Raw genomic sequence first — 245,040 nt, 5'->3', positions numbered from 1 at the left:
TTAGGTGGTTTCCTCCCTTTCCTTTTCATTTCAATGTGTCCCACCCTCATTTCACTGCTTGTACCTGTGTTGTATTAGTGAGTTTCAAGTAAACTTCATTCTCTCGATTGATTCTCTTGAGCTTAGGCAGCGAGGGACATGGTCCGTTGCTAATCCTTAATAAGAAGGATAAGACTCCGGGCATTTGCCACCATTAGCAATGGTCTCGCGTAGCCTTGACACCATGGGCCATGGAAACGGAGTGTTCCGCTGTTACTATGAGAGCCAGATCGATGGAGACCTGCCTCTCTCCTGCCTGGACCGTCTGAGTGGTTGTTTGCAGGGTGAGTGGAGGTGAGCTGAGCCCCTGAGAGTGAGGGGAGGATCTATCCGTGTGTGATTATGAGGCAGCTGAGGTCAAGAGACGCATTGAGAAAGTGTGTGGGACTCGTTGGAACTGTGTGTGTGTGTGCGCGTGTGCGTGTGTGCGTGCGCACAGGATGTATGTATTTATTACTACTAGTCCTTACCCGTTCTGATACACACACACACGCACGTGCGCACAGCGAAAGTAGTTTGGAACGTTTGCGTTTTTTTTTTACAAATTGCAGCATTTAACTCCCATTTCATCTTATATGGTTATAATATGGTTATATTCATGTAGAAAATGTATCTGAAAGAAATAAACGCAATTCTAAATCTGACAATTGCAAAGAGTTATGCAAACAACAGTGCAAAGTATATGCAAACATAAAGTAAATTAAATGGCACCAAATTACAGTACAGTGCTGAGTACAGTAGTGCGTCCATGGGACCCCCAGAACGGTCCACGGATGGGTCCATTATCAATAATCTGCATTTGGGATGCAAAATGCACCCTATTAGCATCACTGACTATATATCAGACTATATATCACGTTAAAATTACCACCGCTGAAGTGCCCTTGAGCAAGGCATTGAACCACTACCATGAAATGTTCTATGAGCAGGGCCTGGCTGGAAACAAGTTCTTGAGCTTAGCCCAGATACCCTGGGTAAATATAACTTTGCTTTTGCTTTATCGTGATACAGTGAATGCACATTCTGTGAGTTGCAGTTCTATAGCCTACCTTCATTTATACTTCTGTAGAATGACGGCAGAATGACAACAGAGACTTTATAGAACTATTACCAATCCCAGTAGTTGCCACGGAATGCCTGGGTCAACCTCAACAGACTTCGCTCTGGAGTAGCTAAGACCGAACTCTTACCTGCACATGATTGGAGTGTCTGCCACTGATCTCTGTGAATGTGGAAAACCACAGACTGTTGAACACATTATCGATGAATGCCCAATCTTCAAGTCACCACATGGAGTCAGCGGCCTAATTGAAATGATACCACTTCTTGGCTGATGTCCAAATTGCCTGTGTAGCCCTACACGAACGAACGAACGAACCAATCCCAGTCTGTAATCACTCCTTGGGTGTGACCGTGAGGTGATCAGCGGTGATGATGTGCACCTGCACATTGTCACCACTCCTTTAACCCATTCAGGCCTGACGTCGAAATAAAATAAAAATGTCTCCTGAAAGAATATATGTTCAATTTTCAAAGATTTGTGCCGCATTTTCACATTTTTTCTAAAATAGCAGACCTACAAGCTCGTAGCGCGGCACTCGGTGCCGAGCTATGAGCTTGTAGATCTGCTATTTTTCAATAGCTAAATTATAACAGAATGTTTAAAACACCAAAAGGGGTTCCCGCCCAAAATGGGTCAAAAGAGACTTGACACATACAACTTGTAGAGAATATAAGATACATTTTAAATGCATTCTTTACTTTATAGTTTCATTCACCATAAATTAGTATTTTGGTCTAAATGGTCTCTAGACTCTTACTCCCTTTTCTTTTAGTTTGTGTAATTACCTTGTAGGTGGTTGTACTGTAACTTGTAACTTGAAAATTAACCATAAAAACTGCATGAGAAAATGTTAAATGATAACATTGTGTGTTGTGATACTGCTTGAACAAATATTGTGATATTAAATCTTTCCATATCGCCCACCCCTAGTTATTTCCATGAGGATTTCACCACTGACCTCAATTCACACACAACAAGGTGAGAGCTTTAAAGATAGAACGTAATTAATTAGATTTTCATTTAGATTGGCTCCTCTGATAAAGGAAAGGGAACAAAGGCACAGATGACCTTTGGCTTGATTTTTTCCAAGTGACCGCTTTGTCTAAATCAATGCATTGTTGTTGGTGCGCTTCTCATCAGAAGTCTCACCCACTTATGTAGAAACTACATCAATGTTTAATGTTTAACTATGTCCTTGCTCAGTGAACACAACGTTCTGATAGTGTGCAAAAACACCCCACCCTTATCAGCTTGTGATTCAGAGAAAGGAACATTGCCGCTTGGGTTGCATTTAAAGCATCCTGCGCGGTAATCACTAATCACCCCAGCTGAAATGATTTGGCGCCATCAGTGTGCATTCAAGGAAATGGGCAAAACTAAATACGAGGAATTTCCACCAAATTGGCATATTGCAAGCGTTTTATGACGGGCAAGTTAGTGGTGCTTTAGTGGGGCATGCTTTGTTTGAGCTGTCATCAGCAGCCGTTGGGACTCAGAACGTTCTGTCCAGCATCTGGGATGTCTCCACGCTGGACTTCCTGTTTGCACCGCTTTAACAATGAAAGGGCAAACACTGCCATCAGCTGAGCAGTCTGTTAAAAGCCCATTACTGTTCCATTACCTGGCACTGCCTGCTGCAGGCCCCCTTCAGCACTAAAGATCCCTTCTATCTGTCTGCCTGCCTCTGCTCAGCCTGATCTTTGTCTTGGTCACTATATATTTGTAATTACGGGGAGCATGGAAGAGAAATATATATACTGTAGGTAGACCAAGGTAGACAAGAAAAAGTGAGAACTTGCAGTTGTGGTAACCAGTGGTGGACCCTGGACAGTTGTGGTAACCAGTGGTGGACACTGGACAGTTGTGGTAACCAGTGGTGGACACTGGACAGTTGTGGTAACCAGTGGTGGACAGTGGACAGTGCATTTTGTCAGTATAGTCCACTAGGGTGTAGGGTTAAAGGTAGCTCTGGTCCATAGCTCTAATGCCTTCATTAGAGCTATAATAATAATCTTTATTGTCCCGAAGGATATTTGTCTTCACAATCTGTTCAACAGATTGCTACAGATTGCTACTCTTGACTTCCTGCGCTCGCATGAAATGTAGACCAGCCTCTCAAATGTTGCGAAAATAAAAAAAGAACGTTTTCGCTACTCACCAATACAAAGCCGAAAGAAAAATACTTTTAGTTACTTATTTTATACGTGTGGTGGGGAGTTCAGAGTGCATCCACCGCGGAAAGTATAGGCTGCCTTTGTATTGGTGAGTAGCGAAAACGTTCTTTATTATTTTTGCTACAGTCGAGAGGCTGGTCTGTATTTCATGCGAGCGCAGGAAGACGAGAGTGGCATATAGCTCTAATGAAGGCACTAGAGCTATGGACCAGAGCTAGGTTAAAGGGGAAAAGTACATTATGAATTAACGACACGACACGTTGTGAGATTTTAGATCTGCTATTTTCACTATATATTTATTTATTTACTGAATTCTTTTGAAAATCTTTGAATTTTGAAGGGAAATTTCAATACAGCAATACAGTACATCGATATAAAAAGAAAATGTACTTTGTAGTTTAGATTAAAAGCAAGTACTCAACTCATGCGCGAATTTGACAGAGCAACTTTTACTACTTTTACTAGTAGTTTGGTAATATTTGAGTTCATCACAAGTATCTATACTTTGACTGAAGTACTGGAGTTGAGTACCGGTACCCATCACTGACGGTAACTGCCAGATTGCTTCACTAGCCTTCACAAGAGTTCATGGCTGCAGGACTGCACACTGCTTTAATTATTTATGAGTACTTGAACAGAACACAGGTGAAAGACTCAAATGGGCTTTGTCTCCTACTTGTTTCTCTGTGAGAGGTGAAGAAGAGCTCTCAATATTTAGTTAGCATTTTGTGTTAGTTTGTCTCTGTCTAACACCGCCCACTGAATGGTCATTTTTAGGGAGATACGAAAGCTCTTGAGTCATTCTCATGCAAATTACCATGTAGGGCCGTGTATGTGAGCCTGAGGAGCACTACTTTGTCTCGATATGTCACTGGCAGATATGCCAATAAATCCATCTAAGGGAACAGTGTGCAGATTGTCTTTGTTTTTGTTTTTTGCGACTGTAGGTCGCAGATTACTATGAGAACCTGCAAAACCTGTCCGTCCGTCAGTCAGGTCACGCCTCCATATGGTTGTCAGTCCATTATGCCTCGTGACATCACGCTTCGTGACACAGTCCATATATGGCCGTCTCCATATATGAAAAACACAACACTGACCTCATCAAACCCTGGATAGCCATACAGTCAGTACATGGAGACGAATGGATCATCAGTGTCAACTAGATCTGCATCTGCAGCCCGGCCAGCAACTCTACATGTGATCTCAAACCCTTAGATCTCCATATATGGAGCTGACCTGTTCTGACACACCATATGTTGTTCCCACCCCACCCGTCCTTCCTCTTCGATGTCTCCCTTTTCAATGATACCTGTCCATTCAAACTCTAGATGAGCCCGCCCCAAAGTTATTAGTGCAGCCGGCGAAAACTAGAGTTCTCAACAGGCCCAAAAATTAAGGTCCGGCCCTACCTGGACCCCATCAAACCCTGTACACTAGTCTAGACAGTAGTAGACACTGACCCCGCTGCTACTCCATATATAGAGCTGACTTGTTCTGACATTCCATATGTTGATCTGACATCATGTGTGTGTGTGTGAGGATTGATTGATTGAATGAATACTTTATTGACAGAAGTGTAATCGGTACAGGGTACAGTCAAACAGAAATGTAATCAGTACAGGGTACATACACGCATCCAATGGGATCACCAAAAAAAGTCCTTGCGGTCTTGTTTCCATTCAGGTCCTGGGTATTCAATTTATAATCATGACATGAAAAATAACAAAAATCTAATCAAAAGGTAAAAATACCAAAAATATGTACAGGTTGGGGAACAAATAATAATATAAGAAGGTGGGGGTAGTCACTAAACTAAGGGGGGGGAATCATTTCCTCTCCCTTTGGCATGCTGAAAGGTGGATTTTCAGGCCTGTTTTAAAGGACGCCAGGAATTTGAGGGAGGGAGTCAGGGCATTCCACACTTTGGTGGCAGTGCTGTAGAAGGAGAATAGATGTTTAGATGTTTCTTTTGAAAGTGGGTGGTACCAGATCGTTGTTCTCGCTTCCTCTTGTATTGTGGCTGTGGGGGTCACTCACTTTTTTGAGGCAGTTTGTCAGGTATGCTGGTAGCCTACAGAGGGCATAGAGGGCAAAGCTGCATTTACTAATGAGGTCTCCTCATTCATTAAAAGGACTAAAGGAGAATAACAGTGAAGTTTAAAGTTAAAAATGGGCTTTTATCAAATATATAAATAGTGAGTCAAGCAACTTAAAAACTGTCTTGGGTGCATAGAAAATCCAGAGTACAATGATCGAAGAAGTTTTTTTTAAAGCAAATTTCCCCATGTTTTTAATTGCATTTTCCACAACTAAACCTTATGAACCCAAGAAATCGAAAGAGAAAAAGATAATTGGGCTCTGGGTAATATCCCAGCAAACAGGTGATGGGACACTGGAGAAGAGCTTTGAAAAGAACAGGACTGTAGTTCGTAGCAAGAGAGATAAATAAAATAAGAAACGACTGTTATATAAGTGAAGACAGTGTGCGATGACACTGAACCTGAGCTGAATGCTGTGGATGACGATTCACAAGCTCTGCATTTGTAAATATTAACTACTCATTTGCCGATTGAAGATTGAATGGAAAAATAATGGAAAGAGTGAGGCTTGCGCTCAACACAAGGACAAGGAGGAAAGGGAGCACTATCTCTGCAAACATCATGCACTCGACCTGTATGAACAGTGAACACACAGAATGGAAAGATGATTTTGACATGCTACTGCCCCACTTTCACGACTACAACTGATTCAGTAGCCTACCTTATTGAAGGAACAAGCTATTGTACATCGAATTGCTTCTACATCTTTCATGGCCCATGTTTATTTGACATGGGTTGGGTGCTCAAACTGCTGATTCACATTCACAGTGTAAAACAGAAAAGCGTCATTACTTTTTATAGTTATAGTAGAGCTGCTCTGTCTTGTACAATGTACAATAATGTATGATTGAATGATTGCCTACGATAACACATGGTATGGTATGATTCAAGAACTCTTAATAACAATATACAATACAATGTAAATCGGGTGTTTTTTATTGATTGTTAATCTCCACGTTAAATCTGTTCCACTCACTAGGCTGTAGATTGGCTATTTTCGGAGAAGAGATGTATCGTAGACATTAAAAATGCACAAATATAACAAAGCTGTGCTTTAAAATGTAGGCCTAAGTGGTTATGGTGAAATAAATATAATTGTATTTTTGTCTTAGCACACCTGCTCCACAGTGGTCATGTGCCCACAACTCACCGTGTTCATTCATTTATTCATTAAACATTTATTAGGAACAGAATAATGTGCCATCCATCCCCACATCTGCTGCTGTTGCAAATGTTTCTCCGTACAGCAGCTTGCGGTCTGTCCCATGGCTGATTGGTTTGCCTGGGGAAAAACAACAACATTGGTAATTAGTTCTGTAACATAGTTATGCAACTTGTAAAAAGTAATGATAAAGTATTCAATCAATCAAAAACTATGCGTCTTAGCTCTGCACAGATTGTTGTTTAACAAGTTCATTGATTGATTGATTGATTTATTAACAGTTTGCAGAATTACAGTACATTTCAAGTACAACTCAATACAAAAACTGTTAACAGTGAGTGGATGCCGCCGTAAAGCATTACACTTGTTTACAATAGGGCCCACCATTTTCAATTCATCAAAACATTTAGAGACGTACGAATATACACAACTATATAGTCAAAAGGAAATCATCATAGGAGGTAAAAAGGGAAAAGAAACATACAGTGAGGGGGAACAGGGGTGGGTGGGGGATTCAGATTTTACGGGGGCCAGTTTCGAATTGCAGACGTCCGTAGGTGCCCTTTGAGAGCAGTTTTGAAGGAGTCAAGGGATTTGCATGTCTTAATGACTGTTGGTAGGGCGTTCCACATTTTGGTGGCATAGGAGCGAAATTAATTTAGTCCCTTGTTTGTGCCGAATTTGGGTTGCACATGGTTTGTTGAACTCCCTCTGGTGTTGTGGGTGTGGACTTCGTTGACATTAAGGAAGTATTTAGACATGTGGAACAACACGGCTGGGCTAGCCTGGTTAGCATCGACGTTAGTTGGCATTAATGAAACTTTTCTCCCAACTCTTCCATTGAGACATGTAGATACCCATGGTGTCTGGTAGGACAGCGATTGGTCAACAAGTAGTACTGAGTTGACTGAAGCTCATATGCACAATAACTATCTTGGCTCAGTGGGGAAGAGTGATAGGAATTCCACGTTCAACTGTGTACTTAAATAAAATAAAATATAATGTCCTGGGGGATGGAATATTCTTATTTCAGAGCCATCTCCTCTCAAGGTCACACTCCGGCCACTGTCAGGGAAAGGCAATGATTTCAGCGTAAGTCAATTATCACTTATACTTCATGTGCAATTTAATCAAATTGCATTTAGTGGCCTGCTGGCTTTTCTTTTTTTTTAATGGTGGAGTAGTCTGTTAGACTCCATTGATTTGACCAGCCCTGACAGGGTTTAGTCAGGGTGTTCTTCAGTACTGAGTGACAGGGAGAGGCTCCTTAATCATGCATTCGCTCGTTACTAACTCCATCGAGAAGCTCCCGGCCACAGAGGTCAGCTTGCAAATGAAAACAGAATCTGAACATGCTCTTCAGGAATTAGATTTACCCACTGCAGCAGGGTCTGTAAATGTTACGTTGTCTGGCATACTTTCCAAGACTAAAAGGATGGGAGAGACTGTACTTTATGCAAGCCTTCGCAGGCCCTTAAGCTTGAGTTATACTTAGTTGCACGCTGCTGTCGCGCACGGAAAATAGCATATCTACAAGCTCTGCTGTTTTTGGTTCACAACACTGGCATGCAAGTAAGTATAAATCAGCATATAGCCTACATACAGAACCCGTCCTCATTGTCTGGTTTAACCACACTGTTTTTTTGTGTTATGCTTTACTTCAGTGTAGAGACTAAAGAGACAAAAAACCAGAGACGGAGAAGAGACACAAAGCCGCAATTGGTTTCAAACTCAGGTCCTCACGCTCTCAAAGATTGTCTGGCTGAGGCTTCTTAGGTTGATAACACCCCATGACTGACTGCTGCTGCCCAAGATCAAAGCATACCAGCACTCACGTTGTATCCTATAGGATTCTTGTTTTGTTTTGTTCCCCCCAGCATCAAACAACAGTGTGGACGTTTCGGCCCAGGGGCCTTCCTCAGCGTAAATCAATTACGCTGAGGAAGGCCCGTGGGTCGAAACGTCCACACTGTTGTTGTTTGATACAACGTGAGTGCTGGTATTCATTTCTACAGTCTGTGTCTTCCATAACGGTGCACCCGTTACATTATTACGTGGAATTACTCAACCGAGTGCTTGCTTTTTCTTTCTACTTCAAGATCAAATCATCCCAGAGTCTTATCCCCCTCTTCGGGGCCGTCATCCTCTCAGCCTCTCTGATTTATTGAAGACAAATTGCAAATGAGAATGGACCTGCCAACACAAGTAACAACTTTATTCCACTACCCCTTAACAGTGTCTTCACATTTAGCTGTAAAAAACACATTATACAACACTCAACTGAGGTATAGCGTAATAATGAACCTAACGACTGAATTTATCGTTTTGATTATAAAATGTAATTTAATTTGATATAATTAAATATAGTAAAATGTGAGGCAGCGCCAGCCGTGACTAACATAGTGACATAATCAAAATCTGAATGAGTAGTGAAAAATCTCCACATATCCTAAAGTAATGAGATGGTGGTCAGTGGTTCCCAAACTTTTTTGTGTCAAGGACCCCCAAATTGACACTAAATTAGCCTGTGGACCCCCATTTGAAGAGATATGCCAGGAAGCCCCGTAAGAGAAGATCTTTACGGCTGATTCTCATCCCGTTTAATTTCAAGGACCCCCAGTTTGACATGAATTAGGCTACAGACCTATTGGGTAGTCGGATTCTGTCTCCCCATCTCTTAACCTTTTGGATAACAAGGCACTCAGACCCAGCTATACAGCTTGTGTGTGTGCGTGCGTGCGTGCGTGCGTGCGTGCGTGCGTGCGTGCGTGCGTGCGTGCGTGCGTGCGAGAGAGAGAAGGAGATGGAAAAGGAGTATGCATTGCGTGCCTCCATATGTATGAGTTAGTTTCATTGGCGAGTGTGAAAACCTGTGTGTTTGTCAGCCATTAATCTCTATTAGGGGTCTGATGTGGTTGGTGTCCGTGGCTGAGGCTAACACTAGCTGGTACTGTGGCCCTGGCACTGCCAACGTGGAGCAACTCCTTCCCCCTCAAAAGCTGTGATTGTTGGAGGCCAACATCCATCACTGAACCAGTGTGTTCTGGTTTGACACCATTGTTCCGAGTCTCCCTGCAGATTCTCTCACATCCTCTTAGTCCCTTCTTCCATCTCCTTATCTCTCTGTCTCTCTCTGTCTCTCTCTCTCTCTCTCTCTCTCTCTCTCTCTCTCTCTCTCTCTCTCTCTGTCTCCCCATCTCTTAACCTTTTGGACAACAAGGCACTCAGTCCCAGCTATACAGCTATGTGTGTGTGTGCGTGCGTGGGTGCGTGCGCGACTGCGCGTACACACGTGAGTTTTTCCCACCCTTTACCCACCCGTCCTTCCGGCCTGCCTGCATGCTAGCACACTGCTTGCTTGAATATGCACATGTGAATACAATCATTCACTTACTACGTATTGCATCTGCACATGCCTGTTGATGTGAATCCTGGGTGTTTGAGTCGTGGGTCTGGGACACCACGTCATCTCGCATCGACCATCTGCCAGGACAATCAGATAGTATGTATGCGTTAACAGCTGGATCCATGGCAGTGGTACTAGAGGGGGGGGGGGGGGGGGGGGGGGGGGGTCAAACACAAGTGGTACCCTGGCAACTAAATCTCATATGTTGACTAGCACGAACTGAGGTCCTTTGAGCTTTACATAAACACAACAAAGTACATGTTAAGTGGAGCCGTGGAAGGCACAGCAGCTTTTAGTGACCTTTGGTTATGACGTCTTAAAGTTGTCAAGGTCCTTGGGGGGTGGAGGTACTTGGTGAGAGCAAGCCAGAGAATAGTGCTGCCGCAGTGGTGTTATATATGTGAAAGATCGTTTGCCAGGTTCCCCATGAGGAATTGCAGTGTTTTCTTTTTCCAAGAACACTGCTCTCAGGATCAGTTAATTATCCCAGCAGGGGATTCAAGTGCAATTCTCTCAATCAAAGCCTTTCACGCAGGGTTCCAGTTGGCATGACATTTCCGACATTAGTCATGTTGAGGGTGTATGTTGGACGTCTGTGTGTGTGTGTGTGTGTGTGTGGGGGGGGGGGGGGGGGGGCTCTTCCATGTCACCCATGCAGTTGCTGAGGAAATGTTTCTGAGCTCTAGAGTCATGACATCATCCCGCATGTTGCGCTCCATGTGTCTCCTCTTCTGTCCTTCCAAAACACACCAGTGGTGGTGTGAGGTGTGCCTTAATGACAGTGAGACATGGCCAAAGCATTTTCGGGGGTCCCCAGCCAAAAACGTTGAGAACCGTTGTCTGTCGTAGAAGGTAAACAAGCCAAACATAATAGGCTCCGATCTCTGAACAGTAAAAGGAAAAAAAAGAAGGGAAAAAAAAAACAATATCGTAAGACTAATCTCGCAAAATCTTGTTTTAATACTAACAAATGTTATGTGATAGCATTACAGCTCATGTCATCGATTGGAAGGCAACTGCTTTATGTTGACATAAACAACATAGAGCTCCATTGTTCCAGGGTATGACAACAGCCACTGTCACTGCCTGGATTTTCTTCTTTTCAAGTTTTGCCGTTGTGGAAGAGAAGGCCAGTGTGTTTTCTTGTTGCTGTAGGTGGCAAATAGTATGCCCTCCTTCTGATGCCAGGGATGCTGTGCTATGTTAACTTGTCCTATGTTCTAAGACAGGGGTGGGTCACTTTGACGATGGAGAGGGCCACTATATTTCCACACTCACCCCAGAGGGCCACATTGCATATTACTGTCGTAGCAAAAATAGCCGATCTACAGTGCGACGCGTTTTGAGTACTAAGGGGTGAATCAGGCTAGTCAATTTGGCCAAATCCAACCGTGTTTTCATTGATCACGTTAGATTGCGGTCTTCGCCAACGTATGAATGGTTCTAGGTTGCTAGGCAACCGACACAACAGGAAATGAACCGCCTCAATGTAAACAGATTTACTAAACGGCATTTATCTCGTATTCTTTCTGCATTGTTTGTCAAAACGAGCATTATTCATGGCCCATAACTAAACCCACGATGATCACGGTTACAAAATACAAATTACTTAAATATACAAAGAAATTATTGACATATTTAATAATTTTACACATGTAAAAATTGCAAATTGCTGATCTACTAAGCTGAACAGTTTTTCAACATGGAAATGATTATGACGATCATTATGACGATTATGACAAAAATAATTGTGATTATCTCAAATCACGGTGATTAGATGATTAGGTAATAACTGTCTGTGACAGGCCTACTCTCAACTCAAGCCACTGAAGCAGTGTTGATTTTGGCAGCAAATACATTTTTTCGTGTTAGTCATAGTCTTTTGAATAGTTTTAGTCACATTTTAGTCACCTGGAATGTTTTAGTGTTAGTCTAGTTGTAGTCGACTAAGGGCCCTATTATGCATGTCTTAAGTACCAGGTCTTATTACTTAACTTAAGACCTGGAGGCGTGATCAATGCCATTTGGCTATTCTGAGTGGTCAAACAGCATTGACCACGCCTCCAGGTCTTAAGTTAAGTCATAAGACCTGGTACTTAAGACACGCATAATAGGGCCCATATATGTCATAAGAGTTTAGTCGACTAAATCTACAGTTGATTCAGTCGACTTGACTCGACTAAAATGTGTTTTGGCGGGCCTTGATGCAGTCGTAATGGCTGATTTTAAACTTGCTGAAAATAGCAGATCTACAAGCTTACAACGCGTCACGCTGTGACACGTTGTGAGCTTGTAAATCTGCTTTTTTCAGCATACAACGAACATTTTTGCAACGAACATTTTTGCAACAGGTAACGAACATTTTTTGTCATAGTTGACAAAATCAACACTGCACTGATGCATGCAGTGTACAGTCAGGTAAATTTGGCATGGAGGTACGGAGGTATTGTGTTTATGCACGGTCACTAGAGAGGTACTTCAGAGGTGCTCGTGAGTCAGTGCCAACTGCCAACGGCTCTTCAAAACTATCGCTGTTTTCAATGCTGGCAGGATGAAGCCTTGGCAAAAAAAAATCAGCTGAATCTCGCCAACCGACAGCAACTTCTGACCAATCACATTTCAGAGGCTCAGAACAGCCGAACAAACCTCAACAGAACAAACAAAACTATATTTAAATGTTTTTGTTTTTGTGGCTTTCGCCTTTATTTTATTTTTTTATGGAGGGACAGACAGTAGGCTGACAGGAAATGGGGAGAGAGATGGGGGGGAAGACATGCAGTAAAGGCCGTCGGGATCAGGAGTCGAACCCGCGGCACACTGTCAGACTGGATTGCCAGCCAAGGTGCCTGGACCACTGAGCCATGGCCCAGGCCAACAAAACTATATTTGCCTGCCAAACTGAAGGACGTTTGGCTGAATCAGTATCCAGTGCATTATACAGAGGTCAGAATGGGAGACGGATGTTGAAAGGTGTTCAAATATTCCCCTGCACAAAGCGCTCAGAATACACCTGACAAATACTTCATGGTGCTTTTCTGCTTGTGTTTATGAAAAGGTTTACTTATTAGGTAATGAAATCAAGTTCGCCCAAAACCTCACTGACTTCTATTGAGATTATAATGCATTGCGACCGGTAGAAGGTGAAATAATGACATCTGCTGGGCCATTCATAGGAACAGCAGGCTGAATGAGGACCCGGAAGTGAGATTCAATTCCAGTGAAGGCCGTTTGCCCCTTGGTCATGATCTGATGAATCAAGACATTATTTTGTCAGAAGTGAATGCATACATGAAATATGTGCATCCCTCTCTCTCCGTCTCTCTCTCTCTCTCTCTCTCTCTCTCTCTCTCTCTCTCTCTCTCTCTCTCTCTCTCTTCTCTCTCTCTCTCTCTCTTTCTCTTTCTGTCTCTCTCTCACACCTCAGTCTTATTGACGCTTTGAACATTCAATTTGGTGACTGACCCGCATGCCTCGCTACCGTTGACAATGGTGTACACACACCGCACACTCTACAAGCAGCTTCCGGCCACACACGCTACTCCACATCCTGGCTTGGTGTGTCAGGGCCTTAACCACTAAAATCCCAGCATCCGTATTGTGGGGAAAGCTTTTGCGGAAGATAGCAGATCAATGTTGTGTGCCACGCTGTGAACTTGACCATCGGCTATTTTCAGCGGAAGCTTTTCCCACAATAACAGAAAACGGATAAGACACTAGTATAGAGACCTGAGGGACTCTACACCATGGGGTTTAAGTGGTTAAAGGACCACTTCACCACTTTTCAACCTATCTTCATATAATAGGTCCTCCCTAATAATCATGATAAAATGACACGATTGTTTTCTACTCAGTCTTTGTCTCATAGGAGGGCTGTGGGCAGTTTAGAAACCGTCTTCCAGTGACATCATCATTAGGCAGATTTTTTTTTAAACAAGATTTTTTTACAAAAATGTTTAGATTTTCATTATCGTGAGAATGATGGCTTCCATTTTCGCATTGCAACTTTTCAGGACTAGAAAGACTGCAGTTTCTATTAGCTTGTATTCCCCATCGATGATGTCACTGGAAGACGGTTTCTGAACTGCCCACAGCCCTCCTATGAGACACAAACCGAGTAGAAAAAAATTGCGCCATTCTTTCATGATTATTAGTGAGGACCTATTATATGAAGATAGGTTGAAAAGTGGTGAAGTGGTCCTTTAAGGGGGCAGCTCTTTGGACCCGATTTTACCCTTGACTTTTTCACCAACTTTATGCATTCTGTGCCTTGAAACAGAACTGTACATCAAACAGATGCTCCAGTCAGGAAACACAGTTTGTTTTTTAATTTTAAACACATCCTGTGTGTCATCACAAAGTGTACCTCTCTGAATGCAAATGCATTCATGGGAGGAATAATGATGATATATGCGACCAAGGCAAATACTATCAATGTCAAAGCTTGTCGGCTGGATACAGCACACACAGACTGACAATTAAATGGTGAAATAAAATGCAACAAAAGCCAGCTGATCTTGAAGACCTTTAGCCTGTTAATGGCGGCTGTATACAGATTCAGATTTTGTATGTCAAACTTGTGAACGCATCAACTGCTCTGCAAGTAAATATGACCGCTTACCATCGTCAAGCTAGAGGCAGGCTGGACAAGGACTAGTGCTGGACTAGTACTTCCAGTCAGACATTATCAGCAGTAGCTTTTTTCCAGCCTTTATCCCCTCGTTTGAGTAGAGATAACACTGAAAACTAACTAGAGGCCACTCACTGTGTGAAGGACAGTGTGAGGTGGCAATCAATAGGTGACAGTAAAGCAATAGATGTGAGGGGCTCTTGTTGATGATACTCCCAAAGCTTTCATCTTTTTGCCACGAGTGAGGCTCAACTATTGGCAGCGATTGTAAATATCACACGCTGCTAAAGCAACTTTGCCCCATGGTAAACAATAAAAGCTACTTTTCCTGCAGTATCTCTATTTTTTGGGGAAAAATGTAATGTAAACTCCAATTCACACCATAGGCAGGGCAGGGCAGGGCTGTAGCTATGTTAGACACAACTTTTCCGTCCCTACTTGCACTCTGTAGGAAGTGAAGACCAGAGGTCACAAACGGGGCTTGGGTACAAATGAACGGGCGGAAACGGGGAGTGGTCCTACTGTATTGCTCTACGGGCAGCCGTTTATCTCTCGCTGGAGAATCTCTGTTGGCCGGCCACTCTGAATGCATGATGAGGTGGCAGAGACAGAGAGGGGCTTTCTCCCAGGGCCTGTGGGTGCTGGACATCCATGATGAATGCCACGGCAGAGGGGTTTTTCGCTCCTGGGTGGGAGTCTTGGTCAGGGGCCACATAGCTCCGGGTCTTTTTCAGACGAATGCTTCCCGTGCCTGAGTCCCACCACAGTCCTTGTTGTTGTCACAGATGCTGGGCCGCAGAAGGCCAAGCATCCTTTTCATTGCAGAGGGACAGGAGAGGAGATGGGGAGAGCGAGGCCCACTCTGCATTCTTTTTCCCCTGTGGCGGTCAGTGACCCCTTGGGTGAGTGGTGCTGCCGGTCACTGTCACAGCGTTCCATTATGGGTCCAAACAAGCACCACTCATCTCAGGCCAAGGTTGAACCGGTTCCTTGCTTTTGTCCCGCCTAATTGTTAACCAGTTCAGAGTGTTTTCCACTGAAAATGAATTGGTTCAGTACCCTATAAGTTAGTTCAGAACTGGAACCAAACAATACTTTCTTTCGCTGAACTGGCAACCAATAGTGTCACTATTCTAGTACAGGTTGGCGAATGCAGAATGCAATATAAACAATGACAAAAGCAAGCAAAAAAATCATCATAAAAAAATGAAAGGCAAAACTGTAACTGTCATTGACAATAGAATTTCCACATACAGTAGGTGTACTGGGTCCCACAGGCTCTCGTCGTCCAGGGTTGGGTGGGTTCACTGGGTTGCAATGTACACATTTTTCTTCATTGCGCACACACACACACGCACGCACGCACGCACACACACACACACAATCCCAGAATGTCTGTTGTTGCTGATCGAGATGCTTTTGTGTTATCCTTTCTGCATAGCCTTTGTAACTGTAGAGAGTGTGTGTGTGTGTGTGTGTGTGTGTGTGTGTGTGTGTGTGTGTGTGTGTGTGTGTGTGTGTGTGTGTGTGTGTGTGTGTGTGTGTGTGTGTGTGTGTGTGTGTGTGTGTGTGTGTGTGTGTGTGTGTGTGTGTGTGTGTGTGCGCGTGCGGCTTCTGGTTTTAATTAAATCTACTGTATGCCTATTTAGAAGGTAGATTGATTTAAACATTACATAAATGATGTCTCACGTCCATAACAGAACCGTAACACGGAGTGGGACGACTCACTAATGTGTGTGTGTGTGTGTGTGTGTGTGTGTGTGTGTGTGTGTGTGTGTGTGTGTGTGTGTGTGTGTGTGTGTGTGTGTGTGTGTGTGTGTGTGTGTGTGTGTGTGTGTGTGTGTGTGTGTGTGTGTGTGTGTGTGTGGCCAATGCATTCCTCTGTCTTTCTTTTTCCTTTATTTATTCAGGGAAGCTCGTTGAGAGCAAGATCTGTTTTTCAAGGATGGCCTGATAACAGTGTCCTATGGCGTATATCTATTCTACGTCCGAGCATAGACATGGTAACGCCCCGCCTGCCTCTGATTGGCCTATACCGACACTGCCGGCCTCACCAGACTTTCATCCGAGGTGGATAGCTATACGCTATGCTGGATAGTCTGCCGAGAGGTTACTCCGTGGTGGGAAATAAATAAATAATAGTACGATATAATACAAGAGAATGACGGCTTGGCACGCGCAACAGTAACTTTTAATGTTTTGTAGAAGAGGCAAACTAATATATTGTTTATGCCATTTATTTTACATGTGTGCAGTGTAAACTTGAAACATTATTGTACCGTAAAAAGGTCTCTTTTCCCTTGATCTTTTTTAGTATAATAGTATGTTTACTATAATTAGATTAATATACGTCGATCAACACTAATTAACACTTTAATTTAGAACACACCCAAATCAAAATCATACAAATAACGTGTTCAATCAATTCAATCGAAGCAAACGGCATAAACAATATTAGTTTGCCTCTTCTACAAAAATAAAAGTTACAAGTGCGTGCCAAGCTGTCATTCTCTTGTACGTAGTATTATTTCCCACCTCGGACAGAGGACAGTCTGGTGAGACCAGCGGTATTCTGTAGTGTCGGTAGGCCAATCAGAGGCAGGAGGGGCGTTACCATGTCTATGCTCGGACGTAGAATAGATATACTCTGTCCTATGAGCCTTTGCGTGAAAAGTGTGCATCACTTCCTCTTCCTCTATAGCCAAAGATTGTTAATTTAGGAAGATAGTCCATCCTGGTTGGAGCCGATATGTGACATGGTACACAAATCCTAAGGCTACCTAAAAAACCTGCAGATATGGGATGTAAACCGCAGATGGCATATCTTGCTATTACTATCTTGGTCTTGCTGCTGTGACCAGTGATTTTGCAAACAGAAACAAGCGGCCAGATCTATGAAAACAAGCCCAAAAGAAGCAACTAGGCTATGTTTTACCACTTTACTTCGGACTCTCTACTTGGACTGATATTTCTAATGTGTGCATGTTTGTGAACGTGTTGAATCTAAAAGCGCATTGGATCTAAAAGCGAGGATAGGTACAAAAAGCAGAGGCTTCAGCGTGGAGAGTGAAGCATGCATGTACAGAACATTGATTGATTGATTGATTGATTGATTTGATGGATTGATTGATTGAAGTATTTATTAACAGTTTACAGTACATTTCAAGCACAACTCATGAATCAATCAAAGACAGACATTACAAATTGAACGATAGTCTTTATTCTCGGAAGAGAAAAACACAACTTGTTTCTGTATAGGAAACCAATCTGTCTTAATCTTTTTTGGTTAGGCACTCCACATGGACCTTAAATGACCAGTGCCAAATGCCCAGATATTTGTAAGATATGACCAGCTCAATTTCTTTGCCTTTTAGAGACCTAGTAAATCCCATACAGTACATGTTATGTTGTTGGAGTTCAAAACAAGCCCAGGAGCTAATAAGTTTGACTCTGTCCAGTTGTGACTGCTTAAATCCGCCACCACCCACACCATATTGACATTCAGAACAGCTTCTCTGGCATAGCAGTGCATGCTGCCTTTCGGCACACACAGAACTTTGCTGTGTTTTATCAGCTATCCCCTGAGCCGCACAGCTAGGCCTAGGTGATGGACAGACTTGAGAAGCCCTCATTATCAACACATGAACAAATGCAATATTTATGATGAAATCCAGTCATCTAGCAAAAGTAGTGCACTCCTGGCGCACAAACCAAGCCTCCCCCCCCCCCCCCACACCCACACACAACTCTCAGTTCTTTAAATCAAAGGCTTTTGGATTCATTTCTTGGACTGCACTGTAACTCTATTCTCATATTTGGAAAAATATAACAATAACATGACGTTTTCTGCTTGACAGTAACAATACAGATTCCCTGGGCATTTGACATAACATGCTTTTATTTTTGTTTTACTTGACTACATTGTTAAGAATGTTTTTGGATAGCATTTTGTTTAGACAGATGCTGGGCCTGATGTGTGCCTGGCTGCTATCCTATAGTCTCACTGGACTTGCTTACTCTGCATATCCCGATCATTCTCTTGTAAGTCGTTCTGGTCTCTGGAGAAAAGCGTCTGCCAAATGCCAACTTGTTTGTTTTGTCTTTTCATCTCCTCATCCACCTCATTTCAGTAGCCTGTTTTTTGGAAGACGAAGCTATTTCTTTTTCTGCTCTTTCTTGCCTTTCCTTGCAAGGCTCTGCAACATACAGCATTAGAGCAGAACATTGAGACCTAATTGCAAGTTCACAGGTGTCCAGAACTTTGGGTGGGTGAGACTATACCGCTAGAGTGATGCTAGAGTTATGGTGGTAGAAGGGAGGCAGTGGTGTGTGTTTACTGAAATAAATCGCGTGTCACACGGACTGAGACTGATTAGTGAGTGAGCACCGGACTGGAGATCTAGCATTAGGCCACCATAATGGCCCCGATTCATCAAGCAATTTACGCTCATATTTTGAGTGTACTGCCATTTCCGACCATTTCTACGTTACGTGTGGAATTCATATTTTTTGGGGCCGTGACTTTAAGTGTATTCTACGCCCACTGTCAAGTCAAGTGACACGCTGACTCATCAGGTTCGAGATCAAAGCGTAAATGCATTTAGCATGCTTTAGTCTTCATGCTGAATCAATTAATAGTCACAAACCTCAAATAAAATGTGAATGTGAATCATTTTATAGAGGGTATGCGTGTGACATCATTATCATACCCGGAACTTATGCGGGAACGCCTACTGAGTGGCAAAAAAGTCCTATCTGATTGCATTAAATGACTTTAAACAACATTGAATTCACTTTGTCACTCACTTTGCCACTCGATCTGGCATTCACTTTATTTTCCATCTTTATTTATCATGTTTTTTACCTCTGAAAAGGTGAGTGAGCAATTGTTCATTAGAAAGGGCTTTCATAATATAACCTTGGTCCTGAGGTTGAACTTAAATAAATAAATTAACTAGAGTTGCATTATAAGTGAGAGTAGCCTATACTTTATAACGTTCAGTCAGTTGACATTGCGAGAGACACACCTATCAAAATAAGCTGATCTACAAGTTCATGCAGTGCATCGCAGAGCACCGCATTCACTGTTGTAAGCTTGGAGATCTGTGCATTTTGCAGGTTGTGATATGATGTTTTTCACCCGAGGTAAGATATTTCCTGTTGCCTTATATGGCGTGAAATGGGCGTGGATGTTCTATTACGCGAGGCGACCCCAGGCTAAGCGCTTGGGAAAGAGGCAAAATGAGCTGCAGCCGCTATACGCACCTTTGGTGAATGACACGTGAGATTGAGCGTACGGAATATACACACTCATTTACGCACTTTATTTACACCTGGGTGTAAATTTCCTTTGTGAATCTGGCCCCATATGTCCTGGAGTGAGCTGTTCCTTACACTGCTATAGGGTGGGGCAGTTAACAGTTTGACTGCGGAATTAATTAATCGCAATGCCCCGTTGACTGCCTAGATTTCACTAACCTTTGAAGAACCACCGTGCCGACATCATTGTTCCTTTTCATGAAAATCCGCTTTAAAATGGTGTGATCCTCCTTTGTCGTAGTGTTGAAAAATAATCCAAAGTGGCGATCAACAACAAAGAGTGGAGGACGAATAAAATGAAAACGTAACTCGTTATTGGGAGGGAAGCTGTTCCAGCAATCAATTAACTCTGGAGGGAAAGTGTTAACGGAAAACATATCAAAACCGGGTATGGAGGTTCACGGGGCGACGTAGGTGTGATACGTACACAATTTCTAACCACAGTTCTGAATCCCACAGTTTTTTTAATTTAGTTTTTGAAGATTGTGTGTGTGTGTGTGTGTGTGTGTGTGTGTGTGTGTGTGTGTGTGTGTGTGTGCGTGTGCGCGCGCGGGTTCTGGTTTTAATTAAATCTACTGTATGCCTATTTAGAATGTAGATTGATTTAAACATTACATAAATTATGTCTCACGTCCATAACAGAACCGTAACACGGAGCGGGATGACTCACTAATAAGGTTTATTTGTCGTTTGAAAACAAACAAAACAAAACAAAACGGCTCTGACTGCAATCCACACTGGAATTTCTAATGGGAATTATGCAATGGGAATTAGCTCCTAGGTTTGCCAGACTTTTAATTAGGACATTTAGATACACACGAATCTCTAATGGGAATTATGCATTGGAAATGTGAATTAGCTCCCTACTGTACAACTGTAGGTTTGCTACACTTTTTAGGACATTAACATTTTTAGAGAATGGGTGTTAATGAAACCTGACACCTGCAATGAATTGAAATTATGCTGTGCGACGGTGTACAAGACAGAATCTCTTCTTCAAAACTCTGCAGATGGAAGATGGGGGGGGGGGGGGGGGGAATTGCCTGTGGACCCACACAGTTGAGATCCAGAGATAATTACCTTATGTCTTTGTGCATTATTACATCGTTGAATATCCGACCTGCCAGGGTACAGCCCGTCCTATGGGAGGTATAGGCTCTCTTCTAGTGCACTTGCACGTTCCTAAGTTTAATAAATCACCCTTGTACATCTGCCTGACTCTCTCTCTATCTCTCTCTCTCTCTCTCTCTCTCTCTCTCTCTCTCTCTCTCTCTCTCTCTCTCTCTCTCTCTCTCACTGTATCTCTGCATCTCTCTCTTTCTTTCTCTCTGTCTCTCGAAAGCTCAAGCCAATTGGCATGTTGTAGATTCTCAGCTGTGGCTGAACGCCTGCTTCAATGTTCTGTAATCATGTGAAGATCAAGAATGGCCTCACTGCTTACAGTACGTCTTGTGCTGATGAGACAACAAGTGACTTTTTTTCCCCTGAATTTTGTCCTTCATTCATTCAGTTAAGATGAGCTTTAGCAATGGTTATTATCCTTTACTTTCATACATAAATGCAGCTCAAAGTGCTTTACAAAAACTAAAACCTAAAATAGCAGTAAAACAAGCAAGCAGTTAGACAATAGCAAAGAACATAAAACGTAACATATTAACTACTACTGTATGTTATCTTTCCTCTTTAAACCATCCACGTCCTGTTTTTTTTTTTTTTGGGGGGGGGGGGGGTTATGTGTTTTTGTATCGTCTTATCCTTTCAGTGAACTGTGATAAGGACCACAGAGTCTTACTCTATTTTGTATAACCGCAAGAGGCTGATTTATTTTGTATAACCGCAAGAGGCTGATTTATTTTGTATAACCGCAAGAGGCTGATTTATTTTGTATAACCGCAAGAGGCTGATTTATTTTGTATAACCGCAAGAGGCTGATTTATTTTGTATAACCGCAAGAGGCTGATTTCATCAACATAATTTGATTTAGATTTCCCTTTGTCTGGGGAAATTAACCAGAACTTCTAAACTGCACCGAATGAACAGGACATTGACAGAACCCAAATGAGCGACATTTGCACAATTTCTATGTAATGGCATGAAAATGTGAGACGGCATTACATAAAAATGTGCACAGAAACAATAATGGAAGAAGCACTTGCTTCTGGACCAAGAAGCGTGTCCGCCGTCTGTCGCGTCCACCTTCCGAATCAGATAAGTGTCACCTTGCAGTGAGTTGAAAATCCATACTTATAGGAGCTATTTTGGTGTACACTGGGCCCCTTTTGTGCCACCGAAACAATTATGCAGAGTTGACAATAGACCACTGTTAAATCAACATCAGCATGCAGATTCCCTGGTGTACTGCTACACCACTTCTGCCAGTACAGTGTGTATATTGTTTCAGAGACAGGAATGCACTGGATGCCCTGTGCTGTGGGAGCTAGCTAGCATGGCAGTTAGCTGTTAGATCAGAACCCTATACAGGAAAGGCTTGCATGTCTCAGTTTCAACTGCAACAGACATGCTGGCATGTGTGATACAGTTTTCACATTGTAATGAGAGTACACCTCATCATCTGTACTGTTAAGCACGCTGGAATATGTCTGCACATGGATGGGTCACAGCTCATCATCCAAGATGCAACTTCCCCATTCAAGTTGGAAGACATTTTTATTGTTTTTGTGCACATTGTGTGCAAACTTGTAGTGTAATTATTCAACATGTTTTCCTATATTGTACTCACCCAGTGTGACACAGCAAACTGAATTAGGAGGGGACAGGGGATAATTATGCTCCCCTCCTAATTCAGTTTTTTTTTGCATCTTTCAAAGATGCTGTATGTGAGGTAACTGATGTCCTGTGCATTCACTGTGAACGCAAATCATCTCCAAAATTGCAAACAAAATAAAGCCCATAACAAAAAGGTGTGACAATTCCTCTTCTCTCTCTCTCTCCCTTGTTATTTGGCACAGTGGTTCCAAACCTGTCAACATTGGCCGACTTGTCAAATTATACAAGATATAGGAAAAAACATGTCAAAATAGCCTTGCAATGTGAGGCGTTGTTTAGCTATTTTCACAATATTTAGCTGTGGAACCGAGTCAACTTCAACACCTACAATTACAAGTGCTTGTCAAGGTGTGGGGGGATCATCAACTATGATCATTTTGAGGGGTCGCGGCCTGAAAAGGTTGAGAACCACTGCTTTAGTACACTAGGTTAGTATTAATGATGGTTCAAGTGGGAACGTTTGCTCTGCCATGGTCTCGGCTGCAGCGGGAGTGGCAGCAGGGCCCTCTCAGAAAGGCCCCATTGTGCTGCCGGTCCCCGTTGTGTGCCATGCGGGCCCAAGCCCATAGATAACCCTTGTTGTTTCTGCGCAGGCCTGGGTGAGGCAGATGTGAACCAGAACAATGGCTGCGTGTCGGAGAAGCCGGCGGTGACTGACTCCACGGGCGCTGAGGGCTCCCACGGCTCCTGGCCCGACGCCACCACAGCTGACCCTGACGACGCCACGCCCCGCCCCCACCTGGTCCGCCTCTTCTCCCGAGATGCCCCGGGACGCGAGGATAACACCTTCAAAGACCGCCCCTCCGAATCGGACGAGTTACAGACCATCCAGGAACACAGCGGTGCGAGTTCAGAGTGTGGTTCGGAGACTCCCGAACAGGACCTAGATTAGTGTAGCTTTTTTTCATTTGCTTCCTCTTTTCCTCGCTCTTTTCTTCCTGCCTTTCTGTATCTCGCTCGCGTTTTACGAACCTTAAAACAGTTACTTCCCAAACCCCAAACCACTACCGCCATGGCATCCACAAGCACCGCACAGAGCGCCTTTGGTCTGGGCCGGAGGAAGAAGAGCCCTGGCCTGCTGGATCAGATTGGAAACTTCTTTGGCGGAGACAAGAAGAGGAAGAGCAAGGTGAGGAAGGAGGGAGGGTTTATAGGACGCTTGACAGTACCATCTTTTTTTTTAATTCTGCTTTCTGTTTATCACTCCCAGTCTGTCGTTAGAAGAACAGTATATCTGTTTTTTTATTGTTTTATTTGTTTTTAAATCACATTATTTCTTGTAATGTGTCGGATTCCATCATTGTCCTAAAATGTGCTTGTTTGTTCATATCTAACACTGGAAAATAGCTTTGGGTGTGGTTGAGGTCTTTCTCTGCTACAGAGGCTTTTGAGTCTAGAAATGATGATGAAATGTTTCTTTTGATTGAGTTTTTCATTTATTGGATGGTACGACACTGCATAGTACCACACTTCTGTTCTTTCTTTTATGATTATTTCTTTGTTATAAACAAAATGCTTGTGGTACATGATGTGACCACCATGGTTGAAGTTAATGGTAGTAGTAGTGTTCTGTTGTATCTTCCAGTTCGATTTATAGTACGTTTACTTGCATATTATGTAAAACTGGAGCCAATGAAAGCTGTATTTCGAGTACTTCCCACGAGAGTAGGAAGAGAGGAGAGATATGATGGTATACGCACTCAAACGTCACATATACTACAGTAGGTGTAATGGAAACCGGTTTTGTGAATTCTCATATTAGGTACGCTGTAGAAAATCATATCTAGCATTCAAACAACTCTGATGAGTTACGCAGTCATACGGTGAAAGTGGAACACTGAAAATGTCATAAGCTGACTATACAGGGAAATGAAATAATATGCATTGCATGGACTTATAATACACTGACGTTGGAGAGTTATAAAAGAGCATGGCCCTCTCCTATTTCACAAAGGCTGGTCTTTGACCACATTATTCTAAAGTGTGTATTTATATATATATATATATATATATATATATATATATATATATATATATATATATATATATATATATAGTATATAATACAATAGAAAATACATTGTGTATTATATAAAGATATATTATATTTATTAGTACAGGAACATGTTATACAATCCTGTCTGGGGCTATATGAAATACAAGCATCTGCATTGCGTTAGCCTGGCTAAAGCCAGACGCGAATCAGCCGTCTGGCTGATTTGAGTCTGGCTTATTAGCCAGGCTAGCATTGCGTAGTGTAAGAGAAAAGCTCCTCAAGAGTTCCTCTTGAAACAAAGTGATATCATGTGGTGTTTAGGACTACATTGCTCTGAGAATGACTCTGCAATGCGCTGAACGCTGAACCCCAGAGCCTCTCTTTGTGCTGCCAAAGACAGGAGATTGAATTGTTCCCGTGCTGTTTAGTGTATACAGAGAGAGTATTTATCTTGAATCAATATTGTAGAGACAAAATTGGGAGTGGTTCTAAGGGAAAAGGTGTGATGTATTGCACAGTGAACTACTATATCCTTCTTTATAAGCTCCGTTGGCTAGCATTTGCGTCCCCTTGTGTATTATAGAAGATGGTGTTGGCAAGAAAGACTGCAGCAAAATATGCAATTTCCTTGGCCTTATGTCAACGATGACGATGAAATGCTTTAGAAACGATATGGAAATGTTGTGCTCGTTAAGAGTTTTCTCTTTCGCCTCCATTTGACTGAGCAATTAGACTTTTCTTTTTTCACTTGATTAAAACATTCAGGGAAAATAACAGGAGAGAAGCTTCAGTCCAATATCAGCCTACTTGCAAATGAGCTTTGACGGATTGATTGAAATCTAGTTTGAAGCTGCATTTCTTTTGGCTTGCTCAGACTTTGTCCAAAACATGTTTTGTTGCTCTCGAAATGAGTTGCTTACAAAGCTAACTGTAACACGTAAGGTATTTATGGTTTCACCAAAGGTTTGCCTTCAAATTGTAAGTGTTAATATCTCAAGTATCTAAAGACAGGTTCGCCCCACCTCCATTGCCTCAAGCAGGAAATAATCTGCAAAAACACTTTTCTGTGAACACTTTCAGATAATTCAACAATATAAGAGATGTGTGTATGTATGTATATATATATATATATACACTTTTTTTTGTTTTGCTCTAGTTCCGACCTACAGACTATCTCTAGGCTATACACACAGATCTTCCTGTAAAACCTTTTGCATTATACAAATATAATGCAGTATTAGAGACCACCTGAGTTTGTGTTACACGTATTATGTGCCATTTGAAATTCTGTGTTAATTTCCTTTCCGTTCAGTCAGTTGTTTCAACAGTTGACATTGACGTTGTGATCATCCGATCTGTCGCACCTTTGTCCTAATTACTTTTTGTACAGCTTCCCTTTTCTATTCATGTTTTGGAGTTAATTATTGAGTAACCTGGCATTTATATTTGCTTTCTGTCAGTCCTGATTAGAGTCTGGACCTTGGGGAAATATCGGTTTCATAAATCGGGAGATATCACCAGAAAGACGTTTAATAAAACTGAAATAATAGTCTCAGGAAATGAGACCACTGCAAATCCATCTGTATGTTAATGCAGTTACTAATGCCTGATTTATAATTATACAACAGGTCGTTTCGAGGAAGCAATCTGATTGGTTGAAACAGCCTTCTAGCCGTGGTTCAAACGAGCACCACTCCACACCTAATCAAAACAAAGAATTCAGCTGCTCTGTTCTCCCAGAGCGCAGCAAACTCGGTGGCTAGGCTAGCTAGTTTCTTGGGATATTTGTGGTCGTAGTGGCTACATCTGTCATTAAAAAAATATGTTTTTTCAGCGATTTGCTTAGTTTTAAGGGTAAAATTGCAATATTACACTTGAGGGGGTGGTTTAACGTCACTTCTGCGTTGCTTTCGGAACTCGCCCTGCAGGCTTGTTCCTGCAGCATCGCAGGCGTGCATTAATGACGTTAAACCACACCCTATCTCATGTAATATTGCTTAATTGGACCTAAATTGCTGTCGGGAGGAAACCACCTAACTCAATTTTTGAGGTTTTAGATATTTTTGCATAAATCAGTGCTTTTGAACACCCTTTTGGTTAAAACAATATTGAACCAATGAAAAGTAGTAAAAAGTGCTTCGGACAAAACCTCTTACTCCATTGAACCCTCAAACTGTCTGCTAAAACAGCTAACTCCACCACCTCTCGGCCTCTCATGCAAGTAATTGACAATATTAAACCCCAAAGTCACAAAAAATTGAACTTTTTTGAGGCAGCATTGCTTTGTTTTCAAAATGTGAGGTTTTCTTCATTTCCTAAAAAAAATGTTTTTTTTTTCATTTTCTAAACAATGAACATTTTGGAGTTAGGTGGTTTCTTCCCGACAGCAGAGATTTACAATCTCACAACGTGGCATGCTGTGACACGTTGTGAGCTTGTAGAATGTAGATCGACCATGTTAGGTGCGTAACAAACACCGGCACGCAACTATAAAGCTTTACTGGTTTTCTTAATTGGCTTGAATTCTATGGATAATGTATTCATTTGAAGAATAGCTGAATCTGCATAAATATTAGTCATACAAGCAGATAAGCTTAACAACTAAAGGCTGTTTAGAGTCTTAATTTGCATATTAAATTGTGGAATGGCAAACTGAGTAATCCAACCGTGTGGGCGTTAGCACTTTTGTGTTTTAAAACCAAAATGAATATGCTGCACTCCACCGCAGTGTCTTGGTAGAAGCGGAGGGCTCCCTACATAGGATTCATCTATACTTTGTTACACGACTTAGTCACTCAACTCAACTAAATTGTATTTGTCACATAACAGATTTACAGGTTTTTCGGACAATGTTCCATCATTGCAGTTTCAATAAAGGTGCCGGTGGAATGAGAAGGAAAGAAACAGGACAGGTCAGAAGACAGGTCAGATATCAATGGTCTGGCGACAGACAGGCAGTCTGATGATTGCCAGGTTGACCGTCAAATAGCCAGGTTGACCGTCAAATAGCCAGGTTGACCGTCAAATAGCCAGGTTGACAGAGGGAAATGACTGAATTGATTGATTGATTGAAATATTTATTAACAGTTTGCAGAATTACAGTACATTTCGAGCACAAACTCAATACAAAGGCTGTTAACTGTGAGTGGACGACCCAATTAAGCATTACACTTGTTTCCAACAGGGTCCACCATGTTCAATTCATGTTCGAATCAGTCATTTTCAATGAGTAACACGGTTGTGTGACAAAGTATAACTTAACACATGCGCAAGCTAAATTTAGCACACCTCAGGTTCACATGTGTCTGTGTGTGTGTGTGTGTGTGTGTGTGTGTGTGTGTGTGTGTGTGTGTGTGTGTGTGTGTGTGTGTGTGTGTGTGTGTGTGTGTGTGTGTGTGTGTGTGTGTGTGTGTGTGTGTGTGTGTGTGTGTGTGTGTGTGTGTGTGTGTGTGTGTGTGTGTGTGTGTGTGTGTGTGTGCCTGCGTTTGTACTACTTCCAGTCAATTGCTTAAGTAATATTTTTACTGTCTTGACCAATGCCCTGTTCCTAACCCTGACCCTGTTCTAAGCTTTTGAATGATTGCTTGATTAAAATTTCTTTAACACAACTTCCTCTGCATTGTCATTATGTTTCAGTTCTTAACTTCTCTAACTGTACATGCTATTGGACAGGTGGATCAGAGTCATGACCTGTGGGTTGAATAGTTTAGTTTAGTTTAGTTTGGTTGCACAATGATGAGGAATCCAACGATACAATAATGAGGGGACGACAGTTGCTCAGGCTGCATGTTATCCACTTGGGAATTGGAAGGCGTATACAGTTCAATCAATGGCTCCTCCTGGCTTCGTCTTTTTAAGCAAGGCGCTTAACCACTCACTGCTTCCAATGAGCAGGTTGGTACCTTGCAAGAATGGTTGAATGTAATTCACATTGCAAAGCACTTTGGAGAAAGGTGCTGTATAAATGCACCATTTACTAGTACATTCAATAGAAAATAATCTCCTTATAAATGGAGTGTTTATTGCCTTTCTTTGTTCCCCAGCAGTGCTGAACCATTTACATTCATGGTGAGACACTGACGTAGTCTCACATTGCTACTTTCAATGGCTTTGCTCAAATTTACATTTCATTCTGAGGATTTATTTTTGCCAGCTTAAGCGTGTCTAGTAACAAATTGGCCGTATTATGCACCCGGAGACATTTGATACATTCCTTTGTGCCAAGCCTGTTTACTGGAAACCTAAAGGAGTTATACTAGCATTGGGTTTAACTGAACAGGGAGTGGCTAAACGGCTCACTCAATTAGCTTAAAATAACCCTGTGTAGTGAAACAACAGCCAGAAAGCATGAACATCTGCGGCGTGGATGCCTTTTCGTCCCAGGGGGACGTTTTCATTGCTGTAAAGATGTTTTCGATGCAAATGTTTACATAAAGCTTATTCATGAGCCACGAAACTGTGACTGCAAAAGAAAAGTAGTTTGATTTGCCCCCCTTACTGTGTCAATTGTATTGTTTTATTCAGAGTAATAAAGCCTGTTTCATATTATTTCCTTGAACTGCAGATTAAATTTTTTTTAATTCTCACTATTGGTTCATTTACATTTTCCATTTGATATTCCCATTCATATTTATCTTTTAATTTATATTTCAGACAAAGGCAGACACCCTGAGCATTATCGGAGCTACTTACTTTGTTATCAATTATTAGTTTGGAATGAACACACAGAGCCACTGAAGAATCAGGAAGTACAGTTTATTTATTTTAATTTTCACATAATGCATGCTAATTAAGTGAAAATGCAATTCGGCCATGTGGAACAGTCCTTTAAACTATTTTAAGTCCAAAATGAAATGTCTAACGTTTACTGCATGTGTGTATTACATTTGAACCAGAAATAAAAATGCAAGTATTACTTGCGTTTATTGTCTCCACCAGGCCGAAGGCATGGGGAGAGAGTATGTTTTGCACTCCGTCCGTGTGTGTGTGTGTGTCCGTCCGTCCGTCCTTCCTTCCGTCCGTCCGTTACCAGCTAATCTCCGGTACCGTTAACCCGGTCGATGCCAAACTTTGCACACACACTCCCTGGATGCCAACGATGAACCTCTGCCCCACATTTTCCAGAACGGCCTGTTATAGCGCCACCATGAGGCAGCTTTTCACATTTTTTACCTAAAACTGCACCGATCTGCGTGAAATGTTGCATACACACTCCCTAGAGGACAAGGACAAACCTTTGACCTGCATTTTCCGCATCTGCCTTTTATAGCGCCACCAGGAGGCCGACTTTTGTAAAACACATTTTTTGATATTACTCCTCCAGATTCTGTCCAAAAATCTCACAAATCGTTACACAGTATCTCTATGGTCATGTGCTCAAGTCGGATCTGTCCGATTTTTCATATTCCATCCTAATTGGCTATAATTGGCTTTCACAGTTTTGAACAAAAGCCTCAAATCATGAACGCAGCATGCAATTTACGTGAAATCTTTCACAAATGTTCTTACTAGGCTGAGGAATATATCCCACCCTTTTCACATTGGCCTGTTATAGCGCCACCAACAGGTTGATTTTTGCAAAACACATTTTTGGAACAAAATGCCTCAAATCATCCAATTGCCATCAAAGGCGTATGAAGAAATGGCACCCTTTTCACATTGGCCTATTATAGCGCCACCAGGAGGCCACAACTTGACCTGGCTTGGTGGAGACCTGTGCCCCGAGGGGCACTTTTTCTAGTTCCTTTATGTGTCTGGGCCATGATGCAACCGGTTCCACAGTGGTTATTCGCTGCAAGGTATAGGCCACATTTGTCTCGCTGTGGGGTTTTTGGGAGTAGAGGTAATATCTAGCTGCAAATAAATTGTGGCCAAATGTCTTTCTTGTGTACGTGGCAGGTGGCCATTTTCTGCACTATTGCATGTTACGAGGAACAATAATGTTCTGGTTCCTCTCAGACTGATTGCCTTCCTGAGTGAAGTGCAATCTCCAGTGGGTTTCACAGCCTATTGCCAGTCCCTCCGTTTATGTCGATAATATCGACCAGCTGAGTTCCCCGCCATCTACCTGATAAGTGATAATATGAGAGATTGTTCTCTATAGAGATAACAAATCACACCTGTGTGTAGTCATCGTACATCATCATACATCATCTCATTCCGGCCAATCACAATTTGCGTCCTTACCTTCGTCATCAATGTTTGTGTTAGACAAATACTCAAAATTCATTGCCAATGGCATTTAATGTTTGTGTTAGGACACAATTTGGGTTACACGCACCAAGAGCTGGACATAGGAGGGGCTTCATCGCCCATCAAAATAATGTATTATAATAATAATCACACCGTGTGTTGTGAGGGGCACTCTTGTCATCGTACAAATTTACGTCATATTTGGCGGACATTTGACCTAATTTCTCCTTTCATTGTCAATGGCAAATATTGAGCTGTGTGGGGACAAAAGCTGTATATAGGAGGGGCTGGCGCCCCTCAAGAATCACAGAACAGAATTAAAATATTGAAAGAAGAGTATTTAACAAGACCATTAAACAGCATGAAGAGGTTTTACAGGTCCAGAACTGTGGAACCAGACCACAGCTGGTACCATTCACAACAGGAACAATGACCATACAGCTGGTACCATTCACAACGGGAACAATGATTCATCGCAAAACTAATACACAAAACATTTTTACATTTTAATCTACAAAGGAGCTGCCAGAGAATGCATAGCTGTTGTGATTATCATTCCTCACAATTGCCTACATTTCATGAAATTTGATTTAATTTGACTTTAACACTATTGTACAATATTACGCATAATATGTATGTCCTCACTCCAACACCTTCAACTGTTTCATTTATTTATTCTTATTGTCCCAGTGTAATCAACAGGTGGCGTCTAAAACATGCAATGAGTTGTGCTTTATGCATAACATCGCCACCAACGCTATAAAGTTTATAGCGTCGGTGGCGATGTTATGCAAACAACTTGACAACATTTTTGTCCTTTTGATCCTGTGGGGAGATGAGAGATGAGACACTACTCCCACACAAGCATAATTGCACACACTCGCATCCTACCAACTCTTTTCAAACATCAAAGGGCTCATCGATGATCCTGCTCTCTTCTCTCCTGGAGGGACATTAGAGTCTCTGAAAGCAACAACCTTTTTGAAAGTGGGCTCTGTGATCCTCACCGACTCTACACCAGCCATATAGTTTTCAAATATTAATTTGTTTATTTAGTTTGATCAGTTTGGTGTTGTGTTCTTTAATTAGAGTTTTAGTTGGATTCATGAGTGCACGAAGTAGGCCAGTTTTAATTTGAGGAATAGACCATTTTTGTTTTGTATTTAGTTTTTGTCTTAGTTTTAGTCACTTACAGTAGGTATTATGAGGAAAGCATAATTGATTCATTGAATGTCATGTATGACATTAAATATGGTCATACATGGTGGGAAAGAAACTAAAGCAAAGATAATTGTAGATGCATTTAGTTTTAGTGAGTTCTGCATTGTTCATTAAAGATTTCATTTAGATTTTAGTTTTTTCTTTTGTTATTTTAGTTTAACATAAAATTATCTTATTTCAATCTCAAGCCATTGTCAGAGTTAATTTTACATTTCTAGACCTGATGGCAAAACAAATTAAACTTGAACGGTGGCTGTGAGAGCATGCATTTCGGTTAGTTCAAAGGTTGTTACAGAAGATGATCATTTTCTCTAGCCTATTTCTGATTTATCTTCTCTCTCTTGTCTACAATATTGAGACTCTGATCAGGCCAGACTAGTGCTGTAGAAGAGAGGCACTCTAACATCAAAATGAAATTGGATCACTTTCAAATTATTGGCTGTTTCTTTGATAGCTGCTTTCATGTTTTCCAGCTCATAGGGGGAACATTGCGTGCGCTCCCTCACAGACTCACTTAAGGGCCCTATCTTTAAAGGTTTAGGCATAAGGGGTTGCCAGATTGGATTCTGACTGATTCTTACGGACACAAATATCTAAAAGTAGAACTCTCGCTCTCTCTCACACACACACACACACACACACACACACACACACACACACACACACACACACACACACACACACACACACACACACACACACCCCGTAACTGCATTTGTCAAATCATGACTGGACTGTGTGTCTTCGTCACAGCCCAGTAGGACATCATTAGGCAGAAGGATTCCTAATTGAAGTCTGTCTCTGTTTGGGAAAGCGACTGCACACGGCTGGGTAGAACACAAGGTCGCACAGTCCGTCATGCTGTCAACATAAACAATGTAAATAATGATAGTTTCCATTGACATGCTGTCCAGCACCAATGGATAATTACCTATAAAACATACATTTATTGGATTTGTATTTTTGTCGCATTTCTTTGAGACAGTGGCGTCAATTGGGTATGGCAGGCTATGGCAGCTGCCGTACATTGGCCCTCAGGGAGGCCACTCAAGGTGAAAGAAATGAGGAAAATAGGCCAAAAAGGAAGCAAATAACTTTTCATGCCCGTGTGCAAAATACTGTATGTGTCGTGAACTTTCCATTAGCTTATTGCTGAAATGACGCCACTGCTTTGAGACTGTGGGGAAGTTATGCATAAAATGCCCAATGTATGATCTGTCGAAAATAAGACAAAGTGACATGCCTGACATAGCCGATCTACAAGCTCACAACTTGTGTCGATCGTGTGACCCATTGTGAGCTTGCAGATTTGCTAAGTACTGTATAAGCCATGCTTATACAGTGACAGGGCCTCAGAGGCAGCGCCCTCCCCTCTGACAGTCCTGTGTGCAGTGATTGGGTTTAAACAGAAATCATTACACATTGTTCATCGGCATATGACAGCTAGCGATATGCTTGACAGCTTCAGTGACGAGTAGCCACATAGGGAAGTACTCTGTGACACAAATGTGTCCATCTTGAGTTTCAGGTGGTGTGTTCAAGCCCGCAACTTAAATTGAAGTTTTGAGAGGCAATTTCCCAAGAAAGTATGGCTCTAGGGGCGAATCAGTAGAGTGAAGAACCAATGACAAGCATTAATACAGAAGTGCTCTGTTGCTCCGTGTGTCAATCAGGAGTGTCAGATTGAGTGTTCCAGCCTGGCAATTTTGCAAGAAAATGTTATTAAAAAAAAAAAAAAAAAGCTCTTGGAAAATGTATAGAGGACGGACGGACGGACGGAAAGGCAGGCAGAAAGGCAGGCAGAAAGGCACGCACACACACACACACACACACACACACACACACACACACACACACACACACACACACACACACACACACACACACACACACACACACACACTGTACATATACTGTACTATATGATTTTAGGTCCTCCACTGAGGAAATAGACTCCAAGGTATAAAATGATATGAGTGTATGAAACTCTGCAACTGAGGCTGAGATAGTGTCTACTTACTTACATACTTTTCAAGCTTAGCTCAGGAAATTAAACTCCCTTTGCAGGCAATTATAGTATTATTTAGATCTGTAGAACTGTATGGTCAACGCGCTAACATTCCTCCACGATGCACTCCTAAAACACACATGCTCTCCTGGACAGACCGACCCTAGAAAGGACAGAAGTCCCACAGTTTAGGCATGGGTTTTTATAATATTAGTTTAGTTATACGGTTAGTTAGGCACTCGATCACTGTGGTTCATAGAGGGCGTTCTGTCCATCTAGGGGACGACGACTTGTGTTAAGATGACAGGAGAATTTTTGAATTTGGACTTTTGCCATCCACCTAATTCTCACCTTTTTAGCTGAGTGGACACTACCTTCCCCATGCAGGAATGAGCTTGACTCACTTCCAGCCTGCTTACCTGCACCAGACTCATAATGTCGGAAAACGCTGTGTGTCACAGTTGGCAACTTGCAGGTTCCCTGTAGGGATAGAATGGTCACACGAGATGAGAGGGAATGGATATTCAAGTGAAGCAAATATCTGTAGTCGTCAAAACGTCATGTATTGGTAAAAGCCATACAATGTCATCGAAAAGGGAACTAATGACTCATTTTGGTTGAAAATTAGGTACAACCTTCAAGCCAATACAACTAAAGCCAGATTTAGTCCTCATTGTCATTTAAAATATAAATTTTATGGGCTACACATTCTGTTAACGATTTGCCAGAGCCGCAAACAAGAAAATGCTGCCAAATATAAGTATTCATTTCCATCATTTAAATGGGTTTTTAATGATTCATTTGCACTTTGGCCACATTGCCTTAAGGGAATGTTTGTGTGTGTGTGTGTGTGTGTGTGTGTGTGTGTGTGTGTGTGTGTGTGTGTGTGTGTGTGTGTGTGTGTGTGTGTGTGTGTGTGTGTGTGTGTGTGTGTGTGTGTGTGTGTGTGTGTGTACGTGTGCGTGCGTGTGCGTGCGTGTGTGCGTGTGTGTGCGTGCGTGTGTGTATGTGCGTGCATGCGTGCCGTTGATTGTAATGGAGCTACCAGCCCATTTCCATGAGAAGTCACCGGCAGCCTGGTAACATGTTCCTCCTCCAGCCCCCATGCAGTGAAGCTCCCCACTGTGTCCCCGCAATCGAAACCTGACGATCAATGCTTATTTGTGTCAGCTTGGAGTGTGGAAAAGAGTGCACTCTACAGTACACAGGCTAAAGTGTCTATTTGTACGTCTCTAAATGTTTTGATGAATTGAACATGGTGGACCCTGTTGTAAACAAGTGTAATGCTTAATTGGGTCGTCCACTCACAGTTAACAGCCTTTGTATTGAGTTTGTGCTTGAAATGTACTGTAATTCTGCAAACTGTTAATACAATTTTCAATCAATCAATCAAAAAACTGATGCTGATGTAACGTGGTTTGAAATAGTAATACTTGTGAAAAACAAAAAGGCAGTAAACTAAAAAATAAAGGGACCCATATACCAACGTGTCCGTGGCCCACAAATGGTTCCCGACCTTCCCGGCCCACTGTTTGGGAAACATTGACACAAGATGGATGTTGATCCCTGGGACACTCAGACGTTAACACTACTATGCTCACATTGTTTTCTTCATGTCCCTTCTGTCTCCTCTCCTCTCCTCTCCTCTCCTCTCCTCTCCTCTCCTCTCCTCTCCTCTCCTCTCCTCTCCTCTCCTCTCCTCAAGGGGTCTTTCCGTAGTGCCACTCCCAAAGCCGCTGCTTCCCCTCGTAAGCGTGGGACAGAGAACGCCGTGGTGCACTTCTTCAGGACGATCGTGAGTGGAATGGTTCTCCTGCGTGTCTTTTCTTGTTGCATTTCTCCTGCACTTCTGCACCCTGTGTATCACTAACTAACTGTGTCTGTCAGCGAGGTCTGTCTCTTACTGTCTGTGTGATTAACTCCTTCTCAGGTGTCCCCTGCCCCTTCCAAGTCCAGGGTGAGTCTCCTGCTTATATGTGACTTATATGCACTTTTATCCAGGTTAAATATGCCTACTATTTAGTATCTACTAACTAAGCAGTACATATACTATTTAGTATGTTAGCATGTGATTTCGGAGTGATTTTGGACAGGGCCTGTGTCCGAAATCCCATAGGCCTAGTATGCCAATTACCTTTTAGTATGTCTAGTGACCCTATTGCAGCTTGGTAGATATATTGATATAGTTCAAGTTCAACTCATCAATGAATGAGTAATTATCGCAGTTGCTTCTCAGTATACATTTTCTCATAGTCACTATATGTGTACGCTGGCTTTTTCATGCCACGACAAAAGGTAAAAAACAAATACTTGAAAAATATGCAAGGTTGCCTGCCCTATGCATTATGAATATTTGACTTCACTGTATGTTATACTCTTGGCTTCTGTTGCTGTGTTGTCCTGAATGTCACTGAACTTGTGCTCTTTTCAACGTGAGCGCCTCCTCCTTGCTCCTCCTTGCCCTGTCTCTGCCCCACGCCTTTGCTCCTCCCCTGCATCTATCTGTTCCTGCCCCCCCGTGACTCTTCCCTGGACGGACCACCACCCTCCCACCTGCCTCCTCTCCTTCCCATGCTGCCTTTGCTCTGAGTAAGCGTTGTGTTTATCGCTGTCCCCCCTCCTCCCCGTCTCTGTCTTTTACATGTTCCAGTGGAGGAATGTAGCTGCCAAGATGGGCATGGTAGGTGGTTCGGAAACCGCAAAAAAAAACCCAAGAAGAACAACATCACAGAGGTGTCATGCCCACTGAAACTGAAGGCTAATTTATGCTCTGTCGCACAACAGTGTCGTGCGCTATTTTCGGTGCGTGATGCCGCTGTGCGACAATGTATGAAATTGGCTTGAGGGGGCACTGTCCGAAGTCCAAAATGGGATGTACAGTGATTACAATGAGGCCACCGGTGCCCCCTTAAATGGCTCGAGAGCATGACGCCTGTGAATGAAGATAACAGCCCATATCCAATTCCCATCTACTCTCCATCACATCGACTTTGCACGCATCAACGATAACGTCGGTCGATATGTCATTCCTATCTGTGGCTTTGTGAGCGACGCAATCCATGGCTTCGCTGTCATCTCTGTCTCTGTGAGGTCATCTAGATATGATGCACTTGATTTATTTCGGTCACCTTCCAAAATCTTATAATAATAAGGGATCTTAAGACAACATAGGACTCTACCCCACGCTCACAGTCAAGGGTGTTTTGCAACGCCACAGAGATCAAGCTGAAATGTTCAGCACAAATACAGTATTCATCAGTCACTTGAGAAGAAGCACCGCCGTACAAAGTTAGAAGGATGCCTGTATTGTATTATTGCTTTATTCATATAATTAAGCACAATACATACTCCTTCTGGTAAATTGACGTCATTCCGAGTTTCGGGAAGGTGGTCCCAGAACCTTTTTTTTAACTCTCCGAACTATAGTTCGGAAAGCCTTTCCAAACCGGTAGATTTTCCAAAAGAGAATGTATTGCCGTTTAATTTGAGCCAAGTGCTAAGCACTTGCATGTCCTCCCTTTATTGGCTGAGCACTGTTCTGTTCCTCTCTCCCAGGGTGACCAGAAGTCACAGTCCGCTAAAGCCAAGAAGGCAGGGGACGGCAAAGGCACCCTGACCAAGATGTTCACAATGGTAAAACACACAAAACCGCTAAGTCGAGACTTTTCGACATAATTGTCTTTGAACTTTGTCTCCTGCCCTCTGCAGGACGATTTACACAGTGGTATAAATTAACCTTCCGTGTCACGCTTGATTCATGCTCCGTGGCACGCCGGTACGGTGTCGCGCGCCGGAAAAAAAGACAAAAGTTACGAGCTCACAACACCCCATGCATGCGGTGTGTTGTCTGCTATTTCCGGTGCGATACACCGTCGTGCAATGAGGTATAAATCAGGCTTTCACCCACATTGTCTCTTTGTGTCCCCCCTCCCATCAATGTGAGTACAAAATGATGTACTTCTCTAATGATTCTTCTTGCTCCTTTTCCCCGGCTCAGTGATGATATCATAATAAGCAACGTGAGTAAGTGATGCGCCGTGTAGGACACTCTCCTGCTTCATATACTCACTCTAAACGTGTTCAGCACAACCGTAGATCAGGCCCTTAAATCACGCAGCCAACTGTACGCCGTCAAAATCCTTTGAGTGTTCGTTTAAGTCAGCAACAGGGTATACTTTTGGTTAGATTTGTAGGCTCTCAGAATTACAAATGGGTACATCAACACTGAGGGTTTTACTGTGGGACCAGCAGTAGTCCCCAGAGACAGAGGCCCAATTACAGTACATGCTACCGGCTTTGTGCATTAATAGTGCTTATGTAACACTCAACATAATACAGGCTTTTATATCCATCTGGTGAGGGCTGCAGTATACTGTACCTAGCATACTGTAATTGCTTTACACGAGGCAGGGTATTGTATTGTTACTGCATGGCCCAAAGCCTATTACAGAGAGAACAATTTTGTCTTTACGCCCTGCAGCCTATTCCTCTATTCCTCTCGTGGCTTATCATTTCATATAGGGTGTCTAAAGAGCAATGCCCCTGCAGAACAGGAAATGAATTTCTGCGATTGCAATGCAGGCTCGTCCATCTCTTTTACCCCTTCGTCCAGAGAAGGAGTTGAGTTATTAATTTGGTTACAAACCGCTAATTACAGTATATTGCCATCCAAGGCTTTTCACATGAATCATAATTTTTTTCCCCCGCCAACTTGTGCATATAGTGCAATATCCAATGTTTGGTATTTTCACAAACCAGATATCCTTCGTTCACCGACTAAAGTTCTAAGGCTGAGACATTTTGAGGGTTCTGGCCGCTTGGATGTAGAATTAGACCAATGCAACAGGGGCTCACATATACTATGTCTCCTTATGAACACATAAGAAATTATTAGAATCAACATTCATTCAGTATATTATATTCAGCAGCTTTGTTATTCAATTCCAATAAAAAGAACACCGTTGGCTGAAAGGAACTGTGGCAGGTGAGCTGGGGGCTGACGAAGATGCATGGCTGCAAAAAGACAAAAGCCAAAGTATTTCTCCCTTCTTTCCTCTGACTCCATTGGAGACCTGTCGACTCGGCATAAACAAACGATCACCAAACGCTGTGGTTCAGCCGCCACGTTATCTCCTCTTTTCAGTTGCTAGTGTATTCACATCTGCCGAGTTCACCGCAGAGAGGAAACAGGTGGCAAATGCACCTTCAAGCTTAACTTTACAAATCCCTCTGTGACAAACTCTCAAATCCTGTTTAGTTGTGTGTTGCTACAGTATATACATAACTATATATATATATATATACTGTACGCTATAACTTAAAGACAAGTTATGAAAAGTTGCTCTCCCTGTTTATCTCGTTACCTCGATTTTCCTCAGTTATGCTTTGCCAGATTCCCATTAGCTCCCCCAGTTCCTTAGAGGCTAAAGATCAAAAAACTACTTCTGGTTTGAAGTTTCATGTGGTTAATTAGCCTTGAGCTAAAGTAGGCTATCCCTCATCACTCAAATCATCCCAACAGAAATGAACACAAAGATTTATACGAGTCTTTGTGCCCATATTCTGTCTACATGTTCCTTTGTTTGCAACCAATCTGCTGCTTCGTACAATGTTTTCCTTCATGTTATTTGACAGTGGGTTTTAGAACAAAGGCTGCTTCTTGAATCAAAATATGTTTTCTTTCTTCCAAATATTAATTTGTATAATCTCTATGCCATTCAAAATCCTCAGGCAGTTTTTTTCATCCAAACAATGGAACGAAATGCGCAGCGCATCTATTCTGGGAAACATCTAATCCTAATCTAACCTAATCTGCAGTTTTGGTTCTAATCAAGTAAATGATAAACAAGAGGTTCTACCTCTGAAGACATGGTTTCAAAAGTCACACTTTTATACAACCTGTAACAATACAGTAATTACCTGAGTAATTATCTGAGTCTTAGAGAGAAAATGCAGTCCAGTTTCCAATTTAGTTGCTCAATTAACTTGATTATCTCGCAAGGCTTTTCTCAAGGCCACATGAGACGTAACGCTGTTTGCGCTCCTGCGCGCGCCATCTGCGCTGCCTTACTGCCGAGCACATTGCCCCGCAAACAATCATACATTACTAACACCCTCCTTTCTCATGCACACTTGCCAGGTTCAGGTGCCACTGCCATGCATTCTGACATTTTCTCTTCTGTTATGCAGAGAAGTGCTTCTCCGGCCAAACGCTGAAGTCCCTATCTGCAACCCCTTTCCAATGGCACACGAGCAGATGTCAAGAACAAAGGGACCAAAGTGGGAAAACAAGGAAGAAAAGGAGGAAATCTTGTTTATTTTTAAAACTCACAAGTCTCTCTCTCCCCACTTTCACCTAATAACGTTCTAATGTATTTCATAACCTCCAGTGACCCCCCCCCCCCAACTCGGCTGGTAGTTAGCAACACAATCTGTGCAAACTCAACCCCCCTGCGTTGTGCTGAGTCTCCAAGTCTGTGCAGTCATCAGCGGTGTGAACTGTTTGCTGAAAATGTCCTTGAACCCCCTCGCATGCAGCCTGGAGGACCCCACGCTCAATACTTAATGTGTTTTTCTCTGTTTTCTGTCTGCTGTCCGTTTGATCTGTTTACTAGCAAAGGGTGGCTGAACCGAATCAGACCTGGAACAGACGAAAGTTAGGGCCGGTGCAAGTCCGACTGACTTGACCGTCAATGCCACTTCGGGTTGTGAGAATGACCGGGTTCTGTTTCGGTTTTAGGAGAGGTTTTCCGTCCTGTCATACTTGTCCTTGTCCTTTCCTTCCTTCATTTTCTTTTCTGTATGAAACTACAGTAGGCCTATATTAAGTAGTGTTTCTACATGTTCCTAACTCATTTTACACATAATTTATCTGAGTTGTTTGGTCATAGCGTGTTTAATTTCACTCAACCCCTTTCTCCCTCCTCGTGTTTTAGCAAAGTGTTTTGTCTTCAATGTGATGTTGATCTATGTTTTGTCATTTGGGTCTATGGCTGCCTGTGAAGCAAATTGAATTAATTAACCTTCTAAACAGTTTTATTTGAAAGAGTATCCATTGAATTGTAATAAACTGTGGATGAAGTAGCCATTTTTAATCTCAGTGCTTTTCTAGATGTTGAGATACTGGCATGCAGTCACTCACTAATAGTTGGGAGTTCTCCCATCCATGCATGTAACCAAAACTCTTCTGAAGTGCACTGTTTCCTACCTTGATAAGCAGCCAGGCTGCTCTGAATACAGCCACTATGCTGGTTCTGTCCTTGTAAATGTGTCACTTCCAGCATAGTGACAAGTTCAGTCCCTTCCCTACGGTTGAGGCCTAATTTATACTTTGTCGTACAGCTGCGTTTCTTGCTGAAAATAATGGCATGTGTCACAGTCGTACGTCAAAGGCTTCATTAGGCTTCAATGTAATCTAGTTCTATACTGTAGCGCTTCTGTCTTATATGTGCATTGCTTCATAGTAGATGCACAGCACCAAAAAGCTACAGAAGCTCAAACACTGCCAAAAAAGTGTGCTGTGTCGTCTTTTAAGTGTTAATGTTCAAAACACAAACCCATTTTCAAAAAGGTGCTCAATAGTCAACTTAAGTTATGGACACACCGAGAGAATGTTATTGCCAGTTTTCCGATGAGGTGGTCGAACAAAGAACTGCTAAGTACTACCACTTGTGCTGTCCAAAACTTAACCATTTATCCAAATGGTTTCTGTGTATGTCTGATGTGTAGCGTAGGCTCTGTGTGTGTGTGGGTGTGTGCTTGAGCCTGGAGTTGAATACCTGAGCGTGCATGCATGTGCCTTTTTCTGGGTCCTGTGAATGAATGTAAATTAAACTTGAGACCCTTATCATTGTACCTGTAATAAGCATGTATGACCAGCCGCTTAACTTGAAATAAATACATAAATAAAATAATATATCCTTTAAAATCACATGCAAAAGTCTCTGTTCTTGTGCACTACCAAAAAGCAACACACAACACACGTCATCAAATGGAGATAATAGGCCAGTCATCATTCAGGATCTGTGTACAATATTCATATTTCATGCATCCGGCTTTGTACAAATCAAACGAAGCCAGAGGGGGATATCTTTCTACTGCACATACTCCTGCGGCTGGGGCCTGTCAGCTGAAACATTCAAAGATTCCTTTTCAGGCAAACATGTCCACCGTAAGATGAACCTAAATAGGTTTGAATGGGGTTTCTAGGTGTAAGTATAGGACTAGTAGCATGCCAAAGTTTGTGCTATTGCCATTGAGAATGCATTGGGCGTTTAAGTTAAATAACTCAGAAACTACAAAACATTTCAAAGTAAAACGTTCCAGCATGTGTCTCCACAGTAAGCTGAATTATACAAAGTTTGAATGGAGTTTATAGGTGAAAGTGCTTTTTTGACGTGCCAATATCTGCCATTGAGCCCCATTATAAATGTCTCAAATTTGAAAGCAGTATATTTCTAAAACTATGAAACATTTAAAAGATTCCTTTTCAGGCAAACATGTCTACCGTAAGATGAACCTAAATAGGTTTGAATGGGGTTTCTAGGTGTAAGTATGTAGGACTAGTAGCATGCCAAAGTTTGTGCTATTGACATTGAGAATGCATTGGGCGTTTAAGTGAAATAACTCAGAAACGACAAAACATTTCAAAGTAAAAAGTTCCAGCATGTGTCTCCACAGTAAGCTGAATTATAAAAAGTGTGAATGGAGTTTCTAGGTGAAAGTGATTTGCCATGAAAAGTGAAAGTGTGAAAGTGATTTTGTTTATGTGCCAATATCTGCCATTGAGCCCCATTATACATTTCTCATATTTGGTTTCGGACGGCATATGTCGTTTTTCGTGATTTTTGAGGATTTGAAAGAAGAGATGAAAATCACAAAAAAACGACATACTATAGTTCATGGTTTTGGACGGCATACTATAGCATGTCGTTTTTCGTGATTTTGGAGGATTTGAAAAAAAGATGAAAATCACATAATAGGCCTACTATAGTTCATGGTTTCAGACAGCATAGTAGGTCATATTTTTATGATTTTGGGGAACTATGTCAGAGCCAGGGCTTGAACCTGTGGCCTCATGATTCCCAGGCAGGCTCTGTACCCAGTGAGCCACTGTGCTTGCTTGCTTGCAGTGTGCAAAAAGCAAAATAGATGATGATAGAAGAGCCAGAGACTTGTTTCCATTGTGGTTCATAAGCATTCAAACCTCTAGAGATAAACAACAGCACAAGAAACAATAGACAAATATAATGTTATTTTATTTTTGTATAAATGTTGTTACTCAAAGGGAAAGGCAAACTGTGTTGTGGCAGGTAGCAAGTAGTTCAGTGACTTAGCACACTGGCTACATGATCTGGAGGTTGTGCGTTCAAACCCCACTCAAATCTTTACTTGCCAAAATCTGCCATTGACCCCCATTCTGAATTTCTCAAATTTAAAAGCATTATATTTCTAAAACTATGAAACATTTCAAAGATTCATTTTCAGGCAAACATGTCCACCGTAAGATGAACCTAAATAGGTTTAAATGGGGTTTCTAGGTGTAAGTATGTAGGAATAGTAGCATGCCAAAGTTTGTGCTATTGCCATTGAGAATGCATTGGGCGTTTAAGTTAAATAACTCAGAAACTACAAAACATTTCAAAGTAAAAAGTTCCAGCATGTGTCTCCACAGTAAGCTGATTTATAAAAAGTGTGAATGGAGTTTCTAGGTGAAAGTGCTTTTTTGACGTGCTAATATCTGCCATTGAGCCCCATTGTAGAATTCTCAAATTTGAAAACACTATAATTCTAAAACTATGACACATTTCAAAGATTCCTTTTCAGGCAAACATGTCCACCGTAAGATGAACCTAAATAGGTTTAAATGGGGTTTCTAGGTGTAAGTATGTAGGACTAGTAGCATGCCAAAGTTTGTGCTATTGCCATTGAGAATGCATTGGGCGTTTAAGTTAAATAACTCAGAAACTACAAAGCATTTAAAAGTAAAAAGTTCCAGCATGTGTCTCCACAGTAAGCTGAATTATAAAAAGTGTGAATGGAGTTTCTAGGTGAAAGTGCTTTTTTGACGTGCCAATATCTGCCATTGAGCCCCATTGTAGAATTCTCAAATTTGAAAACACTATAATTCTAAAACTATGACACATTTCAAAGATTCCTTTTCAGGCAAACATGTCCACCGTAAGATGAACCTAAATAGGTTTAAATGGGGTTTCTAGGTGTAAGTATGTAGGACTAGTAGCATGCCAAAGTTTGTGCTATTGCCATTGAGAATGCATTGGGCGTTTAAGTTAAATAACTCAGAAACTACAAAACATTTCAAAGTAAAAAGTTCCAGCATGTGTCTCCACGGTAAGCTGAATTATAAAAAGTGTGAATGGAGTTTCTAGGTGAAAGTGCTTTTTTGACGTGCCAATATCTGCCATTGAGCCCCATTGTAGAATTCTCAAATTTGAAAACACTATAATTCTAAAACTATGACACATTTCAAAGATTCCTTTTCAGGCAAACATGTCCACCGTAAGATGAACCTGAATAGGTTTGAATGGGGTTTCTAGGTGTAAGTATGTAGGACTAGTAGCATGCCAAAGTTTGTGTTATTGCCATTGAGAATGCATTGGGCGTTTAAGTTAAATAACTCAGAAACTACAAAACATTTCAAAGTAAAAAAGTTCCAGCATGTGTCTCCACAGTAAGCTGAATTATAAAAAGTGTGAATGGTGTTTCTAGGTGAAAGTGATTTGCCATGAAAGGTGAAAGTGAAAGTGTGAAAGGGATTTTGTTTATGTGCCAATATCTGCCATTGAGCCCCATTATACATTTCTCATATTTGGTTTCGGACAGCATACTATAGTATGTCGTTTTTCGTGATTTTTGAGGATTTGAAAAAATAGATGAAAATCACGGAAAAACTACATACTATAGTTCATGGTTTCGGACGGCATACTATAGCATGTCGTTTTTCGTGATTTTGGAGGATTTGAAAAAAAGATGAAAATCACATAATAGGCCTACTATAGTTCATGGTTTCAGACAGCATAGTATGTCATATTTTCATGATGTTGGGGAACTATGTCAGAGGCAGGGCTTGAACCTGTGGCCTCCTGATTCCTAGGCAGGCTCTGTACCCAGTGAGCCACTGTGCTTGCTTGCATGCAGTGTACAAAAAGCAAAATAGATGATGATAAAAGAGCCAGAGACTTGTTTCCATTGTGGTTCATAAGCATTCAAACCTCTAGAGATAAACAACAGCACAAGAAACAATAGACAAATCTCCTGTTATTTTATTTTTTGCATTTTATTTTTGTATAAATGTTGTTACTCAAAAGGAAAGGCAAACTGTGTTGTGGCAGGTAGCAAGTAGCTCAGTCACTTAGCACACTGGCTACATGATCTGGAGGTTGTGGGTTCAAACCCCACTCAAATCTTTACTTGCCAAAATCTGCCATTGACCCCCATTGTAGAATTCTCAAATTTGAAAGCACTATATTTCTAAAACTATGACACATTTCAAAGATTCCTTTTCAGGCAAACATGTCCACCGTAAGATGAACCTAAATACGTTTGAATGGGGTTTCTAGGTGTAAGTATGTAGGACTAGTAGCATGCCAAAGTTTGTGCTATTGCCATTGAGAATGCATTGGGCGTTTAAGTTAAATAACTCAGAAACTACAAAACATTTCAAAGTAAAAAGTTCCAGCATGTGTCTCCACGGTAAGCTGAATTATAAAAAGTGTGAATGGAGTTTCTAGGTGAAAGTGCTTTTTTGACGTGCCAATGTCTGCCATTGAGCCCCATTGTAGAATTCTCAAATTTGAAAACACTATAATTCTAAAACTATGACACATTTCAAAGATTCCTTTTCAGGCAAACATGTCCACCGTAAGATGAACCTAAATAGGTTTGAATGGGGTTTCTAGGTGTAAGTATGTAGGACTAGTAGCATGCCAAAGTTTGTGTTATTGCCATTGAGAATGCATTGGGCGTTTAAGTTAAATAACTCAGAAACTACAAAACATTTCAAAGTAAAAAGTTCCAGCATGTGTCTCCACGGTAAGCTGAATTATAAAAAGTGTGAATGGAGTTTCTAGGTGAAAGTGCTTTTTTGACGTGCCAATATCTGCCATTGAGCCCCATTGTAGAATTCTCAAATTTGAAAACACTATAATTCTAAAACTATGACACATTTCAAAGATTCCTTTTCAGGCAAACATGTCCACCGTAAGATGAACCTGAATAGGTTTGAATGGGGTTTCTAGGTGTAAGTATGTAGGACTAGTAGCATGCCAAAGTTTGTGTTATTGCCATTGAGAATGCATTGGGCGTTTAAGTTAAATAACTCAGAAACTACAAAACATTTCAAAGTAAAAAAGTTCCAGCATGTGTCTCCACAGTAAGCTGAATTATAAAAAGTGTGAATGGTGTTTCTAGGTGAAAGTGATTTGCCATGAAAGGTGAAAGTGAAAGTGTGAAAGGGATTTTGTTTATGTGCCAATATCTGCCATTGAGCCCCATTATACATTTCTCATATTTGGTTTCGGACAGCATACTATAGTATGTCGTTTTTCGTGATTTTTGAGGATTTGAAAAAATAGATGAAAATCACGGAAAAACTACATACTATAGTTCATGGTTTCGGACGGCATACTATAGCATGTCGTTTTTCGTGATTTTGGAGGATTTGAAAAAAAGATGAAAATCACATAATAGGCCTACTATAGTTCATGGTTTCAGACAGCATAGTATGTCATATTTTCATGATGTTGGGGAACTATGTCAGAGGCAGGGCTTGAACCTGTGGCCTCCTGATTCCTAGGCAGGCTCTGTACCCAGTGAGCCACTGTGCTTGCTTGCATGCAGTGTACAAAAAGCAAAATAGATGATGATAAAAGAGCCAGAGACTTGTTTCCATTGTGCTTCATAAGCATTCAAACCTCTAGAGATAAACAACAGCACAAGAAACAATAGACAAATCTCCTGTTATTTTATTTGTTGCATTTTATTTTTGTATAAATGTTGTTACTCAAAAGGAAAGGCAAACTGTGTTGTGGCAGGTAGCAAGTAGCTCAGTCACTTAGCGCACTGGCTACATGATCTGGAGGTTGTGGGTTCAAACCCCACTCAAATCTTTACTTGCCAAAATCTGCCATTGACCCCCATTGTAGAATTCTCAAATTTGAAAGCACTATATTTCTAAAACTATGACACATTTCAAAGATTCCTTTTCAGGCAAACATGTCCACCGTAAGATGAACCTAAATAGGTTTGAATGGGGTTTCTAGGTGTAAGTATGTAGGACTAGTAGCATGCCAAAGTTTGTGCTATTGCCATTGAGAATGCATTGGGCGTTTAAGTTAAATAACTCAGAAACTACAAAACATTTCAAAGTAAAAAGTTCCAGCATGTGTCTCCACGGTAAGCTGAATTATAAAAAGTGTGAATGGAGTTTCTAGGTGAAAGTGCTTTTTTGACGTGCCAATGTCTGCCATTGAGCCCCATTGTAGAATTCTCAAATTTGAAAACACTATAATTCTAAAACTATGACACATTTCAAAGATTCCTTTTCAGGCAAACATGTCCACCGTAAGATGAACCTAAATAGGTTTGAATGGGGTTTCTAGGTGTAAGTATGTAGGACTAGTAGCATGCCAAAGTTTGTGTTATTGCCATTGAGAATGCATTGGGCGTTTAAGTTAAATAACTCAGAAACTACAAAACATTTCAAAGTAAAAAGTTCCAGCATGTGTCTCCACGGTAAGCTGAATTATAAAAAGTGTGAATGGAGTTTCTAGGTGAAAGTGCTTTTTTGACGTGCCAATATCTGCCATTGAGCCCCATTGTAGAATTCTCAAATTTGAAAACACTATAATTCTAAAACTATGACACATTTCAAAGATTCCTTTTCAGGCAAACATGTCCACCGTAAGATGAACCTAAATATGTTTGAATGGGGTTTCTAGGTGTAAGTAGGTAGGACTAGTAGCATGCCAAAGTTTGTGTTATTGCCATTGAGAATGCATTGGGCGTTTAAGTTAAATAACTCAGAAACTACAAAACATTTCAAAGTAAAAAAGTTCCAGCATGTGTCTCCACAGTAAGCTGAATTATAAAAAGTGTGAATGGTGTTTCTAGGTGAAAGTGATTTGCCATGAAAGGTGAAAGTGAAAGTGTGAAAGGGATTTTGTTTATGTGCCAATATCTGCCATTGAGCCCCATTATACATTTCTCATATTTGGTTTCGGACAGCATACTATAGTATGTCGTTTTTCGTGATTTTTGAGGATTTGAAAAAAGAGATGAAAATCACGAAAAAACTACATACTATAGTTCATGGTTTCGGACGGCATACTATAGCATGTCGTTTTTCGTGATTTTGGAGGATTTGAAAAAAATATGAAAATCACATAATAGGCCTACTATAGTTCATGGTTTCAGACAGCATAGTATGTCATATTTTCATGATGTTGGGGAACTATGTCAGAGGGAGGGCTTGAACCTGTGGCCTCCTGATTCCTAGGCAGGCTCTGTACCCAGTGAGCCACTGTGCTTGCTTGCTTGCAGTGTACAAAAAGCAAAATAGATGATGATAAAAGAGCCAGAGACTTGTTTCCATTGTGGTTCATAAGCATTCAAACCTCTAGAGATAAACAACAGCACAAGAAACAATAGACAAATCTCCTGTTATTTTATTTTTTGCATTTTATTTTTGTATAAATGTTGTTACTCAAAAGGAAAGGCAAACTGCGTTGTGGCAGGTAGCAAGTAGCTCAGTGACTTAGCACACTGGCTACATGATCTGGAGGTTGTGGGTTCAAACCCCACTCAAATCTTTACTTGCCAAAATCTGCCATTGACCCCCATTGTAGAATTCTCAAATTTGAAAGCACTATATTTCTAAAACTATGAAACATTTCAAAGATTCATTTTCAGGCAAACATGTCCACCGTAAGATGAACCTAAATAGGTTTAAATGTGGTTTCTAGGTGTAAGTATGTAGGACTAGTAGCATGCCAAAGTTTGTGCTATTGCCATTGAGAATGCATTGGGCGTTTAAGTTAAATAACTCAGAAACTACAAAACATTTCAAAGTAAAAAGTTCCAGCATGTGTCTCCACAGTAAGCTGATTTATAAAAAGTGTTAATGGAGTTTCTAGGTGAAAGTGCTTTTTTGACGTGCCAATATCTGCCATTGAGCCCCATTGTAGAATTCTCAAATTTGAAAGCACTATATTTCTAAAACTATGACACATTTCAAAGATTCCTTTTCAGGCAAACATGTCCACCGTAAGATGAACCTAAATAGGTTTGAATGGGGTTTCTAGGTGTAAGTATATGTAGGACTTGTAGCATGCCAAGGTTTGTGCTATTGCCATTGAGAATGCATTGGGCGTTTAAGTTAAATAACTCAGAAACTACGAAACATTTCAAAGTAAAAAGTTCCAGCATGTGTCTCCACGGTAAGCTGAATTATAAAAAGTGTGAATGGAGTTTCTAGGTGAAAGTGCTTTTTTGACGTGCCAATATCTGCCATTGAGCCCCATTGTAGAATTCTCAAATTTGAAAGCACTATATTTCTAAAACTATGACACATTTCAAAGATTCCTTTTCAGGCAAACATGTCCACCGTAAGATGAACCTAAATAGGTTTGAATGGGGTTTCTAGGTGTAAGTATGTAGGACTTGTAGCATGCCAAAGTTTGTGTTATTGCCATTGAGAATGCATTGGGCGTTTAAGTTAAATAACTCAGAAACTACGAAACATTTCAAAGTAAAAAGTTCCAGCATGTGTCTCCACGGTAAGCTGAATTATAAAAAGTTTGAATGGAGTTTCTAGGTGAAAGTGCTTTTTTGAAGTGCCAATATCTGCCATTGAGCCCCATTGTAGAATTCTCAAATTTGAAAACACTATAATTCTAAAACTATGACACATTTCAAAGATTCCTTTTCAGGCAAACATGACCACCGTAAGATGAACCTAAATAGGTTTGAATGGGGTTTCTAGGTGTAAGTATGTAGGACTAGTAGCATGCCAAATTTGTGTTATTGCCATTGAGAATGCATTGGGCGTTTAAGTAAAATAACTCAGAAACTACAAAACATTTCAAAGTAAAAAGTTCCAGCATGTGTCTCCACGGTAAGCTGAAATATAAAAAGTGTGAATGGAGTTTCTAGGTGAAAGTGATTTGCCATGAAAGGTGAAAGTGTGAAAGTGATTTTGTTTATGTGCCAATATCTGCCATTGAGCCCCATCATACATTTCTCATATTTGGTTTCGGACGGCATACTATAGTATGTCGTTTTTCGTGATTTTTGAGGATTTGAAAAAAGAGATGAAAATCACAAAAAAACTACATACTATAGTTCATGGTTTCGGACGGCATACTATAGCATGTCGTTTTTCGTGATTTTGGAGGATTTGAAAAAAAGATGAAAATCACATATTAGGCCTACTATAGTTCATGGTTTCAGACAGCATAGTATGTCATATTTTCATGATGTTGGGGAACTATGTCAGAGGCAGGGCCTGAACCTGTGGCCTCCTGATTCCTAGGCAGGCTCTGTAGTCTGTACCCAGTGAGCCACTGTGCTTGCTTGCTTGCAGTGTACAAAAAGCAAAATAGATGATGATAAAAGAGCCAGAGACTTGTTTCCATTGTGGTTCATAAGCATTCAAACCTCTAGAGATAAACAACAGCACAATAAACAATAGACAAATCCCCTGTTATTTTATTTTTTGCATTTTATTTTTGTATAAATGTTGTTACTCAAAAGGAAAGGCAAACTGTGTTGTGGCAGGTAGCAAGTAGCTCAGTGACTTAGCACACTGGCTACATGATCTGGAGGTTGTGGATTCAAACCCCACTCAAATCTTTACTTGCCAAAATCTGCCATTGACCCCCATTGTAGAATTCTCAAATTTGAAAGCACTATATTTCTAAAACTATGACACATTTCAAAGATTCCTTTTCAGGCAAACACGTCCACCGTAAGATGAACCTAAATAGGTTTGAATGGGGTTCTAGGTGTAGGACTAGTAGCATGCCAAAGTTTGTGCTATTGCCATTGAGAATGCATTGGGCGTTTAAGTTAAATAACTCAGAAACTACAAAACATTTCAAAGTAAAACGTTCCAGCATGTGTCTCCACAGTAAGCTGAATTATACAAAGTTTGAATGGAGTTTCTAGGTGAAAGTGCTTTTTTTACGTGCCTACGAATCTAAACATTTTCATGATTTTGGGTAACTAAGTCAGAGCCAGGGCTTGAACCTGTGGCCTTATGATTCCCAGGCAGGCTCTGTACCCAGTGAGCCACTGTGCTTGCTTGCTTGCAGTGTGCAAAAAGCAAAATAGATGATGATAGAAGAGCCAGAGACTTGTTTCCATTGTGGTTCATAAGCATTCAAACCTCTAGAGATAAACAACAGCACAAGAAACAATAGACAAATATCCTGTTATTTTATTTTTTGTATTTTATTTTTGTATAAATGTTGTTACTCAAAGGGAAAGGCAAACTGTGTTGTGGCACGTAGCAAGTAGTTCAGTGACTTAGCACACTGGCTACATGATCTGGAGGTTGTGCGTTCAAACCCCACTCAAATCTTTACTTGCCAAAATCTGCCATTGACCCCCTTTCTGAATTTCTCAAATTTAAAAGCATTATATTTCTAAAACTATGAAACATTTCAAAGATTAATTTTCAGGCAAACATGTCCACCGTAAGATGAACCTAAATAGGTTTAAATGGGGTTTCTAGGTGTAAGTATGTAGGACTAGTAGCATGCCAAAGTTTGTGTTATTGCCATTGAGAATGCATTGGGCGTTTAAGTTAAATAACTCAGAAACTACAAAACATTTCAAAGTAAAAAGTTCCAGCATGTGTCTCCACGGTAAGCTGAATTAAAAAAAGTGTGAATGGAGTTTCTAGGTGAAAGTGCTTTTTTGACGTGCCAATATCTGCCATTGAGCCCCATTGTAGAATTCTCAAATTTGAAAACACTATAATTCTAAAACTATGACACATTTCAAAGATTCCTTTTCAGGCAAACATGTCCACCGTAAGATGAACCTAAATAGGTTTGAATGGGGTTTCTAGGTGTAAGTATGTAGGACTAGTAGCATGCCAAAGTTTGTGTTATTGCCATTGAGAATGCATTGGGCGTTTAAGTTAAATATCTCAGAAACTACAAAACATTTCAAAGTAAAAAAGTTCCAGCATGTGTCTCCACAGTAAGCTGAATTATAAAAAGTGTGAATGGTGTCTCTAGGTGAAAGTGATTTGCCATGAAAGGTGAAAGTGAAAGTGTGAAAGTGATTTTGTGCCAATATCTGCCATTGAGCCCCATTATACATTTCTCATATTTGGTTTCGGACGGCATACTATAGTATGTCGTTTTTCGTGATTTTTGAGGATTTGAAAAAAGAGATGAAAATCACGAAAAAACTACATACTATAGTTCATGGTTTCGGACGGCATACTATAGCATTTCGTTTTTCGTGATTTTGGAGTATTTGAAAAAAGAGATGAAAATCACATAATAGGCCTTCATGGTTTCAGACAGCATAGTATGTCATCTTTTCATGATGTTGGGGAACTATGTCAGAGCCAGGGCTTGAACCTGTGGCCTCCTGATTCCTAGGCAGGCTCTGTACCCAGTGAGCCACTGTGCTTGCTTGCTTGCAGTGTACAAAAAGCAAAATTGATGATGATAAAAGAGCCAGAGACTTGTTTCCATTGTGGTTCATAAGCATTCAAACCTCTAGAGATAAACAACAGCACAAGAAACAATAGACAAATCTTCTGTTATTTTATTTTTTGCATTTTATTTTTGTATAAATGTTGTTACTCAAAAGGAAAGGCAAACTGTGTTGTGGCAGGTAGCAAGTAACTCAGTGACTTAGCACACTAGCTACATGATCTGGAGGTTGTGGGTTCAAACCCCACTCAAATCTTTACTTGCCAAAATCTGCCATTGACCCCCATTGTAGAATTCTAAAATTTGAAAGCACTATATTTCTAAAACTATGACACATTTCAAAGATTCCTTTTCAGGCAAACATGTCCACCGTAAGATGAACCTAAATAGGTTTGAATAGGGTTTCTAGGTGTAAGTATGTAGGACTAGTAGCATGCCAAAGTTTGTGTTATTGCCATTGAGAATGCATTGGGCGTTTAAGTTAAATAACTCAGAAACTACAAAACATTTCAAAGTAAAAAGTTCCAGCATGTGTCTCCACGGTAAGCTGAATTATAAAAAGTGTGAATGGAGTTTCTAGGTGAAAGTGCTTTTTTGACGTGCCAATATCTGCCATTGAGCCCCATTGTAGAATTCTCAAATTTGAAAACACTATAATTCTAAAACTATGACACATTTCAAAGATTCCTTTTCAGGCAAACATGTCCACCGTAAGATGAACCTAAATAGGTTTGAATGGGGTTTCTAGGTGTAAGTATGTAGGACTAGTAGCATGCCAAAGTTTGTGTTATTGCCATTGAGAATGCATTGGGCGTTTAAGTTAAATAACTCAGAAACTACAAAACATTTCAAAGTAAAAAGTTCCAGCATGTGTCTCCACGGTAAGCTGAAATATAAAAAGTGTGAATGGAGTTTCTAGGTGAAAGTGCTTTTTTGACGTGCCAATGTCTGCCATTGAGCCCCATTGTAGAATTCTCAAATTTGAAAACACTATAATTCTAAAACTATGACACATTTCAAAGATTCCTTTTCAGGCAAACATGTCCACCGTAAGATGAACCTAAATAGGTTTGAATGGGGTTTCTAGGTGTAAGTATATGTAGGACTAGTAGCATGCCAAAGTTTGTGTTATTGCCATTGAGAATGCATTGGGCGTTTAAGTTAAATAACTCAGAAACTACAAAACATTTCAAAGTAAAAGGTTCCAGCATGTGTCTCCACGGTAAGCTGAATTATAAAAAGTGTGAATGGAGTTTCTAGGTGAAAGTGATTTGCCATGAAAGGTGAAAGTGAAAGTGTGAAAGTGATTTTGTTTATGTGCCAATATCTGCCATTGAGCCCCATTATACATTTCTCATATTTGGTTTCGGACAGCATACTATAGTATGTCGTTTTTCGTGATTTTTGAGGATTTGAAAAAAGAGATGAAAATCACGAAAAAACTACATACTATAGTTCATGGTTTCGGACGGCATACTATAGCATGTCGTTTTTCGTGATTTTGGAGGATTTGAAAAAAATATGAAAATCACATAATAGGCCTACTATAGTTCATGGTTTCAGACAGCATAGTATGTCATATTTTCATGATGTTGGGGAACTATGTCAGAGGCAGGGCTTGAACCTGTGGCCTCCTGATTCCTAGGCAGGCTCTGTACCCAGTGAGCCACTGTGCTTGCTTGCTTGCAGTGTACAAAAAGCAAAATAGATGATGATAAAAGAGCCAGAGACTTGTTTCCATTGTGGTTCATAAGCATTCAAACCTCTAGAGATAAACAACAGCACAAGAAACAATAGACAAATCTCCTGTTATTTTATTTTTTGCATTTTATTCTTGTATAAATGTTGTTACTCAAAAGGAAAGGCAAACTGTGTTGTGGCAGGTAGCAAGTAGCTCAGTGACTTAGCACACTGGCTACATGATCTGGAGGTTGTGCGTTCAAACCCCACTCAAATCTTTACTTGCCAAAATCTGCCATTGACCCCCTTTCTGAATTTCTCAAATTTAAAAGCATTATATTTCTAAAACTATGAAACATTTCAAAGATTAATTTTCAGGCAAACATGTCCACCGTAAGATGAACCTAAATAGGTTTAAATGGGGTTTCTAGGTGTAAGTATGTAGGACTAGTAGCATGCCAAAGTTTGTGTTATTGCCATTGAGAATGCATTGGGCGTTTAAGTTAAATAACTCAGAAACTACAAAACATTTCAATGTAAAAAGTTCCAGCATGTATCTCCACAGTAAGCTGAATTATAAAAAGTGTTAATGGAGTTTCTAGGTGAAAGTGCTTTTTTGACGTGCCAATATCTGCCATTGAGCCCCATTGTAGAATTCTCAAATTTGAAAGCACTATATTTCTAAAACTATGACACATTTCAAAGATTCCTTTTCAGGCAAACATGTCCACCGTAAGATGAACCTAAATAGGTTTGAATGGGGTTTCTAGGTGTAAGTATGTAGGACTTGTAGCATGCCAAAGTTTGTGTTATTGCCATTGAGAATGCATTTGGCGTTTAAGTTAAATAACTCAGAAACTACAAAACATTTCAAAGTAAAAAGTTCCAGCATGTGTCTCCACGGTAAGCTGAATTATAAAAAGTGTAAATGGAGTTTCTAGGTGAAAGTGCTTTTTTGACGTGCCAATGTCTGCCATTGAGCCCCATTGTAGAATTCTCAAATTTGAAAACACTATAATTCTAAAACTATGACACATTTCAAAGATTCCTTTTCAGGCAAACATGTCCACCGTAAGATGAACCTAAATAGGTTTGAATGGGGTTTCTAGGTGTAAGTATGTAGGACTAGTAGCATGCCAAAGTTTGTGTTATTGCCATTGAGAATGCATTGGGCGTTTAAGTTAAATAACTCAGAAACTACAAAACATTTCCAAGTAAAAAGTTCCAGCATGTGTCTCCACGGTAAGCTGAAATATAAAAAGTGTGAATGGAGTTTCTAGGTGAAAGTGCTTTTTTGACGTGCCAATGTCTGCCATTGAGCCCCATTGTAGAATTCTCAAATTTGAAAACACTATAATTCTAAAACTATGACACATTTCAAAGATTCCTTTTCAGGCAAACATGTCCACCGTAAGATGAACCTAAATAGGTTTGAATGGGGTTTCTAGGTGTAAGTATGTAGGACTAGTAGCATGCCAAAGTTTGTGTTATTGCCATTGAGAATGCATTGGGCGTTTAAGTTAAATAACTCAGAAACTACAAAACATTTCAAAGTAAAAGGTTCCAGCATGTGTCTCCACGGTAAGCTGAATTATAAAAAGTGTGAATGGAGTTTCTAGGTGAAAGTGATTTGCCATGAAAGGTGAAAGTGAAAGTGTGAAAGTGATTTTGTTTATGTGCCAATATCTGCCATTGAGCCCCATTATACATTTCTCATATTTGGTTTCGGACAGCATAATATAGTATGTCGTTTTTCGTGATTTTTGAGGATTTGAAAAAAGAGATGAAAATCACGAAAAAACTACATACTATAGTTCATGGTTTCGGACGGCATACTATAGCATGTCGTTTTTCGTGATTTTGGAGGATTTGAAAAAAAGATGAAAATCACATAATAGGCCTACTATAGTTCATGGTTTCAGACAGCATAGTATGTCATATTTTCATGATGTTGGGGAACTATGTCAGAGGCAGGGCTTGAACCTGTGGCCTCCTGATTCCTAGGCAGGCTCTGTACCCAGTGAGCCACTGTGCTTGCTTGCTTGCAGTGTACAAAAAGCAAAATAGATGATGATAAAAGAGCCAGAGACTTGTTTCCATTGTGGTTCATAAGCATTCAAACCTCTAGAGATAAACAACAGCACAAGAAACAATAGACAAATCTCCTGTTATTTTATTTTTTGCATTTTATTCTTGTATAAATGTTGTTACTCAAAAGGAAAGGCAAACTGTGTTGTGGCAGGTAGCAAGTAGCTCAGTGACTTAGCACACTGGCTACATGATCTGGAGGTTGTGGGTTCAAACCCCACTCAAATCTTTACTTGCCAAAATCTGCCATTGACCCCCATTGTAGAATTCTCAAATTTGAAAGCACTATATTTCTAAAACTATGACACATTTCAAAGATTCCTTTTCAGGCAAACATGTCCACCATAAGATGAACCTAAATAGGTTTGAATGGGGTTTCTAGGTGTAAGTATGTAGGACTAGTAGCATGCCAAAGTTTGTGTTATTGCCATTGAGAATGCATTGGGCGTTTAAGTTAAATAACTCAGAAACTACAAAACATTTCAAAGTAAAACGTTCCAGCATGTGTCTCCACAGTAAGCTGAATTATACAAAGTTTGAATGGAGTTTCTAGGTGAAAGTGCTTTTTTGACGTGCCAATATCTGCCATTGAGCCCCATTGTAGAATTCTCAAATTTGAAAGCACTATATTTCTAAAACTATGAAACATTTAAAAGATTCCTTTTCAGGCAAACATGTCCACCGTAAGATGAACCTAAATAGGTTTGAATGGGGTTTCTAGGTGTAAGTATGTAGGACTAGTAGCATGCCAAAGTTTGTGCTATTGCCATTGAGAATGCATTGGGCGTTTAAGTTAAATAACTCGGAAACTACAAAACATTTCAAAGTAAAAAGTTCCAGCATGTGTCTCCACAGTAAGCTTATAAAAAGTGTGAATGGAGTTTCTAGGTGAAAGTGACTTTTGGACGTCCCATAGAGCTGCCATTGAGCCCCATTGTAAATTTCTCAAATTTGAAAGCACTATATTTCTAAAACTATGAAACATTTCAAAGATTCCTTTTCAGGCAAACATGTCCACCGTAAGATGAACCTAAATAGGTTTGAATGAATTCAGGTCTTGTTTCCAAAGTGTAGTTGTTTATTTGGGCTTGTTTCTAAAGTGTAGTTGTTTGTTTGGGCTTGTTTCTAAAGTGTAGTTGTTTGTTTGGGCTTGTTTCTAAAGTGTAGCCTAGTTGTTTATTTGGGCTTGTTTCTAAAGTGTAGTTGTTTATTTGGGCTTGTTTCTAAAGTGTAGTTGCTTATTTGTGCATGTTTGTAAAGTGTTTGTATAAAGTGTAGTTTCCTTTTTAGTGCATACGATACGATTAGCTGCAATTTGCAACACTAGATTAGTTTGTATAATGGTATGAATCTGAATATGAATACAATGTTAAACTCGCCAACATTGCAGCTGTAGGGCAAGCTTGAATTATATATACGTACAGTATATAGCTGTCAAACAGACAGAAGGGAGAACACATTTCACATGTTACTTGTAGCCGGCCGAATGTGATTACTGTAATACAGCAGTTAATTTGTGTTACACAGAATTTGCACATTGAGGGGGTTTCAAATATGATTAGATTGATGTAGCATTAAAACTTATTGGAAAATAAAAATAATTGTAACCTATATAATAGTTGACTGATGAATGACTGATTTTCACATTAACTCGCAAAAAAAATCACACCCGTGTGAAGAGAGGGGCGCTCTTATCATCTTATATCATCATGACGTAAAATAGACACTATGCCTATTTGCTCAGACACTATGACGTAAAATTATCCATTCATTGTCAATGGGAATGTAATGTTTGTGTAGGACAAAGTTTCCTATATATTCACTAAAAGGTGAATATAGGAGGCCCCTCAAAAAATTAAATATAATATATGGATTATGCAAATGTGTCGGATGTGACATGTTGATATGCTTTACCTGTATATGTTGTATTATGTCAACATTAATCTATGGAATATAGGAGCTGAATATGCATTGTGATCTATATGCAATATTATGAACATGAATATGTCAATATAGGAGAGCTATGCTCTAGTCTATAATAAGGCTGTACCCTAGCCCTTTTTTTAGGACTCGAACTTCGGCAGGAATTTTCGAGGGAATATCCGGACCATTTGTTTCTAATTAATTTAAAAAATAACCTTTGAGATATCCGTCTCGATCAGAGCGCAGCGCGTCTCCCCTGCTCTTTATCAATCTCTCTCGTCTCTCCCAACACACACACACACACACACACACACACACACACACACACACACACAGTCAAGTGGCTCCGCGAAAACAGCTGATCTGCGAGCTTGCTGGCAGACGACAGCGTATAGTTTGCTCGTTAGCTGTCACTCGTTCATTTGTTCCACCTGTGTAGAAGCGCATTGAAGTGGGCACAGGGCAAAAGCAGAACCTCTGTCACCGTGACCGTTTTGCTTAACAATGGTCAGAGTTAACTTATTTTTAGCAATAGGCTATGTGATGCTAGAGAGCATATGCTAATATATTATGGCTGCTAAGAACGGTTCCCTCTATCAGCGATCATGCTGGGGTGTGTGTGTGTGTGTGTGTGTGTGTGTGTGTGAGTGAGTGAGACGTGTCAGACATTCCATTCAATGGAACTCTTTTGTTCTCACAGAACAAGGTGAGAAAGGTCAATCACCTCAGCTGCAGGCCAATCACCAAATTAATGTGCAGTTGTGCACATGAGACTTTGGAGAGGGACAGAAGAACAAGGAGATATTTCTTTAAAAAATCATAACTTCTGACAGGAATGCACTAGAAACCTACTTTTTTTTACATGCTCATAACGCATTCTCGCCGAGATATATTTTTGAGTTAATAAAAAAGGAAAAAAATAATATTTTTGTTTTAATAATAATTTAAAAAAAAAACGAATGGTTCAAGCCCATTAATTAAGATTCGAGTGCCAACCCTAACGAGCGAACATTCGAACCTTGAATGTTTGGGGACAGCCTTAGTCTATAATCTATATGATGCATATTTATGTACATATATGCACATATATGGACCTGAGTGTGGCATATATGTTGCATATACGTATGTCTCATAATGCACATAATATGAACATATAAGTTTCATATAAGTCCTTTCCGTGTGGGCTGGGTAGGCCATCCTTCTGGTCTACTGCACGATATCGTCTGTCGGGCACAAGTGTTTCAGCTTTAATTGAATCCATAAAGTAGAAGAAGTGCACCTCGGGGCACAGGTCTCCACCAGGATTGATATTTGGATAAAATATAGGACAAATATAAAAAAAGTGTTGCACATAAATGGGCCTCCTGGTGGCGCTCGAAATGGCAGAATTGAAAAATGCAGGCCAGATACATTTCCTTGGGGTGTAGGGAGTGTGCATACAACGTTTGATGCAGATCGGTGCAGTTATATATAGAAAAAGCTGCCCCATGTCATAATCAAGTGCTGATACATTTTACCCATGAACTAATAGAGCCTGCATGGGGCTGCTTTGCTCAGGGGATAAAGTTAATCTTGATGAACATCAGGTCAACATTAGTGTCAGTGTCTGTCTCTAGGTGAGACATGACCTTTGACACGATGTGAACGTCTCAATAGAAGAGCAGGGAGATAACATGTATACGACCACCCTAATTTTACAAGTTATATCAACATACTCTGCCAATACAACTTGGCAGAGTTATTTATTAATGCTGTTTTAAGTGGATACACTCATGAGGGCTCAGTTAATGACAAGGGTGGGCTGCGTGGGCCAGGACTTGGCCCAGTTGATTCCGAATAACCTTCTTCTGCCGTCGCTGGGAGTCACATTAGACCAGTCATTCATCATGATGGATCATGGAGGACAGTACCCACCCGGCTCATGGTCTGTTTGAGGAAAAGATACAGGATACACAAGGGCCAAGGCTGTCCTGGAAAGACTGAGGAAAAGTGTTTTTCCCCAGGACATTAGGATTCTAAATGATGACATATCAAAATACTGAATCAAGCAACATAAAAACTGTCTGGGGTGTTCACATAAGACTGACAATGAAATGACAAAGTTTTTTTTTAAAGTGAAATGTCCCTTTACGTAAGTATGTAGGTACAGTATACCTAAGTATTTATGTGCCAATGATGTATGTATGTATGTATGTATGTATGTATGTATGTATGTAAGTAAAGTATTTGTCTGGCCCCTAGCTGTATTGTCTCTACAATGTAGACAACCGTGAACACTGAAAATTCCGAATAAAGCATACAAAATGCCCCCCCCCCCCTCCCTAAAAAAAGAAAATCACACAAATTATATATAGTAGAAAAGCAAGTTTTTAATTATTAAATACTTTTCAACAATACAAAATACAACCCTTCCTCACATACAAACAGCTTATCATCTGTACACTGGCTTCATAACAAATAATATTATGCTACAATTCCATATTCACAAAAAAAAATAACTTTTAGCAAATCAGAAAATATATGCAATCTATCTATTTACCTATTTACAAAATTAATTAGCGTAAAACAAAAGTTGGTGCCACAGTTTTAAATGATATGACAGTTTGTTCGACACAGAGTTTAATCAGGAACCCCCTATACAGCAACAGTGTGCATTACAACGTTAACCCATTCAAAGCATCTGTGTCTTTTAGCAAGACATTTTTTTCCAAAAAACTTTATAACAGTGGTTTAGAAATTAGAACAGTGGTTCTCAAAAATAGCAGATCTACAAGGGAGGGGGGGGGGGGGGGGTTCAAATACATATCAGGGAGGGGGGGGTTCAAATACATATCAGTGTGGGGGTCCTTGGCATGAAAAATGATTGAGAACTACTGATTTAGAATGCAAGTAGAATCGGCCCTGCAGAGGAGCTACAGACGCTGCTTGGTATCATCAGGGACTTTAAGCAACGACTGTTTTCAGGACGGCTCCGCTATGCGGCAGTACGGCGGCTAAGACGCAATCACCGGAGCTGTCAAAATCGTTAAGCAAAAAGCCGTCTGCGATTTTAATAAACATGATTAATATGACATATGGTATTTGTGTTATTTCTTCATTCAGAGCATGCCAACACATTACACAGCATAAGAGAGGTGATGGAGCAATCGGTGTAAATGTTAAAATGTATGACAGCTAATTTCAATAAACAAGGTTATGGCATGGCATTAGTACGTGTAAGTGTAGGTTCTGCCGTAGTAGAAAGGGCTGCAATGGCAAGCAGGTTTATGTATCGAGCACTGATCTATTTCCGGTTGCCAGAGCGGACTGCCGTAGCCGTCGTTGCTTAAAGTCTCTATTAGCACATTGCTACATTGCACATTGGCAGCGGTGGCCGAACGGATAGCGGCGCGGTCTAGATACCGGAAGGTTCCCAGTTCGAATCAGCCGTCCGACACGTTAAAATTACCACCGCTGAAATGCCTTTGAACAAGGCATCAACCACTACGATGAAATGTGTTCTATGAGCAGGGCCTGGCTGGAAACAAGTTCTTGAGCTTAGCCCAGATACCCTGGGTAAATATAGATTTCATTTCATTTCATTTCATTACACCACTCAAAGCCATAGAGCTATATCCGTGCTTCTCAACCTTTTCTGGATCAGGGACACTTATCCCTAAACTTCTTTGCTTTTGTTTTTTTTTAAATGATTGTTTGTGGACTCAAGCTTGCAGTGCCAGAGTTGGCAAATTATCGACTTTTGCCTCAACCAGCTCAAAGATGGAGCTGACATCAATATCTTACTAGAGGGAATCCATAAATTGTTACAGCATGGTTCTGCTAGAGGCCAGCAGTCTATGACAGAGCCTAAAATAATAGACAGTCGTAGACGTAGACACACACGCACACACAATTTTTTTTTTTTGTAAGATATTTTTTTGTCTTTTGCTGTTATTGATAGGTTGAAAGTAGACTGACAGGAAATGGGGAGAGAGCTGAGGGGAAAGACACGCGGCAATGGCCGTCGGGATCAGGAGTCGAGCTCGCGGCATGCCGTCAGGCTGGCTCGGCAGCCTAGGTGCCAGCCACACCATCTCTATGTGTGGATCCTCTGATGTATCTCCTAGTAGTTTTCTCTAAATCCACATGACAAATATTATTTTCACTTAACATCGCTCATGGAAAAGGCACAGTATATATATGCGAAAATATGTGATTTTGTCTCTGATAAACGGCAAACAAACCAGAAGAAGCTGGCCTGGGACGGCGTAGCGGTCCGAGCACCTAGGCTGGCAACCCAGCGTGTAGCGGGTTCAAGTCCCGATCCAGACGACATTTGCTGCGTGTGTCCCCCTCCCATCTCGCTCCCCCTTTCCTATCAACCACTGTGATCTATCAATAAAAAGGCAAAAAGCCTGCCCCAAAAATATCTTTAAACCAAAAGAAGCTGTGGTGGTTATGGCCGAGTCCTAGTGATATGAGCATGACGACGTGCATAGTCCTGCCGGCCGGTACTCCCTTATGCCAATTTGAATATTAAAGGAAGATAAGACAACTAGTCTCTGTGGTCACAGAATGATGCCGTGTGGCCACCATGGTGTTCATCTGCGGCGGCGTGTCAGCCCTCTATTCAACTGAAGTGACCCATGACTCCTTGACAGGTGAACGTTCTGGGACACGCGTCGCTCTGTTTGCATAAACAGCTTATTGAGTCAGACCTCTCCGAAGGTAATCACATTGATGAGAATCAAACAGTAAGCGAAAGCAGATAACAGTCATTATGCCAATGAGAGGGAACCAGGAGTCCTTCTGGCTTTACGCTTAATCTGGCGATGAGAGAAAGCAGGGCACTGCTAAAAAAAAAAAAACTCCCCTGAATATCCAAAACGGACCGATCTGTGGCGGGTCGGAGGAGGTCCTTACTTGACCCCTTTGAGACGCAGATAAAAAGCTTAGGCAAAGCTGCTCGCTTGGACTTTAGCCCACTGGTTCTCAAACTTTTTAATTTCAAGGATTCCTAGTTTGGTATGCATTATAACTCTGAGAGTGTACAAATGGAACCAAACATTCAGGGCCCTATTTTTGCCTGTGCCTGTGCCAGGCAAAAATAGGTAAGAGCTAAACCTCTTAGCTTTTTTTTTTTTTCTTTTTTACTATTTTGATATTTAGCCGTGGACGACTGGGGGTCCCCGGACCCCACTTTGACTGAGAACCACTGCTTTAGCCACTCGTGTGTAGTGGTGGAACCCCTCAGTGCCTGATTGTACTGTGCACATTAGGTCTTGCATGCGTGTCTTCTTCAGGCATTATAAAGCTCTCCTCTGTATCCTGGTGCGTTCAGGCTCGGTGCTTGTGGCTAAGGGAAGACATTGTGCCAATCTCCAGAGGACTCTGGAACACCTTCCAGGTCCAGATCGGGGGTTACCTCCCCCTGAGCCCCTCCCTCCTCTTGGCACAGCGACACGTCCTGAACCTGACCTAGAAGGAGAAAAAAAGACAGATACAGTAGGTGAGGAAAAGTGTAGATTGGATTTGCGCCACAAGAAATACATGACTGAACGCAGAGATTTGTTATCTCCCAGATATTAAGTTTCAACCATGGCTTGCATGGTTGAAAGTATGAATGATTTGGCTATTAATAATAATCGTCGACCATATACAGTAGATCATAATGTTATGCTTATTGTATTGCGTTGTGATGCCACTCATTTGTATTCTTTTGGAAAAAAGTCCAATAAAACTTTTGAGCCGATATTATACATTTATGCTAATTTATAATATTATACATTTATACATAACTCCTTGTATTGCCTTGTGATGCCACTCATTTGTATTCTTTTTGGAAATGTCTAATAAATATTCATACTTTTCAGGCACAAGCTTGGAACCTATTAATTCTCCCCGGCATTTGGACAATGCTAGCTCAGTTTCCTGGAACTGTTTTACATTCTATTTTCAAGGTTAGGATGACCTATAACTTGCTGGAATCTAGCAACATCTTGCCGCTTGCCATATACCCTTATATGCCTAGACATTTTAGCATTTTTTTAATATTTTGAAAAACATAAAAAATTGTCAAAATAGCCAATCAACAAAGTCACATCATTTCTATGTATATCAGCTAGTTGAACTATTTTAAAATGTTTTTAAAAATAGTAAAATATGGCTATTAATAAGTTCAGGCATAAGGCATAAGGCTCTTTATTAGACTACTAGCCACTTATAATTGCTCTAGTCTGCCCCCTGGGTATCGATATGTGTATTGTCTCCCTTGTCAGTGCGATTCATTCGTTCAACCTTTATTTATTTTCTCAGGAATACACTGAGGGGTGGAGCCTAATTTTCAATTATGCTTACATTACAACAGGCATATTAGAGCAAACCACACAACAAAATAGAAAATAACAGAGAACTAATGTAAATCAGAAAGAAACACAAACACCAATATTGATAAATTAAAAAGAAAAACTACTATTTCTAAGTGTTTTGTGTCCTGAGGATATCGGGATGTCAATAATTAAAGTGCACTGCAGATAATTACACGAGTGTGAGGCACAAAAACTAAAAGCAGTCTTTTCCGAGTTTGGAGATATTGACCCGAAGGAAAACCTAGTCCTGCAGAGGTCTAGGAATTAAGTAAGGCGGGTTGGTCATTTGTTTGGAGCTCATTATGAACAAACAGTATGCCTATGTTGATCTCGTCTCACAGAGAGAGAGAGAGAGACACCAGCAAAGATTTAGGCAGAGGTTTACAGTAATTGGTGGGTACTGTCGGTTTACGTCAGTAATACATCTAAGTGCAGGGTGAGATATAGGCTTAAATCTAGGGGCTTACAGGCGCCAACAACAGGAAGAAAAATAGTTTCGAGACTATCCTTCGGCCTAAACATGGGCAAGCAGATTATAAATACATATTTCATATTTTGAAAATGATCAAAGCAGAGAGAGTTGGAGAAAGAAAGGCTCCATATTGTCTTCTCCAGTGACTTTCTTGGACTCAATAACTACATGCACAGCAGAAAGTGCTCAGCATCAGTAGTGAAGTAGCTGGAGGCAAAACTGAGGACATGACTTTACAGTATGAAGAGAAACATCATCATGTTTCGATGCATTGTCAGCGGCTTGTCTCCACTGTCAGCGTGATTGACAGGGCGTTTGTGTGACGTCTATGTGAGTGGTTTTGCTGTACGGAAACAATGTGCAACCTGCCATCCCATATTGCAGCATGCTACCCTGATGGTCCTGACCTGCACTTTACCTTTCCACTCTCAACAGGGGTGATCAGGGGTGGGGTGGGAGAAGGGGAGCAAGCTAACTGTACCTGTGTATGTCCTGTGTATTTGTACTGTATTGTGTTTTTATTTGTTATGTTGTGTCTATAGTACTGTGTACTTGCACTGCTGTAATGTTATAGTTCTATGTATAGGACCCCCTCTAAAACGAGATGCTGCATCTCAAGGGGCCGTCCTCTCAATAAAATTCGGACAATTCTGAAACTTATCCGCAGTAGACAGCACCATTATTTTATGGCAATTGCCTTGTAGACTGGGGTGGGGGGGCATAAAAGCCCTTGTTTAACAAAATGCTACTTTATACTACCAGTAAGACGCCTAAGGGTGAGAAGCGACCCTTTGTAAACGTGTAAACACGTTTGATTGCTGAAAGACCCAAACTACAGTGTTTACCTAGAGTAGTGTGTTGCCGTATTCTAGGCTTGAGGAGACAAACAAAGGTGTGAACTGTGAACATGTTTTACTGGCAGGGTCTGTTCTCAAGTGTACTTTGGCACATGTTTGTGCATAGAAAGTAAAGTAGAGGAGAGAGAACACGACCTTGAGGTGAGTCTGTAAAATAATATCTCTGCTGTCGGGAAGAAACCACATAACTCCAAACATTTTCACAAATAAAAGCACATAACAGTCTACATGTATACAAATACAGTACATGATCTATATATTACACTCAAAAGTGATGGGTGACAGTGTCTGTGTACCCCCAGACACCGGAACAGTGGGCCTCCATTTTCATTTTTTAATGTTTTGATTTGATTTGATTTCATCTTATAAATGAGGGGACATATAGATAGAATTTCAATTACTACATTTAAGGCCTCTACAAATGCTTTCAATTGCTACAAAACCTGTGACACCCAGTTATTCTGGGATACACAAAAGTACATTTTGGTGGATGACGACTTCTAATTGACACATTCATGTGATGCTCAGGGGGCCTTCAAGTAGGAAGGAGACAAATCACCAAGGTCTTTTTTTTCTTTTCTTTTTCTAGTTATTATTTATTTATTATTATTATTTGAACAATGTTGAAATGTGCAGAACAACACAGTTGTTAAGGCTATAATGCTGTTGGGGTAGTCAGAGCCTTTAAGGCTATAATTCTGTTGGGGTAGTCAGAGCCTCTAAGCTGATTTTCAAACAGAATTGTATTTGCTCTGTCTTAGAAAGTGGTCCCGTTTCACATTGACAAAACCATGATAATCCTCTTTTATTGAATCAATGTTGTCATTATCCCTCGAGCTCATGGTTTGGTATACTGTCTCTGGGGAGCAACAAATATCAAACAAATCATCAAGTGAGCCAGACTAGTAAGCAAGTCTCAACTCAAGCTGTCAGTTCAATATTCGTCACAGATGCAATTTTAGGAGAGGTCTATCACTCAAGATTGCTCCTATCCATGATTACACAGTGTAATTTCAGCCCGTTCGCTCCGGCGGCCGTTTTATTGGCCCTGAGGTGGAAAAATAAACGATACAGAAACTATTTTGTACCTGCAGCCACCCTGCACTACTGAACAAAGACAAAGACAGCACATGATGATGCATCTCAGTCAGACAGGCATGACGCTCTGAGTGCAGTGGATGAGCGAGTATAAGTGTGTATGAACTCACTGGTCATGACTTTCTTCTTAGGTTATTTATAGTTATTTGTTTATGTCTGAAATTTGTATTGTTGTGATGTCTTGCTTTTTACTGGACTGCTTGTACAAATGAAGAACATTGAACTGGTTACCGTTAAGGTGGCTCGCCACCAAACAGACTACTTCAGAGTACTAACTGGCAGTCGAATGAAGTCGGGATATAACTCTGGAGATCAGTCGGAAGGTGTGGAAAAAAGATTGAGAAAGGTGTTCCAATTTTGTTTCTTTCTTTTCCTTTCTCACCAAGGGGTTTACCGTTGCCCAATTAAAGTCTGTGGACTGTGTTACCTTTGTTAACTGTGGGCCTGCAAAGCCCTTTGAGATGGTAACTCCAATTATGGGTTATACAAGTGAGTACGAACAGTGTGCCTGCCTTAGCGTGTCCACAATTTGACTTGAGTAATTTGGGCTAGTTTTGCTGATCGATATAACAACATTACTTTAAAAACACTGAGACATTACCATCCCATCTAAGAACACCACAAAGAAGTCCAACTATGAACAAACTAGCTCCCGAGGGCACTTATTAACACCTGTCCAGCCAGCTGTGAAGTCTTAATGGTGACGGTGACTAGAGATGCAAAGCCAAGTCCAGATGGTAAGACTTCTTACATTTCAGTAATGAAGGATATTCAAAATGTCTGCATTCTGCTAGAGTTAAATATGAATTTAATAGCAGCCCCAGCAGATCTAATTGAGATCCATAAACATCACAAATTAACTTATCATCCTGTTGCTGTCCTCTGAAGTAAAAACAGATGGTTATTCATTAGACCATAGCCACAGTTCCATTATTTATGTTGTTGAGCTGAGCACAGCAAAATGTTCAGGGGGAATAGACTGATTCTGATATTATGAACCAGTCATTTGACAGCTCTGAAGGCAATTATTTAATACTGGGGGATTAACTTCTGCAACAGACTCCCCTACCCAGCTTTAACTGTGATCACCAGCCATAGCCTGGCTGAAAGATTAATATGAACACTTGGATTGCAAATGTTTGGAACAGAAAGTCGATTAGCACTTATTTATTGTCACGACGCGTTTCGCTGTGAGCTTCATCAGGACGGCGAAACACGGCGTGCTAATAAATAAGTTGGTGATGCAGCAAGTTGTCCGTCTCTATTCCCTGGAGTGCAGTCCCTTCCTTGGAAGGTTTATTTCTCTTTTTGAAGTCTATGCCTGCTAACTAGACTTGCACCTCCCACGTTTTTTTTGTATGTGCAGAAGTCCCTTCTGTCTATCTGTCTGTGAGGTCTTTCTGACCCATTTTGAGATTTTTAAGTTTATTATCTTTGCCCGTGAAGCTCTCAGAAGGTTCACTAGATTCAAATCATCTGTTCTAAATATGAATTTAGGCATACCCTTCCTCCGTGCGTGCGTGCGTGCGTGCGTGCGTGCGTGCGTGCGTGCGTGCGTGCCTGCCTGCCTGCCTGCCTGCATGCGTGAAAACGAACTCAATTGAATTCCTTTTAGGATCTCTTATTTATTGATAACACGTACAGCAGCAGTTCAAGACATGGACGTTTCTGCCCATGGCCTTCCTCAGCGTGATTAATGGTTTCATTGAATCACGCTGAGGAAGGCTGTGGGCTAAAAGACCTGTGTCTTGATTTGAACTGCTGCTGTGTTATCAATGAATAAGAGACCCTAAACAAAATTCCAATGAGTGCTGGTGATCTTTTATGAGCTAGCATAAAAATCATAGCTGTAATCTCAATTAAACCAGTTTTTCAAAACCATCAGAAACCAATAATTTGCTATGCAAATGCAGTGTGTTTTAAGGTGATTTGTAAAACATTACACATACGCAGGATGAAAAACAAAATCATAACGTTAATATATCCATGGAATACACTGTGCCAGTAAATTACTGACATTGGCACGGTGAGACAGTGGTACAGTACAGTACATCTGGTCCAATAGAGCACCGAAGTCCTGACGTCACTGCCCTCTACTGTCAGTAGAGGGCGTCAGTCCACAGGTTCATGTACTTTTTATTTGCATTGTAATCTCCATAGGGGGATTTTAGATCGCCTCATATAAGAACTGTGTTTGAAAAATAAAACGATCACCCCGGCCTTTTCACTCATATGGATATGAAGCATCGACTGAAGGTGGAAATGTAAAAATATACCCAAAGAGTAACAACTAGAAACGAGTCAAACAACCCAGAGACTACATTTCCGGGTATGCGGGTGGCTGCATCTGTCCGTCGCACAACAGAAACTGAATGTCAATTACGTTTATTTTAATTTTATTGTTGTAATGTTTCGTGGTTAGTACGAGTCGAGTCACCACCAGCTGAGCTTACGTCAACGAGGAATCTCAGGAACGCAATGTGTTGACAGCTGGGCGTGACATATATTAGCAGCGACATTGCCTTCATATGTAGTTTCAAGGCTTTTGCGGCCACATTAATTCCATTTTCTCCAGAAACTGGCTGTATCAAATATGAATGGACATCATTAACGACGCACAGCCACTCCCCTGACAGAAAGGCCGGGGTGGTCGGTTTATTTTTCAAACACAGTTCTTATATGAAGCGACCTAAAATCGCCCTATGGAGATTTCAATGCAAATAAAAAAATACATGAACCTGTGTGTTGGTGCCCTCTACTGAAAGTGACGTCAGACTTCGGTGCTCTATAGGCGTGTTTATATAATATTTTAGCACAGTTATCAAATCGGAATCAGGGACTGGAACAATCCGTTCTAGAGTTGGCAGGATTCCAATTGTCTACCCTAAAATAAAATGTGTATCTGCCAAGGACGAGTTTTTGCTTTTTTAGTTTTTTTTATACTTTGCTAAACTATGATCCTGTACACGACCCAAAACCTGTCTGGTCTCACGTGGTATGAGACTGTAATCCATTGCCTGGAGGACAATAGGTTAGGGGAAGGGGACTAACAAACCGACTCCAAACACCGGAAGCCAGAAATGGTGGAAGGTTGGGCTTTGGGCTAGCAACCCGAACCTGTAAAAAAAAACCTCGCTACAGAAACATTGATGATAAACTTCAAACCCCAACGTCTTGGAAAGGAAGCATCTTCAGTGCCCTACACTGAAGATAAAATGACGACGTACATGGAAAACCGCAAGGAGACAGTGCGTTCGAAGCTTCTGACCCCTAGACGACCCACCAACATTGCTACATGGAACGTGAGAACTATGTATGCAGCCGGAAAGACGGCAATAATAGCGGAGGAGATGAGGAGGTACAGACTTTCTCTCCTTGGGCTGTGCGAAACCAGATGGCTCCAGTCAGGGCAGGTCAGGTTGGCAAGCGGAGAATCCATACTGTACTCTGGACACCCAGAAGACTCGGCAACACATACAGAGGGTGTTGCATTCATGCTTTCCACAGAAGCTCAGAGGGCCCTCATCAGCTGGGAACCCGTCAACTCACGGATTATAACAGCCAAATTCCAAACTACACATAAGAAAATAAACCTCCAGGTAGTACAATGCTACGCTCCCACAAACGATGCAGATGATGAAATCAAGGAACACTTTTACAACCAACTATATCACATACTTGAGACCAAAAAAGGAAAAGACATCATGATTCTGATGGGAGACATGAATGCAAAGATAGGAGGAAACAACATTGGCTATGAACAAAACATGGGAAGACAAGGACTAGGAACCATGAATGAAAACGGAGAACGATTTGCAGCAGCCTGTGCAGACAACAGCTTAGTCATTGGGGGGTCAATTTTCCAACACAAGGATGTTCATAAAGCAACCTGGGTGTCTGCTGACCATGTAACAGAAAACCAGATTGACCACATCTGCATTAGCCACAAGTTTAGGCGCTCTTTGTTGGATGTCAGAGTTAAAAGGGGAGCTGACGCTGGATCTGACCATCACCTAGTTACAGCAAAAATCCAGTTGAAATTAAAACGCACAACACATAGTGAAGGAAGAGCCAAATTCAACATACAGCAATTTCAGGATATAGGCACAACAGAACTCTACAAAGTCACACTACACAACCGGTTCCAAGCACTACAAGATCTGCAAAACCAGGAAACCCCTACATCAGTGGAGGATAAATGGACTAGTTTGAAAACCATATGGAAAGAGACATGTGAGGAAGTGGTAGGGAAAAGGAAGGCAAAGAACAAACCGTGGCTTTCTATGGACACATACAAAAAAGTGGGGGAGAGAAGGGAAAGGAAGGAGGTATTAAACAGGAGTAAAACCAGAGCAACAAAGGCCCAAGCACAGAAAGAATATGAAGCAGTAAACAAAGAAGTGAAGAAAAGTGTCAGAAGGGACAAAAAGAAGTATATTGAGGATCTGGCACAACAGGCAGAGGAGGCAGCAGGTAAAAACAACCTCAAAGAACTTTACATGACCACAAAAAAACTCATAGGCAAGTTTCAACAGTCACAAACACACATTAAAAACACACAGGGTACACTACTCACAACTAAAGAAGACCAACTGAAGAGGTGGACAGAACACTTTAGAACACTGCTCAACAGACCACCCCCCCAACAGACAGCAGATATCCCACCAGCCACAAACCTGTTGGAGATAAACTGCAACCCCCCCACCAAGACAGAAATTAAGAAGGCCATCAAGGCCCTGAAAGGAGGTAAGGCAGAGGGGCCAGACGAGATTCCCGCTGAAGCCCTCAAGACAGACATTGAAACTTCCACCAACATGCTTTACCATCTCATGCAAACCATCTGGGAGGAAGAAAATGTCCCATCAGATTGGAGAGATGGCATCATTGTTAAGATTCCCAAAAAAGGAGACCTCAGGGAGTGTAAAAACTACAGAGGCATAATGCTGCTTTCAACTCCAGGGAAGGTGCTCAACCGTATCCTACTGGAGAGACTTCAAAAGACAGTTGATGGTAAACTGAGGGAAAACCAGGCTGGCTTCAGGAATAACAGATCCTGTGCAGACCAAATAGCCACACTCAGGGTAATCATTGAACAGTCTATAGAATGGAACTCTCCTGTCTATGTAAATTTCATAGATTTTGAAAAAGCTTTTGACAGCGTGGATCGGGAGATGCTGTGGAGACTGATGGCACACTATGGCATTCCCCCAAAACTGATTAACATCATCAAGAACACCTACCGGGGGATGCAATGTCGTGTCCTCCATGAAGGGTGCCTATCAGAGGCCTTTGAGGTCCTGACTGGGGTTCGGCAGGGATGCATGCTCTCGCCCTTTCTGTTCATCCTCTGTATTGACTGGATCATGACGCAAACAACTAGCAATAGCAGAACCGGTATACAGTGGAGCCTGACCGAACAGCTGGAAGACCTGGATTTTGCTGATGATCTAGCACTCCTATCACACACGCACCAACATATGCAGGAAAAGTCATTCAAGCTTGAGAAAGCAGCTGCTTCGCTTGGGCTCAAAATCAACGCATCAAAAACAAAAGTAATGAGAATCAACAATAACAACAACTCCCCAATAACGATGGACCAAAATCAACTAGAAGAGGTAGACAGCTTTACGTATCTAGGAAGCATAATTGCTGTGGACGGAGGAACGGAGGAGGATGTCCGTGCCAGAATCGGAAAAGCAAGGATCACATTCAACATCTTAAATAAAATCTGGAAAGCAAAAAACATATCACACAAGACCAAACTGCAAATCTTCAACTCAAACGTCAAATCCACCCTACTATACAGTTCTGAAACCTGGAAGATAACTACCAACATACTCAACAAAATACAGACATTCTTCAACCGCTGCCTCCGACGCCTCCTAGGAGTCTACTGGCCCAACACCATTTCCAATGCCAACCTGTGGGACCTCACTTCACAAGACACAATTGAAACACAAATCAGGAGGAGGAAATGGACATGGATAGGACACACACTGCGTAGACACAACAGATCAATCACAAAACATGCATTAACATGGAACCCGCAAGGCAAGAGGAAGAGAGGAAGGCCTAGAGCCACCTGGAGAAGAACCACAGAGCAGGAGATGAAGGCGCAACTAGGGCTGTCATGGCAACAACTGGAGCGGAGGGCACAAGACCGAAGGGGATGGAGGAAAATCATCAATGGCCTATGTTCCTCAGGGAATTTAAAGGCCTAAGTAAGTAAGTAAGTAAACTATGATCCACAGTTCAACTCCCAGTGAAGCATTCGAGGCACAAGGAAACCACGTGGCCGCACAAATCGCCTCACATCCACTTCCCTCGTTTCTTAACCTCAAATTTCTGTTCCTGGATCGTTCCACTTTTGCCGCGACCGGCATTGAATGTTCAATGGGCTCTATAACTTTTGAACACATGGACGGATTTACAAATGGGACTCTCATTATAAACGGTCCGGGGAGCGATCGTAGTGAAGATGAATATTCTGTGACTACTTAAAAGTTAAGCAAATTGGAGAGAAAAAAAGCCTAGCAACGGAAGAACAGGAGGCGGGGGAGGGCTGGCAGTCACTGAGTTAAAGAAACTGTGTCCTGGAAATCAATGAAGAACAAACTATAACAAATTAATCCTTTCAGGGCAAGGCAAATACACCGTAGAGTTGGAAAATGTGAGGATGATACTGTGGAGGCGGCTGACAATTAGTCAAATGGCCAATTAGACTTAATCCCAAGGGTACGAAAAATGTTAGGTTAGTGTGAGCTTAGGTACAATTAGCGTTGTTTAGACTGGAGAGAAAGCACTGCACCTAAACTCAGTGGAATCTATAGTGAAGGTACAGAGATATGCTCCTAAACTCAGTGGAATCTATAGTGAAGGTACAGAGATATGCTCCTAAACTCAGTGGAATCTATAGTGAAGGTACAGAGATATGCTCCTAAACTCAGTGGAATCTATAGTGAAGGTACAGAGATATGCTCCTAAACTCAGTGGAATCTATAGTGAAGGTACAGAGATATGCTCCTAAACTCAGTGGAATCTATAGTGAAGGTACAGAGATATGCTCCTAAACTCAGTGGAATCTATAGTGAAGGTACAGAGATATGCTCCTCAACTCAGTGGAATCTATAGTGAAGGTACAGAGATATGCTCCTAAACTCAGTGGAATCTATAGTGAAGGTACAGAGATATGCTCCTAAACTCAGTGGAATCTATAGTGAAGGTACAGAGATGTGCTCAGACAGACCCAGGAGGGGAAGCTTTGGAACGTATCTCCAACAGACACGTGGAATAGAGCTGTCGGCATCTCTCCACAACTACAACTCCACATCAACACAGACCTGCCAACCTGGAGGGGATGTCGGATTAAATGAAAAATGCAAGGGGATAGTTTTGATGGAACAGGGAAGCATGGTGTGTGTGTGTGTGTGTGTGTGTGTGTGTGTGTGTGTGTGTGTGTGTGTGTGTGTGTGTGTGTGTGTTGTATGTGAATAAAGGGGGAAAAGATGACTGTGTATGGCAAGCCGTTTTCACATTTAATAGCTAGACTGGATATGTATTACAGATATCTGTAATTCAGTTCTTCCTAGTCAAAACCAACGTTTCAGATACCCACAATGACATTCCTCCTATCAAAAACTGTAATTTGAGATACCCACAATGACATTCTTCCTATCCAAAATTGCCATTTGAGATATCCATATCGTCACTTTTTCCATTCATGTGTATTGGGCTTTTAGTTTCAGATATCCATAACTGCATTCTGGATATCTAAAATCCACATTCTGGATCCACACTGATAAGTCTAATGCGTTTAGACAGGCAGATGCAAAGATACAAAGATTCATTTTCAATGGAAGCCAGTGACGTGAAGCAACAAAGCAAATCCGATGTTTGTAGCTACTGCAAAAGATACAAAGATACTGTACAAAGCTACAAATTGAAGTTGAGCTGGATTCAACTTCCAGATGCAAATATACAAACCTACAACTGTAGCTGCATTGACGCAGCAAAGCACAAACCAATCACCTTTCTTTTTTTCTTTTTTTTTATAAATAAAAGTATGAATTTCTATCGAATATCTTAGTTACAATGAAATTGAGTTGAGATGGATCTTTTAAGGGTAACTGTTGTATAATCGCAATATTACATTTGAGGAGTCGAGGGTGTGCTTAGTGCTTTACCGTCACATATTCTGTGTATCTTTGCATCTCCATCTGCCCGTCTGAGCACAGCATAATGAGTGGTCAATATAGGAAGCAGGCCTGGAATGTGATCAGGTTAGGGGCAAGGCTACTTGGCCTTTGGTGTTGTCAACCTTTGAAGGGCACAAAGGCGAAATGCCAGCAAGGTCCAAAGTCCACGGAAACAATGAATTTAACTCAACGGCTATGATTGATTTGACTTGTAGGTGACGTGTTTTTTAAGGGCTGTTTAATTAACTGATTTAACTATGTTAGTTAATTTATGGATCAATTAAATGTAATGTCTTAACTCTTAATGCATGTGCAGAATGGCCCACCCCATACAACCCATAATTCTATCCACTCTGCACTACAGTAGTCATCACTAATTATCTCATGGATGGATCCAAACCAGCTGGAAAGAGAACCTGTCTGGTGGGGGAAACACAAGGCAGCAGGCACAGGAAAGCTGTGCAATTTACTGTAGCACGTACAATGGAGAGAGAGAGAGACAGAGAGAGAGAGAGAGTCATTTATCTTATAGCTCCCACTAAAATGTACAGAGAATGGTGATTAATCAAGATTAATTATTAATCTGTGATAAGTCTGATAAAAACAATGAATCATTTCCAGAGAGAACAAAAGAACGATCATTTATCATCTTGTGTTCCAGTTCCAATTGTGTCTACTCTGCACATGTATTTGTTTCACCACTTCCAATTTCTCTTGTTTTTCCCATAGACTGTATAGACTCTCCATATTGTACAACATAAGCATTCCATAGACTGTATAGACTCTCCATATTGGACAACATAAGCATTCCGACCTGAAAAATGCATTTTCTGTTTACTAAAGAGTTGGAGAGATAGGGACACCTGTTACCGAACAAACACAATCCAATTATTAATATGGGAATACAGAGCTATTCAACATTAATACTCTTGTGTTGTTCAAAACAGTCATGAGTAGTAAAACTCCTGTTTTCATAAATTCACATTGTTTTTAGTAATACTGTGCATGATCATGACACACCAGCTTGTGTTACCTCGCCCAAAATATAATTTTCTAAAGAGATCATTTATTTATAGATCATTGACACTTTGGAATAACCAGCCTCGAAACCTCTGTTGCATTTACAGTAAATTAACGTTTAAAAAGCATCTAAAATTCCATTTGATACAGTGAAAATAAAAAAAACACTTATTATTTTCATGCTCTCACTTGTAATCTTAGCAATTTTTATTTTTATTTTATCAGAACTAATGTAAGTTGAATACTGACTTTTCTACTTACTTTGTAATTGTATGTCTACTGTATTGTTTATTCTTATGTGGACCCCAGGAAGACTAGCTGGTTGCTATGGCACCAGCTAATGGGGATCCTTAATAAAAATCAAATTAACTAACAAAAAACAAATAAGCTGTTTATTTCACAGAATTATGTATTTGTGGACATTTGAGTCAAAAGTTCATACAGGCTGCAGCCCTGGATTAATCTTCAGGACTGCCTTTGAGGGACTTCAAAAGTAGAGAGAAGTTCACTCAGGCGAGAAGACCGGTGACTAGGGGTGAAACGATACATTTTAACAGCAATACGATACAGTACGTATCACGATTAGGCATGTAACGATATATTGTATATCGATATAAATCGATATTAATCCCGACGATATGAATCGATTTAATAAAATAAAAAAATCGATTGATATGAAATGTGATCTTTAATAAAAAAAATCACACCTGTATGAACTGAGTGGTGCAATCCCCCCCGCCCCTCTCTCTCTCTCTGTCTCTCTCTGTCTCTCATTAGCAGGCAACAGTGCAGCACTATCTCTCTCTCTGTTTCTGGCACAACAGCACAACAACTTGGGGACCCAACGCAGCTCCTCCAAGGAAAACAAACAAATTAACGGAGCTGAACGTGAATCCCCCCCACCGCCCACCCCTTTTTTTCCCTCACTGTATATGTTTCTTTTCCCTTTTTACCTCCTTTATGATGAATTCCTTTTCTGTCCTTTGTCTATATAGAAGTGTCTATTTGTACGTCTCTAAATGTTTTTGATGATTTGAACATGGTGGACCCTATTGGAAACAAGTGTAATGCTTAATTGGGTCGTCCACTCACAGTTAACAGCCTTTGTATTGAGTTTGTGCTTGAAATGTACTGTAATTCTGCAAACTGTTAATACATTTTTCAATCAATCAATCAGCGCCACTTTTGCCCCTACTGGTACTCATAGTCACACACATAGGTTAACACAGAGTCACATAGGTTAACACTTTAATTGCCCGGAACTATTTAATCCATTACATTCATGCGCCCAGTCGATTTATAAACACGGACGCCTTTTCCGGACGGACCGGCCGGAAGTTGATGATGTTGTGTAGCAGCTAACAATAGCCACAGCACTTTAGAATCGATCGACAACAACGGGAGACAAGAATACATCTATCGAGACTAGCGACTGGACCGCGGAGCGCCGTCTAACACAGGATCTTTTTTCAGAAAAAGACGGGATGATTTAGATCGCGATTTATGAACGTTTTAAGATTTTCGTTTTCATCAGCTAAACAGAGGAGGGAGTTTTTTGATGACGTCTCAGTCTTGCGCGTCACAGAGGAGAGCCCAGCAGGCGCGCCTGGGCTATACAGCCAGGCGATCTGTTCTCGTATCAATAAACTTCGTCTTTAGGACAATACTTCGTCCTGAGCGTCGGGCGTTACTAATAGAAAGGACAAAGAACTTCGTCCTGGGCGATTAATCTGTTAACACAGAGTCACATAGGTTAACACGGACATTGCTGTTCCTTTTTATTTTTTTACATGTTTTCTCGAGCTAGGTTCTAAACAAGAAAGCATGTTTACAGTTGTTGCACAGAAATTAAGTAATTTTACAGAAATGAGACAGACTCACTGTCAGTAGTAGAGTTCTGTAGAGGGGAGCTGTGTGTCTGTGACTGTGCCCAGGTGATGGTCGTTGATGCTCATTAATACATCAAAGAAGGCAATTGTGTTTCTGCACTGTCAAAAGTAACGCTACTTCTTTAGCAATGTAGTTAAATAAAAAATGTGAAAAAAAACTCGGGGGGGAGACAAATTGGTAACACTTTATATTAAGGCTGTCATTATAATGCATTATAAATTTATAATGTGCTTATAAGGCATTATAGCACTCGTTATAAATGTTTATAATCAACAACTTATAACCACGTTTATAACATATTATAAGTGCTGGTCATAATGCATTATTATGCTCAGTGGAAGAGAGAGCACATTATAACTATTATAACTTAGGTGGTTATAAAGGCACATAGAGAAGTGCTGTAATGTCTGTCATAATGCAGTATAACCAATGTGTTTATTAAATAAACTTTATTTGTATAAATGGAATAATGTCTTATAAACATCAATAATATGCTATAGCAGGACTTTGAGACCTTTAAGTAAAGTGGCAACATTCTTTAATGGTTATTAGCAGTTGTATCATTTTATAATACCCTATAGCATGACTTTGTGACCTTTAAGTAAAGTGACAAAACTTTGTATATCATAGTATTTATGTTTATAAGACATTGCCACTTACATATGTGCCTTTATAACCACCATACTTTGTCTGGAAAATATTTTTTATTTAAAATATCGTGAACCTCATATCGTGATATGAATCGTATTTCTTCGTATTTCTTCTTAAAATTGCTAAATACAATGCACAAGTACTTAGTATTGATGCAATCGATTATTTGCATTGCAAAACAATTCAATACCGATTATTTCAAACGATACGATATGTTGCTGTTCGATATACTTCAATTCTTGAAATTAAAATCGTATATGCAGTTACTATCGTATATGCAGTTACTATATACGTAGTTACACCCCTACCGTCGTCTGTATTTAGCTTTGAATGGAAACAATGCTAAATGATCGCTACACCCGAAAAGTAAAATATTATCAAACAAGGAGGCATTGCCTATTTCTCACAGAGGCTTTTTTTGTACTATTTCGTTTTGTGTGTACTGTTATAGCTTTTCAAATAGATTGTAATGCGCAGCCACGCTTGTTGACATCCAGCAGAGTAGCACTGCCTTGTCAAGCTCAATGAATCATGGATGTGTGGAATATTGACAGGTACTTGACTCTAGTCTAATCAAACATATATATTTTTCGTTTTAAGCTTGTCTATGATTAATAATGGAAACGCTCTCCAGCCACACCGCATGTAGACCCTCAGGATAAAGTTCACAGTGAGAACCAAGTTGAAAAGGAGACGTGCCTTAAGGAGCAGATCAATCATAGATGAGCTTTGCCTCATGCCTAGTCTATCTTCCAGTACACAGAAATATCCACTTGCTTTATACCTTGGGGCAGAGTAAGAGAGAGAGATGTGTATTTATACCTTGGGGCAGAGTAAGAGAGAGAGATGTGTATTTTATATAAAAAGTCCCGAAAAGTCTGATCTTAATTTCTTCCTGTCAAAACAAAAAACGTAATGCCACAATTAAAAAAAAAATGTATATGACGATTGGCAAGCACCTTGCCTTCTCTTCCACACGGAGCTATATGATTTATGCTAGACACTAGAGGGTGGTGCTACGCTTTTGAATGTCAGCAAACATGGCGGTATGTGTTACAGTTCACCAATACACTAATAACTAATAATGATACTTTTGAAAACGGCATGACATATGCAATGGAGTGGCCTAAAATTGTTATAGACGCAACGCCGCGCCTATAGGAGTTTAGATACCATAGGAACGGTCGAACATGGTGGGGACCCCACCCACAACGGCCTAATTGCTATGACTGGTATGCCAGGACCGTTTAACTATAGGAAATATATTACAATTAGGGCTGTGAATCTTTGGGTGTCCCACGATTCTGATTCGATTCCGATTCTTGGGGTCACGATTCGATTCAAAATTGAACTCTATTCTCAATCCAAAAACGTTTTTAAAAAAAATTCTAAAGCATTTTTTTTTCCAGATTCAAAATGATTCTCTATTCAAAATGATTCTCGATTCAATACTACAATACAACACAGCTGTGCTGAACTGAAGTGACTAGTACTGACTACAGTAACTTGAAAAAGACATGATGTTTACTGTGATTAGGGTAAGCTTACATTTCATATCACAAACGCCATGTAGTGAAAACTCCTGTAACTGTAACCAGCAAAAAAAATAAATAATAAAAAAAAAGAAATCGATTTTTGGAAATTATGAATCGATTTTGAATCGTTCATAACGGGAATCGCGATTCTAATTCGATTTGTTTTTACACCCTTAATTACAATTAATATATCATATCTTTTTATAACTCTTGAGACTAAAATGTGTGAGAGAGAGAGAGAGAGAGAGAGAGAGAGAGAGAGAGAGAGAGAGAGAGAGAGAGAGAGAGATATGCAACAGTGAGAGAAAAAGAGACCAGAGAGTGAGGTAGTGCACAATAGAGCAAGGGTTCCCAAACTTTTCAGGTTGCAACTAGTCTGGCGTTACCAGACTGTTTCCTCCACGATTTCCAAACGCTTCATCATACAGTCTGGGCCAACGGAAGAGCTGTCATGAGTAAACTATAAAGCGGAAGTGGAGCCTCCTCGCCACTTCCGTTTCGTCTTTACAGTCGCGCACATTTATCCTAATAGAAATAGAAAACATCTAAGCATATAGCTTGTTGCTTAGCAGAAAAGGAAATACAAAAATAAGATCTAAAGATATTTTAAAACATATTTTTGTGAACGGAAATGGCAGCTTCCGTTACTCAGCTCATGGGGGTCCACACTCTATATAGCATTCGGAGATTGTGGAATAGTTGTCTGGCTACGCGAGACTATAGGTTGCGACCCCTCCAAAATGATCCTATTTGAACTGGGGACCCCTCCCACCCTGACAAGCACTTGGAATTGTAGGCATTAGTTCACTCGGTTGAAGGTTCCACAGATATAATTGTGACAATAGCTACAAGCTCAAGTTGCAGATCGGTTATCTTCACAAAAACACTTTCTTGGACACCACCCCTAGATTAACCTATTAAGACCTAAGGCAGATTCTACAAAATAAAGCCTTCTAATCCAGTAGTTCTCAAATGATTTTGTGTCAAGGACCCTCAAATTGATATTAATTACCATCTAAAAATGTTTTGTGTTAAAAAAATATATAAATATATATGTTTTTGAATAGGCAACACTACATAATCTAGAAATCTCTACTGTAGGTATAAATGACCAGGCTTTCCTAAACTGTGGTGCGTGAACATCCTCTAGGGGGCGCGTGACATGAAAAAGGAAATGGCGGTTTATGGTGTTATCTATCTATTAATGCACCGAAAAATGTCTGTCTGTCAGTCAGTCCTTCTGTCTGTCTGTAGCCTACACTTCCTTATATTAACCTGACTCCGCCAGATGGGGCAGTGGAGAGTACTCTCTACTGCCCCATCTGGCGAACATAATTTGCTGTTCATATATTCAGAACGGGTAAGGACTATTTTAACACAAATAGCCAAATTGGTAAAACATTGTGTACGGAGAGAGCCGCAGCAGCTCTGTCTCTCTAACCTTGCGTTCCACCTCGACCGTCGCTCAGACTCTCTGTGCAGTCAGTGACATTCCAGCATTTTACACAATAAATAAATGTGTTTTAATGTACAGTAACTAACTGGTCTCAAATGGACACCGAGGGTGCGTCAGCTAGGTCAGGAGGTAATAGGGGGTGCACGACCAAAAACATTTGGGAACCGCTGCTATAAACAAATAACAATAGATTAAATTTGCTCCTTGCTTTATGATGGCTATGTGCCTGATGTCTGCATTGTATTGCATTTTGTCTTTTTTTCTTCTGTTAGTTAATAATTGTTATTTTTTCTCACTAAAATGTCTATTCACTGGATTCACTAAAGTCATATTCACTGGTTGATTTATGCCTGAAGCAGGTCCGAAAGCTGCCTTTATTTTAACTTTCTATTTTGAATGAACAGAGATGCCTTCCTGGTTCCATTTAGTGTGTGTGTGTGTGTGTGTGTGTGTGCGTGCGTACAGTACGTGCGTGCATCTTACCGTAGCCGTGCGATCGCTTCATGTGGTGCTTCATGTTGCTCTTCTGTGTGAATCTGATGCTGCACACCTCACACTTGAAGGGCTTCTTGCCCGTGTGTTTGACGATATGCACTTGCAGAGCACTCTTCTGGTTGAAGGCCTTGTCACACTGAAGACACTTGAAGGGCCGCTCACCTGGAACACAAGAGTCAAAGATTTACAACAAATATTGCGCCTGCGTGTGCAAACCTTGCCCAGACCAACATCTCTTGTTCCAGGGGTTCCCAACCTTTCCATGCCAAGGAGGACCCCCGAATAGCCATAAGAAGAAAAATAAATAGTGAAGCTACGATCTACAAGCAACGCACGCATTGATCTACAAGCGACACAATTAATGATAGTCACCAGGTTGAAAATGGTTAAATTATCACACTAATTTATGAATACACAATCCCGCCCGATACCATAAGCGGTATCGTGAGGCCAGTGCCAGTGAAATGCGCAAAATAAGCAAAGAAGAAGAGCCCTCATCCGGTCGACCTGGAAGTGATTGTCCTCCATAGCCGCGCCAGGCTCGCTCCAGTCTGTGGACTGCCGACCGTACTATTATTATGTAGCGCGACCTTGAATTAATGTTTTATTAAGCTCCTTTATCCCATTCTGAGCACTAAAAACCACTAATGACCGTGTGCGTGTGCACGTGCACCGAGGATTATCATGTAGGCTGTTTCTACCATGGGAGGCCTATGGAGGCTAGCGATATATATATATATATATATATATATATATATATATATATATAGTTTGTTTGTTGTTTGTTAGTACTTTTACTTCCAAGTTTCATGACAATCTGCTCATCCGTTCTCAAGTTATCTTGCTAGCAAATAAATGCACGCACAAAGACAAAGACTGATGACCCTGCTACGCCACTGTAAACTGTAAGGGGTTGATCTTTCTAACGTCTTTGTACATTTCATGTTTGCTGGTGCTCAGTGGTGGACCTGCCCGTCGAAAGACAAGAGCAGTGGCCTGTAAACAGCCCCATTTCACTCTTAATCATGGAAATGGTTCCATTTGTTAAACAGCCCTTTCTCCTGAGTCCTGACAGCAAGACAAACTATTCATTCTATAGAGCTATTCATTACTTCCAAGTCCACTTTTTCTTCTAAACAAGAAATATTTTTAAATCTGTTTGTGTGTGTGTGTGTGTGTGTGTGTGTGTGTGTGTGTGTGTGTGTGTGTGTGTGTGTGTGTGTGTGTGTGTGTGTGTGTGTGTGCGCGTGTGTGTGCCTATCCAGGTTAAATCAATATTATTCATAGACCAGCTGACCTCTACATTCCCGTTAATCATCAATCCACAGAATCGACAAAGACAAATGTGGTGCATCTTAGAAATCCATCAGTGCCCGTAACGGAGTTCAGCCTTTTCTCTGGTTGTTAAATACAACCCAAATGCCATACAAGGTTATATAGGTTGGAAAACTCCAATGGAAACATCAGTGGCTATGTATAACTTTATTATTAATAAATCTGAGGAAAACAAAAACAATCCTCGAGAGCTCTGGAAGCTACTCAACAACCAACTAGGCTGCGGTCAGAAACTGAAAACCAGGTTTTCAAACATAAACATTAAAGTGAACGACACTCTTATCACTGACAAGCTTGATGTGGCCAACTACTTGAACATCTTCTTTACAAACATAGCAACAACGCTGGTTAACAATCTGCCCTCCCACTCTGGGCTCTTTGGTGTAGAGCACATTAAAACCTTCTACAGAAACCTAGGTGTTTGTAAAGACGATTTTAATGAGGTACTTAAGAAACTGAGTGCCCTCCAACCCCACAAGGCCACTGGCCATGACAATATTCCCTCCAAATTTCTCAGAGACTCAGCCATCTCTATAGCTCCAATCATCACCCACATAGTAAACCTCTCCATCAAACAGGGACAGGTCCCCCTAGATTTCAAACTGGCCAAAGTAACCCCCCTGCACAAGAAAGGGAGTAAATTAGACCCCGGCAACTACCGCCCTATTTCTATTCTAAGCTCCATCTCGAAAGTGATGGAAAAAATTGTCTATGAACAGGTTGAAAATTATCTTGCCACTAATAAATTAATGTACGAGTTCCAATCTGGCTTCAGAACATCCCACTCCACTGACACATGCCTTCTCTATTTGAGCGACCACATCAAACAAGAGGTGGATGCTGGCAAATACTGCGGCATGGTCATGCTGTACCTCCAAAAGGCTTTTGACACTGTGAACCACTCCATACTGGTTAACAAGCTTAAAGCAATTGGTTTCGATAGCACATCAGTGAGCTGGATGCAATCCTACCTGGAGGGGAGAGAACAGATGGTGGAAGGGAACGGAACACTGTCCCCCCCCCCCTCCCAGTGAGCTGTGGCGTTCCACAAGGAAGCATACTAGGGCCTCTACTGTTCCTAATATATGTAAACGACATGACTTCAGCTTGTGACTGCAACTTGTTCCTGTTCGCAGATGACTCGGCACTGCTGGTCTCGGACAGGGACAAACTGCAGGTTGAAAATGCCCTCAGCTCTGAACTCGGTAGAATCTGCACCTGGCTCGCTGATAACAAACTATCTTTACACCTGGGAAAAACTGAATCCATTCTCTTTGGATCTAATAGTAATCTCAGCAAGGCAAATGGCTTCTTGGTTAGAGTGGGTGACAATGTTATCACACGTAAAGATGAAATTACCTACCTAGGTTCCATCCTGGAGGCTAATCTTTCCGGTGATAAAATGGCCACCAACGTAATCAAAAAAGTCAACCAAAGAACAAGATTCCTTTACAGGATCTCCTCACTGGTCAACAAAAACACCTTGAAGACCTTAACAGGAGCCCTCGTACAAGGCTTCTTTGACTATGCATGCACCTCCTGGTACCACAGCACCTCAAAAGGCCCTTAAAACTAGGCTCCAGACTTCCCAAAACAAACTGGTCAGGCTCCTACTTGGCCTCACCCCCCGAACCCACCTCACCCCTGCCCACTTTGACAGACTGGAATGGCTTAGGGTCGACGACAGAGTACAGGATCTTGCAATGTGTCTGGTCCACAAGATTCGATACTCCACCAAGATACCCATGTACCTGTCTAGATACTTCCTTAATGTTAACGAAGTCCACACCCACAACACCAGAGGGAGTGCAACGAACCATGTACAACCCAGATTCGGCACAAACAAGGGACTAAATTATTTTCGCTCCTATGCCACCAAAATGTGGAACGCCCTACCAACAGTCATTAAGACATGCAAATCCCTTGACTCCTTCAAAACCACTCTCAAAGGGCACCTACGGATGGCTGCAATTCGAAACTGGCCCCCGTAAAATCTTTTTCCCTCACTGTATATGTTTCTTTTCCCTTTTTACCTCCATTATGATGAATTCCTGTTCTGTTCTTTGTCTATATAGAAGTGTCTATTTGTACGTCTCTAAATGTTTTGATGAATTGAACATGGTGGACCCTATTGTAAACAAGTGTAATGCTTAATTGGGTCGTCCACTCACAGTTAACAGCCTTTGTATTGAGTTTGTGCTTGAAATGTACTGTAATTCTGCAAACTGTTAATAAATATTTCAATCAATCAATCAAAAGTATATTTAAGAGCTGGTAAAGGTTTTGTAGCATACGCCATACAGTATACATACCTGATGATCAACTCTGTAAACATGTTCCTGTGGGAAATCAATGAATAAGACAAAGGGAGGGGGCGGCGGTGGCTCAGGGGTAGAGTGCCTGGATGGTAACCGCAAGGCTTCCAGTTCAAACCCGGGCTCCCCCAGAGTCACCGACGAAGTGTCCTTGAGCAAGACACTGAACCCCTAATTGCTCCCGATGTGCTAGTTGGTGCCTTGCATGGTTTCCGTTGCCATCGGTGTGTGAATGTGTGTGTGAATGGGTGAATGTAATGCACAATCTCTGTAAAGCGCCTTGGATAAAGGCGCTATATAAATGCACCATTTAAGGGAGATTATGTGTGTAATTGAACTTTTTTAAAACCTAAGGGTGGTTCTAGATGAAAGGTTGGGACAACAGCAGTGTTCATTCTCCAAGGAGCATGCATGCATTCAACAGGTTTCATGGCAATGCATCTATTCATTTTTAAAATACTGTATCTTTTGCAGTAATGAATCCTATCCAAATATTATTGTGCACACTGGGCAGTAGGGGGGGGTATTTTTAAAACAGTGTTGGAGGTCCCTATAATGGTGCCAGAACCGGTAATTTTCAGCAGGAAACAAAGCGCAATGACATTAAGGCACTTGGTTTCATTCTAATCCAGCAAGCCAAATGACGTCATGATGACGTCATGATGACGTCACGCGGTGATGTTCAGGACTAGGCCAGATCACAGTAACCTGACTCCTCCAGATGGGGCAGCAGAGAGTACACTGGGTTCCCCCCTCCTGCTCCCATCTGGGAACTCTCAGGCAGACTTGATGCCCGGCAAACCAAAACGGCCTGGCCAATCAGCGGCAGCTAGAGGCGGGATCAAGGCATACACAGTGCTGCCTTGATGGAGCAGGAGGGGGGAACCCAGTGTACTCTCTGCTTCCCCATCTGGCGGAGTCAGGTTAAGATCACAGCCCATATGGGGATGATCTTTACGTCATTTCCAGGACGTCTTCACCAGTTTGAAATAATATAGATTAATCTGGGGCAGATCATACTTAAGTTGATCTGGCCTCGATCGGACTCTCTCTGATTCATCCAGGGACATCCATCTTAGTGGGCAGAATGTATGTTGGTTGAAATCAGGTGATACTCTGGGCCAGATGGGACTAGTCTTGGTTTGACTTGATCTGGCCCCAATAGAGACGCCACTAATTCGTCATGACTGGGTCATGACCGCGCTCGCTGGGAAGAGACTGCTGCCTTACTTTGCGCTGATTCTAGATCAGCCTAAATAATCACAAAACATATGTTCACTATATTTTCCCCAGATATACAGACTATTTTAGGTTAATAAATAACAAGCACTTGGATGGTGGAGTCAGACAAATTATGGTTATAACTGGTCCTATGTGCACTGATAAGCAGGTCTTATCTGATAAGAATATCTTTCAAATCGGACAACAATATATGTTTTTTTATAATTGCAGCTCAAATGGGGGATAAGTTGGCAGAGGGATTAATGACATGATTTAATGTAATGAAGAGGAACTAACTGGTAGCTTTGCTCACTACACTTTGCAAGTAGCTTGTCAATGGACTGCAGTACTGCAGTACTGTGGCCCATAGCACTTATCCTACCCCCTTAGATAGCACTTTTTAGACTTAGATAGCATTTGAAACAGACTTATAGCATGTCATGTAGACAGCACAATAATTGCATTGTATGTAGTCATAGCACATCATAGTACATATGTATAGCATAGTATAGTATATATGTATATTTAATATGTATAGTGTCATTATATAGATATGTTCTAGTTACGTTCTTAGCTTACGCATGTTTCTTGATAAATGCATTTTATATATGTGATGTATTCCCATACTTTTGTTCTTGCCTAATGTAAGTCGCTCTGGATTAAGAGCGTCTGCTAAATGCCTAAATTGTAAAATGTCTAATTGTCAGACTCTGAGAGCCTCCAGCTCTTGAGTGCGCTCAGTCGAGTGGGGTCTATGGGCTGGAAACCAGGCTAGTCTAATAGTCCACGGTTTCCCAAACAGTGGGTCTGGACCCATTTTTTGTTTCCTACATTTTGATTTTTATTATTTCAAAACATTACCAAAAAAGCTAAAAGGTTTGGGAACCACTGGTCTAGTCAATGAGAATAATGAACAGTGTAGATCAGGCCAGTGGGGAGTTGAACAGTGTAGATCAGGCCAGTGGGGAGTTGAACAGTGTAGATCAGGCCAGTGGGGAGTTGAACAGTGTAGATCAGGCCAGTGGGGAGTTGAACAGTGTAGATCAGGCCAGTGGGGAGTTGAACAGTGTAGATCAGGCCAGTGGGGAGTTGAACAGTGTAGATCAGGCCAGTGGGGAGTTGAACAGTGTAGATCAGGACAGTGGGGAGTTGAACAGTGTAGATCAGGCCAGTGGGGAGTTGAACAGAGCAGTGTAGATCAGGCCAGTGGGGAGTTGAACAGAGCAGTGTAGATCAGGCCAGTGGGGAGTTGAACAGTGTAGATCAGGCCAGTGGGGAGTTGAACAGTGTAGATCAGGCCAGTGGGGAGTTGAACAGTGTAGATCAGGCCAGTGGGGAGTTGAACAGTGTAGATCAGGCCAGTGGGGAGTTGAACAGTGTAGATCAGGCCAGTGGGGAGTTGAACAGAGCAGTGTAGATCAGGCCAGTGGGGAGTTGAACAGAGCAGTGTAGATCAGGCCAGTGGGGAGTTGAACAGAGCAGTGTAGATCAGGCCAGTGGGGAGTTGAACAGTGTAGATCAGGCCAGTGGGGAGTTGAACAGAGAAGTTGGTAAATGATCCCCTATGTTTAAGAAAATAGTGCATGCTGTTGTTTATGCGGAGGTGAAGGGGGTTGGGGGGGGTGTTCTTATAAAAAATCTGCCAGAAGCAACTCGTGAACTAAATTCTAAACACAAAACCTAAACTATCACCGGAGAAATAAGGTATTAGGGCATGTCTCTTGGCAGTAGACAGTTTTTTTCTTATAACACTTCCATCTAACTCTTCCGTTTGTTTGTTTATTTGGGTGGGAATGATCAGATGGCTACCCCCAAAGACATAATTAAATTTAGCCGAAAATGAAAAAGATCAACAGACACAGAACAAGAGACCCCAGTGCATGTGTTTGGTTTCCTTTGTTCTTATATAGCCTAATTGGAATACGTACAGTAGCCTTGACACATGCTGTGTCAATGTTGTGCCAGATAAAAGAGTGGCCTTGAGTCACTGAAATCAATAGGATATACTGCAGTTAGGTACAGTACACCCAGGTCCACATTTATTTACAGCAGCAGCTCTACAAAACTGAATATATTAATTCTTCTCATTTCAAGTTTGTGTTGTAGCTAACTTTGCCATGGTAGAATCGATGAAGCGTTTGTGCGTGTGTGTGCGTGCGTGCGTGCGTGCGTGCGTGAGTGTGAGAGAGAGAGTGAGTGTGAGAGAGAGAGTGAGTGTGAGAGAGAGAGAGAGTGAGTGAGTGAGTGAGTGAGTGAGTGAGTGAGTGAGTGAGTGAGTGAGTGAGTGAGTGAAGGTGTTTCACTTTTGTCTTTGTTTACACACCTATGACATGTGGGAAATCAATGAATAAGCCTAAGGGAGGGCCTGGGCCATGGCTCAGTGGTCCAGGCACCTTGGCTGCTAATCCAGTCTGGCAGTGTGCCGCGGGTTCGACTCCCGACCCCGACGGCCTTTACTGCATGTCTTCCCCCCATCTCTCTCCCCATTTCCTGTCAGCCTACTGTCTGTCCCTCCATAAAAAATATAAAATAAAGGAGAAAGCCAAAAAAAAAAAAAAGACTTGGATTATTTTTTAACCTAAGGGTGGCTCTACATGAAAAGCAGTTACGACACCAATAATAGCAGTGTTCATTATCCAAGGAACATGCATGCATTCAACGAGTTTCAATGGCAATCCATCCATTCATTTTTTTAAATGCCGTATCTTGTGCGGAAATTAATCCTATCAAAATTTTCGTGTGTAGGGTCAATTGGGTTTTACCGGATACCGGTGTTAAACCGGTATTTAAAAAAAAGGCAATTACTTTTTTGCCAAGGCACTTGCAGCCCTATCTTAAGCCTTACCCGCTAGCACCTACAACCTGTGAATTACGCATCTTATCAGCTTCCACTATCTGTAAACGGTATCTTGCGACCACGCTACACACTATACAGACTTCTAGATTTGCGGCTGGAGGTGTGCACGTGGGCTTGTTGATGCGCTTTCCCTAAAATTAGTATCTTGCTATCTTGACAAAGGCTGGGGTCCAAGATAGCAATTTTTACGGGGGAACGCCTGTTACGCCATGCTAAATCCCCAAATCACAGATTTAGGAACTCTGACGCAAGATAGGGCCCTTGGTTTAATTCTAAGAGACTGCTACCAGTGCTGCCTTACTTTGCGCTGATTCTAGAACAGCCTAAATAATCACACAAATATCTGTTCACTCCATTTTCCCTTGGCATTGAGATATACTGACTATTTAAAATGAGTTTGGTTCATAAATCACAAGCACTTGGATGGTGGAGTCAGACAAATGGTTATAGCTGGTCAGTGGCGTGCACAGACATTTAGAGGGGCAGGTGCTCAAGTGAAAAAAGGGCACCTTGTGCAGCGCGTGGAACCGGCCGGTTGCCTTAATAGTGTGAGATTTATAGATCTTGGGGTATAAATAATATATTAGAAGCTTTTGTTTTCATCAAGAATTGATCAATGTCACCATGGTCCACATATTGTACACTGTACAAGAAAAAAAGAAAAAAAGGGGGGGGGGGGGGGGGGGTCAAAAGGGCACATTGCTGTCCAGAGGGCAAGGGCAGGTGGTGCTCTAGCACCACCTAGTGTCTATCTGTGCACTGTAGCTGGTCCTTTGTGCACTGATAAGCAGGTCTTACCTGATAAGCAGGCATGCAGTTAAACTAAAGGTTTCAGAGAAAGGTCAGATATGCATAGCCACAGAGAACTTCTTTTACTTTTGTCTATGAATGTTTCAAATAGTGGAGAGAGGATGAATATTGCTGATGTATATTCCCCAAGTGTTTTTCTTTTTTTTGTATTACTATCACTACCAGGTGGACCTCAACTGTCGGACAACTTTTTACTATATATAATTGCAGCTCAAATGGGGGATAGGTTGGCAGAGGGATAGGCATCGCTCTTCCAAATAGCAAATAACATGCCTGCGGCTTATGGGATGACACATGAAAATAAATCTAATGAAACTATGTAATTACGTATACACTATAGAGTGCTATGTCTACATAAAATGCAAATAAGTTAAGTTACTTAAATTTAGCCTTTGCATATGCCTGTAAGGTCGCTGAGGCTAGGGCTATAATGGAGTCTGAAGAGGTGGCTTTTCAGACTACGGCGGAAGATTGAGAGTGAGTCTGCAGTTATAATTGCAATGGGAAGTGCATTCCATAGTTTTTAGGGGCCGTAAGGGAGAAGAGTTTGTGGCGCGTTGTTTTTAGTGATGGTGTCCATTTTAAATGTTTAAGAAAATACTGCATGCTGTTCTGTTTATGTGGATGTGCACCCCCAGTGCATTTGTTTAGTTTAGTTTAGTTTTTATAATTGGAATACTTTTGCCTTGTCAGATAAAAGAGTGGCCTTGAGTCAGTAAAATCAATAGGGCAATAGGCTATACTGTAGTTAGGTACATACAGGTCCACATTTCTTCAAACCTTCTAAAAGCAGCTCTACAAAACAGATTATTAGTTCTTCTTAGTTGTGTTGTTGTAGCTAACTTTGCCATGGAAGAATCGATGAAGCATGTGCGTGTGCATGTGTGCATGTGTGTTCAGGTTACCTAATTATCTTTGCAGCCTATTACAGCCTAAAGCAATAGGCCGTTCTCAAGACTACTTTCTATTAGAAATTCCTGATATTAATTCAGAACTGGGTAAGACTGACTTTCAATACTATGCCCCCCACACATGGAACTGTCTACAATCGGTCTTAAAACTGAAGAACTTGATTTCACTTGATCGATTTAAATGTCTTGTATGGAATCATTTGACATATAGCTGTACTTGTTCAATCTAAATTGTCTATTTTATTTGTATTCTTGTAATGTATCTGTGTTCAAATGTATGTACAGTGTAATCAGGGCGTAATCAGCGTGGTTCTCAATTGACTTCCCTGAATAAATAAAGGTGAAAGAAAGAAAGAAAAAGAAGGTTCAGGTTTATTTTGTCACATGCATAAATACAGAGTATAAATACAATGAAATGATTTTGCTTCGAGCACTCTCAGTCTTATATACACCAGTGTAAACAGGACAGGAACAAACAGCTATAGTGCAAAAGAAGAACACGAAAACAAGAACGTGCAGACAGTAAAGTGACAAGTGCAATACAGTTCAAGGTCAGCTGTTCAGCAGCCTGACTGTCTGTGCTCTCATGGGGACGACAGCAGTTTGCAGCAGAGACTCGGTTCCTCTTGTCCTCCACCCCTTTGTTTGCCTTTCCATTCTGTTTTAGTTTGTTTGTCTGAGTTGAGCCATGTTTCGTTTTGAGTAAGTTGTGCATTAGTTCCCTTTTGCTTCTTGTTATCGCCCAGTCAACCTTTAGTATTTCAGTTTGTTCACTTTAAGAGTAAACCCTCAGTTTGTTATTCCATCCATCTTCAATTTCAAACTTCAGTTTGTTATTGTCCTTCCTATAATATAGGAAGGACAATAACAAACTGAAGTTTGAAATTATTCTATTTGTACTTTTATCTAATGTAATTCCCTGCCACTGCCATCTTGTAAGGGTGTTAGGTCCCTTTTTGTTGTTCTCACTTTATTGTAATTCTGTTAGTTAGGTTAGTTAGGGTTTAGTATTGTATTTTAGTTTCTTCTTTGCCTAGGGATTAAGTTACGCACCCTGAAGCCAATACTCTCTTTGAAACTAAAAATAACAAATAATTGCCTCTGCTGACAAAAAAAGAGCAATAATAAAACTTAAAGTTCTTTTTGAAAACTGCCTCCTCCATTATCATGTTATTTCCCCTTACCCTAGACAAGGGGTCGTAACTGTGAGAGAGAGTGAGAGAGAGAGAGAGAGAGATAGATAGATAGATTCACTTTCTTTGTTTACTTACACGCTTATGGAATTATTAAGACATTTATGTGTCTATTTTGTCAGGAAGCCAAACTTTCAGAACTTTCCGAAGAAAGTTCTGACAGTCTGATTGGTCTGAAGTTGGGATCAGACTACTGTGTGGACGGGGCCTCGGGTTCAGAATCAAGAAGAGGCAGTTTGCCTGGCAGTATGAATGGGCACTTGTTGCGAACGAAGTGAGCGATTACTATAGAAGCCGGCCTAGCTTGTCTCTGTGTGTGTGTGTGTGTGTGTGTGTCACGCTGTAACACCACCCGCCCGCCACCAGAGGGCTTACTAACTGAAATTGGAACGATACAGAGAACCAATAGGAACTGAAATTGGAACGATACAGAGAAGAAATTGGAACGATACAAATTGGAACGATACAAATTGGAACGATACAGAGAACCAATAGGAACTGAAATTTGAACAACAGAGGTCTCTGTGTGTGTGTGTGTGTGTGTGTGTGTGTGTGTGTGTGTGTGTGTGTGTGTGTGTGTGTGTGTGTGTGTGTGTGTGTGTGTGTGTGACTGCCACAACAGCTTCGTTCGCTTCCCGCGTTCACGCGTATTACTTGTGTGTCTGAAGTGTGTGTCGTCGGATTGCAATATTTTGAAGCATGTCCTTCTAGCTAGCCGATGTGACAAAGGGGTGAAAGGCTGGTCTCGCAGTTCCATTTGAGATTCTCCCTTCATGAGAAAAATAAAAGGAAGCTCCGCACACTCAGATCTGCGCACAATCAATGTATTTATTTAGCAAGCTTTCGGTCTACTGACCTTCTTCAGGCATCTCTCCCTTCATAACAGATTCTCCCTTCATAACTCAGATATACACAATTCCAGGTAACTGGAACTGTGGGTAACCTTTGTTTATATATTTGATTTTATATTTACATTTATTTTATCATTTATTATGGGCCAAATACATATATCATATTTCTACAAATGCTACAAATTACTACAAAACGTCTTTTTGGCGATAATCACGAAATAGAAGGGTACATTTAGGTCAGACGATGATGTACCGTGCATGGTCAGAGCATATACTTAACACTTAGCCCGCTAGCATTTATTGGATCTAATTCACGCCTGCATTTTTCCCAGTTGAGCTCTTATTTTGAAAAGCCACATTTCCAGACTTCCGGAAGTGAGCATAAACTAGGAAGTTGAACGGGTCATGGACGACTGTTGTTCACAAGATGGATCTATACCGGGGCACTGGAGGGCTCCACATCGTCGGCTCTGTGCCATCAAAGAAACGTTGTTTTGACCAAAAATGCCATAGACAGGTGCAATTATGGTTTGACCCTAAAAAAATTGCAACAGAAGGTTTCTCAACTGTTTTGTGTAGTATTAGGTGTCCTTAATAACATACTAAAAGTTTACCAAAGTTTGACCATGCGAAAGGTGTTATTTTAGCATAATATGCATAATATGCCCATAACATCCTATATAAGGCAAAAAAGTCCAAATTTCATCATTCTTTAAGTAACATGTGACATATGAAACTAGGGTGTTTGCATGATTCTGAATCCATTCCAAGCATTAGTTTTGCACAAAAAACACTCCTTGGGCTAAATTAGGCCATATCCAGTTGACCAAATGTGCTCAGAAATATATCTGCCTTTATTTCCATGTGCCGTTTTCCTCCCAAGGAGTGTTTTTTGTGCAAAACTAATGCTTGGAATGGATTCAGAATCATGCAAACACCCTAGTTTCATATGTCACATGTTACTTAAAGAATGATGAAATTTGGACTTTTTTGCCTTATATAGGATGTTATGGGCATATTATGCATATTATGCTAAAATAACACCTTTCGCATGGTCAAACTTTGGTAAACTTTTAGTATGTTATTAAGGACACCTAATACTACACAAAACAGTTGAGAAACCTTCTGTTGCAATTTTTTTAGGGTAAGGTGCCTTTTTTTCATATATGCCCTCACCTACCATCTGGGACAAGGAATAGGAGATACAGGCGATTGCAAGAAACAGATAGAATGGATTATTATGGTGCCGACGATCTAAGATGGGCGACACAGTCTTGTGACAACAACAGCTAGCTACACGATGCTAACATAAGTAGCATTATGGCTTGATCGATTGAAAGCGCTATAAAGCGCAATTGCCATTGATCTACCGCAATGGCGTTAAGCGTAGCATTAAATAATAGGCTTTAATTGACCTAGATCTACGGCAATGGCGGTATAAGTGTTCACATATGAGAAAAAAAGCAGCAGATTTAACATTGAGGTGCCCACAAGGTTTTGGACCTGTATCCAAATACAGTGTGCTGCTGTACTTTACTACTTTGGTCCTTTTGAAATAGCTTTTCATGACCCTGTGAAAGCGTTACCTGTGTGTGTGCGGTTGTGTCGCTCCAGCTGGCTGCGCTTGGCAAACGCTTTGTCACAGGAGGAGCAGTTAAAGACCCGAGGCTTCTGGGAGCTGGGGGAGGGGCCAGGCTGGTGGACACGTTCGTGTTCCTGGAAGAACAGCATAGAGACAGGAAAGGAAGAATAGAGTCAAGCAATTGAAAATGGGACTGACATTCAAAATTGTAAATGCAACTCTGCCCTCCATGCCCTCAGTCCCACAGCCACAATACAAGAGGGAGCGTGAACAATGATCTGGTGCCACTCACTTTTAGAACAAATATTATGGGTAAATTCACATTCCACCCATTCCCATAAAAAACCCATTCCCTAAAAAAAAAGCTAATCACTGGCTTCGTTTAAAACAGGTCTGAAAATGCACCTGTCAGCAGGTCAAAAGGAGGAAATCGCCCCACCTCTTTATCCCTCCTCCGATTTACTTATTTCAGAAGTGAGAAAATGTAGTTGAAAATGTAGTTGCTACGCATCTGCCGAAAGGAGCGAATCCGTCTGGATTCCAGGCTACCTATTTTGGGCATGTCAAATATAGTCAAAGAAATCAATCCTTTTCAACTTTTCATCTGAGCTTGTAGATCAGATATATTTTTAGCAATTAATATTTTGGAATCAAAAGCTTTTGACAAAACACATTGCATTCAATCAAACAAACGAACACATGGCACAAATTCATCTGCAAGGCAATCAGAAACTCAACAATCTCTGCCCTTATCAGCAGCTCGGTGTAGCACCTGTCCCAATCTGATCCCTTAAAAGCTCTGATGAATTGGAACACCACCAATTTGGTGCCAGCCAGCAAAAAGGGACATTCTGATCCACCACAGAAGAGACAGAGCCTCTTACACACACACACACACACACACACACACACACACACACACACACACACACACACACACACACACACACACACACACACACACACACACACACACACACACACACACACACACACACACACACACACACACACACACACACACACACACACACACACACACACTTCAACAGGTTCAGAACTTTTAAAAGTTTGTTTTTGGAACAAATCGGTAGGAGTAGTAGCAATATTAAGCAGCCTAGAGTGGGGCAAGTTTGTATACAAGTTGGTATAATTTTCCAATATGTATTCATACGAAAACACTGCATATTCTGTCAAGTGTTTTGTTTCTGTTGATGTGAGCTGACTGAATTCCAAACAAACAACTGAAACCATCTCATCATCATGTCCTTGCTCAGCTCCATAAACCATGTTTGTTTATTCCGACAGCACATTGTTAGGCATACAGCTACAAATGATAGAGAACCGCAGTCATCATGGCACATACTTAAACTGAAGTAATTGTACGTAGGCGGAGTGACAGCCAGAGTGTAAGTTGTGAAGGATGTGATTCATCACAGCTGACAGATGCATTAGAACTCCTTGTCTCCTTCATGTATTCCTGTGTCTGGTATGTGTGGATGTACGAATGTATGATATCATGATAAAATGGTAAATGGTGCATTTATATAGCGCCTTTATCCAAGGCGCTTTACAGATTGTGCATTACATTCACCCATTCACGCACACATTCATACACTGATGGCGGAAGAAACCATGCAAGGCACCAACCAGCACATCAGGAGCAATTAGGGGTCAGTGTCGGACACTTCGACACTAACTCTGGTGGAGCCCGGGTTCGAACTGGCAACCTTGTGGTTACCATCCAGCCACGCTTGATCAAGCCATGTTTGGCTGCCTGGGCGTGTGTGTCTGTTGTGAGATCCAAAACAATATTTAATAATGACTTGCCACTGCTTCTCTGCATATCTCCTTTCCCCCTCTGTCCAGGTTTGATTAGTAAGTACTGCACCCCAAACACTTCCTAACCCACTTGTGGGTTACGTATTACGTATTATCTAACTTTATCATTAAAAGTTAGATAATATGCTCCCTAATTAAGGAAGTAATGGTTACGTATTACGTATTATCTAACTTTATCATTAAAAGTTAGATAATATGCTCCCTAATTAAGGAAGTAATGGTTTTCTTTGCCATAAGTGTAGATGACTCTCCACAGGCTGGTCTCCAGCTAATGAGGACCATGGGGACAGACAGGACATGAGAGGACAGAACATGGTCTCTTCTCACACTGCCACAACATCCCACGAGCAATTTACAGGTGTCAAATTAGAGCAGAGCTAACACAGCCAAGTGTGAAATGGCTGGCAGGAGAAGGGTTCAAATATTTTTTCCAATAAGTGAAAAGTGGGAGGAAGTGGAATTGGGCAGCAACACGTTATAGTTGGGGATCAAATTAGTTTTAATACTAGATGCAGGTCCCAAATGATCCAGTGGAGCACATCATTCTGCAAATGAGATGACAATTTTTGGTGGCATGGTGCCTGCAGAGCAGAGCAAGGGAGTGAAGGACGGACGTAATTAGATGCGTCAATAAGCCACAGAGACAGAATATTGGCAATAAAACTCAAGAGCCAATAGCGTATGTTTTGCTCTGGGAATTATCCAATGGCAAACGGGAAGCATTATTCTCCAACAGATCCCGAGGCACTCCTCCTTGCCTGTGCAGCGTGTCCGTTCTTGGTCTCTGCCACTTATTCCCAGGCTAACGCTGCATGCATTTGAACTCACACAAATTTGAAAAGGCATTTTACTTATTTATTTGTAAGTGGCAGGCAGCATGATGGCATAAACCGAAACATTAAGCCAGCACTTGTTGTGATCTCCGAGTGTGCACAGTACGTGATGGAACATGGTGCAATGCATTGTAAACTAGAAAATAAGCTCCTCGGAGCACAGGTCTCCACCAGGTCAGGGATGTTTATGATGTTTGGACAAAATGTGTCTACTGGCGGCGGTATAATAAGGCAATGTTAAAAAGGGGGTTACATTACTTGTTCCTCAATGAAGTGGAAATGTGCGTGCAAAGTTTCACTGTAATAGAATGCTGTGTTCATGATTTGCGGCATTTTGTTCTAAACGGGCCAGTCGTGGAAACTTCAGATGTCAATAGTAGCCAATCAGGATGGAATGTGTGCAGATCCGTGTTCATCACATGACTATAGAGATCATGTGTACTTATTTGCGTGAAATTTGGATAAAATCTGAAGGAGTAATGTAAAATATGTGTTTTACATAAGGCAGCCTCCTGATGGTGCTATAAAAAAAGCAGATGTGAAAAATGCAAGGCAAAGGCTTTTCCTTGGCCTCTAGCAAGTGCCCATACAAAGTTTTACACATATCGGTGCAATTATACTGTGGTGTGTGTGTGGCACACGATAAAGCCACTGGTGTCCACTATAGGGTGTATATATTAATTTGCCATATTCCGTCTCTTTTGAATAATTCTGTGCAATTAGCACATTCAAACACAAAGTGTTTCAGTAAAAATCTCTAAATGGGTTCATGTGAAAAGGCAATTTAACTTTATTTAGTTGGTTGGAGTCCAGAGTCCCCCAGGAGATTCTGCAACTTTATTTTAATTTTGTGAAGCTGTCACTCTTGTTCGGAAAGGCATTATGTAAATTTCTATTATGCCACACTTCTTACTTAACCCATTTTGGGCGGGAACCCCTTTTGGTGTTAGCATTATGTTATGCTTTAGCTATTGAAAAATAGCAGATCTACAAGCTCATAGCGCGCCACTCGGTGGCGCGCTATGAGCTTGTAGGTCTGCTATTTTTGAAAAATCAAAGAACCACTGACATAGAAACATAGCTTTTTCAGAAAACTGTCAGGATGTAGAAGACATTTTTAGAATCATGTCAAAATGGGTTAATCATGCCATATATTACCATGTTAGATAGTCACCGGCAGGATTACAGCTGAGACATAGGATAGTTGTGTTGCGTGCGTGGGTGTGAATTAAATCAGAATATCTCACGGCTGAAATAAATGGTGGAAGGAGCCCCTGACACTAGTGCTGTTTCCTAAACAGTTGTAAAATGATGATGTTTTAGTTTTAGTAATATTGTTCCTGCTGTTAACTTCTACATACTGCCAACCAGGTTTTAGTAATATTGTTCCTGCTGTTAACTTCTACATACTGCCAACCAGGTTTTAGTAATATTGTTCCTGTTGTTAACTTCTACATACTGCCAACCAGGTTTTAGTAATATTGTTCCTGCTGTTAACTTCTACATACTGCCAACCAGGTGAAGAAAACACACAGTTTAACCTTTGCTTTCATTAAATATCCGAGACAATTAGGGTTTTGTGGAGAATTCTTCAAAACATGTTGCGAGTTTGACCACTTCAAATGATCTTCTAATCTTTAGAAAGAAATAATGTGCAGCGTGCTTTCATAGAAGACATAATGGCTTCTACGGAATTCAAATGACAACATGTCGTGTCGATTGAGAACTTTAATCTGTGTGTGTGTGTGTGTGCGTGCGTACCTTTAGATGTGTGGCTCTCTTAAAGGCCTTGCTGCAGACCCTGCAGACGTGGCAGCGGTCCTTGCCATGTGCCTGCTTGCAGTGGCGCCGCAGTGTGTTGGCGTTGTGGCACACCTGGTTGCAGTAGAAACACTGGTTCCTGTTCTGAACGTCTGTCTGGCCGTCATCCACTCCCACACTCTGCTGGCCATCCTCCAGCAGCTGGTTGGCACGGCGGCAGGGGCGCACGCACGCACACACGCACGCACACACACACACACACACACACACACACACACACACACACACACACACACACACACACACAGACACACACACACGCACACGCACACGTTATCGTTGTTGTTTGGCAGAAATGTTATTGTACCTTCTCCATATTTCATCATTAATGCTCTACTACTTAGTCATACTGCCTGCAGTGTCACACAAGAGTAGCAAAAATGCCCAATCTACAGGCTCCACAATGCATGGTGACCATTTCCCTGGTCCTCACAATGTCTATTTCCTTTGGTCCACAAAAGTATAGTCACATGCACACGCACGCACACGCACACGCACACCCACACACACACACACCCACACACACACACACACACACATACCGTGTATCCACTATTAGGTGCTCCATTAAGATGGCTGACCAGTATGACCTGCTGGCCAGAGTTGGCCGGTTGACCTTGGAGATCACTCAGAACAGCAGGGAACGTCTGACTCTGCAAAGAAAACAGTCCGTACATTGGTTACCATCTAAGCACTGTGTGTGTGTGTGTGTGTGTGTGTGTGTGTGTGTGTGTGTGTGTGTGTGTGTGTGTGTGTGTGTTTTTTCATTTAAGTTTATATTTGAGAACATTGCCACCGCTTACCGCAAAAGTTTTGGAGGCTGCCAACTTTGCACTAGTGTCAGGGGCTCCTTCCACCATTTATTTCAGTCGTGAGATATTCTGATTTAATTCACACCCACGCACGCAACACAACTATCCTATGTCTCAGCTGTAATCACACACACACACGCGCGCGCGCACAGTGTGTGTGTGTGTGTGTGTGTGTGTGTGTGTGTGTGCGTGTGTGTGCATGCGTGTGTGTGTCAGTGTGCATGTGCATGTATGAGATATGTGAAGTACCTGTGGAATCGGATTGAGGTTGAGTGTCACACCATCCAGCATCCCCTGTGCGTCCGCCAAGGTTAAAGTCACAGTGCCGTCACTGGCCACGCCCCCCGGTGACATCACCAGGCTCTGGGTCAAGGCCGCATGTGACAGACACGTGGTGCTTGACGGCAGGCTGGTGACTGGTGTAAAAAAAAAGAAAAAAAGAAAAGAAAAAAAAAAGCACAATCAGCTTCATTGTCATCATCACCAGGGTAACCCGTTAAAACATTTGTGTAATTTTAAATTTGCTTGGCTATTAACTCATTCGGCACCATAATGATCAACTGTGTCCTGTATCCGCTCATAACACACTGGCAGCTTGATTTGCGGCTCCATACTCTAAACGTTATGATCCTAGCTTACAAAAAGTATGTTTTGGGTGGATTAAATGACAATCGCGGGACATGTCACATAGTGGATTTTTACTGGCCAAAAAAAGAGTTAACATATTAAAGCCAAAATTTACATCTGCAGTTTCTGTTGGCTAATGTGTGGCTATTGTTCTCAGGTTTCAGCTGCAGATCACCACCAATAGGTTAGGGCTGGTGAAGGGTGGAGTTACAAATGTCACTAACTTTGAGGGCCTTTTACTCTGATTCTTGGTTAGAGCTTTAACAACATTCAAACAAGCATATCTTATTCAAATATTGTCTGATTTCAATGAATTACATAATTTGAAAGCTATTCTGTACTTTCTTAATCTGCAAAAAGCTCACAAATGAACAATGCCAACTTGTGCCCTAAAGCACTGTACTTGGTCACATTTATGCAAATCTTTGAATGAATATATTTTTCAAGCGAACATTTTTAACTCAAATCATAACTTCTGGGGGTCCTTGGAACAAAATATTTTGAGTTGGGGGTCCACGGCCAAATGCATATATTTGGGGTTTTTTTTACATGAAAAAAGCACCACTGGCATGCCTAATTTGGGCATTTCATAGGTGAAAATTGGCTAATTGTTTTATATTTCCGTATAGGGCTTAAGTGGTTCAAATAATTTTGCTGGGGACCCCCTGGATCCCCATCCTGGATCCCCCTGGATGCGTTACACAGGACAGTGACATTCTTGTCTTCATAAAGTCGGTATAGTTATTCACAGAACGCCCTCAATACCAACCACGACTTTTCCAAAAGTTGGCAGCCTCCAAAACTTTTGCGGTATAAGCGGTGGCAATGTTCTCAAATATAAACTTAAATGAAAATTAAAGTTGTCCAAATGTATGAGAACATCTTGCACTTTTTGGACAAAATACCAAAACATCGGTAATTGGTGGAATACGACTCTCCAAATTTGGGATCAGACCCAGAAATATGGCAGCGGCCAGGCATTAGTTCTGAGCGTCTGCCTGTTTCGAGCCAGAGTTGTTTTCCACTCGAATTGAGAGGAGAAGAGTAATGAAGAAAGATGGGAGCATGAATTTGATTAAGCCACTATGTGACGAGCGAGCCAAAGAGCCAACTCTCCTGTTGGAGTGCACGTACTGGCGCTGTCGCCAGGACATCTCATATGTCCAAAGCTGGCAGTGGAACCGGTGTCCGTGTATAGCCAGATTGTGCGAGAGAATTAAGCTACCAGGTATATGAAAACAAGCCCAAAAGGAAGCGACTATTATAGACCACATGATGAGCACTTGTTTAAAGCTGTAGTTCAACAACGGGGAAAAAAGGAATACATTTTGAAACACAACACAAATCTGGTACAGGGGTCCCTGGTATTTTTAGATGGGGGTCCGTGTAGAAATGCAAATTAATTTGAGGGTCATCCCATTAGGAAACAAGCCCAAATAAGCAACTACACTTTAGGAACAAGCCCCCAAAAAATACAACCCGCCACTACCAATATTTACAAGCAAAAGAAGCTCAAAGTCACTTATAATAAGCAGACCTGGAAACACTGACCTGTGATCCAATGGATTCTCTTGTTAATACTTTAGTTTTAGTTAATTTATACTTTAGTCAATATTAATAAAACACACACACACACACTTAACCACTTTCACAACATGTTTGTGTATAAAATAGCGACAATACAAGGTCATAACTGAGCTTGTAGATCTGCGGCAGTCTTGTACGTTAACAAAAAGTTGAAATATGGAGATACTAGGTTTCCGTCCTACAGCAACAAAATCACACCTGGCATCTGTCACTTCACGTCTCTCGCTGCAGATTGGTCGAGTGGCTGCAATTTATACATACACACTCATCCAGCCATCCAGCGTACAAATGTACAAGTGGGACTTGATAGAACGCGCACACACGCACACGCACACGCACACACACACACACACGCACACGCACACGCACACGCACACGCACACGCACACGCACACGCACACGCACACACACACACACACACACACACACACACACACACACACACACAGTTGCTGTCGAGCAGAAACCCTGTTTCTCCATATTTCAAAATAATGCCCTATTTTATACTTAATTTTATGACAGTGTCGTGCCAAAGTAGTGGAACAACAATGTTCTGAGCCTGTAGATCTGGTACTTTTGAAAGTGTTTGGCAGGGGTCTTACAGCAGAGCAGACCAGTTGTAAGTGCCTCCAAACATGGCTCAAATATCACTCATGGTCATGGGTCTGGATACTTTTGCCCCTCTTCATTTGCATACAATCTGTTGAATTTGCATAAATATAACTGCAACTACATAAATAAGTCTCAAATAATCTTTGACTTTAGGGGAAAATGCACATTTGGAATGTGAACATTATATACTGTATATATTCAAATAACGGGGATGGCTAACAAGTGTCAAGAGGAACCCAAGCCACAGAGGTGGCTGCGGCAACGACTTGCCACAGTCACGGTTTTGGACATACAGTGTCAATAGAAATTACTGTACAGTATATACGTATATACATATACACTGTTACTAACCTGTCATGACATTGTTGGAGGGGCTCTGAGGCAGGAGGTGGTCGTTGGTAATGGTCAGAGTGGTCTGGGTGTTCAGCGGTGAGGCCAGCCTGATCATCTCTGAACCACTAGAGGCGCTGTGCTGGGGGAGTAAATCCTGACCTACAGAAGAATGAGGGAAGGAAAGAATGAAGCCTGGGTAATAGACCAATTAATTGTTTACAAACATTGGGACTGCACGCACGGGTGACTTTCATTTAATCAATTCCCAACAGATCTCCAAACCTGTTGTTTTGGGGAGCGCTGGTTTCAATCCATTCAACCTCCTCTTGTTTGTTGGCTAGTGAGGTGCACTCTAGGAGACATTTATACTTCAAAGCCCAACAGTATTGCGCACAGAGAACAGCTGATATACAAGCTCACATCGCATCGCAGATGCGACTGTTGTGAGCGTAGAGGTCTGCGTGCGCGACACCATCGCGGGACGAAGCATAAATTATACTTGATGGGCTGCAGGTGCGCGTGCAGCCGTGCACAAATAGGCTCTGCTGCCGTTATCATGAGCGCACCTCCCGTTCTTATGATAGCGACTAAGGTGTGGTTTTGAGGACAACTGTTTTGAATTGCTATTATTGTTCAAACACAACAGAAACCAAGGTTTATATATTTCAAAGGCGAGAGATCACAATAAAAATCCTAATCATTCTTCCTCCACACTGGGATAAAAACAGCATCTGAAAGTTTGATGGGGCATTTTTTACACGTGAGTGCAGTTAGAACTTTTTCATTGCATCTTATGAGAGGTGGTGTTCTTCTGCTGCCGTGATGCGCGCGCATTCTGTTGCTTATCAGTGTGACGTCGTCTGTTAAGGCGTCTATAAATCAAGGAAAAGGGTAACTCTAGCTGGGGCGAGGTAGGAGGGGTCATCTTTGAATAAATCTGGCAAGATTGAGTGCTTATTCCAAAGGAGGTCCAAGGTCCATCTCTGCAGCTTTGTTGAGGTTGCTTGCAGCCTGATACTGAGATACTGAGACTTTTGCTTTCATACTGACCAAAATATTTAATTTTTCTAGAAATAAAATATATTATAAAAAACAATGTAAAAAAAAAAAGTAAAACATCATCCATTATAATAACATACAAAAACCTAAATTCAGATACTCTTTCATAGGTTTTCAACATGTTTTAACTTTCAACTTATTTTCATCAAACTTAATTTGAAAAAACCTGTGTGAAATCTGTGAACAAAGCAAACCTTTTATTGATCATTGTCATGCATGGTTTATTGACTATTCATCATAGAAGGATGAGACTGATTGTATTTGAAAGGTCAAGTAATTTTCACGTCCCAGTGTTGTGTTTACTAGACGATGGAAGATAATGATATAAATGTAATTGATGTTGAAGTTCGACATTTCGCAACTATTGTACTACAATAGGTTTCCCTTGCTTTCGTTTGTTTGAATGGCCCCCTCTACCTGATATGGTGAGGGTGATCTCCTGGGTGCTGCCCGTGGCGTTGCTGACCCCTGTGGCCTGGGCCTGGGCTAACCCTAGAGCCTGGGTGAGGGTGGAGTTGTTGATGGTCAAGGTGATCTCCTGGCCACCGGCCCCTCCGGTCACCAGCCCAGAGCCGCCCAGAACATGGCTCAAGTGGTCCTGAGAACCTGTGAGGAGACGGAAGGCAGAGCAAGAGTGTGTTTATGCCACAGAGATAAAAGTGTAGAGGCGACATGTCATTTAGAATCCCACTTCCAGCATGGGACCAGAGTGGTCATCGGTCACCTTTTCTAGTTTGCTGTAATGATTCAAACAGGCCAAAGGCCTGTTTGTGTGTGTGTGTGTGTGTGTGTGTGTGTGTGTGTGTGTGTGTGTGTGTGTGTGTGTGTGTGTGTGTGTGTGTGTGTGTGTGTGTGCGTGCGTGCGTGCGTGCGTGCGTGCGTGCGTGCGTGCGTGCGTGCGTGCGTGCGTGCGTGCGTGCGTGCGTGCGTGCGTGCGTGCGTGCGTGCGTGCGTGCGTGCGTGCGTGCGTGCGTGCGTGCGTGCGTGCGTGCGTGCGTGCGTGCGTGCGTGCGTGCGAGAGTCCAGAGCTTTTCTCACAACCCACTGGACCGATCAGCACCAAACATGCATGTTTGGTGCTGAGTATGTCTCCCATGGGAGACATACTGTCAAAGCAGACACGCCTGTACCAAGTAGAGCTCTGACGTATACCTACTGCACATATAAATGGAGCTGCTACCTTTAAACACATTTGAAATCTACATTTTGTATACTATTTCAAATGGCTTTGGGAAAAATAAAAATCCCCCCCCCTCTGTTTAACCCGGGTTAAACAGAACAAAGCACATTGTCAGATATTGATTTCACTAGAAACAAAAAACTGAAAACATCAGACCATTGATTTCGGAGGAAGAGTCTAAGCCGGGCTTAGACATTGTCATATGTTGTTCTTCTGCTCCAAACTATATCCGATAGTTTTAAAATTCTTTCAGGTGTCCTGACACTGGATCTCGGACACATTCATTCTACTATCCACCCAGACAGATATTATCACATCTTCTTCCCTCCTGGCACGAAGGAGGATTCTGCTCATGTGGAAACCACCCTCCCCTCCATCTACAGTATACACCTGGCAGGTAGACATGATGTTTTTTTCTAAAGCTTGAAAAAGTTAAATTCATAATCAGAGGCTCTGTCGAGAAATTCCATGCAATTTGGCAACTCTTTAGATCACATTTCGACAACTTAATTGGAAACTCTCCCGAGTGATCAGCCGTACTAATTACCTTACATCAATTTCAATGTCCCAAGGAGGTAGATGGGTAGGCTATATCATCATCATTATTACATTCAAGAACCGCTGTCTGTCTGTCTGTCTGTCCACTTCCGCATAGAGCAAAGCGCCTCCTCACAACGCCACTTAATTGGGTCGTCCACTCACAGTTAACAGCCTTTGTATTGAGTTTGTGCTTGAAATGTACTGTAATTCTGCAAACTGTTAATACATTTTTCAATCAATCAATCAGTGCACGGACAGCCTCACGGAACCTAGCGCCGCACAGCCCTGTCCTCCAACCTCAATCTGCGCTGCATTACACACGCCAAACATTCTAACAATCATCTTAATTAAAATGGCTGCGTGACACACTGAACAGCTCCATCACAACGGAATGCTTATCTGTCGGGGACTCGGGGTGGCCAAATGGAGACGTTTTCTTAACCGCCTAGCGTTAACACGCAACAACAACAGGGTTTAACTCCACCCAGACGGAGCATTGCCTTGGCAACAGTTACAATACTGTGCATTTTTATATCTGTTGGATCATAACATATATAATCCGGGGAAGACAGATCCCGTGCCGTCGGAACAACACAATGACAAAAATACATACAGACAGATGCAATGACCAACGCTGGCTCAGTAGCTCACGAACGACACATTCCGAAATGACACAAAACATCTCATTCTTAACCTGATTATATAAAGAACAAACTACAACTTGCTTTGCAGCCCAAAAAGCCAACCTCCGCGTTCACCGTTTAATAGCTTATATCAGACGGTGAGCGGTTAGGGACCGTCTACAAAGTGCAACACCGAACGTGAAAATATTCAATAACTTCCATTTATAGGCAGAATATCACCACCAAATTTACATCGCACATCAATGGTGTACTTGTGATTGTACTGCAGCATTTTCTTGCAAAACAAACTAGCCTACTAATTAGCCTACTTTTGTGCCCAACTCAACTTCGCAACACCATCTGTAAACAATCCCCCCCTATCAGTAATGTGATCTAATACAGTACATCACATTACCCACACTGAACATCATTTGCTGTTCATAAATTCAGAACGGGTAAGGACTAGTTATACAAATTAATCTACATTTTAATTGTTGTTGTTCTGTTCTTACTTTCTGGGTCTGTGTTTTTGTTTTTATATTTTGGTGTTTTCTGTATTATTTACATTTTTTCCTTTTCTTTTCTTTTCCTTTCTTTCTTGTTCTAATGTCTGTTTCAGTTATTTGTCTTGTTAAAGAGGCAAAAAGAAAATAATAGATGCACTTGCCAAATAGTGCATTGTCAATGAAGAAAGAAGATACGATCATCCGCCGCTCCAGATAGACATAGTTTGTTTACATCGTGGACACACCACGGGTCCCGTGGGTCAAAAAACAAATCTCCACTCCTGTTTAAAATGATGCCAGACTCACTCCCTGGAATCTTTGAACCTGTCAGCTAGGAGCTGCACAGGTGGAACCAATATTGCTGCCTATATCAATTTTAATAATACCAATAAGGGAAGATGGATGATTGTGCCATTGTTGTTGACGTGACGTCACTTCCAGTGACAGCTCCCCCCCCCCCCCCCCCCCCTTCTATGTGTTTTCAACTCCCAACTACTCTCTCTCTCTCTCTCTCTCTCTCTCTCTCTTTCTGTTCTATTTGTCTCACTCTCAAACTGTCTTCTCCAGTCTCCATTCCCGTCGGTCTACTGTTCCCTCTCTCCTGGTTTTGGATGCCGTACTGTGTCTGTGTATTAATCAGATGCTTAACATTTCAACCGGAACTAAAATATTCAGACAGTTTCTGCTCTGTGGGGCCCATCATTACACAAACACCGTTATCAGTGGTGGCAGGCTGCGAGGGCAGTGCCTGAAGCAGAGGCAGCTTTCTCCATTTTGCATAAAACAATCACTCGCAGAAACTCTCTTTCAGTTAACTTTACGTCTGCCTGGATCAATTTCTTCACCAGCTTAGCGCTGCAGTGAATGGGAGAGAAAATAGTATCTTTGTTGTTGTTGCTCTTCCAACGGTTCTACAGGTTTATCACCATAAACTCAAAGTTTATGATGATAAAGTACAATCGGTTACAGTGTCAACTAGTTGTCAGAGGATGCAACGATACAGATAAAGTGGTCCCTCGCTTGTTATTATTATTTTAACGGCACTCTGAATGTGAGAGCTGAGGTTAAAAATACCCCAACTCCAGACCATGGAATCAAATAAAATCTTAAGTTTAAGAAAAACAGCAACTATTACATCACAAGGGCTGGATTTCCCAAGGAACCATTATTTGTTCAGAAACAATGAAAGCTATAGAAAGCAAGACTATAAGGACACATTGGAAGAGAACTTTAGCAGCATGAATACCCAGGCAGGCCTCACCCGGTGATTGGGGCAACCCAAGGCTGTGTTCCGAGTCCCTTTATACTCTCTATCTACACTCTCCAATAACTGTCTTAGTCTTAGTACTTATTTATATTCATGAATTTTCTGCAATGGTTAAACTGTCATCCAAAGCCTGCCCATAGGAACTACATTACAGTTTGCTTTTTTTCTGTCCCAAGGCCTGCAAGAGTGCCGCAAAACAGTGAAAATAGTGACATCTGCTGGCAAATCCCGTTGTCATATATGGGATTGCTGGCTCTTACATCACACTCCATAGGAAAATCAGAGCACTGTTTGAGCCAGAAAACCCCCGACCAAAGAAGATCTACTGAATGTTAAAAGTTCAGGTTTTTTGGGTGCAATACTAGAGCACCAAAGTCTGACGTCAATATCGGTAGAGGGAGCTAAGATCTACGGGTTCATGTACTTTTTTATTTGCATTGTAATCCCCATAGGGGGATATTAGATCGCCTCATATAAAAACTGTGTTTGAAAAATAAACAAATCATCCCGGCCGTTTCACTCATATGGATATGAAGAATCAACTGACTGTGAGAAAACACTAACGTTACTGCTGCAGAATTAGTTACATTTTCGCTAGAAACAGACTGTATCAAATATACAAGTGACTGACTGTCGTAAACGATACAGAGACACCTCCCCGACAATATCGCCGAGACAGTTTGTTTATCTTTGGACTACAATTCTTATATGAGACGATTTTAAGATGACCCTGTGTTATTCTCCATAGGTAAACTACTTCCGTGAACCAGGGGATGACGTCGGTGATCTATTGAGCTCAGAAAACCTAAAAAATAAGAACAATTTCAAAAACTTATTTTTAATGTCACAATCCCTTTAAGGTCTGCGGACAAGCTGCTGCTGGTCGAGCAGCAAGTGGAGCAGGGGTGACCGTGCTTTTGCGGCCGCTGGCCCCAGGCTCTGGAACAAGCTGCCCTTCCCCATTAGATCTGCCCAGTCAATTGGACTTAAAACCCATCTGTTCTCCATTGTTTATGTTGTATTGATGCTTTGAATTGCTTTGCCTTGTTCAGCATTTTGGTCGGCCTTTGCTATAAAAATAAAGTTTGATTTGATTTGAGTCCTAAGGACATATTTGACACCCACAATGAACTCACTCAAGTCAACTCACTCCCCTCATCAACTTCCAACAACAGCCAACTTTGTTTACCATCTCCAACTAAAGGAGATGGTAGTGTGCTTCAAGTACCATGGCAACATCCTGGTCAATAAACTGAGCTTTGATCACTGTATCACAGACATCCACAAATGCTGCCAACAAAGAAAAAAAACTCACAGACTCGCAAACTCCCCCAAAACTGCAGGTCTGCCACAACTTTCATCAAAGCTAAAAAAAATGAGACAAAAATCATTCTGTTCACCACTGAATGTTTTTGAGGTTATTAAAAATGTAATTTTACTCTCATTTTTTCTGTATCATTATTGTTACTTCTTGTCATTGTAAATGCAACCTGCTGTCGCAATTAAGCCCATATATGGAGATGCCTGATGTCATCAATATTGGCCAGCAACTACATCTGACCTCAAACCTCAAATTCTTAGATCTCCATAAATGGATACATGTCAGAACCTGTTATGACAGTTCCCCATCCATCCTTCCTCTTCGATGTCTCCCTTTTGACTGATACCTGTCCATTCAAACTGTAGAGAGGCCCGCCCCAAAGTTATTAGTGCAGCCGCACCCGGCAGCCGACGAAAACTACAGTTCTCAACAGGCCCGAAAATGAAGGCCCGGCCCTACCTGGACCCTCATCAAACCCTGTACACTCAAGATACTGCCCCCGCTGCCACCCTTAGATCTCCATATATGGAGCTGACATGTTCTGACATTCCATATGTTGATCTGACCTCATCAAACCCTGTACACTCGAGACACGCTCCATATATGGCCAGTACAGAATTCATTCCATATGTTGATCTGACCCCCCCATGCAAAAGCGCCAACGCTCGCCCATAGTCTGCTGTCACCCTAAAGGGCGAGGTCACTTCTCGCCCGCAGGCATCTTACTGGTATTGCACTCTCCTAACGTCTTTATGTCTAAATGTTAATGTTTTATGTACAGCACTTTGAATTGCCTTGTTGAAATGTGCAATACAAATAGACCCCAGCTCCTGCAGTGCACCTTCTCTATAGTAGCATTATTATACCATCGTAGCGTTGTACTGTGCCACCTGCCATTTCACTATGCTTTAACGACTTAAACAAGCTCCTGGAAATCTCGAACACATCTTTCTATTTCCCGCTCCCAACCTACCAGCCCTCCTTGACATCATAGTACATGACTCCTCCACCCCCTCAACCCATTCTTCACCCTCCGCCACCACAGATATGTGTAGATTGCTACTAGGCAGAAACAAAAACAAAAGTGCTTTGGGAAGAGTTTTGTGTCCTCGGTACAAATCATACCAGGACCCGTCGCTAGAAGACTGTCGCCATTAAAGCCATTTACATTCCAATACCCCAAATCTCAGCCACTCGCTATAGCTCACACTCAGTCACTCAAGCTTGACCCGGAAATGGTTAAGTCCCAATTGTTAATTTGCTTCTTGGATGGAGGAGGCGAGTGGAGGAGCTGAGTGAGGGTCTCCGAGAGCGCATACAGCAAGTGTATTACGTGTAGGCTCGATGGGGTTTTTTGGTCTCCTCGCGGAAGACTTCTGCATCACGTGTACAGTCTGTACACGTTATTTTCCTTCTCCTTTGAAACTCCTCCCCCTCCCGCACTAGCAAGCCACTGGCTCAAAAAGCTAGTTAATTCCTCTCCGTGCATGCCTGAATGCACAGACCGCTATGAATGAATGTGACAAATGTTTCAAATAATGTATTGACCTTATGCACACCACTGCCATCTTGCCAGCAAGGTGCTAACTAGGTGCAACTTCCGATTGACAGCCCATTCATCCAAACAGAAAAGTCCTATCTAATTGTATTAAACAACATCAAACTCACCAACATTGCAGCTGTACGGAAAGCTTGAATTATCCTTTTTCAATCTGTAAAGTTGTTGTTTCATAAAAATCCACCTTAGACATGTTATGAGCTACTTCCTGTCAAGAAATTCTTAATTTTTCCTTGTTTGGGTTTGGGTGCAGTGCTGTCAATCGGAAATTGCATCTAGTTAGCACCTTGCTTGCAAGATGGCCGCGGTCTGCATAAGGTCAATGGTGGATCGAATATGATGTAATTCAGAGAGACATACCTCATCTCTGACAAAGTTGTACACAGAATGTTGTAGTTATGGTAAAAAACGGCCGTTATAATTAGCGCCACCATGAGGTGAAAATTCTGCCTCATGGTGGCGGCGCTATAACAGGCAGATGTGAAAAATGCAGGGCAAAGGTTTTTCCTTGGCCTCTAGGGAGTGCGAATACAAAGTTGTACTATAGCATTATAGGTAACAACAGGAATTGGCCTGTTATAGCGCCACCATGAGGCTGATTAGAAAATGTTTAAGTGGCATTTCGTCCTCAGCCTAGTGGAAATGTGTGTGTATAATTTCACAGAAATCGCACGCTGTGTTCATGATTTGTGGCATTTTGTTGGAAACGGACCAATCCTGCAAGCTTTGGAAGGCAATCTTAGCCAATCGGGATGGAATATGGAAAATGGGACAGAGCTGTGTTGATCACATGACTATAGAGATAGTGTATACCAATTTGCGTGATGTATGGATAAAATGTGTATGAGTAATGTAATGAAATGTGTTTAGAAAAAATTGGCCTCATGGTGGCGCTATAACAGGCCGTTCTGAAGAATTTGGGGCAGAGGCTAGTCGTTGGCATCCAGGGAATGTATGTGCAGAGTTTGGCATCGGCCGGGCCAACGGTGCCAGAGATTAGCTGTACACGCACGTCGCACGCAGAGACGGACGGACACACACATGGACGGAGTGCAAACCATACTCTCTGTGCCTTCTGTGTGGTGGAGACAAAAAGCCTTGCACAATGCACATGTTAACTAGAAAGAAAGCGATGTGGCCATGCACATTCTATTCTGTACTACAGGGGTTCTCAACCCGTGGGTCGCGACCCCTCGGGGGGGTCGCCAAATTATTTTAGGGGGTCCCCAAATTATTTTCAAAAAAATAAAATAAAAAAAGTTTTTTTTTTTTTTTTTTTAAATCACGATTTTTCAAAAATAGCAGACCTACAAGCTCGTAGCGCGCCACTCGGTGGCGCGCTATGAGCTTGTAGATCTGCTATTTTTCAATAGCTAAATTATAACAATGCTTAAAACACCAAAAGGGGTTCCCGCCCAAAATGGTTTAAGGTTATTGTAGCAGTCAATTTATATTGGGGGTCGGGAGGGGGCGGGGCGGGGGTCCCGAGACGTTGCCAAAGCATTTCCGGGGGTCCCCGGCCAAAAACGTTGAGAACCCCTGTTCTAGACTATACCTGCAATATTCTATGCATGTATATTTTCATGCACGGCTCTGGTTCCAGTGATCCGGCTGTGTGACACATTGTATTTTTCAACTTCCTCGCATCTAATCCTCTCCTCCGCGCTGGGGGCGCAGCTAAGGCGCGAGTGGAGGACGCGAGTAGATGGAGGGAGTGGGAAAGTTGGGGTATCAGAATTCAGCTTTGTTTTCCTATGCCATGCCGCCTGGCATGCACACAGGACAACTCATGAATGGATAGAATATAATTGTATTGAATATAAAATTAGTGGATTTGCTGATGTACTCTGAGAAATCTCCCAACCATGGGGACTCCGAATCCCCCATACATAAACAGCAGATCCAAAATAACAGGTGGTATAGCTAGCTGGGGTGGTGGCGGGTGAGCAGCTGTGTTTGAGCAAGACAGCAGGGGGGAGAGCAGCAGCAGCAGCAGCATAACAGCAGGAAAAGCAAGCAGGAATGAGCAGTGCAAACTTCCAAATTAACACATTTTGTGCCCAAAACGTCTGTGGACGTCCTGGGTATTACCGCACGTGCATAGCCCAAGACGTCTGTGGACGTCTTTGAAAAAAATAAATATATATATATATATATATATTTTTTTTTTTTATATTTTTTATTATTAAAAAAAATCAGAACAATCAAAACACTTTTTTAACACGTGGTGCCAAAGTTTGTGTTTTCGCCATTGAGAATGCATTTGGCATTTAAATTAAATAACTCAGAAACTATAAAACATTTCAAAGTAAAAAGTTCCAGCATGTGTCTCCACAGTCAGCTGAATTATAAAAAATGTGAATGGATTTTCTAGGTGAAAGTGATTTTGGGCAGTTTTGCGTGGGCTCTCAATGTGTTAATAGAACGGTCTGAGAATGAAATGAGTGTGTGATTGGATGAGTGGATTGTGGACATGGAGTTGAGGCGGCCCAATGGACGGCCGCCAACATCTGCAGTGAGTTGGGGCCTGTACGCTTTTCCGACCCGCCAATAGTCCGACATGTGGAAAACGACCGGATTAAGGTTGGCGAACATGCGTTCAATGTGGCGATCGGATTAAGGTTGTTAGGTTAGGGTTTGAGGTAGGTTGTCGTTAGAGATGCCCCGATGCCTTTTTTTCAAACCGAGTACGAGTACTTTCTTTTAAGTACTCGCCGATACCGAGTACCGATATGAGTACTTTAATTTCACTGTCATGCCTTGTACTTCTAATGATACTGTAATTTAATTACCACAATAATAATAGCCTGAAATGATTTAGAAAAAATATCAAATTCCAAAATGTTATTTATTTTTCTTATTAGCAATAAAACATTTTGTTCTATTCAAACACACTCTAGTATTATCATCGTTTTGAAAGAAAAATGTTGACCTTGTATAGTAAGTAGGTGCCTTTCTTTCATTATGCGCGAGGCAAAAACCCCCACCTATGTCACGGTCCCTGCACATGTGCAGGGGGAGGGGTGGGGGTATTGTCGCAAAGAAAAACAACACATGCAAGTTTTTTTACGGCAAAATAAACTTTGGCTTTAGGATTTTAAGGATGTTGTGCTTATAACTACAAGAAGATTCCCTATCTGTAGCCTATACAGTCATGGATTACTTTGTTGGAACTCGTCTGATGGAAATAACTTTTAATGACCTGCGGCTGCATAGAGATGAGTGGAGAGTCACAACGTAAGTTAATTAATGCTCATTTATTAATATAATAATGCTGCCCGCTGAATATACACAGACACAAATCTACACTTCATCAAGTACTTTTTTTTGGACCTGGTGGTCCGATATAAATTAAATAAATACTTTTAATGTGCTCCTGCTACAAGTAGAAAGGACAACTATAACTATCAAAATGTTAATTTATTCATCCGATAGTGTCGTCCGTCGAATATAAACAGATGCCGATGGATCTCCGTTCTACACTTGTCAGTTGTCATATATCCTTGCAGATCAGCTGTTTTGGGCGCTTTGCTCATTTTGCTGCCGTGTTGGGTCAGACTTGCTCCCTTTTGCATTGATTGTTCAGCCTGGCGTCAATTGAATGTTGTAGTACTCGTCTCAAAGTATCGGGCCCGGTTCCGATACCGAGTACGAGTACTTTAGGGTGGTATCGGCCCGAGTACCCGATACCAGTATCGGCATCGGGACGGCACATCTCTAGTTGTCGTTGAGTTCCCCGACAGCACTCGCTTTGCGCATGTCTGTGACAGGCGCGACGCTCATTCATTTGAGTAGTCTTTTTGTCTATCAAGGCAGCACTGTGTATGCCTTGATCCCGCCTCTAGCTGCCGCTGATTGGCCAGGCCGTTTGGTGGCCGGAGCATCTAGTCTGCCTGAGAGTTCCCAGATGGGAGCAGGAGGGGGGAACCCAGTGTACTCTCTGCTGCCCCATCTGGCAGAGTCAGGTTAGGTAGCTCCATGGCATTACAGCAATTTTCTATACTGACAGAACCCTTACAAATGAATGGTGCAGTCCTACTGTAGGTTATTTTTTGACTGGAAACCAGACAAATCTGCCAGTACAATAAAACAAAAAAGGCCTTGCCAGATTTGGTGTGGCCCCGCTCGGTTGTGATTGGAAAGTTGTGGGGCACCAATCTGGCCTCAGTATGCAAATATGGGTATGAGGCATTTTTTTAATTCGCCCTGGAAATGCAGACTAATATCTACGCAGTGATATTAGTCTTGCCATGACAGGCTAGGTTATTTTGGAATGAAACAGCTCATCAATGGTTATTGTGAATATATAACAGTCAAAGATTATCAAAAATGACTTTTGTTAAATTGAAAATTCACACCCGTGTGAAGTGAGGGGCACTCTTATCATCGTACATCGTCCTCAATCTTCATCTTCAATGTTTGTTGGGACAAACGCTCAAAGCTGGCCATTCATTGTCAATGGCATTCAATGTTTGTGTTAGGACAATGTTTGTGTTTACACAAACCCTCAAAGCTGGACATAGCCCCTCAGAACGTTACACAGTATTTAAGTATTCTAAACTTTTGACTCTGTCACTCACATATGGACATACACGTGCGTACACACCTGTGGCATCCTGGTCAGTGAGGACAGCCATGCTGACCTGGGCAGGGGTCATGGTGCAGGGCTGCAGGGCCAGGGTGGTCAGTGGGTGGAGGACCACGTTGGCCGGCACAGAGGGCTCACCGGTAGACATGAGGTGACCGGGGTGGGAGACGAGGCTGGTGTCCCCAGACAGGGAGTGAGAGAGGAGCCCGCCTTGTTGTAAAGTCTGCTGGAGGAGGGCAGGATCAATCTGGAGGACAGGATGAAAGCAAACAAACTAATTACAGGCACAAAAGGAACGTGTGCCTACATTCAGCATATCAGACGGAACGGGGCAGAGGAGGTTTTTTTGTTTTTTAGAACACTTTGAAGGGAAGTATGGGGAGATTTGTCCCCCGAAGACATTTTGAATTGAATGGCTCTTGTCGACTACAAAAGGTAAGTCAGAATCTTCCAGAACCTGAAACTTCCCGGAACCTGTGAAATGTTGTTGTTCCCGCTGAAGGGGGAGGTATGTCATTAAAAAATGACCAAATTACATGCTCTGCTTGTACCTTGCAAGCTTGTAGATCTGCTATTTAAATGCTACTTTCCCAGAACTCAGGGTTAATACTACCTCCTGACCAGGGACCAAATTAGGTTCTGACTCCGCCTCATCTGAAGCGGAGCCGTAGTGCATGGAGACAAACCCAGAACCTGTGAAATACGTTTCCTGATACGGCAAAGGTTTTCTTCTAGGTTCGAGCTATGCGTTCTGGCAGTGGCACCTGCCTGGTGTTAGCATAGGCAGTGAAGGTCAATAAGGTGGGAAACCTTTACCTTTGATAAGGCCATTCTACAACCATAAATACATTCCAGACTCTAGCACCTCTAACAGCAGGCTGATAAAGACTGAGCAGAGTCTTGTGTGAGTCTTTGATAATGTCTGTGGAGAAAGTGTCCTCCTTGAATATGAACTCCTCTGGGTTTGAGAACATCTTTGGGAGAAGCAGTACACTCTCAAAGTTACAGACCTGTAAGCGTCCATTCATTTGGAACCCCAAGGAAACCCGAGGGTCCTTGGAACCCACTTTGAGAACCACTGATTTACAGTAGATTTACAGTAGTAAAACAGACACAGCAAAACGGGGAGAAGTTAGATTTGTTGGAACAAGAAAAGTAGTGTTTCCATTTCCAGCATTATGAGATTTGTTTTAGATTAATATCAATACATTATAATATTAAGTCAGGTAACAAGTGTGTCCAATAATAAAACATATCACAGAGAAGATTGTGTGCATATCTCAAAGCATATATTTAGGCCAGCTGTATGTCAGGCATCAAGACGTAATAAGTTACCTGTAGCGTGATATTGTTAATGTTGCTGGTGTCGATGCCAGAGATCTGGACGTTGGGGCACACCAGGTTGGCAGATGTCAGCTGCAAGTGGATGCCCTCCAGAGTGGCAAGGCCATCCGAGAGAGAGACGGTGAGGTCTCCACCGGCTGACACACACACACACACACACACACACACACACACACACACACACACACACACACACACACACACACACACACACACACACACACACACACACACACACACACACACACACACACACACACACACACACACACACACACACACACACACACACACACACAGTATTAATATTGCAATGGAACATGCCTACAACTCATGTCACACGTTTTCAGCTTTGTCAATCACTTGTCAGTCATGCATTGTCCATATGCCGTTCTCATTAGCTATTCCAGACAATACTTTGTTACTGCTTACAACGCATTGTTTAATGCCTGGAACAATGCATAGTGCACTGTGTGACAAACAGCACTCGTACAGACTTCCTGTACATTTTTGAGTTCCTGTAAAATTACTATACACTGCCAAGTCTTTGTCCTTTGAACAAAAGTTATGCATTAGGGCCTCTGGTGAGAACCCATATTTGGTGTCCTTAAGTTATAATTATCTTCCGGACTGAAACTAAAACGCAGAGGGGGGTCAGGATGAAAGCCTGAGGAGCCCAGGCATCACATCTACTATACTTCTGGATGATAAGAGGAGAAAGAAGCTTAGATAGACGTCATGACTGCCTGCCTGGTGTTGTGGAATGTTCTAAAGAAGCCAGATGATCCTAACCTGACTCCGCCAGATGGGGCAGCAGAGAGTACACTCCTGCTCCCATCTGGGAACTCTCAGGCAGACTTGATGCCCGGCCACAAAACGGCCTGGCCAATCAGCAGCAGCTAGAGGCGGGATAGCTGCTGCTGATTGGCCAGGCCGTTTTGTGGCCGGGCATCAAGTGTACTCTCTGCTGCCCCATCTGGCGGAGTCAGGTTAAGATGATCCAGCATGGAGCAGCATGTACACATAAATCACCTACCTGCCATCCACCCCGACTTTCTCCCATTTATTTTCTCCAAACCCACCCAGCACCCGCATGGACAATGTTGTATTGATGTGTGTGTTTTCGCATTAAGTACTACTATCTAAAGATTAGATATGGTGCTTCACTAGGCTAATTGTAAAGATTTCCTGGCCAACCCCGACGGCATGGAGATTTAAATAATCAATGGTTATGCTGCTAGAGGATGCACTTATCGCTTCTGCTGTGGCTCTGCACACCCGGTCACACGTTACTATTTATCAGTGGATACAACACTGTACAAAACAATGGTTTGGTAACTCATTACACAGAAGTAATATGAATTTGATCCCTCAGTGGAATAGTTTCCACTGTGACAGGATTCGAGGCTGTCCTGCATGATTGATGCTGCAGGAAAGTGAATAAGCAGTCTTGTTTCTCCCAAGATGATGCCATTCTAAAGTCTGTGGAGCAGTAGTTCATCCATCAATGTGGCTGTCTTATTTTACCATTACCAGGAAGCCCGACTATGTCATCTCAGTACCTCTGCTGTCATCACGACTATAATGGGAGATTAGGTTGGTTCAATAACGGATACGCATAAGGCACATGAGCGAAACTTCATTATTTAACCCATTCAGGCCTGACGTCGAAATTTAAAAAAAAAAGTTTTCTAAATCATGACAATTTTCGGAAAGATTTGAGGCACATTTTAACGATTTTTCAAAAATAGCAGACCTACAAGTTCATAGCGCGCCACTCGGTGGCGCGCTATGAGCTTGTAGATCTGCTATTTTTCAATAGCTAAATTATAACAATGTTTAAAACACCAAAAGGGGTTCCCGCCCCAAAATGGGTTAATGGTTAATGTGGTTAAACGCTAACGTGACATGGATGCGTTCCAGGTCTCAATGGATTAAATCTCCATACACGCCGACAGGATCGTCTGCACCACATCTCCATGAATGCAGTGTGTTCTTTCTACACATCCAACATGACAGTTAAGTTAAATAAGTCAATGATTATTCATTAAAGTTAAATAAAAGTTATGGAAAGATTCTGCCACTGCTGCCTTGTCAAGTTAGCCTGGCTAATAAGCCAGACCAAATCAGCCGTTGGCAAAAAAAAATTGCCTGCCGGCGGATTACGGTCTGGAGAGGCTCAATTGTACGCCCATTTCCTACACCAGAGAACTGGAGTGGCCAATCGGGACACGGTATGCAATATGGGCGGGCTTTGGTACAGTGACGTTCAATGCTTGAGACCTTTGACTGACAGTAGCTCTGACCAATTGCGTCAAAGAGAAAATGTTTGAACCCGCCCCCCGGGAAACAAGATCCATACACAGCATCTCCAGACTCAAATACCACACGACAGTGTGATTTGAGTCTGGCTTATTAGCCAGGCTATTGTCAAGTACCCCCACTCGCCTCATCCCCTGTCCCAGTGCCATGCCGTTAGTCAGACCATTACTAACAATATCCCAAACGCTAATCTAACCATAACCTCAAAGGAAGCCACGGGTGATTTTTAATACTGAAAATACTGAGGAAGATTTGTGGAAAATGTGGAACTATTTGGAGCATGCGTATGCGAGAAGACCCCGGTCTAACACTCCTCCAGTCCGAACTCCATAGTGGCTGTTGTCAATATGGTCATTAATATGACATGCCACTGCTCTCACTGATAAAGTTGTGAATGGGAGTTAGGAGCATGTTCGGCTCAAGCAGGCTGGATGTGCGAGTACTAGTCAAACTTTCAGTTTGACTAGTACTTTCAGTGCTTTCAGTGTTTCTTCCTGTTCCAGGTAATTTCCCCATTTCTTCGTTTGATTGCGACTCAGCAGTAGATTTTGAACTGTAGACCACATGAGATGGTGTCGTGTTTTTTTTTCAGTTCAACTTCAACCCAATCAAATCTCATCAGAGCCCTCTAATCAGCAATCAGCTGGCTGAAGCTGTACAATCAATTTCCTCCCCATACATTTGTGCGCTCATCAGTGAAATAGTTTCCACTGTGACAGGATTCGAGGTTGTCCTTCATGATTGATGCTGCAGGCAAGTGAATAAGCAGTCTTGTTTCTCCCAAGATTTGAAAGTTTGTGGAGCAGTACTTTATCCACTTCATCCATCAATGTGGCTGTCTTATCTTACCATTCTAGGAAGTCTGACTTATTCTTTACCTCTGCTGTCATCACGACTACAATGGGAGATTAGGTTGTTGGTTCAGTAAGTAACCGACAGTGCACAATGTGCATTTATACGCATGAGGCACATCAGCGAAACTTCATTATTTCAATCTCCATACACAGGATCGGTCAGCACCACATTTCCATGAATGCAGTGTGTTCTTTCTACACATCCAAAATGACAGTTAAGTTAAATAAGTAAATAAATAAGTTAAATAAAAGTTATAGCTAAATTCTGCCACTGCTGCCTTGACAAGTACCCCCACTCGCCTCATCCCCTGTCCCAGTGCCATGTCCAGGGAGCGGTAACATGTCATTGGTCCGACCCCTCGTTAGTCAGACCATTACTAACACTATCCCAAACCCTAATCTAACCCTAACCTCAAAGGAAGCCACGGGTGATTTTTAAAATACTGAAAATACAGAGGAAGATTTGTGCAAAATTATTTGGAGCATGTGTGTGCGATAAGACCCCGGTCTAACGCCCCTCCAGTCCGAACTCCATAGTGGCTGTTGTCAATATGGTCATTACTATGACATGCCACTGCTCTCACTGTCCTCTGGAGTCAACATTGCCATTGATTTAGTCAGATAAAGTCAGACAGATAAAGTTGTGAATGGGAGTTAGGAGGCTGGATGTGCGAGTACTAGTCAAACTTGGGCTTTCAGTGTTTCCTGAGTTAGAAAAACCAGAGCACCGCCAGATGCTTAAAGTCACAGTTTTCAGAAGGTGGCACACCCACTTACTGTTCCAGGTCAATCCCATTGCTTCGTTTGATTAGAACTGTAGACCACATGTGAAGGTGTCATGTGTGTTTGCAGTTCAACCCAATCAAATCTCATCAGAGCCCTCTAATCAGCAATCAGATAGCTGTAATTTGTGCGCTCATAATAGCCTGGCTAATAAGCCAGATATTAGCCTGGCTTATTAGCCAGGCTACGCTCATAGGTGCATCTAATCAGCTAGGTGAAGCTGTAAAATCAATTTCCACACTCCCACCCTTGTGCGCTCATCAGAGCCACCTGCTCAGCAATCAGCTGGGTAAAGCCGTCAAATCAATTTCCTCTCAGAAAATAGAAGTCTCTCTGACATCCCTTTCAACTCACACCTCTCGGAGGTGTGAGTTGAAATCCTTCCGGACAGAGGTCTCCTCCAAACGTTCCCAGTTCACCTGCACTACACGCTTGGGTTTGCCAGGTCTGTCCAGAGGTTTCCCCCGCCATCTGATGGTGATCAGTTGACAGTCCAGCCCCTCTCTTCACCCGAGTGTCCAAAACATACGGCCTCAGATCAACTGACACGATTACCCTATCTCCCTTAGAGATAGGGTGAGAAGTTCAGTCACGCGGGAGAGGCTCGGTGTAGAGCCGCTGCTCCTTCGCCTGGAAAGGAGCCAGCTTAGGTGGTTCGGGCATCTGGTTAGGATGCCTCTCGGGCGTCTCCCTAGGGAGGTCCTCGATGCACGTCCCACTGGGAGGAGACCCCGGGGAAGCAGGGCTGGACTGGGACAAAAATTCGGCCCGGGCATTTTCGCGTGAATTTGGCCCAGACCGGCCCACCACAACCAGCGCGCAGATAGGCAACATAATATTATGTGGCCCCCCCCCTGCACTGCACCGCCGGGGGGGGTCAGGGGGGGCGCTACCCCAGAATGGCAGCACACCCGGACCTTTCCTGGTGGCCTGCCGCCTATTGGCCTGCCTGCCTGTCAAAAAAAAAAAAAAAAAAAAAAAAAAAACGTTTGCCCGGTATGCCACCGGTATGCCACGGTATGCCCGGTGGCCAGTCCAGCCCTGCGGGGAAGACCAAGGCGCAGATGGAGGGAATACATCGACTCACTGGCCTTGGAACGTCTCGGGATCCCCCAGGAGGAAGTCACTAATGTTGCTCTCTGGTGGAGCTGTTGCCCCCGCGACCCGACTACGGATAAGCATAAGCGAATATGCATCGATTTTGCATATTAACAACCCGGGCTACTATTTGGAAAAATACGGTATTCGGTTAATCTTTACTCCCTTATTAATTATGTATTATTTCCCCCACCTGCTATTAATCAGAATGACACAACCCTGGAAATAACAGAAGTGTTCCCATAAACAGAAAAGAGCAAGAGAAGAGGAGAGGAGAGAGAGGCAGACTGAAGGTGAAAAAGAACAGATAGCCTCTTAAATCCAGAGTTGGAAGCGAGTGGAGATTGGTGGCTGTAATGTCACCCACTCCTTGGCTGTACTCCAGCAACAATGAGAGAAATTAACCCATTTTGACCTGGGAACGATTCTGCAAATGTCCTGACTGTTTTCTTGAAAAAGCTATGTTTTTCTATGTCAGTCGTTCTCAAACACTTTCATGTCACTTTTCACGATTCTTCAAAAATAGCAGACCTACAAGCTCGTAGCGTGCCACTCGGTGGCACGCTATGAGCTTGTAGATCTGCTATTTTTCAATAGCTAAAGCATTACATAATGCAACACCAAAAGGGGTTCCCGCCAAAAATGGGTTAATTTCACGGCCTACCGTTTTGGACAGCCATGCACCATTCTCAGCACAAGCAGAGGTATTAGAGCCAGTCAGGCTTCGGTGGATTCTTTTAAGCCTAGCAAATCAATCTGAAGACTTTTTACAGAGGTTAACCGCGCAGCACTGCATCCTGATCCACTTCTGATCCACAGGAGCATGAAAAATTACAGACCTCCGAAAGGGGGTCATAGACCATCGACCATCGTTTCAGAACATTTCAGCTCCACCATATAAATTTAAACCCTCCTCCTCGCCTTACAACTGCTTATGTTTTTATATGTGTGTCGTGTTAAGGTACTTTCAGACGGGCATCAATTAATGCAGACGTTACCGCCTGGATCAACGACAGGTCTGCTCCAGGTTTGTTCATGAAGAGCGCGACAACGCAAGTGTAAAAAAAAAGCTAGACAGAATCCATGTCTGGTCAGTAACGCGGGCAGGTGAGCAGGACAATTATGCACACTCACTCACATAAATACGCTTGCGTTGCCGCCGCTCGACTTCTCCGCACGTACAGTGGACGCGCCCACGCTTATTTATTATTTTATTTGTCCTTTTTCTCTGGCACCTGCACAACACTTTCTGTCCAACAGGTGGCACTGATTGTGTTGAGCTTTTGCTGGAGGCCAGTATAGTGCATATACATAGCCTACTTCATGTATGCTTACAATGTTTCAGACTATACACAATTGCTGGCCATCAGTAAATGGTTGAAGTACTCTACTTAATTATTTCTTTCCCATGTCCGTATATATATGGACCCCGACACTAGGGGACGTCATATCCCAGGTCTGTATATACGGACCCCAATGTATACTCCAGCAATGGGATTGAAAATATAATCACTGTGTAAAGCAGTTGAAAGGAGGATTTTCAACCGTCCATAAATCGTAATCCAGGAGAGCTGTCCTTGATGGACCTTCTTCTGCCATCCAAATGTCTGATTTAATTTGTGCCTTTGTACCGCGACGCTCCCGCCATGTAAAAGCTTCTGACGAAAGGTAAACAGTGTGTGCTTGTTCCAATGATACTCGAGTGTGTGTAGCGAGTGTGTGTGGGGGGCCGGCAAACTCCGACTTTTTAAGTGAACGCGTATGATGGCACCTGGAACTGGGATTTATGCTAACAGCTAGCCGCAATAAATGAGTTAAGTGGAAAGTGTAAAGCGGAAGTGGAGACTCCTGCCCACTTCCGTTTCGTCTTTACAGTCAAATTTATCCTAATATAAATAGAAATCACCTAAGCATATATTATCTTGTCGTTTATATTAGCAGAAAAGGAAAAAGGAATAATTTAATGTAAAGATATTTTTAAATGTATTTTCGTTAACGGAAATGGCAGCTTCCTTACTCAGATGGTGTAGTTCCAGACTTTATATAGCATTCGAAGATTGTGGAACAGTTGTTTGGCTACGTGAGAATAATCCTTCAGTGATCATTACCTGACATGGAAGCAGGCAGGATGGCCTGTCCAACAGTATGCAGCAGATTCTGGTCAAACTGTCCGCTGAGTACTTGGTTGGCTGGGAGGTAAATGTTGTTGTCTGAACTGGACGTCTGCAGCAGGCTCACTGTTTGGAGAACCTCTGGGCTAGCCTGCTGCTGCTGCACCAGGCCCAGCTGGACTTGAGTGGTCTGCCCCTGCTCTGGGTCTTGACCCTGGCTTGCCCGGCCCGCCGTACGCTTGGACTTGCGGTCCTCTCTGTTGGCCCGGTAGTGGCACTGGATGTGGGTCTTGCGGTGGCCAGAAGTGCGGAAGCGCAGCTCACACAGGGGGCATTTGAAGGGCTTGGACCCGGTGTGGAGCCGCATGTGGACCTTCAGGCTGCCTTTTGTGGAGAAGGAGGTGTTGCACATGTGGCAGTTGAACAGCTTCTGACCTGAAAGGACAACTACAATGAGTTGCTGGGCAAATAAATATAATTTTCACGAGGATTATAGTTTTGGGGCAATGGGGCCATCAGGCTGCTTTCAGCTCTAGAAAGAATAATTAATAATAACAAAAGAAATGTACCAAAAATAATAATAATAATAATAAAGATTTATGATTTATTTTACAAGTTATTTAGTGTGCAGGATACGTCTTTTGTTCTATTCAAACCAATGCACTAATGTAATAGACTGCATTAAGGGCTTTAAGGCTGATTACTGAAGCTCAGACAAAAATAATTAAACCATGTCCCAAAATCACTTAAGTAGCTTATATGCCTTGACTGGGCCTGTCATTTATCCAGTGGTTTGTATTTGCATTGGAACCATACTAAAGAGGCAGAGTTGAGATTCATAAGAAGCAAACCTTTCTAAAGACTAAATGTAAGTAACTTCTGTTTATCTATCTTGCCTATTCAAAGCAGCAAAGCAGAGTTAGGCAGTGCAATTAGATGGATATGGCGAACGTGTCTGAGTTATGTAACATCGCTCGCTGAAGAGCAACCCATAATCTTATGAACAAAAGGTGAAACTAGAATGTTACTGTAGACATGTGGCATAAATGTGGGGGAGGTTATTAGACATAGATTTTAATTTGTTTCCAATGTTTCATGTTAATGATTATATCCTCTGCTGTGTCACTGCTACTATCACAGATCTATTGATATAACAATTGTACAAAATGCGCATACTTGGAACTAGAGAAAAGTATTCTGGCAGTGAGCCACTGACCTGTGTGTGTTATTCTGGCAGTGAGCCACTGACCTGTGTGTGTTTTTACATGGCAGTCCAGTGTAGACTTGACCGTGAAACTCTTTCCACACTCCTCACACTTGTAAGGCCTTTCTCCAGTGTGGATCCGGATGTGCCTTGTTTATAGAGAAGCAGAGTTGATAGGAAAAAGAGAGGGGTACAAATAAGGACCAGAGAAAATATAGGACGTAGCAAGGACAGGGAAGAGTGGGATTAAGAATAGAGTTCCTTAGTCGTCACCGTTGGTGTAGGGCTGTCACAATTATTACATAATCGTTAAATCGCAATTATTTGAGATAATCGCAATTATGTTGTCATAATCATCATAATTGTTGACAAAACAAGCTGTCAAAAAGAGTTGTATAAAAATAATGAATATGTCAGTAATTTCTTTGTATATTTCAGTAATTTGTCATTATCAGCACTGTGCATTTTTGGGGGCTGACAGGGTGGTGTTCCAAAGGGCCGCTGTTCCGATGGCCCATTGTCCCGACGGCTCGCTGTTCCGACCAGCCCTGGTGCCGGGGGCGGGGCGCTACACCCACAGAGTTTGGGATCACTGTGTGTGTGTGTGTGTGTGTGTGTGTGTGTGTGTGTGTATGTGTGTGTGTGTGTGTGTGTGTGTGTGTGTGTGTGTGTGTGTGTGTGTTTGTGTGTGTAAAATGTTGGTTTAAGAGCCGCGTCGGACTGGTGTCGTACAGTTTTGGGTTAGATGCGTGATACGTGCGATTTGTCGAACCCTGTGTGAATGCGGCTTAATGAACACACTTGGGCGTGCATGCATCGGAACATCGGCCCGTGCGTTGTGGACTCCGTCGGACCCTGACCGTGGGAAAAACCGGCCTGTCTGAACACTGGCGTGTCGGAACACCGGACCCCAGCCCATTCAGAACTCCGGCACGTCGAAACAGCGGCCCATTTTTAGATTACCAGGCAAATTGAAATGCATTCTTAATCCTATTATGTTCCAATGTTCAATGCCAAAAACACAATTAAATCGTTAATCGCAATTATTTGTGTGACAATTCATCGTAATCGTGACAGCTCTACGTTGGCGTCGAGATCAAGGCAGTGGTGTGAACAAAATGATTATAGATACAGTGAAGTGAATTTAACAGAGAGGGTTTGCTCTCTCCACCGCGCAAAGAGTTGAGATTCTTTCTAGACTAAGAGGAACTTTAAGGTGTCACTTAACAGGGAGACATACTGTACTGTATGTCTGTGTTTCTTTAGGGGGTGGAAACCGAGCCCACTCCTCTGCCTATTTAAGACAGTCAAATTGAATGTAAGTTGTGTCAGTCTCCCCAAGCTGTTAGCCCGTTGGGGAGCGTATGCCATTGCTGCTGCTGTACTCTGTCTCTGACAATAAAATGGAACTGCGAAACAGCTCTCCTATCTGCCTGCTTACTTCTGCCTCAGAACGTTTTCCTCTTCTAGTCTAGAAAGAATCTCAGCTCTTTGTGCACAGGAGAGAGAACACTCTCCTGTTTTAAATGTACTTCATAATGGTGCATCGAATCCCGGCCATGGTGGCGTGTTTTTTGCCTCGGATGGAAGGAACCAGCTGACTTTTAGTTCAGTCTGTTTTCTGTTAGTTTTTCTTATTTGTTTTGTGAGCGGCTACGGCAGCGGAGACGATGATCCAGATTTCATGTGATCCTGTGAATGTGGTTCTTTCAAAAAAAAATCATGAGGCATGTTTTTGCATGCCTCAAAGTGAGGGAATGATGAATATTTGTGCTATTTCACATCCATGGGACAGCCAGTCTAAGCCATTCTAAGCCAGTCTCTCCAATAGAATGATTTCAGCTGTTGGACATGCTCAAACAACGCCTAGAGTGTTAGCAGGCTAGGCATCATAAATAGCTACTGGCCATTGATCTATTGATATGAGAACAGATGGTCTGCTCACATTCTGTTGGTGCATGTCAGAACACCTATTGTGCTGTCCCTTCCTGACTGCGCCCAATTTAGAGCCAGGGAGGTGTCACCATAGACAAGGCTAGATGGCTCAAGGCGGAGTCTCTGAAGTAGATCACCCGGCGGCCATCTTGCTGAGGGGCTACAGCACAGTATGTTCTATGGCAGCTCAAACAAAAATAGTCATAACTCCCTCAAATCTTGACGGATTTACAAACGGATGTTGTCAACGTGGCTATGATTACGCTTGTCTGCTTAATGTTGTTTTTTATATGAACGTCATATAAAAGCATATAAAAAGTACATGCCCCATAGACACAATGTTATGCTGCCCCTCGGTAAGATGGCCGCCACGTAGCAACATTGCTCTCCATTGGCCAGAGCGCGGGTGAGCCATCTAGCCTTTCTTATATATCTATGGGCAGGGACGTAGGGCACGGGGGGGGTCACAGGGGTCAAGTCCCCTGTGGGCTGATGACCATATATGGGCCGCGGACCTTATGGGCCGCCGGCCGCGAGACTGAACAAAAAAAAAAGTGTGTTAAAAGCCTCAAGGCAGCCCCAGTCCTCTGAGCGTCAAAAAAAGACAGGCACTAGGACCATGCGGCCTCCCCAGTGATTACTTTAATTTGCTCTCAGGAGTCCGGAGACTCCGGACAGATTGGTGTTTTTTCCGCTACATATTAAGGCCTGTTTAGGGTGTAACATTAAAGAAGAGGATCCAAGGCACTCTGTTCCAGGGGACCCTGACGAAGGCGGAGTGCCGAAACGCGTTGGTCCTTCTTTTTGTAATGCTCTTTGGCTCTTTGCCTTAACTCTTAAATAAAAAGGCATTTTTTCATCTCACTGGAACATTAAACATTAACATTAAAGATCCTCTTCTTTAATGTTATGATTTAACCTCGCCAACGAGCACCTGTATTCAGTTCAACAAACAAAGGACCACGGCAGCGCTCCCTTCCTCTATTCAACCTGTTTAGGGTGTGTTTTAGCTGGGTTTTCGCCTAGAAGACTATGGAAATCTGGGACACTGTTGAACGAAGTGAAGTGTCAGAGACCGACGTTCACACATGTTCACGGACAACACTGCGGGTCAAGACTGCGCATGCGTTAATTGCGTTAAAATAGCCTATTGTAACGCAATTAATTAACACAATTAATTGACGCCGTTAACGCGATAATTTTGACAGCCTTAGTATTTTCCAGTATGTTCTTATCAAGCCATTGATAGGCTTATTGCTGACGTTGTTGTTGTCACCCATACTTTGAACCCAGACTATTCTCAGTTACAGTACCAGTGTTCCCACTAATTAAATGATTTAAAAAACGCTCTAAAACCGGAAAAATATCTTCGCCTGACGCCTGCTGTCTGCTGCTTCTCAATTCTTCTCCTTTTCCAGTTAGTCTATAAAGTATCTCAGCTCTTTGTGTGCACGGAAGGAGAAAGAACTCACTCTCTCTCCTGCCAGAAGATGACTGTCCATTAAAGATATGTATGGTGAGAACTTAAGAAGAGTTTTCCAATGTTGAATGGACCCTAAACACGGCCACTTTAATTAAGAGTGTGATAATTAAAGGCCACAGAAATGAGCTTCCAAGCAACTGCACTGTTATATTCTTTTCCTTAAATTGGACCAGATGAAGCAAGGCATTGTCCACTAAAGACTGATTGTCAAGTTAATTGTAATGCAAATTATGGCATTCATCCATTGGACGTAACTGCCCCAGAGAAATCATTCATTCTCAGATCTTAAAGTGTGTATGTTAATTTTAGACAGAATTACAAGCATTCTTTACATAGATGTTGCATTCATATGATAAAACAAGATCCACATTTTGTTCCACGAAAGAAGCAGTGAGAGAGCCTGTCTTCCTTCAAAAGGTGCATGGATGCTATAGTGTCTAACAGACAGTCAGACAATCAGTATTCACTGGATGCCTTGTGGTCCACTAGAAAGAGTCCTTCAAATTGGTCTGTTTAAATCCATCAAAGGTTTCTCTCATCTGAGCTCTTGCATTTGGAATGATTCATTCTTATGGTAAATTGGTGACAGGGGTACATTGTGAGTGTCTAGCAAAAAATGAGTCTACACCATCAGAATGCATCAGAATGCAACCCATCTAATTTGAATTGACATCAGAAAAGAGACAGAGAAAGGATTTTGTGACTGTTACATCTAAAGAATCAGCTCAACCAAAATTGAGACGCGAGAAAAATCAATGATGCATTGCCTCGAAGCATCTTCAAATGTTATCTGTAGTTCTGTATACTGCATGCTGTGCAAGGTAAAACTTTTCAGTTTACTTTCCACAAATACTTTGCAAAGCCAGGAAACATTTGCACCTTAGAGATTATTCCAATGATAAAAAAAGAGCAAAGAGCAAGTAATTTGTCAGTGTCTGTTTCCCCGGGGTGAAACCCCATCTCACTAGCTAGCCAGTAAGTTGGTGTGCTGCTGTGCCCAACTGCCAAGCCTTAAAACACTTCTACACAAACTGTTCTGAGAGGTGCACGGAGCTTCTCCACAGGGTACAGCAAGCGAGACAGAGGAGCGAGAGAGCGGGAGAGACGAGGGATTTCCTGTAGACAGAAAGGCCAAATGCAAGATTCTCTACTGCCCGTTAATCAGAGCCTGGGGCCAGTGCTGACCTGGGGCCAGTGCTGAAGGGCACGTCAGGATATTAAAGTCTGACAGCAAGCTGAAAACTGCTGTGGGAAGAGACTCACAAGAGAGCTGCATGAATTGTGACAGGACAAAAATAATAAAAAACGTAAAGGACTCCCCTCGAAAACGAGATGCTAGTACATCTCAAGGGGTTATTGCAAATAAAGAATTTCAATCATGATAAAATATAGTCTAAGTGCTGAGGCAGCAGGGTCAACCTAAAAACTGACAAGAACAAGAGTCTAAAAGCTTGGATAACAGCCACTAGCATCTGTGCGGCTCCTGAGACCCCACTGGAAATTGGCTAAAGGTGACACTAGAAAATTGAGTTAACTTCAGGGAACAATGTGCTCAGCAGGTTTCTTGGTAAATCTATAGATTTTGATATTGGAGGCCTATACAGTAGATCTTGCACTGACACCAAAATCAGTGGGAGACACCATCCGATTTGCAGAGAAAATGCGATGGCAATCCAGACAAAATCTTTTGGGATATTTGGAAGTCAAATGTGACCCCACACTACAAACAGCGTATTATTCAAAAAGTTATGTTTCATTTAAAATTAAAGTAGCTATAAAGAGCTATACAATTAAATATTACTGGTTTAGATTGACCCTATAGTTTGAGAACTACACCTCATAGAATGAATGTAAATTTATTTTTTTATTTTTTTACAAACAAAGAATTCCACATTGAAAGGGATCAATTAATTGAATGTATTCTGGCTTGGATTAATGGAGCTAATGTATTATTACATATTTATTGTAAAGAGAAAACTCATTTCTTCAAGGTTTTAAAGAAAATATACAGTGACTTGTTTTTTTGAGGGGAGCTAGCCCCTCCTATATTCAGCTATTCAGTGTAGATTTTCGGCTTACACAAACATTAAATTCCCATTGACATTGAATGGAGAATGTACGTCATATGTGGACGAGCAAAGCGACATGTTACGTCATGATGATGTACAATGATAAGAGCGCCCTTCACTTCGCACAGGTTTAATATTTTTGAGGGGCGCTAGCCCCTCCTATATACAGGTTTAATGTTTGTTTTTAGTTCACTGTTTGTTTTAAAAACACCATTGTCAATGAAGGGAAAATGTACGTCATATTGTCCCTCATTACGTCATATTGTCTCCTTATTGTAAATGGTATCTAATGTTTATGTTGGCACCGTTTGTTTTACATCATGTAATGGCAGTTTTAGAATGCCAATTCTACTATTCAATAAGAACTATTATTGTATTCCATTCGGTCAAATAGGATGAAACAATCATTCACTACGCAGTCAAACCAACCAACAGCTGTCAATCTGACAGCTGTCACTATTCCCTCTACCTACTTGGGTGTGTTCTCAAATTAGTTTGTTTCCTGCTTGTCTCCAACTATCCCCCATTTAGACTATGTCTAAATGTCGCAAGCAAACACCATGAAAGGAGATGAGTGAGACCACCTGTTATTATCTGTCCATGTCCTGTTGTATAAAATAAATACACAGTCACTGACTGTCAATTTGGGGGTGTGTGGTTGGGAAATAAAGGGGAGGGAAAGGAACAACTTGGGGAGGAACGGGGTGATGCTTCACTTTTGACTGTACTACGATGAGCAACCATGCTACCATTCTGCTGTACTGAGATGATCGGAACGAATAAAGAACGATGATGACGATTATGCCGGACTCCTTGATGCTGTGTCCTGCCTTCACCTCTGTCTACAGTCACATATGCTGAGACCTCATAATTTCCATAACAAATGGTGTGTGAGCAGGGTATTTCAGAAAAATGGCATCAGCGTTGGCCAGACGGGTCAATAACAAATGACGCCGTGAGAGCAGGATCAATATTTCGTCTTCACCATAGATGAGTACTTGGTAAAAAAAAAAACGACAATTTTAGAGATGGGGGCAAAGCAGAGCCGAAAGAGACTTCGACAGGAAATGAGCGACGCACAGCAAAGGGAAATGGCACTCCAACACCAACTAGAGGACCAGAAGAAACTAATGGACGACGCACAGTCACGTGTAACTCTACTACAACAGAAACTTGAAACCGCGGTAATGCAACTCACAGGCTTACACGCCAACTACACTTTGCATGCCAAACCAACCAACGACCAGGACCAAGCCAACACAACCGACGACCAAGCCAACACCGTTCCTGTCAACAAAGAAGACCAGAACAGCTACTACAACGACCAAAGGAGAGACACACGACTACATGTGTCCCTACCAAATGACAGCTACTACAACGACCACATCAACCACATTCAGAACAGAGACTTTCAAATGACCAAACCGACGGAACCAAGAATAACCAATCTTCGAGGCACTGTCACTTGATGTGCCAGACTACATCGAGCCTACCCCACAACCAACAGCCAGGACACCACATCAAGTAATCACCAGACCACCCGTCTGGGCTACAAGACACCACCCACAACCTTGGGGAGCCTGGCATAGCCAGCCTAGCAACCCAAGGCCGTACCACAGCCAGCGAGTTAGACGACCAGGACCACCATCATACTGGCATGCCCGAGCCAGGGTTGACGCTGCCAGAGGACCACCAGGACCACCAGGATGGCAGGCCCAGGCTAGGGTTGATGTTGCCAGGGTGGACGCGAGACGCCAGGAAAAACAAGACAGAAGAAATCGACACAGACATTATGCACGATGTTTGGGAAAGAAGACGACCGTGTGTTTTTACTGCTTCAAGGAAGGCCATATGACCCGTGAGTGCCCCTTAAACCAGGAAGCTTGGCATTGCCGTAAAGCAGGCCAGCAAATCAATTTTGGCTAAAGAGAAAACAACTGAAAGTAACTAGATCTTTAGTTTGTAATTTATCCTATGTGATTTAATATATTTTAGTTTTTCTACATGTACAAGTAGTGAACTACAAAATTATAAACTACGATCTGAGTTAAAAGCAATCCAACAGTCTAGGGAAAATTATAACTAGGCTTATTAAAATCCACTTTAAAATTGGTAAAAATGTATATGAAAACAGCAGCTGAAAACCAGAAACCTAAAATAGGACAATGAGTAAAGTTGTAGTGGAATTTGTTTCCACCCACAGACCATACTGAGCGCATTCCACTCTCCCCCCAAAATGGAAGGAGAGAGTGGCAAAGGTGTTTTCAGTGTGTGTGTGTGTCAATAAACCCAAATTAGGAATACATTTACAGTTTTGCAAATAAGTAATATGGATCTAAAGTAACTATTCAAAAGTTAGTGTTTCAAGGTGTTAAATCAATAATGTGAAATCGATCATTTAAGATGGCATGGCACATGGTTAAAAGTCTAATATTAGTTTGTCTCCTGTCAATTAGTCTGGTTTTACTAGGTAGCCCACGGTAATTCTAATTCCATGTCAAGAATTTATGAGAATTCCACGTGATGTATGAAAAAAGAGGACAAAAAACCTATTTTCGAATAGTAAGATCTGCAGTTAAATCGTTCCAGTGAGCTTTCAAAATAGGTCCTTATCTCCGTGGGCTAACTTAAGTAATATAATACAGAAAATGTTGAACGAATGGAGATAATATTTAGACAGAGAAAACCTCACCTTGTTCACATTAGCAACAGTTTAATTTGAATTAATTCGATATTGGAAAATATAAATGTCTGATTTACAGCCTTCCTTTCTTTCTCTTTCTCTGTCCAGCTAGCAGGAGGGGGGGGGGGGGGGGAGGTATTTGTGTGTTTGTGTGTAACTGAGTTAAAAGTAGCAGAGAGCCTAAACTACAGGATTTGGTCACGGTCAGTTTATTTATTTATTTATTTTCGGGTGTGGAAAACAGCCTGAGAGGGGGACTAACAGTGGCCATATTCAATTATTTTAATTGTTGAGTGTTTAAATTCTATCCTAATAGAATCAATTTTAATTCTTTCCATTTGAACGTAAATCCTACCTTAATTGTAAGTTTAATCATTTCAGTTAATTTTGTTCTTAACTAAACTATTATAGGTACGTGTAGTGTGGAATTATACTTTACCAACAAATAGTATTAGGAACGGAGCAAGAAATAACTACCTTTTCTAAAATTAGCAGATCTACAAGATCTTTCTAGATGTGCGTATCTTCCTAAATTTAACTAGATGTGTTCACTATCTCCTAATTTAACTATAGATGTGTTTTTTCTTGATTCTAGATGTGTCCAGTAATTTTTAAATTTCTTAGAAGTGTAATTTTCTTAGAAGTGAAAAAAAAAAAAGAATAAATAGCGAAGCCTTCTTTATCTGACCACTGTCATCAAACATGAATCTAGCCATACAGTTTTAATCATCAATATTTGTCATTCTAAAAATCTCCTGGGCCATGTAAATTAATAAGGTATCAATTTTCATATATAAAGCGGTGGATTGTAATGGCAGTTTTAGAATGCCAATTCTACTATTCAATAAGAACTATTATTGTATTCCATTCGGTCAAATAGGATGAAACAATCATTCACTACGCAGTCAAACCAACCAACAGCTGTCAATCTGACAGCTGTCACTATTCCCTCTACCTACTTGGGTGTGTTCTCAAATTAGTTTGTTTCCTGCTTGTCTCCAACTATCCCCCATTTAGACTATGTCTAAATGTCGCAAGCAAACACCATGAAAGGAGATGAGTGAGACCACCTGTTATTATCTGTCCATGTCCTGTTGTATTTGAATAAAACACCTGTCACTGACTGTCAATTTGGGGGTGTGTGGTTGGGAAATAAAGGGGAGGGAAAGGAACAACTTGGGGAGGAACGGGGTGATGCTTCACTTTTGACTGTACTACGATGAGCAACCATGCTACCATTCTGCTGTACTGAGATGATCGGAACGAATAAAGAACGATGATGACGATTATGCCGGACTCCTTGATGCTGTGTCCTGCCTTCACCTCTGTCTACAGTCACATATGCTGAGACCTCATAATTTCCATAACAATCACCATTACATCACCTAATCAACATGAGTTAGACTTTAATATATTAGCGCCCCTCACTTCACACAGGTGTGATTTTTACATTGTCGTTTGTAATATTAGTGTTTCGCCAATCATTTGGGGGCCCACTTGCAATTGCCTCACGGCCATGAGAACCACTGAACTAGATCAGTAGAGGTCATGAGAACCACTGAACTAGATCAGTAGAGGTCATGAGAACCACTGAACTAGATCAGTAGAGGTCATGAGAACCACTGAACTAGATCAGTAGAGGTCATGAGAACCACTGAACTAGATCAGTAGAGGTCATGACAATTCCATGGCAATCCATCCGGTGGTTTTCCTCAGAGCTCCGCCATTAGCAGGGGGGCTAAAGACAGAAATAACGTGTATTTACCTGACAAGGTCACTTGGCTTTTTGAAGCTCTTTGGGCAGAAATTGCAGCAGTTGGCAAACTTGGGCTCCGTCTCCATCTCAACAGCTTTGTCTTTGATCTCGCTGATCCGATCCCTCTCAGCCGCAGACTGGGATAGCACGCGCTCGGACACAGAGGCCTCCTTGCCGGGGTCCTTGGCCAGCATGGCCGCCTGTTCCTCTGTAAAAGTTATAATCTCCAAACTTCTTCTCTTCGGTGCCCTCTGTTCCCCATCGTCGTCCTCCTCCACGCCATCATCACCATCCTCTTCGCCATCACAACCTACGACTGTGGGGAACACATGTAAATTATGATTGTAAATTAATTAACACATTCGCCGCCAGGGGTCTGTCAAAAGGATTTCCATGGATGCCACGGATTTCAAGCAGGTTCGTGTATTTTTGAGTGGTGTAAACCACTCCTACAACTGGCTTTGTTAGTTTGTCTGTCTGTCTGTTCGTACCAAAAAATTAGCATGGTTGCTATGGTCACCCAGTTCACACGGGTGTGATTTCATTACGTCAGACCACAGCTGATCAGTCTATATAAGACCTTACACCACTCAGTTCACACGGGTGTGATTTTTTTATTTGTATTGAAATCTCCATAGGGCGATTTTATGTCGCTTCATATAAGAACTGTGTTTGAAAAATAAACCGACCACCCCGGCGTTTCTGTCAGGGGAGTGGCTGTGCGTCGTTAATGATGTCCATTCATATTTGATACAGCCAGTTTCTGGAGGAAATGGAATTAATGTGACCGCAAAAGCCTTGAAACTACATATGAATGCAATGTCGCTGAGCATATACGTCACGCCCAGCTGTCAACATATTGCGTTCCTGAGATTCCTTGTTGACGTAAGCTCAGCTGGTGGTGACTCGACTTGTACTAACCACGATACATTATATATCAATAAAATAAAAATAAACGTAATTAACGTTCAGTTTCTGTTGTGCGACGGGCTGCGGGCAGATGCAGCCTACCCGGAAATGTAGTCTCTGGGTTGTTTGGCTCGTTTCTAACGCTTATTTTGTTACTCTTTGGGTATATTTGTACATTTCCACCTTCAGTCGATGCTTCATATCCATATGAGTGAAAAGGCCGGGGTGATCGGTTTATTTTTCAAACACAGTTCTTATATGAGGCGATCTAAAATCCCCCTATGGAGATACTGATAGTAGAGGGCAGTGACGTCAGGACTTCGGTGCTCTATACCCATGCCATATATCAAATTAAAGATGCATGTCAATGTAGGACTGTGGAGGTGCAAGGACCTGGTGGCCATAAAGAAAACCACTTCTCTGCAACAAGGACTCTGCAACAAGGACTCTATTTTTCACCATTGCCTGTCGGCAAACATTACCCTCACTCAGGACTCAGGAGTGTGACACTTGCATAATACCGCATTGCTGTCTGCCCTTCAGATGGACCTTCCAACAAACATCATGACAACCACAGTGTGGTAAAATTAACCCATTTAGACCTGAGGCCGATTCTACAGTTTCAAACCGTTTCAAGAGACAAGCTACTATGAGCTTGTATATCTGCTATTTTTGAATAGCCAACCAGTGTGTGTGTGAAAGAGAGAGAGAGAGAGAGAGAGAGAGAGAGAGAGAGAGAGATAGAGATAGATACAAATCTAAAATGATACGGATGCTTTCCCGGTTTTTATGGGTTCAAGTTCTAGAGTAGTGTTGTTTGTGTGGCGTACTGTACCTCTCTCCATCACGGCATGCCCCTTGCTCATGTGTTTTCGACACAGCAGGTTGGTTCGGAAGCTCTCATCACACACCGGGCATTTGAAGGACTCGACGTGGATGGTCAGGTGTCGGTTGAGACTGCGGTTGGTGGTGAACGTGGCGTCGCAAACATTACACTTGTAGGGCTTCACTCCTAGTGGTGGTGAAGGTCAGGATGGGGAAGGAGACATTAAAGCAAGGATTTGTTCCCTTAAAAACAGCAACACACCTTTTTATGGGTCCCTTCATGTTTTGTTTTCACATTTGCACAAACTATTCCCCAAAAAACATTTTTCAAACAATGATTCAATGATTTATTTGCCAGTAATTTCATGAATAAATCAAAGAAAATGTAAGAAATTCCAAAAATTAGAAAACAAATCTTTACATTAGAAAACAAATGTTTAGATCTGCAAGATCTGCTATTTTAACTAGTTTGGGTCCCGGGGAGACATCAAATTTCTCTTTTGGGTCATGGGCTAAAAGTTTTGGGAACCACTGCGTACCGAAGTGGTGACGTCACTCGTTCATCCTGTGGGTTAAGAGTTGCGGTCTAAAAATAAACACATTGTTCCGGCGATATGGTCAGTCAGGTGGTTGTGTATCATTTACGATAGTCAGTCACTTATATTTGATACAGTCTGTTTTCTTAACGTGACAATTGTATTAATTAGCGGTTTTTCGCCGTCAGTTGATGCTTCATATCCATAATATGGATATCATATCATATCATCATATTGAGTCAAACCACTGTGCTTTTTTTTTAATGTTTTTTATGGCTTTCGCCTATATTTTATAGACAGTAGGCTGACAGGAAATGGGAAGAGAGATGGGGGGAAGACATGCAGAAAAGGCCGTCGGGATCGGGAGTCGAACACGCGGCATACTGCGCGACTGGATTACCAGCCAAGGTGCCTGGACCATTGAGCCATGGCCCAGGCCCACTGTGCTCTTTTTGACATGATATTAAACACTATGGGAATTCAGAATTATAGCCTCTTTGGTACTGTAAATCTTGATGTCTAGAGTCTCTTAGCCTCGGTACCCAGGCTTTCATTTTCGTCGGTGCAAAAATTGAAAGCCTGGGGGAACGCATTGGCCACTCTGGTCTAGAAGTGGGAGTCAACCCTTCAGGGATGGGCGTCGCTCCAAATGATGTGACGTAGCGCTGCACTAGGGGGGGGAGAGGAGGGGCCGGGGCTGACGGACAGATTGGTGAGATCCAATCAGGGCGTGCGCAAATCTCAGCCGCGACCCGCCCCTCTAGACCAGAAACCTAACACTTTAGCTCAGGCTAAGAGTCTCGTAACAATGTGCCAGAAGCTACATGTTCATCATCTTGCCTGAAGTACACATCATCAAGAGGACGGATGGCTATAGTGAAGATCAAACCTATGACAAGGCCACCGATGCAGCTATTTACATGATCTCACCTGTATGAGTGTTGAGGTGGGACTTAAGCACCCCAGCTGAGACAAAGGCCCGGAAACAGAGAGTACACCTGTAGGGCCTTTCTCCAGTGTGGGATCGCATGTGCTGCTTCAGGTGGCTGGATTTCCTGAAGCCCTTAACGCACCAGGTGCACCTGAAGAGGAAACATCCATCAGAGGAGCTAAAAGCAGCAGAGTTCTGTTCAGGGGTTGACACTAAGGTCCCAGAGGCACTTTGGCCTGTCGGGCAAGTGCAGGTCATGTTTGCCCACTCCAAAATGACAGGTAAAATTTGAATTAGCGTTCAATTTATCACTTTACTTTTTTTACTTTCTGGGTCTGTGTGATAAAAAAATGCATTATCAAGGATTCACACTTTTAAGTACAGCAACAGTGAAAACATTATCTTATAGGACCTTATATGCTCTTATTTTACAGTCCAGAGACCAGAAGACAGCGCTCTGGCCACGTGTTTAGACAGATATCTTGTGTTGCGTCCCCTCAAACGAGCACACTTTCCCGGTCGGGCAACCTGAAAGCAAAATCCTCCTGCCCAAAAGATTTATTTAGCCAGGGGCAGGTGGGCATCCCTTAGTGTCAATGCCTGCTGTTCATCTCAGGTAGCTTAATTTGAAAAGCAAGTCCAGACCAACACAAATATCACCAAAATATTGTATTTATTCTTTCATGAATTTATTCTTTTCATGAGTCTTTCATTTCTGATGCTGCTTGCAGAAGAAGGGGAAAAACAACAACTATAGCAATCTTGAATCTTCAAGAGTGATTAAGACCTATTATTCTAGCCTGGTAAACCACCCAGTCGCGGAAATCGAAATGTAATTTGTCTGCTGAAATAAAATGAAATGTGATTCTCCATGTAGGAAAAGGGTTATTGAAGCAGTCTTTCTTTCTGTGTTGGACTGCTCCTTCTGTCCTCAAGCCCTTGGATGCAGTAAGTAATAAGTATATCATTCTGCTTTGTGATTTATATCCGGTGAACCTTACAGAACTCATCACTGCATCCTACAGTATATGATGGGTCGGCCCTCCTTGGCCGACAGGTGAAATAAACATTGGTATCTGTTTATTTTTAAAGAAATTGATGGAACTTTAGCGTTGTATATTAAAGCTCTGCTGGATTGGAACCCTGTAACATATAGAACACGCTCCAGTCACTGGCTCACACTAAAGGTCCCAAATGTAAACAAATGGGAAAACAGCCTTTTGTTTTAGTGCCCCAACCACGTGGAATTACCTACAGCTTAAATTAAAGATCTGTTCTCCCATAACATACGGTCCATTTCAATCTTTGATTGCAGACTTACCACCCAAGTGTCTGCAACTGTTTTTAAACATAGTCACACGATGAGGAAATGTTACTGTTCTGTTCTGTTTTTGCTTTGAAATGTTGTATTTATGTGTATCTCGACGACACTGCAAATGAGGATGACCTCAATGTCTTTGGCGAGTAAATAAAGGTTTGAATGAATGAATGATTTCCGTGACCGGGTGGTTTACCAGCGTTCGCTGAAACCAAATTAAATGTGATTTCTGCGACCGAGTGGTACCTGTCCATAACTTCAGATACGACTGCAGCAAGTAACATTACTCAAACAAAAGCTGTTTATGAGTCATGCTTTTTTGTGCAGTGCACATACTGTAGCCTACCTTGGGCAATGATTAATACATTTCATTTCCAATTTAGCTGACAGATTTTCTATCTTAATTTTGGTTCTCAACCGGGCCAAAAAAACACAAGACGAAATGATGGTCCCATCACGACTCAATCACAGTTTAGTCACAGGCCCCAGCGTGTGAGCTGCTGGATCATTCTATCCACTGTTTCAAATGAGAAGGGAGTTCCTCCAGAGCCACATGAGACTAGCCTGCCCATTAACCCATTTTGGGTGGGAACCCCTTTTGGTGTTAGCATTATGTTATGCTTTAGCTATTGAAAAATCTACAAGCTACGAGCTTGTAGGTCTGCTATTTTTGAAAAATCATGAAAATGTGGCACAAATCTTTGAATATATATTCTTTCAGAGCGAACGTTTTTAACTCAAATATTTGCTTCTGAGGGGTTCCTGGAACAACATATTTTCAGATGGGGGTCGGCGGCCAAATACATATTATTTTTGGGGTCCTCGACATGAAATATTGAGCACCACTGATACAGAAACATGAGGTATTTCAGAAAACTGTCAGAATTTAGAAGACATTTTTTTAAATGTCGACGTCAGGCCAAAATGCGTTAAAGCAAGATGGATGGATAGAATCTGCTGCTGTCATGGACAGCATCATCAATCAATAGAATCCTGGTCTTTTTCCTAAATTCCCATTTTTTTCCCTGCAAAGCATTGCAGGACGTGCAGTTCCTCAAGTTAAAACCTCTTAAACCCCAGGGGGGTAAAAGGGGGTAAATCCGCAACATCGGAGTTGGAACCGGAGACCAATTGGGTCTCCATTGACCCGCTGAGCGCTGTTCAGAGGTGGACAGCCGCTGCCCCCGCCGGCGGGGACAATGGGGCTCAAGAGGTTTAACCCTTGTTAGGCAATACAAATAGAAAAGTCCCAATTCAATTTAATCAATAGACTGTATTACCGGTAAATTAAATCAATCATTTTAACTCTTTCTAACTGTGAATAATAATATATGAATTTAGCAGCGTCTCCATGAGGCATTGTAGTCCAAACAAACCCCCCGTCCACTTACATTGAGCTCAATTTCCCAGAAGCCCTAGCAGCCCAGATGATGACTTGATTTCCGGTTTCATCATCATAACGCAACGGCCTCGTCATCAGGTCCCGGATAAATCCGCTGTTTCTTTTTAATTATTTTAAAACGGCGAATTAAACACATTAAACACATGTCGGGTAGCGTTTTACGCACGGTGGAACACTGGATTAAACAATTAGCGGCCGTCAAACTGTTAAATTACAACAAATATCTCTGAAGGCGACAATGAATAACGCTGAACCTCTGAGGCAATATGAAGAAACACTCTAAATGTGTCTGCAAATGAGTTTTTCTTTGACTCATTTCATTGACTCATACTTAGCAAACTCCACACTGCACTGAGTTAAGCCGCTGGAGCGGCTTTAATCTTTTCCCTTTTGTTTCTCTGAAATTGTATCGTCTCTGACCAGAATTGAGAAAAGCAGCGGGATGAATCCTAGATAAGCTGCCCCGTGCACACACACACACACGCACCTGTATGCTCTCTTGGTGTCTTCAGTGTCATCCTGGAAGTCCTGCGTCTCTGCAGTGAGCTGTAACTCCGACTCGCCCTGGTTGTTCTCTTGAAGGAGGCCACTCGTCTAGTTTGACAAAGACACAAAGCAAATGTGATGTGCAAATGTTCCAGTCAAATGTCTTGGTGTGCACTGTGCAACATATATGACACATCTCCATTTCTTCTACCACTGCTAGCTCAAAAGTGGAGATGGATAAGAACAATGGCCACATCTAGCTCAAAAGTGGAGATGGCTAAAAACAATGGCCACGTCTAGCTCAAAAGTGGAGAGCACTAAAACAATGGCTGCTACAGAGGGAGAAGTGGTCGCTGAACAAGAACTCACCACCTCGGCACTCTGTACGTGTAAAAGGTTCTGTGAATGGTAGCTGGAGGACAGGGCCTGAGACTCCAATGTGCTGGAGTCTTGGAGCTGCTGGACTGTGGAGAACTGTGGCTGCGAGTAGCCTTCATTGATGGTGAAGCCTGTACGGAAAATCAAAGAGAATTATATTACTAACTAGGGATGGAGCGATACGAAACTTATTAAGGCAGAAAAGCCAAAAAAAACTAATCTTACAATAAGCTTTGGACTTATCAAGCCTGTTATCGAGCATAGCGGCCCATGACGTCATGTTTAAACAATCAAGACAAGAGGCGATCAAGAAATAAATGTAATCAACCATGCTGGCACAAACATGTCGGTCTAAAAGTGTATTGATACCTGCCAACCAGCGCTGTCCGGGTAAACAGAATTACGCTTTTAAAGTGACGCCACACATATTAACCCAGTTTCTTTAATAGTATTGTATTGGTAAAAAGGTCTATTGCCTTCCGTCTGTTAGAAAAGCACTGTATCTGAAGGCCCTAGTAAAAGATACTGGTTCTGTTCAGAATTTATGGTCTACCGTCTTTCCACAAAATAATAGAAAATGTTCCGATATTGGGCTCGATAAGAACCCAGCTCGATAAGCCTGCTCGTTATCAATAAAAATGAATGAGCTCCATCCATAACCCTAATTATTATTATTATTATTATTATTCAAGAGGCAAGAGGCAGAAATAAAATTACACTTCAATACCACATAGTCAATGTTACATTTTGGACCAGCAAATACAACATCCAGAATACATCTTACAGTACCTATGAATAAATACAAAAAGTCCCCAGTCCTACTATTTAGTAGCAGGGCAAAATACACCATATACACAATCTACACGATCTGAACCAATAAATAAATAAATAAATAGGCTAGTACATATCCAAACATGTGCAGGTGTTGGACTGTACATCAAAGATGATCCTTTTGAAACTTCTCAAGGGAACTTTCAAAGCCAATTTTAGTCTGGATACATTCAGTCTGTATGCAGATATAACTGCATACAGAAGGCTGTAATATTCAATGGTGTGAGACAGGACTGTGCTTGTCATCTCTGGACTCTTATCCAGAGTGACAGTGGGTGCTAAAATTAAGATTTGATGATAATTTACTGTCACGTCACTAAATGCATCATTAGTTTTGAAAGCAGTTATACTTATAATTCTAGTAATTATAGACGGATTAGACGAGGCAGAGCAATTAACACTTCGGTATGGCTACAAGATATCCACACTGCAAGGTAAAATGTTTGTGAAGCTTTGGAAGTGAGATAAGCCCTGACACAAAGTTGCCCTCTGAGGAAGAAAACAGCTCATAAACCAACCAATTCAGCAAAAGCTGTATTTAAAAAGAACGGTCAGCATTACTCTTCCATGCAGTTGAAATATGGTTTGAAAAGTGTCAGACCTAATTAGCAATTTAAGTTATTTTGTCGTCTGCATTAGGCCATTAACCAAAATGTCGACTTGTCAACAAGTCGACTTTATTAACACAAGTCAACTCTTATCAGGAGAAGTTGAATGTTGAAAGTTTATTTTCTTTATTTTGATTTTGATTTATTTTGATTATATTTCGCTCCATGTGTGCGTGTGGACAGAATTCAAACTGTGATTCCAAATGGTATGTGTTTTTCAATGGAACCAGTCGGGAGTTTGATCTCAGCCATCAACGAGCAACTGTGACTCTGCCTTTGATGTGCTGAGGTCCGCTCCTGCATGAGCTGTCCCGCTGATTGACAGGCGAACTGCACTGTGTCAGAAGTCAGCACAGTCTGAAGCCGCAAACTTTATCTGCAAACTATCACCCCCCCACTCGACTTCCAATGTTTACTGATAGCATGCCCTTAGTCTGCATTACAGAGCAAGAGAGGCCATTCATTTGAAATGGCTTTCAGCGCCATACAGCCATTAAATTAGAGATCTGCTGCCTGCTGACACTAATTATGGCTCTATGGGAACATTATCAGTATCGTTGCCCTGAGTCTGAGGAAGAAAACAGCTCATGGTGCCAAAGCTAAACCAACCAATTCAGCAAAAGCTGTATTTAAAAAGTACAATCAGCATAAATCTTCAGGCAGTTGAAATATGGTTTGAAAAGTGTCAGACCCAATTGACAAGTTAAGTTATTTTGTCGTCAATTGTCAATTAGCGAGCGCTGGCTCTTAGTTCTCACAGCAAAGGTTTGCCTGAAGGCATTTACATCGACATCAAACAGTAGAAAAAACAACAATCTGACAGCAGCTTGGTTGCTGACTGCGCTGCTGTGGGAACTGGGAACAGCAGCTCTATCCAGTCCCATCATCGAGACAGGTGATAGAAAAGGTGCCTAGAGTGGCACAACATCAGATTTGCCAAGTCGATGCTCGCTGTCGGTGTGTTATGCTGCCTTCAAGAGCCCTTGTTTTGTCTAAAATATGGGAGGGAGGAAAGGGTACAGAATTTTCACAGAGATGCTAATTATGTCCCAGGGCGGCATGTGTCTCAGGGGGGAGAGCGGTTGGAAATTGTGAAGCTCCCCATGGGTTAATGTCAAAGTTTCCTTGAGCAAAACACTGAAGCTCGAACTACTCCCGATGAGCAGGTTTGGTGCCTTGCATGGTTTCCTCTGCCGTGCGTGTGTAAATGGGTGAATGCAATGAACAATGTAAAGCGCTTTGTATGTCCATACATTTGGAAAACGGTGAAAAAGGTGCACTCAGCTTCACCGTCGTAAGTAGAGTTCTCAAATTCTGCCCGAGCCCTAACTGACCTGACCCAAACCGACCCGACACACTCAGGGCCAGGCCGAAAATGTATGCTAATTAGTCGGGCCAGGCCGAGCCTTGAGTTCCATGAAAAACGAAATCTGGGTTTTTCGGGTTTTCGGGCCTAACATTATGCTAATTAGGCCTGGTCGGGCCTTAATTTTCAGGCCCGTTGAGAACTCCTGAAGGTAACTTGAGCCACGAGGCACCAGCGAGCAAGCTAAAGTGAGCAAGTCGCCGTGCAGAGCGGTGCGAAGTCACCTTCAGTCCACTCAGCGCCGTCCGAGTTATGTACCGATAGAGACACAATCTCTACGAGACACCAATTCTTAGTTGTTTTTTTCTCACACAGAAAATATTACCAGAATGATACTATATGTACGGTATGTATGTATACTAACGGTATATTTATGGATGATAGGCCACACACTGTATGTGAAAGGAATAACGTGTGTGTTGGGGGGGTGTACATTACCTTGCGTTAGTGCTTGCTGGTCAAAAGCAGGCTGAGGCAGTGTCTGTGACTCAAACTGGCTGATATTCGGAGGCAGCGTATGCGGAGTATTCACGTAGGAGTCTGTAAAGGGGAGAGAAAGGCCAGAAAAGGTGAGTCTATTGTTAGGTAATTTCTGATATACCGTTTGGTTGTATGACCCCTTGACCTCATGGCCTGCTTAGTCTCTCACTCTGTGAATTCTATCCTCAACTCTGCTCTTGGTCAGACTGGCTTTTGTGAAGGCCAAAGCTACACCATGGACAAATTAACATTTGTTTGCCAGACTGTCCGTCTGTGTTTATGACTTGAGATCCCATAACCATATCTTGGGAGTTCTTTTGACGTCAGGAACAAACCGAGAAACATCGAGAAGATTCTGGAACTCTGTGCCTTCTATTCTATTCCATCCAATCACAGATTGACAACACTTGTGTTTATCCATCACTTGTTCCTACGTAATTTGTACTATATAATCCTACTCATAACAATTGTACAGTAGGACCTCCATGATTGATTTTGACAAATTGCTGTATTGTGTAGAGGCTGTGATCTGAGACTTGTGAACAAAGAAATAACCTGAATTAAGATGAACTAAAATTACTTTACCTTAATTCCTCCATTTCTTGTGTCTGCTTCATCGATTATTTCAGGTAATACCTTTTTCATGCATTTTGACTATTCTGTGTGTATCATTTATAACTTACCACTGCCTATCACTTTTATGTTTTATACTAAATATATACTGATTACTTGATCTTTAAAACAGCTAAAACTACTGTAGCCTGACATTGGGAGGGTTTGTAATTGACAATTATGCAAGTTGAACCGAACAATGGAAGGGGACCAGATTCCCTCCCCCAAGTACCGGTGTCGCTCTGAGCAAGTAAGATCAGAGAGACGCCCCAATGGTGAGGTGAAATGGAGTAACATTTCTCCCTTACACTGGCTTGCTAAAAGTGCCAGATGCGCCCGTTTGTCTACAAACTGAATTAACAATCAACCACCCCTGGATTAACCTGACAGCAAAGGGGGGTTTTTGAGAGACCACAGACCGAATAAGAGAAAGAGAGAGGTGACTATCAGGACACGACCCAGGTCAGACCTGGGCTGACCGAGAGATGAACTCTCACAGGATGGATGGGGTGTCCTACCTCGTTACATTACAACAACACGCACGCACCACTGATACTCCAATCAGCAATACATGCTCCCTGCTTTTGTTCTCAATATAATCATTTTCTACCTGTTGACATATGGAAACTATGGAACATGTAAAATGAGTGAGCGAGGCTGAAGGGAGAGTGTGTGTGTGTGTGTGTGTGTGTGTGTGTGTGTGTGTGTGTGTGTGTGTGTGTGTGTGTGTGTGTGTGTGCGCGTGTGCGCACACATCTGTGTACTAACATCTGAAAGAGAGGATTCCTTAGTGATGGCTCAGCGATAAGGAGAGAGTGATAGGTGGGCCTGTGGGCCGTAAAAGCTGCATGGATAAACAATTCTGTTGACTCCAACTCCCACTGGTTAAAACTGGTTTTGGAGTTAGACAAAGGAAAACGCCTAATTTAGTTTGAGACCCCCTTTTCAATATAACGTGTGTTACCCAAGACACGTTGCTCAGTTTGGTGCTTCTTCTCCCCGAGACGCCGGCTGCCTCAGCCGGTGAGCTCTTAGAACTGCACCGCCACGGAAACCACATCAGGACTTAGAGCGAGTCCCGTTTACCACTTGTGGGTTTCCATATGAAACGATTTGATCGACTTTTTATACTTTATACTTTAACTAAACAAGTACGAGGAAAGTTACACTCGCGTGCAGGCTGGAAACTAATTTTGTCAACTTAACCCTGGTATCCAGTTTCCGAGCGCCGCTGAGGTTCCATCATCACAAAGGTTGGTCAAGGATGTGTTTGATAACATTCAGGCTCCCAGAACGACATTCTTTTAATACAAAATAGTGTTCAGAACTAATGATAGGATTAGCTACCCTTTTGACGTAGTTTTGTCATTTAAATCTTAAAAGTGACGCCAACCATAGAGCCCCTCCTCGCGAGAACCTCTTCCCTCTATTCCTCTTTCTTCTTCCTAAAACTATCTTTGCATTGTGCTTGTAAACTGAACGGACCTATAGTTGAAGTTGTTATTTGAGTAAGACTGGACTTTATAACGTTTGCTCTTGGCTATTTTGCACAACTCATGTGCAGACTAGTCAGAAGCAACTATACCACAGTCTACCAAATAGTATATTTTCAATGCGCAGGGTTAAGTCTTTACGGCTAATGTCCGAATTGGATTAACCCTGACGCGGCCGCTCTTGCTATGTTTTTATTTGAGTATATGACAAGTATGTTGTAACAGTATTTCGATATAATAAATATCTCATTTTGCTGGTACAAATCTAAACAAATCTCCGGACTATTCTTTGATTCCGTCTGTGTGTATTTGATTTGTTTTATATTGGGGGAACTGTAACACAGTATTTATTCATACCAGGTATTCGTAACTCACGTCTTCAGATAGACGTTTTTATGATAAGATACACAGTATGTACATAGTTTCAAAGCGCTTCATTCCGAGTGGAAACTATGTGTATATTGACAGGCTAAGTGACTCACGTCTTCAATTGGACGTTAATGAGATGCAAGTGGATAGGAATTAAATGTGTATTCGATTCGCTGGCGAGTCGGGGTTGCATTTGATTTCTGGCTAATTGACATCATAATCTTGCCTAATAATCCCTACATAATGGTACCCGTGTGCATATTGACATAATGGTACCCCTGTGCATATTACATAATGGTGTCCCGTTACCGGAACTGGTTTACTGTGTTATATAAGACCCTTCGATGTGAGAGAAATTAATGTACATGTAATTGGAATCGAGGTTGTTGTTTTTTTTAGAGTTGTTTTTAGAGTAAATGGTTTGATCCGCGTCTCACGCTGTGACCGTGGCTGGAACCTAGAACATTACGTTCAAATTCCCTCCAACATTAGGTCCCACGTTTCTGCAGACACGGGATTACTATTTATTGGAGCGTAATTAATAAAAGTGGGCTATCGTTTAAGTGATTCTGTTTCCTAACGCCCAGTTGCACTGTCCCCGAATGTAAGCTATTTGTGGGTCATCTCAGCAACGAATGTTTGCCACTGGACTAAGCGATTAAGTTCGTATAGCGTGTAATTCGCGCTATTGTCCAGGGGAACCTGAGAATTCTCTCTATACTATAAAACGGCTCACGGCATTACAGAAAGGCCATTGGTTTAGTATGAATTTAGACTTAAATGTCGCCATAAGTGTGCTGCTTTTTTGAGGTTAAGAGTTTAGATCAGGAGCGTAAACAAGGATCTATACAGTGGCTAATTGACGTGATCGCAAATACAGTGTTGTTCACTGCCTGCGAAATACACGTCTGCTCTGGCCATTTGCGAGAGCGCCATTTTGTAAATTGGGACGTGACGCGCTCCCACTGTGTTTAAGGGAAGCTGCTCACGCTCGGATTGCATAATCGCCATCTTGTGTGTTCCCCGTCGGCGCCCCGCCCCGTGAGGTCCGACCGCTGGGTGCGTGACGCTCTGCGTCCGACCAGCCTGCCCATTGTTGACAACGTGTGATACAAAGTAGGCAATCGCCCCATCTTGTGGCCGCCGGTTGTATCACACGCGTTTTATTGATCGTTGCGTTCCTCTCGGTTACATGCATGGTCGTGTTTTGCTACTTGACGAAGATTAACACCTCTTAATCTTTGCACTTGGTGGGGACTTATTTTGCGTGTCAGAGTACACTCATTAAGTTCGCATATACTGGTAGCTCATTAATTGCCTCACTGCTGTGGGGACATTTTGCGTTGTTTGCTTGTGTTTGTAAACATATAGCGTGCTCACGTAAACCCTCTTTCACGCTCATTTCAGGCAGATTCGGTTGTGGATAATTGATTTTGTGGTACATAAAGTGAAACGTTGCTGCTATTTACGGCCTGGGCCTTGGACAAAATTGGAGCATTCTTTGAATTTGCATAGCCTTTGTTCTGTGCAAAATCAAGCTTGTTTTGTTTAAGGGATACAGGTCTTTTGTTATTCGTTTTAATCACACCCCTGCCCTAGCTTATTTCAGGCATTATCATTTGACTTTAAATTTTTAAGGTGGACTTTGGTTGACTGATCGTTTTAAAATCTTTCAGGATTTCAGTCGATTCATTGGCCCGTTATGCTCAAATGGGTTTGTTTTGAAGATTACGGTTCCAATTTTGAGATGGGGATTGATTTAATTATTTTAATGATTCATTCCGATCTCTCGTTGGACGCTGGGATTTTTAAAATAAACTCTGTTTAAGTGTGTGGTTGATGTTTTAATTGACCAGGCAATTGAATTGTTGAGTTTACTTAATTAATACCATTTTGTCATTAGGAGTGTGAATTTCAAGAGATTCAGTCATTCCTTGGTGGCATTTAAAATTTAAGGCTCGAAATAACCTTCTGGCTAAATGAGTGGTGGATCTAACAACCTTTTGAGGTTTTGATCGACCAGGCAATTAGCTTGCTGGTTTAATTGGTTATTTCCGTTTGGTTGGATGTGTGGTTGATTAAACCTTTGAGGTTTGGTTGATCAGGCAATTGACTGATTGGGTTTAATTAATTATTTTAATTTTGGACATTTACAGTTTGAAATTTTTAATTCAATTTTTTTTTTGTTGTGTTTATTCCCTTTTTAATTTTTATTCACTCCCTTCCTTCCTTGCAAAAGGAACTAAGGGTGTTAATAAAAAGGGGGGTTAGGGGCAGGAATAATAACACAAACGATATAGCCTTTTCACTTGTGCACAATTGTCCTCAAACCAAATTGAGGACCACAGTGCTGTTTTTACCTGAGAGGCAGCGAGGGAGCGTGGTTGTTGCATTGTTTCCTACCGCTGTCTGTTGACAGAATTGTTGCGGCTTAGAAGCATACTGTGCTGTGAGCCAGCTACACGAACAGGGAACATGGATTGTTGCGTAGCTATAAGAAAGATGCTTAGTCTGACAGACTCTGACATTCCTAACGTCGGTCAAATAGATGCAGACACAGTCCTTTCAAATCTCCAAACTTTAGCTAGTGCTCATGCTGAATCAAGACTTTACACTGAGGCAGAACGCGAGAAATTAACTGGGCATGTATTGGCAAACTTAGTCCGGTTACATGAGCTTGATTGCTTAGCAGTCAAAGCTAACGTGGAGGCAATTGCCAGGTCTCGGCAGCAGATAAAAGACTTGACTGATGAACTTGAGTTACGAGAGACACAGGCTCGCTTGACTGATATTGTCACCAAGCTAGCCACCACAGATAGTAAGTTGAATAGGGCTAAACAAGAGATCGCCGACCTCAAGGCGCAGTTTACCCAGTTTCAACAGACCAACAGTGACCTCGTGGAGGCACAGCTGGAAATAACTTGCTTACAGGGTACTAATTCCCCACCGGGGACTCCTCCTTTAGGGGGGAGAGATGCCCAGTTACGGCAAAGTCTGACTTTCCAAGGCACACCCATTTTGGATGTGGAAGGAAGGTCTACAGACAGGCTGGATACCGACGTCACTTTGTGCGAAGGAACAGACTTGGGTTTGTTGATAAGCACTGACTTCTATGATTCCAGCCTGACCATTCCGGTCATTGGCAAAATCCCTGCGTTACTGCAGCGGGACCAACGGTCCCCTGATGGGACGACGGCCCCTGTGAAAAGAGACTTTGATCTAGTGTCATTACAGGCGGCTGACCCAGCCCTAGCCCACATGATGGCGCTCCTTGCTGGGGACACACCAACACCTATCCCTGACACAGACAGGGACTCAACAGAGTATTTAACACAACTACTATTGTCAAGCGACTACATGTCACTGAGCAATGGTCTGTTGGTGTATGCTGTTGATTCATATACTTCTCCGCGTCTAGTTATACCCCAGCACCACAGGGGGGTACTATTAAGCTTCGGCCACAACTCCCCAACTGCTGTACACCGAGGTGTCGAGGCAACCTGCGATGAGTTGTGCCAGATGGCCTATTGGCCCAAAATGTACCAAGACGTGGTTCATTATGTGAAAGGTTGTTTGACGTGCTGTCAGTTCCAACCTTCAAGTCCAACCCCGAGAACACCCTTACAAGAGAGGGGAATTATGTTCCCATGGGCAGATCTGCAGATAGATTGGATTGGACCATTTGCCAGATCTTCTCAGAAGAACTTGGCAAAGAGCATGGAGGTCAAGAAAGCCCACTATGGCAAAAGGCCCTCGCAGGACCAGCTCCAAGTAAGGGGTTTGGTTCGGTGTTCCACTTTTGCTCACCAAGAGGGGATGAACAATAGGTCCCTCCCCAAATGGAAAGGCCAAGGCAAGCCAGTGACAAAATGGGTACACCGAAACCAAATCAAATTACACACGCCCCAGACAATCACCGAACTGACAGACTCTGAGACCAAAACCAAGGCGAGAGAACTCACCGGCACCTTGCTGGCTGCTCTACATTGTAGAACTCTTAGCTGTGTTGTGCCTAGCCTATTGAGTTTCTCGCCTAAATAGTTTAAGCAACATAGGACCCTGTTTCCCGTGAAACAGTAAGAAACCTCCTCCCCTACCGAAACGGGATGATCACTTGGTATGTGTAACACACACACCATTAGTAATTTTTGTTTACATTTTCTTGTTTTATTATTATAAAAACGACCTCAAAGTGCCTGTGCAGAATAATGCGTCCTAAGATAGAGGGTTGACCTTTTGTTCCGTTTCCTGACTCGGTGTGAGACATGATCAAACATCAACCTCGCTAGCGGAATGAATTCAAACCTGTAGGTGCACTAGCCTGCTAAACCACCTGTGGTCACAAAATGTAGTTACTGTTTTGTTTTCTACCATTAGAGTGTGAGCCATTGCTCCTTAGTTTTTTCGTTTGTTTGTTTGTACCAGACAAAATAATTATTCCCACTAGACGTTGAGCCATTTGCTCCTTATAGTCTGTTATCGTTTGAATTTTATTTTAACAAACGAAAGTATTATTTCCTCTCTTCTACTCTGGCCCTTGTTCCACTTTTCTCTTCTCTATCACCCTGGTTAGACCAGTACAACTTTATCAATAGGAGTAGAGAGCTCAGTGTAAAATGACTTAGGAGAAACCATGTCGTTTTGGGTGCATGATGTGGTCAATAACACTTTGACCTGCCAGCAATGACATGTTTTGACATTGTTGTGTTTCCCCTGGGAGCGTATGGTCGTGCTCGGGGAAGCCTTACACCCACCTGAATGACATTACAGACACTGCCTCCTGCCTCTCTCTCCCTCACATGGATGTTACCCCGCGCCTAGCGGAACCTTGCATCCGCCTGGATGACACTACAGACACTGTCTCCTGTCCGCTCTTTCTTCCCCACATGAATGCTACGCCATGCCTGGAGGGCATTACACCCAGCTGAATGACAGTGTTTTGAATGAATTGACATTGTTTTGTTTCCCCTGGGAGCGTATGTCGTGCTCGGGGAAGCCTGAATGACCTTCAGACACTGTCTCCTGTTTCTCTCTCTCATGGATGCTGCTCCGTGACTAGCGGAACCTGGCATCCACCTGAATGACAGTGTTTTGAATGAATTGACATTGTGTTGTTTCCCCTGGGAGCGTATGTCGTGCTCGGGGAAGCCTGAATGACATTCAGACACTGTCGCCTGTGCACTCTCTCATAGAATCTACTCTGCACCCAGCAGAACTCTACACCTACCTGAAACGACCGTACAGACACTGCCTTTCCTACCTTTCCCCTGTGTCACAGGTGCTATCCTGGGCATCCAGGGGAGTGCTACGAACATTGACACCACTACAGGGGAACGCGACCCCACTGTCGAAAAAGGGGCCCTATGGGCAAGACAGACACCCCATTGGCCTCAACTTGACATCTTGCCCCGAATGGAGGTCAGGATATGTAACTAGGCCAAACGAAGGTCCACGAACGTTGTCTTCATTTATCCTAGAGAGGGGATATGTAGCCTGACATTGGGAGGGTTTGTAATTGACAATTATGCAAGTTGAACCGAACAATGGAAGGGGACCAGATTCCCTCCCCCAAGTACCGGTGTCGCTCTGAGCAAGTAAGATCAGAGAGACGCCCCAATGGTGAGGTGAAATGGAGTAACATTTCTCCCTTACACTGGCTTGCTAAAAGTGCCAGATGCGCCCGTTTGTCTACAAACTGAATTAACAATCAACCACCCCTGGATTAACCTGACAGCAAAGGGGGGTTTTTGAGAGACCACAGACCGAATAAGAGAAAGAGAGAGGTGACTATCAGGACACGACCCAGGTCAGACCTGGGCTGACCGAGAGATGAACTCTCACAGGATGGATGGGGTGTCCTACCTCGTTACATTACAACAACACGCACGCACCACTGATACTCCAATCAGCAATACATGCTCCCTGCTTTTGTTCTCAATATAATCATTTTCTACCTGTTGACATATGGAAACTATGGAACATGTAAAATGAGTGAGCGAGGCTGAAGGGAGAGTGTGTGTGTGTGTGTGTGTGTGTGTGTGTGTGTGTGTGTGTGTGTGTGTGTGTGTGTGTGTGTGTGTGTGCGCGTGTGCGCACACATCTGTGTACTAACATCTGAAAGAGAGGATTCCTTAGTGATGGCTCAGCGATAAGGAGAGAGTGATAGGTGGGCCTGTGGGCCGTAAAAGCTGCATGGATAAACAATTCTGTTGACTCCAACTCCCACTGGTTAAAACTGGTTTTGGAGTTAGACAAAGGAAAACGCCTAATTTAGTTTGAGACCCCCTTTTCAATATAACGTGTGTTACCCAAGACACGTTGCTCAGTTTGGTGCTTCTTCTCCCCGAGACGCCGGCTGCCTCAGCCGGTGAGCTCTTAGAACTGCACCGCCACGGAAACCACATCAGGACTTAGAGCGAGTCCCGTTTACCACTTGTGGGTTTCCATATGAAACGATTTGATCGACTTTTTATACTTTATACTTTAACTAAACAAGTACGAGGAAAGTTACACTCGCGTGCAGGCTGGAAACTAATTTTGTCAACTTAACCCTGGTATCCAGTTTCCGAGCGCCGCTGAGGTTCCATCATCACAAAGGTTGGTCAAGGATGTGTTTGATAACATTCAGGCTCCCAGAACGACATTCTTTTAATACAAAATAGTGTTCAGAACTAATGATAGGATTAGCTACCCTTTTGACGTAGTTTTGTCATTTAAATCTTAAAAGTGACGCCAACCATAGAGCCCCTCCTCGCGAGAACCTCTTCCCTCTATTCCTCTTTCTTCTTCCTAAAACTATCTTTGCATTGTGCTTGTAAACTGAACGGACCTATAGTTGAAGTTGTTATTTGAGTAAGACTGGACTTTATAACGTTTGCTCTTGGCTATTTTGCACAACTCATGTGCAGACTAGTCAGAAGCAACTATACCACAGTCTACCAAATAGTATATTTTCAATGCGCAGGGTTAAGTCTTTACGGCTAATGTCCGAATTGGATTAACCCTGACGCGGCCGCTCTTGCTATGTTTTTATTTGAGTATATGACAAGTATGTTGTAACAGTATTTCGATATAATAAATATCTCATTTTGCTGGTACAAATCTAAACAAATCTCCGGACTATTCTTTGATTCCGTCTGTGTGTATTTGATTTGTTTTATATTGGGGGAACTGTAACACAGTATTTATTCATACCAGGTATTCGTAACTCACGTCTTCAGATAGACGTTTTTATGATAAGATACACAGTATGTACATAGTTTCAAAGCGCTTCATTCCGAGTGGAAACTATGTGTATATTGACAGGCTAAGTGACTCACGTCTTCAATTGGACGTTAATGAGATGCAAGTGGATAGGAATTAAATGTGTATTCGATTCGCTGGCGAGTCGGGGTTGCATTTGATTTCTGGCTAATTGACATCATAATCTTGCCTAATAATCCCTACATAATGGTACCCGTGTGCATATTGACATAATGGTACCCCTGTGCATATTACACTACTTTTAATGATTATCCTTCTAAATTATTACCATTTACCTCACATTGACAATATCTAAAGTATTCATGTTAAGGCTAAATCTTAAACTTAACAATCTAAATTACTTAAACTTATAACATTAACAATCTAAAGGTTTATTAATATAGTTTCAAAAGGGTTTAATAACCATTTTGGTAAATTGCATTCTAAATGCCCCCTGACTGGGTTTTATGATGGAACACCCATTATAATATGACTTTAAAGGTATTAATATAGAATTACAGTTTAACATAACATTAAAGATAAAGTTAATATTCACTTGGTTTAATAAGGTTTTACAGTCCTGACTTGAGTACTTTTACTCTATTACATTTCCAGAGTTTCACTCTGCCACTTCCTATCAAAATTGAGGAAGTATTACTCAAATATAATAATAATTTAAAACAGGGGTCTAACAAGACCCCATTAAGATCCATAAGATGCCACATATAGGCTCCGGCCTGACAACGCGTTGCATGTTCGAGTCCCGTTCATGACGGCCTTTGCTGCATGTCTCCCCCCGTCTCTCTCCCCCCTTTCCTGTCAATCTTCACTTCAAGGATGGCAGAAAAGCCAAAAAACTAATCTTAAAAAAAAGAAAAGGACGATCTACTTTACATCTACATTACAATCTCTCAACACATTGTAGATCTGCTATTTTTGAATAACAGATTTTCAGGCGCTAGGAATTATAAGACGTCATAGGAAATATCCTTTTTATGACTACAAGATATCCACACTGCAAGGTAAAATGTTAGTTAAGTTTTGGAAGTGTTCTGGGTAGTTCTATTAGTGCCGTGAGACCTAGCTTCATATGGTCATTGGTCAATGTTCAGGTTTATTTGACTGCTAAAGAAATTCAGCTTTATTGACTTGTCCGTGGTATGTGTGACTGTGTGAACCTGCACATCTGCTGGACCCATGCTACCAGCCCTCTACTACTCCATGCTGGACCCATGCTACCAGCCCTCTACTACTCCATGCCCCATGCTACCAGCCCTCTACTACTCCATGCCCCATGCTACCAGCCCTCTACTACTCCATGCTGGACCCATGCTACCAGCCCTCTACTACTCCATGCTGGACCCATGCTACCAGCCCTCTACTACTCCATGCTGGACCCATGCTACCAGCCCTCTACTACTCCATGCTGGACCCATGCTACCAGCCCTCTACTACTCCATGCTGGACCCATGCTACCAGCCCTCTACTACTCCATGCTGGACCCATGCTACCAGCCCTCTACTACTCCATGCTGGACCCATGCTACCAGCCCTCTACTACTCCATGCTGGACCCATGCTACCAGCCCTCTACTACTCCATGCTGGACCCATGCTACCAGCCCTCTACTACTCCATGCTGGACCCATGCTACCAGCCCTCTACTACTCCATGCTGGACCCATGCTACCAGCCCTCTACTACTCCATGCTGGACCCATGCTACCAGCCCTCTACTACTCCATGCTGGACCCATGCTACCAGCCCTCTACTACTCCATGCTGGACCCATGCTACCAGCCCTCTACTACTCCATGCTGGACCCATGCTACCAGCCCTCTACTACTCCATGCTGGACCCATGCTACCAGCCCTCTACTACTCCATGCTGGACCCATGCTACCAGCCCTCTACTACTCCATGCTGGACCCATGCTACCAGCCCTCTACTACTCCATGCTGGACCCATGCTACCAGCCCTCTACTACTCCATGCTGGACCCATGCTACCAGCCCTCTACTACTCCATGCTGGACCCATGCTACCAGCCCTCTACTACTCCATGCTGGACCCATGCTACCAGCCCTCTACTACTCCATGCTGGACCCATGCTACCAGCCCTCTACTACTCCATGCCCAACGCAAAACATCACAGTTGCATAATGCTGCGTTCACGCGGGCAGACGCAAAGATACAGTCTACCATTCATTGTCAATGGAAGCCAGCGACATTGAATTTGACATTGGAATTTCCAACATGGAAATGTGAATTAACGCGACCAGGGTGGTTTACCAGGCTAACTATTCTCATGCGACTAGAGGTTGACATTTTTTCGGGATTCCCGCGGGTCCCGTGGGATTCTCGCAGGATGGGATTACATTTTGTATTAATCCCGGGATTGGTACGGAGCAGGAATGAAAAGTCAATGGGAGCGGGCAGGAGCGGGAATTAAATTATTATATTACCACAGATGATCTGTTCCTGGTGCCATATGTTTTGAATTAAAACTGCATGAAACACAGTCATTTAAAAATAACACAAAATCCATTGCATTTCCTAATGACTAATTTATTAATAAAAATAACACAAAAAAAGCAACGAGAGCAGGATGTGAGTGGGAATAATTATTGTTGATCTATTTCTACCATATAGAGCAACTTTCATTCAACTTTGACCCCTCTGTCACACAGCGTAGTGATACTGGACACAAACAAAGTTCCATGTGACAGAAGGGTCAAAGCTGAACGAAAGTTGCTCTATATGGTAGAAATAGGTCAACAATACAAAATTACCGGAACTACTTAATATTCACCAAAACCAGACCAGAACTCCCACCAGGGGACTCAGGCAATCAATTAATACCTTTGCAACCACTATATTAATGCCAAGTATTTCCTACAGCTTTAAGTCCAAAAAATGTAACTAACCCTTTAAGGAGGACAAGGATTTCCTGGTTCATCCAGGGTTTTAGACATGTTTGAGGGGGGACACACACTCTCACAGAACCTGATGTAATCTGTAATAATCTGGCTGTCTAAGTCGTCACCGTGTGCCCTGTCACAGTGTTCCCAATCATACCCCTCCAAGACAAAGCTCAGTTGCCCCACCGCCTCATCTGACCATTGTTGGACAATTCTGAAGTAAAAGCTTTGTGTAAGAGAAAGAGGGGGTGAGCTGCCACTCACTACTATCGCTACAGTGACAGAGAAGAGAAGTGACAGAGATGAGAAGAGAAATGGGAGGACACTTAACAACCTGTGAGTCACACAAAAAGGCACCAGATGTCTCTACATGTCACCTCGGTCTACAGTAACTGCCATTGGCAGCTTGTGTTGGTACAGGACAGTGTGTCTATTGGATGATGTTAAACACTTCAACTCGGGCATCACCAGTTTGAACACGCCTTCTTGAGACATTGGCAAATGTTTTTCAAAAGTAGTTTACCCCTAGATCACAATGCATCGCTAGTTTTGGAATTATTTAGTGCTTAAGTGGTTAGAAAGTGATGCGTATCTTCAAAGGTTGTGTTTTATGAGACAAGCTGATGAGCTCTGCATTTCCTTTATATTAGTTTGTTAGTTCTATCTTTCTCATTGAGTAGGGGGCGGCTGTGGCTCAGGAGGTAGAGCAGGTCGTCCAATGATCCCTGGGTCGGCAGTTCGAATCCCGGCTCCTCCTGTCCACATGTCGAAGTGTCCTTGGGCAAGACACTGAACCCTACATTTCCTCCAATGAGTCGGTTGGTGTGAGCTTGCCACCATTGGTGTGTGAATGTGGGAAGTGAGGACGCTGGCGTCGACTGTTCGACGCTTCACCTCCCAATTAATGAACCATTGTAAAGCGCTTTGAGCACTTGGAAAAGCACTATAAAAATGCAATTCATTAAAAAAGAGATGACCTTTCTAGAAAACAATGAACCTATCCTCTTGCCCGCTCTGTAACCCTTTCAACATCTGTGTTTTGCTCCCTGCATCTCTGTCAGAGTTGAACAGCAGGGAGGATAATAGTTGCAGCACAGCCCCCGTGGAGACAGTGAAGCAGCAGTGTACTTAGCTGACAGTTTCTCAATGAGAAATTGACATTGGTAGTTGATAAGCAGAGTGCGGGAGGTAAATAAATTAATTGGGCACAGTAGGGATGTAGCATAACTTGCCGTCACCCCCTCATGAACAAAAGACACGAGCCAAAAAGAAGGTTATTTGAAGTTCAAATGTCACAAAGCACAAATGTGGGGAAGGGAAAAGCAATTATTGCATCCATCAGAGTAGCTATACAAAATAATGAAAAAGCTGTATTCAGCGACAGAAATTTGAACTGAGTTCATCCCAAGTAGTGTTTATGCAAATGATTTTCTTCAAAATCCGGGTCTTTGTTTGTGGAAGGCTTGAAATGAGAATTCATACAGTAGTTGATGAGTGGAGTACGGGAGGTCAATAAATGAATTGGGCAAAGATGTGATGTAGCAGAACTTCCTGTTCACAGGGAAAAAAGACACCAGCCAAAAAGAAAATGATTTAAATGTGGAATAATAAATGCATAAAATGAAAAGGCTGCATTCAGGAACCGAAATCTGAATCTGGATATGAAAGGTCAAAAACTGAGTACTTATTACTGTACATAGCATATTTTTATGCTATGTAGATTAAATTAATACATACTGTAGGACCACAATGGAAAGTTTGGAAACAAGTCCCCAGGACTTTTTTTTGTTACCTTTTAGCTAATGTCTGACTGTACCACAAATAAAGTATTCAATTCATCAATTTATATGGATTCGTTGACTGTTTGGCGATAAGAAAACAGTGACAAATGCTCGACATGATCCAATGTCATCCCTGTTACAAACAACACTAATCCTATTTGCCTTCAGAAAACGTCTCTTAGAGGCAGACAGAATAGACTCTGACTGTCTGACTGATCCAAGATGAAGTGACAATTTATTTTCTGTCAGCCATTCCCTGACAGATTCTAATTCCACACTCAATGTCTTCTCGATCTCAGACACATTTTTCCCTGGAACCAGTACTGCTGAATCATCCACAAACAGCAAAAGTTTGTATTTTACTGCAGCAGGAGACCTATCGTTAATGTATAGTATATGGGAAATAGAAGAGACCCAAGTATAGAGCCCTGCAGAATACCACATGAAATTCCTTTTTCCTCAGACAACACACCATCAACATCTGTCATCTGCGTCCATCTAGTTAAATAAGATCTAAACCAAAACACTGTAGAATCATTTAATACCAAATCCAACAGGACCATTCTACCAAACATGATCGCATTGCTCTTTGACGTCATCTCACAGGTGTATTAAACATGTTTCAGTAGAGTACGATGGTCCAAAACCAGACTGACATTTTAAAAGTAAAGTATGTTATAAGATAGTCCTGCATGTAAACAACCTTGTCGAATACCTTGGAAACAATACGGACACAGACCGATAACTTTCCTTCCTCTGATTTGCTCTTGCTTTCATACAGTGGAACTAGTACTTAAGCTAGTACTTAAGCCATCTTTGTTTGTTCTCTTGTTGAGCTCTATGTTCTTTGTCTTGTATGGTTGGTAGCAGCATCAATTAGATGTTTTTTTTATGATAGGGGCAGGTATAAATAAGATTTATCTTCTTCCTGCTCCTTTTCTTTTCTGGTATGGAATATGTAAAAAATAAGTACAAAGTAAAATTAATATAATCATGTAAAACCATAACTGAAATGAAATAAATAAATATGAAATTAAATCTTTAAATCATCAGGAATGATGACACTTTGTATTTGTCAAACAAAACACATTTCTTTGTCTATTTCTAAACCTATACTGTTGGCTCCTGCAACAGTGTTGTTGATAGCAACAACAGCAACAACAAAAAAGCTAATCTGCAAGCTCACAACGTATGGCATTTAACACGTTGCAAGCTTGTAAAATAAGTAATAGGGCTTACGTGCTTAACCACATGAACCCTAGCATCCGTATTCTGGGACTAACATTTTTGCAATTTTCCGCGAAGACATTTGGTAAAGTAGGGGGCTTAGTATAGAACTGTGAAGAATAGTTAATGACCTTCGTGAGGAGGAAGGACTACCTAGGAGATGGTGAGGATACATAAATGGCAAAAATAATGTGCAGAAATTGGATGGTTAAGGATGGCTCCATCACTCTTTTCTGAAGAGGGATGGTAATTACAAGGAGTGGCTAATTATGGTTGCAGCAGAACTCTTGAAATTCGAACGGTCTAGAAAAAGTGTGTCCTGGACTGGTACTTGAATTAGTTGTCTCCACCAGGCCGAAAGCATGGGGAGAAAGTTTTGCACTCCGTCCGTGTGTGTGTGTGTGTGTGTGTGTGTGTGTGTGTGTGTGTGTGTGTGTGTGTGTGAGTCCATGTGTCTGTCCGTCCGTCCGTCTGTGTACAGCTAAACTCCACACACACTCCCTGGATGCCAACGATGAACCTCTGCCCCAAAGAACGGCCTGTTATAGCGCCACCAGGAGGCCGACTTTTCTGTCCAAAAATCCCGCAAATCGTTACACACTATCTCTATAGTCATGTGTTCAAGTCAGATCTGTCCGATATTTCATATTCCATCCCAATTGGCTAACATTGGCTTTCAAAGTTTGCAGGATTGGCCCGTTTCCTACTAGGCTGAGGAATATATCCCACCCTTTTCACATTGGCCTGTTATAGCGCCACCAACAGGTGGATTTTTGCAAAACACATTTTTGGAACAAAATGCCTCAAATCATCCAATTGCCATCCAAGGCGTAAGAAGAAATGTCACCCTTTTCACATCGGCCTATTATAGCGCCACCAAGAGGCCACAACCCGACCTGCCCTGGTGGAGACCTGTGCCCCGAGGGGCACTTTGTCTAGTTTTAATTGTATCAACAATTGTAACAAATTGGTAACAAATATTGGCTGACGGATATTTAAATATACTGCACCCAATATGGAGGCGCTGAATTTTGTCTAAGCTAATTAAGCTTTGGTTCACACAGGAGGGTTTGTTATTCTGACGACAGTAGCAAACAAGGCACGCCACTTGCATTATTCATTTTTGGCAATGATGTTTGAGAAGGACTACTTTGCATTTCTCAATTGTAAATTATAAATGCTCTTCATACTGTGTAGATGTCATCATGAACATGGAGATTTGTTTTATGCCAAAAACATCCAGCTTTTTTCCTTCTTTTTTTCCATAAACCGAGACGGGCGGATGTGGAAGTGAAAGCCTAAAATTCATTTTGTCATGTTGGGTGCATGAAGATAGTAAACAGGAATGATCAGAGAAAGCAATATAAGTTGCCACATGGAAATGATTAAGTCTATTGTGAGCCCCTTGTTGTGTGGTCTCCCTCACGCGTTATTATTTATCCCACCACAGTTCTAGGAAAGCCCTGCTGTGATTGGCCAGTAGTCGTTGTGATTGACAGTTCTCATTAGTCTTACAACTACAACCTATCTCAAACCCTCACCCTAAACCTAACCTCCCACGGGGCAGCACACCTAAACCTAACCTTAACCCATGTCTAACTAATGACTAGTCTAAACTAAGTATGCACCCCCCTAAACCTAACCCGAACGGCCCAACCTCAGTAAAACTATGCCTTCCTGGGAGCCAATCAGACACATGGTGAGGCGGGTCTACCCTAGAACGTTGGTGGGATTCATAAAAACGCCTCCCTCACATGCTGAGGCCTCATACACCCGTACCAAACAAATGTTCTGTGTTCCGTCTGTGATTAATGGCTGCCACAATGCAATTCCAATGGGAGTCACATGGTTTGACCAAACATTTGTGTTCGATTGCTGATTGCTGCCCCGTCAAACACAAATGTTTGGTCAAACCATGTGACTCCCATTGGAATTGCATTGTGGCAGCCATTAATCACAGACAGAACACAGAACATTTATTTGATACGTGTGTATGAGGCCTGAGACAATCCATAGTTATCAAGAAACCAACACAGTTCCTCTCCTGATTGAAAGTGAAGCGCCTGGCAGTCCATTGGCAATCTACTCTCTGACTTAGTGAATTGCATCTTCTCATTAGTTTCTTTGGTGCAATTGGTCATTTGATGTCAGGCACTGGCATGGAAGAAATCCTCAAATGACAGTGTACAGACCATACGGCGGCCATGAAGCTTGAAGAAAAATCAATTGGCAGGGTTATTTGTTGGTCGATGAAGCACTGAATAACCAACTGGCAGAGTAAACAGAGTAGAACTGCCCGCCAAAGCAAGTAATGCTTTAAACTTGTCACAGGTGACTGAAGATGGCACCGTTGCTGATGACAGCGAAGACACACAAAGTGAGACTAGGGTTGGGCAATGTCTAAGATGTGCACATCCAAACATCACAAAAGACAATGGATCATTCTATTCTAGAAGCTTGTAGATCTGCTATTTTCACCAAATCGTAGCGCAAATAGGGATTGTAAGGTTGTAGTGGTTTCATTGAAAAAGGTTGACAAATCCTATATTAAAATTGTCTCAAGGGAGGACCGACCAGCCGGAAGGCCGACGGACCACTGTATGGGTTCTCTTACCCTTCGATACCGATCTTGTGCGTAAATGGAAAATTTTAATATTTCCAAAATGATTATGTCAAAACCCACGTCAAAACTGTTCCTGTGTGTGTGTGTGTGTGTGTGTGTGTGTGTGTGTGTGTGTGTGTGTGTGTGTGTGTGTGTGTGTGTGTGTGTGTGTGTGTGTGTGTGTGTGTGTGTAAATATCCATGATATTGGGATTTGTTAATGTTTAATGAATATGTTGTGAAGTAGCGGGGTGGCTCAGGGGTAGAGTGGCTGGATGGGAACCGCAAGGTTGCCAGTTCGAACCCGGGCTCCCCCAGAGTTAGTGTCGAAGTGTCCTTGAGCAAGACACTGAACCCCTAATTGCTCCTGATGTGCAGGTTGGTACCTTGCATGGTTTCCCCCGGCATCGGTGTATGAATGTGTGTGTGAATGGGTGAATGTAATGCACAATCTATGTAAAGCGCCTTGGATAAAGGCGCTATATAAATGCACCATTTACCATTTAACAGCACATGACCCTAAGCTTCGACCTAGGCTCAAACTGCCCAGGACCCCTGGCAGTTACTAGAAGAAGCAGATAAGGGTGTGCATTACGACACCATGCAGGGGTAGTAATGACTGCTCCACTGCCTGTGAGAGAACAGATCAGCATTTACTAACCCAAACTGTGTTTAACTATAAAACATTATGCCTGCATTTATCTAAAGGTGGATATGTAATCCCAATGTAATCCCAATCCCAAAGGAATGTAAATGATTAATGTGTTAAACCCTAAATAAGATGTACTCTCATAGCATTTGAGAGTAGCTAGTGGAGGAATAGACCATCCCACCAGCCTGTGTAATTACCTGGAAACTCCGGTTTCCAGTGAGTGATCTCACAGTCAACTGCCAATGGCTTGTAACCTCACCTCAAAGGAGGGACTTAGCCATGTGTAGGCTTAAGAAGCATGCAGGAAAATAGTGGATTCAGATTATATGGAACCAAGGGAGAATCCACGCCTTGTGCTCACTGCACAAAGACAACCAATAACAGCTTCACATCGACCAATGGTAATTATGCATAAATGCTATTAATAAGCGATGAATAATGCGTTATCCATATGTTGTAAACCTGTCTGTAATTGACGAATGTATTGTATATTCTGTCTCCATTTGATGCAGGTTTTTTACCACTTAAGTAATTACCAACCAATACCCTTACTAACCTGACCTAATGGAATCTTAGTTCATGTGTTTAAATGTTTGTTAAATGACAATAAAACTATAAAAGACACAAGAGTTATGTTATTTAGACAGGCGAAAGCGAAGTAAAGCTGGAGGTTTGAGTAAAATCTATGTGAATCCGTGTGATGACTGATCCCTTCCGGAGGGGGTAACTGACACGATATGTTAATAATTAGCAAAGAAATCGTAGCCAGCTATAAATCTGGACAGTGTGTGTGTGTGTGGGGGGGGGGGGGGGGGGAGAATGTGTAGGCCTGTCACAAAGACGCAAAACAATATTATACTACATATCTGATCGTAGGGAATGAGGTATCTCGGGGTATTGTTCACGAGTGAGGGGAGGACAGAGAAGGAGATCAGCCGGAGAATCGGAGCGGCCATTTTGAGTGAAAAACGGACGATCGATCAGAGCACCTTTAATTTTCACCATCAGGTTCAGGTTCAGGAATGGATTGGAAACTCGCTCCTTAATCAACGGAGCTGCTAATGCCATCGTCAAGGACTCCATTGCTTAGTGATTACCACTCATTTGGATGAGGACATGGAGTGAAGATTGCATGCAGACCTAACCGTCAAGGTCAAGATTCAAGCTCGGTCTAATTAAATGTTTCAATCTGTGTACTGCTGGCTGTGTGCTGGCATGCATGCATCATCATTTTAATTGAAAAACAAAGACAAATTTGCATTTGCATATAATAAATATTTGGATTTTTTTTTTAAAGGTTGTTTTTGTGCATATACTTTCAGATCTATTGATTGTATGTGAAAGAACACGGAACGACCTTAATAATGAAGACATATAGGAGCATAGCTACACAGAAGAAAGGAAATTAATTCATTAGACCACACTGAAAATAGAACACCTTTCACTCCAGTACATTTCATATAGAAATATTGTACTTTTGACTCCTCTTCGGATCCGAACATAACGTATACAAATAATATGTATTAACACTTTAAGCGGCCAGGGTTATTTATTTCATTACATTCATGCGCCCAGTCGATTTATAAACACGGACCCCTTTTCCGGACGGACCGGCGTAAGTGGTTGATGTGTGTGTAGCAGCTAACAATAGCTACACCACTCTAGAGTCGATCGACAACAACGGGAGACAAGAATAAATCTATCGAGCCTAGCGACTGGACCGCGGAGCGCCGTCTAACATAAAAAGACGGGATGATTTAAATCGCGAGTTATGAACATTTTAAGATTTTCGTTTTCATCAGCTAAACAGGGGAGGGAGTTTTTCGATGACGTCTCACTCTTGCGCGTCACCGAGGAGAGCCCAGCAGACGCGCCTGGGCTATACAGCCATGCGATCTGTTCTCGTATCAATAAACTTCGTCTTTTGGACAATACTTCGTCCTGAGTGTCGGGCGTTACTAATAGAAAGGACAAAGAACTTCGTCCTGGGCGTTCAGGGTGTTAACCACTTCAGCTTAAAAAAATGTGAAAACAGCTACTATTTTCAATATTTTTTGAAATTTGAAAATGTATTTGGGGAAAATATTAGCAATGCATTGATGATATAGATTTTTTTTCATGTACTCTGTACTCACTTGAATTACTTGAATATTTACTTGAACATACACTTTGGGCCCTATTATGCATGTCTTAAGTACCAGGTCTTATTACTTAACTTAAGACCTGGAGGCGTGATCAATGCCATTTGGCTATTCTGAGTGGCCAAACAGCATTGACCACGCCTCCAGGTCTTAAGTTAAGTCATAAGACCTGGTACTTAAGACACGCATAATAGGGCCCTTTGTCTACGAGCTACTTGCCATGTTTAGCATCTGGTGTTAATGGCCTCCCTGGGAGAATTGCATGTTTAGTGACTTCTACATCATTGGTTCTCAAAGTGGGGTCCTTGAGGGAGTTCCAGGGGTCCCCAGCTAAATGCATAGTTAGGAACCAAATGGACCCTTATGGGTCTGTAACTCTGTGTACACTCTCACGAGTTACAATATAAATTGTTGTCCCAGAGATAGAAAATTAGAAATGCCATTAAATGGGGGCCCGTAACCTAATGCATGTGAAACTGGGGGTCCTTGAAATTAAAATGGTTGAGAATCACTGAAAGAGCCTTACAAATCAGGGTCAGTTTTCAAATGGGGGGTCCGTGGGCTAATAAGTGTCAATTTGGGGGTCCTTGACATGAAAGAGTTTGAGAACAACTGTTCTACTATAGCTTCTCACCTTCTCCCTGCACCAGTGGCTGGTCGCTCAGCTGCACCTCCAGTGTCACCTGTTGTCCTCCACTGACCACCTGGCTCTGGTCTAGTCCCAGCATGCTTTGCTGCTCCCCTCCTACTGGCTGAGGGGCGTGTTGCTGCAGCGCGTCGGCCTCCATCTCCACCTGCATGTCATGAGCCACGGCGGTGCCTCCCAGGGGGTCTTCTTCTGCTCCCTGGGACTGCAGCTGCTGGGCCAGTTCATACCTAGGGATGGAGCTTGTTTGTTTGTATGAAAACCACTGTACTAGACAATGGAAGACATAACCAATTTTAATAACATTGCACCAGGATAAATGGTGAGGCCCACACGCACCTGTGTGTCTTCATGTGCTTCCTGCAGTTGGGGGACGACTTGAAAGTCTTCTGGCAGTAGGGGCACATGTAGGGACGCAGGTCGCTGTGGGTGGTCATGTGGCGTCTCAGGCTTCCACTGGTGGTGAAGGTCGTGTCGCACAACAGACACTTGTATGCTTTCAGGCCGGAGTGGGTGCGAATGTGGGCCTTCAGGACCCCCGAGGAGGCAAAGCCCCTGCTGCACTGCACACATTTGTAGGGCCTCTCTCCTGTGTGAGATCTGAGACAAGAATAAGAACCCAGAACAATGGGTGCATCAGTATTCAGTCTTTCAGTAAAGAAAAGGGAAAAGCTGTTTGAAATGATACCGCATGTGAGACACGGCGCAGATTATCATAAGGTCAAGGATGGAGCTGACTTGTGGGTGTACTGAAATGCTAATGGCGGTGTCGAGAGAAAAAATACATGGATATAAGAGCTGGATATTGATAAGCACCATCCATGCAAATGCTTAGTGAGTACTTTTGAAATATGGAGAGTAGAGGAACACCATGGAGTTAACAGACTTACATATGGTCAGTAATACCATGAATATTTTGTGGACCTGGGAAACAAAGATTCCGGGACAGTAGAAAAACGTTTTACAAATTAAAGTATCATGTTTATGCGTCATGGAATCAGAGCATATGAACGGAGCGACGGGGTTTTGAATTGAGCGTGGAGCGGGTTTTAAGATGGGTCAGAGTCACAGGCTTCGAAGTGAGGCCCACCTGCCGGTCAGGGCTGTGCACCACATGTTTGAGCATGTCCGGTCACACGGACAGACACAGAGGCACGTGCTGCATGTTTGCTCCATGTTTCGGACACACAGAAACATACTTTCATGTTTAAATTCTTATTTTTTTAGCTGAGGGGACGGACGGGTCTGAGCGGAGCGTGCAGAGGCCGCTGCGCAAATGAAAGTGAGCGACGGAGCGGGGTGGAATCAACACGAGCGAATGAGCGAGCGACACAACAGCCCTCTGGAGCAGCATTTTCCCCTGCTCCACTCCGCTCACATGGAAGGTTCAGAGTAAAAGCGGCCATGTCTTTCCGGCACCCCAGAGCTTCTATTTTGAAGGAATCCCGGAGCTGATTGTGTTAACCCTGGTGCAAACATTCAGTGAAAATGCACCGGGAAGCGATTTGGTGTAGAGTGAAAAAAAGGAGGAGACCAAGACCGTATAGATCCAGGTTGACGAAATCTACAGGGTTTAAGCAGTGTTCAAAATCCAAGAATGTGAGGTGGCAGAAGATAGCAACCGATGTGGAAAGATACTATAAGAGACAGACTGATGGATTAGGGGGTAACAGTAAGGAGATAATGATGAGAGTGAAGTACATATGATCTTAAAACAAAACAAGCTGAATTTTAAACTATGGAGCTACCATGGTGTTTACTAGTATCACAAACACATAATGAGACAATAAATGTATGCAAGTTACTGAAACAATGTTAAATGATATTTATTATTGAATTACTAAAAACCAATTTAGGAAAATGGCTATTAAGTCCGACACAGTTTGAAAGTATAATTTAGGACAGCTGCAGAACGCTGAGGAAAAAAAGTTAATTTCGAGCCCTAACAAACACGCCAGAGCTGTGAAATTGCATCATCATTCTTCCATACCTCACACAGCCCTTTAACTCTCCATTACGAGGCAATGAAGACTCGGGCCTGATGGAGAGAAACTGCAGCACTTCTCTCCTGCCTTAGTTAGTTGCTACGAGAGTGAGGTCTAGCCAACACCAACTCGGGATTCCTGGATCGCTGCCCTCCACAAATTCCTATCCAACATCAAGTTCTTGAGCTCTGCAGTGTTGTCAGCCAAGCTGTCGCGCCGCAGCACGTCTACATAGGTGGTACGCTTCTTTCCCCTCCTGGCTTTGCCCTGGATTGGCTCCCATAGGGTCAATTTACTTGCCTCAAGTTCTGGGTGCCTGACGCACCCTATACCCTCAATGTGTTATTTTTTCCTCATGAAAGTGGACATTCAGGGCTTTTATTCGGTGTATAGTATGTACGGGATACTTTTTGTGTTTCATTTTATATCTGCCTGTCAATGTCACAATGACACAAAACTGTGAATATTTCAGCTTTCTGTTCAAAAACACCACTTTTAGACAAAAGCAGGTGTTACATAAAGGTCAATAACTCCAGAACGGAAGATGGTAAAACCTTTTTCTTTTTAATTAGAGCCGACAACATAAGCTTTCTTTTGAGGTAAGTGGTGTGATTCTCGCTACAAGACGACGTTTGCTGTGGGCCTTGAAAAAAGTCCTTCTTTGAACCTAATCCCTCAGCACCCTGGGAAAGCATTTTTCTGAAATGCTCAGCACGCTGTGTGTTAATGTGCCCATGGCTCCTGATGGCGAGCCAGCTCAGATTAACCCTTTCTACTCTCTGCCTCTACTGAATTCACCATCTTTCTCCTGTCGCTCTCCTCTGTTTTATCCGTTGGAGCTCCCCCTCCTCCCAGAAGGAGTGAGTGCATTCTCCGGCAGCGGCAATCAGACGCCAGGGGGGGGGGGGGGGGGGGGGCACCTGCCGGGGAGGGATTATGACACGCCGCAACTGCCGAGACATGCGTTGCCGGTTAAAAATCACCCGTGTCTTCCCTGTGAGGTTAGGTTTCTGGATATTGTAGACTTTTCTTCAAGGTCTGAGGTATGAGCCAGACTCCGAGGCATCAGCCGCTGCCGGAAAATGCACTCACTCTCCCTGCCCTCCTCATTCCTTCTCGTTTTCAGCCCAACTCGCCAGACACTCTCCTTCAACTTGTCTAGCTTGTCCCGTTCAGTCTTTTTCCTCTCTACTTCCGTCTGCTTCAGATGGAGAGCTAAAGCCTGTAGGCTTAGTGGAATCTAAGTTGATCGCCGCCCTTGGCAGCTGTCATAGGCTTTGCTATGTAATAAGCATTTAAAAAGACCCAAAAGAGCAGATTGTAATGAAATAGTGATCTGCCTCCACTTGGTTCCAGCATGTATGTGCCAATCTTTACGAAAACATGTAAATATTGGAAAATATGGAGAGAGGGTCACATCTACACTCTATGTTCCTTTATTTTATGTACAATGTAGTTACTATGCAATTTTAACCAATCTATCTGTGAGTGCAGTGGTTGGAGGTGGTCTCCTTAACTTTATCAATGCCGCTAGGTGGTAGCATAAACCAGTGGTGTGCACAGATAGACACTAGGGGGTGCTAGACCCCCTGCCCTTTTGGCAATGTGCCCTTTTGAAAAAGAAAAAACGTATTATTATTATTTGTATTTTTTTGTACAGTGTACACTGTACAGTATGTGGACCATGGTGACATTGATCAATTATTGATAAAAAGCTTCTAATATATTTTTTAGGCCCCAAAATCTATAAATCTCACACTATTAAGGCAACGGGCCGGTTCCACGTGCTGCACAAGGTGCCCTTTTTTCACTTGAGCACCTACCCCTCTAACTGTCTGTGCACGCCACTGGCATAAGCACATGTAACGTATTGACGGTCGCCACTTTCATATATGGAGCATACGGTTGTTGAACATGTACATATTTAGCACCTTTAGTACCGTTAGCTTTAGCTACGATTATAAACGTAGAAAGCATAGAAAATGTTACGTTTTCTATTGAGACATTTAAAGCCTAATGCCAGGTAGATAGAAGTGAACACCTATTTGCTCTACCTGAACCTCAATGACCAATATCTCCTCTGGCCAATGGCAGTGGAGATTGACACGAGTGCACAAATGAATTTTGGCATTTGTACACTCAGCGTTAAATTGAACACTGTTCGCAGTCTAGTGTCCCAGAGATAAACATTGTCTCAAAGGGGCCGTGGTCCAATCATCGTTTGAAATTAAAAGGTGAATCTGATGCTGGAGGACATCTCACCTGACATGCTGTTTAAGGTGGCTTGATTTCTTGTAGGCCTTATTGCAGAATTGACACTTGTAAGGCCGGTCACCCACAATCTCCAGGTACTGCTGGAAGGCAAGGCGAGGGTTCTGAGACTGCATGAGACCTGAAGACAGCAGAGGAACGCAGCACAGACACATCAGTCATACTGTACACATGGACCACCACCTATACACCACCATTTTGTATAACTTAAACTTATCCAGTATAACTTAAACTTAACAAACATTACTTAAACTGGAAAGGATCTCTGGCTATGGCTATGTCAGTCATAAATAGAGTTTTTACGACCGAAGGTGTGGCTGTTTCTGACACTCGCGAAGCCAAAGTTTGTCGTACAAACTCAATTTCCCGCCGCAGATATTGTAAGTCTAATTGTGCGTTTGTGTGTCTAAAACTCTCATACCCTATAAACAATACAGGCTCATAGGCTATCAGCTGTTCTGTGCGCATGCACACATGTAGGCGGACTAGGCGCGTGCACTGCGTGCGTGTGACGTCATTAAATTGCTATGGTGCCGAACTAAAAATCACCATTACACCACTGGTGTAGTAGGCTCATGCGGTTGCCCCAGTCCTGGCTAATCAAGAGACAGCTGGTGAGGATGAATCTGACACACTGAATGTCGGGAGCATTGTGGGGTTTTTGCTGTATATTAATTTATTGTTTAGTCCAGGGAGAACAGCAATACAGACTACTGGCGTGACCGCAGACTGTGACCATGTACAAGAAATGACCAAACCTGCCTACCGATGATGTCACTGGTAGGCGGGTTTCTGAACTGTCCACAGCTCTCCTCTGAGACACAGACCGAGAAGACAAAAATGGTACCATAATTATTAGCATTAGTGAGGACCAATTATAAGAAAATAGGTTCAAAATGGGTGAAATGGTCCTTATATGGAGATATGGTTGGAAAACGGCAGAGTATTCCGTACAGGTTCCCAAACGTTTTCAGCTTAAGATTCAAAAAAGTAATTTGGTGTCTTCCAGGGACCCAAACAAAACAATATGCTATGAATTAACCAGCTGCTATAAGCAATAATAATTGTCAAAATTTGAATTATATTTTTCTTTTTGGAATTCAGACAGCCAGCAATGGTTAAAGCTCCCCAAATTTATTTTGTCTCTATGACAATCTGCATTCAAAGATTTTACTAGAAGCTTTGTCATTGGTCGATTTGCCTGTCTACTTCCTGATTGGTTAGTCATTTCGACCGGGTTTTCTTCGACCAATGACAAAGCTTCTAGGAACATCTTTGAATGCAGATTGTGGCCCCTAGATGTGTCACAGAGACTAAGGGAGCGTTTTACCCATTGCTGGCTGTCTGAATAGAAAAGAAAAAAGAAAAAAAAGAAAGGCATTAAAGTTGACATATTATTGCTTATAGCAGCTTTAAGCCTTATTTCAAAAACAGCGAAAATAGCTTACCTACATATAGCCATGCGTCGTCAGCTTTTAAATCGACTATTCTCACTATAATTTGCTTTATTTTAAGCTTTGAAAATATTTTGACATAAATCTTTACAAAAGCTTGGACATTTTTGATTAAAAAAAATAGAAAAACAGCACACTACTTTGTGGCACAAAAAACACTGATTTGAGGTCACCGGAGTGTGAACATTGAGGGCAGTATTATGCGTGTCTTAAGTACCAGGTCTTATGACTTAACTTAAGACCTGGAGGCGTGGTCAATGCTGTTTGACCACTCAGAATAGCCACATGGCATTGATCACGCCTCCAGGTCTTAAATTAAGTAATAAGACCTGGTACTTAAGACACGCATAATACTGCCCCCAGTGCGGTTAAGTAAGATAAGAGACATAGAAAAGGAAAACATGCAAAAAAACCTCACCGAGGTCAGAGATGAGGATCGGATCCTGAAGGGGGATATCAGGCAGCGGAAGGTTACTCTTAGACTCCTTTGCTTTGTTGGTTTTGCGAGGAAACTTGTGCTTCTTCTGCTGCAAGCTTTTGAAGTGGGAGGCCACGTGCGTTTTCCTGTGGCCTGACGTCCGGAAGATCTTGTCACAGTGCGGGCATGGGAAAGGACGCACACCTGGGGAAAACAGCCAATGTTACATGAGGACATTTGCAATGACAAATCAATAAATGCTAACAAGGACGTACTGGCCGAAATTAAAATATCACAATATTATTGCCCTAATGGCGCCTGACATGTCCTTAGTCCTTAGTAAAACAAAGGAGGTAATTAAAAAAAAACATCATGACTGTGGCTAAAACTCAACAGTCCTTTGTTGAGTTAAGAATATTGATGGTGGCGCAGTCGGTAGTGCTGTCGCCTCACAGCTAGAAGGTCCTGGGTTCGATTCCCATAATCAGTGCCCATACCCTAGGTGGGGTTGGCAAAAGGCCCTTTCTGTGTGGAGTTTGCATGTTCTCCCCGTGTCCTCTAGGCCAGGTAGGTACCCTCACAAAAAACATTCAGTAATCCTGATCTCTAAACTGCCTTCCCCTGGCTAGCCGGGGCGCCTGATTGCCGGGGAAACTGCCCCCTCTCAGGTGAAAAGAAGCGGCTTGGACGCTCATGCATTGAAGGAAGAATGAGGTCGGTCCGTTGCTCTCCCCAGGTTGGCAGAGGATTATTAGCACTCAGGATTACATTAGATAATTGGCACTGGGTGAAAACAATGGGTTACACAAATCGTGGGATAAAAAATTAGAAAGAATATATATATTGATGGCACTTGGGATAAAGGACTTCTTGGATACATTTTTTGTTGCCTTCCAGAGTTCAATGGCTCAGACTGAGGATACAAGATAAAACAAGCTAATTCTTTATCAAGTTCTCACACACACACATTGATATTTTGTCACATCACCAGCAAGGTCATATCAACAAAGAAGTTGAAAGCATGCGATGTGACGAGGACAAGGATTCCGCTTATTGAGAAGCCCGACAGAGAGCCTTTGAAATTCATGGTGGGTCTATGCCTGGAAATAACAACACAGGAAAATAAACAGTGGAGTGGAGGTCGAGGAAAGAGCCCTTACATCACTTGGGTCACAGACACTTTGTGTCACAGACACTGGAAAACATTTCTTTCTGCACAACTCGAACATAAATGTGTCAAGAGGCAATGTCCTGCACAACTCGAACATAAATGTTTCAAGAGGCAATGTCCTTGGTGGCCCCTCTCTTCTATTCTATAAAGGAGACCTCCTCTAATAGGCTCACCTGTATGGAGTCGCATGTGCACCTTCATGCTGCCGGAGGTGGAGAAGCACTTCAGGCAGCACTGGCACTCGAAGGCCTTGATGCCCGTGTGCGTCTTCATGTGGGCAGTGAGGGTGCTCTTGACGGCAAAGGCCCTGAAGCACTGCTTGCATTTAAAGGGCTTCTCGTGGGTGTGGATGCGGATGTGGCGCACCAGGTCGCTGGGCTTCTTGAACTCCTTGGTGCAGTAGGGGCAGCCGTGCCAGCGCACACCGTTCTCCTCTCTGATGGAACCTGCAGGGAAAGGAGGAAAAGGCCATAAAAACAGAGGACAGAGATAAGTGCCAATGATAAGCCACTTGAACCCTAGCGTCCCTATTCTGGGCACGTCCCTGCTTACACCGGGGGACAAATGAAAGGCATACAAAGTTTGTTGTGGTGCTGCGTGTTAATGGCGTAGATTGAGCACAGCTGGTAAGTGAGTTGATAAGAGTGACTATCGTAGGATCCCTATCCCCCTCTACCAAACCCCGCTGTCATCCAACCACATCATTTTTGTGAGGCAGGTTATTCACAATGGGGGTCCGCGGACCCCCAAGGGATCCGCAAAGCAAGTCTGTCTGTCTGTCTGTCTGTCTGAAAATTAGCGATTGGTGTAGCCAGTGAGGAGCAGCAACAGCTCCTCACTGGCTACACCAATCGCTCTGAATTAAATTTTTAACAAATTGAATGCTGTTAATTACATTTATTAGTGAATTAAAAAACAGAAACTGTAAGGGCTACAGTGGAGGGGAGGGGAGGTTCATAATAATTATTAAAATTGATGTAATTACATCAAAATGATTACTGGATTCCTTGGGTCATGATGCATCGTCCCATATAGGCTACGCCCATTTGCGTCAGGATAACTTTTCTAGTATTATAAACATTTATAACGAGTGTTACAATGCCTTATAAGTGCATTATAATGCATTATGAATGCGATTATCTGCACTGCTCTGTGAGTGCCACCCTACCTGGCATCTGCACTGTGTCATGCAAGTGCTCACTGCTCTGCGAGTGCCACCCTAGCTGGCATCTGCACTGTGTCATGCGAGTGCTCTGTGAGTGCCACCCTACCTGGAATCTGCACTGTGTCATGCGAGTGCTCTGTGAGTGCCACCCTACCTGGCATCTGCACTGTGTCATGCGAGTGCTCTGTGAGTGCCACCCTACCTGGCATCTGCACTGGTTGCCTGAATATGTTCCTCTTCTTCTCCCTCGCTGGCCTATCCTGGCCAGTTGTTTTCTTGACAGCTACAGTAGCGCCCTCTGCGGTCTGGTTCTGGGACTGACTGGGAGTTCCGTTGGTCTGTGTCTGGACCACACTCAGCCCGCTGTTCTCCAGAGCTTGCTGTGGAAACGCATAAGGGGGAAAAGTAAATTGAACCAATCAATTAAATAAACGCCAAAAGAAAATAGTCAACCGTTTACTTTGCAGCCCTAAACAGAATGCAAGGCAAGTTGACCTGAAATCCTTGTGAAAACTGCGTTTGTGTGACACTTGGCTCAAACAAGAGTGTCAACAACAAGAGAGAATTGTTGCTTCTGAGATGGAAACTCTTGACAAAGACATTTGGGCAAGGCCTTCCTCAGTGAGTTCCACAGTCATCTTATAGCAGCTGTGACAGATGGCAACAGTCAATTCTCAGTAGAAAAAGATTGTAATGCCATGCAGTGGCATTGTCTCAGTGGCTCAGAGGTAGGGCCACTGAATCCCTAGCCTCGGAAACCCAGACATTTTTATTTCCAGGGAGAAAAAAAAGTCTGGAGCCGAGTCCACTTCAATTCGGCATAGAGTAGCGCAAACGTCGCTCACTCTCTGCTGATTTCTTTGTTAAATTGACACACACACACGCACACATGTACACACACACACTCCTCTCTCTCTCTCTGTCGCTCTATCTAATTAGTCTCATGTCCAGCAGCTGCGCGGGAGCTGCCTATGCCATAAAAACCATAGGTGAGTTCCAGTCTACTGAACCCCTAACTGCCCTCGATGAGCAAGTTGGTGCCTTGCATACAAATGCAGACCATTAACTTTTTATATGTCTGTTTGTTCAAATGTGGATCTTTGAGAACTACGGTCGTTCACAGCGTTTCGCAAATGGGGGTACGTGTAACCCCTAGGCATACGCAGACCAGGTACTACAGGGGAGAAAGTAGAAAATGCAATAATTAATTTCATTGCGTTATGTTTAATGTAATCTCTGAAGACATATGGGTTCCCAGATTGTGTTTAATGGAAATCTTTAATGTGTCAAACCAAATTAAATCAACAACCTAAGGTACTTTGCACAGCTGTTATTGACAAGAAAGTTAAGTTTTACATTTAAATTAAATAAAGCTGCTCAGGAAGCACTATCCTCCAAAATGTGGGTTGCCATTCATTCATAGCATCATATGCTAGCTATTGTTTTGTATTGCAGTTGCCTATGCTAAAAGGGGGCACTTGGATTCAAATATCAGGGAAAGGGTGACACTGAAGAACTGGTCTTAACCCATAACCCAAAGAAACACACAATACTAAAAACAGATAATCATTACCAACTCTGGACCGCTACAGGTGCTTAATCAGTGGGTAAATTATCCATTTGTATTCATATTTCACATAATGTAGCTTTTGGCAGTTTATTAAAGAAGAAAAAAAAGAAAATACGACTTGTTTTTGTACGTATAATAACCAGACACAGCTGTTAAAAGGCTGATAATGACTACTATTTAGCAGAGCACACAGGAAGGCCTGGGCTGTATAATTGCTCCCTGTGGGAGGAATATGATTAACCCATTCAGGCCTGACGTCGAAAATTAAAAAAAAAAAATCTAAATCATGACAATTTTCGGAAAGATTTGAGGCACATTTTAACGATTTTTCAATAATAGCAGACCTATAGATGTGCTATTTTTCAATAGCTAAATTATAACATAATGTTTAAAACACCATAAGGGGTTCCCGCCCAAAATGGGTTAATGTTAATATGAGCATTATGTTGAATGTTGACCTCATATCTTTGAATGACTTGTGTGGGTTTTTATTATTACAGCAATACCGTCGCTAAGGGCGAGGATGAATACCGCGGTAACCCTAGCCTGCCCTATAGCCTAGCCTAGCCCCTTAGATAGCACTTTATGTAGACTTAGATAGTATTTTAAACAGACTTATAGCTTGTTACGTAGACAGCACTAGAAATGCATTTTATGTAGTCATAGCACTTTATAGTACACATGTATAATATATAATATAGTATAGTATGTATAGTTTACATAGATACTCCACTGTTACGTTCTTAGTTTACGCATGATTCATGATAACTACTTTTTATATATGTGATGTATGCCATGCTTTTGTTATTGCTTAATGTAAATCGCTCTGGATTAAGAGCTAATGGTGGCCTTACACTAGCCGATTTTTTTCAATCTGAAATCTGATAGCACCACACACTACAGGATAATCGGAGCGGGGCAGAGCAAATATCAAACATTCTTGATGTTGATCGGGCCGATCCCTATTTTTTCTGAAAAACCCATGTTTCTATGTCAGTGGTGCTCAACCTTTTTCATGTCAAGGACCCCCAGAATTATCTCTATTGGGCCACGGACCCCCATCTCAAAATATGTAGTTCCTGGGACCCCCCAGAAACCAATATTTTAGTTAAAAATGTTCGCTCTGAATTGAAATATATATTCAAATATTTGCGCAACATTTCAGTATAACATAATGCTTAAAACACCAAATGGGGTTCCCACTCAAAATGGCTTAAAATTTAAAATTACATTTTACAAATTAAAAAACATTTCAGCCAGTCTCTTAAATCTGCAGCATACGCCAACCGAAGACAAACAGAAAGGTCAGGCTTCATTTGGAGTATGCAGTTGTGTTCATAGAGGTGAAATAAGATCATTATTTGTAACATTAATTAAACTTTTAATAGAGGTAGATCCAAATTCAATTTAAAGAAATAGAGAAAATGATGTAATATGCTAGAAGGTAAGAGCTCACACTGAGACCCCCTTTCCACCGGTTGGTTCCCAATGGGAACTGGTTCAGTTCTTTTTGGTTCTTAGTCCATGAGCCAGAGCTCCAAAATTGGTGGGAAAAACTAGACCTATATTAAATTGTTTATAGGATCAATACAAGTAATTTAGTACATGACAACCCTTCTACAGTAGTAGCCTTTTCATATTTTCGATTATTATTTTCCAACATAATGCCTCATTTGCATATTTAAAAATGTAAATTTGTAATACAATAAATCATTGTCTTCGTGTAAGTACTCAATTGGGGAAGTTTCATGGTGATAACAATCTAATATAAGTATGGTTTTGCCCACTCAATTCATAATTATTGTTCCAATCTTGGAGCTCTGGCTCATGGACTAAGAACCAAAAATAACTGAACCGGTTCCCATTGGGAACCAACCGGTGGAAAAGGGGCCTGAGAGTGGAGAATATTGGTTGAGTCTATCAGTCTTTGAAACATAAAAAACGAAAAACGCTATGGCCACTTAACCAAAGGCGACAAGCCCAGTCAGTAGCACAACACTATCCAAAACACCCACAAGCAGTCAGCAGCAGCAGTTCAAAATGGGAATGAAAGTCTGGGCTTGTTGTCTCCTTTGGCTAAATGATTGTGGCGATGTTGTGAAATATTATATGACTCATCCCATAATCTCCATGCCGGGCTCCACTATGAGCACTCACCCTCTGGCAAACAACGTAGTGTTCTCTGTTGTGAAAAATAATCTATTTTTTTATTCCATTAAAAAAGTTTTAAATAACGTCACTTGAGGCTGCATGGGGCTGTGCAATTTATCATGATGTTCTTTAAGAATAGCAACCTGTCGAATACCCAAATATTCAAACGACTTGGGTGGGTGCGCGCACACACACACACACACACACACACACACACACACACACACACACACACACACACACACACACACACACACACACACACACACACACACACACACACACACACACACACACACACACACACACACACACACACACACACACACACACACACCCTACTTAACTGTATGCAAACACAAAAAACAATTTTGTCAATACAGTGCATGAACACAGAAGCGCAGATCGCCATTAGGGTGACTCAGAGAGAGAGAAAAACATGTTTCACCACAGTGAGCGCGCGCACTTGCACTTACACACACACACAAAATATGTGAATATGTGTTTGAAAAGAGGGCGCGTTCAGAGGACGTAACCCAAAGTGCCCTGTCACATTGTTGGAAAACAGTCATGAGAAAAAAGTTCTTGGTGGTGAGAAGCTAGAGAGTGAGTCTATTTGTTTTTGCTGAGTGCCGAACCAGTTCAAGCACTGTCATATCAATTGATGGAAGAGATATGCAGTAGGCTGTTTAGTGGTTCAGTCACTGCTGAGAGGAAGTAGTTATGAGAATGGGACGTTGATTTAATGTAAAATGCTTTGAGAAAGAGAATACATACACACATTATTTTATAGGAAGGCCCATGGGGGAAACTCACTCACACACACACACACACACACACACACACACACACACACACACACACACACACACACCACACACACACACACACACACACACACACACACACACACACACACACACACACACACACACACACACACACACACACACACACACACACACACACACACACACACACACACACACACACACAATGGGACAAATAGATCGGCAATCGTGGATTTGATGAGTCCAATCGACAATGTTTTGATTAGGCAAAATTGTGGTACTCAGCCTTATCGAAAATCCAAACTCTTCAAATGTAACTTTTCTGTTTTTTTTAATTATTATTATTATTATTGATTGAAGTACTTTATGAACATTCCAGCAACAGAAAGACAATAGATTAAATTAGCCTGAAATGGGGCAAGTACATTTTTGAGGTATACACACAGCCTGCCTCTGAGACAGAGCGAGTAGACTGAAATAGTATCATCCTATAGTCCGTGAACAACACTGAGGATCGATTATTTGGAGATAAAGTTGAAAACAAAGCAGCGAAATGTTCCTTCAGTGCAGACATCTTCGATATGCCATAGAAGCGCAAACACAGATGAATTGACATTAATTGTGAGTTCTCTTTGCTGCCGCATGATAAGGCCTGATTTATACTTCGGTGCCTCACACCTAAAATAATAGAGCTACAAGCTCCGTGAGCATGTAGATCGGCTAGATATAAACAAAGTGCACTCCAAATTAAAGTTTATCATCTCCAGAGGCATGTCAAAATGTCTGCTGTGGGTCTACCATACATTATATTCTGCTTCTGTACAGAATCCCTGTCATGTTATCAAACCACGAATCAGAGAAACAAACAAATCCCATGTATCTCATTCTCATCACCACATGCAGAGAAGAACATCCTATGCAAACACATAACACTATTTTGTCAATACAGTGCATGAACACACAGAAGCGCAGATCGCCATTAGGGTGACTCAGAGAGAGAGAGAAAAACATGTTTCACCACAGTGAGCGTGCGCACTTTTTTTCTTTTTTTTTGTAATTATTTATTTACCCAGGGAAGTAGCTGAGCACAGGTGCTCATTTTCAGCAACGCCCTGCACATAGAAACACAGACAGACACACACACACGCACAAACACATTAAAACCTGGGAGCTGACCAGTACAACCACAGTCTTATACTGTCAGTACAACCACAGTCTTATACTGTTGGCCACTAAGCAGCTCCAGGGGGAGCAGTTGGGGGTGCAGTGCCTTGCTCAAGGGCACTTCAGCGGTGTTGGGTGAGTGATGACAATCACTTCCCCACCCAGATATATCCTGCCCGCCCGGGGAATCGAACCGGCAACCTTTCGGCAACAAGGGCGCTCCTCTAACCCTTAGGCCACCGCCCCGTGGATTTGATGAGTCCAATCGACAATGTTTTGATTAGGCAAAATTGTAATACTCAGCCTTATCGAAAATCCAAACTCTTCAAATGTAGCCCAATTAACCTGTAGCAGAATAACATGTGCGCAAAATGTGAATCAAGCAGCTGTGTGTGGAAACCCCCTACACTTGGAAAGGTATGCCCGAGCAGCATTGTTTACGTCCGTCCCAATACAGTCGCACTAGAATGCACACTGCTTCTCATTATTATACACACTAACATGGTGTCACAAGTGACTAGACCCACATGTAGATTTAGTGGAAGAGTACCGTGCTTCAATGCGGGACCAAACAAGTGAAAACAGCGTTAGCAACAAGCTAGGCTAACAACATCACCATGCCCAGCAAGCCAAATGACTTCATGATGACGTTATGATGACATCCTCCGGTGACGTTCAGGACTAGGCCAGATCACAGCCCATATGGGGATGATCTTTACGTCATTTCCAGGACGTCTTCACCAGTTGAAATAATATAGCTTATTCTGGGCCAGATCTGACTAGTTATGATATGACTTAAGTGGATCTGGCCTCGATCGGAATCAGGTGATATTCTGGGCCAGATATGACTAGTCTTGGTTTGACTTGATCTGGCCACAAACTAATTCGTCCAGGTCCTGACCATGCTTGCTGGGTGGCCTTAGCTACTAGTCTTCTGCTTCAACTTCATCTCCGCCTGTGTGAGTGTGAGTGTGAGCTAGCTTATTTTGTTCATTGACGACGTGCAGTCATGTTCGTATCCCAACACGGGCGCTGCAAAAAAAGGTTGATTTACAAGCTCACAACACGTTGTGTCCACGACCCGTTGTGAGCTTGTAGATCTGCTATTTTTGACAGACGACCCGCTGTGCAGTGAATATAACTCAAGCATAAAGGACTGGGTATCTGTTCTCATTATTGCTTTTACAGCGCGAATATATCATCAATCTGTGATTTTTGGGTCAAATTCAGTGTTTTTGAATTTACGTGTGTCCTGGTTTTGGGGATGTCTTTATCCATATACAGTGTGTTCACTGTTCATGTACAAACTTCTCTTCAACTGGGATTTCAGATAATGGTCCATAGATTATGTGTAGAACGTTTCATGCAAATCTCTCAAAGATCCAGGCAGAAAATCAGGCATTTTTCCAATTGCTCAAAATGGCGGAATATCTGAGGGCGGAGCTTACTGGTCAAAGTGATAGATGTGTTCCCCATGTGTTCCCCATGTGGAAACAACTGCCATGACGTTTGGCCAAACGAGGCATCAGTTATGCCTGTTCAAAGGTTTCATTTTCAAAAGATTGCGCGCCCCCCTTTGGCCAATTGGAGTAAGACTGGTTTCAGTGCTATTTGGCATGACCCTCTACCATACTGTAAAGTTTCATAAGCATATGACGCTGCATGTATGTATTAGGGGCAGAAGAAGATTGTTCACAAAACAGCAATTTTCATTGGCTCATAAAAACTTTTCACTTAAAACTTTTGGGACGAAAAGAAAGTTAGTCTGGAAGCCCTGTCCAAAAAGTAAGGCTTACATAGTCATGTCTCCACTAACTTTTGAACTAAAGCGTGCGTGTGTGCACTCTTAGACTCACCTGTAAAATGTCCTGGTTAATGGCAGTTTCCATGGCGATAGCCGTCTCCCGGGGCTGTGATTGGGCCGTCTCCCCAGTGACCTGCTCAGACAGTTCCAGGAGCTGCTGGATGACATCTGTCACTCCCTCGCTGCCGTCTGACCCCGCTGGCGCCTTCTCTGCCGCCTCGCCCTCCTGAAGGAGAACAAGAGGCCAGATAGCGAGAATGAGGGCCGCCATATCAAAAGAGGAGGTGACTGGGGGAGCTCTTGTGAGATTAAGTTAAACGATTCCTCCGACTATGAGTTTGATTGCGTCTGAAATGCTGATTTTTCTAACAGACATTATGCCATCAAAGCCAGCGGGGAGACAATAACATGAATCCTAATGATGGGGGTGTGGAAAGTGGTGCGTTGAGTTGACTGAGCGATTGTGGTTGTTTTGTGTCGTTTTCGTGTTCTGGTAAACTTTTCTTCAATCATTAAAACATAATAGACATATTGGTTAACAAGAAAAATGCATAATGATTTCCTTGGTAATTAATGTTTCATTAATACAATAGTTCTAACTCATACTATATTCATACTAAAAACAAAAGCTTGTATCGCATTAATGAAAGTCCCTGTATGTCTCAATTTGTAAGGCTTGCTGGACGAAGGTTTACTACATGCAGGTACTGGACCACTCCACTCCACCACTAATGACCCTTCAACCCCGGCCGTTACCAATGGGAACCTTTGAGTTACTCCCATTTGGCCACCACTTCAGAGTACCTCTGGCTAAAAAGAAAACTCTCCAAAAGATTTTAATGTCCAGCAATATCCACTTCAAAGGGCAAATAGCTCAATGTCACAGATTTTCTTCACACCTAATAACAATAGGCCTATTTGATCCTGCAAGGGAAATTCAATTTTCAGCTTTACCCAGGTGATTGCTGCCCAAGTGGTCAGACAGCAGTTGAGTGCCTTACTCGTGGACAATTCAGACACCTTGCCGGAGCTGGGAATCGAACCTGGGACGTCTGTTTCCCAGGCGACCTCTCTACCCATTCACCTATGGCTGCCTTACACCTGCTCTTGTTTGTTGTGTTTTTGTTTTCATTCGACCCCTAGCCTGGCCCAGCCTGTGTGATATTCTGGTTTAGAGGGGCGGGAGTCTGTCGAAAACAGGCGGTGGAACGTATTGATTCACCGATCTGAGCACCCGCCTCCCCCGCCCACCTCTTCCCCTCCTCGGTACAAAACAGCAGAGAACACTGACGTCACCAAATTTGGAGCAACGTCCCTCTGCACTGTAATTGGTTAGCGAAATGCAAGGAAGTGGGCTTCCTATGCCAAATTTTCCAATGGGTTTCCCCAGGCTTTTCTTTTTGAGCCCAATTGGAACGAAAATAAAAGCCTGGGTCCCGAGGCTATTCCCCCCCCCCCCCCCCCCCCCCTCCTAACCAAAGTGTTTTTCTTTCATCTTAAATGTTGAACCCCATTTGTGCTTGCGTGGCGGCTGCGTACCTCCGTCGTGCTGGAGGGTTCCTCGATGATGGAGATGTGCATCTTGCTGATATGGGCATTGAGGCTGCCCAGCTTCTTGAACACACAACTGCAGTCCATGCATGGGAACAGCGGCTCTCCTTTACTCTGCAAGTGCACAACACATAAGATCACAAATTTTACATAATCACATAATCACAATTATTTTAGATAATCACAATTATTGTCTCCACCAGGCCGAAGGCATGGGGAGAGAGAGTCTGTGAACAGCTAATCTCCGGCACCGTTAACCCGGTCGATGCCAAATTTTGCACTCATTTTCACATCTGCTCTTTATAGCGCCACCAGGAGGCCGACCTATGTAAAACACATTTTCTAATATTACTCCTTCAGATTGTATCCAAATTGCACGCAAATCGGTACACATGCTCTTCATAGTCATGTGATCAAGACGGGTTTGTTTGATTTCTCATAATCCACCCTCATCCACCCTCGCCCGCTTTGTACCCGTTTGTACCCACAACTACTCAACGCAGCGTCCGATTGTGGTGAAACTGTGCATGCATATTCCCACTAGGCTTTGGAAGAAATGCCACTTGACAGTTTTCAAATCAGCCTCATGGTGGCGCTACAACAGGCCAAGCCGCAACACACACACGTTTATATTGCTCCTAAACATTTTGCCAAACATCACACACACACTCCTATCCTCCTGGTGGAGACCTGTGCCCAGAAAGGCACTTTTTCTAGTTTGAGATAATCCACAATCATATGTTATTCAATTATGTAAATTATTTATCTGTCATGTTTTGTTTACAAAGTCTAAAAGCCAAACAGATATTACATTTTTAATTTTATTTATAACGAAACAATTGTCGCTCAAGTAATTGCGATTGCAATCACTTGAGCGACAATTAAAGTAAAATGTCATAATGGTGACTTATTTATAGCCCTAACGACCATCAACAACATATTGTTGCTGCCGGGCATGCGTCTCCATATTGCAATGTTTATGTTTATTTTTTCCTTTTTTCATATATAGATTCATTGTCGTCCAAGAGTGCTGTGAAAAAATAGAGAATATACGGTAGGCGATATTGTAGAATGCCTATTTTCATTACTTTTGAGAGATTTTGTAAGTGAACGTTGTTATGTCTCTGTGGGTATTTTATTTTATTTTTATAAATATTTAAACTAAGAACTTACTGCACTGACTGTAAATGTATGTTAGATTGTATTGCCAAAGGTTTCAGTTGTATGCAAAGACTATGATAACCAATTAGAAAGTAACAACAAGATTGTGAATAAATAAGAAATAATTTGGAACCAATTTTAGTTAAAACAAAGTAACAGCAACAATACTCCTATCCTGCTGGATGGAGTATCTAGTCTCATGAGAGCATTATGCTTAATTTATAGTCTGTGGAATGAGAGCGTTGCTTGTTGGCAAGACACACTGTTGTGTAATGGAGTATAAGCTGAGCTTTATCCTTCATTCAGCTGACAGTTTTTGTTTGCCTGTCCCTCAAAAAGCATAATTAACTTTGTAGCATAGCTCTTGATGGAATCACTTTACACAGATTATGTGGCAAAATTAAATAATTGTGAATTCAACTCCCAACTCGCATTTCTCCGTTTCATCAGTACGAGAATGAATCCCTCTCGAATCTAGAGAGCGACTGAGAAGGTGACACGCTGTCAAAACCTCTGCATTTATATGCAGACGGTACAATCCGCACAGGGCTCAACGTTCCAAAAGCATCGCGGCAGTGTTGGCCCGATCGCAGGGAAACTGTGCACAGACACACACACTCCCTGGGCGCCAGAGCAGAACCTCTGCCATGAATGTTTCAGATTGGCCTGTTATAGCGCCACCAGGATATTACTCATACAGATTTTGACAAAAAAAAAAGTCTGCACAGCAATATATGCTCCCAGACATATATTTACTTGAAAGTGGTAACGTTTTGGGACAAAGCCCTTCCTCAGACCTTCACACAAAAGAGTTAGTAGACAATACATTTGTGACACACCACATAAGGTATTTTCTTTGTCCCTGTTTTTTACTTGCATTGATAGTAGACAAGAGGCGCCTCTTAGGTAGCATTATGATGGCTTTGTCGGCCTGAGTCCTTTGTTGTGTATTTACTGTACTTATGTCTGTATAATAGTGTGTATTATTTTTGTATTATTTTTCTTTAGATGTGTGTGTCTGTCAATCATAAGACAGCTCTCTAGTCTATACCATTTGACCGTAATATTATTCATAGAATAGTCAATCATATTTGTTCATCTAGCTCTCTAGAAGAGAGGGCTGGAGAACACTCGTGAAAATTAGATACATTTGAAATGGCTGTGCGTTTCTGTTGTCTGGCTTTCCAAAACGGATTCAATCAACAGGACGTATCATTGATAGTTGGCAAATAGAGGACCGAGGTGCAGCCACACTCCTGTCTCATTCATTTCAAACCATTTTTGCCACCATAAATAGAAAAACATTGTGGAAAACCGAACATTGTTTTTGAGCGGAGGGAAAATTGGAGGAATAGCTGGAACTGGGCACTTTATGAAAGAGCATATACTACTGTGACATTTTAAATGCATGTTACATTATGCATAATAACTCTCCACCGGACAGTTATGCACCATACACCCAGCAACCCACCCATGGACACGGCTTTACTTCCGGTCATGTGTTAAGAACTCATCCACCGCTAAATGGCAGTAGCAATAGTTCAGCACAGGCCACCATAGATTTGTTCTATTTTTTTAGAACGAGAGTTGTAAGATTTGTCTAAGTCAAGATTATAATGTTATCAATTTAAATTCCTTTAAAAAGAAGTTAAAAATGTCTTTGGCCTGGTGGCACTTTGTGAAAAAGAAGTCAAATCAGTACTTGGCCTTCAATGAGTTTTAAATGGTGTACCAATTTAAATCGGTGGCAGATCGATCAGAGCATCTCTACCTCTAATGAGGTGTAAAGAGAACAGATTGTATGCTTTGTGCTGAAAGCCTTTGTTCCCAGAATGGTCAAAAAAAACAACAATGTGGCAACACATTACTGAGCACACATTACTGAGCTGCTTCAATCCATTTCCAGAATGCTGTCCCACACGGCCCGGTGCTGTTAGCCACTGCTTACAGCCAAGAGCTACTCCCACCCAAAACTCCACTCCATTACTAAGCTTAATGCAAATGGACATTTTGCGATCCACCAACACATACACTTCAGCACCTACTGTACAAGGAGTTCTTTTCTTTTATTAATGCATGTTCTCATTTCAACTTTTCTATGCCAACTCGCAAAAAGACCTCTGAAATAACCCCAGCGTTGTTAATGTGATACCGAAAGCCCAAGCCTGAACTAGACTGGGTGAATCAGGGGGCGCATTAGAATAGGTGGCTGGTACAGCCGCTATACAAAAGAACAGAGCAAAACAAGGGACAAGGCTGCATATCGTTCCTTTGCTTAGCAACAATATGGCACAGTGACCCTGTAAATAGGAGGGAAGCTAATAGAGTGTGAGCACGGATTCTGTATCAGTGAGTGACAAATAAGAGAGAGAAATGGTGAGAGAAATAAATAGAACAATACTATCAAACAAACAATGACGGTGGAATAATTATAAACTAAATGGTGAGTGCAAAAAGGAAATAAGTAGAGCAAATTGGTGGAGAGACCAGTTCTTGGATAATACCTCAGCATGATTCATTCACATTCAAAGAGTGGGAATAAGAAGTGGGCACAAGATGCCTCATCCACACCAAGAAGCTTATTTCAAAGGTCCTCTGACCAGCTTCTCCTGGTGGTGCCAAAAACCAGGCTGAAGCTCAGAGGGAACCGGGCTTTTGCAGTGGCAGCTCCCAAGCTTTGGAATGAGCTGCCTCTGCACATAAGACAAGCCCCCACCCTCCAGGTGTTTAAATCACGCCTCAAGTTTTATCTTTATTCTTTGGCATTTGCAAGCACATCATGAGTTATTTTCTGATGTTTAAAGTGACAATGTGTATGTTTTGAAAGTTTTAATAAAGTTGTGTATACAAATAAAGGTGGTATGGTATCGTATGGTAATGGCATCTCTATGCAAACCAGCTTTTTATTTTTGAAGCTGCTTCTAGAAGCTCGGAAATTTAAAAAAGCGTGCTTTTTTCAACCTATTGCTCAACTTTGACACAGCTTTTAAAAGCTGTGTATGTTCTAGTTTTCAGCTTTTAGAAGAATCAGAGCACAGCATGGTGTGAGGAGGCGGGGATTAGCTCATTCAGCCAGGAAGGAACACAAACCTTCATCTCGCGGCAGCCGGAGCAGATGGAGTAGCGATATATATATATATATATATATATATATATATATATATATATATATATATATATATATATATCAATGTATTTTAATGATGATTTGGCAGGAACATAGCATATTTATGGACTGGAATAAAAGTTTATATGACCAGCGCATCATGGAAGCAGTTAAAACGGTTGTGTTTACGTGTCGGGCCCCTGCCTTCACCCCTGACTCTCCCGGGGAAGGGAGACCCTGGCCAGGCTAGGGAGCGCAGTCTGTCGGTCTGTCACACTGTCCCTCGTCCCCCGGTTCTCACCGCAGCTGTGACCACCTAAACCTTGTCCTTAACTAGCAGAACTAAACTAAAGTATTGAAGTATTGTGAAACATGGGCAATTGATTGATTGATTGAAGTATTTATGAACAGTTTGCAGAATGGGTACAAGTTTACAACTACATGTAACATGTACTTTCATTAATTAATAACATTTCAGCACGAGTCCGACACGGGTCTCCCGAGACTGCAGAGAGGCTCTTCGCCGACGTGTGTGTGTGTGTGTGTGTGTGTGTGTGTGTGTGTGTGTGTGTGTGTGTGTGTGTGTGTGTGTGTGACGCTATTTTATATTTTAGACTTCAAAATGTGCGCCTGTTCAAACTGATTATTTTTGTCTCGTCTCAATGGCACTCCAGCCAGTTGTTGAGTGACAGGTACCTTGGACATGCCCACTTACTGAGAAAAAAGCTGCTTCAAAATTATTTCTGCTTTTTTTTCAGGATTTTCTGGTCTGAACGGGGCATAACTGGAACCCTGAATCCTACCGTACTTATCCAGGGTGAGGCTGACTTACAATTAGGTTTGGCTCTGCTTAAGTCCAAATAAGTGTCAACTCTGGCAGAAACAATTTAATTAAAATCCGTCACGCAATATAAACTAATTTAAATGGGCATGTGCATTTTACCTGATTTATACCAAAAGCCAATTTTTCTGTTCCTCAGGACATGTGAGGGAAAATGTAAAATGTTAATTCAAAAAGTGCTAACTTCTATATGTCCCCTCGTTCACTAGGGATATGAACCCTACTTCACTGAATTGCAGCATATTGTATTGCTGACTGGTCATATGCAAGACCAATAGAGGGTATGCGCATGACATCATCAACATACTCGGAAGTTATGCGAGAACGCCTACTGAGTGGCAAAAAACAACTTTCTGGCCTTGACAGCCCATACATCCAAACAGAAAGGTCCTATCTGATCATATTAAACGACGTCAACAACGTTAAACTCACTTTGCCACTCATTTTATGCATGCGCATACCCTAGAGCGTCGCAGTGCCACCCCCTCGAGAGACCCGGAAAATAATTCCCGTTAATTTTCATAGACTTTTCAAAAAGTATTTATTTAAAGACGTTTACAAAGCCAACTCGAATTGTGACAAATCATGACAATAAACACAATGTTTTGGGCTGAACAAATAATTAGAAAGAAGAAAAAAACTGCACTTTTTTGTTGTTTTTCTTTTTGTAATTATTTGTTTGGTCCAAAATATTGTGTTTGTTGTCATGATTTGTCACAACTCGAGTTGGCTTTGTACGACGCTTAAAAGGTCTTTAAATAAATACTTTTTGGAATGACTATGGGGAAAATGCATTGGGAATCATTTCCTGGGCCTGGCGTCGTCATGAAAGGGGACGGGACTGCGCCGCTCTATACTCTATATAACGGAAGGAGTAAGAACAGATGGTGACAGTGAGAACAGACTTTCAGTTTCCACTGCACTGGAAAGCAAACCAAACAGATAATTGTCCATGGCTGCGGAACAGCACTTCTACGTTTACCACTGTAAAATCCTGAATTAATTTAACTCCTAGACAGAGCTTGACATATAACAAAATAGAGCGGTGTGGGATGGGTCTATGTGGATACATTTGTGCACTCTAGAGTCTAGATGTTAGAAATTGATAACTAAAAATCGCACCCGTGTGAAGTGAGTGGTGCAACTCCGTGTGCGGGTCCCCAGGGGGTCCCCGGGACTTCCACACCCACAGGAACGAGCCCAGGGTGGCGGCCCAGTTCCGGCAAGCCGCCACCGCGTCCGAAACGGTCGAGAAATGACAAAGTTACCGTGTGGGGGTCCCCGGGGGGTCCCTAAAACATCCAGACACCCAGGAACGCGGCTAGGGGGCTGGGCCGGGTTCCGGCGAGCCACCCCGCGTCCAAAACGGTTGTGTATGTGTGTGTGTTAGGCTGAAAAACAGTGACACTTGGTGATGAAAACCAACTAATTTGCTATTTTCGTGCTCGGACACAGAGACACACAAAGCTCCGTATGGGAGTGGTTGCACCACTCAAAAAGGATGGAGGATTTTACTGGGTAGTAATAGAACAGAGCTGAATAAGACCCACACTGAGAGGTTTCGCTACATGACTGTGCTGTGTAAACGCCTCATGTGGAAAATGCTATTTGATAGTCGGGGAAAAGTTAACTTGCCCACCCATCCCTCAAAAAGTATAATTACATTTTGCAGCAGAACGTGATGGCACAATGAAAACCTTGTGAATACTATTCCCAACTTACAATGCCACGGTTTTATTTAATCAAGAGGAGAATTAATTCCTCTCCAATCTAGGGAGGGCAATGAGAAGATATCAAGCTGCGGTCACACAGTAATAGTTCAGAGAGCGGAACTGTTTCTACAGGCATATTATTTCAAGTAGTTTTCCTGTGCAATCTCTCGGAGGCCCGACCATGTCACGACCAAAACATACTGTACTGCAATTCATTAAGATGGTGGTTGTTGTTGTGTCTTGTTTTCTTTTTCTACTTTACTGTTTATTTCTCTGTACTATTTTATACTTTCAAATACCGGCCAGTACGATGTTGAACTAGGTCACTTGCAATACACTTTTGTGAATGTGTACTGGCAATATGACATTGCCTACAGATGGAAAGATCCTGGAAGGGGTGGGGGGAGGGCAAGGGGCACAAAAATGTAAAAAAAATGTTGACTATACTGCTGAATGTCATGAAGTTCTATTAAAAAAAAAGTATAAAAGGTACATCAAGTATAACGAAACACGCACACGAGCTGTAAGAGTATTGTCATATAAGCCAGTGGTTCCCAAAGTTGGGTACGGGGACCCCCAGGGGTTCTTGAGGGAGTTCCAGGGGGTCCCCAGCTAAATGATAGTTTGGAACCAAATGGATCCTTATGGGTCTGTAACTGTGAGAATGATACAAATGGAACCAAATGATTTGGTTCCATTTGTACACTCTCAGAGTTAAATTCACATTGATTTTACAATATAAATTGGGGAGTCCCGGAGATAGAAATGCCATTACATGGAGAGTCCGTAGACTAATGCATGTCAAACTGGGGGTCCTTGAAAATGAACGGGTTGAGAATCACTGCTCATGGGGGTCCCTGGCATATCTTTTCAAATGGGGGTCCGCGGGCTAATTAGTGTCAATGTGGGGGTCCTTGACGTGAAAAAGTTTGGGAACCAGTGATATAATAAGCACAGGGGGTGACATTGTAGAACGGGTGACCATGGTGGACATGGACAGTGTGCGTTACCTGGGAGTGAACCCTCTGGACGTGGGAGTGCAGGTTGCCCTTCTGGGAGAAGGAGGCGGGACAGAACATGCACAGGTGAGGCTTCTCTCCGGTGTGTCTCACCATGTGTGTCTGCAGCACCACCTTCTGGTTGAAGGCCTTACCACAGTGGCTGCACTTGTATGGCCTCTCGCCTAGGGAGGCAGAGATAGACCGCACGCACAAACGCACGCACACACACGCGCACGCACGCACACACACACACACACACACACACACACACACACACACACACAAACACACACACTTGTGATCATTCATTGGCTATATACAATTTCTGACTTAAAACTTTTCTGATTTTGATTTTTTTTTAATTATTATTATTATTATTGATTGAAGTACTTTATGAACATTCCAGCAACAGAAAGACAATAGATTAAATTAGCCTGAAATGGGGCAAGTACATTTTTGAGGTATACACACAGCCTGCCTCTGAGACAGAGCGAGTAGACTGAAATAGTACCATCCTATAGTCCGTGAACAACACTGAGGATCGATTATTTGGAGATAAAGTTGAAAACAAAGCAGCGAAATGTTCCTTCAGTGCAGACATCTTCGATATGCCATAGAAGCGCAAACACAGATGAATTGACATTGATTGTGAGTTCTCTTTGCTGCCGCATGATAAGGCCTGATTTATACTTCGGTGCCTCACACCTAAAATAATAGAGCTACAAGCTCCGTGAGCATGTACTGTAGATCGGCTAGATATAAACAAAGTGCACTCCAAATTAAAGTTGATCATCTCCAGAGGCATGTCAAAATGTCTGCTGTGGGTCTACCATACATTATATTCTGCACAGAATCCCTGTCATGTTAATCAAACCACGAATCAGAGAAACAAACCAAACAAATCCCATGTATCTCATTCTCATCACCACATGCAGAGAAGAACATCCTATGCAAACACAAAAAACTATTTTGTCAATACAGTGCATGAACACACAGAAGCGCAGATAGCCATTAGGGTGACTCAGAGAGAGAGAGAAAAACATGTTTCACCACAGTGAGCGCGCGCGCGCGCGCACGCGCGCACGCACACGCACACACACACACACACACACACACACACACACACACACACACACACACACACACACACACACACACACACACACACACACACACACACACACACACTCGCCTCTTGCCTTGTTTCAACTGTGACGTGCACATGTGTATCTGTGAGACAGTCACACAAGATGGAGAGAAAGATGGGGAGAGATACACAAAGAAGCGCGTACGTACATAGCCCCTGTGTTGGAGTCCCTTCACCTCATTCACCCCTAAGAGCTGTTTGAGATTCAGAGCACATGGCATATGACTCCATCCACCATTAGTCATCCAGTCAGCCAACCAGACTAATTAACATGTGAATGAAGTCAAATATGGAAGCTTCCAGCCTTATTATCTGAACAGTGGGATCGTAGGTTCAGGGCAGCTCAGGCGCATCATGTTTTAAAGAAGACCCTTTTCCACACTATAACGCTGCGTTCATACACACACGCATAGCGGCAATGACGATGGAGATCTAAACCTGATCTTTAATGCAATTCCCCTCAGATGATCTGAGTCACCATATCAGAATAAATGTGATATAGTGGCAATATAAAATCAACAAAGGGTAGGAAATTACAATTTGCCCTGAGATTTATTCCTAACAAACGACTTCTGTGCGCATCCAAATTGACTTTAAAAATGGTCTGAATGTGAATGGGTCTTTCTTTAACCTTTACAACCATCATCATCATCATTTTTCGACCGCGGTCGAGATCATGGATTCCACAATGCTATGCCAGACTTCCCGGTCCTTCATTGCCACCCCCAGTTCCTGCCTACTGAGGCACCGGTCCTCCATTGCCACCCCCAGTTCCTGCCTACTGAAGCATGTGTCCCTAGCGATGACATCAGGGAGCTCACATTTTTACTTATTATTTACAACCATAGCAGATAGTGCAAAACTTGCAGTCCGAGCAGCAATATTGACCTAAAATACTAGTGTAAATATGAGTGGAATTAATGATACCATTTGATGTTATTACCGTTCAGCTGCGTTTCCTGTTTTACACATCAAAAGGTCTGCTTTGAAAAGGGTCTAATCAACCACTGACACCAAACAAGACATTACAGTCCCTTGCTGCTCACCTGTGTGTATTCGTACGTGTCGGACAAGCTGACTGGGTTTTTTGAACGTTTTTCCACAGTGAGGACAGCTATTGGTGAAGCCACTGCGATCAATGTTTTTCTTGTAGTTTCTGGAACTAGAGGCAAGTGACCTTTGGGAAGAAGGGGAACATAGAAAAGGTTTAATGCAAAAGAAGACACATTTTCTTACTCATGCACTTATTACTAATATTCTTCTCTGATTCACTCCTCTGTTAAGCAGGGCTCAGCATCCAGGATGAAAAGAATCTCAACATCTTAACATATCAACATAACAAATTGTAACAGTAAGAAAAGGCTAAATGTTTAAATCTGGGATAAAATCCTATAGTCTGTTTCAAGCATTAGTAAAAATACACTGCACTTTTATTCTACCTACGATGGCGGATTCTTCTGCCAATGCATTTCAATGGGAATTCTGCAAAAAAAAGCAGAATCTGCTTTCATAGGTAGAATAAAGGTGTGGTGTGACCGTGCCCTTAGACATGGAAAAACCAAAGTCAGATAAATATGTTCTCCTCTTACGTCAACCCAATATCAGCCAGTGTTTTTTCCTCATTTAGGTCTTGAGTGAAATCAGTAGGTGACAGCAACTGAAATTGCTGTCACCTACTGACTGCAGAGTCACTCGCCATTTTCTGCCAAAGTCTGAAAACTGTCCGAAAATGAAATAGATAGTGTGGTTGGTTTGCTTGTCAAATTACTTTGTAGCCCTAGTGTGTTTTCTTTGCATTCTATTTACGTGACCATTAACCCTGTTGTTGTTGTTGTTGGTGGTGGTGGCCCGGGCTCATGTTATATCTGACGTTTTTGTGTGTTTGTAATGACGAACTGTGGAGATCTCTGAAATTATGGCTACGTGAGATTACTTAAACTCATTGTTCTAACCCATTGTGGGTTGAACATTAGGCAAAAACAGTTGATCTACAAGCTCGCAACGCTCGCAATGCCAGCGGGGGAACCTTGACAAGTATGTATATTGGATTTCTAAGGTTAAACCGAATCCTGTGTTGTCTGTTTTATTCTTTCCCATTTCACTTAAATGGGGAACAAAGCTGTGCACATGAAAAGCTGCATTTGACCTGGTTCAACAAAAAATAAATCTTATCCTAAAATCTTATCCTAAACCCCCTTCTGTGTCTGACCTCATCTTGACATGGCTCTTCATGTGGTCCTTGAGGTGGAAAGATGTCTTAAACTCCTTGCGGCAGGTCTTGCAGGTGTACACTTTGATGCCTGACAGTTCTTTACGGTGATCCTCCAGGTGGAGAGTGAGCTGACTCTGAAGGATGAACTCATCCCCACACTCCACACAGATGAGATTCTACAAGAGGAGAGAAGAATACAGAACCCAGCAGGTGATGCTATTTGACTTCAGGGAGATCTTAGAATTTCATAGAAGTGCCAACTGCTTTTGGTCATTCAGCTGAAATAACGTTTATTGTTGTAACCACTCTTAAGCCCTATATACTTCACTGTATGATTTATAGTGAAAATAGCCAATCTACAAGCTCACAATGTGTGTTTTCAGCTTGTAGATCATTTTTGCTCAATCCATTTTGCATCATGAAATGGCCTACTGCAATGTTGGTATTACTACTTTATACACTGTCAGATACTTGAATGTGTCCTTATATTATCATCGCTTTACCCAAATACAGCTCAAGTGGAGTTAGGTCGAGGGGTTTTAACCATTAATGTGGACATAGGTTTATTTTTCCCCATCAGACCTCGTCATTATATCAATGATGGAAAAAAACCTGCTATCTCCAAAGTTGGAGTTAGCTGGTTTGACCGACAGTTTGAGGATACAATGGATTTAGATTTAGTCAGAAGCACTTTGTTGATACTTTTCAATGGTTCAATATTTGTAAAACCCACACATAGACGTAAATGGTGTTCAATAGAAATACTTTTATAAAAACAAGTTGAAAACATGGAGATAGCTAGTTTATGCCAGACAACGCCGATTCGGACGATATGAATCATATCATACATTTTTTATCATTATTATTGATCCCCCAAAAAAAACAAGTTGACCAACTTCTTCCTTCTCGTGCAGCATGATATGGGCTTTAAGGCTTGCCACGCGGGAGAACTTCTTGTGGCACACAGGGCAGGTGGGGTTGGAGGTGGTATGTGTGGACCTATGGAGGGTGAGGTTGAACTCCTTGTTAAACGTCTGTGGACACTGGTCGCACCGATGAGGCTGGAGGGGAGAGACAGTAGACAAGGCCTTGAGAAATATCATATGAGGTACTGTAAGTGTATTAAAAAGGAAGAGGAAATCCGAGCACTCAAAAAATGTGGAGGAGAGATGTTAGGCCTAATTATACTAGTCCATGCATACACGTTTGGGGGATGTGCAGAGTTTGGGTTATAAAGTTGTGCACAGTATATCAGGTATTGAAAGTAACTGAGTAACTGGGAGGAGACCCCGGGGCAGACCAAGGCGCAGTTGGAGGAAACATATCGACTCACTGGCCTTGGAACGTCTTGGGATCCAAGTCACTAATGTTGCTCTGGAGAGGGAAGTCTGGAGCTTTCTGGTGGAGCTGTTGCCCCCGTGACCCGACTACGGATAAGCGGTTGAAGATGGATGGATGTATGGATGATGTTTATTTTGTGGCACAGTGGCAGCGGGATGCAGTGTGTGTGTGTTGCATGGTTTATGAGCGGTTGTGTGTGTGTTCTTTGTGACTCTGCGACGCAGCAACCGGGACGCACGTGCACGCGTCTGCGTGTGTGACGTTGGTACTGTTGCAGGTACCAAGTACAACGTTACTTTGCATCCCTGATATACTGTGCACAGCTTATAACCCAAACTCTGCACATACCCTTAACAGGTAGGAACACACACTCTTTGTCTTTGTTCTTCACACCCTGAAGAAGGCGCAAGCCGACACGTGTTGGTGTTTTGTATGCCTTTGTGGCATATTTTTTCTTAATCAATAATGCAATGTCATGATAGGCCACAAGCATTCATGCAAATGTATGATGGCCATGGCTATTGGGGCCTGGGCATAATATTGACTATTTGCAGCCTTTTAAACTTGCATGCAGCACTTGCAATGAACTCCACGCAGTAGTCTCACACAGTTCAGAACTTTATTCTTGTATAGAGCAACGTTTTATTCTTTTATTTTGTGATTTTAGATATTTGGAAGGCACCACCATTGGCACCACTGCTGTTTTCCGCTACATTAAAAAAAAACATTAAAGAGCAAACAGTGAATTTTGACACGGATTGTACAACTAACAGACCATGGAAGAGCACAGATTTTGTGTAATGTGCTGACGCTGTTCATTTATTTAACTTAAAAAGCAACATCAAACGTGATTGTACAAGTCAAGTCATTTGTTCAAGTCTGCCTCCACAAAGTTTTCCATTACAATATGTTTTTTCTTTTCTTTTTTACTGAATTTAATTAAATGTCCTTTTATAATGTGGTTTCTTTGCTTGGTGTTTTGTGTAAAGCAGCAGATTGAATTGCTGTTGTTATTCTGTCACTGAACAGTGTATGCAACAGTGTGCAACTGTGCATCTTCCAAAAGTAAATAATTAGGTGTGCACGCACGCACGCACATAACAAATGTTATTATATCCTCACAGTTCTTCCTCAGGCAGTGCCTTTTTCAAACTATGCCAGAACATGGTTGGTTAATTTAATTAATCTTACACAACTTATCAGATGTGTCAAATCAGCACTATAGCCAGGCAATAATTGAATTGGGTTGTCTAAACAAAACAAATCATGATTGCCCATTACCCTTTTAGTAATGTTTGGCTTGTTTTTCTTGAAGCAAGTCTTTTTGATGTAAATTCTTTCCTTTGTTAATCTCTTGGTATTGCTTGCTTTTGTCGAATGGCATTTCCCTAAATTTAGATAAAGAAAATGTATTGTCTTAAATTAAGACAATATTTTGTTTTAATCTAAATTAGGGTAAGACTCTTAGGGCTCCATTTTCGTCACCGCTAAACCCCTTATCCCGAAACTTCTTTGCCTTTTTTTTACTATTTTGCAAAACATTTTTTGAATAGTTAAAATGGCCAGTCTACAAGCTCACAACGTGTCAATGTAGATTGGCTAGTTGAACAATTCAAAAATGTTTTTCAAAATAGTAAAAAAAAAAAGGCAAAGTAGTTTAGGGATAAGGGGTTTAAGCGGTGACGAAAATGGAGCCCTTAATATATAATGCATTTTTGCACATGTATATTCCTGTTTGATCAGATTTTTCTTCCTTTTTATGTAAATAGATTATTATTATTATTAATTACCGGTATTATGTTATTACCCTCCCTGGTCCTAGTACTATATTAAATATTCAGGTTCATAGGTTTTCTCTTGCCTTGTCGTTTGCCTCGTGATCACGGAGGTGCCTCTGGAGTTGGCTGTCGGTGGTAAAGTCCCGAGAGCACATTGTGCATTTCTTGTCCTTGAATTCTCCATCATTGTAGCCTTCAGCCTTGGATTCACTTGAATTCAGATCTAATGGGTTGGAGGGAGGGGGGGGGGGGGGGAACATAGCAGTATCACTTGTTGTGGACAGTAGTACTTCACTGCCATCATTTGGTTGAATGTGTGTAGGTACAGCGTTATTACAGATATGGCATTCACCTTACAACACACCTTATCTGAAACTAAATAATCAACCATACAGGGAGTTATTCATAGATGGGCTACATTACACTGCAGGTTTACAGCATGCACAATGCATGGATCTACCAACCAATAGTGCTCTATTCTGACTGGGGGGTGGACAGTAGATTATAATGAATGGTCAGTGTTTGTGACAATGTCATATAGTATTTGCAATGAATGCATCCCTCCCGTAATGTTCTATATACATCACAGTATGTATGCGGGCAGGGGCTTAACTGTAGCTACAGTCATGGACTCATATGACATGTGTACAACATGTGTCACATACATAACATAACAGCTGGCTCCAGTCCTTCCAGTTTGAAAACAATGCGTTCTGGATGCCACAGTATACAGTTCAATCTAGTTCACGCCCATTATATGTACAGTATTATACTGTAGCACATGGCATTATGTGGTATATCAAATTTTCTATGCAAATGAGCTTTATTGACATGAGAAAACGTAAGTTTACATTGCCAAAGCAAGTGTCAATATATAAAAACAGCTGAAAATGGGGAAAGTATATACAGTTGGGGGGTGCTCTGTTTACATTTTGTAAACAGAGCTATGTCACATTGCATCGTTATGTTATACAGGGTATAAAGCTCTTTTGAAACAAGTAGCAGCATTTGTTTTTTGCAGTCACTTTGGGACAAATATCAGCATTTTTCTCAAAACCATTTAAATAGCATACAAATAAAACTATTTCATTTATATATCAATGTATATATCAACATCACACGAAGCAGCGTCGCTGCAACGTTAACGTTTAACAAACTTAAGACAAGTAGGTCCTGCTGCATTATGGTTGCATTGCATTGACAAGATTCAAAACAATGGCTAATGTTTTGACGTGTTAGCCACCCCGGGCTAACTGCAGCTAGTTAGCATCGGCTAAATAGCTAACTGTATGATGTCAATAAATGCGGGGGGAAAGTGCTAAATAAATATTCAGTCAACAACTAGAGAGAACACTGGGCTGCCTGCTTCCCTCCCGGCGACCAATTTAGACTGGAAGTGAATACGTAGAGCCACCGAGATGTTATTAATATCATTCCGCCTCAATCACTCCTTCGCCGCACAAAGCAATGGCCACCCGCACTATATCCGGGGACTATATGCACTGTGTTCAAGTATATTTATATGAGACGCACGGCGCTTTATCAACACAATGCGAGGTTGCTTGCGTAGCCCAGTGTGTGTGGTTTTTTATTCGTGGTATTTTGAGACTTGTTACCTGCTCCGTCGTTGGTTTTATCTCTCAGTTTGCGAGGCCGGCCCCGCGGCATAGTTCCAGGATGGGTGTACTGTGTGTGCGTGTATGTGTGTATGTGTGTGTGTTGATTTGCTTTTCAAAATGGAGACCGCTTCACCTCCACAAAGCATCGAACCCATGAACTCCACACAGTAGAGTTACACAGCAGCAGCAGCAGGAGACACACACACACATACACACACCGTGGACTGGAGAGACATCTAGTGCACAACTGCTTTCAGTGCATGTTGGATTATGATTATGATGAGAAGAATAAAATAAACACTAATAATGTATGTATGTATTATGAAAAATAATAACATCAATCTTAGTCACTGGATGGATGGTCTGTTACTAAAACTGTTTGGATTGCATAATGTTTGTTTCTGTCTTTATTGATAATGTATAGGCTACTAAGTGTGAAGTTTTGCACAATCCAACTAATGGTAAATGGTGCATTTATATAGGCTATAGCGCTTTTATCCAAGGCGCTTTACATAGATTGTGCATTACTGTACATTCACACACCGATGATGGAGGAAACCTTGCAAGGCACCAACCTGCTCATCGGGAGAAATCATAGGGTTCAGCAGATTCTTGCTCAAGGACACTTCGACACCAACTTTGGAGGATGGTTCCCATCCGAGCCACCGCCGCCTAATAAAAATAAAGTTATCATAGAATAAGCATTTAGGCTATTTCATTTTTGTAACATACACCACCCACCACCACCACTTACAACAAATTAAAATGTCAATAACAATAGGCATCATCAGCATTATTATCATCCTCCACAGCAGCATGTTGGCTGCATGCAGAATTGGCCTGATGCCATATTAATATTCCGAGGCACTGGTCAATGTCCATATAGCAAGTTCAGTATGAAGGAAACTTGCTGACAGCATATCATTGACATTGGTCAGCGAATTGGAAAGCACAGGTCGGAGAAGTAGCCTCAGATATCTTAGCAATACCACGATGTAGACATACTATTTCACTATTAGCCTACCAGCAAGACACCCCGAGGGAGAGAAGTGCACGCATCCACCATGGGTGACGGCAGACTGCTGGGCGAGCGCTGGCGCTTTGGCATGGGAGGTCAGATCAACATATGGAATTAATTCTGTAATGGCCATATGGAGCGTGTCTTGAGTGTACAGGGTTTGATGAGGTCAGATCAACATATGGAATGTTATATAGAACAGGTCAGCTCCATATATGGAGGTTTGAGGTTTAAGGTCAGATGTATAGTTATATACAGTTATAGGCTATACAGATATGGAGATATCACGTGATGTCACAAGATGTCACGAGGTATGACCATAATTATATGGAGGCGTGATATCACGAGGCGTGACCATATATGGAGACGTGATGTCACGAGGCTTGACCATGGAGACGTGATGTCACGAGGAGTGACCAAATGGAGGCATGGGTGACTGATGGATGGACGGACGGCTCGGACGGGAGATGCAGGTTTTCATAGTAAATGCGACCTACGGTCGCAAAAAAAACCTGTATAGGCTATTCAAAAAAAGTTTGGCATCAAAGTATGGCTATAAAATACTTATATATACGTAAGTAATAATATATACGTAAGTAGGCGTACTCATTATTTTCAATTAAGTAAAAAAAAAAGCTTAAAAAATAGATTTACAAGCTCACAGTGTGAGTTATTTTGTAGGCTATAGCTATTTTGTATATCCGAAGTATAAAATAGGCCTTTAATGTATGTTTTTTTAATGATAGGCCTACTCAAAATCTTCAAATTAGCTAATGTTTTCAAATAATTCTAGTGGAGTCGAAAGTACAACATTTGCTTTTCTGACATGTTGTGGAGTAGAAGCTTAACGTATATCGAATGATAGACATATCCTCAAGAAAAGTAAATTAAAAAGTACTTATGTATTCTATTCAGTTACTTTCCACTAATATAGGAAAGTTTACCTGCACTGCTGCAGTGCTGTTGCCAGATTGCTCTGGAAACCTTGTATGTCCAAAACCATTTATTTGTTATTATTCTAAAAAAAAAACATCTAAAAATCTACCAGCTCGCTATTTTTGTGCAACACTCTTGTATGATGAAGTAGTAGGCTATAGGCTAGAGATGCCCAAAAGGTAGATTGCGATCTACCAGTAGATCACAAAGGCTGTGCAGGTAGACCACATGACATGGCCCTGAAAATATATATAATTTAAATCTAAAAATATATATTTTTTGGCATTTGTCACTTGAATTAAGGTGACTTGATTTACATCAAAACAGGCCTATCAGCTCAAACCAGCAATGCAACACTTTTAAACTAATTTCGGCAATGGGATCCTTATTATTTTGTTGGGTAGATCTTGTTGAGCTGGTCATGTTGAAAGTAGCTCTCAAATCAAAAAAGTGTGGGCACCCCTGGCATTCACTTACACAAATAATAACAAAGAAAAAAAATCATAAAAAGCCGAAATATGAATTATGATATTTCTATCCAACAGTAACGATGCCTGCTGTGCATAAGCACCTCATCCCTGCCTCTATCCTGTGGTGTGTGGAATAATAATATTAATGTAATCCTGTAGGTGTGGAGGGAGGGTACCGATTCTTTCATCGGCAAACTAAAAGCATATTACCATTTCTTCTCACTAAAAGAAAAGTATTCAACAGTGGTGTAAGGAAGAAGTATTACTTCTTCCTTGTGATTTTCTTTTTTACTTAAAGGGGCATTCCACTAATTTTCAACATGTTACTATGTCATTAATATAGCTTAGAGCTGTTGTGTGGAAATAATAAAAAAGTCCCCCCATTCTATGTTTAACATGGTGAAACACATCTTGATGATGTCATCAAGATGTGTTTCACCATGTTAATGATTATTTTCATACTTTTCATACTAGGAAACACATAATGGGGGGACCTTTTTATTATTTCCACACAACAGCTCTAAGCTATATTAATGACATAGTAACATGTTGAAAATGAGTGGAATGCCCCTTTAAGTAAAAAAGAAAATCACAAGGAAGAAGTAATACTTCTTCCTTACACCACTGTTGAATACTTTTCTTTTAGTGAGAAGAAATGGTAATATGCTGAAATGTTAATGACATGGTAAAATGTTGAAAATTAGTGGAATGCCCCTTTAAGTAAAAGCAGCAATACCGCAATGTAGTGCAATGCTAGTAAAAGGCCTATATTCAAATTATTATTATAATTTATTATATTATTATTATTAAGTACAAAAGTATTGGCATCAACATAAACTTACAGTACAAAAGTAAACATTTTTTACAAAATAGCAGATCTACAAGCTCACCCAACACATTGTGATGCAAAGCATACTGGGCTTATAGATTGGGTATTTTGACTATTTTCTAATAGTGTTTCGTATTAATTAATTAAGTTATAACTACTAGGGTGTCAAATAATTGTCTGAGAACCACTGCCTACAGCAGTGGTTCTCAAAGTGGTGTCCGGGGACCCCCAGGGGTCCTGAGGGAGTTCCAGGGGGTCCCCAGCTAAATATATAGTATATAATAGATAGTTACGAACCAAATGGACCCTTATGGGTCTGTAACTCAGAGTGTACAAATTGAACCAAATGGACCCGTCAATTGGGGTCCCAGAGATGGAAATGCCATTAAATGGGGGTCCGTATCCTAATGCATGTCAAACTGGGGGTCCTTAAAATTTAAATGTTTGAGAATCAGTGCTGCCAGAGAAAACTTATAAGTCCCCACTGAACTACACATTTATACCAGCAGAGGGAGGCAACAAGTTATGAATGCCTTTTGTAGGTTATGGGTAGTGGTGGAAAGTAACTAGGTTTACTTAAATTGAATAATTAATAATAATAATTGAGTACATTAATTGAATACGAGACTTCTACTTGTAACGGAGTACATCTACATTGCAGTATTTATACTTTTACTTAAGTAAAACATTTGAGTACTTTTTCCACCACTGCATGTCAACTGCCACAGTGGGAATTGTCCTGTTTAGATCCATGCTGCTGACAGTGGTGGAAAAAGTACTTAAATGTTTTACTTAAGTAAAAGTAGAAATACTGCAATGTAGAAATACTCTGTTACAAGTAAAAGTCCATAAAGGTATCGGCATCAAAATGTCCTTAAAAGTACCAAAAGTAAAAGTACTCATTATGCAGAATGTCTCTTTTCAAAATTTAAAATGAATAAACATCTTTTTAAACTAGCAGATCTACAAGCTCACAATGTGTCACATCGTGACGCATTCTGAACTTGTAGATCTGCTATTTTCAAATGGCCAAAATGTACATAGGTTAATCTATGTTTGTGGTTAATCTATGTTTTGTAATAATACAAAGTAACGAGTAACTAAAATGACCAAATAATTGTAGTGGAGTAAAAGTACAATATTTGAGTAGAGAAAATGTGAAATACTCCAGGGAAGTAAAAGTACCTCAAAATTGTACTTAAGTACAGAACTTAAGTAAAAGTAATTAGTCACTCACCACTGCACATTTCCTGCACATCCTCAAACTCCACCGGATGCGAATAAATCTGTCACATTATAGGCCTACCCTGCATGTGTGGTGAACGTTGTCCTAACATTCTGTCACATTATAGGCCTACCCTGCATGTGTGGTGAACGTTGTCCAATTCTGTCACATTATAGGCCTACCCTGCATGTGTGGTGGACGTTGTCCTAACATTCTGTCACATTATAGGCCTACCCTGCATGTGTGGTGGACGTTGTCCTAACATTTTGAACCTTAGTTTACTTTCCAAATGGAAGGCACATACTACACAAACACATATGCACACACACACACATGCAGACGTGTAGCCTACGTACACAATGCAGCGCACGCAGGGATTGATCTAGGCTAGGTCAAGTGAAGGACAACGACCTTGGTACAGTGAAGTCCTCTCCTTAACCACTCCTGTACCTGCTATCACCTGAATGTGTGTCCTTGGCGGTGAATGACCTGTGGTAGGTATTAATAACAGAGCTTTCATGCACTCACAATGACAGGAAGTGGAGAGAATTGATGTTTTCAATTCTGTGTGACAAGTGGAACGACTCTGTCCGTGGGATCTGGAGCGCTGCATGCCGGACAGACCAATGGACCTGGGCTTTCAGCAATAAAAGAGACAGTATACTAACGTTACAAAATTGTGCTTGTGTAGGCTACTGAATCACATAGCCCACATCAATCAACACCATTATCTTGTTTTATTATTGTTGTTGTTGTGTAAATTCATATAAAAGTGATGTCCCATCCTGTCCTACCATGAGCCTACCCTGAGGTCTTCGGTGTTTTATTTAATCCTTTGGCTGCAACATAGTTATAGTATCCAGTATTGCGGAAGATGCAAGTCCAAATTCTAAATTGTAGCCTATACTGTAGATTATATTTTAATGAGTCTATATGGTCACTCTTTAAAATGTTCCTTTTGACAAACCCATGAGGTTATTTAAATATCTGTACACTTTACACTTTATTATTGCTTTAGTACCCTTGTATTAGCACCTAGTTGTGTTATACCATGTTTTGTTTAAATTATATACTATGTTTTACATTGTTATATAGCACAGTCTGCCACGTCAACATCTCACTGGACATACTGTAACGTGCATGAGCATGTGACCAATACAACCTCTTGAATCTATGGCAGACAGCCTCCTTTGCAATGCAGCAACTGCTTTGCACAATTCTGTCTTGTCTTTTGTGTCTTTTGTTTCTTCTTTTTTTCTAACAAAAAAGGAAGTCAGCCTCTTGACTTTCAGCGAATAAGCAACCAACCAACTCCATGTTCATTGTGTGAGAACATCTGTTCCTGCCAGGCCGCCAGTTATGCTGCCTGTCCCCTCGCGGCTGCCTGGACCAGTGATCTCACCACTGAAAACAAAAGGCTGGACACCACTCTGACCTTGTGGGATTGTCCACGCCCTGGTTTTCTCTACCACCCCCCCTCCCTTTTTTGTCCTGTGGTCCGCTATTTCCCTGTCTCTGCAGCCAAGAGGAGAGAGTGATCAATCATGAAAATTGTCATGGGCAATGGCAGTGAGATTGTGAAGAAGCGCGATCACTGACAAGACCTATGTCGGAAAGGGAAAAAAAGGAGATGGGGGAGAGAGATATAAGGAGAGAGTGAAAGACAGAGAGTGAGTGAGAGAGAGAGAGAGAGAGAGAGAGAGAGAGAGAGAGAGAGAGAGAGATGTGCTGTTGTTGGGAACACTCCCTCCACCCTTGTCATTGTCACTCATGCTAACAAGCTCCACCACCTACATTGACATCAATGATACTTGCCTAAGGTTTCCATGAGACAAGGCTATAGTCAGACTTCAAAATGGGGTGCTTGTTTGCAGCAGTGTTCAGCACTTGCGTCATCTGTGTGAGACAAAAAAGAGTGTGTCTCCTGAAAGATCAATAGTTCATTTGTTCACAATCACAAGTGCTTAAATCATATTTTTAATTGAATTGTAATAAACACAACATTTGCCGGAAACAACAGCTGTCAATAAATTGAGCATGCTTGTTGCATTATAAAATCCTGAGTGTTCATTTTACTCTGAGAGTGTACAAATGGGCCCTTTGTACACTCAGAGTTCAGTTAAAAATTCAGGATTTTGCAACATGCTTGTTGGTTTTGGCTCACACACTTTCCTTTCAAAACAGGACATTGTCTGGTGAGTCGCCTGACAGATACCGAACTTTAAATGCAAACAAAGGCTAAAATGCAGACTATTCTCCATTTTGTGATGTGTGTGTGTGTGTGTGTGTGTGTGTGTGTGTGTGTGGGCGCCGGGCAGGCCATGAATTTATTGGTGACAGGTGACAGGTATTGAGATGACCTCCAGAATGACCTTGTCCGGCAACATTTCACATCCTGCCAGCGCTTCCTCCTCTCCCAGGTGTGGCCGCGTCTCCCTCCCTGCACTGTCAGAGTGCAGCGCCTGGGCCCATGAACCCAATCATTCTTTAGGCATCATGGCAACAGCATCTGACAGCCACAGTCGCTATGGGCATCCTCCCCTGTGACCGTCCTCGACGGGGGACTTACAAAGCACAGCAACGCACTGCAGCAGCATCCACAGGGCTGCCCTGTCTGTCTCTCAGCCTCTGCATAGGAGCTGTCATCCATGCAAGGACTCTTTGGATTATATACTAAGGATGCAGAGGATTATTGAATATAGTGTGTAGCAGGCCATGGGCGATTAACCGGAAATATATCGAAACCGATATTCAGAGCCAATAACAGACTTAATATTGCTCATGTCGGTTAGTCGATTCATTGAGAAGCAGGTTTTATTTAAAAAATCACACCCGTGTGAAGTGAGTGGTGCAACTCCGTGTGGGGGCCCCCTGGGGTCCGCGGAAGTTCCAGACCCACAGGAACGCGGCCAGGGTACCGGCCCGGTTCCGGCGAGCCGCTCCGCGTCCGAATCGGTCGAGAAATGTCAGAGTTACCGTGTGGGGGTCCCCAGGGGGTCCCTCTACTGTACTGTACTGTACTGTACTGTACTGTACTGTACTGTACTGTACTGTACTGTACTGTACTGTACTGTACTGTACTGTAACACCCCAAATCATCATATACAGTTAATATGTGTGTGTGTGTGTGTGTGTGTGTGTGTGTGTGTGTGTGTGTGTGTGTGTGTGTTAGGCTGCGCAACAGTGACACTTGGTTGTGAAAACTAACCAAACGTTATTTCGTGCTCGGACAGACCCAGCCAGGCAGGGACAGACCAGCCAGCCAGCCAGGGACACACATAGCTGTCTATAGGAGTGGTGGTTGCACCACTCAAAAATAATATAGACACTCTTGATGAAGGCCCAGTGGACCGAAACATCTGTCCATTTAAATAAAAGCAGAGGCTGCTGAGCAAGAGCAGTGTGCAGGAGTTTTTGTTCATGAACATATCTTTTCATCATGTTTGCTTCAGTTTTCATGGTCCAACACACCTGCATCCGAATTAAGTGGATGTGCAAATAATTCCTTTGCATAAATGTGTGAAAACAATGTCTTATGTATAAGCCAATCAGCACAAACCAATTTGGATTTTTTAATTTTTCCATAATCTAGTCTTATGGTACAAGGGCATAATCTTCCATAGTCTGATTAACAACGTAACCCTATATATTAATCTGTGTAGTACAATGGTGGCATAAATAAATTGACGGTCTACAAGCTCCCAATGCGAGAAAAAAAAACGAATACAAAAAACATTGTCCTTCATAAATTGTAATCGAGGTAAACGTTTGAAACAATCATATTGATTTGAAGTCATCTCGCCCAGCTAATAATAGTAAAAATTCAAGACTCATGGCATTGTTTGGGAATGTTTGCATACCAAAGAAATGACCAAGTCCTAGGGAAAAACACAGACGTTCTATCTGAAGGAATAAAGACACGTCAAATGACTTCAATTCGCCGTAATGGGGGTTTGACATTGCTGCCAAAATCACAGATTACATTTCACACTACCATTGTTCTGTAAAGGTTTATGTACCAACGCCTGCCCTTGTCCTTTGTCTCGTGCTCGGCATTTCTTGTTCAACATATTGATATTTCAGAGGGAGAGGCGGGAGGGTTTCACTGTAAACTACAGTGTCGTTAAGGGACTCTCTTTTGCATTTCAACCACTTAGCCTCCCACTGGGTTTTGGGGAGAGGTGGGGAGAGAGAGAGAGAGAGAGAGAGAGAGAGAGAGAGAGAGAGAGAGAGAGAGAGAGAGAGAGCGTTGTTGAAGTGCTAGGGAGGAGAGGAGTAGAGGAGAAGAGGGGAAGAGAGGCTCGGAAGGGGTAGGGGGACGACGATGACAAAACAACCAAAACCAATTATACTCAATTAGCAACATCTTAATTAGAAACAAAAAAAATAAAAATAAAAATCAGTTCCCTTTCAATTGTGCTTTGAAAGATGAAATAGCATTGCATGAGTGTTTTTTAATCAATAATGCATGTCTGTCCATCTTGGAAGAGAGAGAGAGAGAGAGCCCCTCCAAACACACCGGAGGCATCAGATGCTGTTTTCATTGCAGGCTGAAGGTCAGCAGAGCGGTGTGTTAGTGTGCAGGTCCCTACAGTACAGCTACTTTCAAGAGGGAAGTGCACACCACTATTCTGCCAGGGAACTACAATGTAGCTTCAGTAATCAGTACACCAGTACTGAGCCCAAAATATGGGTCGGGAGGGACACATTTTCGGGGTCGCAGACCTATTTTTTCCTATTTTTTCTAAATATTTCCCCCCCAAAAATTACAAACATTTGCAACAAATGAAAAAACAATTCTATAACAATTGTGGCGCAGTGGTACCTGACTCTGGGTCTGGGGGTTTGAACCCACCGTGTTGCATCGAGCTTTGTCCAGGTCTATATCTGTGGTTTTCAACCAGTGGTCCGGGGACCACCGGTGGTCCTTGAGGTGGTTACAGGTGGTGGTGGTCTACATAATAGAATGTAGAAGAATTGTATTGCCTGTTGTCTCTCCTAATGGTATACCAACATCAATTCAGCATGGAATTGTGGACAAAACCTTATCAAACGACAACAAAATATTATATAGTTTTGGGTCTGAGAGGCTAAATCTCATCAAATGCTGATCCGTGGCTGAAATGTTGACTATATAATGGGCCTTGATATGAAAAAGGTTGAAAATCACTGGTCTATATGAACACATACTCCTACGGGCTGGGGCTGCACCTGTCAGCGGGGAGTGTTGTGCGGGGGGAGCTGTAGGACGACGGCTCACCGCTCTACGTCCTCCCAGTGGGGGCTCCTCACTGGCAGATGAGCCATGGAGGATACAGCCGTACGTGACGACAAATCATCCAAGATCGTCGTGCTCACTACACCCACACTTTCTGAAATGAACAATACGGCCATCACACGGCTAGCACTTTCAATATCAAACGACACTGATCACCCTCTGTATCGCTTTTTTTAACCTCATGCCATCTGGACAAAGATACAGAACCGTGCCATGGAAGGATGGCAAGGTCCCATTTAGTAGTAGTTTTGTCCCCTCAGCCATCGCGGCATTAAACAAACAGCCCTGCCGATAGGATGGTTCTATATACAGTGTGCAGTATGATAGGATGGTTCTATATACAGTGTACCGTATGATAGGATGGTTCTATATACAGTGTACCGTATGATAGGATGGTTCTATATACAGTGTACAGTATGATAGGATGGTTCTATATACAGTGTACAGTATGATAGGATGGTTCTATATACAGTGTACCGTATGATAGGGTTCTATATACAGTGTACAGTATGATAGGATGGTTCTATATACAGTGTACAGTATGATAGGATGGTTCTATATACAGTGTACCGTATGATAGGATGGTTCTATATACAGTGTACAGTATGATAGGATGGTTCTATATACAGTGTACAGTATGATAGGATGGTTCTATATACAGTGTACCGTATGATAGGATGGTTCTATATACAGTGTACAGTATGATAGGATGGTTCTATATACAGTGTACAGTATGATAGGATGGTTCTATATACAGTGTACAGTATGATAGGATGGTTCTATATACAGTGTACAGTATGATAGGATGGTTCTATATACAGTGTACAATACAGTATGATAGGATGGTTCTATATACAGTGTACAGTATGATAGGATGGTTCTATATACAGTGTACAGTATGATAGGATGGTTCTATATACAGTGTACAGTATGATAGGATGGTTCTATATACAGTGTACAGTATGATAGGATGGTTCTATATACAGTGTACAGTATGATAGGATGGTTCTATATACAGTGTACAGTATGATAGGATGGTTCTATATACAGTGTACAGTATGATAGGATAGTTCTACAGTATACAGTGTACAGTATGATAGGATGGTTATATATACAGTGTACAGTCTGATAGGATGGTTCTATATACAGTGTACAGTATGATAGGATGGTTCTATATACAGTGTACAGTATGATAGGATGGTTCTATATACAGTGTACAGTATGATAGGATGGTTCTATATACAGTGCACAGTATGATAGGATGGTTCTATATACAGTGTACAGTATGATAGGATGGTTCTATATACAGTGTACAGTATGATAGGATGGTTCTATATACAGTGTACAGTATGATAGGATGGTTCTATATACAGTGTACAGTATAATAGGATGGTTCTGTATACAGTAGGAGTACAGTAGGATGTACAGTATATGTACAGTATATGTACAATAAAGCTTATTATTATTAACAGAGGAGGAATCAATATAGGCGTAACGACTAAATTGGGTAGAAAAAGAGGTGAAAAGCACATTTATAGAAATCAAGATAAGAATCTACAAGATCCCAAAGCTTTGCGTTGTAAGCTTGTAATCTTTTACAGTGTCAGACTGCTGATTATGTTTTTTTTAAATTGTGATCAAAGGTTACTATGTCACTGTAGTGTAATCTGATTTGCTAATGTAATCAAATCCTTTGAATAGACTAAGCCAACTAACATAAACATTTTGATTACTGTATATTGCTGTCGTAGATGTTTATGGTCGCTTTAATATGCACCAACGTCATTTTTCTCCACTACACTTCCCTGTTCTGCACAGCTTGTTGTGTAATATATGAGTTCTGATCATATAGTTATAATGGCCCTGATCTGTTAGTGTGCTCAGTGGAAACGGTGTGGACATCTCATCTGAGTGTGCTGTCGTCAGTGGTAAGTAGCCTGCCTACTTGAGTCAAAGCATACATAGATACTCCTGGTCAAATATTACTCAAGAGAATGTTGCCTGGGCCATGGCTCAGTGGTCCAGGCACCTTGGCTGGTAATCCAGTCTGGCAGTGTGCCTTTACTGCATGTCTTCCCCCTCCTCTCTCTCCCCATTTCCTGTCAGCATACTGTCTGTCCCTCCATAAAAAAAGAGAATGTTGCTCTGTCAAATTTGTACCAGAGTTGGATTACTTGTTTAAAAAAAAAGACGTAAGTGTCCAAAAGTACTACTACTAACAACAACTACATACATACATACTTGCGCACTCTTAGAATATTTGTATCCAAAAATACAAAAATACAAATACTCAGGTAAAGTACAGATACTCAAAAGACAATTTACTCAAGTACAGTACTGGAATAAATGTACTTAGTTACTGTCCACGACTGGCTGGTGGACATATTGATTTTCCTCCTGTTTCTGCACATCTGGGTGGAGATTATTCTGACCACAACCGCAATAAACACCCTCACACACAATGCAATCCCCCTATCCTCTGCTCACACACTATACCACAGATGTGTGCCGTGTGTGATCATCGCATGTCTGCTTGAATGAAAATGTACATACAGTAGGCTATATGTGCACACTACTACTACACATGTGAATGCACTAATACGCACGCATGCACGCATGCACACACACACACACACACACACACACACACACACACACACACACACACACACACACACACACACACACACACACACACACTTTGTATTACTATACTTTAACCTAAACGTAACATCTAAATGCCTAATCATAATGCTATCTCCAACCTGAATCAGTTCCTCTTTGCAACTCAAAACATTTATTGTTACCATAAAAAAATCATCACAAGTCTATTTGTAAAATAACACACACACACACACACACACACACACACACACACACACACACACACACACACACACACACACACACACACACACACACACACACACACACACACACACACACACACACACACACACACACACACACACACACACACACACACACACACACACACACACACACACACACACACACACCTTATCTTCTGGCAGTAAAAGCCCAGACCCCTGAACCAACGCTGACGCGCTCAGGATGACACATAAGGATAATCACCCCCCCCCCTACCACATGAAGCCGTGGCCCCCACATGACAGCTCAGATCAATTAGACACCATTAAAAGGGCTGCTCCCAGAACAGCAGAGAGGACTTCCTGATGTCTCTCTTTTCTCTGCATGGTGCTAACCAAATCCATCCTCCTCCTCTCCCCCAAACCTAATTACAGGTAGAGATACAGGCGCACGAGATGAAAAGCTGCGAGATGCTTTGATGGATTGCGGGGTCCATGCAAAAACAGAGCAAACAGGTAATTAACATGACAATGGGGACGAGGCAGGGGCCTCATACAAAAGACACACGAGGGGAGGAAAGGAGGGAACGGGAGAAGAAAGAGAAGAGACCGAAGTGGAGAACTAGAGGGGAGCTGAGGACCATCTGTGAATAAAACTTTGATGCGTGCTGAAATCCTTTCAATATACGTATATATGCTGCAAGCCAAATGGAGGATTGCACACCGAGCCGCCGTGCGCGCGGCTGTATTTCTTATGAGGGCAAAGGGGAGTGAGTTGTGGGCTAATGGAGGTGTCGAAAACCTTGAGCAGGGATAAATAATTTACACTTTGACAAAGTATACCTCATTAATATTTCAGTCCAACATATTTATGGGTGAATCACGAAAGCTGGATGTGCACTCTGATGGCTGTATCGGTTTTTAATTGTCAGGTGGATCGGACAAATGTTAGCACGAGCAAGGTGCTGTTCCTGTTGCTGAAAATGTCAAAGCATTTTCATGACAAGGACCTCCAAATTCATAATGTATTTGGCAGCGGACCCGCCATTAAAAAAAATTGTGCCAGAGGCCCCAGAAGAGATTTGTCAAGGTGTGTTAACATATTTTGAAAAAAGCAAATTTACAAGCTCAAGAGTGAGCTTGTAGATTTGCGGGCTTAGGGCTTAAGTGTTTCTCTTTTTTGCTGGGGACCCCATGGAGTCCCCTCAAGGACCCCAGGGGTTTCCCAGACCCCACTAGAGAATTGACTCCCTACTCATCCAATTTGCGTTTGCGATCTGCTTGTATTAAACGACGTTAAACTCACCAACATTGCAGCCGTAGGGCAAACTTGAATTATCCTCTGTCAATCTGCCGAGCTTTTGTGTCATACAAATCCACCGTAGACATGTTATGAGCTACTTTCTGTCAAGACATCCTCTGCAGGTGATTCTTTTGTTGTGTTGGAGTTTGGAAGCACTCATTTTTATTAAGGGGTCGCGCTGCTGCCTCCTGCATTATGTGCAAATGCGAAACAGATGGCACGCATGGCCGTTCAGTGACTTACGACGAGCGCTTCCAAACTCCAACACAGAAAAAGAATCACTTGCACAGAATTATAAAAAACTAGAGTTGCAAATTGCGGCTATGTGTTCTACTACAATACTACATCATTGCCGTGATATCCTACAATTAATTTGCAGACCATGTCAATCACTCTGACTGAACATCAAGTATTCAGATGCCTCATTAACATATAACACTGACACCCGGTTGACTGACAAAGGTTCCAGGTTCGCTCCTGGCTACGTGTCGAAGTGTCCTTGAGCAAGACACTGAACCCCTGTTTCCAATGATTAGGTTGGTGTTGCAAGGTTTCCATCACCATCGGTGTGAATGTATGGGCGAAGTGGTGAATGTGAAGTACAAGGGGAGCACTTTGAAGGGTTAGGGTTAGGGTTAGAACTACTAGAAAGGCGCTTTATAAATGCATTACATGTATTATTTAGCTCCAACCAGAGACAACATTGTCTGTTTCCTTCAATATTAATATCACATTCACAATATAAGCTCTACAGTCTGCAAACTATTATTGGCATTAGCTACAATTTTCTACACTTCTGAATGTAGTCATAAATATTGTATATTGTATTTATATGTACATGTTATCTCTTTGGTATGTTCCATATGGGTGTGTCACATATACTGTCATATTATTTGATTTACTGTATACCCTGAAATCTTGAATAAACAAAACTGTGAAGAAAAAAAAATATTGTATATTGTAACAGTATTGTTTAAATACTGTACATTTGTGAAAGGTTACATTTTTTTTATTTTTTTTTCAAGTTTTGATAACCCATATTGCAGTGAAAGAATTACCACTATATTAATGTTGTAGAGTGTTTTTGAAATAGTAAGCTGATATGTTCCGATAATAGCATTGCACATTTAGACATTCCTATAGTATACAGCATGCTATAGAGAAAAGACAGTTTAAGAATAAACCACAACTTCCTGCAAAACAGTTCCTAAACCTTTGACGAGATAGTAAGCTAGTCTCTCTTAACCCATTGAGACCTGAGGTCGATTCTACAAATATCATCTAAATCATGTTCCATGTTTCTGTCAGTGGTTCTCAGACATTTTCATGTTTAGGAGCCCCAAAAATATGAAATTGGCTGCGGACCCCCATCTGAAAATATGTTTGTTCCCGGGACCCCCAAACTCACAAAAAAGACAGATGAAACTTAGCTTGAAAGCAAATTAGGAAACAAAACCCCAGAACTTAAGAAACTTTATGAGGCCATAAACCCTTCCAAAAAGGGACCCCTAGCAGCTCTCCCTGGGTGTTACCTGCTTGTTGCCCAAGCCACTACTGAACCTCGGCAATGCATCCTGCAGCCTCCCTTTTATACTGGGTGAGACCATACCAAGACACAGAACTAATTGGTAACCACTTAACTCAAATAAGGCAAACTATGGCCCATGAGTTAACTTACACAATTACTTAGTTTAACTAAACCAATTCAAATACCTTTCAGATACATTACCAAACATCAAGATAAATAGAAACCATAACAAAAGAGCTCCAGACAGACACCCCTCCTGCTCTATAGCACTCAGTCAAGAGGATCACCCCACCAGTACTGCAGGAGAGCCAGGTGCCAAACAATCACAATCAAACACCCATGACAACAAACATATATGTGACAATACCTGCAAAGTACTTGTTCTCTTTTACAATTCACTGCGAGTTACAATAATACAAATATGCACTCATGTCCATTTCAACAGTTAAATGGGTGAAACTGTCGTTTAGGTGTGTGCATTGTTCTCCATCAGTGTATGTGTGTATAGGGCACGGGATGCCCCGTGACAATACAAATCTACAAAGTAACTTGTAGCCTCAAAACGCGTCCCACCGTGACACGTTTTGAGTTTGTAGATCAGCTATTTTTGCTATATTTGAATTTAAATCCTGAAAAACATATGGCAATTTTTTTTTATTGGAATCCTGAAAAATAACCTTTTTATTTCATTTCAAATGAATTTACTTATAGTTATGTTAACTTTATGAACTAAATCCAAACACATTGGACATACAAATGTTTGCATGTTTGGAATTGTAACAGCTGAAATTAATAATATATCAGTATTCTGATATTAACCTGAGGGCCGCATTAAGTGAAGGTGGGGGCCGCATGTGGCCCCCGGGCCGCCAGTTGCCCATGTATGCTCTAAAGTATACTTGATTAAATGTACTCAGTTACTTTCCACCATACTGTTGTAGTGATATGATGCTCAATCATGTGGGAATGATAATTATGTTTGACTTCTCTTGGGACTGGCAGCAGCGTTGCCAGGTCTGCTTATTATAAGCATGTTTGACTTCTCTTGGGACTGGGAGCAGTGTTGCCAAGCCTGCTTATTATAAGCGACTCTAGGCTTGTTTCGATAAATATTGGTAGTTGCAAGTGATGCACAGGGCGGCCCGTTGCCCACAGGTCCTGCAGGTTGACCTGCGGGACCAAGTAGCCTATGCACAGCTGCCAATGATATCCTCATTGTCCTGATATCCCGGCTGCTGGTATTGTAGGACAAGACACTCACTGTCGTTCAATGTTCTCTCATGTATTGAATTGTAGCCTATACACAATTATAAAAGACAAGGAAAATATGAATTGCCTTTCCTACTAAAACCGAACCATGGGGCTGTATGCGCATTGCGCTATGGTTTTGTTCGCTCCCGTTTCATCAACTGATTGTAAACGCAACGTCTCTCTCTCTCTCTCTCTCTCTCTCTCTCTCTCTCTCTTTCTCTCTGAGTGTCAAGGTCATCAACAAGGACACACTGGTGGGAGTACGGGAGTCAAGGTGGTCAGAAGTACTTGCACCAGGCTCCTCCCCACAGGGCAGCGGGAGGTCCATGTACAAAGCTCCAGTGGAGAAACGCACAGCGGATCTACAGTGGAGAATAGTGCATGGGGCAGTGGCTACAAACAGACATGTGGCGCACATTGACTCTAGGGCCAGTAGAAGTTGTCCATTCTGTCAGGAGGAAGAAACACTTGAACATCTATGGTTAAGGTGCCCAAGGCTTGGTAGTCTGTTTGCGCTGCTACAGAGATGGTTCAACAGTTGTAATGAAGAGCTCAATGATGAAATGTTTATTTTTGGGCCAAAGTACAAAGCATCAGAAAAGAGACGAGTGGGCCTGCTGAACTTTTTACTTGCGCAGGTAAAGATTAGCATCTGGCTCACTAGGAGGAACAAAATGCAAGAAGCAGGGTCAGTAGACCCAGAACTCATGGCAAAAGGACTGATAACAGCTCGTCTCAGAATAGAGTTTGCCTACTATAAACTGATTACCTGTCTAGAACAGTTCGTTGAGATGTGGGGACACGAGAACCTTTTGTGTAGCATTGAGCAAGAATCACTGGTTTTATCTCTTTAAGACAAGGGGAAAAAAAGAAAAAAAAATGTTTTTTAATATTATTGTGACCCAAAGCATGCAATTTCTAGAAATGTCCTGAAGAATATGTGAGTGTACACAAAAGATCAAATAAAGGCTTCGTTAAAGGTCTCTCTCTCTCTCTCTCTCTCTCTCTCACCCGCCCGGTGTATGACATATATTTATTTGCTTATCATTGTTTTGAGGTCTCCTACCTCCATCTGCTGTCAGTAGCCAAGCCAACATTATGAATGAAATGCTGCACAGATGTAAATTGATGGGGAAATAGCCCAGTCCCCCCTCCCCCTCTCTCTATCGAAAGCAATTGAATGGACCGGACTTGCTGCGTGTTGAAAAGCCAGTTGGTAGGCTACTTTTTATTTTTGCGTGTCGCGGGGCAGGTGGATCGTTACTGTGTGTTAACGCAGCTAATTCCACCCCCTAAGTAATTGACAGTAAAGTCACAATACCAACTTTGATGAGGCAGTATTGCATTGTTTTAAAAAATAGGATTAAACATTTTGTAGTCAGGTGGTTTCTTGCCGACAGCAGAGATATATTTAAAGTGCTCATATGGCCTATTATATATAGTCGCTTCTTTTGGGCTTATTTCTCTCACAACATCTGGCAACACTGACTGGGGGAGGTGCTGCTGACCACTGCCCTGGATGTCTCTCTTCATTTCCTGCTGACTTTATTAGGGGTCATACAACCAGTGATGTCATGTAACTTATTACTTAAGTATAGGCTACAATTTTGAGGTATACTGTTACTTTACTTGAAGCAATTAAGGTTTGTACTTTTTACTCCACTACAATTATTTGACAAGGCGGTTACTTGTCAATTGCATCTTTAGATCATTAATTATTAATGGGAAAATATATATGTCTAACATCTAGCAATTTCTTTAAAAATATCCAATCTACAAGCTCACAACTAAAACACACACAAACAATACACAATAGCAGCATTGTATAATCATTGGAGAGAGTTTTCACAAGGTATAGTATTGATTGATTGATTGAAGAATTTATTAACAGTTTGCAGAATTACAGTACATTTCAAGCACAAACTCAATACAAAGGCTGTTAACTGTGAGTGGACGACCCAATTAAGCATTACACTTGTTTCCAATAGGGTCCACCATGTTCAAATCATCAAAACATTTAGAGACGTACAAATAGACACTTCTATAGACAGAACAGGAATTCATCATAAAGGAGGTAAAAAGGGAAAAGAAACATATACAGTGAGGGGAAAAAAGGGGTGGGCGGTGGGGGGGATTCACGTTCAGCTCCGTTAATTTGTTTGTATCACAACAGTATCACAAGATAAGAAAAGTGCAAATTTGCAATCAGAAAGTATGAATATAAAAAGTACAAAAGATTACCCACTGAGCAATTTTCAGCTTTTAGATGTCTATATGACCGTCTAAAAACTGGGGTAAATTTCGTTTTAGTTTTCTAGCAGTCTAGGCTTAGATTAGACGTTGAAACAACGTTGTTTCAACGTCTATATATAGACGGTCTACATTTAGACCTTGATTAGCCAGGCTAATCAAGGTCTAAATGTAGACCGTCTATATATAGACGTTGAAACAACGTTTTTTAGGCAAGTTTTTTAGCCTAGACTGCTAAAAAACTTTTTTAGACAATTTTTACCCCAGTTTTTAGACCATTTTTTAGCCATTTAGACGTCTATTAGACTACAATACTCTTATACCTGGTGAATTAATTAATTCACCAGGTATAAGAGTATTCACAAGGTATGGTATCACAGAGTATCACAAGAGAACAATAAGTAACAGACAAAAGGTCAAGAAGTCCCGACCCCACTAAGAGCTATATGGTGATTGTTCAATAGAACAATGAAAGTGGGAAGGAAAGAAGGTTTGAAGCGGTTGCTCTTGCAACGGCACGCTCTATAACATCTACCAGAGGGTAACAGCTCATACTCTGAAGATAATATATGTGAAGGAGCAGGCAACACTCTATTTGACAGACAAAGACTCAAAGATTGTCTGAAGAGATGGATAGAATCTTTCCTACCAATTACCTTCATGACCTTTTTTTCCATTTTAGCTATTCTTGCTTTGATCTGGACAGAGTGTCCCAAACCAAGCTGACATGCCGTATCTAATAATGCTACTTGCTACCCAGCACTGCATCATAGACATGACTCCCTTGCTCACACCAAAAAGCCTGAGCCTGCGGAGAAAGTGCAAGCGTTGTGCCAATTTGGCACACAGGTAATCCACAATGGACATTCCATTTGAGCTGGTTGTCCATTTGGATCCCCAGGTATTATAATTACAACCTTACAATAGTTTGTGAGATTGTAGTTGTACATCAGCAATTTTCAACGTAAAAAAGAATAGGGCTTAAGTGGTTAATGATCAATGATTATTAGTCCAATAACATGATAGATAATTTCTGAAATGGGCATTCTGCATAATGAGCACTTTCACTTTAGCTACTTTAAGTTTTTTGATGCTACTTTTGTCCAAAGTCCAAATTCAGAGTTCTTCTTCCACCACTGCCCACAACACATTCGTATGTCCAACCTATAGACACCAGGCATCTTTCCTCTTCTACCCCGAATTTGAACCCGGTTTCCTGCGCTGAAATGTTTACTATTGAGCTATAATAGAGCTTACGTGCTTGACCATCAGTGCTTGACCATCAGGTCAACATGTGTGTCCATGTCTATAGGTGAGACATGACCTTTGACACAATATACATGACTCAGTAGAAAAGTACAAGTTTGTACGAGTATTAACTCTACCAATAATACAGACAAAATTGCATTGTATTAATAAGTGAGGGGCGCTCTTATCATTGTTCTATCATTGTTAATGGGAATTTAATATTTGTGTAGGATCGAAATGGCCAATTTGCTCGTCTACATATGACGTAAATTCTCCATTCATTGTCAATGGGAATTTAATGTTTGTGTAGGACATCGCCGATTTGCTCAGACACATCTATCTATAAATGCACCAAGTCTCTGTCTGTCTGTGTGTAATCCACGTAACTCGAGAACTGTTCTGTTGAATTCGGCACACGCGTTCCACACCACCACAGGGGGTGCAGTGCCTGGTGTCGAGTCAGTCGGACCCACGGTTGTCCAGAACCGCCTAAAAAATACCCAGGCTCTGGACAGGGAAAAGGGCACAGGGAGCTGGCCTGTTCTGACATCATTCAGACATCGGCATATACTCCATATTTGTTTATGCCTGACAAAGAACTCCATATATGGGCATAAAAGGGACACAGACATAATATCTGGGTGGGGCATTCATTTCCAACTTGCATCGTACACCGCTGTAGAGGCTCCACGGGCACCGCTCTAGTATGACGTAAATTCTCCATTCATTGTCAATGGGAATTTAACAAGAAATACCGATTTGCTCATCTAAATATGATGTAAATTCTCCATTCATTGTCAATGGCATTTAATGTTTGTGTTAGGACCAAAATCTACACTATACCTCAATATGGGAGGCTAGTGCCCCTCAAAGATATACACTATACATTGCTTTGCTGTGTGATGATTACACAAATACATGAAGTCCTCATTTCATATTATTTTAAGGCTAATTGGTTTGTGAGCTGCATGGTTTCCCTTCACATTTCATTAATTTACTGAAAATGAATAGATACTACTGAAAATATCAAACAGATATTCCAGAAGTAGTATTCAGGACAAGCATGATGCTGTATTAATAGACTGCTCCTAATAGTTAGTCTGGGTAAATGCAGAGCATGGATTCCAGGTATGTGCAAATGGCCCAATAACAAGTAAAGAGGACACAGATATATAATACAATATTTTTCAGTTTGCTAATAGCACATGTAGCAACACATTGCTGTCAAGCAGAAACCTTGCAGATCCAAAACTGTTACTTTTCAGGATTAGCTGTCATTGGTTCAATAACGTACTTATAAAACCCACAGACACACTTAAACACTTAAAATAGTAGATTGACTATTTTTCTATTTTAGTGTGATACTGTTGAAATATGAAGATGCAAGGTTTCTGCCCATCAGCAAGGAAATGGCAACTCTCAATTCCCAGTGATTGACCTGCATCTCGTGCTGCACTCAGGCCAAAATGATGACCCAAACAAACAAGAAAAACATGCTGTGCAGACCAGTTCACATTACTGAAATACATTCACAATGGGATAATGCCGTGAACAAGACCCATTTTATTCGGAGTTTTAATCCATTGATCTTCATTTTTCAAGAACTGTAGAAAAAAGCTTTCGCACACCAAGAGATAAGGCGTATGAACAGGTGCGTAGGCCAGTGGACATCAATGATAAGAAGAAAAATACGCCCGCACACTGAGTATCTGCTCGGTACATGAGTTTTACTTTTATTAAGGCAACGTTTCGGTCTCTCCGGACCTTCTTTAGGCATGGTGCCCATAACAACAATTGGCCAAAAAAATAATAAAAATGTATTAGATTATATTTTCACAAATACATTTAAAAGTGAGTAGCCTATTCCACAATACTCTGGTGATCACTTCTACTGCACTCTACGGTGTGGTAGGTCTACTCCTGCAGACTCCCCCACTCTCAGCTGCAGTATTCTCAATTCCTCTCTCCCTCTGACACGCACACACACGCACAAACGCACGCACGCACGCACGCACGCACGCACGCACGCGCACACACACTTACCCTGGAACTCAGATACTTACCCCAATACCTATAATGTTTTGGAACCCAACTGGAAGTTTGACACTTACACAAAATAATGATCTATTGCAAATGGTGGATGTTTGTATGATGCAATTGTCCTATTTTGATTTTGTCACAAGAAGGAATTTGATATTGGGATCTGATATTGATTCAAAGGGTGCACCCAAATATACACAGTGCGTGCGTGTGCGAGCGTGTGCGTGTGTGTGTGTGCGTGCCTGCGTGCGTGCATGCGTGTGCGGGCGTGTGTGTGTGTGTGTTTATGACAATGTAATCCTATACTCCTATCATTTACAACGTGTGATATCTCATTATAGCTTTGGCAGAGGTTTTGTTAGCTACCCAGACCTTTTGATGTGTGACACAGACACCGTACAGCAACAGCACACAGAGCACGGCTGCCAAATGGTTATTAAAAATGAAGGCGCCTTCAATTAGGCACCTGTAATCATACAGTCTGTTTGCTGCGATTCCTCTGAATCAATATCACACTTTCAGGCTGTTACAGAAGGGAAAAAAAGTGCGGAGGCTTTGAAGAGGGGGGACGCTCAGAAACTTCTAATGCACATTTGTCATGCTTTTAAGTGATTTACAAATGAGAGGCACGCAGGCTTTGTGTGGGTGAGAGACAGAGAGAGAGAGAGAGAGAGAGAGAGAGAGAGAGCAGAGGAGTTTCGGAGAGGGGCTTTGTGTGTCTCCTCCTAGTCATAGAATATAGATGGAGGGGGCACCATGTTGTGCAGCATCAGCCGATCATTACAAAAAAGGAGATTATCTCTTTGGGGATCCTGTCACTGTACAGAACCAAACATTCATACGGTGATGATGAATTTTATTTATGTATTCATAATTACCTCTGCAGTTGCTTTGTAAGAAAAAAATATAGTTCATTTAACTCCGAATGTACACATGGAGCCAAATGTAAGACTTGGTTCCATTTGTACTCTCTCCACCGGGGGACTGGGTTGAGTTCTGTACTATCTCCGCCGGGGGACTGGGTTGAGTTCTGTACTATCTCCGCCGGGGGACTGGGTTGAGTTCTGTACTATCTCCGCCGGGGGACTGGGTTGAGTTCTGTACTATCTCCACCGGGGGACTGGGTTGAGTTCTGTACTATCTCCGCCGGGGGACTGGGTTGAGTTCTGTACTATCTCCGCCGGGGGACTGGGTTGAGTTCTGTACTATCTCCACCGGGGGACTGGGTTGAGTTCTGTTCAGTTCAGAGTGTTTCCACTGGAAATTAATTGGTTCAGAACCCTAAAAGTTGGTTCAGAACTGGAACCAAAAAATGTCCGCCATTTCCTGAAAGCACCAAAAGGTTCCAACAATCTAGAACGGAACCAAGCTCTACAACCATGAAGTTCTTTTGGTGGAAAAAAGACACATCATGGCCACCACCAACACAGTGAGTCTCGGTCACCTGCAATGTTTTCACAGACCGGACAACTTTTGACTCATTTCTTGTGTCTTTCATGTGGAGTGTAGGGCTTGTTGTTTTATCAGGCAGCACTCAAACAAAGATGAGAGGGAACAGAAAAAGACAGAGGAAGAGGGAGGAGGGAACATCTAAAACCACCCATCCCCCTCGCTCTCTCTCGCTCGCTCTCTCTCTCTCTCTCTCTCTCTCTCTCTCTCTCTCTCTCTCTCTCTCTCTCTCTCTCTCTCTCTCTCTCTCTCTCTCTTCCTCTCTCTCTCGCTCTCTCTCTCTGTACAGAGCAGTCGCGCCATGTTTCCTCTCTCACCTTCCTATGTGAGGCCTATGTGTTTTTCAAGTCATGTGTCTGCATAAAGTTCTGTCACACACCCAAAGCAAAGCCAAACACGTACAATTTTCCATCCGTTATTAAAGTCTCAGGAACACATCGGACTGAAACACTTGATTTAGGGCCTGTACATTTTTGACTATAGGGCAACAGGTTTCAAAGTGTGCCCAATTCACACAGCAGTGGGACTTTGACGAGCGAGAGTTTCCTGAATATCTTTTTGGGGTAAAGCCCAAACTAGGCAAGCTATCTGTCCAATTCTTCCGTGATGAGGTCATGCGCTGCAGTATGTCACAGTCAGCTGTTTTGAACATGGCTTCTGTGTTTGAGCTATTGTGTTGCCAGCTATTAGGTGTGTGGCTGATTTGGTTTGTGTTTGAGATTGGGGGAGGGGTGTTGTGTAGAATAGATGAAGAGGGACAGGGTGGGAGGAGGGGGTGGGCAATGATCAGGGAATCAAGTTCCTCTCTTTTTTAGGCACAAGTCACTTCAGTAGAGTACACAGTGTTTGACTAATTACAAGTTGGGCTGAGTACTCGGGGCAACACAAACAACAGCTGTCTTTGGCATAAGTAGGAAACTCAAACACACAATTGCTTGCAAACACAGCCAGCCAGGCAGGCACAATAGATGGGCACAAACATGCACGCACGCACGCACGCACGCACGCACGCACGCACGCACGCACGCACGCACGCACACACACACACACACACACACACACACACACACACACACACACACACACACACACACACACACACACACACACACACACACACACACACACACACACACACACACACACACACACACACACACACACACTCGTCTACCTCAGATGCAATTAGTGTAATCAAGACCAGGAGTGCATTGTGTTTGGTATGTTATGTTGATTCAGCCATTTACAGGGTCTCGCAATATCCTCCATAATAAACGTCTCCTGCTTCCTAATTATTATTATTATTATTATTATGTCTGATGGGCACATTTCACCAACAGTACATTACGGTGGCATGGAGGACAGCTCGGTAAATTGGAGTAATAGAACATCATGCCAGACAATCATGTGTATTAAGTCCTTCAGGGCAAGGAGCTACAGAGGCTGGACAAACAAAAGATAATCAATATCATATGGTGTGTTGCCTGGAGTCTAGATGAGCCTGGCTGGCACGCACGCACACACACACACACACACACACACACACACACACACACACACACACACACACACACACACACACACACACACACACACCTCGCATGCCTCTGAGCGGCTGCATGTCTGCTGCTGCCTTCAATGTCAGACAGCGAATACGTCCGGGGCCAAAGTGTTAATTACAGCGTCATAGCGCTAATGAACGCAGAACTACAAAATATCTCTTAATGCTGTGTTTGTGTCACTGTGCACGAGGTCAAATATGACATCTCTTAATGCTGTGTTTGTGTCACTGTGCACGAGGTCAAATTCCCCAGCGTTCATTTAACTCAGCGGAAACCTCGTGTCTACATATTTTGGCTTTTTAATGCCCTACTTCATCATGCAAGAGTGTCGCACAGAAGTAGTGAAAAAAGCTGATTCATAAGCTCACAGTGCGTCGCAATGCCAGGAGTTGTGAGCTTGTAGATCGGCTATATTCACTATATCAAAATGTTTAATGATAAAACTTGGTACGGTTTTGGACAGATATACAATATCGTTGCTGTCCGGAAGAAACCACCTAACTCCATTTTTGAGGTTATAGATTTTTTTGTGTTTGTTCACTTCCTGAGTTACAAATGGATAAATGAACATGTTTCTGTGTGGTCGTCCACCTCAGACGAGCCATATTTCATTCAGGATCTGTTTTGGAATTTAAAGTATGTGCTGATTAATTGAGGCATTGTATCAATAGCTCTCTTGCCACATTCATTGGAATAAAATCAAAAGGATAGTGTTAGCAACTACCACTAGCTAGTTTCATCATCATCATCATCATTGGTAGATTATTTTGGTACATCGGTTGTTTGTGAATGATTGTCATGTTCCATTATTACTGAAGGAATAAATATACCAATGGACTTCTTCAACTCTAATCTGATTAGAGTTGAAGAAGGCCACCCGGCCGAAACGTCCATTGTGTCTGTTGCTATACCTGCTGGGGGAAAATTGAAATAAAACAAGAATCCTAACGGATAACGTGAGTGCTGGTATTTATTCTTTCAGTGTATACCTTCCAGAACCGTGCACCCGTTACATCATTACATGGAACTATTCAACTGAGTGCTTGCTCTCGCTTTCTTCTTCATGTTCCATTATTAACCAGAAAGAAACAAGAAACAAGAGAAACGGTTGGATGGAACTTACACCCGCCTTCTAATGAGAGCGCAAAATCTGTCTTGGAAGAACCACCCATCGACTGATCTAATATACGGCAACCTTCCCCGTGTTTCTTCACATGTCCAATTCAGAAGAACACAGTTTGCCGGCCACTGCTACAGAGCTGACAGTGAGGTTATATATCTTCCCTTCTTCTCTGGAGTCCTGCCTCAAAGCAGACCAGAGGTAGAAAACTGCCGTACCCTGATGTCATCGCTATAGGGACACATGCATCAGTAAGCAGGAACTGGGGATGGTAATGAAGGACCGGGAAGTCTGGCGTGGCATTGTGAAATCCATGATCTCGACTGCGGTCGAAAAATGATGATGATGATTAACCAGAAATCATATCTTCCATGTCACTTTAACGCTGCGCGCTTGAACAAGCAGTGTTCCCTGCACTCTACCCAGATCCATAACTCCTGTTTTTTATTTGTCGGCCTTCATTTGTCGCCGCATTATCTCTCCCCTCTGTGAATAACATGTTTTTGGACTCAAGCTCTGATAATCTTTGCATTTCTCATAATAAGAACTGTTTACTGTCACAATTCACTATTGTAAATCTCTGACCCCAGAAAGGAATACATCCTGATGTCTTGAATTCTGTACTATATAATCATTCCACTGACGGTTGATCAGTGGGAGAACTCTCTGATGCTGTTTTGGACTACATTCTGTCTCCTCAATATAACGGAATTATCATTTAAAAACGTATGCTGCTGGTGTGGACTCCTTCTTGCGTTGTGTCAATGCTTTTTCTTAACAAGGTTATTTTACTCTGGTACTTTTCATATTCTCTCATTTAAGGTATTGATTATTTTTCTCTAAAAGTATTTCCATCCTTTTATTATCATAGTATATATTTTTCTATAAAGCTAAGGTTAACATTATACAATAAAGTTAAGGTTTCATATTTACAGATTGGTAATACATTACTTGGATAAAGGCTTTACATGCCTGTACGATACACGGTACATTTTGACTTGAGTACATTTACTCTATTACATTTTAAAACTACTCTTCCCACAGCTGAATTAATGGTTGAACTCCACATTCTTCTATTCAAAGGTTATCTTAATGATTTATGGCTTTGAACGCCTATATGGTCTGAGTATATACTCTAATTACTTGCAAGAGGTATTTTCACAGTATGGCTTTGTCCAGTGGTCCTTTCCTTTTTCATTTGAGCTATCGAAGCACAGTCCTAATTATATATAATAATTCATTTTAAAGTTATCAATCATCATCATCATCATCATCATTAGTTATTAAAGATTATAAATTGCATCTAATATATCAGTAATATACCATTCATACTATATACTGTATCTAATAGCGCTTGTTTCATTACAGTCCAGTGTCAATATACTCTAGTTTGTTGTATTGCTATTGTTAGCACATTCTCGTGGACCAACATTTCACTGCCCGTATCGGTGAGTGACAAATAGACCCTTTTTGATGCTCTTGAGTTTGAGTTAAAGGTGGCGGTATGATATATCTGAGGGTTTATCTTTATCTGTTTGACAGTGATATGATATATCTGAGGGTTTATCTTTATCTGTTTGACAGTACTGATTAAATCTTATCTGCGATACTGATGCCTTTGCCTGCATGTTGATCTCCATAACGTATTACAATAATAATAATTATAATTATTATTTGTATTATTATTATTATTATTATTATTATTATTATTATTATGTAAATGAATTATCTACTTTGTCATACTACAGTGTCACACAAAAGTAGCAAGTTATGAATCCTGAAATGTAACAGTTTTGTACATGATAGGCTATACCATGGCCACAGTGCTTCTCTGAAACGTTATTTTCAGATCATATCAATAAACTTTATAACATGTCTTGTTATACTGCCTGGTTGCCATCTTGTTCTCCAACATTGCTGCTTGCTTACAGAGGAATACTTCAAAGGGTCTACTAAACGCACAACAGGTCGGGTGGGCAAGTGATTTTTGAGGGGTGCTAGCCCCTCCTATCTTAGCTTTGAGGGTTTGTGTAAACACAAACACTGAATGCCGTTGACAATGAATGGCCAGTGTTTGTGTAAACACAACAATTGAAGACGAAGGTGAGGACGCAAATTCTGATTGGCCGGAATGAGATGATGTATGATGATGTACGATGATAAGAGAGCCCCTCACTTCACATGGGTGTGTTTCTTTTTAAATAACCGTTCTAAGTTCTATATGTTCCGACAGCACCCATTGCTGTAGACTACTACAGTGTTTGTTCAGTAACAGGGGTCTCCTCCAGTTTCTCCAGTTCTATGGTAAACAGAAAATACATGTTCAGGTCGGGATACCAGTTGTATCCGACCATGCAGGAGAGAAATGCAGGATATAGGAGGGACATTGGAAGTGTGGAAGTGGAAATCGCCATGAAAAAAAAGCACAATTATACCTGTAACACTATACAAAATTGACCTGAAAATGTGATTTCTGTTTACTAAATAGGGCTGGAGATACGGGGGAGACCCCGTTTACTGAACCATATTGAAAACCACATGGGCTACAGCAATGATTACTGGAATATATAGGGCTTTAATTCTTTGACATAATGTGTTACTTTTTGTTGTTTATCAGGATAGTTTCATATGGCATGCAGCATTGTTCTATGATGTGACAGAATCCAAGCCTCTTCACAATGCACTTCCTGCATTTTTCAGTGAAAAGGCGACTGGCTCTCTTTACCTGATGGGGGGAAGTGTCACAATGAGAAGACAGTAAAAGGGTGTATTACAAGATTGTTTTAAAACAGTGCTATTGGACACCATCCAAAACACACACACACACACACGCACGCACGCACGCACGCACGCACGCACGCACGCACGCACGCACGCACGCACGCACGCACGCACGCACGCACGCACACACACACACACACACACACACACACAACACGACACACAGCACGACACAGTAACCAACCAGAATCAGTTACAAAGCCAGCGGCGTAATGCTCACATACAACAGTTCAAATTCCAGCGTACACCAGCAGCACAATCAGATAAGGCAGATGAGATCCTTGATTCTGATGTGCAGGACAGAGCACTTTAAAATCCTCTGTGCTCATTTATTTAATTAATCCGTTGGTGGGACCATTATGGCCCCCTTTATACAACCCCCAAAGTTCAACTAACACTGAGGATTTCAGTGTGCACAATGGCACAGGAGTCTAAATTGCAGAGTGTGCCAAAAAACAGAATGATCATCAGCACATTTCTCTGGCCGACATGGTACATACACACAGCGATATCCCAAGTGTTCACTGAACTCTGAGAGGGTACAAATGTAACCAGACGAACACGCCATTGGGTCCATTTGGTTACATTCATACAGTGTAAAAAAAGAAAAAGAACACTCAGGATTTGACTGTGTGGATCACATGCAGCCATGCAGGCACATATGCAAGCATGCACACTGCCCACCGCTCCCTCTCCTCTCTTATCCCCCTCATCTCTCTCTCTCTCTCCCTGTCCTCTCTTATCCCCCCCATCTCTCTCTCTCTCCCTCTCTCTCTCTCTCTCTCTCTCTCTCTCTCTCTCTCTCTCTCTCTCACTCTGTCTGTCTTTGAACCTGAGGACAGAGTCAGCTCTGTGTTTGAATTAGAAGGCTGCGACAGGACTTGTTTATGTTCCTCATCACAGCGCTGCCGGGGTGCGTGCGTGCCACGGGGACCACCGTCACCACCACCGGTAATATGAAACCACGCACGGCACGAGCACGCCTGTCCTGGCTGTGTACGGCACGCTACCGAAACCAATAAATAAACAAACAACCAAGGAGCAAACAGACACTTCCTGTTTGTCTCGTTACACTCAGTCGTGGGATTCATACGAAGGATTGGCAGTGAAGTCAGGGGGGATGACGCAACACACCTCCATGATGAAACCCCTGCAATGATATTCTTCATGTATCCCTGACGGCTCTTTTTTTTGTTGTTGTTTGCTCTTGCAGCACCTTGTCTCTGCACACGCATGACTGGCTCAGAGTGATCGCACCACCCCCCCCCCCCCCCCCCCTGTGTGTGTGCGTGCGTGCGTGTGTGTGTGTGTGTGTGTGTGTGTGTGTGTGTGTGTGTGTGTGTGTGTGTGTGTGTGTTTGTGAATGTGTGTGTGTGTGTGTGTGTGTGTGTGTGTGTGTGTGTGTGTGTGTGTGTGTTGTAAATGTTTACAGTATAGCTGTTATTAATGTGTGTGTGTGTGTGTGTGTGCGTGCGTGCGTGCGTGCGTGCGTGCGTGCGTGCGTGCGTGCGTGCGTGCGTGCGTGCGTGCGTGTGCGTGCGTGCGTGTGCGTGCGTGCGTGTGCGCATGCGTGTGCGCATGCGTGTGCATGTGTGTGCACGAGTGTTCGTGTTTGTGCATGCATCTGTGTGTGTGTGTACCGTGTACACACCTACGTGCACGTCTGCATGCAATGCATGGCACGTATTTGCGCTCGCATGCGAGCGTGCTTGCCCTTGTGTGCATGCGTGTGGAGGCTAGTGGTTTTTAGACAGAGTGATAATTCTGCTGAGAGGCAGGCAGTATGGGAGGGTGGAGGAGGAGGAGGAGGAGGAAGAGGAGGGTGGAGAAGGAGATGGAGGAGGAGGAAGAGGCAGGGGGATGAAGACAATGTCAGCGCTGCAGTATGATCCTGTGTGTGCCGCGCCGTATCCATCAGGCTCCCTCCCTCCTGCAGTCACCGCTGTTTAAAATGCACTGCCAGATGCACACACACACACACACACACACACACACACACACACACACACACACACACACACACACACACACACACACACACACACACACACACACGCGGCAGCACCCACAGGAAATGGGCTCAATCGCTGCCTGTATGGTACACAGCACAGTCCACTTTCTCATCCCAGATAGGGTTATGATGTTATTATTACATGATTACACCACGTAATTGTATTAGCGGTAGAGTATGCAACCTGGGACTTCCAAATCAATCACCTTCCCTTCACCATGAAGACTTGTATAGGCTGTATCCCACCCATGCACCCCCACCTGCATCCATCTCTCTCGCGCACGCACGCACGCACGCATGCACGCACGCACGCACGCACAGAGAGAGAGAGACAGGCACACACCCTAACCTGATGATGACCGAAAATACACTGTTTTTACACCGCACACCGTCGGTGTCCCTGAGTGGAGAATTCATCATTGGGAGAATTATCTTAATATTTTCCTTCTGCAGTTTATTTTGCTGTTGTTTGAGTGTGTTTTGTTGTTGTTATTTCTTCTTTTCTGTTCCATTTGTCATGTTGCCAGATATAGCTTGTTTGCGCATGTTACGTTATGTGTTGCATGTTGAGGTTTGCAGTTGGACGTGTTCCCCAGAACACATAGCATGTGCAGTGTGGGAGTATCTCCCCCCGAAGGCCTTGGTGGAATTCGATAACAGAGGAAGGAGAGGTGTCTCTTGCTTTCACAGAGATACGGACATATACTAAGGGGAAGGAGTGACAGAGAGGTATAGAGAGAGAGAGAGCGAGCAAGAGAGAGAGGGGGGGGGATGATAGATAGAGAATACAAGAAAATGAGTCTGCGTCAAAGAAAAGTGAGGAGCAAGAAAGAAAGAAGGGGGGGCGGTGACAGACGGGGACAAGGACACAGAGATAATGAAAAGCTCAAACAGCCCAAATGCTCGGAGAGCAACACCCACACAACCACAGTACTGAGAGGAAGAGGAGTTTGCTCCCTCTTTCTTCTTTAAAAAAGAGCCGTTATCTATGTTACTCAAAAGAGGTAATCTGATATCATATAAATATTTGATGTCGTGTAGCATGATGTGTGTGCTTGCTCAAGATAATATGTGCTCATTGGCTGGAAGGTAACAAAGCACCCCCCCACCCCACCTCCACCACCCCACCTCCACCACCCCACCTCCACCACCCCACCAGTCCCTGAGGTAACTAAGGTTCTCGCTGCACTCCCTTCGCCAGCTGACAATTAGCATGCGGCCGCTAATGCACTGCGAGCTAATTGAGCACAAGGGGCTGGGGTGTCAGTCAGCATGTGAGGCTTGTGATAGAAACATACACTCTCCACCTCACGGCAGCTGAATGCTAGTCAGACCTGAGCACTTTTTTTCTTTTATATAGCTCCACTGCTCCTTGTTTGTAAATGGAGTGCCGAGGAACGCAGTGCATGTCATTGTGCTGTACATGCAGCACGAGTAGCTATTAAAAGACTACCCTGAGGTGCATGTTGTGTGTGTGTGTGTGTGTGTGTGTGTGTGTGTGTGCGTGCGCGTGTGCGTGCGTGCGCGCGTGCGTGCGTGCGTGCGTGTGTGCGTGCGTGCGTGCGTGCGTGCGCGCGCGCGTGCGTGCGTGGGGTGTGTGTGCACGAGCACGTGCCCAGCATGCATGCGGTTGTGCACGCCTGCCTGGCGTGCTTCAAGCAAGCATGCACGCACCCACATGCATATGCGCACATGCACATGTACACACGCATGCACATGCATGATGATTGCATGCTTGTGCAGGGGAGGTGTGTGCGTTCGGTTGGGGTTCTTTTTTTCCCTTCCCTGCATGATACACCACGTCTGTGATATCCGTCCCCTTGCTGAAGGTGAGGGTTCAAGGAGGAGAGGTTTGGAATGCTGAATGGGTTCCTCCATGATGACCTGCAGAAGGACATCTGACAAATCACAGGGAAGCTTCTCTCAATGGAGTGGCTGCTCTCAGACAGAGAGAGAGACAGAGAGACAGACAGAGAGAGACAGAGAGAGAGAGACAGACAGAGAGAGAGGGATAGATAGAGAGAGAGGACACCTTGGTGGTGGCTTGACATTCCCTCCTATACTTGGAACACAGTAATGGATGTGTAAGACTGCTCTCTTATGACGTACGCACACGCACATGCACACACACGCACGCACGCACGCACGCACAGACGGCACGCAACAGCCAGAGGAACAGCAGAAAGACTCTGTTCACCCTGTTATTAAATACCTGTATTTGTGTGCGTGCGTGCGTGCGTGCGTGCGTGCGTGCGTGCATGCATGCGTGCGTGCGTGCGTGCTTGCGTGCGTGCGTGCGTGCGTGCGTGTGCATGTGCATGTGCGTGCGTGCGTGCGTGTGTGTGTGTGCGTGTGTCCTTCTGTATAGTGTGCATATGCTCATGCAGGGAAGCCCTTTGGAGCTTCAGGGCTGTGTGCATGCGTGCGTGCGCGTGCGTGCGTGCGTGTGTGCGTGCGTGCGTGCGCGTGCCTGCCTGCCTGCCGTTACGATTCAGCGGCTGGCTGTTGATAAAATGTCTGTGCGTCTTAAATCACTGGTACATCAGCAGTCAGCAAGATGGCTCCGTCTCTCTCTCTATGCATGCATGCTGAGCAAACAAGCCCCAACCCAAGGTCTCTCTCACTGCTCTGCAGGGGATTCTCTTCAACACTGTGTAAACTAGCAGGAATATGGCTTTGTCATGTCATGCTGCCATCCATGTCACACGTTACCTTTATATTAGAGATGCACAACATAATCGGTATAGCAGTGGCGCTGTCGGGACGTAAAAAGTGGGCGGACAATATTCGAGATCGAGAGTTGAGACTAAGAGAGCAACTGCAGTTACTGCACGTAGGGTAGGCTATAATGGCCAGAATGGTCATTGCGGCGAGAGGCAAGCAGCGGTAGCCAATACACAACGACGATTGAGCAACAGCGGTGCTAGAGAGACCACCAGCGCCGGTCTGGAAAAATAAATAAATATACCAGTCATTCCCCAATAGTACGGGGACATTCAAACACAAATGACCCCCTCTCCGGCGCCTATGATCAGTAGCATATCGAAATCGGCCATATCAGTATCGGATCGGTCTCAAAATAATCCCGATTATTTTTCACAGATGTTGTTGACACGCAATAATAATGTGGCTGTCAATAACTTTGTATATACTCTCAGAGTAGCCAGCCTGCCTTGTTTCCATTGTGGTCCTCTGTATAATATCGGAATCGGTCAGAATCGGTATATATCTGCACGTATGACCCTGACATCGTGCACCCCTACTTTATATAGATACCGTCTCTGCAGACATTGTGATCTCACTGTCTGTCATACATATTGTCACTGAAGGGCAGAAATGTCACTTTTCAGGAAATGGGAAACAGAACCCGCGTTCCAATCATTTCCACTGTATAAAGATCTAGTCAAGCTCTTGTTAGCACCTTCGTTTCATCGGTTAAATATTTACAGCCTGCGGCGTCCCGAATTTTGGGCATGTCATCAATAGGTGACAAATACTGAACACAGCAGAACTACAAGCTCACATACTGTGTAGTGTCAGCGTGTAGCATGAGTTGTAAACTTGTAGATTGGCTATTTCGCACATATTTCCTACATATAAAGTATAGGCTATAGCCTACTGGTAGCAGAATAACCTGCATTGTTGTTTAAGTGAAGAACATGATTCACAATAGTTCTTGTGCTGATAACAATAGTTCTTGTGCTGATAACAATAGTTCTTGTGCTGATAACAATAGTTATTGTGCTGATAACAGTCTTATCTAAATATGACAGTTTCAGTTTAAAGTGTGGTAAAGTTAAATCTTATTATGAAAACACAATATTATAATAAAGTATAATTTGCTGTATATTTTTCTACTGTACTGTGTTTTCTACTGTTTTGTATTTATTTTATTCTTCTGTGACATGGATCTCCCTGGGTGTGAAATAAAGTATTGATTGATTGATTGATTGATTGATTGATTGATTGATTGATTGATTGATTGATTGATTGATTGATTGATTGATTAATTCCTTTACATTCCTACCCATGTATAAACTTTTCCATGTTTTTTTGTTCCACAATAGAAAATGAAGTGGTGAAGAGGTGCATTGTGTGTGGCTGTCCAACAGTAAACATGTTTAGAAACCTGTTTGACTGATTTTCTGTAAATAAAGAAAGAAGAAAAATTATAATTCTGTCATTAGCCACCAACAGGTTCAGCAGACATTGATTGATTGATTGATTGAAGAATGTATTAACAGTTTGCAGAATTACAGTACATTTCAAGCACAAACTCAATACAAAGGCTAGCTGTTAACTGTGAGTGGACGACCCAATTAAGCATTACACTTGTTTCCAATAGGGTCCACCATGTTCAAATCATCAAAACATTTAGAGACCATCTCTAGAAGACATCTCTTCTAAAAGCTAGACTGGATGGGACTGAGTGTACAGGCTTTTTTCTGAGCATTATCATCAAGAACTTTTAGTTTTTGCTGATGAGACAATAGCCGATAGTTAATTTAATACGGGAGAAACCATCCCTCGGCCAAAAGGTGCATCGTGACATGAAACACGGCACACAAAGATACTTAGGAGTAGAACACACTTGCATGTCGACTGCGGTAAAGAATCACCATTATATGATATCACGTAACAAAACGTACGTTCGAATCCTCGTCGGTTGAATGCAGGCGACAGGAGTTGGTGCTTTGGGGATTTGGACGTTGCCCGTCGAGCCCCCACGGTGCAGCGGTGTGGTGGATTCGACTCACTCAATCATGCACTCCAACACACACAGCAGCACTACTGCGCGTGCTTTCACCTTTGCGATTGTCTTATCGTCTTGAAGTCAACTCTCTGGATTGGATATTTGCGTTGTGCCATTGTGCCATTGTGCCAGACGCCCCGAATAGGTACGTAAACAAGTTTTTATTACGCGTAATAGATGGCCCGTGTCGTTTAGAGTATAGACAACTATAGGCTATTAGCTTCGCTTTGAGTGGATTTTAGACTAAAGGCAGCGAGCGAGCGATCGTGTGTGTTGTGTGTGTGTGGTTTAAGTAAACTTTGCACTGACCCAGGCCATCATAGATGTATTTGAACGATCGATAGCTTTAGATTGAGTGAAAGATATAGTTGTTTGGGGTTGTTGTTTCCCTTTAAACATGATCGTCGCCCTGCTGTTTCTCACAACAATCTCGCAACATTATGAAACAACAATCACATGTTGAGAATATATATATCACGTAGGCGTTTGTAGCCATTTAATGAACAACATGTTGTTTGTTCATAAAGGTGTTTTGGTTGTTCGTGTTATTTAGACCGGACAGACAGGCACGGGGGTGGGAGGGAGGGGGGGGGGGGGTGTATATCCATATTAGGAAATCGACGTCCTACATAATAGACTTGGCATAGCCTAACTGTCAGTCACAGCACTGCACCGACAACACACCAAAAGGCTGTTTGTGCTTATTGGGCATTTATGACCATCTCATAGTTGACTATATGTCGGTCCGGATCCTCCACAGATTAGTCACTCAATTCAGGCCGTCTACTAAATTAAAGTTGGGTGCTTTTCAACTCATTAGCATGTCGAGTAGTCTGTGGGGGATGACCAAACATGTGGCAGAGAGAGGGGGGGGGGGGTGTTTGAGATGCGGTTTAGGGAGGGAGGGAGGGGGTGGGTGATTGAGTTGTGAAGTCTAAACTTTATAAACCGTTAATATAGAAATACAATATGCAATGTCTATAGAATAAAGCTAGTTGTGTTAAGTAACGACTTGGCTATTATTGGTGCCCGACTGCCCGTGGCTACTTTATAACCTATATGGGCGAACATAGGGGGGGGGAAGGGGGGGGGGGTCGAAGTGTTGTTGAAGCCCGTTTCCATTTCCTTGTGACATACACCACTATTGCACTATTGCAGGCTATAACTTAATTGGGTCCAAATTAAATAGTGCTCTGGGGTAGGCTATATTATGGGAACTTGTGTGACCATTAACTGTGCATTTTAATTTAAACCAGTCAATTAAGAGCCATGTGAAAACCAATACACAGGATACATTGTACACATAGCCTACAGTGAAGTGATACAATGTAACCCTTATCAGTTATCAGAGGAGTTAATGTGCCATTGGCCTTGGTCAACTTTCTTTTTTTTTCTTTGCTTTTTTTCACCCTCGGATCTGCCTTGTGCTCAGTGTTTAGTGGACGTCACGCGGTGTGTGTGTGTGTGTGCGTGTGTGTGTATGTGTGTGTGAGAGAGAGAGAGATTGGAATAGAGAGAGAGAGAGAGAGAGAGAGAGAGAGAGAGAGAGAGAGAGGGAGAGAGAACCTGTAGTTCAACTACAAAGACAACAAGGGGACGGGAATTAGAGACTGTGGCTGTGATTGTGATCGAAATCACATAATTTAAGTACAGCCTGGTGCCAGTTGAACAGTTCAGTATCACAGCAGTGCATCTGGAGTTATTCGCTCTGTCTTGGATCATTGGATGGATATAACAACCTCGCCGGTCCGTCCGGTCCGACTCCGGGTCTTTGGTTGGTGGGAGGAGGAGGATTTGTTGAAGAAGGTAATGGAAGTGTCCATATAATTATTATTATTGTTATTTCGAGGGTGTGTTGTGTTCGCGGCGCTGCGCCGCGATATCTGCTCATTATGGGATCGAGTTCTTTGCACACACGGGGGGTTTAAACCAGTAATTTCCTCTCCGGAGTACAGCCTTAGACATGGATTGACTGAGTAAAAAACGGCGTTAAAAACTGCTTGTGCTGCAACTGAGGCACATCGGTCACCGCCGGGATGACAAACTACCAACAATGTTTACTAGATCATAGCGGAATCCATCCAGACTGGGACTCTGAACTAGATAAGTTATGTAAATGTAAAAAGAACAGTTCTGAGTGTGTGTGACTGTGTGTGTGTGGGGAGGGGGGTGTACACGCGCATGCACGGAATAGCCTATGTAAATGTGTGCGACGTGCACGCCCATCGTGCTATTTGTAGTTGTTAAACGTGTAGGTTACTAATGACAAAACAGGCGTTGTCTGCTTCTTATCTAGTCTTGACAGGAGACACACATAACAGAACAGCCCGCTGACATTATAGTTACTAGTTAGCAGCAGCCAGGGCTAACTTTGTAGCAGCGGCGGTGGTGGTGGTGTCGGATCGCTACTTAGTACCGATACGTGCACGCACGCAGACGTACTCACTCACACACGTGCACGGCGCGCGCGCACACACACACACACACACACACACACACACACACACACACACACACAGTCACGCACACACACACACACCGTGAGCATTGTTTTGCAATTCAGACTACAGGATTACATTGTCTGCCTCTAGTAGTCAGACATTATGTCAAACATATTTCTTTAATAGTCAACTCAACAACACCACACAGGCTATATATAATATATGCTATAACTCTGCAGTCATCATCATGTCGGTGAACTGGTGACGTTATTGTGATGCACTGTAAATGGACAGCTACCTGTAAAAAGCTACACTTTGCGGTTATGTCTCGTCGTATGGGGGTGTCGCGCGCCGAACATATAGCAGAAGTGAGCTTGCAGATCTGATCGGCTGTTAATGGTGACAGACAGACAGAAAGAACAGACAGACAGACAGACAGACAGACAGACAGACAGACAGACAGACAGACAGACAGACAGACAGACAGACAGACAGACAGACAGACAGACAGACAGCAGTGCTGTTGAAATGGCTCATGATAGTGGCATGTTGTTGTTGGCCATTTACAGCGCCATCTATGTTCGTGAATGGTGCTCTGCTTCTTTAAATCACCCAGCTGCTTATCACAATAACCATGACACTGCTGTGAGCTCCTTTTTTTCTTCCTCTCAAGTAAGGATTGTTTAATCATCTCTGGTTTTCACTAGTCATTGTGACGTTTTGTGTGAATTATTATTTTTAAGGAGTGTAATAGTGATATCACCTTTTAAGGTGAACACCTAGAATGCATAACAAACCTACTGCCATGTAGTAAGAAGAATTTAGAGAATTCATCACTAAAGGCAGGTAGGTATAGCCTACACAAGCAGCAATTATGTTGGTGGGACATGTTCCACAGAATGTACTAATGTACAGACTGTACAGCAATAACATCATTATAATAAAACAGGATTTGGAAAAAAAACAAAACAAAAGTAATCGTGTACACAGGGCGAGACAGAAAAAAAAAGTACAGGTAGAACTGAACTGTATTATAAGCCTCTTAACAAAATATTTTAGCAGCAGTCTCAAAATGTGCAAAGAAGCAGAAGTCTCTGTCGGGGTGGAAAACTGATATGTCCAAAACGTACTTTTTTTCCAGGATTAAAATAAAAAATAAAATAGCAGACCGACAAGCTCAAAACGTGTTTCTCCGTGCTGTGTTTGGAGCTGTTGTTTGGGTTACTTTCGTGTGACACTGACTGTAGTATGACTATGACGAAGTCGTAGAAAAAACACAAAAAGTTAAAAAAAAATATTGAGATAAGAGGTTTCTGCCCGACAGCAACGATAGGCTATACATAAAAAGAAGAAGAAGAAAAAAAGTTATTTTGAATGTGTGAACGACACACATTTGAATGAACTTTCGACATTCAGCAGCCAGAGGGGCATTTAAACTTCACCCCTCAAATGTTGTTCATTATGAAATCAAGTTAGGAGGTTCACAAAATGCCAGCCTTCACACAGGAATGAGGCATGTCTCTGAGAGACAGGCCCGTTGCACTGCTCTGTTATTCATACAGTGATCACACAATGGCTCACACATCACTGACTGGAGCTCTTTTTTTATTTGATTGCCTTCCACCATTGTGTCCTTTTCTGTGTTGACTTGGACTAGATGATGCATAGATGTGTGTGTTTTGTCAATGGGACTGTTTGTCTTTGGCATAAGTAGATTGTGTGTGCACGCTCACTTTCCGCGTCCCTATGTGACGGCTCACCATCACATTAACCCCTTCATTTAAGCCATATTTTATAGAGGGCATGCGCATGCATAAAGTGAATGGTAAATCGAGTGGCAAATCGAGTGGCAAAGTGAGTGACAAAGTCAGTTTAACGTTGTTTAACATCGTTTAATGCAATCAGATAGGACTTTTCTGTTTGGATGCATGGGCTGTCAAGGCCAGAAAGTAGTTTTTTGCCACTTAGTAGGTGTTCCCGCATAACTTCTGGGTATGATTATGATGTCACGCGCATACCCTTGTAGTCTATAGTGTGTCATCCTGATGGCGATTCAAAAGCAGCAGATATGAAAGCTCACATATATAGCCTAGATCGGGGTGCATCCTTAGTTTAGACTAGTCATTGGTTATACATGGGTTAAGGTTAGGTTTAGGTGTGCTGCCCCGTGGCGGGAGGTTAGGTTTAGGGCGAGGGTTTGAGATAGGTTGTAGTTGTAGGACTAATGACTGGTCTAACCAATGACTAGTCTAAACCAAAAACTGTCTAAACTAAGTACCGCACCCGTCTAGATCGGCTGCTTTTTTGTTTATTTCTTGAACATTTTGGAAAATGTCACCTATGCCCCCAAAATATGGACACCAGGTTGAACGTTGTTTTAAACATGAGGCCTTTCCAACGCATGCTATCTCTTTCAAATACTTTTTTCCCCCTTCGTCATACGTTTCAGTCCTCCTTCCTGTATCTGGGTGGGTGTAAATTTAGCCATTTATGTTTTTCTTTTTTTTTCTCCACCCAGTCAGAATGTGGAAGTGTTTTATCGGCATGGTGAGAAAGACAATGAGGACAAGGCCGGGCTTTGTGGTGACAGAAATGCATTTTTAACCCTGTGGATGAATGGAGCCCTCACATTCCACGACCAGCAGGCCTTTAACTGAATGGCACCACTAACGCTGCTGTTTTCATTACTCATTACTGCCTTGTGCCTTTTTCACTATGGACGGACATGGACGCTCATGCCCAGTAGCTGGGAGGGAGGGAGGGAGGGAGCAGGGGGTTTGCGGTTCTGCTGTCGTACATTTGTTGATTATGTAATAATGTCAATATGATATGCCAGATTGGCTGTTGTCGACTCCCAAATACATCAATCTCAGTCAGCTGTGTGCGAGGTTTATAACAAAAGCACGACCCAGTTGTGTGTGTGTGTGTGTGTGTGTGTGTGTGTGTGTGTGTGTGTGTGTGTGTGTGTGTGTGTGTGTGTGTGTGTGTGTGTGTGTGTGTGTGTGTGTGTGTGTGTGTGAGAGAGTGTGTGCGTGCGTGTGTGTGTTAATTTTCCTCAGCTATCAGTAAACACCAAGCCTTTGCTATTGCTGTCTGTGGCTTTGGAGCAACTCATCTGAAAAGCTTAGGTTGGCAAGACCATTTTATCAAGTTACTTTGTGTTAAAAAAATATGTATGTATATTTAAGTCTGTTAGATTAAGATCTTTGCTGATTGTACAACACAATATCCACCCAACATTTCCCCCTGCCGAATCCGATCTGTTCCTCTGTTCAGACCACTGAGAGCAGATGTCGACATTGGCTCACTTTGCACTGCAATGTATGGAGTAATAACATCAAATCCAAAGATGCGGTCATATTCATGTGCCCGGTCAGCTCTGATCTGATGTATTTCCCTGCTTCTTTCCCCCCTTTGAGTACAACTCCCGTCATCTGATGTTTCATATCCTCTCTAGACATGAGCGAGGGTGTTGGCATATCTGTATATATACACACAGCCTTAAATAACTCACTGTGGCATATTGAGGTTGGATTACGGAGAGGCAGGCAGCTCACAACAAGTGTGAAACCCATTTTAACAGCTGTTCTGTCTTTTTGTTACGTAATTAACAAATATGCACCCGTCTACCAGTGGAATTGACGGACAGTCGGATCATTTTAAAATCAGAATGTGGAGCCTGGTAGTGTTGTGTCGACACTGACTGAAGCGACAGCATTGATTCCCCCGCCGCACCGCAGGGTGCCCACACTGAAAGGGCAATCTTTCTCTTCCAGCCTAGAAACACCGAGCTCCTGGATTAAATTATAAATGAGCCCGCCATAGGAAACTCATTGCTTATGGCTTTGAATAATCAAAAGGAATTTATTTTACCGGGGACTAGTGTCAGTGCATGCACTGATAGTACAGTGAACCAAGTAAACAAACGCACGCACGCACGCACGCACGCACGCACGCACGCACGCACACTACACAAACTAATAACAAGGGAACGAGTGTGCATACGGCATAGGTAAACATGATCATGTACAGACATACAAAATTACAAATGTACATGTTTAAAGTCAGGCACAAATGTATGCATGCATCAGCATATTCTCGCACACGCACACATGTGCACACGCATGCACACACACACACACACACACACACACACACACACACACACACACACACACACACACACACACACACACACACACACACACACACACACACACCAGTAACTCTATTAAGGAAATTAAGGCTTTCTTGGTTGGCCATTTTCTGTTCTGCAGTAGTAACAGGTGGGAATTTAATCCCTATATTTGGGTCACACCTGCACCCCCACTGATGGATCAATAGAATCCATGCCAAGTAAGCAGCAGCACTGCTGCGATAGTAAGCTATCGGGCCCGATAGCCGTCCAAATTAGACCCAAAGAAAATGATGTAGTAATCGGAGGATTAAGATAGGAGAGGAGGTTAGTGCTGGACGGGGGTGGGGGGTGGTGGGTGTTTGAGGAGGAGGCTGCATGGGGGATTTAACCACAAGGCCTTGTTAGTGTCTCCCCCTGCACGGTAGGGAGGGGAGGAGAGAGAGACAGGAAGAGGAAGGTGGTGGAGGTGTCGTTGTTCAGCGGCGGCCGTATAGGTTTGTCATGACATGACATTTTACATGGCCATTCATTGTCACACATGCAAATAATGGCGATTAAAGCGATTTAATTGTGTTTTTGTCGTGGAACATATGGTTGATAACTCACACCCGTGTGAAGTGAGGGGCGCTCTCATCATCATACTCATTCCGGCCAATCACAATTTGCGTCCTCACTTTTCCGTCTTCACTTTTTCTGCCCTCACATTTAGCTTCAATATGTACTTTGCTCAGCCAATCAAATCATCGCTATGTCAATCACAAGCCAATGTTTGTGTTCACACAAACCCGCAAAGCTGGGTGACAAATAACCTACATATTTAATTATTTTATACTTTCGAAAAAAGATTAATAGTGCTTTGAGCTTATAGATCTGCTATTCCCACTATCTAAAAAAAAGTTTGAAAATATATGAACATTGTTCAAGATGGAAAACAATTATGATGATTATGCAAAAAACAAACGATTTGGCGGGGGACCCTTTTAGCATCATGGTGTGTTCCTTGGGCCGCCACTGTGGTCCAGGCAGCTTTAATGCGTCTTGTGAACGCATGATATGAGATTTCAGCGGTTGAGTGGATATATTACGGACGTGGTTGGG

The 245,040-nt window shown here is 42.2% G+C and overlaps 4 protein-coding genes and 1 long non-coding RNA gene across 6 annotated transcripts in view; 4 read left to right on the top strand and 1 right to left on the bottom strand.

Annotated features, from left to right (window-relative positions):
* Positions 1–23,684, top strand: part of LOC306925290 (uncharacterized protein) — a 65,101-nt gene extending 41,417 nt beyond the window's left edge. The window contains exon 4 of the mRNA XM_079504031.1: positions 23,273–23,684. Coding sequence (XP_079360157.1) covers positions 23,273–23,571 — 299 coding nt within the window. The 3' untranslated portion in view covers positions 23,572–23,684. The remainder of the gene's footprint in view (positions 1–23,272) is intronic.
* On the top strand, positions 23,617–42,023 carry LOC306925291 (uncharacterized protein). Its single transcript, XM_079504032.1, has 4 exons — positions 23,617–23,808; positions 35,802–35,891; positions 37,652–37,729; positions 40,286–42,023. Exons 1-4 carry the CDS (start codon positions 23,692–23,694, stop codon positions 40,310–40,312), a joined length of 312 nt encoding a protein of 103 aa, XP_079360158.1. The 5' UTR covers positions 23,617–23,691; the 3' UTR covers positions 40,313–42,023.
* LOC306925292 lies at positions 27,595–28,283 on the top strand. Its single transcript, XR_013790235.1, has 2 exons — positions 27,595–27,668; positions 27,892–28,283. It is a non-coding gene; the product is annotated as an uncharacterized lncRNA (long non-coding RNA).
* A 20,049-nt stretch (positions 42,024–62,072) lies between the features above and the next one.
* On the bottom strand, positions 62,073–197,792 carry znf236 (zinc finger protein 236). 2 transcript variants are annotated; one of them, XM_079504029.1, is made up of 30 exons: positions 197,639–197,792; positions 196,740–196,918; positions 195,577–195,707; positions 193,393–193,565; positions 185,551–185,676; positions 184,064–184,237; positions 176,734–176,911; positions 175,540–175,812; positions 174,196–174,399; positions 172,315–172,444; positions 168,407–168,667; positions 168,056–168,297; positions 146,350–146,451; positions 143,098–143,237; positions 142,730–142,836; positions 139,522–139,673; positions 138,066–138,242; positions 136,331–136,637; positions 126,441–126,544; positions 125,189–125,626; positions 118,015–118,160; positions 116,698–116,926; positions 105,514–105,702; positions 104,056–104,196; positions 101,128–101,294; positions 100,609–100,719; positions 100,007–100,207; positions 95,575–95,704; positions 82,484–82,657; positions 62,073–63,936 (listed from the first exon to the last, which is right to left on the bottom strand). In XM_079504029.1, exons 1-30 carry the CDS (start codon positions 197,657–197,659, stop codon positions 63,815–63,817), a joined length of 5,229 nt encoding a protein of 1,742 aa, XP_079360155.1. In that variant the 5' UTR covers positions 197,660–197,792; the 3' UTR covers positions 62,073–63,814. The 2 variants fall into 2 exon arrangements, with proteins under 2 accessions (XP_079360155.1, XP_079360156.1); XM_079504030.1 differs by lacking the exons at positions 193,393–193,565; positions 195,577–195,707; positions 196,740–196,918; positions 197,639–197,792 and adding exons at positions 173,090–173,137; positions 182,113–182,155 and having other exon boundaries at positions 185,551–185,668.
* Positions 197,793–239,102: 41,310 nt separating this feature from the next.
* Positions 239,103–245,040, top strand: part of LOC306924526 (zinc finger protein 516-like) — a 57,247-nt gene continuing 51,309 nt past the window's right edge. The window contains 1 exon segment of the mRNA XM_079503077.1: positions 239,103–239,169. The gene's annotated coding sequence lies outside the window, so the exon portion shown is untranslated.

The sequence above is a fragment of the Electrona antarctica genome (assembly GCF_951216825.1).
Source record: "Electrona antarctica genome assembly, chromosome: 6".
In the NCBI taxonomy this organism is placed as follows: Eukaryota; Metazoa; Chordata; class Actinopteri; order Myctophiformes; family Myctophidae; genus Electrona; species Electrona antarctica.
This window is presented reverse-complemented; position numbering and strand designations above follow the sequence as displayed.

Excerpts from the sequence above, each read along its gene's own strand:
- znf236 (XM_079504029.1), bottom strand. The coding sequence starts at position 197,659 with ATGCTGCACGAGAAGGAAGAA. Across the intron at positions 174,400-175,539 it reads GCACATGCGACTCCATACAG|GTGTGCGTCCTTTCCCATGC; the intron begins GTGAGCCTATTA and ends TGTTTTCCCCAG. Across the intron at positions 100,720-101,127 it reads ACCTCAATCCGATTCCACAG|AGTCAGACGTTCCCTGCTGT; the intron begins GTACTTCACATA and ends TTTTCTTTGCAG.
- LOC306925291 (XM_079504032.1), top strand. The coding sequence starts at position 23,692 with ATGGCATCCACAAGCACCGCACAGAGCGCCTTTGGTCTGGGCCGGAGG. Across the intron at positions 23,809-35,801 it reads ACAAGAAGAGGAAGAGCAAG|GGGTCTTTCCGTAGTGCCAC; the intron begins GTGAGGAAGGAG and ends CCTCTCCTCAAG. Across the intron at positions 35,892-37,651 it reads TGCACTTCTTCAGGACGATC|GGTGACCAGAAGTCACAGTC; the intron begins GTGAGTGGAATG and ends CCTCTCTCCCAG.